A 243,518-nucleotide genomic window follows, 5' to 3' on the forward strand; every position below is an offset into this window, starting at 1 on the left:
ACCTAAACAGCCCATCTCCTGGGAGGCAGCAGTGCAACTTGATGCAGAGTGACACCACCACTACATTTATTCATTTAGCTGATGCTTTTCTCCAAAGCAACTTACAATGTTAAGGTTACAATTATCACAAGCTTACAACTGTGTACCCATTTCTACAGCTGGGTAGTCTTTATTGGAGTAATTTTACGGTAAGTACCTTGCTCAAGGGCACTACAGTCAGCGGTGGTGATCGAACCTGCAACCTTTGGATCCAAAGACAGTAGCTCTAATCCCTACGCTACCAACTGATCCTGTCCCATTAAAAAACTCCAAAAAATTAAGATAAAGGCATAGCAATCTTAAAATAGTCACGTAACGCATACGTAATCAAATTTACACAAGTCAGATTTACTACAGTAATAAAGATTCCCATTCCCGTCACAGTTCAGCATTCCTGCTGAGATCTGACAGAGGTGTTGGCCACACAGTGCTCCTCACCTGAGGTGGACTGGCTGGACAGAGGTACGAACATGACTAAGGTCCCCCAACTCATCTCCCCAATTACTGCTAATTGGTGCCCTTTACATGGATGATTCACGCAGATTAACAAGCAGCACGAAAGGGTTCTGCTGCAGTAGAATCATGCATTTCAGAGGCGTGCAGGCGGAGGAGATTGTCCGCGCAGCAGACGACCTTATGCATGGGTTATTTTTGTATCTGTGTGTGTGTGTTTCACTGTCCCCCCCGCCTGTTCCCACCTTTGTCGCTTCCCGTTGTTCCTTTGAGCCCCCGGATCCCAACCGACTCCGTACAATCGGGGGTCTTGTAAAGACTCAGCGGAGTCTTCTCTGAAACCGAACCCCTTTTGAAAACCGCCGCTCTGGCTAAAGGTGAGCAGACAAAGGTGTGTGGAGGTGTGCGGAGGGGCGTGAGAACCAGCGGCTCGGGGAAGCCACGGTGGGCGGAGCCTTTGCGGGAAGCTCTCGGTTTTGGAGGTGACTCAGCCGTACCCGCGGGCCCGGATCCGCGGGTAATGCCAGTGACATTTGCAACACCTATCATTTCAACATGCTTCTGTGCGAGTGCGTGTGCGCACAGGTGCGTGCGCGGGTCCTCGGGTAAATGGCCTTCTTGGCAGTGCCGTGCATCGGCAAGTTTGATCCGGCTCAGAATATCCACGGAGTCGCTGGGAAAATCGGTTTGGTTGCCGACGGCGACTAAGCGGCACACGACAAACAGGCTCCGCAAAACTGCACCGGGGGCTAATCGTCGACTTCCAGCGCAGACAGGTCTCATGTCTCGAGTTTAAACCAGGCTAACCGTTATTTAGCGCTTTGCTCCAAAGCAACTTACAATAACTTACTCATTTATACAGGTGGGTAATTTTACTGCAGCAATTTAGGGTAAATATCTTGCTCAGTGGTACTACACCTGGAGGTGAGACTTGAATCTGTAATCTTTGGGGTCGAAGGCAGGAGCTCCGACCACTATGTGACCAACTGCCCCATTTGGCCTTTATCACCTGGCCTCTATGTGCTCCCGTTTGCCGCCCAACACCCTCGCCCCACGTCGCCATCTCTCCACCTGCGCACCTGCCTGATCACAGGCATCGTTTTCCCTTTGTCGCCGACTCGTCCCCGCGCTTGCGGTCGAGCTCGCCGAGGCCGCGGAGCAGGATTTGTACGGCCCTCTGCTGTTCGCTGCCGGGAACCGCAGCATAACGGTTGGCAGCAGCTCCTCTGCGAAGACTTTCACGTCAGCTTTTTCTTCCAGAAATCTCCCAGAAGTGCAGTCCTGACACACACACACACGTGTTCCAGCCCATGTGAACCTCCACCACCTGACATGTATAATGAAAAAGGAAACCGAGAGGCCTGAGCTCACACATTTGGACCCTGAGACCGGGGGGTGGAGGCAGACCAGTTTGCGGGGTGGAGGTCTGTAAATTTTGCTGTTCTTCGGGGATCGGAAGTCAGTTCGTAAATCGGAATTGTTCATTAGCCGGTGTGTCGCAGGATACAGCATGGATTCCAGGTTAATTTAAGTTTTATTAACATCAAGCAGCAGGGGTGCGGTGGCGCAGTGGGTTGGACCGCAGTCCTGCTCTCCGGTGGGTCTGGGGTTCAAGTCCCACTTGGGGTGCCTTGCGGCGGACTGGCATCCCGTCCTGGGTGTGTCCCCTTCCCCCTCTGGCCTTACGCCCTGTGTTGCCGGGTAGGCTCCGGTTCCCCGTGACCCCATAAGGGACAAGCGGTTCTGAAAATGTGTGTGTGTGTGTGTGTAACATCAAGCAAAATTAACGGAAACGACTCCGAATAAAAATACTTCATGTCCACAGCCTGTGATTCCCAGTGTTGTGTCCTCCTTGGACGCACGAGACGGCGTGGCATTGTTTCCTCACATCAGGAACTCAGGATGGATAAATGAATGATCTCAGATGGAAATTCCCTTTTTCTCCAGCAGCATACAATGTACAACACACATACATACACAGAACACAAGGTTTTTTTCAGCATCTGGTTTATTTGTTTGCTGTCAAAAAAGTGTAATAATAGAAGCGTACATCTGTGTATTGTCTTAAAAGTTTCTATATATAACAATAACTATTTAATAAGAACAAGATGACAAATTGCGCCGAGAACCGACCCGTTTCAGCGGTTTGCTGCCCCTAATGGCGGAAAGCGGAACTGCATACAGGTTTTTTTTATTTTTTGAGAAATTTTAGAATGTAGATTGGTAAAGAAAATACAATGAAAAATAAGCAAATAGTTGTGGAAGTATTCATATTTTTAAAAAAATTGTAAGTCAGACATCAGCACAAGGTACAAGTGTATGTGCATTGGGTGGCATGGTGGTGCAGCGGGAAGCTACCTCACAGCACCCGGCCTGGGTGTTTCGAGGTGGGCTAGAACCCAGCTCAGTCTGCATGGAGATTGCACGTTCTGCCCACGTGCAGGTGCCAGGTGCTCTGGTTTCCTCCCACAGCCTAAGATTCATCCAGTGGCCCAAAATGCAAATTGCTCTACTTCACTTTTATTCATTTAACAGCTTTATCCGAAGCAACATACATGTGCGGGAAAACAAAAATACATTTCGCCGTGACAGAGAGAAACCGATGCAGACGTGATTCTCAGAAGACAGAGTCTGTTTGATGCCACCGTTTAGACTAGGATACAGCACATAAGTAATTGTATATAGAGCTGGTAACATTTTTAAAACAAATGACATTAACAGTATCATTACATGAGAAACTCCATATAGAATCCAAATAAAATAAGGAAATACACAGACATTTGTCGCAACTAACAAAGTAAATCAAGCCCAGTAGATTGGAGAGCCAGAGAGAAGTAAGGCTGAAAGAGGTGGCTTTCAAGACTCTTCCTGAAAGTTGAGATGGATTCAGCAGCTCTGAGGGAGAGAGGGAGATCACGTCCCCACATCGAAACCAGAACTGAAAACCTGTGCGTTTCTGATTTTGGAGCTCTTGTGCGTGGGCCCACCGAGCAGCCAGCGGCGCGAGAGCGTAGCAGCGAGGTTGGGAGTAGCGAGCGATCGGGTCTCGTAGAGGTCGGGGAGCGGATCCGGTGATGGTCTGGTAGGTTATACCCAGAGTCTTGATACGGGCAGCCACAGGAAGGAGCCAACGGAGAGACGAGAAGGGGAGGTACACGGGAACGCTCCGGCAGGTCAGACAACTCCCGCAGTAGCTTTCTGTAGCAGCTGCTGCTTTAGGTACCATTCTGCCATTTTCACGTGTTGCATCCGCGTAATTTTTACAGAATACAGACTACAGGAATGAGTTAACCTTCTGAGATTCGTATCTGAAAGCCAAATATTTTATTTATACTATATACACTATTCCGTACTCTACAATATAATCTTTGCAGTCAGTCAATGCAGCAGCTGGAGTCTGATGTTAATTTTTACGGACACCATTCCGGCGCCTTCCGTTTTCGGGTGCGGTGCAGAAAGAAAAAAAAATCTCTTACTTGAGCCGGCAGAGTAGTTCCAAGTAAAACTTACAAACCCATTTCTTGGCTGTTTGTTTCAGTCAAAGATATTTCAAAACTAGCACCTCAAATGCGTGGACTTTTATTCAAAACCGCTTGGGGAGAATAATCATTTTTCTCCTCCTCCATACAAACTGAGACGCTGCTGAGCACCAGCCAGTGCCGTCAGCGTCAACGTGCCGCACCTACCACGAGGTGACGCTATGGCGACACGGCAGCGCCGCATCCTGCTCTCGCCGCGCTTCCACCGCGTCGCCTCGAAGCCACGTGACTGTGGCACAAGGCGGTTCGACCAGACAGGGACGTAGTAGCTGGGCCCCTTTTAAATGGCATTCTTTCACAGCAGTGATTAGGCAACTTAAAGCATGTGTGTGGAAGGGGGAAGAAAAAAAAAAAGGGGGGGGGGGGGGAGCGCTGATGTAAACACTTTATTTAAATTAGCATAAAAAGCAAAAATCTACACTCCCAAGGTGTGTAAATACAAATGTGTTTATATCCTCTTGAAAAGATGGTCAAGAAGCTATGGACCGGCAACTGGTGAGACATCTAAATGCAAGACTTCCCTACAGGTACAAATGAGCACAGTATAAAAATATATATCTACATCATAACATACGAACTTAGCCTTGACCGTATAGGACGCCTTCCGGGGCGTTGGTCGTCCCACACGTGCTCGGAGAGCACGTCGCTCAGTAGTTTTCGGCGTCAGAGAGCTCTACGGGTACATTTACACTTAGCGGGGAGGGCGGGGGAGGGGCGTGAAAGTATTTCAGCTGCACCTTTCCTCAAAAATCCACAGCGACGCTTGTTGGCTTTCGTAAGTAGGGATTTTAGCTGGACGACTGAAGCCGCACGACCGTGACCGGGAACGTCCGTCGGCGTCCGCGGGTTCGACGCCGGTGGTGGAGGCGACCTGCGGTCGCGGTGCTTTGGAGGAGCTGCGTTCGCGATGCCGAGACTAGGAGGGGTGGCTAGGAAAAGGGCCCTTTTGTCTGAATTCCGGGGCGCGGCGCTACGAGCCGAGGACCGAGGAGCCGAGGAGCCGAGGCGCGTCCGGGGGCTACTCCTGCGCCTCCTTGCGGGCCATCTTGTAGATCTCGGTGGGGCCGTCGGCGTGCGTCACCGTGGTGGTCAGCTGCATGTCCTCGCCGCTGTTCACTCCGAGATCACCTGGCAAGAGGTTTTTAAAAAAGAAAAAAAAAAAAAAAAAAAAAAAAAGAAAAATTAAACAACCTTCCACCTACAAAACCTATTGCAGAGCACTAGGTGTGGCCCAGAAATGTCTGAACACGTGCATTAATAATAATTCAGTCCCACAAATTTCTACTTGCGCTGCCTGTTACCTCGACCGCCTTTTGCTTGCTGTGCTCCTACTACTCCCTGAGTACGGTGGACAGGAAAACTGTCACAGGTGTCTACCGTCTTAAGCTGAGCCACCAGGCTACGTTCAATACTCCGGTACATTTAACACAGCGATTGCAAACTATTTATGCCAATTCCCCCCCATTATCAATAACAGTTTATCCAAATAGAGAGTCGCAGTGGTCTGGAGCCTCTCCCAGAAGCACAAGGCACGAAGCAGGGTATATTTAGTACACATTTCGGAGGGGGGACCTTCTTTTGCGTCCCCCCCTCCAACAGCTTCTTTGTTTCCGAACATGTTTATTCTGAGTGACTCACAGCTCCGGAACGTAAAAAGCCGAAAGATTCAGTCAGACGCATTCGGATCGCACTTCACCGTAGTAAAGCGTCCTGAAATCCAACAATAAAAGTGTTGCCAAAAAAAAAAAAAAAGGCGGCCATGTGTGAGACAACTTCAGTTTGAACACATTTAGGATTAGGTGCGATCGCCACAATCACGCGAGCAGAAGGCATCTGGATAGGAAGGAGGGAGGGAAGGGAAGCTGTTGAGCAAACCAGCTGAGCTGGAAACCAGAGAGAACATCAGGAGATGGATGGTTTCAATTAGACTGCAGCTGGAAGGAAGGCGCCCTGCATTAGGAACACCCACTCCCATCACTCCCGTCACCCCCTTCCCCCCCCCACCCCGTAAAACCTCCGTCCTCTTCCGAAAAAAGAATCTGCAGAGGACGGCCGAGGATGCCGTTCTCCACAGGTCTGGAATATGACTATATTCTAGGACTACATGAAAACACACTGAATATTTCAAAGAACACAAAGTACGGAGGGATGCGTCACGGAAAAGAGTCTGAATTTATGAATAAATCACAGCGCGCGCGCGGCAAAAGGCGTATCGGCTCCTTCGCGAACGCGGAGGCCGGCCGAAACCGAGCCTCGCGCCGACGGCCGTTTGCGGGGGTAACGGCGTACGACCGACGACTTACCGTTGGACTGCTCGTCGCCGTAGCGCTTGTGCGAGGGGGCGTACAGGAACATGATGGCGAAGACGTAGAGGTTCCACATTCCGTAGATTCCGGTGAAGAAGGCGCTGTTCACCTGCACGGTGTGCTCGTCCCAGTGCCAGTGGCCCTCGTTCACCTGCCCCGACCAAGATCAGCGTGTCCGTGAGGCGAGGAGCGTCACCGCACCAACGCTGCCCGGTCCACGGCAGCCACCTTGCTACCTCCCCTCAGCACCCTCATCTTCACCCCCCCCCCCCCCCAAACCCACCTGAAAAATATCGACTTCCTGACAATACCACCCGACGGCCTCCTTCCTCCTAACATGCATCTCCAGATCACACAATAGTAGCAGAATTGAGGAAGCAGCTTGTGCGGCAGTGTTTTACCCTGGTCCTTCCACGGTCCTACATGCAAGCTGAGTTCTGCTGCATCCGACTTCATCAGTAACCTCGAAAAAATGGTCAGATGTAACTCTTGCTCGCTTAGCTGACGCTCTTCTCCAAAGCGACTTAAAGTGTTAAGCCACTTACAATTATTTACCTCTTTCTATAGCTGGATACCGTTACTGGAGCAATTTAGGGTTAGAACCTTGCTCAAGGGTACTACAGCCGGAAGTGAGAATCAAACCTGCAAACCTCAGGTCCAAAGGCGGTAGCTGTAACCGCTACGCTACCAGCTGTCCAGATGGATGCATTAGCTGAGCAGATGCCATCGGTGTTTAAAATTATCCAAATGTTCAGCCATTTCCTGCATAACTGCAACCCCTCGACTGCAGGATGTTCGCTAAAGATCGGCCAAACCAGTCAGCACGGAGCTCAGAACCCCAACGGGATTCTACCGCCGATTCCGGAAGGAGCCGCAGGCTCACCTGGCTGATGATGAAGAAGATCACAGTCATCGCCGCACATGCCAGAGTGACCAGCATCAGGAACTTGAAACGGAAGATAAGGCCCTGGAGATAAATAAACCAGCCAACAAACAGGCATGAAACGCGATAAAAATCACGACGCCCGGAGGCGCTGGGGGGAGGGGGACGGCACGGAGGTCTGATTTCCAAACCAACGTCCTGACGGCATTTTCTGCTGTGATGGAGGATGAAATTCGATCTCTCTGCTCCGACTTGCATCGAGGATGATCGGAAACGCCGAGGTTACCACGGGGGCGTCCTCGACTTCGGGGCCGAAAACTCCACAAGATGCGCGTGTAATTTTGAAGCACGACTTGCGGAGACTCGTCCGAACCGCTGAGCAAGCGCACAATCGGCGGCCTCGTGCGACCTACCTCGTAGTGCAGGCGTCTGGCCCGGGACATGGCCGGCAGGGAGCTCCTCTTCCCGCTGATGTTCCGGAACACTTGGAAGACCATGAAGCACAGGAAGAGGAAGTAGAGGCAGGCGCAGATTCCCGCCACGATGATGAAGGCCATCTGAGCCTCGGGTCAAGGGAAGCACAAGCGGCACGGGGGCTGTTCGAGCAACTCGAAGAGCCGAGACTCAACCCTTTACGGAAAGCAGGCGCCTTAAAATCGTTCCCTGCCCTCACCGTGACACCTTTTCCGAGCTCAAAAAACTTCCCCTGAACCCAGCACCGTTCGCAAGCGAAAAAAGGTCAAAACGTCTCATCTCCACGTCTGTATTAAAATTCAAAAGGTCATTCAAGAAACGTTAGGCGGCGCACCACATATGTACTCGCACGACACCGCAGCGGGAAATTGTACACCGTAGCACAATAGGTCAGCAACGAGGGCATCCGCGTCCTGCGCTACTAGGGTGGGTGGGGGTGGGGGTGGGGGTTCCCACTTAGGGCCAAAACAGAGCCTGAAATAGAGCATCGCCCCCCGCAGAGAGAAGCAGGGATTCCCGGTGGAAAAGGTGTCGGGAGGCTGGCCTGCGACAGGAGCTGCTGCCTCACTTGGACGGAACTAAATGAGGGCATCCTGTGAATGCTGCTGGGATACATATTAAAGGCTGCAGGAGGTGGGGGATGGTTTATTTAAAAAAAAATAAATAAATAAAAAAAAAAAATAAAAAAGGTGGGTGGTGGAGGGACTCATAAATGCTTCAAAACCCAAAACAAATATGTCACGTTACACTTGGCTGGCTGAAGAAAAGGCTTTCTTTGACGGGTCCCGGAACGTGGGCGGAGGGAAGGGCTGCTGGAGACGGCGAAGACGCACGGCCTTTTTGAAACTCGTCTTCAGGGGGAGAAAAGCGCTAATTAAAGTTGCATTAAAATCGGCCTGCCGGTTCCCTCGGCTGGGATTTGTTGGCTTGTCGTCAGAAACCTTGCGTGGATTAATAAATGAGCACCGGGGCGAGGGGAAGCAATGATCTGCATACAAAGACATGCCAAGACTGCACAAGGCACAAGGAATGGGGGGGGAGGGGGAGGAAGACATCTGTGAGGCAATCCTATAACTGTCCTGGTGGACGACATCAGCATACCTGCACTTGGACATCAATTTACTAGCTTCTAGTGATAATCTTTACCATGTAAAGCACCCAGGAGGGGTGGGCAACCACTGCTACTTGGACCCCATGAGGTTTATTGTTCGATTTTTCTCCCTCCCTCTTGGTTTAGAGTTCCCCCCTCCCCTTTCCTAAGTAGCCAGCTGGCTCATTTCATATCTTCACTACCTAGTAAAGTTCTTCAAGTCATGAAATGCACAGCTGAACATAACATATGCTCATAGCATTGATTTTTTTTTTTCTTGTATTTTCCATTTGGTTTTGTTAAACATAATTTTGGCATTAGTAGTACTACAATGTCAGCTTTTCGAAAAATATTCCACATTCTTTAATTCTTTAAGGATCTGATGCCTTCTAGAACGTTCCAATGGCTGTAAAGTACCTAACTAAAACAGACACTGTACAAGAACTAGTGGTATTTTTGAAATCAGAAAATTAACTAACAAACACAAAAAAAAAAAAAAAGAAAAAAACAAAATTGACATAACTAAGGACTTTGAAAAATTTTGTTGCGTTGTGCAATACGTCTCTCTCCTTTGTTCAGTGCTGCGTCACTGTGGGAGAAGAGCATTCTATAAAAATAAATTGAATTGCATCCTAGAGGGTTTGCAAGGATACAGCCAGCTCCGTCCCCACGTCCGACGCCCAGATACTGTAGAAGGGGTTCTTCAACTGGACCCCTCTGGAAACAAGACAAAAATATTTAAAATAAAATTTAAAAAAAAAAAAAAAAAAAAAAAAAAAAATCTACATCTGCCTTACTGGAAACATTTTTTCATTCACAGTTTCCATACAAGTAATCATCACTAGGATTATACTATTATATCAAATATACTAGTGTGAGGGGAAGAGGGAAAAAAAAAAAAAAAAAAAAAAAAAAACTGAATTACCAGACAGCAAAGGAAAACAGTCAGTGTACTGGCAAGCCTTTCAGGGCCAGAAGTGGGATCAGTAAACATAGCGGAGGTTTTATTTACCATTGGAGACGTTTATTTCCAGCTCTGACATATTCCTTGGCTTTCGACACAGTCTCGATTTGTCAATGGACATTCTTTTCAGACGGAGCTTCGTTGCCCCCGCATAACGTTGTTTAAAAGTCCGTCGGGTGACGGGTAATTCGTCCTGGAGAGACGTCATTAGCCAAACAACATTCGGTGCGCTTTAATGGCTCACTCCAGCGCAGCTCAGACGAGGACTGCCCAGGTCCGCAGAGGCAGCGAGGCAAAAAGCCAGTACCAGCCGCCCCTCCCCAGACCCTTGAAACAAATCAATTTCAGAGAGGCCTCACCAGCCACCCAACAAGCTCATAGCTTGATTTAAACCACTGGAGTGCCCATTGACATTTCATCCGCCGCCAGGATGACATCATCGCCACTCATTCTCGCAGACAATGTCCCCCTCCCAGCCCTGGGTTTTAACAGCCCCGCATTTAGCTCTGCGGCTCACTCCCAGAACCATCCGACTCAGACTGCCCTGTTTAGTTTCCCCTGTCCCTGCCTGCCAAGAACCATTAATCCTCCCCATCCATGTCAGAACTGTCAACGAACCCCCCAAATCGCCCATCTATCAGCTGGGGCAGCGGCCAGCTCACTCTCCACGGACCCTTTTCTCTTTTCTGCAACAGAATCTGTCGAATCCTCATTCCCCAACAAACGCGTTCACGCGCTCCAGCGGATTTTGCAGCCTTGACTTGTAAATCTGCGAGACATCCGATTATTTACCGTACGGCATTTGCGAACAAAACAAGGCGGCAAACTGTTCGGATGTTGAAAAGACACTGAAGGAGGAGGAATCCGAACAGACCAGAGGATGCCCCCCCCCCCTCCACAAAAAAACTGCCCAAACATTTCTCATTGCTAATTTATGTATTTCCAAAGAGTATGTACGAGAGAAGCGTTTCACTGATGTATAGATGAGTGACCCAGTGTAAGTAGTGTATCTAGCAGTGTAAGTCACCACTGTGAATAAGGTGTGTGGGCTGGTAACACTACATAGTATCCATTGTAAGTCGCTTCGGAGGAAAGCGTCCGCTAAACGAATAAATGTAAATGTAAGAAAGAAACTGACCGTTCGCACATGTCGAAGATGAAGAGACAGAAGGAGCCGAAGACAATTGGTCCAACTTGCTTCCAGTACACAGCAAACCGGTTCCTTTCGGCCTGGTCCTGGTGGGAGACAAAGGGAAGACTTTATGAGAGGGAATTCTCCATCCTCAAATGCGCTACGTTAGTTGCGCCATCACACTCTCATAATTCCATCACCCGGTGAACTTCAGCAACACTGAACCAACACCTGTCCATCTTGCCTCAGAAATGCACATTTAAACCTGAGCATTAAGCCAAACATTCATGTTTCTCATTATAGGGGAGAAAAATGCATTCTGGGACCCCTTTCTGGGTCACTCGCATATTGTTTGTCCCAACAGGAAAAAAAAAAAAAAAAAAAGCTGTAAAACCATGTCGGTGTTGTAAGCTTATGCTCGATAAAAGGGTGGGGGGTAATTAATGGATCAAAAGAGACCAGCTCAACGGCCATTGAAATGAATGCACTGCCGCGCCAAGTTGTGCCAGTTCATTTCTGGCATGAATATTAATGAATTAAAATCCACAAAACGGAATAATGAAAAGTAAACAGCAACAGCGGCTCGAGCAAGGCAGGCATGCTTTCGAAACGTAATCTCATCTACTGGAAACGGAGTAGTGAATACTTGAAAAAGTGCACAAGCGTCGGGCAAGTTACGGCTGCCGATGTAAATTACGGGACCGTCAAGCGAACGAAACGGGCTCGTGAAAACGTAGCAAAAACTGTCAGGTACAGTTGAGCACTTAAAAGGCGCAAAGGATTACAATGCTCAGCTACACTTAACATCCCCGTTTTCAGCCTTCGTAACGATGAATGGACACTATGGGCTCCTGAGGCCAGACAGAGATCACCAGCATGTTCCTCAAGTGTGTCTTCAGTGATCGCATTAGAGCTGCAGTGACGCCCACCATGATGGGTGACCCCTTTGAAGGACGCATCTTTTCTTGCAAGTTCTGTAATGTGAGAATCTGACTTTAGTACCCAGGATTCCACTACACAACAGGGTCCTCAGTAGGGTAGAGCACCTCTTACCAATGCGAGGCACAAGATTCTAATGCGAGTATCTCCTTGGTGTCGTAGCTAATATTTTCTTTGGAACCAGACTGAGGCCAACTGAGATAAGGCTCAAGTTGCAAAAAGCTGTCCTTGGCTGACCGTCAACAGAGGCTTTATCCCATATTATGGCTGGGTGGAAGAGACCCAGAAGTCTTCGCCTGGACATCATCCATCAAAAACCTGAACTCCTGTCCCTGGTACGTCAGCTGAAGTTGGGAAAAAGCACTAGACGGACGGAGCATAAATCGAAGAACTAGCCACAGGCCAAGAATCTTGTAGACATTCTCACTAGTGTGCAGCTTACTCTGAGGAACGATGAAGGATCGAAGAACAGAACCATGTGACCTACATTCAGCCATGAGGGGTGAATATGAAAATATACTGCATGGCAGAGTGAGGCCTTGGACCATTACAGTCCCACATTATGAAGAAGCCCAAATGAAATGCAAGGTCCCAAACAGCTCCGGCTGCTCAAAATCAGACTGTGAGAGTTTTAACAGCAGCTAAGAACAGACATCTTTCATACCCCCACAACAGCTCACTCAAATCATCAGCATGTTCAAGCTGAATAGACTCGATCACACATACAAGGCTGAGTGGTCAGGGGAACGAACTGTGGACACCATCAAAGAAAGAAGTGCGGCGGCAGAGAAAAACGGGCAGTTTATACAGTGGCATCGAGAATAAACTGATTGATGACGTGCAGCCTGATGAGCAATTCATGCCGTCTCTCAGCTACGAAGAATTAAACGTCTCAGACAGACGATGGGCCCAGAGAGTCAACCTAATTAAAGCTGGAAACAGTCTAGTCCTCGAAGTGCAAAGAGGAGCAACAACCATTGCAAGAAGCTACAGGGACTGGATAAGTTGTACATTTCTGATTAGAATCAGATGTTTAACTTAATCCAGTCCCTGTAGCTTGTACTACTCTTCTAGAAGAGCGTAGAAACAACAGAGTGTCCACGATGGGGTTCGTGTCAGTTGTCAGTCAGCTACTTCATGATAAAACAAGCCATGTTACAATGGAGAGGACAGTCCATCTGGTCAAAGGACCATGTTAGTGGACTAGGACATGTCCAGAAGTGACAAAGTGATACACATACCAAACGTCAGTGGGCGAGATCACCTCAAACGCACCCAACGCATTGGATTAAATCGGATCAACACACTAAAGGAAAAACTGTCAAGCTATACAGCACAGAACTACCTAGGAAAGACATACTCCTTCAACTTCAAGGGACTGAGTCTTGGGGAGAACTTTAAGTGAAGGTAAAATTAGGAATCTGGGACTGTTTACGTTCTGGAGAAGTAGGTTTATAAAGAGTCTCCCCAACGGCGATGAGCAAGGATAGGCGCTGTGCCATAATCTGCTGCTTCTTGTCGATAATACAGCAGCAGAACTGGAGAGGATCGAGGAGAACCCGAGTCCTGCCAAAGTTCCTCTCACAATGTCTTTACTGTGGTAGCAGGGATAAAGATACTGCATATTTCAAGACTATGTCGAAAGACTCAATCCCATCACCACATTTCTCTCCCAGTGTTAATTTCACCGACAGGACAAGGCAGCATTTGACTTTCCCTGCATCTTCCCTACTGTCACTCTAAGAGGAAGAGGAGAAAGCCTTTGCAAAGAGCAAGAATACAAACCATCATGTGCTCTCCGCAGAAGATGATCCAGAAAGAGAGGAGCATGGTGTAGAAGATGCCCTGTCGGATGTCGCCGAAGAGCAGCATCCAGGTCCAGTTGAAACCCACCGAGAACCACTCCACTGGAATGTTGATGAAGGTCATGGAAATCCCCAGAGCAAAGATCATCCTGCAGGAACACAAGCGTCACGCTGAACGGAGAGCGACCGTGACTCCAAAGAGAAAGGGAAAAATAGCTCTACCATGTGGAGACGGCGTTAAATGAGGTTCAGAGCCCCATCGACACAGGAGTTAAACACATCTGAGCGGCACAGTTTGACTTTAAAAGAATGAATCGCATTCCAGAGGTCTCCATGATGAAGAGTGCCTAAGCATGTAATGGAGGGGAGGGAGAAACCACATTGCATCGGTATGTAAAGAATGTCCTGCTCTCACTGGAGGTTGGCAGGGGCTCAGGCTGTTCGGTGGGGTAGCGCTCCAACTCGGTGACCAGCAGAGCTACGCAGATGCATTTTTTCACGGTGCCGTGTTCCATTTGAGAGCTACATCTGCTACGGACTCGGGGCCCATCCATCGGTCAGGTCCCACAAAACTCCTGCCTCGCCGAGGGGCTCTACCAGCCGCTGGGAACGGGTAGAACGAGAAAACCCGACGGGAATGGAAACTTCTAAATTGCGCACCGCTGAATTCAGACCAGCAAGTCTTGCTTTTACAGGCTGCCTGGACACAAAATATGCCACAGACCCCCTAATAGGCCAATGTTTTTCCGAGACGTATAAAAAGGTTTCCGGCTCCCGTTCGGATGCCTCTGCAGGAAACCGTGACATCGGACCATCCAGCAATGCTTTTACAACATGAAATAATCATTCCCTCCAAGCAGCATGTACAGACACGAGTGTGGAGCTCTTGTCCGCCAGCGGCCCTGGCTCCGAGCTCCTCCGTAAAAGGACAGAGTGCTTGTCCAGATGGGCTGCTTTGTTGTGTAACGCCATTAAGGCCCAGCTGCAGCTCCCGCCGCCCCCCCCCCCCAAAACGCAGTCAAGTAGCCGGACGCCATATCCTGCTACGACCTCAGCTGGACTAGAGGTTCGCCCTTTCCTGCCTGGTGACTAGACATCAGTCTTGGCCTCTTATTCTCCAACTTTACTTGAGGTGCAAGTAAGACTTAATGGCTACACAACGGCGGCACAATACGTTTTGAACACGTTAGATGATCGTGCACAATGGCTAAGGTGGGGTAATACTGGTTCGGTGACGGCGAGCAGTTATGAATCCTTGTGCTGAGGCTTGTGAGGAGCTGCACTGACAGACGCACCACAACAAAGGGAAAACGGAAAGGGAAGAACGTCAAGAGAGGTACGGGGAAAGTTAACGGGCCTCTCATCAAGCCTTACTTCTCAAGAAGGACCGGCGGTCGAGTCATGAGCGTGATTCTCCTCCAGTACCACACCATGATGATGAGGATACTCGGTGTGAGGAAAGTCTTCATGGCGAACCACACCTTAGTGAAGCCGCCATTCTGATGGATACCCTATAGGTTGGAGAAATAAATCACAGCAGTCACACCCCATGACAGTGGGACAGTTTTAAAGTGGATATTCAAGCAGGTCTTTGTCAGTCTCAATAATTGTGGAAATATCTCTGTAAAGAAATGTTTATGGGGTCGCAGTATTTATCACATGTACTTACGTCTGGGGACTTTTACGTTGCATGTACAGACATACAGTGCAAATAAACAGCATTTCTCCCGCTGCCTTGCTTTACAAAAAAAAAATGTCCATCATGGTAAACGCCGGCACGTCTTCATTCTCCCCATCAACACCCATCGCTACAGCTCGAGCGTGTTTGGTTTAAGGGTACCGAGTTGAACAGCCATACAGCATCACAGGTGGATGAAGGGAAATGCCTCGCTACACTGTCTTAGGACAACTAACGTTAACTGTTGAACTCGTATACTTCTTCGTCACTTCCACTGCACTCTTTCCATTTGATCCGACGACTCTTTCCGGTTCAACGCCTTGGCGCGAGGCTGTAAAAACGCAGCACTCGGATGCTGCCACTCACCACCAGCTGAATGTCCTTGATCTCCCCAATCCCCACGTTGACCCTCTTCCGCTCGTTGACGGGCAGCCGGATGTTGACCAGGTAGTACTTGTGGGCCACGCTGCCAAGTTCTAAGAAGGGCATCAGGTCGCAGTCGTAGTGACGCCCCTCGTTCTCAGGCTTCTGCGGGCACAGAAACGGGGAGTCGGAGAGGAGAGACGCGGTTGGGTGCTGCAATGCGGTGGGGTGGGGGGTTGGGCACGGGCACTCACCTTAGGGGCGGTGAAGTTGCAGCTGAGCTTCCGAAGCTCTCTGGAGTGGGCTATCTCTGTCCACTCGCTGAGTATGTCGTCCCTGTACGCCAGACCGACGTCAATCGTTACCATGGCGCCATCCTCTGCTTGAAAGACAACAGAGCTAATTCTGCAGAACGGCATGACGGCGCAGAAAGAAAACCTGCATAACGTACCAACATTTGGCTTAGTACTTTTCCACTGTGTAGTGACCCTTTAGCTCTAGACTTGAGCCATTTATAGGGGGCTGGAACCAGCACCCGTTCGGTTCCCTTCACACCAGTCTCCATCATTGCGTTGGTGCGAGTTATTGCCGCTTGACAGGCGTCTGAGGAGACTAAGCAGCTTTATGCTAAAATGTTACATGATAACATTTGACATTATGAAAAGGGTATGTTTGAATGTCATTACTGACGTTATGAACTTGTTGCTCAAAATCTCTTCTTTAACAAATTTTGATCCAGATCCCAAATCTCAACCTGGGCACAGAAACACATGCATGAAAGCGGGAGATCCAAGAAACGAGACTAAATGAGTTTTTTTTTTCCACGAGTGAAATACACACACACACACACACACACACACACACACACACCCTTCCGGACAAAGGCCAGAGTAGGTCAATAAAGGGCAAATTCACAGGGCAATAATCCACCGACATTCCCACAAGGACAATACACCCTCTCAGGACACAAAGTAGAAGAGGGTCGTTATTATTAAATTATTATATTCTCTTCATTTTGCCGATGCATTTCTCCAACGCAACAAACAGGACAGAGCTGCTAATCATTTGTTAGAGAGCTGGGTAATTGTAACTGGCAATTCCAGGTAAGTACCTTCACCTAGGGTTCTACAGCGGCAGCAAGGACTCGAACCTGCGCTTAACCACTTCGACATCTGCAAGCCTAACACGTTCGATCCGGCGGCACGTTGCCGGAGCGCCGCCGACGGAATTCCTCTCCGGCTCCCGGGACACAGTTTAGATCCGGTATCAGGGCCACACTTGACAATTGTAAAGAAACTCTTGCAAGGTTACGGAACAAGCTGGAGAGGGAGGGGAGCAGGGGGCGGAGGTGGATTCTGCGGTCGGAATAAGGATGAGGGTAGAGCGGGCGCGGGCGGGGGTTGCGAGGGTTATTGGCAGCGTCTCCGCGCTCCCCGATTCTCGGGCCCCACGGCTTCTGCCAAGATCCTGAATGTCAGCAGAGCGCGCGCAAACATTCCGCCCGAGCGGCACGGCCATCGCCCCGGAGACTAAGCCATTTCAACAGCTGTGTTATTGCTGGCTCGCTGCCGGGACGGCCGGTGCTGGCCGGGGCCGGCCGGGGCCGCCGGGCCGCGGGCATTCGCTTCGGGAACCTGCTTTCTGGCCCTAAGAGGGGATTTGAGCTCTGTTTACAGTCGTGTTACCCATTTCGTCCATTATCTCAGACATCTAGTGTTGGGATCACACACACAATGGAGAGCAACAAAAACCACCAACTTGTTAGCTGGCAACTTCAGTTGGGAACCGGAGGTTTACAAACCGGGCGCCGTTAGCAGGAACGCGGCGGAACGGCCGGGCGAAGGATACGCGGGCAACCGACGCGATTTACGCGATCCGACAAACGAGCGAAAAACATCTCGCGCGGATTGTTGGAGAAATATTTGCGAGCAGCCTTCCCCGCCCCGCGGAGGCCGCGGCGCAGACCGAGAGGCCTTCGTTAGACGGGCCGCTCGGGCCGCGCAGGAACGCTCTTGGCAGCCGATCTGTAGCGCTGCGCGAAGAGGAACAGCTGGATTGGTACGAACTAGTCGCACGTAACAATCGGAGCAGCGGGAAACATCAGGCGGGGCTGCTTGTTACATTTACCGCACAGAAGTACTGTACGTTGCTCCGAACAATGAGCAGACATCGCGTTTCCCCGCTCCGAACACATATACACACGATAGAAATTTTGCAGAATTTCTGCAGCCGTTAGGCTGGGGGATGGACCCGAAGGACCCGGGTTCGAAGCCGACCCCCTGATGTAGTTTTCCTGAATAAGGTACTGTAGTTACATTGCTGCGCTAAAATACCCTACTGTAAATGAGTAAATCACGGTAAGTCCTTCTGGGAACACGCAGGCAGCCCTCGACTTACGAAGGGCTTCTGTTCCTCTCACCCTGCTATAAAACGGTCTCCTACCGTATTCTGTAAAGCGGAAGGAAATATAAACAATTACCACGCATGAGTACCGCTTTATATTAGAGGGCATTGTTTTTTTCCTTCATTAATTCACACTTTATTCATGTTAAAATAATACCAATCGAGAACAATATAAATACAGTACAGTATCATAATTATATTTTAACGCTGCACTATTTTTCATTACTAAATCCGCTTTCCTTTTTTTTTTTTTTTTTTAAACAGCAACTTGAACGGAATCCCAGATGAGGCGTCCTGTAAATAAAATAATGTTTCTGTAAATAAAACGCAGTCGCCGACAGACACACTCTGACCGAGTCGATGCGAAACGCGGTGCCTCGAGGCGCTGCGCTCGGCCGATGCTTTCGTACTGCAGTCGGGCCTCCAAGTTATTATATTAAGGTCGACGGACGGCGCTCGTGAGTCCGGGTTGTCTCAAGTCCCACGTGTCCCCAATCAATGGCTACCTGTTCATGTAAATCACCCTAAATAGTAAGCAGCTCCTCTCGTTAGTCATACGGTTGAGCTACGGGCGTCTCCTCCTCTGAGTTCCATACCAACAACCCAACGAAGAGACAAGAATGACATTGTTACACATCCCATCGTTCCCAGACCCAAAAAAGGACCAATTTCCCCCAGTTCAGCCCTTCAGCAATCAATGGTGAGAGCCGGGCTCTGTCCCGCCTCAAGGGGTCCGCCTTCGATCACTTTCCCAGGCTGCCCTTGCGCAACAAAGCCCATTCATTAACATCTTATGTTATCCCTTAATCCCCCCCATTGAACGGCAGCCCTGGGCTAAGGCCATATCCCCACCCTCCCAATGTCTTCTGAGGGCGAGTGGCTTAAAAATCCACTGTGTTGTGGGTGTAAACATCCCCGCTATCTTGTTTAGGCACGGAAAGGGCGGATTACGGCAGACGGCGAAGTGCAGGAACTTCCTTCGAGGGGCGTTGCAGAATCTGCCCTGTCTATTCATTGCCCCTCGCCAAAAGCCAGTTGCTTCTGCACCGGTCAGCGTTGCCCTCCGTATAACGCCCTCCAGGCTATTTCTGGACCTGGATCTGGCATCTCTCCTGGCGTTCAAGGGCAAACCTTTATATCCAGGGGGAGGCGCATTAATAATATCAATAAACTTCACACAAAGCAACATTTACATCTGATTCATTCAGCCGCTTCTCAGCAAGAGACCCTACTGCGGACAAATTTACCTTTACCACAACAAAGACTCCAATTTAGAAGGCCGGGGTGTGCAAGAGACACCATCCAGCAGGAGACGCGCAAGAAAAGGACATTTAACAAAGATAAATGGAGACTGAAGAGGATAATGAGGTCCATGGGAAATGTCCTTGTTCCACCTTAAGTCCAAGCTGTTCAATTTTAGCAAGTTACCCCGTTGAACCAAACTCTTCTTATTCTGTGTCTCAAGGGTTCCCCAGTGATATCAGCCTGCACTTCATCCATCATACTTAAGCTTGTTTGGTTCTGACTGAAAGGTGCACCTTGTTCTAGAAGGCAAATGCAAAAAAATTCAAGGAAGCTGCAGACCAGCTCCTTCAAAGATCCATCAACACGCCTGTGCCGGATGTCCACCCGTAGAGGACAAACCTCAAGCTGTCTGTTCTGGTCCCAAAGAACCTAGCTACGTACGTCACTACTACTCTACAAAACACGTAAACACAGAACCTGCAGGAGAATCGGAACAGCAACTCCTTACCTATTTGGTTATTCAAATTAAAGGCGATGTCAAACTGCAGGATAACCAGCATGAACTGGAACCAAGGACTCATCTCCTTGTTGGGCAGGGGGATGTGGACAGCGAAGACGATGTCGTTGGCCTGGATCCTCATGGCCATAGCCTCGCTGAAGTCGCGGATCTTCTCGCACTGGTGGGGACCCCAGGGCATGAACCACTTGCTTTGCTGGTTATGCTTGCGCACGTCCACGCACTTGGTGGCCACGTAGTGAATGGCCGTCGTGGGGCTTGGAGCTGCGAAGAGAATGAGGAGACAGTCATGAGCCAGGTCAGGCAATGAGATCATTTCCTGCCACGACCACCACCCACACACTCAAGCCCATTGGGGAAAACCATACGAGATCTATTAAAGGGTTCTTTGATGCCACAGCAAAACGAGACCTTTGGTCCCCCCGCAGCAGGGAAGAGCATAAACAGCGAGCAGCGTCATCCACTCATCCGCTTCCCGCGCAGACTTGCGGCCAAAAACCTGCACGATCCGACAGCGTGCACATTTCATCAGAGCTGAACTCTTCGTGCGCCTTCATTTTCACCCAAAGGCGCATAAACAACTGAAGGTCTGCTGCAGATGTTTTCACCCTCTGTCCCGTCACGTAAAACACGCCCGCGAAAGAGCTGCGCGGCCGGAGGCAGGAAAAACTCAGCGACACCAGTCAAGGTCTAATGAAAGAAACCAACATCATAGCAGAACTTCACCCTATCATTACCATTCCAAAAACATGGTACGATACACTGGAAAGCCAGGGTGGCGATTATTTAAGCGGTTGGGGTTACGCAAGCTATAAAATTCCCAGCAAAATAAGAGGATCTTGAGTGTACAAAACACAAAAGCTATCAAAGGGGACCATTTTGCTGCGTTTATTTACACTTCATATATACTGAGAAATTCAGAATATTAAATTGTGCAGTAACTATGTAGCAGAACCGATGGGGTGGGGGTGGGGGGGGGTGTACTCTTCTGCTGATGCTTGAGCACCGCCGCCTAACGGGTCTCGGAGGAAAAAAAGTGAAAATGGGGCTCAGCGCACCACTCAGACTCGGGCTCATTTGCATATCCACGCTCCGAACGAGGGTTCATTGCAGGGTGAATTCTTGGCATACGTCTGCTGGCGCCACTACAGCTGCGAGCACCTTGTCTGGAACAAGCGGCGGCTTGTTCCTCAAGACGAGGCAAGTTCGCGCCTCGCACAGCTCCCCGCATGCGAGCGAGAAGATCAAATGCAGCCACTCGAAGGCCCGGGAGACGCGAGCGCGGCAGCAGAGATCACGAGTGCCTCTCTAATTCACTTCCTGCGGAGGAGGGCGGCGGGGGGTCGGCGGCGGGGGGGTGATTGTTAGGCGACAGCTAATGGAACTCTTCCCGAGTCACTCAGGACACCTGAAGGCTATAGAGGAGGAGGAAGTTGGAGGGAAGCGGGAGCCCCGAGCACCACGGGAGCAGGGCGTTCCGCTTTGATCCGCCGTCTGATTCGGATTCAAACGTAGGTGAGAAGTGACGAGGGGCGGAGAGGGAAGGGGGTTCGGGACACATATTCAAAGCGCCGCCGCAGTCTGTGAAAAGACTTCAACAAGTAACGCTGGGAGAACAGGAAGCGCAAAACGCACTTTCGCAACCTGCTGTTATTTACACGTTTCTTTCTCAATAAGAAAGCCAAGGAACTTATTATTAGCGCTCGTATAATTTACAGAAATGCGCATTTAAGTTATTAATCAAGCCAAGAGGATCTCTCTCACACACACACACACACACCATCTGAAATCGCTTGTCCCATACGGGGTCGCAGGGAGCCGGAACCGAATCCGGCAACACAGGGCACAAGGCCGGAGGGGGAGGGGACACACCCAGGACGGGACGCCAGTCCATCACAAGGCACCCCGAGCGGGACTCGAACCCCAGACCCATCGGAGAGCAGGAACCGGTCAAATCCACCGCACCCCCTGTCAAGAGGATCTGTCACAACCAAAAGAAAGTATCCTAGCACTGTGTATATTGCATCCATTCATTTAGCTGACACTTTTCTCCAAAGTGACTTACAATGTTACGGTGCTTGTAATTATTTACCCACCTATATAGCTGGGTAATATTGCTGAAGCAATTCAGGGTTAGTACCTTGCTCAAGGGTACCACGGCTGGAGGCGAGATCTGAATGCACAACCTTCGGATCGGAAGGCAGTGGCTCTAACCGCTACGCTACCAGCTGCCCCACTGTATTAATCTTGAGGGTATTTAATAACAGGTCACTGACATGTGACCTTGTTCCATGCAAACATGGGCCAGAACACAGGCATGTTGTATGCCATCATGATAGAAAAATATATATATTTCCATATGTTAAGAGGGTACCCAGCTGCTGTTCTTTTTTTTTTTAGTGGGATGCACACAAGACACACTTCCATCTGAAAAACAAAAACAGAGAACATTCTTGGACTTGTGGGCCAAACTATCCCAGATGGTTCCCATTGCCCACTCGATGGAGTACCATCCACTTATTTACAACAAAGAGCTAAACCCTCGAGGACCCGCGTTTTCGCGCACGGTCACGTCTTGACCGCCAACCGGAGAAAAATTCAGGTGAGCCGAGCAAACCCGCCCCAGGCGCCGCGCGCTGACCCGGAAAGCGGGCTCCCGTCCCGACGCGTCCACGGCGATGGCCACTCCGGGCTCGGTGACCTCATGCGGCGTTAAAGTTGTCCAGTAACACAGGGAGCAGTATGCCTTTCTACTCAATTACCCTGGCGGCCACCGGCCAGCGAGCAAACACAATGGCGCTCGGCTTCATTAAATCAAACGCAGGCAGGAGGGCCCAAACAAGCTAATATATCGCCGGAGACAGACTTTGTCGTCTCTGGGGGCGACTGGGTTCATTCCAACTGTCCGGAGAAGCCTTTCGGAAGCAGACCACCTCGAATCGGACTCCGAACGCCGCTCGCCGACACGTTACCGCACGCTTAAGCGGCGGACGGCGAGTCCTGAGCGGACTTACCACAGGAGGGTATAACACGGTACGAGAGGCCTAACACATGCTAGGCAAGGCACGGGGAGCTGGGTGAGGAAAATCCAGGCAATTACCGTGGATGGACTGGAATTAGGGTCATTTACCCACAAGGCAAGGGTACACCAAGCAGCAGGGGAGCTCACACAGCCAGCCCAGCACATTAGAGCCCTACAAAGGAAGAGGGAAGAATGCGAGGCGTCCCACGGCCACCCCCGGAGACGCGAGGAGCTCGGAGGAGGGTTTCGGAATTCGGGGCAGCTCCGTGCCTGAGTGCAGGGAGAGCGAGGTAAGGGACCGGCTGGAGTGCGGAGGAAATTATGCAAGCGGGAGACAGATTTGAAGGATGGGAACGAGGAAGCCTTGAGGCACAGCACTGATTTAAAAAAAAAAAAAAAAAAAAAAGAAAGAAAAAAGTTTGAGAGGGAGACACCGTCTGACAAGGAAGGGAGTTCACTTCTTTCATCTTGGGATTTCACCATGTTTAACAATTCATAGCCTTGAAACTCCTTCAGAGTTCGGGGGGGGGAAAAAATCACTGAATATTCTGGAAAAATACTCAAGACTGCAGTTTTCACAGCGAAACCAGCTCGCGCACCACGGTAACTGTCGGTAACACGAAACCTGACATGTCTGTACATTTTACACCGAAAAACAAATTGTCTGATTTTTACAACAAAAAAAATTAAGATACCACTTTGTTTTTTAATCTCAAATTGTGCTATTTTAATACTCAGCCCACTGCCAGTAGGTCCTCAGCATTCACTGCTTTAGAGGGTCACTTGTTAGTAACATGGTGAACATTATTAAAGAGTGGAAATAAAAGAAATGCTAATTATGGGAAATTGATGATGGCACTTGCACTTTCATGCACTTGTTTTCTACATGCCACGGTGTAGTCTGGGGTGCTTCAGATGTTATGAACCCGTTGCCCTCTGCCTATTATTGACATCATCCTCATCATCATCATCATCATGATAACCTTTATGGTATTATCGGCCGACATTCAGTTATTCTTCCATACAACACTGATAATGTAAAGTTTTTTTTTTTTTTTTTTTTTTTAAAAAAATGGCAAGGACTGGATACACAGAAGTGCAACGAGGAGTCGACACCCGGGTCGGGTCCACACGTCCCCCGGTCTCCGCTGGACACCTCGGGAGGTCGCGAGCACGTGCGTCTCGTGCCAAGTGAGTCGCACAAAGAAAGTCCAGCTGCCACGTGATGATGTCTGGGGCGATTTAGAGCAGTAAAGACGAAACACCACCCCGACTTCATCAGGGAACATTGTGATCGCAGCTAACTGAGCCCGAAAGAAGAGCCCACGTGACGGGACAAGTGAGCAGGACACGTAGAAGATGCCCAGTCGACGCACACTCTCCGTGCACACAGTTCAAATAGGAGTGTTTACCTGCGGGGGTGGTGTTACCATGGTACAGTACAGCTACGTAGGGCGATACAATGGCTCAAACAGTGTTGCAATGAGGGCTACGCCGTTGATCGCAACGATCGCCGCGCCGTTTGGTCACTCCATGACATAGTAAAAAGCGAGTAACAGAGACACGAGCTCGGTGTCTCTCTCTCACTCACACACACACACACACACACACACACACACACTTCGCGTCCGCCGCGATCGGGGTTTGTTACGCGCCTGGCTTGCTGCGGGCGGAGTGACCCGCGGCGTCTCGCGCGCCGTGAGCGTTAACCGTCGATGCGAACGCGAACGCTACACACTGACTGCGTGACGCTCGAGCGCCCGGGCTACAAAGAAACTTCCGCCGCGCGATCCGCGCAACTTCTCCGCGGCCGGACAGGTCGGCGCGGTGATCTCGCGCTGCCTTCTTTCGGCTGTGTCGGCGGGTGGGGTGAGGAAGGAGATTTAAAAACAAAAAAAAAAAGAAAGAAAAAACACCCAGAGCTGTGAAAAAGTAGGCCAAAAACTTTTCTGTCCGAGTGTGTGGAAAGAGGGGAGAGACGCCGAGCGCGCGCGCGCGCGGCACCTCGGATCTCGGGCGTACAATGGAATACTAATGAGATCAGAGCAGCGAGAGAGTGATACTGTAAGAGAGACGAGAGTAACAAAGGATCCGAGAGCAGAGATCCCCGCAGGAGGGGGGTGTGGGGGGGGGGAGAGAGACGGGACGGAGCAAAACTTACCGAAGAGTCCCCCAACCAGGAATGAAAGTACCTGGAAGAGCAGCAGGATCACTCCCACGATCACCAACTTCTTGGTGCTCATGTTCTCTATGATGGCCCCAGCCATGCTGAAAGTTGTTCTGCTCCTGTTTCCAGCGCGGACGGAGAAATAATGCTGAACGATCCTGCAGTTGCGAAGAGAGGAAGGTGCGTGCGCGCGCGCGCGCTCTCTCTCTCACATCCAGCTCGCTCGCTTTCTCTCTCTCTTTCTGCTCCCCCCCCTTAGACCCCGACTCCGAGTGCGCGCTCGGCTCTCTACTGCCTTCCAGCTTTTTGAAGGAGAAAGAACTACGAGCAGAAAGGAGTCATCACATGACCGCGGTGGTGGAAACCTGCTGAGCTCCGCTCCAGCCTCCACGTGTCCGCAGCAGCGCATCTCCCTCAGCCCCTTTCTCCTCCCCCCCCCAGCAAAAGCAAACACCGTCACGGTGGTTTTTACAGCTCCTTACCGCAGTACATTTAACACCTTTGAGGAATCGCGGCCCTGTCCTACTCTCATGACTACTCCGAATAGGGACTGGGGGTTCGGAGCCTCGGACAATGTTGCCCGGAGGCTCCACGTGTGCAAAGTTGTGTAATAAAACCGAGTTCAGCAGAAGTCATCAGCATGAGTGTTGAGATCTCTTTGGAGTCACGGATGTATCTGAGATGCTTTAAAAATACCTGAGGATGAGAAGCAAAATTGAAGGAAGGGCAGTTCTTGGATATTCCCTGTCTTGAGTCATTACCAAGATTCCCATCTTCACTTACATTTATTTATTTAGTAGACACTTTTCTCCAAAGCGACTTCCAATGAGCTCTACGTAGTGCTATCAGCCCACACACCTTATTCACCACGGTGACTTACACTGCTAGATACACTACGTACAATGGGTCACTCATCCATACATCAGTGGAACACACACTGTCTCTCTGTCACTCACACACTATGGGGGGGAGCCTGAACAGCATGTCTTTGGAATGTGGGAGGAAACCAGAGCACCCAGAGGAAACCCACACAGACACAGGGAGAACATGCAAACTCCACACAGACTGAGTGGGGATCGAACCCACATCCTCTCATACCACCCAGGCGCTCTGAGACAGCAGGGCTACTTGCTGTAGCACCGTGCCACCCGCTCTGTTAGTACTACAGTATCAGTCTTTAAATGTAGTGACAGCCGTTCGCGAGACTCCTCCTCTGAAGGTTCTTGTGGCTAAAATTAAGGCAAAGCATCAATTTTTCAGATCTCGCTGGAGGCCCGCTGGGCTGCGCTTTGCCTGAACAGCTTGCAAATTGTCATCCGCCCGAGGCCTATGAAAAAAGAGGGGCCACTTCAGCTCCGCGCTGTGTGCCAGACACTTTCTTTAACCGTTCGAGTTGTCAGATGGCCCCGGCACACATTTTTAATCCAGCACGTTTAGAATGATTTGAGTCGCCCTCTAAACAGTGCCATGAGGGTAACGCTCCCCATAATTACACTTCATTATCATTATTATTTACCTTGGTTATTCTTAGGTCATCAGACTAACCCTCTGACACGTTGGGATCCCAGTGTAAATCACTGTACTATGAAAATCTGGAATAATGTAAAAAAAAAATGTTACAATGCACAGGGAATAAAAAGTAATAAATGGGAACGGGGAATAAAAAGATTTGTGCAACACACATTTCCAGTAATCAAACAGCAGGAAGAGAACATGACAAAACCACAGAAGGGTGGACACACTACCCAACACACACACACACCCTTTTTATTCCGTGTTCCTATTTATTACTTCTTTTATTCTGTCTCGTTCAGCAGCGACAAACACGAGTCGGGGAACATAAACCCCCTTTCATTTCGCAGCCTATTATTTGTTGTTCAAGACTGGATACCGCTCTTACTCCAGTTTACCATGGTCGTCTTTGTCCTCTATGGTGGGTTCCGCAATCCCTTGTAAACACAGTTAAAATATAAATATTAGAAAGTTTACCTACATCTTCTGGTGAAATCATACACTCTGTTAGTTTATATGTTTTTTTTTTTTTTTCTTGCATCTCCATGTTTTTGTGCTTGTTTATCTGGTGAAGCTGTGATGTGACGACAATTTCATAACAAAAAAAATATCAGGCAGGGCTCATTGCTACTTCATCACTAAATGACTCTATTGCTAACAGCTTGTGATATTTAAAATACGTAAATAAATATGTTTTCTGGTGCGGCATTTATAAACCAAAAATGATGTCTGACATTGTGAACCCTGCATTGTGCTTATTTTAAAAAAAAAAAAAAAAAAAAAAATGTCTTAACACGGGGGGAATAAAATGCATCAACTCGTGTCTCCTGGTGCCGTTCCCAAATCGGCTTTTTCAGTTCCTTTCAAGGTTATGAGAAAATCTGGAGGCTTCAAGAACGTGCGGAATGCAGCGGTGCGAACTGACGCTTATTGAGGCTGACAGCAGGGCTTTCTTCGTGCTGGACCCCCTTCCGTCAGCTGCAGAAGGAACACGGTCCCAGTAATCCAGAGCTCACCTGCTGAGCCCCTCAATGCACCCGAACCCCTCAAAGGGCCCCTATATTCGAACCCTTTCCCTAAGGCTGTGTGACACAAAGACGGGAGGTGGTGCTCCCTGCGGTGTTCTTGTTGTGTCCTTAAGGAAGGAGCAGAAGAGATTCTTCCTGCTACGTTATATGGTCTGGCTCCTGGGAGCTCTTAGGAACACAAAACACTGTTTTTGCATGTGATTCCACATAATATCAATTCCTGAAATTCAAAACCGATTAAAAATTCCAAAAAAAAATCAAGTGGTTACTGATAATTGCTGGATGGAAGTTAAAGGTAGAAATTCCACGTTCTCGGGTTTCCACGGGTTTTTCGACTCGGCGATCCCTAACCCTAAGCCAAGGTCAATACTCCTCACTGGCCTTCATTCATAACCCCTAATAAGCCCCTGTGATCCTGTAGGCCAAGCGAGACTCAACAGTATGTTAAGAACCCTGCTACATTCCCATCTGCTCATTATCATTGTTTCAACTGTCATCAATTATTCATCTCCAGCACAAATGCCTTGTGGTAACCAAAAATGAAAAGCTTTTATCACCTCCTTTATTCCTCTCCCCTCCCGGAACCTGTTCAGGTCTTAGTCCCAGAAGGACAGGGTAACTGCTACATTTCTCAGTAAAAGACCCATCTCAGTTCCCCTGGCAATGGCAGAAGAGCAAGAACACACATTTCTACTTCGGCAGGGAGCAAGTCAGCCTGAATAAATACGGTTACCAGGGAAGTGTTGAATTCTGAAGCAATTAAAGGGTTTGGGCTCCAGGTTACAATGCACGGAGGAGCCCGTAGGAGTAAAGAGCCAGTTTTTATTATAGCTGCAGCACCACCCTGTGGTTATAAACCAAAGCACTGAATGGTCAAACAAGGGAGAAAGTTAGATATCTTCCTTCCAAGAGCCATCACATTCAGACAAGCTGGGATATTCTAGGTCGTACGTTAAGTCGAAACCAGACAGCAACTCCTCCAAGGAGTAAATAAGAGGCTGGCAAGTACACACAGTGACTAGATGTAAACTTTCTATTTGACGCTGTGGAAATTATCCGCCAAAACTGTTACTTCCATGAAGTAAATTGTATGAGCTGATCATTTTCTCCAGGAAGACATTCGCTGGAATTAATATAATGCAAAACCAGCTGCATTAATTGATAAAAGAGCCAAAAGTAGATCTTAATGCACCTAAGACACAGGCATCTTCCAAGTAACGGGACAAGTATACACAGTGTTTTTTCTCCACAGAAAAGCACAGAACATCCAGTGCACATAAGCAAAAAAAAAAACCAACCTGTTCACACGAAACACCTGCTAATCATTTGGTAATTTGACATTAGGTAGCATTTTGTGGTGAACAATTCCACAATTATAAAGAAGTAACATACCTTTTTTTATATAAAACATCAAGTTTATTGCTCAGAATACAGTTCGAGAGGAGGCGTTTAGGAGTCACAAATTGCCACTGGTCAGATTTTACCGCAATGCTCAAAATGTCATGTTTTTGGGTCCGCCGGGGGGGAACGAAATTCGGGTCACGTTTGGCAAAGTGAAAGTCGCATTCCACTTGTATGTGGCTCCACAAGGCTCTCCTCTGCACAGAATATGCACACAATGATAATCAGATCTCTCACATTTCAATTGCTTCTATCTTTGGTTCTGCAAGACAAAAAAGGGTTTTCTGTGTTTATATTTGACTTTTACTGCAATACTGAATTGAGACAGTAGCAGCTACACCTACATATACAATATTATGATTTGAAAATACATAACCAAGTCAGTTTTTACTGGATTTTATTTTACAAAACTTAACAAAACAGACTAAACAAAAAGTGAACAAAAACACTCCTTCAATGAGAATGTTTCCTCACTAGTTTAATACAAGAATTTAAAGCAAAGGGGAAAAAACGCACATGTAACTAAATGGGAGGATATTTTATATAAGAATGTAGAAGCCACCTCCCACACTAACCCAACATAATCAAGGGGGAAAAACAAGTTGAGTCAGCACTTTGTCATAGAACAATTTGACAAATATTGGTACCAAATGCTTAAAAGTTAAGGGAAAACCTGACTATAGACAAAAAAAATTGCCATACATCTTGAATACACTTTCAAAATTAGCACACCAGAACTGAGGAAAGGGTGGGATTTGGAAAGAAACTCCACACACGCAGTCTAACAGAGTGAAGCCCTCAGAGAAAAGCAGACAAGTTCATCTGGACACAGAAAAGCGAAGGAGTCCCTGGTCCCAACACTGTCGGCATTGTGGCCAAGCAGCACGCTCGAGATGCCGGAGGTGGCTGTGCCATCCTTGCAGGGAAGTGCGGGCCTGGGGATGTTCGAAGGATCTTGGCAAGCAGGTCACACATCATCCTCCTCGTCCTCTTCCTGAGAGGAGCCGGCCTGCTGGGCTGCGCTGGCTGAGGCAGCGGCGAGCTGTGCCTGTTGTGCAGCCTGCTGCATCTGCAGCCACTCCTGCTGGGCCAGCTCAGCCTGTTGTTGGCGTGCCTGAAAAACATGAACGTGCACACGCACACAAACGCACAAAGTGAGGCAGCGGCTCACCTGCAAGCACACAAGTCACACACTGTACCTTCTTCACAGAAAACAAAGTTACTATGCTTTATTAAATGCTCCAGGATCCAGCATCTTAGAGTTTGCAACTGTTTAACAACTGGACACACATTTATTAACCATCATTCACCTAAAGCGCTTATCCAAGATTACTTTTTATTATGTATTATGTTTGCATACTAAGCTGGATCGATTCAGCATAAGATCTTTGCTGAATGGTTTTACAGAAGGACCAAGAATTTGAACCCAGCTCCTTCAATTGCCATACAACAGCTCTAACCAACATTTAAATTAATATATTAATTCAAATTAACATACTAGGACAACTGTCTCCTTCAGCGGTATCCCTGAAGAGCAGGGAAAAGAGACGGCCGTGCAGACGAACATCGTTTTCTGAAAACCGGATCCGCGGGGAAGTCGACTTTACCTTGGCGAATAACTCCTGCTGCTGTCTCAGCAGCTCTTCCTCGGGGATACCGAGGTTCTCAAGTCGAGAGCTCGCCTTCCTTCGTTTAAGTGCCACCGTTTTGCACTCCTGCAAGACATCTTTCACCTCAGCGATGTAAGAGCCAAAGCCTAGACTTTCAAGTGCTACATGGGGACAGAAAAAAACCACACACACATCCCATTAGAGGACAAACTGACCGAAAGAATGAGAGGCAGGAAAGTGACTAATCGTAGGAGCAAACAATTGTGACTACATTGTTGTGAAGGTGATTGTGTCTTGTAACAGAACATTTTTTTAAAAATAATTACATACGTTAGCAGATCAGACTAGTCTAGAGCCTGGTGTACCCCCCTTCTTCCTCATCATCCTCCTCCTCCTCCTCCTCCTCTCACCGTTTATTACGTGCTCCGGGGAAATGGTCTTCTTCTCCGACTTGTTGCAGATCTCGTTGGCCTCGGAGGAGATCAGGTGGATGAACTCGGTGCAGCAGTTCACCACGAGCTCGCGCGCGTCGTTCGCCACGCGCACGTTCGGCAGGGTCTCTTTGATCATCTTGTTAATGGCCGCCCTCGGTATGGTCAAGTCATCGTCGTTCCCAGACGAAGATGCCATGTTTCTATCCTTCGCCTCTGCGAAAAATCCCAAGTTTATGGAACGAGCCGGGCTCAACCAAGCCAAGGCAAGCGGCTGCGCGGCGGCCTAACGGTAACGCCAGAGGGTTGCCGGCTTTCCCCCCCCTCAGTTCGCAAAGGCAAAGCAGCTCAGATGTTTCTAAGTGTGGGAAAAACTAGGAAAAAATTCAAAAAAAGTGAAATCTGCGAAAAGAAAAAATATAAGGGAAGCAGGTGATCTTGGAACCGGGGTAAGAGCGTTTAAACTCGGTCACCTGATGTTTTTTTTTTTTTTTTTTTTTTTTTTTTTTGCTGTTTCGCCGCGGCGAGCTAGCTTAGCTAACAAGCTAACGCATAGCTAACGTTAGCTACAGAGAGCGGCGCCAAAGACATCTTTTCGAAGCTTCACGACTTCAAGGAACGCGACGTTACGCCCGGCATTGTACTGCAAGATATCAGCTCAACGCAGTCCGAAAAGAAAACCAACAAACAGCGTACTTCAATTCATTTCGCCCAGAGCTATCGGTCTCAAAACTGAAACAGGACGTAATCTTGCTGGACCCGATCCCGCATTGCGTCACAGGCCTCTTTTTGTACTTCCGGTGAAACTCTTACTACTTCCTGGTTAGTCTCGCGCCGTCCTTGGGCTGCGCTATTTCCCGAGAGATTGTTGTTTCTGTAAGCTGCACCCGGACTGTGCCTCACCTCTTCTGGCACTGTTATCACACCAAAAAAACTATGGAAAGATGTCTCTAAATTTATTATTGATACGCTGTGTGTAAGGATTTTGCTTTGCACTAATATGATGTACAGTTTGGATTCATACATTTTAATAGAAGCCCAGAGAAACAGGCCTATATCATTAATTTATTAATCATTTTAGCCAAATATCATATACATAGCTCCAAATTTGCTAATAAAAACCTATATTTTCTGATTTTCTTTAAGAGTTGAAGCAGTATATAAACACTTGAGGAGTGTAATAATAAGGAGGCCATTAAGACAGTACATTATTGTAACATTTTCAGGGTTTTGATGTAATGTCTCTGGGTGTTGGAGTGTTTTGTAATTTTTTGCGTATTTCTTTTTATTTTTTTATCTACTTATTGATACAATAATGTACAGTCTTAATGAAACTTTTAAGTTTCAAGTGGAGGCCTTTACAAATATGGCACCGTGTCCCGAGTATGAACACAGCAAAAACCCTGAAACATTGTTGTCATTTAAGTGGATCTTCTCAGGTTTTCTTAAATAGCGCGGCATCACCTTAAGAGGATATGCAGCTGTGTCGGAAAATTGGGGTGACGACTTAAGTGCATATAAATGTACTGTAAAAATGGTCCTATGGTGTCTGGTGTGCTTGTGTTTGTGAGAAAATCTCTTGGGAATCAACAGCGTGAGACAGATGTTGGAAAGGGTGCGGTGGCAGTCGTGACTTTAGGGCCACGGGGACATTCCCACGTGCCCTTTGGTGTGGTTTTGTGGTCCATCTGACTGCCGCTTCAAAGGGATCTCATGCAAGACAAAGGCTTATGGTGTGGAGAGAGAGCTGGGATGAGTTTCACACCACATCCCTCTGACATGTACTGGACACTTTATTTCTCTATTTAGCCAGTGTTTTAACTCAAAGTGATTTATTAAAATGTCACTCATCAGTATATTGCTGGGTATATGTCATATTGTTTGTTACTTAAGGGTACTACAGTGCACCAGGTTCAATTACACCTCCTTCAGGTTCCTGCACCACAGCCTATGCAGGACTGGGGCTGAGTTACAAATCATTTACCGCACCCATCACACATTGCCTGCTGACCTTAAATGAAATAAGGCTGAGTTTAGAGTTCATAATTGTTGTTATTACGTCTGTATATTGGCCTGCTTTTCATAACAACCTGATAGAGACTGGAAAAATAACAGAGCCAAGTCCTTAAATAATGAAAATAGCATTTTGGGCTTTAAGAGATTGTCGAAAGGTTCGGAAACAGTATTATATGCTTTTTCGTTGAGCAGTGCAACAATAGTGTAATATTAGTTTTATATTGTTGGATTGTAATGGGGGTGTGGTGGTGGCACAGCAGGTTTGGCCAGTGCCTGCTCTGTGGTGGGTCTGGGGTTCAAGTGCTGCTTGGGGTGCCTTGTGGTGGAGTGGTGTCCTGTCCGGGGTGTGTCCCGTCCGGGGTGTGTCCCCTACCTCTTTGGCCTTGTACCCTGTGTTGTCGGTTTAGGTTCCGGGTCGCCACAGCCCTGCTTGGGACAAGGGGTTGTAGACAGTGTGTGTGTGATATTAGCTTTTTATTGCCAAAGGGAGCAACAATAATATTATATACATTCAGACTTTAAACACAGAGGGGCTGCTTCAAGGCTTCAGCTGCTATTTCCTGACTTCAACTCCATCCTGTCATATGATGAAACACCACCAGATGGCATGCTACCTACACCTTGATAATATACGATAATTTTTTTGTAACTGCTACAGCCGCTTCTCCCAGGCAGGGTCATGGTGAGCAGGGCAGGGGGCACACCCTGGGTGGGATGCCTGTCCATTGCAGGGCACCCAAGGGTCAAACCCCAGACCCATCCCATGGCAGGAACAGGCCAAGCCCACTGTGCCACCCCCCCTTTGAGAATATGGTCACATTTAAATACCTTGCAATTACATTGTAATTTTACCCATACAGCCAGCATTATCATTATATAAGATTGACCTACTTGATCTGAAGGGCAGCGAATGCCTTTTCTCTTAAATTGTAGCTGATAGGACAGCAAGAAATGGCATCACTTGCTTTTGGTACGAAATGTCGACTTTGGTTGAAAGCTCATCAGCTATTTGAAAGCTGTGTGTGAGAAGCAGTGAATTCCAGCCGCTGCGGTTTTCCTCTGCTCACAGAGACAAACCTTAAATTGCAGTCTTTGCTCTTTAAATCTGAACTGGGCCCAACTCCACAGTTTACTGCAGAATTCTCTAGTGACTTAAAGGAGTATCTAAAAGCTCAGTTGAAATTAATTTGTCCAGATTTCATGTAACCTTCATTGTCAAAGCAGAGGGCTGTCATTTCCATATGAAGAAGCGACAGTCTCCAGGGGCTTAAAAAGCAGGAATAGCAATATTCTAAACGCTGCCTTCTGAATACGCTATTAGTCCCAGCAATCTGGAAGGATGAAAATCATAAATCTTCTGGTTTCCCTTAATCTTGCAGGATCTTATTTCCCAATTTCCTCAAATATGCTCCACGCTGGCCCACTGTGCCATTAAAGGCAGATGTATAAAGGGTAGTGCGTCTCCGTTTGCGACCGAACGGGAACAAAAACTCAGACCAACTCATCTGAGAACAAAAGATTTTAATAAAATCCAAACATAGTTGCATTCCGAAGACCTCTGGAATAAAGTAACAAACTGCCATTTAACAGCAGCCCTGCGAGATACACCTCTCTCCAACTACTGTCACATATATTGCTCAGCGTAAGGCATGAGGGCAAAGAGCTGAAAGGCTTGCATTTCTAAGCTGTAAGTACATTAAAAAACATGTTTAAAAAGCATCCATTTAAGTTGCCTGAGTGCAGTTGGACATCTTACCACTTGTGATTTTGGTGATTTCATTTCTACTCTTTTTATGTAACAGGCACTGTGGTGTGTAACAGTCTCACTGTGGGAAAGAGATCTGCACATAAGCAAAAAAAACTGAACTGTAAGAGACACTTCACCATGTTTCTGGAGTAACATATAGGCTCTGCCTGATGCGTATGTATATTGCATAAAGAAGGAAATATGGGAATGTGTAATCAAAGTGCAACCCTTGGTTGGGGTTTAGAAATTAGCTCTGATTCGCTCCAGGGGGTCCTTATCCCACAGGCTGGTGTCCCAAGCAAGGAACCAGCCAGTGAAGGTCATGGGCTCTGACCCTTGCTTGATTGTGACTATGGGGATGCTACGGCCACCGCGGGGGTCAGAGGCCAGGTATTCCTGGGCTGAAAGGACACAAGGTAAACCAATGTTAGACACAAGTTCAAGAATAACACCTCAGACACCCTCCAAAAACAGCAGCTCACACTGAACATCAAGCCAAAGAGTTGTATTAAACTAACTATATTATACTCTTTCCAGACAGTGTTTTACTGCAAAACTGCAAACATGCTCAAAGCCGTATGGTTAAAGTTCCACAGCATACCTATTTTTGGAGCTCCAGCTTTCTCCGTATCATTGGCATCTTTACCGACCCAGATATAGAGCTTGAAGATTGAGTAAACAAGAAAGTGTGTGAATAGGTGATTCCTGAGGGCTCAGAAAAGCAGGATCTCTAAATGGTCCTGTCAATATCCATCAACATCCATAAAAATCCAACAATATTCATCAATATCCATTGACGTCCATCAAAATCCATCGACATCCGTTGACATCTATTGATATCCATTGACATCCCATCAACCCTAGACAGTATTTATGGCACCAGAAAGGGGAGAAGTCCTCTCACCTGTTCATCAGTGTCCAGTAACATGACATCATCAGTGGCCAAGTCAGACTGAGTGAAGTCTCCAGGGACCTCCTCCGCCTGAGAGGGGTCAAGAGTGGAGAGAGAGAAAGAGTTTACACCAGATGCAACGATGGTCATGCACCCCACAACGATCAGCACCCCCCACCACCATCCCACAGAGCCAGTCCCCCCCGGACTGCCCCATTCACTCACAACGAGCCGACCCGTCTTGTTGGAGCAGCCAAACAAGCGTGGGGGTTTGATTGTTTTCTGCAGACTCTTTGAGGTCTGGTACTGCTTCTTCCCACCCAGAGCTGACCAGAATGCCTCTGCGAAGACAAGATGTGACATCATAAAATGAAGAAACCACGCCTAGCCTCCCCTCTGCCCAGCGATCGCCTTTCCTGTGTGTTCACCAACCTGGCTCCTTGCCCTCCGCCACATCGGTGGCACTTCCTCCCAGGACGCCGACCACATGCTTGGCGGCAGCTGCCTCTTCGCTGCTGGCACCCGTGCCCCTCCACACATATGTGGTGCTGGGGCACTTGAGCACAAACACGTCGTTGGTGTTCAGGGAGGAGGCACAGGGTTTCACCTAAAGAGAGAGAAGGATCAGGGATGTTGGTGTCCATTCCTCATCCAGTTACTGTATCCATACACATCAGTTTCATGCTACATTGGGAAAATGACACCAGAATGAGGTTGCTCTTGCTGGGCTTGGGGGATGCATGTGGGAGGGGACTCACCTCCACAGCACGGGTGGCGCGAGAGGAGCTCTGGCGGATGTGCAAGAGGCGCGTGCTGCCAGTCTGGGTCTGGCCCCCCTTGCGGGATGTCCCACCTTGGTGGATGATCATGGGCTTGCCCTTGAACAGACTCATCAGGTGGGCTGGCTCCTGACCCTGAGTCACACGCACCTGCAGTGTGGGGGGTGGGGACAGGGTGTGACATCATACATGAAAAAGGTGCCTTTACATCTGTGGAGTCACAGAGGTGTGAAAAATTTTTCAAAAATCTCCCAGTAAAGCGCAAGAAGTGCGTAATGTGTGGTTTTCCAAATTATTTGGAAAAGTAGACAGAGGAACCTACCTTCTGCTGGCTAAATGAAGTAAAAATTTGATTTAAAAATGGACCGGTATGTGACGATTATCCCCATCATTAATCTGTGCGTAAGTAGTAATGTGGTAAAATGTGCAAAGCAGTAATGAGTAGCAGGGTGGGTGGTCTTCTCTAGATCAAAGAGTAACGCCAACCTGAACTGGCGCCCCTCCCATGGAATCGTCCAGCTTCACCGTGAGAAAGGCAGAAGCGGCCAGTTCGTCCTGGGTGCACTTCAGCCCCTGCCTGCAACACACCCCGTTGAGCTCTTTTAGTGCAGAACCTTCTTTAACAGCAAAAGCAGGAGTCATCATATACCATACCATGGTGGGTTCGAATCCCATCCTGCTATAGGACCCTTGATCAGGGTACTTACCTGAACTGATAGAGTGAAAACTACCCAGATTTAGAAAGGGGTAAATGGTGTAGGTAGCTTAGTGTTTGAAGCTAACATTATGAAGTGCTTTAGGGAGGAGTGTCAGGTATGGATGGATAGATAGATAGATCGATCCCACAAGTAATGGTAATAAGAGACACAGTAATAAAAATGACCATATGTGGTGTACCATGGTAATTTTGTGAACCTGCAAAGGACTGGGCCAGCTGGGTGAGCTTGACCTGAGGTCCCCTGTGGTTGGGGTAGTGTGTCTGCAGTGTGTGCACAGTGTATGCTCTGTGCCCACTCACCATGTGTAGATGATGTGCTGCTCCTTGCCCCCTTGCTTGTAGGTGTACAGGATTAGGTAGCAGTCTCCTCCAAAGAACTGGCCATAAGTGGCGGGATCCACGGCCACTTTGTCTCCACCCTCAACCCGCCAGATCTGCAGGCGAAACAGTGTTAAATGTGCAACCGCCATTCAGGCCCAGCGAGGTATTACACCACTTTTTGTCTTGGCAGTGAGTATAGTAGCATTACTGCCCAAAATTGGTAAAAATGAAAGATAATACAATAACTTAACATAATGTGGAAACACATTAAAGAAACACAATAACTTAACGTAATTAAATGGATGTAGTAAAATTGAGCAAATAACCACGGTCATCCTTCCAAAACATATCGGAAGGTCTACCTGGACTTTTCCAGAACCATCGTCCACCATGCCGTGCTGGGCTGCCATCGCGGAATTGGAGTGGAGGGTGGAGGCGTCGAAGGGAACCTGCTCGATCTTGGCGATGCGTCCGATTACGTAGGGTTTGCTGGGCCCTGTGGTCTGATATTTGTCCTTCCAGTTGGAGAAGAACTGCTTGAACAAGGTGGTCTCGCCACCTGCTGGCAGCACCTGGATCTACGGGGACAACAGAAACGCTAAACGTGGTCAGCTGGACCATAAGGTGTACAGTTTAAAAAAATGTGTCTGACCAGCGGTCTAAGGCAGGGCCGCACACGCTGCAAAAGTGCAGTCCTAATAACAGTCAGCTGGTTCGTTTCACGCACCCATTAAAGCTAAACCAGGGTGTTGTAAGTTTACCTGGGTGGATTTTGGATAGTTCTTTTCTTTGATGAAATTTTGAGCGGCAGACATGGCAGCTTTGCGCTCTGCCATGTTGGAATCTGGTCCTAAAATAAGAAACAGTGTGTTCCATTCAAACACCATCACAATTATGCCAGATCGCAGTGTTTTACACCAAAGAGTACTAATCAGTGAGCACCCAAAGCTGAGTACCTTTCCACACAAAGATCTTTCCATCGACCCCGTTGTCCAAGATGTAGCACTCGCTGAGAGAAAGCATCTCCTGCTTGAAAGGGCTGGACTGGGCCACCAGAGAGGACTTCATGGCGCCAGAGGCATCGGAGATCTACCATGGTACCGAGCACCAGTGTTACATTCAGTCATAGATAAATTCACATCTGAATGGGGCAATTTCATGTCAAACAGAATGTATGACAAATGTAAAATATTTTTAGGCCCAAAAGAAAAAAAATGAATATTCGGGGCTTCTGATACAAGGCATGCTTGCACCCCGAGAAAAAGGAAGAATCTGAAGTTGCTTCTTTTTGTTGCAATTGTTGCTATAACTAAAACAGGAAGAATAGAATAGAATAGAATAGAATAGAATGAGCCAGTGCTGTGATCACCTGACACTAGTTAGCTCATTTTATTTCCATACTCTGAGCCCATCATTTATATTCTGCTTCATACATTTATCAGCTGATGTATGAAACTGCTTTAGAAGCTGTGACATCACATTATGGTGGATGTTTTTTTGTTCCAAAAGCGTTACCATAATCTGTTTAGCCACTGTAGCTCACATATGTATATCTGCTGCAGCAGAGCTATTACCATATATAGAGATCCCTTGTTCTTATTGCACGTTTCGACAGCCTGGTCGTCAGGAGTCCCAGCGGGGATGTTGGGTTTGGGACCGAGAGCCTAAAAAAAAAACAGAGGAATTTATTTCTCATGGGGACTAGAAGTCCCTTTCATCCCTTCAAATGAGAGAACTGGAAGACTGTCTTGTTCTGGTCCTCAATCGAACCCCAAACCAGTGTGACCGCCATGCTAGACTTGGCCCTGCTCTCTTGCTGTGGGTGTGGAGCCTAATGAGAGGGTAAAGGGATGCGATGCAGGGCGGTGGAGATTTAGTGCTCTGAGCATGTTCTACAGAGTGGGAGATGGAGGCGTCCAAAACAGTCCTACTGCTCCCAGGGGCACGTGGCCACCGCACCCATTCACCTGCAAGAGAGCATCCGGTTCACTCCCGTCTTCCACTATGTTCAATTTCGCTCGACCGCCGCGCTCATTGTCACGGATATCAATGGCCACCTGCGAGGCCTTCAACCGTTCAAAGTGGCTGCATTCGCTCCCGCACCACTGGTACACATCCTGATGGCAAAGCAAAGAAAATAAGCAGTTAATGGCTTCATCCATTAAGATCCAAAGAACACGCACCTGGATTAATAGAACATGTTGGGCATCGCCATCTGGATGGTTTAGAGAGAGAACTTGCAGCAAGGGTGGGTGTAACTGAGACAGAGACGTCACTCCGAAATCAGGCTCAGCATCATTGTTGTGTTCCTCATCTGACGGAACCTCGCTGCCCCCTCACCTTGCCCAGGTCCACAATGAAGCAGTCTCCCCGGTTAAAGCTGCTCCAGGACAAGGGCACCTCGGTGGCCCGGATGACACGCCGGCCCTTGACATGCAGCAGGCGCTTCACGTTTGCCTCATTGGTCACCACATGCTTGAAGCCAGAAGCCACGCCCCCTTTCTGTGGAGCACAGGCACATTCACACCACATGATCACATGATAACCTCGGTGCTACACTTGACAGACAAAACAATGGGGGGATCTGTAGTAGAAGGATCACTTCTGATGGATGGATGGAAGGATGGATGGAAGGAAGGATGGAAGGAAGGATGTCCCAGACCAGTGTTTGCTGGATAACCCCAGGGTGTGTCTACAGCACAAAGATCTATTTATTTCCAGCTGGTTTGAACCGGTTCTTGTACATTCTTAGTGGTTACAATGTTTGCCAGTTATTTTCCTGCCACCCCCTCAAATAATCCAGTGCCCCTTTGAGTCCATTCTGTTGAAGTCAATACACTAACGTTCCCCTACATCGCAGAAAGGAAGGAAATTAAACAATTCAGTTTAAATAAAGGAAATATTCATAAAAGCCATAATGGTGAGTGTCTCACTGCAGGACATCTTGAACCCCAAACGCGAGTCCCGCTCTGCTCTCCTTCCCATAAACCGCAGCACATGGTTTCCATTTCGAACTCTCTGGTGCCGCTTAAGGTCGTTCAGAATTAAAAGCAGCATCTTCCTGCCAGTTAGCTAGTTTACCACTTCTTCTAGGCAGAGAGTAAATTTTTCCATGGCAACCCAACAATGGTCTCACGGAAAGAATGCTGCACGGCTCAAAAGTAGTGAGTGCCACGGCTGTAACGGCTATCGGGTTACCGTCTCTTTCTTGAGGAGGCGGGGCAATTCGAAATGAAGGAAATCAACAGGCTCCAATGTGACACAGCTCCAAAGTGATAAAACAGCACGGTAAAGACATACAGTAGGTAGCCTAAATCTGGAAGCATTGCCTGGATGTCAGGATTGCGTGAGGACAGGAGAAAAAAAACTGAACTGAAAGTACGTCGAGTGTTGGGCCGTGTAAATTCCCGCAAACTATAAACTCACTCGCTGTGGGTCGAAACTTTCATGCTGGTTAATTATCCAACCGGTTTTAAGTTTTTTTTCCCCTGAACACCGATGTTGGTTTTAAACGCGCGTCCATCGCCGGCTCGTTTTTTTTTTTTTTTTTTTTTTTTATTTGCCGTTAAACAAAAGGGCTTAAAGGGCAACGCTGCTCTGCACTGTCTCCTGGAAGGAGAAGGGTTCTCAGAAATATAAAACCACACCCTGATTTGTCTTCACAGTCAAATTAGATAGCGGTGCTTCTGGGGCAGCTGGAAGCGTAGTGGTTAGAGCTGCTACCCTTGGGCCTAAAGGTTGCAGGTTTGATTCTTATATCTGGCTGCAGTACCCTTGAGCAAGGTACTTACCCTCAATTGCTCCAGTAAAATTACCCAGCTGTACAAATGGGTAAATAATAATTACAGCTAGATTAACAGTGTAAGTTGCTTTAGAGAAAAGAATCAGCTAAATGAATAAATGTAAATTCTTGTGGTAACCGTGTGCTCTGGGTGAAGGGGAAGGAGGGGCACTGTGGAGCAGACGGTGAGGGCAGCTCACCATGTACTTGATTCCGGACTTGAAGTAGCTCAGGAAGGTGATGGACTCGTTGCCCTGTTGCTCACAGAACTGGACTGGGCCGCCGCCGAGGTGGTCGTCCAGCTGGGTGACAAAGATGGCTGCCGCGCCGCTTTCGTCCTGAGAGCACTGCTTTCCTGCAGGAGACAACGCTGATCAGCGCAGCACAACGGGGGGCATTAAAGGAAGAGGGTGTACCGCAAATTACCGCAGGGCTCGAATGCAGTGGGCGTTGCGTATGGGCTTGCTCTCTTGTGGACCGCATCTCACGCTATTCAGTGACTCACATGTGCGCTCATTCAAAACTAAGCAAGGACCTGATTCCAGTGCTCAGTTCAAGCACGAACCGCCAAGATCCGAGACTGCAATCCACAACCACATGGAACACGGGTAAAGAAATGAGGCCCATTCCGGAGGTCGGGAAGATGGCGGCACAAACAAGTCAAAACTCATCACTATTTTCGGAGCTCGGCGATGACTTCGCGCAGTGGCATGCATGTAAACGAGAACAATACATAGAGAAAATCCTAAAACATTTCTGCCGAGAGCCAACACCCCAGCTAAATAGCTATTTGCTTGCAAGGCTTCCCAAACCCTTGCAGTTTAAGGGTACAGAGGTAACAAACCAGGTAAAACCAGGTTTCAGTAATGGACTTCATAACAGTACAGCAACCATGGGAGTGTATGGCTGTGTGGGTGTGTGTGTGTTTGCTGCAGCTACGCCTACAGACATGTCCAAGGGCCTCATGGGAACAGCTGAGGTGTTCGTGATTGTGGGCAGGTTTTATTTAAACTAGCGTGATGTGAAAGCGGAAGCGCCACAGCGAGTTTGCGCCACTCGCCGCACGCGGCCAAAAAGCCACAGACGTTAGCGTATGGCGCATGTCGCAAAGTCTTCAACCGCAACCGTTCTGACTCATGGCTTGTGAAACCTTTGTCAAACTGTGAAGATGAGCCTCTTACTACCATTATTATCTAGTGCCTTTAGAAGCCCTCAGTTAAAATCGACCCAAACCCAGATAATCATACGTTGGAAGGGCATTACGACTTTGCCTCATCACTCCAACCATCAATCCGTCTACCAGCTGACACCATACTGGGCCGTTTGCAAGATGCGACGTTACAACGGAGCTGTTATTTATCCGAGACACGTCCTGCACAAAGCAAACAGCTCTGCGAGCTCATTAAACGGAATTGCAACTTGGACATTTTTTTTTCCAGTTGGCCTATTTTTCCGACTCGTTGCACGTGATTCCTTCATCCGCTCATCCTTTATTTAATGATGAAGACGACAAGGATCTAGTGTCAGAAAAGAGGGTGGTTCTTACCATGCCACATGTGAATGCTGTGAGAGGGCGCACGGGTGGTGTGCATGACAACGTAGGCGTCGCCCTCATAGAAACTTCCATAGTGCTGCTTGGGAACAGGCTTCAGGTCCATGCTCTCGATGCGCCAGATCTCGAGGCCTGGGGTCTTCCCGGCATTCTGGAACTCCTTGTGGACTACCATTGTCTGGGAAGAAGATAGATGGGGACTGAGGACAGGCCAAGCTTGAACGCGCGGGGGAGGAACTGGAGCCCTTTCCAGCAGTGTAACCGTAACACACTGCAAGCACAGAGCATTTAGTTTTTTGACTTAATTTGTTTGTTCGCTGCCAGTTTAAAGCCCAATATGGGCACCTCTAGCACAACTACTACTGTTTTACTGGAGAAGTATAAATAAGGAACTGCCAAATGGGCACGGCATCACATCGATGCTCTATATAGGGTTAGACAGGATCCACTTCTTGTTTAAACCCTGCCGGAGTTGCAGTGATATTCTCTCTTTGATGGGTCTAGAACACATCGCTCGTGCGGCTCATTGCATTTAAAACTTTATTTTAGGCATTGCATAAATAATGCCCGTTTTGTCCTTTAGCGTGCAATACGTTTTGTGATGAAACAAAGTAACTGCCATAATTTAACCAACGGTGTAAAAGGAGAACTGCTGCAACCACAGCACTAAAGAAAGATGAAGCAAAAATGCAGCCTTTCAGCCTCTGATGAAAGTGAACAAATAGGTGCGTCAGACTGAGAATGCAGCAATGCACGAGGGACAGGTTAGGCCATCTGCCTACACACACCCGAAAAATGGTCTGTATCATTTAAACGCGGAGCCTCACAAACACATGAAGCAGCAGACTTAACAAACTCGTAATCTCGAGGCTGTTGGTTCATTGCCCAGGAACGTCCCTCAGACTGCAGAATAGCTTAACTAAAAGACATGGTTCCTTAAAGCCGGAAGCCAGTGCCTGCAGATAACGGCCTTGGCTAAGTAACAATATCATTAAAGTTGTTTCAAGTCCACTTTTTAATCAGATCCAGAAAATCATGTGACACACCGATGACGGATTATATTTTGGACGTGTAAAATGAATTTTAAATCTAATCGTAATATCTCTATAACCATTTGCATTGTCACTCTGACTGTGGTTGGTGCACTGTGCAAATAAAAAAAAAGGATTTTTTTTTTTTCTTTTTATTGCTGGCACTGCTGGCCCATTTCCCAAATGCATGTACAGCGGATATATTTATCAAGAGTTTTCATATTACTGCCGTTTACTGTTAATGCATCACTGAGCAGCAATGCTGCCCGGCTTTTCTATTGCACATTTACCTCTGTTTGCTTTGTCTCACAGCTGTTTAAGTACCGTGCAGCTGACTGGGGCACTTGTGTACTTTTCGGATACCATGGAAACCGAGGGGAAGGAGAGACTTTGCACAACTGGCTGCAATTGTTTTCTGGCTCCTACAATAAATGCCTTAACCGCAGCTAGAAAAGGGAGATAAGAGAGTAAGGCATAAATAAGTCCATCGGTTTACCGCTGAGCTCGGCTTAACATTCCAGGAATATCCTGTTGCAGAGATGTTATCAGAGAGATTCTGCAGAAATTACATATTTCTTATTTTACAAAATTAAGGACTGGCATGTTTTCTTGCTGAGACAGGAGCAAGGAAGTTCTAACATGTCATATGCTGGAGATATGAGAAATATGCTGTAGTGAAGGTTGTGCTTTCAAGTCACTGCTGTAAGACACTTTGGATAAAAGTTGTCAGTTAAGCAAAATTAATACTATAGTATGTGCAGTGTATCTAACATGCACTGTTAGATGGTCAACGTTTCTAAAATAGGCAACCGTGATTTGCGCAGGGTATTTTACAGCCAGGAAGTCTAGTGTGTGAGAGCGGTGGGATTCGAACCCAGTACCGTCGTCGAAGAGGTGCGACCGCGCCGAAGCGGCTTCCTCGCGCAGCGAAAGGAGAGCGGAGGGGAAGCGCGCTGGAAGTCGCGCGCACACTGCTGCACACACACCGCACGCACAGCTCACGCACACTGACTGACTCACTGCACCGTGCACGCCCGCGCGGCTCTCTCCTCGTCTGTCTCGCGCCGCGCAGCTACACAGGACAATTACACGCGGCACACGGAGCGAAACCGCGCACAGCGCTCACGGCACGCGTGATGTGCGCGAGGCGGGCAGTGCACACAAAGCCGCAGCGAGCAGCGTGCGAAACCCGACCCCAGCTGCGAGGGTTCAAACTGGTTTCCGCTCGGGCCTGCCTGGCAGATGTGCACAGGCTCGCGCTCACATCTGGATGGACTGGAGCTCACAGGTCCGCGCAGGAAGTGCGGGCAACAGCGCCGCCGACACACCCTCTCTCCGTCGTCGGCTCGCGGGGCTCTGCAACAGACATACCCCGCTACCCCGGGACGAGTAAAGTAGTAAAGTAAAGTACGGTAAGTACAGCAGCGGGCCGGCGGGGCGCTGAGAATTTCATTTGGAAGAGCCGCAGAGCGCAAGTCGCGGAGCTGACGAGAAGAAGAAGGGCGAGAAAGAAAAGTAGAACCCGCTACCGCGTCCCAACTCTCTCTTCTTGTTGTTTTCTCCCACTTCTTCAGTGTCTCCACTTTTGAGCACTAGTTCTTAAGCTGCTGCCACTCACCAGGCTCGCGGGGCGCTTCTGGACACCTGGACACTCGAACACTGGAACTCCGGTTCTGACGAACACAGACGTGCTCCGCCTGGACGCCTTTTTTTTTATATATATACTATATGGGCGACCCGCGGCGCGAAAGGAGCGACGCGATTGGCTGCAGGAGGGGCGCGAGCTCTGCTTTCACAGCGCTCGCGCTAGTGGCTTCGTCTGCGGACATGAACGTCATTATTTTTTTAACTTTATTCGTGATTATGAACATGAACATGTGAAATTGCTGATTGTTGTAGGTGTGTGATTTTTTTTTTCTCTCCGTCAAAGCTGTGACACTACTGGAGTTAATTAATATCGTACTTATTATTACTGCTATTTTTTTATTTATTATTGTTCTTTTTGCTCCTGCTGCTGTGCAGATTTTATTAGTTTTCAGTAATAGTAATAATTTATGGACTTGCTGACACTTCAGTTAAAAATTACAATGTTAGGCCTGTTGGATATTCTTAGTGCAGCAGTTGAAGGTTGAGTTCAAGAGCATATCAGTAGAACCATGGAATGGGACTAGAACCAGCAACCTCCCCCAGTACAAGAGCAAATCCTTAACCACTTAGGCTACAAATTTTAATAAGTAACAGGAAACCCTGACATTCTGCAAGCTGGATCTGATCCGAGCTTCATGAATGAATTTAAAGGTGCAAATAAACACAACCATATTCCCCCCCCACGCCCTAGATGTGGATATCTGCACATATCCTCGAAGGTGCTGATGCACAGAAGATGCCGATATAATGCAGAAAACAGGAAAATGAAATGTGTAAAAGTCATACAAAAAAAAAAAAAAAAAAAGTGTTCGTGCACGAACCTAACTGGGACAAGCGGTGGAAGCATCTGTTTGTCACGCAAAGTGCAAACCGTGACCGCGGCCCTGTGATAAAATCATGAGCATGAGTCAACGCATCACAAAGGCAACACTTGTAAATGATCCCAAAATTTAGCCCACGGATACTCCTGAATGTAACTATTTAAAATATCTACACACATAAAACTTCATTTCTTTTTCCGCAGGAACATGGAGAAAACCACTTTTAAGGCGTTTTAATGACCCCGGACTCCTTCCACATGAGTGAGGGACTTGAATAGCATCGCTGCAGCATCACAGCGTTTCTAAAGGATGTTTTCTTTCAGCCTGTCATTCTGGCATGAAAATCATATTTCCAGCATTCGTGTCATGAGCTCTCACCAACTCTCAGCGTTCTGTAAGGATGGATCGTACAAGGCCTGCGCGTAAATATACCGCGTGGCTCCAGGATGCAAGAGATAATAAGATCAGTAAAGGTTGCTTTTATCGAAATCTAAACCGGTCTAAACATGAGAAATATTTCTCAAAGTAATTCAAGGAAGTACTGAGACCCGTAGCCATGCAGGATTGGTCAAATGGAAGCGAAAGGCACTCCGCTATTCACTGATAGTAATCTACTGTGCGCCTTCCTAACATAAATAAATGGAAATGGGGGAAAATAATATTAACATTTTTTATAAAGTAGTTTCAATGTGCTGGAGAGGCATGAGCGCCAGCGTTCTGAGAAACATGTTTGCGAAGGTGTCGTGACTCAGAAAGCGGTTACCGCCTCTCTAATCCCTCATTAAAACCGGTCCACCTCTTTCCTACATTGCAGTGGATTTCCGGACCTTGTGGCACCAAGTCGCTGCATTTCGCTTTCCTCTCACTGTAACATCTCCTGTGCTTTGGGAACGGGGGCAGGAAGGCGCTAATGGGGTGTCGCGTTCTCTGATGGTGCTGCGGCACTTTTTTGCAATTTTTTTGAAAGAGTTTACAAAAAACACTGGGCGGTGATATCGTGTGCAGTGATTTCCTCCTGAATGGGTTATGGTTCAGTCCCATTTATCGGGTTCCTTGTCAAGCAGTGCAGGAGCAGAGGGCCGCAGTGAGCGGCAGCACTGTTTTGAAGATAATTAGGCCAGACAATCTGGTTATTTTGCACAGCAAATCCAGCTCTGGAGAAATTCCTCGCTGTCCTTCTTGCTCAGCATCATAAAAGGAGCTGATTTTAGTTGCTGACACAGTGAGTGAACAGACTGGACGGGTTGGAAGGTCTCTGTCTGGGTGGGTCACAGTCTCTAGCTCTGCTGCACTGCAACATGTAACTGAGAAAGAGCTATAGATGCAAACCCACGATTGTGCGACGCCGCCGTTTTCGCCGGCGCACGTTGATCAAGCAGCTAAAAGATTGACAGCTGGATAGGAAGTGCAATGGTGTCAGTGACTGGTGGTGTGATGCAAATTTATGAAGCGGTCAGGAGATCAGAAGAGAAGCAGGTCTGAGAAGGATTGGGCTTGGGAGGGATTCAGCAGCTCTGAGGGACAGAGGGAGCAAAGCCTGAGTAGCTGATTTTAATTTCAAGCTTTCTGGTGCCAACATTGGAGGAGATGTTCTGCTGCGGTGGTGTGACGGGTGCAGTGGCAGGGGGGGAGGTTGGTAAAGGTTGATTAAGGTTCTGCAAAACGACTTCCTGCAGACCTGTTGGGCGCTCACAGCTGTGATAACAGCCAGTGCCAGCACTGCTTTGGTACACTTTCCACTGAAGCAGGAAGTACGATGATGGGTGTGCCATGAATTGTGCACACAAGGGATGGTAGTGTGTTGTAAATTATCGAATTAAGGGCGAAACAAGGGCTTGCGCTTTAATAATTTAGTGCTTTTGTAATTGTGTGGTTGTACCTAAAGCTCAGCAGTCCCCGCGAAATGCACTCTGAGTTGCGCATCACTCTGGAGAAAAGCATCTATACAAATGTGAATGTAAATATAGATTGAGAGAGTAACTAAAAAGACCAATTCAGCCAAGAGCAAAAGAGCAGAAGCCAAAAGGTGCTGAACAATGAAACATCACACGTTACAATAAAACAAAAACCCAAGAGCAGGTTTAATTTAAAATTAATTTATTTTACAAGCAGGTTATTGTCACGAGGGAACGGTTGTTTGCCCCTGCCGAGGCCGAGAGACGTGGTGGTAGCCGAAGCGTTGGAACACTAAAGGTGCCGAGAGCGTTCGAGGAGCACACACCCTGTCTTCGAGGCGGCGCAGAATATTTGAGAAACAAACAAGACGTTGGCGTTGCCTAAACAAATAGAAGCGCAAACTTTCACCCCACCTTTCGCGTGACCTCCCAAGACACAAACATTGCTGGAATTTTTAAAATTGAAAATGTCTAAAAGAACAGCATCATGTACATACTGTACCTCATTATTATTATTTAAAATGGTATCATGTGGCATAAGGGACTGAAGTGTATAGATTTGTATATGAGTGTATATAAACAATAGAAAAATTGATCAATATTCCTTTGCAATCGTTCATACATCAAGAAAGTAAATAAAAGAAGCAAACATTTTATGAAAAACATCTTCAGGATGAAACTAGAGAGCATACAATAATAACACTTTTAACGGTAAAAGTGAAATAGTTGCAGATTAGTGCACATTTCATCTTTCTGAAATAATAATAGTCAGACTGTCAAGATCTCCAGCGGCGCAAACTGTACAGAAGCTGCAGCTCCGAGGCAGATAGGAAGGGTCTCTTCTGGTGTCTCCCGGTCTGAACCTGAAGGAAGGCAGAGGGACATATCTTGTTGCAACAGTTTGCCCTCTTGCCGCCCTCCTGTCCGTCTGTCGTGCTGCTCCATTGTGCTCTTATCACGCTGACACAACAAGGCTACCGGGTCGGGACACTCTGTAGCGAAAAGGGACATCGCTAAGCATTGACGGGGTCCACTTTTGTCCCCCAAGGAGGAGAGGATCCCTCGTCATGGCGTGATTAAGAGGAACGCACTTTATGTTCAACCTGATTGTGTTGGCACCCAACATCTGCTCTTGATTCATTTATTTATTTATAAAAGAAATGAATCACAGGATTGTGTTGAACATGTTTATATATATTTTTTTTTACTTTTTTGTAGGATAGTAATACCAATATTTTACTACCAGAGAGTGTAAGGATCAAGGGGTGTCAGTATTCAGTTTTCTTCTTAACTGCAGAAGTTCAGTTCATTTTTATCATCAATGCATTATTGCTGCTTGTCCGATGCAGGGCCACGCTGGTCCAGAGTCCACTCCAGAAGTACAGGGTGAGAAGCAGGTTATACCCTGGATGGGACGCCAGTCAGTCACAGAGCACACACACAAACACACACTCGCTATGAGCAGTTTAGTCACCAACTCACCTGAAACATGTCTTCAGACTGTGGGAGGAAACCAGAGCACCCAAAGGAAACCCAGAAAAGACATGGCAGACATGCAGGCTCTGCAGAGACTAAGCGAGATTCAAATACAGCCCAGGGACTGTGAGGCACATACACTACCTGCTGCGACACAGTGCCGTCCCTTCATTTTGTCACGTAACTGAAATTGTTGTTATTGAGTGTGGTGTGTTCTAGAAATTAGTTCCTGCCTCTTAATGTCAGGATGTATTTAGTAGAGGACAGAACGCGGAACAGTTCACACAGTGCTTCACCATGGGGGCCGTCAGCATCCCTAAAGTGGGCTGCTTTCATTCAATCTTGGCTCAAAATTATTTTATTATTTTATATTATTTTATAGAGAAATGCGTAACTTCAGTCAAGGCAGTAAAATACAGCAAGAGGTATGGTAAAGTATGCGTTTGTGAGTCTTCCTGCAATGTCACAGTTGTCATACGCAGCACCACGCCTGTCAAGCAACCATGGAAAGCAGATCAGCAGGTTGTTTTCTTAAGAGCAGCAGGACAGGTGCACAGCTACATATCTTTATTTCATTCGAAATATGCCATTCTGACATTGTCATGGCAACCAGACAGCAAAGCCAAGACAAGGACTCCTGGCTGTTTTTGGGCCACACCTTGCCGGCGTTAACGTTTAGGGCGCCATCATCACCTTTTTGCTCGTCAGGACGACAGAACTGTCAGACGAGAGAAGGAAAGTTTTGTTTTGACATCATGCTCCAGACATCAAAGCACGATGCCAGTTTCGCACCGAAGACCCACACGGCAACCGGCGAAGCCACTTCCTGCCCTGGCATGCGACAGAGAATCGCAGCCTTAAACCGTGAACACAATTGGTCTCAAAACTCAGAATGCAGTCTTCTAGATGTCACGTGATTTGGTTTGAGTCAAAAGTGTGCTAGAAATTATTATATAGCTATGAGTATAAATGAAATTATTTATTAGGGATAGTTTTAAAAAATACAAATAAAAACCTTAAAGCCTCTGGTTAATCGTAGTTCTAAAATGAGGAATAATTATTGACAGCTGAAGGAGGAGCCGTAAAGCCCAAGCTCAGCTGTAATTAAACTAATCAAAACCTGAAATTCAAGTCCTGCAAATGACATGCATGTGTGGTTGGGATCTAGGGAAGGGAAGCGAAAATGATCTCGTTGAGAGACAATTTATTCTATAAATGAGTGTGTTTTAAGAAATACCTCTTGGCACTGTCCACATCCCCCTCGCGATCAACGGGCCCCTTTGAGAAGACCGTGGTGTCTCCTCCTCCGAGGGAAACGGCAGCACATCCTGCTAGACTGTTAACACGCACACAGTACACGCACGCACAAACGCAAACACGCCATCCCCAGGCACAGTAGCATGCTGGAAATTCACTAGGCAATCACCCCACAATGAAATACACAATCATAAGCATAAGGAAACGTTTCAGTAGGTCAAAATTTCATTAACACAGCATGGTGGCATAGTAGGACGACCTGGTGTCTTACAGCTCCTGGGCTCCAGGTTCAAATTCAGTTCTGTTCGCCACATGTTTGTATGTGTTCCCTCCCGCTGTCAATGATTGACGGGAGTCTGCTACGCCTTGTTCTGAAAGTTGCCTAGAACAAAATAGGCAGCTTGTTAACTCTGTCACTTTGGAGAGAAAGTTTGATGAATTAATACAGGTAATGCAATACATTGACTTTGCAATAGAGGTCAGATATAAGAAAACTGACACCCTGGATTGCTTTGAATTTAAATGGCTGGGTCTTGCTCATTATGTTAATGATTTCTGTCATAAACACTAAGGACACTAAGACACATTAAAAGTTTTCCTGCCAAAATATTGACTGTAAATCCAGGAGAACACCCTGGCAACGTACCATTTCTTTTTTAATGACTCATGACCATAGCTCTAGGAGAACACAGAGCAGTAGTCATGACTCCAGAGGAAGGTGTTTTTCCTCTCTACTTTCATAGATTCAGCTCCAGTAAAAATGGGCACATTGTTATACTGTTATCATACAGGATTCTGAGAAGGAAAAAGATTTGACAACAGGCTCACATTAGCAAGACAGTCTATTATAATTCATTTAGCTGATGGTTTTCTACAAAGCAACTTACAGTGTGAGGTTTTGTAGACTAATTACAAGGACTTCCATTTATACTGTTGTGAATCCTTATTGCATTACTGCACCACAACGAAGGGTTCTTTAGTGGGAGTTGGGAATCAAACCTGGGCCTTCTGATTGCAAAGTTACAGCTGTAACCAGCACACTACCCCAGTGCCTGATTAAAGAGCTTTCTTTAGTCAGATTATGGCTTCGGAGTGGAAAAGTCCACACTTTATTTGAAGGCACTTGTCTATAGAATCTGACAGCGGTTTTGTAACTCCATCAGGATTTGAGCATTGAAGCCTTAGCTGGAAGCAAAAAGCAATATTCACGATGCGCTGACGTGGGCCACTTGCTCCGGCCAGCAATCCTTAATCGCCTGACCTCAGGTTCATGCCACTGGGATGCGATTCAGGAGAGCTACAGATGACTGCTGAAGTTAATTTCCTGCTGCTGCCACTGCCAGCGTGAGGGAGACACACTTACGAAACCCAGGCTTCTGAATGACAATGCCTGCCATCTGCCGATTAACGCCACGCACTTACTGCAAGGATGTCAGTCAACTATTGCAAGACTTTTTAACTGATGAAACCATTTCATACTGGAAAAAAACACAATATACTGTATATAAATATATTTTCTGAGAAAATTAATCAACATTCATTTTGTAATTCAGAAGTTTTTATTACACGATTAAAAAAAATAGTAAAACAAGGCACATAATGGTATTTGGGCCATTTTCATTTTTGATCTTTCAGTTTGTGCTAAGTGGACACAATGAAATCAAAACTGAATTACATGTATTCGGTACCTTGTGCTACATGATACCACTTTATTTAATAAGGAGCTATGTACAGGATCTTTTTTTTCAAAGAAAAATTGAAACAACTAGCAGCAGTGCAGATTTGAACAAATTAGTCCATGTGGTATTGCTCTCAGTCAGTCAGGCACACAATGGGCATAAGAAACAGTAACAGGTACACTGTTCACACAGGTTTCATGAGGAGGGAACCAGTCCAGGATGAGTCTAAAGGAACAGTCGAGATGTGACGGGTAACACTACCAACCCCAGAGAGATTCTGCCAACAGTCAGCTTATATAATGCCACAGCTCAATGGATCAGTGATTCAACAGATGCTTTTTTAATGCATCTTTATTGAAGTGAGAGATCAGGCCTGAGAATCAGACCCCTAAGACATACTTTTGGTTGCAATGAAACACTTTTTCCCTTCATAAAGTCTGGATTTCATTAGTCTCCTGGAGAAGTTTGGTCACCTCATCTTTTGGATCAACCTGGAAGTAATATCACAAAATTAATGCATTTAAAATGATAGATGATGGAAAACATTCATATGACTGTTTTGCTTAAAAACAATGTATGCAAAACATTGAAAAATACTTCACAATTTCATCAAAATGAACATGCTAAGGCTGTGTTAAGGAATATTTTACGGCTGGACAATAGAATAACTGTAGCCTAGTTCTGGGAAACACATCACTCAGAAAAGCCCTCACCTCTTTCTCGCTTGTGGACGCGGTGTCAGACCCAGAACTGGCCATACGGGCATAGGGTTCGTTCTGCGGAGTCAGCCTCCTACTGAGGAACTCCTGCAAGTCCATGAGGGTGTCCATGTTGGGTTCTGCTTGTGTCAGGTCAGTAGCGGAGCTCTCATCAGCCATGTAGGTGAAGGGGTTGAAGGAAACCTCAGAGGAGGCAGGGCTTGCGCCTCGGCTCAGGCTTTGCCAGCTCCTGTCCAGGGGCCTCAGCACAGCCTGCTGGGTGACCCTCAGGCTTTCAGGGAGATCCAGGCAGCTTCCATCTGAACAGCACACCGAAGAGTCAGGGGACACGTTCTGCAGCAGGGGCCCATGGTGCAGAGAGGTGTTGCTGAGCTCTGTTGCCCTTTCATAGGTGGAGAGCTTAGACTGCAGGCGTGTGACCTCTGACTCCTGAAGTGACAACAGAGGTGGAGTCCTGATCATCCAAGTGAGGAGTAATACAATTATGACTAGCACTGTGAGAATTAACCAATTTTACTACATCTGATCCACAAAGGACCCTCAGTGTGTACAAGCTGCATTTAACGCAAGCGCACACTAGGGGTATGTGGGAGACTGAATGGCTAATTTAGCTCATCTCAATCATGACTTTCTGGCATTAATGGAGTTGTCAGGTGATAAAACCCCACACAGTCCGCAACCCCCCAAGACCACAACTGAAGATTCATCTTGTAAGGAAAAGTTGCAGGAAAAAGACAGTTAACAGGTGGGAACGGATTCCCTTATTCAGCCAGTCGTATTTACCTGTATCGCTATCTCAAATGGACGCATGTATACACATTCACACAGAATAACCATACAGAACAAGAAGTGCACAATCCTGGTGCTATACTACCAAGTTTTAAAGATCAAAGGCCTGGCAGGGAAATCAGGTTTGACCTTGATGAGCAGGGACTCCTTGGCATCACTGAGGAGCTTTTCTCGGGCCTGCAGCTCTTGATGCAAGCTAGTGCAAGTATTCTGGGCCTCTTTCAGCTGGGTTGTGACGTCTTGCAGCTGCTGCAGCAAAGAGGTACGCAGGGTCATGGAGATTTGGTCGGAAACCTTCTGCAGGTTGGTGCGATCCTCCTGCATAGCCGAGAGCTGGAAGAGGGGAATCACTCAAATGAACCCAGACGGGACAAAATGTATTCCAGCAAGATTTTTCTGTGAGATGCATGTTGCTTTGGAGAAAAGCGCCTGTTAAATGAATAAAAGTAAACGTAAGCAAGAGGATAAGTAATACCATGTCCTCAGTGGACATGCAAGCAAGAAAACACTAGTGTAACTTTTTGCAGCGATTAAAACATTCATAAGATTACAGGTGATGAAGCTGATTTTAAACTACTGATAAAAAATATTAAATCCAGTTGTAAAAAATTTAATTTTTGTACTAATATTTACTTTGTACTTTAGCAGTCATTCTCTGGTAAAGAGGTTCAGCAAATAATTTTCAATAGAGCTTTGTTATCTTTATGGGAACAACCATGATTTCACTTCAACATTCACATCTACAAGGAGAACAAGCAACAGTAGTTTCATATGGATAAGAGAAGAAGAACAGGCAACTGTCATCAGCTTCCTCACTGTGCTCCAGGCAGGGCCATGAGCCACACCGAGTAAGGTTGGGGGAATGAGAAGCAAATGCTTCACACAATGAAAACTGCCATGGACTTGACTACAAAGAACAGATACACCCATAAGCAGCCTAACGTGATGAATTATGGACTAGGAAATGACAGACGATGGTTAGCTATTGTGAGAGTCTAAAAGCTTTGCATCAAACCTCTCTGTATTTAAATTAAGCATTTAACTCATGGTTGAACAAGTGACTAAATGCTGAGGAACACGCCTGCAGCTCTCTTTTCAAGGACTGCCTGTATGTTCTTGCACAAATGCTGCCTCTGTCCTTTCCTTCTGCCTTTCTGTTCTGGCACCACACACACTCAAAGACAGTGAAAGGCAATTTTGCTAATGGATTCTGAACGGCAGATGTGGAAAAGACCACAGCAAGAAGAGGTTTTCATCAATTTGAGAGTTATAGGAAGGAGTTGCAGTCACTGCTGGTGGGTAGATCCATACCCACAGAGAGGAGTTTCAATCAAGACAAGAAATGTGGTTATTCCTAATGTTTTGCTGATGCATCAAGTGCTGAACTTGAGATCAGATTCTGGTAAGCTGGTGTATATCTACATTTCTGAGCTCTTTGTAAGCTGATAAAAATCTCTGACCTAATGAAGAAAGCAAGACGACATCCCCACACGGAGGAAGACTAGGGACCATAGAGTTAAAACAGAGGATGTTATGGTAAAGGTGTGGGTGGGAGCTTGGCCACTGCACCTCCGTGTTGTGTTTCTCTCGCATCAACTCCAGCTCCGTCTGTAGGGAGGCGATGGTGGCCTGCAGCTGGGCCTCCCCCTTTGCTGCATGGGCCTCCATAGCTGCCACTTCCTGTTGTAGCTGCCTGGCTTCTGCCTCCTTGGGGCGAAGAGACACGTGAGATGGGATGTTATGTGAGATGATATTCACTGTATCACATTACAGCTGATACCTGCAGAGCTGTCACTCTCACAAAGTCTCTGAATCTATCAAAATATACCCCAGATTTCCTATTAAAAACAAAACAGATTTTTACTTTTATAGATGTTTCCATATTTAATATTACTAAAAAGTATGGTTTTAATACATAAAACTACAAATTAAGTTTTACAAGCATAAAAACTCCAAACATGAAGCTAAGTTGACAATAAAACAGCTACAGACACTGGGTGTTCTCAGAAACAGTAATAAAGTCATATATAAATAGTTCCATCTTGGCAGTGAAAGCGCTTTTTTTTTTTCCATGAAGTGGACAGAAATAAGATCCAGGACTGACAATGAAATAATTCAAATCAAAATAAATCTATGCTACTTGCACCACGGAGGGTGCGGTGGCGCAGCGGGCTTTGGCCTGTGTCTGCTCTTTGCTGGGTCTGGGGTTCGAGTCCCGCTTGGGGTGCCTTGTGACAGGACTGGTGTCCCATCCTGGGTGTGTCCCCTCCCACTCCAGCCTTGCGCGCTGTGTTGCCGGGTTAGGCTCCGGCTCGCTGCGACTCTGCTCGGGCCAAGCGGTTTCAGTCAACATGTGTGTGTACTTGCACCACCCCCTCCATTTAAAAAAAGAAAAAAAAAAAAAAAAGAAAAAACCAACAGCAGTACTACACCATTACGCTAACAGCCATGGGCAGATGGAAGTACAAACACAGCTGCTCAGTGCAATGCAAGCGGAGACTCTGAGGCCATTTGTGTGCTACTGACAGCAGTCAGCAAAAACACCGCTGTAAACAAACAGTACCCTCTCAAATGACTCATGAGCCTGGAGTTTACACATGTGTAACTGCTAGACCTAGAAACCAAACACAAAATAACAATGGTTCTGCCAAGTTACTGCTGGAATCACACTGTTTCCACAATATTTAATCGGGGTGAACTAAACGAATAGGCAGAGAAAATGGAATTTTAAAACAGCAACACAGTTTGTGTAGCTTTTGCTGCTCAGTCAAGCTGATGGATGCTGTTGAAGTTATGTAGTTTAAAGATGATCCCTCAAAAGCTTTAGTAAATAGAGAGTAAATGATTTAATTTGGAAACCAGCAGGATTCTGCTGTCATGCTGCACTGAGTGTTTTGATTTTCGCAACTCTACATTATGTTTTTCTTCTTATCCGCTCCATATAATCCATGATAGCTTCCTGCATTTACTTGTCCTACTTGTAGAATAAAACCACAACACTGTCTGTTCTATCATTTCCACAGCAACAAAATTATTGCTTTACCTGTTTACAAATGCAGCAGGTGCTTATTATATGGTATGACTATAATGAAACACAGAAAACCCACAGTGAGAAACACCAGTACCTCCACAGACCGTATAGCTAGTTGTCAGCAGCCAACAACTGAACAATAAAGGGTCAAATGAATAAAACGCATTTACACTCCAAATACCCCGGCAATATGCTAACAATGATTTTGCCTGATACTCCTCTTACGAATGACTAAGAATGAAGAGCAATGGACACAAGTGGCATGACACACCTTACTGTGGGCCAGCTGGGCTGTAATGCGTAACTCCTTGGTCAGGCTCTCGCAGCGAAGGTGTGCCTCCTGAAGCTGCACACGACACAGTCGGAGCTGCTGGCTCTCTTCAAGGGTGTCCTGAGAGGCACATACAGGAAAAAGAACATATGGAAAACCACACAACATCAGACCACCACACACATAAAATATGGAATATGGTCATGTTATCATCCCACACTTGGCACCCTAAACAAGACACAAGTCTACTGTGTAGCCGGTACAGAGTTTACTATGAATAGCCTCCTAAATATACAGAACAGTGATGGATGGTTCCACTGTTTACACTATAGGCAGTCCTTGACTCAGATGTGCAAAAAGTTTTGAGATTACTACATGAAAGAATTAGCAAAGACATCATAATGTAGATTGATAGATTTATAACATGTCAAAAATAATAGATTCTGCTTTGTAAAATATGGTTTGAGCATCAGACCCAAGCCTGCCATACATTAGTTCAATTACATTTCTCACACTCTATATACCTCTGTTGCTATTTAGACGTTTACCTTCAGGGCCTAGAGTCTCCATCTCTAGGTGTGTCTTACAGTACATAAATCTTCAGCTGTCACAAGTTTTTTTGTGTTCCAGAACCTAAGGTATGTCCCCATAATCTCTGGCAGAGGTTTGTAGCCATTATAGGTGGCTGAAGAATTATTTATCAAGTTCACCCATAATGAAGGCATTATGTAATTTTTCTAATAAAGACTAAAAGTTATATGAGGAGAAGTTATATATATATGTATATATAAAAGTTAAAGGATAAGTTATATTAGAGGTACTGAAGTGCTTTGTAGTCCGGGGGATGCAATGGTGCAGTATTCAGGTAAACATTACTATCTTATGATACTTCCAGAGCCTCTCCACTTTGCTTTTTCACTAATTCTTAACTAAGAAATCGTAGAACAAACATAAACAAGTGAAAATCTTGTCATGGTAGAGTATGGATTAGGAAGTTCTTACAAGAATTTCAGAATTGAAAAGAGCACACTGTCAGCCTCTAAGCACTCAATACAAATATATTCATGTGCCCTGCCTCTAAAGAGGATGTCCTAAATTCAAATAAATTTCAGTATGTTCAGAAAAGACCTTGCAGTTGGTTCCTCTAGGGGGAGCTCACACACATAAACTGTACCTTCTGTAGATTCTCCTTTTCCTGCAGCTGTGCCCTTGCCAGCTCTAGCCGCCCACTAAGGAACTCCACCTGGAACAGGAAACACAACTGAGCACGAGTTTTGCTCCCAATAGCCTCCATTCTCAGTTTTTGCCCAACTTCTTGCATTTCATGAGGAAGAAAGCCTCAGTGTAAAAATACAATATAATAAAATTACAAAAAAATTATTTTTCAGAAATGTAGTGGCTAGGTCACAAAAATATTTTAAATATATCGAATGTATCAAACCAAAGCTTTCACACATTTGCAAAATATAAAACACTAAATACAAAAACCTCAACTAACACCACCTGTGTACAAAGGCTTGCTTAATAACCCCTAAATCAACAGGCTCTATTTTAGAACCGCTACATTATTGAATCGATGTATACCTTTTCTCCATAACAACATGCCAACAAGTTGTTTTCTGCAAAAACTCAGTAGAAAAAAGAAGTAGTATCAACTTTGACACCACAATTTTACACATTGAGAAGAAGGTAGCGTTGCAAGAAACTAATACCAGGTAACTTTTACCAACCCTTGCACAAATAACTACTGTAGGGTGTGTACGTGTGAGGTGCTCATATGTCTGAGAACTTGCAAATTACACACACACATTAGTAATTGCTAAATGTCAATGGCATGTCTTAACATTATTTATGTAATGAATAAGAATGAAGCCACAAATCTGCAGTGACTTAAGATTTTTCATAAAAATGCTAATAAAGTATTAGTCAATGTTTTTGAGCCCTTTTTGATTAATCTTTGGAATCATTTACCCTATGCATACATATATTATTGCAGGCATAGGACTTCACACATACACACACACAATCTGAAACCGCTCATCCCAAGCGGGGTCGCAGCAAGCCGGACCCTAACCTGGCAACACAGGGCGCAGGGCTGGAGGGGAAGGGAACACACCCAGGATGGGATGACAGTCTGTCACAAGGCACCGTAAGTAGGACTTGAACCCCAGACCCGCCAGAGAGTGGGACCCAGCCAAGCCCGCTGCGGCACCGCACCCCCCCTTGGCATAGGAATTATTACTGAATTTAAGAGCACACAATCAGAATTGCATAATCTTACCTGTTTTTCACGCTCCTTGACCTCTATTTCTGACTTCTCCAGTGCCCCCTGCAGGTGGATAATCATCCTCTCCATTTGAAGCTTATAGTCCCTGATGGCGACTTCCAGCTCACTGAGCTGGTGTACAGATGGAAGGAGACATTTTTCACTTAGCTACATCTATTACCGTTTCAGATTTAACATCCAGGTAACATTGATTCCTGGTCGTCATACAAAACAGGGCCAACATGCACTTGCTTGGCACTGATTAGAAATAATCACGTCCAAAGTGAGGAAGACGATAGGGTAATGGAATTTATTTTTTGGTACCTCCTCCTATATACGTGTGTGTTAAATGTGTGGAAGAACAGAGCATGCGAGTAGAGGAAACGTGCGTATGCTTGCATGCATGGTCTGTATATCTGTATGTGTTCAGGGTCTCTAGTGCATGTCTGTGGTGTACCTGGAGTGCCTTTTGCTGCAGCTCAGACACTCCCTCCTTCAGTGCCGTATCCAAATTGAGGACTTCATGGGTCCGTTCCTCCAGCTCCCTCCTACTTTCCCTGAAGGAACAGAACACATGAAGAATCTCAGAATTCACACAGAATTTGAGAACCAAGACATTTATAAACCAGAATAAGAGCGCACATTGTTCATATTTAACCTTCAAAATCCTTCATTGACCAGTTCAATTAAACAAATCAATTTCAGCATTTTTTCTGCCATTTCTGACTGTATGGATGCCAGTTCTCTGGTTATGAGGTGAACTTCAATGGCTCAGGCAATAGGGAATGGACCTAATGCTGTCAATCCAGCAAAATTCACACCAGACATGATGACGCCAAGGTGAGGAACCAGGGGACCAAAACAACTAAGGACAAGGATGTCAGTTGGACCTCAGTTTTTCAAAATAACAGATAAACATATTAAGCAACATACTGAAGAAATCAGGAAAACTTTGTAAAATACCAACAAGTTTACAAACACTGGCTTCTTATGCGTTGCCAGCTTCATGATACCATGGCTTATTAAAAGTGTTTCAAAAGCCAAACCAGAGAAGCCAGTCATGCCTATCCTTAACATCGCTAATGGACAGTCCACAAGATACCGCAGATCTTTGCTAAAATCCATTTGTGAACGTTCATTTTACCAATTCTGCTTGGTCTTTTAATGGAGCACAAAAATAAAGGAAAACATCACTGTTTCTCAGCACAACATATGTTCCAGCATGACCCTGCGGAACCCGTCCTGTAGTCACGACGCCAGAGTATTAGTCACAGAAAGCAAAAATCCACCAAGAATGCTCAACATCAATAATACCGTAATGTGCCTGCGAACATGCACATAACACATACAAAGAGTGAAGAAATGCAAAGTTGCTTATTTTACCTTAACTTGGTTTTGTACTTGACTACATACATTAGAAATAACGGCTTTTCCAGAACAGGGTTGTACTTGTCCTGACCCTATCCCAGAAACACAGGACATAAGGCAGGATGCACTCTGGGTGGGATGCAGACCATAGCTGGGTAATCACACACACTATCAGTTGATAAAAACATCCATGTACCCCTTCCTAGCTAGAACTGGTTCCCACTCACAGCTACTGCATGAATGGCTCAGGAGGTGAATGCACCTGTAAAACGCAGATTGAATGTTACAACTCAGACTGTATCTCAGCCAGGTCTTCCAGGACCCAGTGAGCAGGAGTTCTACACTAATACAAAATAACTGCCACTGTTCCACCACAGGAGATTTTCTTGTGCTAAAATATTGCAGGGCAACTGAGTGTTATAACTGGGGTGGGGAAGACAATTATGCAAACTGGGTTTCAAATATGCAGGCCATTAATCATCAGTGATCCCCACAAAACCTCCTTCCAATTGCTGTCATACAAAGGACACTTCAGACCAAATGCTTCAGTGCTTGTGGAATTTACATTTATGTGTATTCCTTTTCAAAGAAAAGCCTGACCAGATGATTGGAAGAGGAAATGAACAGCAGGATGTAAATCGTGTATGTGCATGATTTTTTCTTGGAGAGATGACTCATACATCCCCCGATATTGTGTAACCTGCATCAACGCAAAGGCCTCTTCAAACAACAAAGGGGAGGTCATTCGGAGACATAACCGTGTAATATTATACTGTATAGCTTGTATTATCTTTTCTACCTAACATTTTGGACTTTATCCACTCTGCTGAAACAGGACACTAAAAATAGAGTTGATTGTTAAAGTAGGACTAAAGAAAAGCTTGGCTTTATGAAATAAAATGAAACAGCATGTATCTTGGTGATACATAAATCTCGTGGGCCATTTTCTTTTCATGATATATTATTTGTGGGGGGGGATGACTGCTAAAAGAAATGAAGATGTAATGATATGGGCTTTGCACCATATGCAGTATTAGGTGCGTGATCTCTGTTTATACATAAGGTAAACACTCAAAGGCAGGAATGAATTTGATGTCAATGTGTGTTATAACTGCTAAATTAAATGCATGAAATGACAAAAGAAAAATCAGGAAAAATACTGAATATGGATGATGTAACAAATGTGTGTGTGACTTAGAGCTGTTTTTCATGAGGCAATGCTTCATGGTAAGAACAACACATAGCCTGTTATCACTGGAAAACTGATTTCTGTGCATGGACAAAGACCCATTAATATTGTCTGTTTGTGGTTCAGGGCCACACTAGAGTACCACTGGTATCAGTTGATACCAACTTAAAAAAAGTTTCATTCAGTCTTTCTTAAAGGTTCTACACAATGAAATTCTGGCAGTAAAAGCAAGGTGGACTTCAACATTCACAAAGCACAAACATGAAACCTGCTTAGAAGCACATACACATGCATATCAAAACCAGGTCAAAATGAACAGCAAAAATCTGATAAATGCAGTAAAATATATGATGGCTGAAAAAAGTATAAAAACTTTTTGTGTTTCATTGCTTAGACAGAAGTTACTTATTAGAACAGTTTCCATACAGCTCCTGCAATGTCCATCAGAAATGCTTCTTAGTGCTTAGGAGTCCATTCATGTTCAGATGCAGTTGAAATCTTGAGGAGTTGAAATCTCTGAGGACCCAGGATAGGGACCCAGTCGCTTATAAGCTGGTGGGACCCTGCTGAAGCTCCTTGACTCAGGAGGGTGCACAAGGAAGCGAGGGGCTCAGAAGTGCAGACGAAGATGACTGTGAGGTGCTCACCTGAGCTCTGTGGCAAGTTTCTCCATAGCGGCCTCACGTTCTTCTGTGGTGAGCTGGGTGTGCTGTAGTACATTGCGTAGCTCCTGCAGGTGATCCAGTGTGTCAGCCAACTCACCACGCACCTTCTGCAGCTGACTCTCCAAAAGCTGCGCACGTTGCAGGGAGTTGCGCCGGTCCATTTCACTGCGGTGCAGCTTTTCCTCCAGGTCCATCACTGCAAAGTAGGTATGTAAACAGGTGGGTGAAAGGAACACAGCATGTTCAGAACAACACAGTCAAATGTTTGTATTTATTTGTTTCCAAACAAGATTATACAGTTTTTACAATGGTAATCTCATACCCATCTCAGACTTCTTCTCCAGCAGGCCCTGCGTTTCCTGTAGTGTCTCCTCCATCTGATTGAGCTGGGAGGCCTTGATACCACTGTCCCTTCGCAGCTGCAGCAGCTCCTGCTCCAGGGTGCTGATCTCAGTCTCACGCTTGTTCATATCCGTAGTCATCTGCCTGCAAGATGTGCACAGTGGACAGATGAAGCTCTCAATCTCTCAGTTCAGCAGAAGAAAGTCAACAGTTCAGGTTCAGGGTCCTCCCATTCAGCCCCTCTTGTGCATCAGGTCTTGAATCGTAACTTATAAGCACAGTTCAATTACAGAAGTCTTTACACAGTCCTCAGAGATGGTGAGTAGTAAGTCAAAATCTTAGTGTAAGTGGACAGGTTAGTTTTACTGGCTTCTGAGCACAGTAAAGATGAGCTCCGACAACTCTGGAAAAAGGGCCTCATTTATTTGCGCTCCCAGTGCTGTGGTACTTATATACCATCACAAGGACACAGAGGCTGGAAAGAGACAGTAGACAAAAACACTGGGTTCTCAATATCTCAGCTTTGTGTCATGGGACCAGTGCTGTGAACACCCTGAAGCTAATTGACATTTTACAGTTGGACAGAACGAGAAGAAATCTGGATGCAAACAAGCACTCCATTCAAAAGCAGCAAACTGAGCTCTTGCATCACAGATGTTATTAAAATATAGTAAAAATGCAAACAAGACCTTTTCTGTTGTTCTAGCACTGAGTTGCTGAAAAAGAAACAATGCACAGTGTAGCATTTATGTTGTTTTGATCATGGAAGATTAAGATAGCTAACTATAAGTAGCCAGTCAGAGAGTAAAGAACTATGTATATCTAGAATACCGAAAACGTCATATAACTTGAATTTTATACCTGCAAGTCACCTTACACATGTACTAAACAGTTAAATATTCTTATTCAGGTCTAAATATAAATCAAACGGAATCTTAAAGGTCTGAGTATTTATCCACTCATCCATCAACCTATCCAGTATCATTAACTCCTTGTCCTAATGTCCGAAAGTCAAACAGTTCAAACACACAGGAAACCCATGGAAAAATGGACAAAGCTAAAGCTGGATTTGAACCCTCAACCCTTGAAATATGAGGTACCAGCACTTACCATTCAGCCACCAAACCATTCCATTAATCTGCATTTTCCACATCACAAAAAGATCACACAAAAACATTGCTGAAAATATGTGTGTGCAACTATGTACCTCACAGCATTGTGGGACACCAAGATACAGAAATCTCTTACGTGACAGTGTTGCAAAGCTCCACTGTCTGTTGCTCTTTCCTCTGCAATGCTTGCCTGGCCTCCATCACTACCTGTTCCATCCTCTTTGATTCCTGAGCTGTGGCTGCCCGCTCTTTTTCCAGTTCTTGTTCCAGCTTGGCCACCTGGCGATTGGGAAGGGTGATCATAAAAACCATATGAATCAAGACAGGACTGATTTGTTGCTTCCACCGTTGTATCCTTGCATAGCCCCTCTATACTGTAGGTAGGACTGTGTTTAAAAGACTGAGACCTCCATTACAATTTGCCTGTTCACACAGATTCCTGCCTTTGAGTGACCACTCACCCACAGCATTTAACAATATAACAACAAAAGCCATATGATTTGTACAACCACCAGGAAGGTGAGCAGTTTTTCTCTTATTAAAGCTATCATGATCTAGTTAACACAAGTTTTTTTTTTCCTTTTTTTATTTGCCTCTTGCAGCATTTCATCCATCTTGATTATGCTTGCTGACGTTTTGCTGCTGATATTGACATAAACATAATTACTACAGTGATCTCTGCATTTCCATCAATTTTTATGTGCACTGAAAGGCATTAGGCAGTGTTTTTCTGCCCAATCTGCTCTCTGTGAAGAAATTCCATGGAACTTAAAATGGTACCTGTAAATAAAAACCTCTTTTCTACATCAACCAAAATAATGTCACAGATGCATGGCTATAATTAAATAGCTCTGAAACTGCCGTTGCCTAGGGACAGTTAGGGTTGGGATGTTTAACCAAGGCCTACTTTTTTGAGTTGCCATCAGCTAAAGGCATTCTATTGAACATGAATTCCTCTTTGTATTTTGTTCTAATTCTTAAAACTTATCACAAGCTTGGGACACATTCTGGTTACAGTAGATATAAACTCACCAGCCACTTTATTAGGTACCCTTGGGTGTTTAGCGCAGTTAGTGACTCATACGATTGTGACTTGGTACAAAAAGCATATAGATAGGGAAAAGGTGTTTTTTTGTACCAACTGATCAGTTTTTGAATGCTATAAAGTACATATTATTTAAATGTGACCAGGTGTATCCCTCAGCCTAACCTTTCTCAAATTCATACTTCCAGCGGGAAAGCGTACACCATCTCAGGATGGTTCCATTAACATGATAGTGCCTTTACTTTATTCCAATGGTCTACAGAGTCTCCACTTCTGAAGTCTATAGATCATCATGATGAGGTGGAAGGTGATATGATCAGAATGAATGTGCAACCAAAAATCTGCAGAAATGGGATGAAACCAGGGGACTGTGGAATCTGTACTACACTTTGCTCCAAAATTCCTGCTGTTCTGGAAGCAAAAGTGGGTTGCAGTTAGTACTATCCAGGTGGACCTAATGAAATGGTTAATAAGTGTACACTGTCAAACAAGGATTCACACAATAATATGAACGTTCTTTATAGCTAATTATACTTCAAATATTTTAGAGGAGTGGAGCCAATCAGGGAATCAGTCAGCCGCTACAGTACTTAACCAGAGTAGGGAACTGTCCCACTGTTATTGCTCATATTTTAAAAATTAAATCGTTAAGATATCACCCTTTTCCAACCCGATGACTAAGGTTACATTTTAACAATAAGGTTCTTGTAATTAGCCATTAACAGAGCTAAATATTTTTAACTGGAACAATTAGCTCACTTAATAACCTTACTTATGGGTATTGGAGCAGGAACAGAAATTTGAACCTGGGTCCCTTAAGTGTAAGGTGATGCATCTTACCACTGAATACCAGCTTCCCCCCACCGCACTGCTGAATGACATATGAGCAGAATCTTTGGTACCTGTCTTTCCAGTTGGGCCTGGGTTTCCTCTAACTCAGCCATACGATTGTTGCTCTCCAGCAGCATAGCCTGATGGTGCTGGAGGCTGTACTGCAATTGCCGATTTTGGTCACTGGACGTCCTGGAGGTCTGGATGTTACTTCTAAGCGCCACCTGCAGGGCATTCACCTGGGCGACACAAGCAATTGTAAGGCAAGAGTGGAGATTCAGGTGGGGGGCGCGGTGGCACAGTGGATTGGACCACAGTCCTGCTCTCCAGTGGGTCTGGGGTTCGAATCCCGCGTGGGGTGCCTTGCGACGGACTGGCATCCTGTCCTGGGTGTGTCCCCTCCCCCTCCGGCCTTGCGCCCTGTGTTGCCGGGTAGGCTCCGGTTCCCCCGCGACCCCGTGTGGGACAGGCGGTTCTGAAAATGTGTGTGTGTGTGTGTGTGGAGATTCAAGGGTGTGTTAAATGTACTGCAGGACTACAAAAACTGTTCAGAGGCCATTTTGTCCTTTTCTACTGGAGGTAGTTACTTCACAACAGTTGGAAAGTTATCAACGTAGTAAGAATTTTACTAGTACCTTAACATGTATTAGCCTCATAGATCAGGTCTGACATATTTGCTATATCATCACATTTATCATCAAGGGCAACAAAAATGCTATAATACCTCTGATGACTTCATCTCCAGCTCTTTGTCAAACTGCTCCTTGGCCTCCTTCATCTGCTGAAGACAGGTGTTGAGTTCGACCTTACAGGACTCGAGAGATTTTTCCAGATTCTTCACCTGGTGAGAAATGGGTGCTAAAAACTAAGGTAAACAAGTCCATCAGAGCTTCTCAAAAACGTCCCTATCACTATACATTGATCACAGTAAAATTCAATTTCTCACACAAAGAGTTTTTCATACAATCAAAAACAAAGTGCCGCCAAACAATAAGGCTGTGTGAATGTGTTATACAAAGATGATAATTGTCTTCCCCACAAAATTGCTGGAATTGTGATGGAGTGCCTCCAAATAAAATTTACAAGCTGCTAAAAACAGAATTATTTAGTCCTGTAAATTAGTTACACTCTGGAACAAATTGCCTTGGGTATCAAAAGCTTTAAAACAACATTCCAGCTTTATTTATGAGCAGGGCAGTCCTTACCCACTATAGACATCTGTAAAATGGTGGTTATGAACATGAGGTAAATGGCCCCCAACTGTGATACTCAAAGTGTCCTTAAGAAAATTTAAAAATACTTCAGGATAGCAAAACTATAATACAACATGATCTCAGTCAGTACTTCTGACATCAGACTGATATTCAGTCTGGGTCTTGAGTATGCGAGAGAACAGGGTAGTGAGGTAAGAGTGACCAACAGACCTTGGTATATGATTCTGCTGCCTGCTCTTTAAAATTCTTCAGGGCATCCTCATTCTGTTGGGCCAGCACCCTGTTCTCCTGTGAATTACACCAAGGGAAGTTTGAAACCTATTTTTCTGACTGTGGGAGCACATAATGAAAGTATTGAATACAGATTGCTACATAACTTAAAATAATTAAAATAATAAATGGACTGAGCAACATGAAGACCAAGGTGTTATACTTTCTGAAAGTTCCTCTTTGATAAGATATATCGGAATATTAATTCTCAATGAAAATTCATAAAAGACAGAAAGCTATTTTGCTACAGCGTCTTCATACAGATGAATCCACTTGACAAAACGGTGCGGTGTTTTGGGAGCACGGTCAGACATAGCAGACATAGACTACCTTAGTGAGCCGAGCAAGCGAGGCCTGCAGCATGCCAGCATTTTGATGGGCATCTTCTTTTTCCTGCTTTTCCAAACCCAGCTGCCGCTCCAGCTCCAGAATCTGGGCCTGCTTTTGGTCCAAAGAGAGCTGCAGCTATGGGGTTACATGGGGTAAAATGAGCAAGGAAACACGTTAGAAAAGAGGTCATCACTGTGGGCTTCAAGCTCTAGTATGAGCTCCAAAACCTGCTCACCAGTTCTATTTGGCTCTCAAGTTTCTTGCATTGTTCAGTGGCGGCCTGCTGGACCTTGTGAAAGGCATGCTTACAGTCCCTTCGTGTCTTCTTCAGGAGGGACTCAAACTGCTCAATACAGTTGCTCTTCTCCTGAGAAATGAATGAGATGTTTGACTCCCTTGCATACAAATGGAACTTTTTTATTGTGAATACAGTCCCCCAGAATGCTCTAGGTAGTCTCTAGACTCATTAAGAACTCTGTTCAAGATTTAAAGCATTTCCTAAGTACCTGTCGGTGTCCATAACCGCTTATATGGCACATTAACATTTACAATTTAATAAATGGCTGCACCATGGCACTGTGGGTACTGATTTTGCCTCGTAGTGCCTTGACTGTGCTGTTTGGCGCAAGTTTGAACCTGGCTATCCCAGAGGCCTGAAGTGAGAGGCAAGCTACACCCTGGAGAGGACACCAGTCCACTGCAGAGCAATAATATACACACACACACACACACACACAATGGGCAATTTAGAGTCACAAGTTCACCTAAAACATGAATCTTTGGACTAGGGGAAGAAACCACAGCAACTGGAAGAAACCCACACAAACACAGGCTGAACATGCTAACCCACACAGACTGAGTGGGGATCGAAATTATGCCCAATGGCATGGCCCAGGCACTGAGGCACTTGCTACCCGCTGTACCACTGTGCTGCTCCGACATGGTGAGTGGACCTGAAAAACGGTTACGACATTTAAGGAAGGCAGCAGATGCACATAAATAATCCATTCTTGATACAGGGAGGTAGTGTCAAAAAATAAGGACACAGGTACCTTCTGAGTCCCTGTCAGTGCAATGAATGCACTTTAAGTACACTTTAAATCCTTTAATATTAATCCATTTGCGGGAAAGTCTGGTCCCACCAGCCATGGAAATTCAAGCTCCAATAGTTTATATTGATTTATTTATTCAGGCAATGCTTATTTCTGAAAATGACTTACAGTGATTTACACATTTATACAGATGCATAATTTTTACTTGAGTAATTTAAGGTAAGAACCTTGAACAAGGGTACTACAGCAGGAGGTGGGATTCAAATCTAGGTCTTTCAAGTGCAAGACAGCAGCATTAAAAACTACACCACCTGTTTCCCAGGTAGTGTAGAATTGTGCAAAACACAATTTTATTAAATTATTCATTTTTGCTTCATAGCTGACATTACCAAAGTAACAGTAATTTCCCATAGAGCTGCATGTTATATGAAGCAATTTAAGTTAAGGCAGCAAAACCCTCTGGGGAGGGTACTGCAGCAAGAACATTCTTTGGAGTTGAACAGAAAACTATGCAATGGGGTCTTTGTTTTTAAAATATTACTATGATGTTATGTGAATGTACCAGCAAGTTCTGCTCCAGCTCATGGTTCCTCACTGTTGCCTTTGTGTAAACAGAAGTGTTCTCCTCTAGCTTTTTCTCCAGGGCGGCCAGCTGGTTGCCTTTCTTCTTCAACTGAAGCACAGCAAAATGACCATGAGGGGGAGCCAGTTTCAGTCAAACACACTACAGATAACATGAAATCAGGATAAATTATTACAATATTACTGCTCAGTCTGTGGTAACTTACAATGTTATATACTAAGTAAAGCCATTTTATGGTGGCATTTTTTGTATTATTACTGCATTATGGTTTGATAAATTCATCTAACATATGAAATATCTGAATACATGCCACTTAGATTAATACAGATTTGCACTGTATTTAAATGTTATTCTATAAGGATGTAACAATCTCCTTTATTTGTTTATGTATAATTACAGGGCTTTACCAATAGATAGTAAGCATACAGAAAGAGACAACATTAAGTTCTATACTCCCCCTACCTCCTCCTCTAGTCGACCTGCCTCTGAAGCTTTTTCCAGCAGCTCAGTGTGGATACGGTGGAGATGGGTGGAACGTTGAGTCATGCTGTCCTGCAGGGTTGAGACCTCATCATTGGCCTTGGTCAGCTTGGCCTGCAGCCCTGCCACCAGACTTTGCTGCTGATTCTTCTCCTGCTCTAGGTTTTGCAGGATGGTCAATAACCGCTGGTAGCCCTCCCCTGCATCCACCAGCAACAAATATCAGCAACTCAGAAACTGTAAGAGCAAATGCATGGAAAAAGCTATACTGCAAAGTTTACTTTGTTTGTGTTTAGACAATGATTACAACCACTTAATTTTAGCCGTACCAGCAAAAATACTATTTCACTTTTTTTAAACGTTTTACTCACCTATCGAAATGATGCACTACAATTCAAAACACCATTATCCCTGCACAGGAATTGTATAGTTCACTGTCATTTAAGAATTACACACACACACACACACACACAGGCTGAAACCGCTTGTTCCAAGCACGGTAACGGCGAGCCGGAGCCTAACCTGGTAACACAGGGCGCAAGGCTGAAGGGGGAGGGGACACACCCAGGACGGAATGCCAGTCCCTCACAAGGCACCCCAAACAGGACTCAAACCCCAGACCCGTTAGAGAGCGGGACCTGGCCAAATCTGCCACGCCACCATGCCCACATATTAAGAATTATACCTGTGGGCTATATGTACCTTCCATAACAGCAAAGTACAACAAGTACAGGAATGGAGGTAACTGTGACACACGCACCTGGCTTTGAGGAGTTGTTATTCAGTGTTGGTAAATCTGCGGAACTGGAGAACATGCATGGCTTCGCACACAGAGCTTCACCATCCTGAAACACAAGCAGTGCCACTCCCACAATTCTCATACAGCCACAACAAACTCTTTGCAAGTTACCCTCTGCTCACGATAAATTTCAATCTTACCATGAGTGTCCTGTGTGCAACTGCAAAAGTTCATGTGTCAGAAGGAGGATGGTGATATGTATGTAACCCTTGACTGTGGGCTCAAACTGTATAGATATGAAGAGACAGATGGAACAAACCTCTCGGATATGGAGCTGGCCTAGAATGGCTTCCAAGCTAGCCAACTCAGCCCGACTTTCTTCTACCTCTTGTTGGCATTGGGTTAGTTGCTGCTGTTGGAGGTCGCCATGGGAGCGGAGTTCAGCATTCTCCCTGCGCAATATCTCTGTGTCACGTGCAGCCTCTGCCGTACGCTCAGCCAACTCCCACTCCAGCCTGGAGATCTGCATGGAAGACTGTTCCAAACGTGACTGCAGCTTTGCATTCTCTGCAGTGATTGCTTGTGCCTTGTTGGATACCTCTTTCAATTCCCTGTTGTTGTGGAAAAAAATTAGGGCGCAACAGTCATTTCATTTATAGCCCCCCCAACAACTAAAATCTCATAAGTGTTTATACTATAACCTGACTACCTTTTAGCCTTCAGAAACAGAGTTTTATTTTTTTAAATCAAAGAAAAAAAGGATTGTTCACTCGCTCTCACTCACTGTCATTAACCACTTATCCAAATCAGAGTCATGGTGATCTGGAGTTTATCTCGGAAGCACAGGGTGTTAGGTTAATCAGGGTACACCAATCCATCGTCAAGTGCACACACATTCACTTAAACAGTATGTGCAATTTAGAGTAATCAATATGAAATGTATGTCTTTGGACTGTGGGAGGAGGCTGGGACACCTGGAGGAAACCCGTGCATACACAAGGATAACATGCAAACTCCAGTTGTAAGGCATCACAACTACCTGCTGCACCACTGTCCCAATGACCACAAAGTCCAGATTAAAAATATACTGATATAAAATACAATCAAGAAAGGTACTCCACTACACAAGTTATCATCTGTTCCAAAAGTACAGGAGTTTCTGTTGAAGTTGTTGCTGTAATACTAACAATATCAGGCACTGTATGAATTAAGAAATGCAGACTCACTGAATTCGATGGCCCATCTCTGTCCTCTCCCGCTCTAGCTCCAAGCACCTGCTCCGAAACTCCACTAGCTCCTTGTCACATTGAATCAGACTCTCCTTCAACTTGCTCTCACCTTCCTTGAGCTTTTAAGAAATTACATTCAGGTGATTAACCTTCCACATCAAATAATCCACCACCAGGATTTATAAGGAACACAAGCTTTGCAATGTATGCCCTTTTATACTCTCATGTTTGTATACTTGGTAAACATTTATTTATTCTGTAATTCTGTGTCAGATGTTTGTTTGTTTGTCTGTAAATACTGGAGGCACCTAGAACCACAGGCAAATTACTCGTGTGCCTCAGCACACTGGCCAAAAAACTCATTCTGATAAAGCCGTGGTAGGTTGCAGTAGTGAAGAGTTGCCCATTACCTTCTTCATCTTTTCTGTAGTATCCGCTTTGTAGTCTTTGAAAGCCTCTGTCAACTTCTCGGCATTGCACAAAGCTTCATTCCTTTGCTGCTCAGCTCTTTTGGAAAAAGATGGATTATGTCACCTTTTCACTGCATGTATTCAACCTATTTTTGACAAATCACTATCAAAGCAAGAGTAGCAGGTTACACTTTAAAGCAGAAAGTATACAACAATATTTCCCAAAGTCGTCCGTGCTCAAATTCCTCGACACAGAGAACCCAGCACATTAGTAAGAGAAGATTTTGTCTCTGAGTAATGTGTGGGTATAGTATGGAAGCTGGGAAAAAGAGCATGGTGCTGAGATTACATTGTCACCTTTTTCCTTGAACGGATCGAACTTCCAGCTCATCTTTGACAGCTTTTAGCTCCTCTTTCAGCTTTTCCACAAGTTTGTTGCTGATGATAGCAGACTTCTGACTCTTTTCTAGCTTTTGTTCTGTCTCTCTGAAAGAAAAGTGAAAGCTAAGAATTGGAAACTGTTCAAACCCTGGCTATCATTAAGTAACTCTCTTACTTCACTAAATATTATGATGGTATTAATGACATGAAAATGCTGCTTACCTAAGTGCATTTGTGCATGTTTTTATCTCTGCCTCAAGCTCCAGTATCTGGTCTTTCATGATGGACATACTCGAAGTCTTTGATCCAACCACGGAGCTCAAAAGAGAGATCTGAGGCACAATGGGGGGGGGGGGGGGATTGCAGAACCCAGTGACTGGAGCACTGTTTTATGAATCTTAAGAAAAAACACCCATACACCTCATAATATTTATTTTTCTACTTTTCGAATGGAATGGAGAACCTAAATTTCCTGGCGTGTGCGTGACTCTTGTGTGTATGTGTTTGCCCGTGCATGTGAATGGCTCTCCTCCAAAGGCTGTACCCAATCCCAAAGCACTGCAACCCTGACTAAGACAACCGGTTATCAAAAACAAGTTAGTGAGTAGTTTCCAGAAGTCAAATACGAAATCTGAATCGATAAGAAAAAGTGAGGAATAAAAAAAAAAAATAAAATCAATACCAAAAAAGTATGATCTAGACAAAGACTTTATGAATACACCATGCTTATATTTATGTTTATACTTAAGTGAAACATTTTTAAACATCTTGAAAGAAACACATTTATATTCTTTTATGAAAACAGTATAAAATAATTTAACATAAAATAAAAGAAACAAGAATGAAGCCACTCAACTACACCTTGTTTTTGGAATTGGCAGGTTCATACTGCAGTTCTTCCAGTTCCCTCACCAGCTGCCGGTTCTCAAAAATCAAAGAAGAGTTCTCCTCGCGGATGGCATTAAGCATTTTCTTGAGCTTACTATTTTCCATCTCAATGTGTTTGAATGAAGGGAACTGAGAGACACAAAGAGGCAAATTACAAACAAAATCTTATCTCCATGCTGTCTGCTGCCAGTCATACCAGTGACACTTCTACAGCAAAAGTTCAACATTGTTGGGTTGCAGTATAGTACTGAACTAGATTTATGAGAAATTAAGCAAATAATTTTTAATATACCTAGTATAATTTTAGATATGGTCTGGAGTTAGTGTCAGGAAGAAACTTATTTTATCCCTTATTCTTCATATTTACCCACAGTCAATTACCAAATTTTTGCAACACCCCCTCAACGCAAATCATTCCTGCCAACTAGCACAAGACCACTGAATTGATGGAAGCAGACGTAGAGTATAAGGTTATATCACAAACAATCATTTAAACACATACTTATACAACAAAAATCTAAAATTCTGACCCTCGAATCTGGCTGGGCTATGGTGCACAGTTCAGCCATCCTGTTGGACGTTCTTGATAGGTTGGACTGATAAGATGGCAACTTTGTGACATTGGATTGTCTCAAGTCCTCAAGTGCCAACACGCCTGATATACGACGAGGGCTGTGCTCAGTAGTTTTGGTGTTAGTGCCCCTAATCAGGAAGGAACAGTAATACATATCATATGTGACAGATTTATAACAACTGCATTACTGATATTATGGAAGTATTGCTACTATATTACTAAATGTGTAACTGAAGCCTAATTGCTCTATTATTGCTGTAGATTTATTGAGTATATTGTTCATATATTCCAGTTGTATTACTTATAGAACTGATATATTACAGTTGAACACAAAATCAAATGTACCCAGGAGGAATCTCCAGCTCCATAAACATCATTGAACTGCGTTGGTTCAAGAGATCAAGAGTTATAAACATGTTTTACTCACATTTGCTAAGGAAATTATTAAGGAAAAAGGCCGTAGGTTCTTGTACACAAAATCTGTCTGTTACTTGTCTACGAAATACACGCGTCAGGTAGCTGCGTCACTTACATTAGTTGTTCCCCAACGTCGAGCAAACAGGCCTCTGTTCTTTTCATATGATTTCTTATATTAATGTCTACAGAAACAGATCTTCTTCATATGTCTGAAATTTGTCTCCCTGCACTTATTCTTCGGACAATAATGACGTACATTTTAGACAACTACCCGCGCCGCGGCATGATGACAATATAATATATAATATTATACAAACAAACCGACTAGACTAGTTTATTCATAATAACTGAAGTAACTTTTGCTCCTACTGCTTTTAACCGACCTTACTGGGGACGGGTAGACATGTCGTCTACAACTGAATAATAATCGATTTTAATATATAAAATTAAAGAAAAAAAAAACTAAATAAATTACTAGCTGACAAGCATAAGACTTGTGTAATGCAACTACTAGGCAGGAGGTACGTCCTCGGTGGCTGAAACAACCCAAGAGAGATTCACTGTGAAATTATTACAATGTTCTTTGGAATTCTTTGTTATTAAAGTCTAAAGTGTTATTAACCATTACATTCTCGGCGAAACAACCGAACCATCCTCACCAAACTATACTGCTAACAGTTTTTCTGAGGTAAACTTTCCTGAGGTAAATCGCTACGCGACAACCTCCGCCAACGTCTCACTCCCTGAATGGTTAAAAGGAGTCCAATCACCGGGCCCGTTCAGCATTGCGGTTTCTCATTGGTCGGCGTCTGCAAGCCTAAAAATGACGACATTCATGACGCCATAAAAGCGCTGCACTCGCGAACGCTCGCGCGTTTTATAAACTTTGCAGTTCGAAAGTAAACAAGTTTTCGCTTCTTGACCCAACACTGCACCGCAATATTAGGGCTTTGTTTGCTGACTTATCTAAAAAATAACACGGAAAGCAAAAAAAAAAAAAAAAAAAAAAGTCACGCCATGTGTTTTATACAAGGTTTATTCTTTGGCTGAAGAAGCCTGTTCAAAGCCAGTACAAACAAGAGAGCTTAAATCTACCACTGGCACACCAACAGACAGGGGGAAAGCTTCTTTACATTTGTGTTATATATATATTTATATTTATACAAAATCAGTTTTAAATTAAGAGGTATCAATCACTGCTGCCTCAAGTGGAAACGTCCTCAACGCCCTGTAAAAAAAAAAAAAAAAAAAGCTACAATGAAATGGAAACGATAGAGTAACACTGAACATTTAAAATTAAATCCCCTTCCGAAAAAAGGAATAAAAAGGCTTATGAAATTTTCAATAACCAGGGCCAAGTTGACGATGCAACGGCGTGAAACAAAAGATAAAGGGGGGGGGGGACTTCGACCTTGTATGAAATTCAAATTGAGGAATGCATTACAAAAAAAAAAAAAAAAAAAAAAAAAAAAAAAAGATCTCCCATGAAAATCCCCCTTTACAGAAATAGATACCACAGGACACATGTAGTCTCTTACATTCCACACCGAAAATGCCAATTTATCACCATAGAGACAAAGTCACAGCTCGACAAAGTATTACTTTTACAGTAAAATTGCTGACAGTATCCTGAGAGGTCTGAGGGAGAGTTTAGATGTACCAGTATCAGTCTAGCTAAGTGCACATTTCCGAAAGCAATAAATAGCACCGGTAATAAAAGCCTGAGTAAATTGTGACTGTAAAATATTGCAGTGTGTTCCTGAAGCAAAAGGTATGGCTAAATTGAGAAAATTAAATCAAAACCAAGAAGTTTCAGTTGCTTTGAATACTGAATTGCATAGGAAACGAGACAGGAAACTGGACCATCTACGTAAGAAATAAATTCAAGGGGTCCGCTTCCTTGAGCTTTGTGGACCCACTTCACATATTCCCCGCTAGCTGATGTGTTTGTAACTGTAAAGATAAACTGGGTCACGCACAAAACTTCTGTAGAACCAACACGTTAACATTAAGTGTAAAAGAAAAAAATGACATTTACACAGCAGGGGCCACAAATATCAACTTACTGCATAACAGTTTTATGACAATCCAGAAGAACCATTCAATACAATTTGCTGTTCAGTGGGGACTAAATCGAATATGCTGGTGTACACCAGCTGACGGAAAAATGAGGAACTCAAGTTAAGCACTTCTGCAATTCAATACTTTTAAACTAACATTAGCGAAATGTAGCTTTTCTTCCTCCAAAGTTACATCTTCAAGAAGTCAGTGTTACCTGTATTAGAGAACAACAAATGTCTCAGACTGAACTTTACACAATACAGTTGTAATAATACTGCTTATCAGAGTTGGGAAAGATTTCCAAAACTTGAAACATAAATTCACAAGCCAGTAGATTCCTTTGTATCCAGTTACTACTGAGCGTACAGAAGGTTTGCATCCAGGAGTGAGGGGGAAAAGGCTGTGAATTCGATATGTGCAATCAGGAGAAAGTAAAAAAACAGGCTTCATTGATGACTGCTCAGACTCCAAGGCATTTCCAGAGAATAACAGCACTACTTGAGTGTAAGAACCAAGTTGGAGCAGCACACTTTTCTTATTTTGTCAATTGGCCACCCCTCAGACATAAAACAAAAAGCACAGGCAGTCGAGTCTTTTCATTCAGTCAGAGACAAATGAAATACTTCGCTCTGACTGTGGCTTACATTCACCGACTGGCATCAGCCCAGTGTGTTAAACTGTTAATGTTAGATAAACACTTTAAGACAATCCAAGTTATTCAAATATTAATGGGCTTTAAAAAAAGAAAAAAAAAAAAAAAAGAAAAAAAAAAAGAGACCCTTTCTCTGAGGCTGCAATGGTCCCTTGAAAGTGGACAAATGCAGAGCATGTTAAGCTTATGAGGCTGTCACCCCCTCCCACTCCACCAGGTACTGCACTTTGCCATCCAGGGTAACCCTGCGGGCCAGGACGCGGTACTTCTCCCCGCATGCCATGCGCCCTGCTGCCCCAAAGTAGCTGGTGATTGAGCTCTTCAGGTGGCTGAGCTGTGAGTCCTGGTCAAGGCTGTGTACAATGTCCGTGTGGAGGCCTGGGAGCTGGCAGGGCACAGCAGTCTCTGGCTCGCGAAGGACCTCTGGGTTGGGGGGTTGCAGTGCCCGTCGTGGGCGGCCCCGCCTACGGCCCTGTCTACGGCCCTTCTGGGAGGGCTGCGTGATTGGCCACAGGCAACCGGTGCGGGTCCTACTGGAGTTGCACAAGTTGGGACAAAAGACAAGAGAGCGCCCCAGAGGTGGCAACATTTCCACCATGAGTGATCAGATACACCTCCCACAAACGCTATCATACAGAAGCTCATTAAGATTTTAATTCTGGATTATCAGTTCAACATCAAAGTCCATAAATCATGCATTGTGTAAAATGTCTAAATATTTTCCCCATAGAAGGTTGGCCAAATTGTTACAGGTTCAAACTGTCTTGGTTAAGCATATTCAAATTTGCCGTTAGTAAAACTTTTGACCATGAGAACCCACTCTATGTATATGGACATATTTGCTTTTTCTCAGTCCACTCTCTGTATGCCATTTTGACCCTGTGCTGTGCATAAAACAAGGAAAAAAAATTAGCAGTTACTGGTATACACAGGAGAAAAACTTACTGGATATCCTCAGATGATGGCCTTGATTTTGTTTTACTATCACCATTGAACCACTGAAAGTAGGTGGAAGGAAGAGTGCACTCAGATCCCGACGTACCTGGACTGCATCGAAACACTTGAGGTAGTTTCAGCGGTGCTCGTAGCACCAATAGATTCCACATCTGAGGTACTTGAAGATGGTGCCGACTTGTCAGCCTTGATGCTGTAAAGAAATCAGATTTGCCTGTTACTATGACAATCAAATAATTCCAAGGAAGAAATAAAACAGCACAAGATTAAAATTTGGGGGCAGCAATCTTGCAGAAAGCCATACCTCTTGGGGTTGAGTAGGTCCAATGGGTGATTTTCCAATTTGGGCAGCTTTCCATTGTCCTTTAGCATTAAAGGAAGGATTCGTTAAATGTTACTGTAAGTAACACCATTGACACTGTGAGCCCTGAGCGCATTACTCCCCTTTCTGAGAACAGCAACATTTCAGCTAAACGTGAAAGCGACCGGACAAGACAGAGGTAATTGAAGAGATCTGGAACCTGGACTTGACCTGTGTCAAAATTTCACTGGACCTCCTCAGCTTGGCGAGGGTCTTGTGCGAATGCCCCGACATCTTCCTTTTTCCCTTCTTCACGGTTCCATTGGTCATTGCGCTGGAACCAGACAGAACTTGGTGAACAGCACAGGAAAACTTGGACTAAAGTCTTTTCTGTCTACCTTGCCCTGTTCATGTCAATCCACCAACATGTTTGTGCAGTGAATATTTCACTGTATCAATCTTTGGTTACAATCTATTAGCTGCAAATGGTTTGACAGAGAATAGGAAGCAGTTTTCCTTTTAAAACACAAAAACATGTAAAAACAAACATCTCAAATTCCAATGAAAGACAGCATGACTCAGACCTCTTTTTCCTTAAGGTGAAGCACTTTGCTCATGATGCCACAAGGCTTAGGGTAAGGTGCACCACCACATATGAACACACTTCAACCAAAGCTTCAATTAGAACTATAAAGGGAGTGCCATTTGTTTTGATACAGTGGAATTTCAACACGAGATACAGGTTTAACCACAAGTCTCACACCTGGGGTCTGGGATGGGCTTGGAGGACTTGCGACCTTTGATCTTTATCTCGTGTGATGCTTTCTCAGCCTCTCGCTCAGCCCGGGAATCAGTGTTGCGCGGTGCTGGCGGAAACCGTATCCTCAGTCCAAACAGATGTTTCTTTTTCTTTATCTCCTTGCCAGACATGAACCTGACCAAAGGATGAAAAGGGACATCACATTATCCCCAGAGTATCACTGCAGAGCTCTGACTGCAGCAATCAGGCATTGTTCTGATCAGATTGCTAGAACTTACATGGTGTGGTTACTATTCAGTGCTTCCAGAATGCTTTCATATCGCTCTGATTTAGGAGTGTCTCCAAGCTGTGGAAAAGATACAAAATAGTTTTAATTCACACATTTTACAAAGAGTTCATGCTTAACAAAACATGATTCCAAAGTAATGCACACAAGTTAAACACTTATTTGAAGAAAATTATCCTGCAAAAAAAGACTTGTTTATAGAAAGTAGCTCAGGGCTAAGACACACACATCTCCAAGCTGTAATCGGTCCCAGTTCTCATTGATGTAGGCCATCAGTTCCAGCTCCGAATCAAAGTATTTCTTCTTGTGAATAACACTGAGGTTGTAAAGACTCAGGTGAGCAACATCTACCCTGTGGAAAGGTAAACAAGATGGATAATCAACACACACATAAAGCAGAAAAAAAAACCCCAGATGGTCTGGTTGAAGGAAAAGCTCAATATCCAGACCAACCGACATCTTTCAAAATAATTCTCATTTCTACAGATACACTTAAGTTTTAATGTCAGATGTTAGACCTGTTTGGCCCACAGCTCATCTGTAGTGTCAGATTAAAATCAGAGTGACTCACCACTGTAATGGCAGACGTTTGAGGTACTCTGGCCCAGAATTGCAAACTGAACAAATAAATAGATAGAACCTAATGTGAAAGAAGTACAAGAACATGTTTAATTCTGTCACCGGCAGGTCCAGAGAAATCATCATGTGTCCAAGAAGGATGTGAATGCCAAGAATAACAGCTCACCTGTCTCCAAAGAGCATGGGCTTCTGAAAGCACTGAATACAAGCTTCATGAAACCACTGTTTGCACCTGCTGCACTGCAGCATCTTGAGGTACCAGCTGTATGGAAAGAGGAATTATGCAGTGTTGTACAGGATGGAGGAGCACCGGCATGCGTTCATGACATGATGCCATCTCCTGGCTAAGCTTTATTTTCTGTTTTTGTTGCCATAAACAAAACTCAAAATGCAGGAGATACAGGTTGGCTGTAACAACCAGGTCACTTTACAACAATTATATGCATGCGTTTCCAAACCGCGGCACCTTAACTGCAATTCTTTCACCTTTAAGTGATAAATGAAAAGGTGAAGTCTGAGGAAACTATTTTATTCCACTGTAAAGCATGTGTACAATGCCGGCGACACACTCACTCTCCTGGGCCTCCGCAATAGCAGTAACACTGCTGAATGTTGGTCTTGTGTCCTTGGTCCCACACCAGGTCCTCCAGCGAGTAGGGCAGTGACTGCTTCATCTCTTGCAGAGCTTTGGCATTCGGCCCTTTCTTCAGGGCTCCGCCTCTCTGCCGTCAAACGCATATAGGCATGTTTGCAAAAAGGGCTGCACCCTCACATTCTCATCAACCCCTGTGGGAGCAGCACCAATGTCCCGTGAACACAAACAGCATTGAACTGGTACACAGCAGAAGGCCGTGTCAAACTGCACCTTTGTTGTTGTGGCAAACACGCACTGGCGGCACAGCCACTTGTCGTCAGAGGCAATGACATCGGAGTCGATAGTGGGAGTGTGGCAGAGCTGGTGATAACCTGCAGGATGGACAAGACAAGTTTGAGTCTGGAGACCCAACATCAGTTCGTTATTTCTTGGTCATCTTAGATCCCAGATCCCGAGCAACACTCATAGATCTACCCTGTCCACACTTGTCGCAGATGACGATCTCGTTGGGGGCTTCTGAGCTTTCCTCCTGGCATATTGAGCAGACCATCTCGCCTCCTCCACTGGCCCCTGAAATGGACAAGGACATGTCACTCCATATTCCGAGGATTCCCTTCATGTCTAAGACAAAAACTCGAGAATCACCAAATGATGACACACTGCACATAGATCGGGACATGAAGAACCGTTGCTTGGTCACTGTAGTAGCATACTGCTGTTATTGCAGTGTGGTAGCAGTAAATGTTGGGCTAGGAAAATATTTGTCAAAATCCTCCAAATCTGTTATGTGCATATAGATCACACATTTTCAGAATAAAAGTTTACCTTTTAAGAACAATGTTTACAAATAGTCGTATGGGAATACTTGCATTAATGCAGTGTTTCCACTAGGACATTTGCATAGAGCTGGAAGCAGCAAAAAGTGAACTTCCTGTGAGCAAGCACTGGCATGGAGGTCGGGGCAATTTAATACAATTCTGCTGTTTTGAGGGGTGGATGGGGTGAAGAAATCAGCTGGTAAGCTAACGGTCAGTTATTCTACAAACGTGTGAAGAGGCACAAGATTTCAACTTTGGAAAAAAATGCGCTGTCTCTTTACAGAGGCGATGAAGTTGGTTTTGGGAGGTGCTAAAAAGAGGTTGATTTTTCCAGAAAATATTAATTTATATTCACTACACCATGACAGTGACTGTCACAGTATTTCTGTTTACAGAATGGTAAATGAAACCCTGATCCATCACTTAGAAGAGAACACAAATGTTCAGTGCTCAGCCCCAAACACCAGTCAATGTACTCTGAGTCAGATGATGGGCGAGAGGTCAAGATCACAGCGGCATGTCAACGCGACAGAGGACACCGAAGACACCGTGAACCAAAAAGGGGCAGAGATACATGTTACATACATGAACACTGACAGAGACTCAAGAGTACCTGCCCTAATCTTGTCTCCAGGCGCCTTGTCGAGCTTACGGTTTGCGCAAGCCCAGAAACTCTTAGGTCTGTCAACTGTCAGAGACAAATAACTGAAGATAACGGAAGCTGAAGAGAGCAGGTAGTGGTCAAGAAACTCAACGAAGCAAAAAAGGACAGGGTGGGGAATCAAGGGAACGTGAAGCGGAATGAATTCAGGGTAAAACTAGGAATTACACAGTGGATAAATTAAAGATCTTAAAAAAAGTGAAGCTCTCGTGGTCGGTCTTCAATTGGAATTATCTGTGGAGGAAATGAAAAGGCATGAAGCTATACTTAAATGAAATGATGCATGTGGCGTCAAATAAGAGCAGCCCAATGGCACTAGAGGGCTGTAACTAGACTGAAATTACTATTTTGCCGCTTAGATTATGCTTTTTAGGAGAGCAACACCCCAGCTCGTTGCAACAATTTAGATTTTTTTTAATGGAGCCCTTTAACTCAAGCAACTTGCTAAAGGGTACCATGACATGACCAATTGCAGGACTCAACCCAACAACCTTCAGGTTACAAGCTGGTGTCCTAGTCTGAACTAGCTGGGGCCAATATCCTTGATGACTAGTTCAGATTCTCACTTGCAGAGAGTTAAAAAGCAGCAGCAATGTTAAAACAAGGATATGTGGATTTTAAGGACAATGCCGTCGTTCAGTAAACAAGAGGTGCACTTGCCTGTCTGAATGTCCTTCCAGAGAACCCAGGATTTCGAGCGATCTTCAAAGACAACAAAACAGCGATGCTTGTGTTTGTTTATCTGTAGATGGAAACAGAACAAACCCTGAGAAAAATCAACGACGGGTAAAGAGAGCATCGAAAGGAGCACCTGTCTTATTCACAGAGAGTTAACTCAAAGGAGCCCCATCTTCAAACGTCAACATGAAATCACCACCAATGTATGGTAATTCATAACTCCAGAATGTACCTTTGCGATAGTTCCCAAGTAAAACAAGCCATCTGACCACCGTGCTAGGACATCCTGGCCCTCCTCGAACCTGCTGGCGAGCTTTGCGGCACTGTGGGGCCCATTCTTGGAAGAGGCCTTGGCCAGGGTTGAGGGGATCTTCACCTGCCGGTGGGAAGGAGCTTTGTGGTGGACAGACACGTTCTGGGCTCCTGCTGCCTCTCTGGTGGGGAGTGGGTGAACAGGGACACTTCAGACCATGGGTTCCTAACCTTTTCTAAGTCAAGGGCCCCTTTAGAAACCTAATGAAACCGAGGCCTCTTACAAGTCATTGATAAATTGAGACAATTGTGCACTCAGTTTACTGCACTGCAATTTGACGACCTCCTTATTATACAATGAGGTCATACTCATACTCATAGATAATAGAATGTTTGCTTTATCTGGCATGTCACACACCCCCCAAGACTTCAAGGACTCAAGATATAGAGAGTTCACATTAGAAACCAAGGTGTCAGCACAGTAAAATGTTATACTTCAGAACCAAAGAAGAGCACCAAACACATGACGACAGAGAGAGAGCTACAATTGCGGGATCTTTCTCAACAAGAACTTGGGTCGGGAAATTAAGGCGGCAGGCATTCATAAATCATATCCATCTTCTTTCAGGCAAGCAAAGATGCAAAAATGCCGCTTAAGCCTGCAGCTCGTTAAGGATTAACGCGTTTTTCTCGTTGCATTTGCCGAGTAACTTAGGCGGAACGCAGGGAAAAAAAAACGCCTGACGATAAACATGTCAACACGTTGGCGTGGATGTGGATGCAGCACGGGCTGGTTCTGGCTCGCCCCCCCTCCCCCCTTCGGGGCACAAAAAACAGCAGTATGAATTGCGAAGCGTCCCGGCGGCGATGATGCGTGTCGCTTCGCGTAGAACGAACCCCTTTTTTTTTTTTTTTTTTCCTTTTTTTTGCTCGCCGTAGCGTAGGAACAACGTGAGCCCGACGCACACCCGACACCGACCGGGCTGTGGGCGGCGCGGAGAGGAGCGGAGCGAGGGGACGGCGCGCGACGAGGCGAGCGTGCTGCCGTGCGTGCTGCCGTGCGTGCAGGAGGAGCGGAGCGCGCGGTTCGGTCCGCTCAGCTCGTCGGTGCGCGTGAGCCGCGCAGCCCGCGCTCCGGCTTCCGAAAAAAAAAAAAAAAAAAAAAAAAAAGCCACACAAAAAACACAGCAGAGACAGTGATGCAAATTCGCTAAATTTCCAAAACATATATAATTATATATTAATCCTAATAACGTTCGGGACAACCACTACAACAGGGGAGAGAAGAAGAAAAAAACAAATAAATCAACGTCTAAGAAACAATGAACAAACGTTAATCGTCCGACTCACCTCATTCGGTCACTTCTGAGGATCAAAACGCTTCATGAAAAGAATCGGACTGAACCGACAATAGTCTGTGTCCACAGTGGCGCGGCGGCCCGTCCGCCTCTCCCTCTGCTACCTCACTCTTCTCCCGCGTTCTTTCCCTCTTTTTTCCGCTGCTTCTCCGCGTTATTGTGCCTTTTCTCACTGTTATTGTACGCAGAGAGCAGGGCCGGCGCCTCTCTCCCCCCGCGCGCTCGCCATTTTGGTTTCCCGCTGAGACGGGGGTGCATTGTGGGAGGGGGCCGAGCCGCGGCCTCGCGGAGCCCTTTCATTCGGCAGTTTGAAAAACACAGGAAGCCTCCCGCGTGCGGGGGAGCGAGCGCCTCGGTGCGGCTCGGATGCAATCGGATCGAATCGGCTCGTGGAGCAGGACAAGCAAGACGAGTAGGAGGAGCCGGAGGCGTCAGTCAGTGCGCTGCTTTTTATTTTCGCTTTCTGCTCACTGCCTCAGTATAAGGTACCATCGGCTTTCCGTTTACTTATGTCTTAAATTAATTAATAAAGCACGATTAACCCGACTGATGAATCACCAAGCAGAAATCATTCGCTTGGCCAGGTAGCGTAGTCGTTCGAGTGGCTACCTTCAGTCTGTAGTTCAGAGAGGTCGCAGGTTCAAATCTCAGTCCAGCAGCCGTGTCCTTGCGGGTATACTTACCTGAAACTGCTGCAGTAAAAAAATAATAATAACCCAGTGTCTTTACAGTGTAAGTCGCTTTTGGAGAAAAGCGTCAGATAAACGTAATCTTAATACATTTACACATTCTATGGGGTGACGTTGTAATCGTAAGGATTATCGTAGGGAATAAAGGCATAATAATTAACTTCACTTTCACTTCCTCGAGGCCCGATCGGTTTGGGTGGTCCACTCTGTCTGTCACTGACACACACTCTCTCTCACACACACACACACACACCAACGTCTCTTGTGCAATACGGTGTTTACACTCGTTATGTTCTCAGTCTGTGCTGAGTTTTGCACTTTGAACTCCTCAAATGTCACCGCCGTTCGCTGGCCGTGATGTTCACTGTGCTGCAGATACGCTTGGGACCGCGGGGGGGCGCTCTTGCGCCGCCTGCGTCCCATCAATGCTACCATATGGAAAAACAATAACGCTGACATTTTCGGTGATGAATCCTCATTGATTATTAAGCTCTTCCAGTTCTAATGTCGCGTATTTCTGCATTGGTGCACAATCGCGCGGTGCCGTCTTATCAGTGGAAATTCTCTTTTTCCGAGGAGATCATTTGATCCTTTTAAGTGATTTTTTTTTTTCATTAGTGGTTATCTCTGACAGATACACCTTTATACATACATGTTCGTTCCGAAAGTGTCGCGGATGAGTGTTCTTCACACGCCCCATTTATACAGCTACCCCAGAAAGTTTCAATCAAAGCAACGCAACACGTGTTGCTGCGTGGCGGTGTCCAGTGACATCCGGGGGCGAAATATTTTTCGCTAAATGCTGTCAGAATGAAAAGAAAACGGCTTTTCAGCGACGGGAACTCATGTAGAGGCAGCCAAGGTGCCAAACTCGTGCACCGGTATGCGGTTAACGAACCGCAGGGTCCTTTTTTGTCGGCCCAGTGGTGCCCCTCCTCCCCGCCCCCCTTCATCTCTCAATCTTCTGCGCCTTTAAGGGCCGCGTGAGCGCGCGCGCCGATCCAGCAGTGGTCGCGAGCAGCTGCGGCGGCGCCGTGCGGCCAGCGCTCGCCGAGCAGGACGCGGAGCCTCAGCCTCAGCCTCAGCCTCAGCCGCGGCACGCAGCTCGGACCCGGGTAATGCGACGCGCCCGTGCCCACCGCTCCACTCCCCCCACCCCACCGTGCGCGCGTGTGACGGCGGGACGTGGCGCCCCTCCCCCCTGGCTGCGTGCTGCCTTGCTGCGTGCGGTAACAGCAGCGCTCTTTCGCTCCAGGTTCATGTAGTGAGATGTGCTGTTTTCGCCATGGCGAGGGGTCTGTCATCGTGGGCCTGGCTGAAGAAGCCCTACTGCATTCAGGTAAGGCATCGCTCGGCATCGTCTCGCACCCGAGTCCGCCCTGCCGTCCCTGACACTGACACTGACAGCCCTTCTCGGCGCTGCTCGCGAGTCGACGGACGTGTCCCCCACGTTATACTTTAAATGACATGATGATAGGTGTGGGTGTGGGTGGGGGCTGACCGACCGACCGACCTGGCTGGCGGCGTAACTCAGCGATCGTGTCCAGATCCGGGCTTTAAACTTAAACACATTTAATGGTAATTTGCGGAAACTCCTTAAGAGTCGCAGGCTGCACGTACTGATGTCAGACCAACGTATCGAATGACGCCTCCCTCACTGGTGACTCCAGCAGTCGCACCTCCACCAGCAACGGGTCCACAGCTACGAATCCACCAGGGACATTCCCACAGTGACAGGACCACCTTGGACACTCCCACCAGTGACAGTTTCACAGCTGCAGTCCCACCAGGGACATCTTCACTAGGAACACTCCCACCAGGGACAGTTTCACTAGGAACACTGCCACAGTGACAGTTTCACAGCTGCAGTTCCACCAGGGACATCTTCACTAGGAACACTCCCACCAGGGACAGTTCCACTAGGAACACTGCCACAGTGACAGGACCACCTTGGACACGTCCACCAGTGACAGTTCCGCAGTTACAATTCTACGTGGGACACATTCGCTCGTAACACTCCCACCGGTGACAGTACGACTGGGGGAAACTCCCACCGAGAACAGGTCCACCAGGGACACTCCCACCAGTGACAGTTTCACAGCTGCAGTTCCACCAGGGACATCTTCGCTAGCGAAACTCCCACCAGTACTCAGATCTGTAAATAAACGTTTCTCAGACGCGTTACTCGAGCGTGGCGAAGTGTGGCGTCTCTGCGTGAGTGCTTTAACCTCCCGCTCCCACTTCCTGGAGCGCGTGTTGCTGTCGGCCTTTAAATCCGTGCGTGTCGTACAGTGGGAAGCCGTGCCTTTCTAACGGCGACGGCCACAAGCGGACGTTTAGGCGAACCCCGTGACGGGTAATAATGTGAGCCGTGGCAATTTGGGCGCCTGCAGACAGCAGCTCATAGGGACGGTGACTAGGCTGGTAAAATGCGGTACGTTACCACGTGATGGCGAGATGCCAATATTTTTCTGTCCGTTTTCCCAAAACGTAGGTTGGGGCCGCTCTTTGTGGGGGGAACGGGGGACGCGGCCGCGTGGATGACGAACCTTTTGTGATTTATAGCGACGGCGCCGGTTGGGTCTCCCTCTAAACCGTCTTTTCGTTCTTTTCTTTACCGCGTTCCGCGCTGCACATCTTGTGTTAAATTATTGTCGGTTCTGCTGAGCTGTACTCGCGGAGTTCCGTGGAGGAGCCTTCGGCCTTATTTGTTCATCTTCATGTTCAAATGCCTCTTTATAATATTTTACTCGTTGTCGAGGGTCTTGGGGGATAGATGTTTTTCTTGTTTGCGGTTTATTTATGTGTTTATCAGCAGATCTGGGTCACAACAGCATGGAAACAGAAGCGGTTTGCTAAGGAAACAGAAATGCATGCAGATGCACAACGCAAAAGGTCAAAGGTTACAGTGGGTCGCGGGGGAGGTCGCGTGGCGCCGTCTCGGAAGTTCCGGAAAGGTTTTGGAATCTCGACTCGACCTGAAACATCGTGCGGACTGAGCGCTGAACTCGTGCGGTCCAAGTTGTGAGACGTGCAAGTAAAATACACTTTTAAAGTGAATAAATGACCATGATTTACACACCTGGTTCTACTTACCTACTTGGTTTGACCAGTGGAACTTGGGCTTCGCTTATTTTTGCACCTGCACTCCTACCGTGTTTCTACTACACACGATTTCCTCTAAAGCAACATATGGGATTGATCATTGCACACCTGCCCATTTCGTGGTAAAACAAGGGGACGCACGGCGTTGACGTACTTTGAAGCAGCGCCGTGTTTATGGAGGGAGCTTTGCTGCGGACCAGAGCTATGAAATACGATTTCGTTCCAGATCCATGCGAATGATCGGCTCCGGATCCATACGAATGATGGGTTCGATCCCCGCTCAGTCTGTGTGGAGTTTGCATGTTCTCCCCGTGTCTGCGTGGGTTTCCTCTGGGTGCTCTGGTTTCCTCTCACACTCCAAAGACATGCTGTTCAGGTTCCCCATAGTGTGTGAGTGACAAAGTGTGTTCCGCTGATGTATGGAGGAGTAACCCAGTGTAAGTAGTGTATCTAGCGGTGTAAGTCACCGCGGTGAATAAGGTGTGTGGGCTGGTAACACTACGTAGGGTTCATTGGAAGTAAAAGGTAAATGCTGTAGAACCACCATCGTTGGGTTTCAGGGACTGCGACGTGGGCCAGGAGAGCTGCCAACCTGCGTTCCTGCTTTTTTAGGAGCCTTCAGCCGCGGTTCCTCAACGCACCGTGGCAAGTCGCCCCAACCTGTCTCAAATTGTGCTCCTCCGTTCGGACAAAAGGGGGGACGTCATCCCGCCGCGGCCGTGTCTGCGAGTCCAAACCCACAGATCTATCCTGCATTTTTCTTACCGCGTTTGCTCATCTGGAAATAATTTACCTCCCTGCATCTGGCTGGGCTCGGCTTCCAGGAGAGTCCCTTTACTGCGGGAAACCCGGCCAGATACGTGTTTGTTCTCTTATTTTGTGTCCTTGAAGTTGTGCTTAATTAGGTCCTTTCTCAGTGCGGCATTTTACAGCCGCGCTGCTTCAAAGTATGTCAAGCCCTCGTGTCCCTTCGTTTTACTGCGAAATGGGCAGTTATGGAGAATCAGTGTTTCTCATGTGACACAATAGGTGTGTAATGACCAATCCCATATGTTGCTTTAGAGGAAATCGTGTGTGTAGTAGAAACACGGTAGGAGTGCAGGTGGAAAAATAAGCGAAGCCCAAATTCCACTGGTCAAACCAAGTAGGTAAGTAGAATCATTAATTTCTGTTATGTTTGTTTCAAGATTTAGCACTCAGGGCGTATAAACGTAATGTTTCACGTGAGAATAATGACCATCCCTGTAGGGATCGCACGCTCTGTGGCCGCGAGCGCCGTCTCGGTACGGATGCTGCGAGGAGGAAGTGCGGAGGAGCGCGGCACGCTCAGCACGGCGCCGTCCCTCAAGACGGCCGTCTCTCGCGTCGCTCGTATCGCTTCCCCGTGGAAGTGCCAAGCGTCTCGGGCTGAGAGGAGGGCGGTGAATGTGGGGGGGATCCCCGTCGGCGTGTCGACAGAGCCCTCCCCGCGCTCCGCCGGCGGCTCATCCGTGGAGAGCCGAACTCGCTTCGATCCTTTTATTTATGCCGCTCGCTGCCGACGGTTCTGTGGGCCTCGGTAGCAGGACCTCCGCAACGATCCGCAAGACTTCAGGATGGTTAAAAAATAATAATAAGAATAAGAAGAAAAGTTCCACCCGCAGCCAGCAGTGGCTCATCCCACCCGACCGCAACGCAGGTGCGAAAGCGGTCGCTGCATCTCATCTTCTCGCCTGTTTTTCTGCACTTCGACACGGTCCGTTCTGCTCTTGCACGAACAGCTGATTTAAGTGAGAGAACAATAGAGCGATAGAGCGTTGTGAAATACCCCCACAGTCTAAAATTTGGCAGTTTCTAACATTTTTAATGTTGTTTTTCTTCTTACATACTGATGATAACATTTCTTATAAAGGGAGAACAGCGTTTATTATAAAGACAATTTCCAGGCCGTCCTTGTCTTTCTGCAGATTCGTGGGAGAAACATTTCAAGTTCACTCGTGAATGGCAACGTTTGAAATCTTCAGTAAAAGTCATTATTATATCATTGAATGACAAATAGGAAAACTATTACAGTTAAATTTACTTTCTTTCATTCATTCATTCATTCAACTGATCTTTTCCCTCAAAGGAACATACAGTTAATTGTAACAAAAGTCTGTTTCGCAACTGATGAAGAGCTTCAGATTAAGATGCAAAAATTTTAGTATCTCAGTTTTTTCTTTTTCTATTTTCCCTTCAGTTTTGTCGTATTAAACATACTTTTGGCGTTAATTCATACATACTACATACTTAACATTTTCGCACCGGGTTCCAAGCACCGAATATTGCGGCACCTTTTAGGAACCCAATGATTTCTGGAATGTTTTTATACTTCCAAGAATGTTCTGGTGCCTTCTAGAATCTTCCAGTGGTGGTATGTTTGTAATCAGCAAATTTTAATCATAATCAATGCAAAAATTGACATAACTAAGGACTTTGGAAATTTTTTTTTTTCCGTTTTGTATGTGTGACACCACCGCTTTTGCTGGACTCTTAACCCAGGTAGTACATGTAGAACCGAGTTGGATATGAGGTGCAAAGATGCTCTTGATACACGGCATGATGAAAATTTATGTAGCTCTCTGGAGATCTAGAGGGAAGTGGGTTGGAACGAAATGCATTTTGAGCCCATTTCCTGGAAGTTGAAAGGGATTCAGCAGCTCTGAGGGACAGAGGGGTTGCACTCCACCACAATGGAGCGAAAACATAACCTTGCCAGTGGGACCGCTAAGTGGCCCTAAAACATCCTAAACCAAGAGAGTTTTTTTTTTTGTTTGTTTGTTTTTTTTTTTTTTTTTTCCTTCCCCCCCCAAAGTATTCATATACAGTACTGTTATTGAGGAGGGGGGCACAGTGGTGCAGCGGGTTTGGCTAAGGCTTGCTCTCTGGTGGGTCTGGGGTTCGAGTCCCGCTTGGGGTGCCTTGTGACGGACTGGCGTCCCGTCCTGGGCGCGTCCCATCCTGGGTGTGTCCATTCCCCCTCCGGCCTTATGCCCTGTGTTGCTGGGTTAGGCTCCGGTTCACCGCGACCCTGCTTGGACAAGCGGTTTCAGCCAGTGTGTGTTATTGAGGAGCTAAAACCTTTTTGCTGGACATCCTGCGCTCCATATCTATATCCGGAATCTTCTGCCGGAGCGCCCGCTGCGTCCTTATACTTTGAGTGTTGCAGTGACGCGGACGACCAAGCTCGCTCAGCTGTCGCATCCATAACCGAGCTCCCGGTTTACGATTGGTACCCTCCATCCGTCCGCTGCACAGCATGCCAGCGGATTAGATAAACGGATGTGGGGGGTGTAAATGTGGATAGGCCCTCTCAAACGCTCTCCCCCAGCGCGCGAGTCCACGAGATAAGCCAGACGTTTTGCGTCAACGACCCGCACCGGCTGCTACATACCGGAGGACGCAGGTGTGGACAAACTGCGAGTCGCGAGTTTACCAGCGGGGTCGCGTCCCCGACGGGTGCGGGCCGGAGCTCTTTCCGCGAGCTTCGCGGGGCGGGCCGTGCTCCGGCGACCCGGCTCCTTCCGCTCGAGCGTTCCTTTCACGGAAAAAGCGAAACCCTTCTCGCGGCGTCCCACCCCCGCGGGACCGTTCGCGTGTCGGTTTTCGCTTGAGGACGAGACGCTTAAAGCTACACGCGGCACTTTGGACCCGGCAGCACGTTGCGCGGATCATTTGCGCCACCGTTTACGCGCGGATTACTTCCGCCCCCTTGTCAAGCGCACGAGTAGAACGGCGGCGTTTTTCTGAGGTCCGCGTCCTTAGATCCACGCGCACGGCGGATATTTTAACGACGGTCGAGCCGTGAACAGGGCTGACGGTATCGCGCGAATACATGGCAACAGACGCAAACCGATGATTAAAACACGAAACGGGTTAAATGCGGGTGAGCGCGTCGCATTGGTACCATCTCCGCTCGCTTTTTTTTTTCCGGCGGATTAATCGAAATCAGACGGTGCCTTTTTTTTTTTTTTGCCGTGGACCGTGCCCTTCTCCTGGCTCCCGCGTTAATGAGATGCACCTCGTGCAGGGAAGCCCCGAATAGCGTGGACTGGGGCCTAAACTTTCCGTTGCTGAAGCGATAAATCTGATTATGAAAACAAGTTCAGACCGTTCCCGAATTTTATATATATATATATATATATATATATATATATATATATATATATATATATATATATATATATTTTTTTTTTTTTTTTTTTTTCTCTCTCCCCCCCGCCGGGTGGTTTTCGGCAACCGGTGACATTTTCAGCGGGAAATAAAAAGTGGGAAGCTGCTGTTCTGCTTCTCAGCAAGGTTAAGTACTGCAGAGGATTAAATTAGTAAACATGATAAATCGCCCTGGGTGAAAAGAGGCTCTAAGCAGGGAATGTATGAAAGGAGTCATCCGCGTGGCGTTAAAAGTCCCACCCCGGCAGGATGTCGGCCAAATGTTTCGTACCTCGGCTCTTCGGAAAAGAGGGTTGCCCTGGGGAACGTGGAGGACGTGGCGGTGCGTGAACGCGAAGGCCCCCGCTGTCATGGACGCGCGGTCGGGACCAGGCCGGGGTGCGGGGTGTCGGTCCGGCGACGGGCGCTGGGGTCGTGACTGGCCCGTTCGATCGAGCGCTCCGCGTTCACGTGAATCGGAGAGAGACGAGCGCGGGGCGCCGCGGAACCAAGCGGGGATCCGATTCGACCTTTTTCGCTACCGCGTTTTGTTTGAGCGGTCGCTCGAAATGTCGGGCGTCTCCGCCGTCGTGTCCGGGGAACGTGCTCCGACGGCGTGGGGTCGGCCGCCGATTGTGATTCGCGATTACCCCCCTGCAGCACCCGTCCTCCCCGCCGGATCTTTGTGCGTGCAAGAGCCTGGATGGGAGAGGCTGTCGATTTTTCCACTCGGGGGACTGCGTGATGTCCAAATAAGCGCCTCTTGCTTCCACAGTTTATGGCTTATTGCAGAGTGACCCGAGGGGTACCGAGTAGCGGGTCGCAGATAGGATAAGTGAAATGAGGAAATGTACTTGGGGGGTGGCATGTCGCACCGAATGACCCCCTTAGGGGGAAATCCAAGTTATCTAAAATGCCTTAAAGGAGCAGCAGGAGATGCAAATGTGTGTTTTTGTAGAATATTTTATGGTAGTCGGCAGCAAGGCAGCACAGCAAGTAGCTCTGGTGCCTCACAGTTCCCGGGCGGCGTGTTTGAATCTCGCTCGGTCTGTGTCGAGTTTGCATGTTCTCCCCGTGTACTCCTGGCGGTTCACCGGGTGCTCTGGTTTCCTCCCATCGTCCACAAATATGTGTTTCGGGTATGCCGGTAACTGTAAAGTGCCTCTAGCGTGTATGAGTATCGCAGCGGGTTTGGTCAGTGCCTGCTGTGTGGCGGGTCTGGGGTTCGAGTCCCGCTTGGGGTGCCTCGCGATGGACCGGCGCCCCGTCCTGGTTGCGTCCCCTCCCCCCTCGGCCTTCCGTCCCGTGTTGCCGGGTGGGGCTCCGGCTCGCTCCCGCGGCCCCGCTCGGGACAAGCGGTTGTAGACATTGGTTGGTTGGTTTTTGTGCGAGTATGTGTGTAAGTTAATGAGTGTGTGATTAGCCCGTGGTAACATCCTGTCCAGGGTGTACGTAGCCTCGGACCCTGCGCGACGTCGACGCCGTATCGGATCAACGATTCATGAAAATAAAATGGGGAAAAATAGATTTTATTCCAGCGATTTGGATGTGTTGCAAAATAATACTGTGTTATTATATATTTTATATTGAGATGTGTAACAATTGTCGTCTTTTTTCATATTATCACATATATATTTGGATGTGTTACCGAATTATGTTATTATGTAGAGAGATGTAACAGAACTCTCCACTGCTGAGCTGCGTTGTTTTGATGACGGCTCATAATTAGCACATCGTCCGCTCGCGTACAGCTACGGTTAACAGCCGACGTCACGAGAACGTAGGGAATGGGTCCGCGAGCCTTCATTTGACCGGTTCGACCCATCAAGATGAAAAGCTTTTTAGCAGTATTTGCCATAATTGCAGACCTTCGTCATACCGCACGAACGCGGTTCATTAAGGCGGTGGCCGAAAAATAATTCGGCAGCCTGCGGGGGAGACTGCGTGCCGCCGGCGGGGAATGGACGAGGATCCTAAACGGTCGTCGGGAACGTGAAATCGGAAACCGGGCCGTTCCTCTGCGGGTTCGAGGCCCGCCGATCGGGAGCGCCCTCCAAATCCGAGGCATTGTTTGCGTACGCTCCCCACCCGCTGGCGGCATGTGCCGCGCGGATTAGGGTGTCATCTTCCATAGGGAGCGGCTCCCGGCGAGGCGGCAGGGCCCAGTAACAGGTTCGCAGGCGGTCAGCGAAGTCGGTAACGCAGCGCGCTGCATTAACTCGCCCCGCTAATGGAAATGAGAGCGTCCAGGTCATGTCAGAAAAATGCTCCCCGCGCACCATTATGGAATGCGCGGTAAGCCGGATCCGCCATCCAGGCCGTCAGACCTTCCTCCTTAATGGTTTCGCGAGAAACCGACGTTTGAGGGTATTTGTGAGCCGTTTAGTTATTTAGACAGGCTTGCTGTACGACGCGGACAAATCTTTGAATTCCACTTTTTTTTAAAACGAACCCCCACGAGCTCCTGCCTGGCGCTGCTCTTTAACCACCGCCTCACTGTCCTTCTCGCAGCATCTCTGAGGATGTTGTTGCTCTCCCAGCGCTTCAGCTCAGAAAGTGCTTTCGGGGTCACGGCGAGCCGGAGCTTCGCCCGGCAACGCAGGGCGGACGGCCGAAGGGGGAGGGGACGCACCCAGGACGGCGCCCCAAGCAGCTCTCGAACCCTGGACCCGCCACACGACAGGCACCGGCTGAACTCGCTGCACCACCACGCCCTCCCCCTCCCCCAAAAAAAGCATAGACCTGAGAAACTGCAAGTGTGAGCGAAACCGTTGGGCCCATCAGTGACGAACACAATACGCGTTGCTCCAGAAACTGAACGGCTCCCGAGATTCAGACCATTTAACTTCATTGTTGCTCACGTTGAGGGACAACCTGAGCCTGGGGAGCAAGGATAAAAATTTGACCCCGGCGGGTTACGTTTGCCGACCGACCCTCGAGTTCGTCGCATCCGACTCCAAAGGGGCACTTCGCGTGTAGTATTACCACCCTGTTAGTGTTCGCTGCGAGCCTCGGCCAGATAAAACATAAATTTACAGTTGCATTTATTCACTTAAGCAGATGCTTTTCTCCAAAGCGACTTACAATGGATACTGCGCAGTGTTACTAGCCCACGCGCCTTATTTACCAAATTTCCGTAAATGTCCCCGCCGGTAAAACCGCGCGGTCCCCGTAATTGGCAGGACGCTTCTTTTCGTTCGCTTGCCACGAGTTCAATTTCGGAACCTGTCCGATTTAGACGTAATTGCTTTTCGGGTCCGCTTTCAGCAGCTGCGTCAGCGGCGGTACCCGTACGCGGCGGTAGTCGTAGTGTTTATTAGGACATCCCAAATAGGTTATTCGGTAAGTGGGCCTCTGGTCGTTGCTCTTATTTTGGAAGGAAGAGTTGAAAAAGTGGGCCGTTGATTACGCTCGAGAGCTCTCGTAGCCGTTATTTCTATCGGTCAAAGCGTCTTCTGGATGGAGGCATTAGGCACTTTTAAGCACCGATGACGGCTTTGCGGCTAATAGAGGGGTTTCTCACGGGAAGGCAGCAGGAGAGCAGCGGGAGAGCTGCTGTCGAACCCTTGCGGCGGGAAAAGCGGCACCTCGCTTTAACCGCGTGCGTAGAGGACGGACGGCGGGGGGCGCTGGGACTCGGCCAGGCTTGTGTCCTTCAAGCACGCGGTGCTGATCTCGGATCAGTTCGTGGGCTGTCGCATCGAGAGAAGCGTTCCCTCGTCTGGCGTGTAGGCCGAAAGCTGGGGAACGCCGGGAGCGATGACGCGGCCGGTGTTTCCGGAGAGGCGCGACAGGAGATAAACGGCACGGCGCCTCAGCGGGTAGAGACGGTGCCTCGCCGCCCCTGGGCTGCGGCTCCGGATCCGGGTTCGAGTCCGGCTCATTCTGTGCTTCCGCTTCTATGGCAATACGGCAGATTGTTCATATTTGTAAATCTGTACCCAGAACCCTCCGGTACGGTCATCGGACACGGTCTCCCCCAATTTGGATTCATTTTCTAGAAGTTATTAACAGGCGAACGCTGCTTACCGCATTGTTACAGCGGTAAACCAAGACGGTAACTCCTGCCATATGTCCACGAGAATAACAAACGTCAACAAACAAATCACTGAAATAATCTGGCTTCCCTGGCAATTAATCCCTCTTTTTCTGGAGACGGACCGCAACAGTTGCCGAGGCGCCGCACGTCCTTGTCTTTGTGGCAATGAGTCATCGGAGAACCGTTCTCTGAAGCGGCAGCTGCCATCGCATTCGTGAACCGCCGCGGATCCTGGGCTCCGATGATGGGCCCAGACACTCGCCCCTTCCAGAGTTGCAGGGGTGTGGGCGTCGGGGGGGGGGTAAGGAGGGACCTACGGTGACGCGCCCGCGGCGCGGGCAGGCCGACGATGCGACTCGGTTGTTTTTGGATGATCCCGAAGGAGAGGTCGGCTGGTGAGCTGCGGCGAGCGTCTGGACTCGAGTGGAAGAGCTGTGCGGAAACCTGAGCTGCGGACGGCGGATGAAGACGAAAAGCGGTCCGATTTGGGTTCCCGGCCGAGGGGCCCGATTGATTGATGGAGTCTGTGACTGATGTCCGTCCCCTCTCCGCTGGCCAAGTCGAGGGAATTGATTTCTGGAACCCCGGCGAAGATCAGACGCTTCCGGCGGGTCTGAACGTTCGCCGCTCGGTCTCCTCGACGACAGACGGAGGGTTCGCTTTTCCGGCGCGTCTCTACTTTCATCATTAACGCAAATGTGTTTGCCGAAGCGGAAAGATTGAAGATCCCGCCTTCGGTCGCTTGTCGATACCTGGATGTTCCCCGCTCTGACTCCGCGGCTCCGCTTCAGTGGAGCAAAGCAAATTTTCCTCTCGTTTCCCCTTTCTGTGCTTAATTTTTTTTTTTTTTTTTTTTTTTTTTTTTTTTTATTTTTGGTCATTGATAGCGTGGATTTTTTAGCGTAATGAATTTATGTTGTGTCTGCCATCGATTGCCGCTTCCCCGCAAGCGTTTGTCACTGAAAATTATCCTAAGCAATTTATTTTCCCTCAGCCGCGTGACGTCTCTTAGGATGACGGTTCCATCACACGGACCCCTGCGGCAGCTCCGCAATCTCTGACGTGTCATGGCGATGTGCCGAGTCAAGGGCCGGGCGAGGAAAACGGAAGAGCTTTAGAAACAGATACGGGATTCTCAGAGTGCGGCTTGTTTGTCTAACTCCACCGTGGTGCTGGTTCACCTCTCTCAAGTAGCTGCCTGTGGAAGTGACACTCGTATACTGTAGTAAATACATAGATAATCGTAGCAGATGGTGTTGGACTCGTTTATGTAGTTATCAGCAGAGAAACGGTTCTGAAACAGGTTGGTTTTGAGACCCTTCTTGAGTGTTGAAAGGGATTCAGCAGCTTTGAGGGACGGAGGGAGCTCATTCCATCAAGTCGGGGCCAGAACCAAGAACCTAAGGACGTCTGATCTCGGACCCCTTCTGAATGTTATCGCCAAGCAGCCATGGGCGCGGGAGCCCGACGCGCTTGCTGGGGCGGACGGAATGACAAGTTCTAGTAACCTCTGACGCGTCACGTTGCGGAAGCGTGCCGAGTCCAGGGCCGAGGGTAAGGACTGCCACTTTAACAGATCCCGAGAACGTTGCGCTTTTTATTAGGGTGAGATCCAAGATCGGATCGGGACGACTTCTCGTGGCGGAATAAAAAAAGAGGAATCGAAAAACTCAAATTTCCTCCAGCGTGAACCTCGGCCCGAGAGGAACATGATTTTTTTTTTTTTTTTCTTTTTCCCCTTTTCTTCAGACTCGATGCGAAAGGCAGAAGCCCTGCCTCCTTTTGACGAACGCACTCTGAGCAGCGCGATCTTCGGAGCCGCCGAACGCTCCGGGGTCCGGCGCAGGTCGAGACCTGGGCAAACGTGCTTCGTCGACGCTCCCGCCTCCGTTCGGCTTCTTTCCGAACGCGACGAGGGCGCCGTCGGATCAAACGCTCGCGCTGAGGATGGTTGACCGATATAAAGCGGCGGAGCGCGCGGCTCCGGGCCTTCGTCCGCAAGGAGCTTGTTCGCTTGTCGGCGAAATGGGCAGCGAGGCCGAGTACGCGTGGCCTTGTTGCGCCACATGAATTTACCATTTTGCCCGAGTCTCTTTCTCGCGCCACGGGGCTAAATGTACCTGGTTGCGACGTCTGGGTGGAAAGCGCTAATCTGGCTCGTGTTTAATCATTTACATTTTTACACTTTGCCATGCTCTTAAGCTTCTTTGCTGTATTTGGGTCGCGCTAAATCTATGCAAAATACGCTTTGCGTGCCATTGGATCTCCGCTGGCGCGGCTCGTTTGGAAAGGAGGGGAGCTGGCGGTGGGATTTCCGCGTCGACCTCCGCGACCGCTGCCTTCTGCGGGGTTATTCGCGCTGGAAACGCGGCCTCCCCGACCTGGTCAGCCTCGTTTTAACGCGAGTTGCGTAACGTCGTTTCGCAAACTCGCAAACCTGAACTGCCCTCCTCCCCCTCCCTCGGCAACCGAGACAAAGAAGACGAGGAGCGCGGTTCCGCCTGCATCCCTTTTTCCGTTCGGGAGCCGTCTGCACATCGCCCTGTGAATTTGCGACTCCCAGTTGTGCTTGGGAGAGCACTTAGGTACGCTCGCAAACACTTATCTCCCCCCTGCAGCTGAAAATGCTAAGTGCAAACACAAAGGCATCGGTCTTAGTTTAAAAAAAAAAAAAAAAAAAAAAAAAAAGTTCATTTGAGGCACCAAAAGAATCACTTTTTTTTTTTTTTTTTTAAACAAATGGAATATGCAGTAATTCTCAAGAGCTTCCCTCCCAGGGTTCTGTTTATTCTCTCCCTTTCATTAGGCAAGCTTGGAAGAGCAGACGGTGAAAATATGAAAAATGCGCCCCCCCCAGCCTGATCTCTCATCCTTGGCAGGGGGGGGGACGGTCTGCAGTCATCAACTGACCCTCCTCCTCCTCCATCCTCCCCTAAGCGACCGTAGACAGAAGGCCACAGCTCCAGCCTCCAGCGCTCCATCACCAGCCCCTTGCAGGGCTCTCTGAACCCCCCCCCCGCGGAGGGGCCGACAGAATCAACTCCCTGGAGCTCAGACATCAGAAAAGTGACGAGCGCCACTGTGGCAGAGACCTCGGGTTTGGAAGATAAAGAGGGGGGGAAAAAAAAATCTTCTGGCTGCCTGCCAGGAATTCTCAGAAATGACAGTTTTTCAACAATGAAACAGATTGTTCTGTCGGTTTTATTGATGCGGCAATTTTAACATTCCGCGGCGGCTCGGCTGCGGCGCGCTCGTTCGTACCCGGGGCCTCCGGCCTTAGGTGTCCGCCGCGATGCTCGGATTAAATGAGGAAACGGCTTCCTGCTTGCGGAGCGGCGTCGGATCTGATGGCGGGACTTGCGCGTGCATGCCTATCCATTAGGATGACAAATTAGCGGTAGATGAGTAGTTCCACACTTAATTGAGGGCTTGTGTCAAATGGCCAGTTTGGTACTTAATTGTGTGTGTTGGCTGTAGAAGGAAAGAGTCCCAAGGTGCTGGAGGAAGCACTGAAAACGGGTCGCCCGACCGGTCCGCACTTGGGGAAACGTCAACTCCTTGCTGATGAACCTTGGTGGTTCTGGTCTCTACCAGAACCACCAGGGTTCATCAGAATGCTGAATGTTGATGCACCAGAACACCGTTGCACAAGTTGCGTTTGACTTGCCAAAGCGTTCCCATGTATCTCCTCTACTCGTTTCTCTGCACTGGTTTCCTATAGCTGCCCGCATCAAATTCAAGACCCTTCTTATAGCCTACAAACGCATCAGTAGAACTGCTGCTAGCTATTTCCAGGACTTGATCAATCGCTACACCCCCACCAGACCGCTTCGCTCCTCTACTTTTGCTCGCTTGGTGGTCCCGCGCACGAAAAGTAAAGCATGGAGGTTCTCGGTTCTGGCTCTGCTGTGGTGGAATGACCTCCCCCTCTCACTCAGCCAAGCTTGCGGTACATATTTTGTGCAAGACATGATTCAAGGTTAACGACGATACATTTTTTCCAGTTTGTTTTTGCCGTGGACCGCTCGGTTTGTCCGCGAAGGTTAAGTCTGCAGCTCGGCTTCGTTCTCAGAGGCTCGCGGGGAAGAACGGAAATATCGTCCAAATGGGTTTTGTTTTGGAGCTCGGTGGCGTGCGGGAGAAACTCGCGAACAAACGCTTGTTCTGCTAGCGCACGGTGGAAATCGGAGAACGCGCCACGTCCCAAAGGCCGAGCGGTCGTTGACGGCGGAGCGCTCGAACCCAAATGCGCTCGTTGGCAGGACACCCGAGGAACGCGAGCTTGCCAGAGTTGCTGCGTCCAGGAGGCGGCTATAAATTGAGGCGAACGGGAGCAAAGTGTTGGCGGAACGCGCCGAGAGAACGGAGCGGGGTGTCCGGTACGCGGCCGAGGCTCTTCGCTCTTTCCGAGCCGTTGCCCGCCACCGTAGCCGAGCTCGTGCTTTTTCGCTCGCGGCCCTCCCTCCGCGGTAAGCGATGATGATGATGATGATGATGGACCGCAGGGTAACGGCTAAGGCGGGCCCCGCTCTCCGACACCTGTCCGACCAGTCACGCCACGAGTGAGTCGGGACGCTCTGCATCCCTACGTCCGGTCGGCTGCGGCCGGGGATCCGGAGGGATGGGCGACGGACGAGTTCGCCGCTTCCGCGCGACTCCCCGAGCAGCAGTAATATTCCAAACATCTCCCACCATCTGCACTGGAATATTCCCCCATTATCCGTTACTCTGCTATGTCAAAGAATTGATTAATGGGCCCGGTTTGGAGACATTTCTTGCCTTTTAAATGCGTGACAAAAAGTTGTCCATTACCGTCCTCTAATCCCCCCAGCCGACATCACTCTCCTTTCCACTGCTGGGAAGGTAATCCCATTAGAAATAAAGCTCAGAGGAGCAGCATTATGGCCATAAATAATAGATTAGCTTTCAGTAGGCAGCGGAACAAGTGTCGGTTTTAGACGTTTTCTGCCACGATCCGGTTCCCTGTAGCTTTTGAAGGGTTGGAGTGGGTTAGCGAAGATGGGAATCGCCCTGCTTTCCCCCTCCATTATGTTTGTCCATCAACCCTCACGGTTCAACCCAAACGCAGCCTGTCGTTTGGCAGCCCGCGTCGCCCTGATTCGGTCAGGGTGTCTGGGGGATCGCGCCGTACTGGGTTCTCGCAGATGGCTCACGTCGCAGCCCCCCGAAGACTCGGCAGCCCTCGGGACGCGGTGAAAGTCAACGTCCCTTCATCGTCCTTCAAATGACGTTTTTTTGTATTTCTGCAGCTGTTATGAATCACAGCTTTTTTCTAGATAACGCCAATGAGTTTATTCAGGTGCTGCCAGTTAAAGCCGCACAGTCAATAAATTGCCCGCGTTTATGTGAAGCAAAAGCAAGATGTAATGTCAGCAGAACACTTTACAAAGTTCATTACCGTTTAATGAATATTAATGTCGAACTATCCCCTCCTGTTACACCTGTGTGCCTCTGCGTAACTTAAACTTTTGCCTGAAGCACGACGTATCTGAGAGTATAAAACGCAATGTGAAAAGTTGCGCCGCGGCGCACAGCCGTGCTCTTCCTCGCGCGTGATGGACGGACTCCCGGGCCTCTTCACGCCTTCGCGCCTGCGGTCTTCGACACGCTGCCGGCACTGGACGTCCATCTCCGGCTCCAAGGGCCGCTGGATCTTCCCCACGAGCGCGACGCACGGGTGCATCTTTTCTACAACTGCGACGCTTTCTTTTCTTTTTTTATCCGCAGAAACGACAACGTGCGACGCGTTAGAATAACACTAGGAGGGGGACGAGTCTGACGGAATCCGGTGTATCTCAGCAGGGAAGGTGTCGCGGGGAACGTTGGTGTGCAGAAGAGGAATCGAGTAAAGCGAAGGAACAAAGTTCGCGGAGCCGCGCAGCCCGTAACACTTCCTGCAGATCGCCGGCGCGACTAATTATACACTCCTTTTATCATATTGGGAAAGCGGGAATTGATTTTAATGCCGTCTCCGTGTGACATTGGGCAACGAAGCTGTCAGAAGGTCCTTTGAAGCTGAGCTTCGGGAGTTTTGCTGAATAAGAGTCGTAGCCGAAGAAGCAGATGTCAGAGGTAGATGAAATCAAACATGTTGGCTAATTTCCTTGGTTTTTCCAAGTAGTCATGGGTCTCCGTCCCCGAATCCATACAAATGCAGATCATTCCCCGTTCGGAACTACCGTAGTAAAGTCGAAGTTCCGTTCTGCAAAGCTTTTGTCTTTTTGCTCGTAACTGATTGTGCTTGTATTATACATAATTTTTGGGTTTTACTATATGCACGCATTCAGTTGAAGGTTGTTGTGCTGTGTGATGATTATAAATGTTTTATAAATGTGTCGTAATGAGGCCAAATGATAACTGAAGCCAGGAGCTGAAGAACTGACACTCTGGAATGTGAACGCTGATCTTCATTGGTGAACTTTCTTGGAGACCGAAGGAGACGACCCGTGTCCCCAAGGCTCCTGTTAGTTGGTCTCGGTCTACGCCGCACCGCACCGCACTCATTGAACAGACCTGATCGTCTTCACCCGGGACCGACACATCACTGCCGGTTGATCTTCCCCATGTAATACCCTAGCATTTGTGAGCTGTGGACATGAGTCCGCCCGGGGAATGAGCTCAACGGTCGGCCACACCGGGAGAGGGGCGGTCTTGTTGTGATGTGAGCTCCAAACCGTCCATTGAACGGTCAGCCTTTCCCCCAACGACATCGGTCGACTAAAGATTTGAGGCGTGCAGAAGGACAGCCGGCCAGCCAGCCCGAGACGTGACACCTAGGGCAAAGTACTGAAGCGTCTACTGCGCAGTCGCAAGACCCCAAGTGGGATCATTGCCAAAATCAGGGTTAACGTTAAGGAAGTCTGTCTTTCATAAGCGTGTAGAGAGTCCCGGCTGCCTTCCTGCCAGGGAGGGGGCAATGTCACGGGTGTGTGATTTATACCCTCCGAGGAGATGTGGTGCCTCTGCTTTCATATTCCTTCTCCTTCTCTGTGAGGACCTTCCTGAATATTTCAGCTGCCTAATAATGGTTGAACTCCTAACGTAATAATGCCGATGCCATTCGAGGGGCCTTGGGGTCAGCCGGCGCTGGAGCCCTCGAGACTCGCTGCAGGTGCTTAGGAACATCATCCAAGGCTCAGCTTTGAGTCTCGGTCATTAAATTCAAAGGAAGGTTTTAATAATGTTTCTCATTTAAACATGGTCGAAAAAACCCCAAACATGTTAATAGTTTTTTTTTTTTTTTTTTTCCCCCCTCTTTTTCCCCCCCTCCTCCTCTCTCTTTCCCAGCAGTGTGCACTGATGAAGGTTTGCTATAGAGACACTAACCCCATTTGGTAATTCCAGCGCTATTGATTAGCAGGTTTTTGAGACACTGCAGAATCATTCCAGCATAATTCCGTTTGGTATTCCGTCGTATGGAAAGACACGTGTGCCGTGTTTGGAGAAAAGCGTCTGAATAAATGTAAATGCAAATGTAATTGACGCTATTGTCACGTCTACGCCCACAACTCAACCGATAACATAACTCTAGCACCCGATTAACCGCTCACCCTTTAAAAGGACCCTCCTCGGCTCCCATACCTTTGCGGAATCTCGTCGGAGACAACCGCCCTTCCTTGTGACTCCTCGCTCATACCCATCTCCAATTCTCAGTTCACGTTCTCCGGTTTTGACCCCTAGCTTTGTTTCTCGTCCGCGGATCTTCACTTCAACTCCGATCGCCATTCGACCGACTCTTCGCTTCGTCTCCTGACCTCGCCCGTGGATTCCCGCTCTGACCCCGACCGCCCATCGACCGACCCTCCGCTTGTCCCCGATACCGAGAACTCGCCTGATCCTCCGACTCCGGACGAACGACTCCGCACTTGGGTCTTTCCGTCCCGGTTCTCTCGGCCTGTCGTGACAACCATGTAACGGTTGGACAAAAAGATATAATTTTAATATTTAAATAAAATTTATTATTGTTGCAAATGCTTTTTTTTATATATATAAGGGTCACTCATGGACAGAGTCACACTGCTGAGATTTTTGAGTCTGAATCCTGCACTGATGAGTACAGCAGTAGCTTTCAATACCCCTGCCCTATGCCAAGCTTCGCTAGTGCAATAAAGGGCTGTTTTTATTTGTTCACCCAGTTATTCTCTCGTGTGTATTTATTGCATATGAACGCGGCGGAAAAATAGGGACAGCTGGTAGCATAGCGGTTAGAGCTGCTGCCTTTGGACCCACTGGTTTGAATCCCACCTCGAGCTGTAGTACCCTTGAGCAAGGTACATACCCTAAATTGCGCCAGTAAAATTACCCAGCTGTATAACTGGGTAAATAATAATTACAGGTAGATTAACAGCATAAGTCGCTTCAGAGAAAAGCGTCATCTGAATAGATACATGTAAGCGAGTTCTTATTTTCTTTCTATCGTACTGTTAGTCCTGGTGTTTATTATACAGTATTATAAGCATTTGTGTCTAGTTGCTATTTTGGGGTCGTCGGCCCCATTTACATACCATTAGTACGAGTCTCTCCTTTGAATGTGTGATCAGGTTCGAGGCTCATTACAGGCTTTGCGCCGTATAGGGTACGGAAAGAGGCAGAAGGGGAAAGCTGGAGTCGCCAGGGTATCACTTAGCCAGCCCACCCCTTAATGAAATGGAACAGGAAAGCAGTCGATAATCCCCTCATTAGCAGCCAGGGGTAGTGTTCTGTAGCCCCCCCCCTCCCTCCCCGCCACGGCCAAGGGCAGCTGCGGGAATCCCGACGATAACAAGGCCTCCTCGTCGACATTAAAGTCTCGGAGAACTGCCCCGCGAAGCCGGCCACGTTTGTTTTCCGTCCGGCGCGGGCACTTAATTGCTCGCGGTGGATGGACTTTAACATTCCCCACTCAAGGTCCATTGGGAAGAACGCCTGCTTAATGACCGCTCCTTTGCGCCGACTTCCTCCCTGCCTACGTGAGCCGGGTTAAAGACTCCCGAGGCCGAATGAGCTCCGCAACTGCCCTCGTCTCTGGCTCGGGGTCCTCCCGAAACCCTCCCGTACTCGTGTTCCGGCGAGAGGCGCATCCACGCCTTCCGTTTCTCCGGCACGGAATAAAGGTCGCCGTCACGTCTCCCGGTCTCTCAAACTCACCGGGCGCCAGATCCTATTGAAATGCTGGTGGTGACGGGCGCTAGTTGCAGCGAGAGCCACCTTTTTTTTCTTTTTTCTTTTTTTACTGGCAACTTTGGGTTCGGGTTCCATTCCCTGCTCCCACTCCAGGCAGCGGGCTGCTCGTGGAACGTCCACCTTCTCCAGTTTACTCTCATGAGGTCTGAAGGTGGTGGTGAAGTGGTAGGGCGTTGGGGGGTTGGGGGGGGGACCCTCTGACCCTCTGACCCTCTGACCCTCTGACCCATGGCTCTGAGGGATAGCGCAGCGAAAAAGGGATGAACCCCGACCGCCTCGTCCCACAGCGCACAATTTCCCTTGACCCAGCTGGGACAGTCCCAATGTCCTCTCGAGTTTCCTGGAGATCCCTGAAGCTCCCGCCTGCTCTCAGTGTCGTGTCTCTTTTGGGTTTTTATGGGTCGAACTCAATTCTGGAGGGAAATGAGCCCTTGTTGCATCCGATCACGCCGGTGATGCGAGAGTTTAGGGTAGCGGTGTGCGAGGTGCTCGGCCCGTTGACGTAACGCAACCGGTTTCGTATGGATCGCGCCACCTGTAGACATCGGGCACATGCATCCTTTATATGCCCCGGCTTCAGCGAAGGAGCACCTGTCATTTTAACGTACTCTTTGGTTTTCACCTGTGATGTCACCATGGCAACCGGTAGCACTGCTGGGCAACGTTTCAGTATTTTAGCATCCAAATTGGGTCTGTTTGCTGTCAAAGGGACACTGCTTTTTTCCTCCAAACCGGCTGATGAAGGAGCAACTGGAATAATACCTCCCATTGTCACGGCAGCTTTAACTCCGCACCAGTATTTTGCGGAAGTTTTGCCCGCGACCTTGAGCAAACGCTCTTAAGATCAACTAAAGGAGAGGTGAGCGACCAAGACGTGCCAACGTGTGAGGGAGATCCTTTGCTAAACGGATTTTTGAAATTGGCTCCATTGTGACTCTCTAGTGGGTCTGGGGTTCGAGTCCCGCTCGGGGTGCCTTGCGGCGGACTGGCGTCCCGTCCCGGGTGTGTCCCCTCCCCCTCCGGCCTTACGCCCTGTGTTACCGGGTTGGCTCCGGTTCCCCGCGACCCCGTATGGGACAAGCGCTTCTGAAAATGTGTGTGTGTGTGACTGTATCGATGTACACAAGACTTTGCGCTCCCTGGATGACTCAATTTTCAGGAACGAAAAAGTACGTCAGGCTTCAATGACGTGTCCCAACCGCACGGCCTCCCTTCCCCCCCCTGCCCTTGCTTCCAAACCGCGCGTGATGGAATAGGATTGACACGGAGTGCAGAGCGGTCGACCGTGAGAGGGGAGGCATCGCGGAGGCGGTGGGTCCTGCGTCAGCGGCCAGACACCTTGCCGTGAGCGCCCTTTTTAAAAATTTAGCTTTAATATGTCTGGGACAACGAATAACTCCAGGGGCAAAGGGTATTGAAAAAAACAAGGAAAAATCTGGAAAAACCTGGGTTTTGATTAAATTTTTTAAAATTTGTTTTTTTTTTTTTTTTTGGATGCTGTCACTTGGGCTCAGCTGCTATATCAGGGCTGACATTTCCTTGAAACTTCCTAACCTTTAGTAATCGCCCTGCCCAAAAACAGTGATTTTTTTTTTTTTTGTTTTGTTTTTTTAATAACTATTCTGTAACAGAAGGTTACATTAGGACTGTAGTGGTGGCTATTAGGACGAGACGGTCTGTTCCCAGGCTTTCCAATACAGCAGAAGCTGCAGCAACATTATGGCGAGTCATTCCCCCCACCCACAATGCCATTGTTCCAAGCGCGCGCGCGCGCGCACACACACACACACACACACACACACACACACACACACACACACACACACACACACACACACACACACACACACACACACACACACACACAAAATAAAACCCTGAAGTCCAGTGCCTGCACAGAGCTGGCTGCATCGCATAAAACAGCCAGCACAAAATATTACCATGGTGAGCCGTTTTCTTTCACGGGCTGTTTTAATGGATCCATTTACAATTCGGAGACATTTTTACAGCGTTTGCCTTGAAGGCGATGGCTGCGAAACTCTTTAAAAATAATCCGCCCCGCGGCGCTTTTAACCCTTGACGGCCGCCGCTCGCATCTCGCCGCGTGTGCCGACCGACGGGTGCGAAGGTCCGGCTCGCCTCGGACCCCCGCTCGAACCTTCGTCTTCCTGGCTGGGAGGGCGGCCGGAGGCTTGAGTTCGGGGACGGGCTGGACCGTCGTCCTCTGACCGAACGTCCCATCGGCCTTATCCTATTAGTTTGGAGTGCCGGCGTTTGGTCATAACGCCCAGTACACCAAGCGCTCCATCTGCGGTACGATAAAACGGGTTCACCCCACTGCTGCAATGCACCATATTTCTTATTGACTTAGTGTGTCTCTCAGCCGCTGCATTTTATTTGCAGAAATGCCGTTTTATTTCCGGGACGAATGGCGATTCCGTTCAAGTTACTTTCTTTAAAAAGGCCAGCGAGAGAAAACGTGACCGTTGTGGCGGTGCAGAACGGAAAACTGGCAAGACGGTAGCTTGAGAAATTAAAGAAAGTGAAAATAATAGGGGGGTAGAAAAACATAATTACTGTACTTCTAATGTCTGTATCAGGGTTATTTTAGCATGAATAATGTAGGAAATTGTGAACAGACATAAGAATCTCTATTATACCAGCATTCATACGTGTTGTTTTTTTTTTTTTTTTATATATGTCCTTATGGTTCATATAATACACTATAAGGGGGATTACGATTTGTGACGAAGTTGATTTGCAGGCAGGTTGTTGGAACGAAACCCCAGTCGTAGGTCGAGAACCACGTGGATGGACATCGGGGTGTCGGTGAGGCTTGCCTTTGCTTTAAAATGAACAGTTTCTAACTAAATAAAGTTCATTTTGTTTCCAGTTTAAAAGGAAATGAAATGATACATGATGTAATTCTGCGTGAAGGTATTCGGGGTTTGGCGCCTTAAGCGAATACCGCATTTTTGTCAAATTTATTACGGGGCATTTTGCTTTGTTCTCAGCCGATGCTTTAAGCGGCGCCCGGCGTAGAAATGGTTAAGGGGCTCCGACTGAGAATAACCCGAGCAGGACGGGGACGGGACTCTCGTTAGAGCTGCGCCTGGAGAGAGAGCGCCGCGGTTTGCCCGTGTTTCGGCCCTCTTCCGAGCCCCCCTCGCGGTCGCGCAAGTTTTGCCTTTAATCAAGTGCGCTTTGCTCCTAACCTCACGCCGACTGCAGTAAATGGCGCAGCTGCGGGAACAGATGTCAGGGCACGGCGAGGAAGCGAGAGGGAGAGAGCGGTGGAGGAAGGCGCTCGGAGCGTGGCTCTTTTCCCTTGGTGAGCTGGCGGGCGGGCGAGCGGGCGAGGGGGCGGCATCTGTCCGCCGGGCCGGAGCAGTTCGACGGCGGCGGACACCCTGTCAAGGGAGCTCCCGCCAGAGGACGAGGCCGCCTCCGCCTTCCCGGACCTCGGTTCCCTTCTCGAGCCGCACGGCTCTCCTAAAAATAACTCGCCTTTATTGCTCATCTTTTGAAGCTCTTCCTTTAGTCCCGCTATTTTAGGACAATGTCACAAATATGAGCCGACCGGCAGCCCGTCTGTAGGCGTCGTTTCGTTCGCTGCCCGCAGAATCTGCTGAGGAGGGGCTCTTCGAAAGTAAACGTGAATCTCATCTGTTCGTTTCTTCCCCGGAGCAGCCGGCTCCGAGCGTTTCGCCTTTTCGGTCCTGCGTTTCGATGCCGAGTCAAGTTGGGCTCCCCATCGCTATGGCAACCTCGGGAGACGGGTGAGCGGGAGGGCCAGGCGATGTGTGCTGAAGGACAGGTCGGTCACCGGGGCTCGAAGTCCGCACCTCGGGCGCCCTCCGGTCGCTCTCCGGTCACTCCTGGTCGCTCTCCGTTCGCTCCCCAGGCCCCGCCCACTCCTTTCTGAGTCAACCCAGACGACCGAAGGGCAACGGAGGGAAGAGCAGCAGGGGCTGTCCCTCGAGAACGGCGCTGTTGGACAGATAGAGGACAAACGGCCTTTGTGTACCCGAGACCGTCTGTCCATCTGTGCCTCTGTCTTTTTCTTTACCTCTCGTCCTCTTTCCTCCGCATCCTCTGCATCCCCCTCCTCTGAGCCTTGCCTTCACTAGCCGCCCCTTTCCCTTACTGTTTGTTTTGTTTGTCACACACACACACACACACACACACACACACACACACACACCCATGGCAAACTAAGACAAAAAGGCCTGCGACAGAACCAAGGTGACATGGAGCGGGCGCCATGGGTGCTGTCCTCCCACCGCCCCCTGCGGTCCTCTCCTGTCCTCTCCTCTCCTCTCCTCTTCTCTCCACTCCCCACCCGCTCCTCCACCTGGAAGCAGCAATAGACGGGAGAAACGCTCTCCTTTCTCGTCCCCAAAACGTCACGGCGGCTCGTAAATGTCCCGGTGGCCCCCTCCCCCTCGTCTCCAACAAAAGAGCGACGGTGGGAGAGCGGCTCTTAGATTTCCGATTAGAAATGTCAAGGCAGGAAAGGCTGAGCGTCGCCCTCCTCGCGTTCCCCACCGCCGCTCGCCTTTCACACACTTTTGTTCGCTGTTAGCTACTTGGACCACCTTAGTTATCCAAGTAGCTGGTTGAGTGGCTTGGTGGCAAAGTGAGTAGCACTGCTGTCTCACAGCACCTGGATGGTGCGAGAGGACATGGGTTCGATCCCTGTTCACCCTGTGTCTGTGTGGGTTTCCTCCGGGTGCTCTGGTTTCCTCCCACACTCCGAAGACATGCTGTTAAGGTTCACCCATAGTGTGTGAGTGAGAGAGAGCGTGTTCCACTGATGTACTGATGAGTGACCCAGTGTCAGTAGTGTATCTAGCAGTGTAAGTCACCGCGGTGAATAAGGTGTGTGGGCTAGTAACACTACATAGAGTTCATTGGAAGTTGCTTTGAAGAAAAGTGTCTGTTAAATAAATAAATGTAATTGGCCTATGTTAGTAATTCCACTTTTTTAGTAATCCAGGTAGCTAGTCAGACTGCTTTAGATATGCAGGTAACTGGTTGGGTGACCTCAGTTATTGAGGTACCCTGTCTCATACCCTATGATTCCAGGATAGGTTGCAGACCATCCTGAGCCTCCATTGGACGGGTACTTTTACGTTTGTTCGTTTAGTTGACGCTTCTCTCCAAAGCAACTTGCACCGTTGAGGAGTTTACAGTCATTTACCCATTTCAGGGTAATTTTACTGGCACAGTTAACATTGAACACCTTCATTATGGGAACTGCAGCAGAAGCGGAGATTCAGACCTGAGTCTTTTGAGTGGAAATTGACAGCTCTAACCACCACGCCACCTGCTGGGCCTCGAAATTGTGTGCGTTTTTCTCTAAGATTCCCGTTCGAAACGCAGAAACGAACATGTTTCGACTCAAACTTTCCCAGCCCTGATCCGTTGCGGTGTGGATAGAGGACTTGACATCTCTGGTTTAGACTTTAGTTTTCCGTCTTTCGCATATTGAATTATTTATTACACGCAATCTGTGTTATTTGCTCTATTTTTCATGAGTGTTTTGTCAGCGGAATCCATTAACTATTTATCCCCTGACCTGATATAGATGCTGGTATGATCTCTTTGGGCTTTACAGCGCTGTACGCACCACTTTCCCTCATTCCGTCTTCGGCACGAGTTCGGGCTCGGCTTCAAACGTCTCCTCCCCCGAAGCAGGTCCTCACTCGCATAACAAGCGCCTGCTAATCCATATATTTTTAATGCAGATTTTCTCTTTATCTAGTCATCCGGCCGCGATAAATAAATCTTAACCTTCTCGCTCGTTCTTTTCGGCCGCATCCCCCCTCCTCTGCCGAGTTGGACACCTTTACCGGTTGGGGCTTTTTGGATCGCGGCTGGCGGTCGCCCTTCCCTGCACGGACGCCGAGGACTTGAACAGAAGGGGTTTGGGGAGAAGCAACGTCGCGGTTCGCTCGAGCCGTCCAAGGGCCTCGCCGACCTATAAACGCCGCGATTGTCTTCCTTGCCGTCCGGAACGTAAGAGGAGCTGCGGTGAAATTATTTCGTCAGATTCTCTAAATAATACTCCGTTTCCGAAATAGACGCTCTATCTAGAAAGGGGAAGCCGGCGTGTTTGTTGAGAGATGCGATGTGCTGAACTGCTTTCTTGTTCCCCGAACTATGGTTAAGGAGTTTAAACCGGGGCAGCACGGCGGCGCTGCACGTAGCGATCCCTCACAGCACCTGGGCTTTTCGGGCGCGGGTTCGAATCTGGCTCGGTCTCTGTGGGAGTTCGCGTGTTCTCCCCCCGCCTGTGTCCGTTTCCCCGGGGCGCTCTGGTTTCCTCTCACGGTCCAGAGACATCCGGTTCGGGCGGATGGCCCACGCTAAATTCCCAGTTGCGTGCGAACGGGTACGCGAGAGCGTGCGCGGCTCCCCTGCGATGCGTCTGGCACCCCGTCCGCGGCGTACCCCCTTAGCCTTGCGCCCAGCGATTCCGGAATAGGCTCCGGACCCCGGCGACTTAGACCGACACGTGCGCAGACGGAACGCGTTTGATCGTTCGGGTGCGATCCGTGGTTTGCGAACTAGCGTGCGTTTGGGGCGGAATCAAGAGCTGCAGTTCCCTACCTTGGTGGCTCTTAGATAATATCATTAGAGTGTGCGCCCTCAACCGTGTCGCGCACAGCCGCGTTTCTCGCACGCTCTCATTTGCTCCAGTTGCTCCCCAGAGCGTCTTAATAAGATCGCATATGCTTAGGGAAATAACGCAGGCTTCGAGAAATGCGATCGCGGCTTCGGCGCGGGTTCCGCAAGGTGCCGCGGTGAGAAGCGGGCGAGTTTAACGGCCGCGGGAATCCGTACTTTTCGAGCCATTAAGCTCAGCGCTTCTTTTGCAGAGCTGAGGGCCTTTCGTGAAACGCGTCTTGAATTCCCACCTTGGGGCGCTTGGAGACGACGTATACGGTCTGCGTCCATCGCCAATTCTCATGCGTATTTTCACGTGTAACATTTTTCCCTTCGCCTCCGTCTCGCACAGAACTTATAACCGTACAAGCGAATAGTTAGCAAGCTGGATGCACGGTAGATTAAAGTTATTTGTTTAGAGCGGATGCGGAGTTATTTGCCCATTTAGTCGACACTTTTTTCCCCTAAGCAATTTATAATATGAGGGTTCTATTTATAATTATTCGCCCATTTATACAGCTGGGATTTTTTTTTTTTTTCCTGAGCAGTTCAGAGAAAGTACCTTGCTCAAGGGTGTTACATCAGTAGGCCGAGATACAAACCTGGGAGTTTGAATATCGCTGAGGGTCGTATCCTTCGGCAGTCAGGAGACTGATAGTGCACGTGTGAAGCGTAGGTGAACATCTAGAAGGTATACTTTTTAGGGTTAGGGTGGATTTGTGCCCAGTAAAAGTTTTCATGTCAGGGTGGATGTATAGATTGTGTCCTTTAGGTTGGTTAACCCATGGATTACTACATTGCTGGGTGCAGAATTTTTAGTAAAGAGGGAAAAGTCATTCACCGGAATGAACTGCTGTAGAAAGAGAGAAGTGGAGGGTTTGTGGAAATCAGCACATGCAGGGCATGGAGGTTAGTGGGTGTTTATATGCATAAATGTGCGTAACTGACAGCTGAATGTGGCCAGGGTTTTAGTCTAATACTTTTCTCCGAGAATTTTAAAAAACCCCTACATTCGCACGGCATAGTAAATCGAGAGGGTGCGAAAGATAAAGCATGCATGTAAAAGAAGTGTTTGCGAAAAAGCCAAAATATACACACAAGATAACAAAAAGGTTCTATTTTTCAAATAACAGCTTGATGGCATCTCCTCAGCTTAATTTTAAACACTGTACATGTAAACTCACATTTTTCCCAGCCCATGAATGAAATAGGTTGGCAATAAAGGCTGGAACACTGAGCTCTGATTGGTCAGTACTGAGCTCTGATTGGTCAGTACTGAGCTCTGATTGGTCAGCATTGGGCTCTGATTGGTCAGCACTGAACTCTGATTGGTCCCACTGCTGGCAAACTACCTGAGAGCCGTCTATGGCCAATGAAGTTTTCAAAAAAAAGTCAGCTAGTAATACACAGTAATAGTAAATGGCTCAACCGTCTGTAACGCGATGAACCGGTGTATCTGTATCTAGAGTTATACTAAAAGGATGTCCTACTGCTGACACCGTTGCCCTCGATTTCACCACTTCTGATGTTCTGTTTCCAACACATCGAAGGATCAATAGCCTGTTTATTCCGTGACCCTGTCGCCACGGAAACAACCTCTGCGCTTTAGAGACTTCATTACAAGTGTTAATCAGCTATTTTAATTAGTGGCATCCCGGCACTGACTCAACACGGAGTGAATCACATTTCAGGAAGAGTTAAAGCTGCCTTTCTTCACCGTAGCAGTGACGAGCGTAACCGACTTCATCCGCATTCACCGCGTCGCATTAAATCCGGGGCGGAAGCTGGAGGAGTCATTGCGGCGGCGGGGTCGTCGTGTGCGCTGCCTGTTTTCGCTGAGAAATTAGCGCACGTGCTCGTCGGGTCAGTTATCTCCGGTGGGAAATAAATAGCTTGATGTTGCCAAAAAAGCCGGCTTTGGTAAACGACTTTAAAATGAGTTTGCCATTGGATGGCCGGACCCAGACAGGGGTTCGGTTTGCTGCCCATTCAGGGGGGCGGCGCATCGCGCACACCTGCTTCTCGGGCACAGAAGAGAAAGATGCGGGTCGAACCACTAAGCCGTGTGTGTGTGTGTGTAGGTTTCCATTCCAGCTGAGCACTTAAGCGCTTAATTGATCTAATTATTCCCCTAATTGGACTAATGTATCCATCGCCAAGCACAGAGGTTGTTCTCCGTTCAGAGAGGGCCGGATGAACGCGGCACACGCCATCTGTTTGCGAACGTGTCTAAACACCCGTGGTGTTTTTCTCTCTTTCTTTGGTTCTAACCCTTTATTTAGTTTCTATTCACGTTGGAACGAAAGTCCTCCCTGTAGAACTTCGTCGGGCCCCCCCCCCCCCCGCAGCAGCGCTTGAGCTCGAGCGCGCGACGATCCGACGTCTCGGGATTCGCGCCGCGGCCCCTCTGACGCCACGGCCTTCCTTCTGCCCCGCAGGCTCGCTTCTCCTACCTGCGCATGAAGTACCTCTTCTTCTCCTGGCTGGCGGTGTTCATCAGCAGCTGGGTGCTCTACGTGCAGTACTCCTCGTACACGGAGCTGTGTCGTGGGCACGAGTGCAAGAACACCATCGTAAGTACCCCACCCGTAAAGATCCCCGAAACCAACAGCTGTCGGTCGTGCAGACAGCCGTCACGAAGGTAACCGAAACGCGAAGCGTTTCCCCCGTTCGGCCGTTATCTCCAAACTGCGTTATCGGCTCCTTTTTGTGTTCTGAAAGGATTTTCGGAGCCGGATAAGGACCTCTGCCTGTTGATTGACATTATGATAAAACGCGGATTATTGGTCGCGAAACCCCGCAGGGCTCTTAACCGAACGGGACGTTCTCCCCTGCTTAAATTTCCTCCTTCTGCTGCGTCCGAGAACCGAACCGAACCCAGCGCGGCGGCGGCTCCGTCACCAGACGCGGCCGTGCTCCCCCCCGCTGCGGTCGCTTCCCGGTTAACCGCGTAGAGGCACGGAATCGACCGCGCTAGCGCTGCGATCACGCGCCTTTTCACTCCCTCGCCGCTGTCAGGGAGCACGCGCACCTCGGTGAGGAACACAACATCCAGTAGATACGAGACATCCGGGGGGAATCGAGAAGCGATACAGGCCTCCTCATGTGGGGATGTAACGCAAGACTTGTCTGCATGGGTATTGTTTCGAGAAGCTCCTAAAATAAGGCTCAAGTGGTGCCGTGGAGCCCCCTGCTGGAAGGAGAATGAACTCCACACGGTGTTCACAGCATTCATGGTGTTCCCTCTGCTCACCTTGAAGAACGTTGCGAGCGGAAGACGTCGGCTCGCTCTGGAGCTCAGGGTGCTGCTCCCGGGTGGCTTCCGAAAGCAGATGTTTAGTTTCGCTGTCACAGCTGTTGTGAGACCCATGCTGTCAGTGATCTACGCATCTTACCATCGTGGGGGTTTTATAGAGGAGGCCGGTGGAGATGCTAGATGGAGGAGGGTAGGGTTGGGTTGGGTTTTTTTTTTTTTAAAAAAAAAAAGCAATCACTGCTCTCCAGTTTCTGCTGGCAGGACGGTCCAGAGTGGAGCGCTCATCTGTGTCGTCCCTGTCAGTGTGATAAATACAGGAAGGGGGTGATTGACGGCTCCGCCTGCAGCAGCCTGTGTGACAAAGGAACGCTCTACATGGGGAAATGCCTGTCTGCCAAGCCAAACAACCAGGTGAGAGACCAGGTGCCAGACCAGGTGCCGACTGTCCTCGTGAATTCGGCCCTGTCCGCGTTTCCCACGTTCACCCACTCCACTGTCTGACTGGCTCCTTGTTTCAGGTTTACACTGGCAGCTGGGGGGATCTTGAGGGGGTCATCAAGTGCCAGATTGACGATATCTTGCATTACAACCTGGGGACCGAGATGGAGCCCAGGAAGGAGGCTGTGCTCTTCGACAAGCCCACCCGCGGAACCTCCGTTGAAAAGTTCAAGGAGATGGTCTTCAGTCATCTAAAGGTAAGGAAAATGTGCGAATTTCAGCCTTAACTGTAAGGAGAAAGGAGTGCTGGAATGTGCTGCCTGTTAGTGATTTCGAACAGGTGGGTCTTTAGCCGGGATTTAAAGGAGGGGTGTTTTCAAGAACCACAAAAATTCCTGTTACCGTGGAAAACGAGGTGAATTCTTGGCAACTCCGAAGGCCGTAGATTTGCTGTAGGTGAACAGACCAAATAGATGAGTGGATTTTGAGCAAGGACACCAGCTAAACACGTGCCTGTTACCTTGCTTCAGGAGAAAGTGGGTGAGCAGGCCAACCTTCAGGAGCTGGTGAGCCACGTGCTGTCCGTAGCCGACGGCAATAAGGACGGCCACATCTCCCTGCCGGAGGCCAAGTCAGCGTGGGCTCTGCTGCAGCTCAACGAGGTGCTGCTCATGATTGTCTTGCAGGACAAGGAGCACACGCCCAGGCTCATGGGTTTCTGCGGGGACCTGTACGTGACAGAGAAGGTGCAGTACACCTCGCTGTACGGCATCAGCGTCCCCTGGCTGCTTGAGCTCTGGATCCCTCGGGGGTTGCGGCGCAGCATGGAGCAGTGGTTCACGCCCTCGTGGCCGCGCAAAGCCAAGATCTCCATCGGCCTGCTGGAGTTCGTCGAAGACGTCTTCCACGGCCCCTTCGGCAACTTCCTCATGTGCGACGTGAGCGCCGCCAACTTCGGCTACAACGACAAGCACGACCTGAAGGCGGTGGACCTGCGACGAGTGGTGCCGGAGACGGTGCTCCGGCACGTCATGCGGGACCGCCGCTGCGAGGTGGACGACGACTGCATCTACGGCGCTGACTGCCAGACCTCCTGTGACCTCACTAAACGGCGCTGCACCACCGAGGTGGTCCAGCCCAACCTGGCCAAGGCCTGCCGGGCACTGAAGGACTACCTCCTGAGAGGGGCGCCTTCGGAGATCCGCGAGGAGCTGGAGAAGCAGCTCTATTCCTGCATGGCGCTCAAGGGCTCTGCGGACCAGATGGAGATGGAGCACTCGCTCATTCTGAACAACTTGAAAACCCTGCTGTGGAAGAAGATCTCCCACACTAAGGACTCGTAAGGGTTTCCTCTGCTGCACTAGGACTGACCACCCTTTCCCGCCCTCTTACTCTGGCCTTTGGGGGGGGAAAAAAAAAAAAAAACCACCGGGAACTCAAACGGTTTCTGGAGAAAAATGCTTTATATCCAAACTGAGAAGAAATCACATGACGTTTTTGTTTTCGTTTGTTCGTTGCCGTTTGTGGATTCGTGTACCGTGTACATTGAATATTAGGGATTTTGCTTTTGGTGCAAACTTTGTTGGGTTTTGTTCCTAAATTGTGCCATAAGGAAGCGACACTGCTGGAGGAGAGCTCAGCCTGGGGCGGGGTGCGAAAGGGTGCCTTCGGATGTAGCATAATGAAGATTCTCTTCCGCCGACTACGCCAGCGTGCAACGTTTTTTCACTTCTGAAGGAAGTTCCACTAATTACAGCATTTTAGTGCTGCTGTTGCCTCATTCATTTAAAACGTTTTGTTAATTCAAATATGAAGTATATGTAACATTTTAAGATTTTTAAACCACTATGTAGTACATTCTGTCCTGAAGGCCATTGCTGCTGTTTAAGAAAAAAAAAAAAAAAATGAATTGCAACAATCCAGGCATTAAGATGTTTACCATGTATGTTTGGAAATAGCATGAACAATTTGCACATTAAAAGACGTACGACACGATGTCTCTTTCCTGCTTATGTTGAGCCACATAGGAGAATTACATACGTAATTTAGTGAGCTTACATTAACTTGATTGTACTGTACAATTACACAGTTAAAAACAGTTGTCTCCAGTGAGGGAAGAAAATTTGTTTTAAATTGGATTAGATTTATTCTGCTTTTCTAAAGAATTTGTTCTCTTAAGACAACTACACTTGCAGAAGGTCATTTATTTTCATTATCAGTAGCTGTTTGGCCAGTGCTGGGCCACAGGGTCCAGAGGCATTGTGGGGCAGTCGATTGCAACTAGTCACACACAGAAAATTGGCAATTTGTCATCAGTTCACCTAAAACATGTCTTTGAACTGTAGGAGGAAACGAGAGCACTCTAGCATAAGGAACCATCATCTCATTTTAGATACTTAAGTCACTGATAAAATTGACCCAATCAATACAAGTTTCATATTTACTCATGTATTTGGTTCTGTAAACACTTCAACTAAAGCCCAGACGCATTTAAAATTCTCACAACTTTTATACGTTAAATTTTCCTCAACCATACATCTAATACCAGGTTACAGCACTGATAACAGTGCCCAAGGCAGCTGATACACTGGTGATTTTTAATTTGAAACATTAAATCCGTCTACTTTAAAATGAAAAATATGAAAAGGGTGCTAGTCATCCTATAAGCATGTGCAATGTTTGTCAAGTTGGCTACTTTTGACTTCATTAGGAACACAAAGCTTAAGTGAAATAGCTTGATTCACTTATTCACTGAGGTTTAGTAACATTCTTAGATATAGCAATAAATATAAAATGCGCTAAAACTTAACATTAAAGAAAATACTGATTTAAAATGACTGAAAATAAGTCTCCACAAACTCCTGTTCAGTGCCAATTACTGTTTACCCCGTAACTTGCATGATTTTTTTTTTTAATTTGCGGTACTTTGGAGATTCGGTGATGAGCTTTCAGCATCTGCTAGTGCAATTTTTGTCAAGTTCTTTCCTTTAAGTATTTTATACATGTAAAAAAAATTGAACTACAAAAGATATAAGATATAGAAGACATGAGTAATTAGTAAAGAATAATGAAGTAAAAGTATACTCCAGTATAAACAGTATCATAGTATCAGTGACTCAAGTACACACACAGGGACTGGAAATCATAACTCCAGTTACCTGTACCAGTAAAATTCATTACACTTGTTTTTCATTAAAACTCCACATATAGACAATACTTTTAACATACTCTGATATCAAGTTACACTGAACTTAAGCTAAATATTCAGTCCTGATTATTAAAGGGAGTTCATCACTTAAGCAGGTGCAATGTTCATCATCTTGCAGCTTTCAATTTCATTAGCTTTACTTTCTATGGCAACAGCATGCCTCTTACAGTGCTGAGAGAGTCACCAACACTGATAGGAGCTGAAAATGCTGGAATTGTTCCGTTTGAGTGTACCTTTACTATGATCTATGGCCTTGGCAGGTAAACATTACATTTTGCTTCCTAGAAAGCAAAATGATCCAAAAATATGCAACTGTTAGGACAAAATTAGAAAAAGTTCAACTTCAAGAGGTAAAGCTCCACTGTTCATAATTTAGACAATTTCTATTTATCGAAGACATTGATTTTAATGTGAATATTTCAAAAGCAGTAATTACTGCAGATTTGAAAATTTCGGCAAAAGGCAGGGACAGAACAGCATTGCTCTAATTTTTCCCCAGACATCACGCTGGTGCAAGAGTTTCAGATATGCGCCTCAAAGCAGCAAGGTGAAAAATACGCTTTTTGTCCCGCTGCAAAATTGTGGCCGAACCTCCGACACCCCGCACTGAATCACACTCTACGCCTGTAGTTTCGTACCATCAGCGTGCTCATTACACCCAGCTGGAAACCAAGTTTGTGACCTATGAACAGGGACAGAAGCTGCAACGTCTCAAAATGGATGTTTGTGACAATGACCTCACACACAAGCTGCACACCAGTACATTGAGAAAATTTGTTTTACTCAAATCACATCTGAAAATGGGGAAGTCTCACCCATACTGAGAAACAGATTTTAAATTGTCTTCAGGGAAATTCAGAATGTTGCACCATCACCTATTAAGTTCTTATTCATCTTGCACCTAGAAATCCCGAAAAGACAGTAGTCCATGTTTCTAGAATGGCTAAATAATCTTGAGCAGCTCAGAACACAGTGAAACAAGATTTAAGAAAAAGGGTTCTTAATGGAGAACAAGACTGACTTACCTGCAGGATACAGTGCTTGAACATCTTGTCACTGTTCCAGACCTTAAGACTACCTTATTCATGCATCAGAGTAAAATAAGCGCCACAACACATTTCAGAGTCTTTTCAATACATTTATTAGAACAAAGTGTTACTTTCTGCCGAGGCATTCGTGCAGGGAAGCAGCCTTTTAACTGTCAGCTGCCTCTTTTGCCTGAGCCCTCAGGAAGCTGGCCTTCTTCTGGGCAATGCGGTCCTTCCTCTGGGCCAGAGACATCTTGGCACGGTTCCACCTGCATGGGCAGCATTTCATCAACATTCACCAGTGCAACAGGCAGAACCAGTTACACAGCTCTGAAATTGCATTCTAATAGATGTCAAAATTACGTGTGTGATGGACAAAAACTGCCAGAGTCCAACAGCAAAACAAATACCTTGTCCTGCACAAAATTTGTAGCGGTCACATGAAATGCATTTTGAAATAAAGCATCCATATTCCAGTCAAGATTTTAAAGTGCACTGTTCAAGATCTTTCAAGCCACTTTCTCAAAGCTGCAAGTCAGAGTGGCAACTAACATTTCCACATATTTCTCAGACCTGATTATTCAATTAACCACATTACAAGCAAAACCCACCTCTTCTTCTTGACCTCCTTCTTGGGCTTCTTCTCATGGACTGGGTTCTCACGGATGGCTGCATGAGCCTTCTTGTACATTTCCTCAACCTGGAGAGGAAAAAGTCATGTACTTTAAATTGGCTCATCTATAGCAACATCATGTACTTTAAATTGGCTCATCTATAGCAACCGATTAAAGGCATATATTACCAAATTAGTTTTCTAAGCCTTCTGCTGACTGTCTTTCAAAACCTTTACCTACAACCTTATGCAGCCAGAAAGACTCACTAGATCACACCAGAAGGCAAATGTGGCTTAGCAATTCTGTCAAAAATCAAAAAAGTGAATACACAACAGTACTGTCTCACCAACACCCTAAAGAAAGTTGTTGTTTTACTTAAAAAAAACCAGTCATCTGAAATTCAAGTTGATGAAGTTGTGTGAGCCAAACATCTGACAAGCTGAAAGACCTTCCATTATTCAGGATCTTACTGACCACAAGATAATTGCTCCAAGTCACCATTAGTGACTTTCCAAGAAATTCATTTAAGTTTTTGTCTTTATTTCAGAAATTATTCATCTACCATTAAGGCGAAATATTACTTCTAGCATCTATCGCGCATCTGATGCTGAACATAGATGACTGGCTGGGATGTTCAGCAAAAAACCCACCATTTGTTCACAAAAGGCTTAAAAGATCAGAAAAATGTTCTGTAGACTAAGTTGAACTGTGCAATATATGCTTGAATTTTAAAAATCATTTGCAAAATGGACATCAAAAGCCATTTAACTAACACGCATTACGTACACAAGCTGCTCTCAGTCCCGTCTTGAAACAAGATTCCATCAGTGGTGCAAATGAAGGACCAACTACAATTTGCTCAGCCCCAAAGGCATCATCATCAAGCAGCTTTGTATTTGCATTCAATGGCCTGCAATTAACTTAATGTCACAGTAAGGAGAGAAACCATCAATGGCATCCTCACCGTGTCAGGGCTGACACCGTTCTTGATGAAGCGGGAGAACTGCTTTTTGTAAGCCTCCTCATCCTCCTCCATCAGGTAGCTCATGTACTCAGAGACATTGACGCCCATGATGTGCTTGCGATGAACCTCTGCATTGAACTCCTTGCTCTCAGAGTCGTAGCCAGGGAACCGTTTGGTGCTGGAGTATTAAGAGGAGTATAGAAAAGACCATCTGCCAAACATGCATGCATCAGGAGCACCTTCATAAATCCCGATGCAAGGGATAAATGATTTCCACGAAGACAAAGCCAAGAACACTAATCTACAGTAGGGCATTTTCACAAATACCCACTAAGGCTATTTTGGGTTGGGGGCATATACCCAATTCCAGCATCAGGAAGTGGGGAAAAATTTTACACTTAGCAACTGAAGAACTAGTCTGACTCCATCTAAAGCAACAGCATATGAAGAGGTAGAGCCCCACCCATTACCTGTGGGGAATGGACAGGCCGCCATCCACAGCACCCTTCAGAGCCCCAAACACCTTGTTTCCGGTGGTAGTTCGGGCCAGCCCAGCATCCAGATAGCAAGTGAAAGCTCCTGGCTGGCCGTCAATGCTCTCCACATTGAACTCGTCACCCGTCACCTCGACCTGGCCTTCGTAAATCTTGTCCAGGCCAAATTTGTTCAACAGCTAGGAGAGGTGAAAAAAAGTTGCTGAATAAAGCGTAAAGTGTAAGATTAACAACAGGCCCACAATGGCACATATCAGAAAGCCAAATAGTTTTAATAGTCTCAGTTCAACTGAAATAACCTTTTGATACATCAGCAGGTTACTTACATTAAAATACCAGGTCTAGTACATAACTGATGCTTCACACACAAGGAAATAAAGTCTGAAGCACTTAGGTTTTAAACAGATGTGCAAAGAACTGCTACTTATAAAACTTTCTAAAACCCATCTAACTTAAGAGGACATTTCTTTCCAACAATCAATAGCTTTACTAGACAAAGTCAGAAAAATTGGACAGCGAAAAGTAAGTCAGAGATGCAACTTCAAACCTTTTCACAGGAAATACAAAACAATCTAATCGATGCAAAGCCTATGAGAACGAAAAATGTGAAAATTTAAGCGAGAGGCCAAGTTTTACCCTGCGAGCCAGCAGCAGTCCAGTGCAATAGGCTGCAGCGTAGTTTGTCAGACCCACAGCTATGCCATACTTGGGCAGCTCATGCGAGTAGGCTGCGCAAACAATCATGTCTCCTTCGATCTTAGCATAGGCGATCTGCAACAGAGAAAAACTGTCAAGCCCATATAATGTGTAACATCCAGCTTCCATGAGATTTTCCGCAGTCCTCATTAATTTTAAACAGCGAAAGCTCACATGTAACGACCTAACTAACTCGAGGTAAGAGAAGCATTTTAGATACGTTTCTAAAAAAAGTCACCCAAGCCCCAACTACAAGCTTGTGGTACCATTTACAAGCATAAAATATCTTCTCTAAGGTGAACTAGGACTCAACTTTGTAGCATATGCAGTTTAGGACATGCACTTAGACACCTGAGAGGACCCTTTAAATACAACAGCTAACAACCATTCTCTGCACATGGCCAAAAGACTAACACCACATAAAAATCCAGCAAAAACACTTTTGCCCATTACTTAAGGAGCAACTTGGTTACAAACACCAGCGTTACACCATTTCAGTCCCTAATCGAGAAACTAACGCCACCTGGCAGACGATGTCCCTGTTGGAGAATCGCACGATCATCCTATACTTGGGTGTGTTGTACTTGTTCTTGTCTTGAATGACCAGGCGCTTGCGGGCATAGTAGTCAGTCTTCCCCTCTGAAGAGAAAACAACACAAATGTCATTATAACAACCCCCAGCAGAGCATCTCTGACATTCCTATACAACACCACACTCAACTGAACAGTTTCTTTTATTGATGCACTGTGTTACCCGGGCACCTCACAGCACTACCTGATATGTATTTTCAACAGGTCTTAAGAACTGCCATACATCAGTATACATATATTATACATTACATGCATGTAATTGACCAGAAGGGAGTAAAAATCTCATACGGGTGCATTTTACCTCGCCTTCGCCTAAATTTCACCTGGTACCGCTTGAAGTAGGCCTTGTTTTTGACAACTTTAACGAACCCCTGGGGAAAAAGAAAGATCACATTTAAAGCTAAGACTAAAACCAATGTTACACACACGATATACAGAAACATGTGTCTCACATAAGTGCAATGCTTTTTATTTGGAGTGGCACAAGTTCAGAAGTTAAACTCATATTAGGTTGTGAAACTTGTGGGTCACTGTAACAGTTCCCGAATAAAAACATTGCACTACTTAAAATTAAATGACCAGAAAAGAGTCAGACGCACATCATTAAAAAAAAATTTGATTAATTAGACTCAATAATGAAATGTTTCACTAGCGCCAGCATGGCGAGGGAGGTTTCTCGGACAGAGACAAACTCAGGTTTAAAATTACGAGGGGATTGCTGGACAATATTACACCGGAAACAAGAGTTTGGTGAGAAAAGAACGAGAAAAATGCATAAGACATGAGGGAAAGATCTAAAAAATAACGGACAACGACAGAGGAATCGTTACAAAGGTGCTGAAAAACACAACGCAGCAGAGAGGCGCCCGCAGCCGCTAGGCCACGTTGGAACAGAGCCTCAAGTCAGAGCAAATCTTACATCATCCGCTCACTTAAAACCAACATCGCTTCAACAGCGAAGGTGAAACACATTAATAACGTCTAAACAGTTCACATCGGTGGATATTACTGAGATTTACTAACCATTTCGCAGACTTTTGATATCAACTAGTCTGGAGACTAAAGTCTACAGACTAGGACTAGGACTCCGCTGCACTGGGAAAAGGAAGTTCGTTCTGCGCATGTTCCGTAAATACCATCGCACAGCCGTGAGGGGTGAAAAAACCCGAGTGCCCCCTACAGGCCCGGAGGAAGAACTGTTTCCAAAAATCTGCTGTCAATTATTCCATCTCCGAGTTTTTACTTGAAGCATGTAATTTATTATTTGTCATTTTGCCATTATTATTGGTAGGTGACACATGAATCACACAAAGAAAGGAGTCTATTTCGATTAAAATGTAGAAAATGTACTTCTCTTTTCGACATCTAACAACTTTTGGTAGAAGCAAAATCTGACAGCCTTTAAAGGTTTTTTTAAATAAATTAATCTAAAAACATAACATTTTATTGATTTTGTTTGTTTCAACATTTATCGTTACCTATTACTCTCCAGATTGTTGTTCCTGAGTGTAGGATCATTAACCAATGACTGTTTCAATAAGTCCCAATACTATGAGTCACAGGTTAGTCTTAAACTAAAAAATATTTTAAGTAATAAAATCATTTCAAATATTTTAAATCCAGTATCTGGAAAAGAAATTTATCACAATACCTCATTTATCTGTGATACAAGCATAAAGATGTAAAATTAATTTTTTCTGTGTGTGTTTCATTTTTTTTTAAGGGGTTGTAGACAGGGTGTTTTTTGGTTTTCATAATCTAAATAACTGTCAAAATTAATCTCTGATCCTTAATTACTAAAATAATAATTACATAGTAATTATTCTGGATATGCTTTCATTGCTCAGCACCAGATGCAAACTGATTAATCTCTATCATGTATTCAAAATCATATTTAAATCCATGAGCCAGTGAAAACTGTGCAAGACACAGCTCTCTGTCCTTGTTATCATAAGTATTATAATATAATTTATTTAAAGGTTAATGCAAATTTATATGCACTCTCAAAGGAAGGAAAGACAGAGTCTGTGTGCAGGATGATCAATATCTGATCCTTTGGGTGTCGAGGACAGATGGACACATGGAAGAATGGACAGACAGACATAGGCGTTGTTCGGCTTTGCAGTTTTTGGGGGAGCACAACTTTTTTATTGTTAAAATAAAATTTTATTGTTTGATTTATTATTTTACTACTGTGCTCTGTCTTTTGTTAATTACGCTTTGTATAACATCCTGTGTAATACACACATGTATTTATATGACTTGTAAACACATTGCCAAAGGTAAGGATTCTCCGGTGGTAATAAATCTGACCTTTTTCCATTGTGAGCATTTTCACTCAAATTTGATTTATTGCTGAATAATGTACCAATGTGAGGGGGGTGCGGTGGCGCAGTGGGTTGGACCACAGTACTGCTCTCCGGTGGGTCTGGGGTTCGAGTCCCGCTTGGGGTGCCTTGCGACGGACTGGCATCCCGTCCTGGGTGTGTCCTCTCCCCCTCCAGCCTTACGCCCTGTGTTGCCGGGTTAGGCTCCGGTTCCCCGTGACCCCGTATGGGACAAGCGGTTCTGAAAATGTGTGTGTGTACCAATGTCTCTAGTACAAATTATGTAGCTGTACCAATGGGAAATAATAATAATTATAAGACGGATCGTATACAAACCTACCATTGTAAGCTGCTTTGGAAAAAAGTGTCAGCTAAATTAATAAATAATAACAAATTATGTCATAACATACTAATTTTGTTTGTTATCTGACCCCTGGATAAGCTCTTTAGCCTGACAAAGACAAATGATTATGACTTAACTTTACATAATTGGTTTATACCACACACACGCTGCTGAAACCGCTTGTCCCGAGCGGGGTCGCGGCAAACCGGAGCCTAACCCGGCAACATAGGGCGCAAGGCTGGAGGGGGAGGGGACACACCCAGGACGGGACGGGACGCCACTCTATCCCAAGGCACCCCAAGCAGGACTCGAACCTCAGACCCACCACAGAGCAGGACCCGGCCAAACCTACCACACCACCGCTCCCCCCCGATTTACACCAGGCCCATAAAATTAACATATCCACATAAAGAGAACAAAGAGACAATAAAACATAGTAATCAGATGATTATGTATTCCATATCGTAAACACATTTGTTTACTAGTTCCTTTTAATGGTGTGATTCCCCCCATTTTCCATCAGATGGAGTAAATGCACCATAACTGCAATACCATGCTGCTGCTTAGAAGTGTGTGAAATCAAACTGCAGCATCATTCCATCCTGTAAAGTGAATCCAGCAGTGGTTCAGCATCCCAGGACTCAGTTCGCACTGTCAGTCACTTGGCTTCTCTGTCTGCTCTTATTTCAAGGAAACCATGGGTTCAAATGCACATTAACGTCAGCAGAGATGAACTGACATTTCATATTTCGTTTGGCTTAGATTTACATTTATTTCTTTAGCAGACACTTTTCTCCAAAGAACTCTGTGTAGTGTTATTAGCCCACATACCTTATTCACCAAGGTGACTTACACTGCTAGATACACTACTTACAATGGGTCACTCATCCATACATCAGTGGAACACACACTCTCTCTGTCACTCATACACTATGGAGGAACCTGAACAGCCTGTCTTTGGACTGTGGGAGGAAACCAGAGCACGTGGAAGAATCCCATGCAGACATGGGGAGAACATGCAAACTCCACACAGACTGAGCGGGGATCGAACCCACGTTCTCTCGCACCACCCAGGTGCTGAGACAACAGCACTACTGGCTGGGCCATCACCATGCCGTTCTCAGAACAAATTCTGTCGCTGAAGTAACCAACCAACTGGTTTAAATCAGAATTTATTCCCGGTGAGCACAAAATTATACTCGTGCAGATCAGATAATTGCATCATTATATGCTGAGTCACAAATTCAGTCCATAAGGAAATGAAATTTTAAAAATTTAATTAACTATCTCATAACAGTTGGTATGGGGGGTGTGGCGGCGCGGCAGGTTTGGCCGGTGCCTGCTGTGTGACAGGTCTGGGGTTCGAGTCCTGCTTGGGGTGCCTTGTGGTGGACTGGCGTCCCCTCCTGGGTGTGTCCCTTCCCCACTTGGCCTTGCGCCCTGCATTGCCGGGTTAGGCTCTGGCTCATGGCGACCCCGCTCAGGACAAGCGATAGTTGACATTAGTTGGTATCACAGTTGGAGCCTGGTATTACTGCAGCTGTACGTTTCTGTTGTACACATTGATAAAAGTGACTAAGGTGGACTCTCCTCCAAAGTGGTGAGCTGTGTGAACAGACATCACTGACACTCTCCTTGACCTTCTCACTCAAGGGAGGTGATGCTAGAGAGCTTCTGCCCCTTAAACTACGACAGGCACGTTCCTTCATATGACAACTTGAGTTCCGGCATTTGCGTCACGGCACATTACGTAGAAGCGAGCGTTACACAGAGGAGCGCGCCTCGCCCCACGCTCCAGGTTCATGTCCACGTAAGCCGTGTGCCTCCACACGTGGTATGTGGAGATTCCACGCAGAACCTGAATGGTAGGTTGGGTTACTTTCGTCACCATTCAAAGGAAAGGCCTCAAATTCCTTCTCTGAGGTTGAAGTTTGTGCCATAAATAATAGCTACAACCCGAGGCTGAGAGGGTCCCAAAAAGTAAGTTCTCCTGTAAAGAGGTGGGCGACATCGTTTTGAAGTTTGACAGCTCAAAAATGACATTAACTGAGAAATATCCCCCTTCTATCACCACCACCACCACAGAAATGTCTTTTTCCTTAAGGCTTCCCCTTTAATGAACGCGCATGCGCACTTTACGCGGGGTCTGACGTCAGCGCTGGTCGGCCGTGAGGATCCCGCGGACTGGGGTTTTGGAGCGCGAGAGAAACCTCGAGCGCGGTGTGCGGAGGAGAGAAAAGAATACACGCACGTTCACGCACAGGCGGCGCGGCGCAGCGGAGTCACGCGGGCTGCGCTCGAGCCTCCCCCGGCGCGCGGACGGGCGACGTCGGCGCTGCGCTCAATGGAGAGTTAAGTCAGTGAATTCGACGACTGAGAAACGGCTTCACGGTAAGGAGACTTTAAAAAACACTCGTGTGTGTGTGTGTGTGTGTGTGTATGTAAGAAGAGTGTGTCCTTCTCTCTGCGTGTGTGTTCCCCCCCTCGGCCTGCTCCATTCGGGAAGAACAAGAAGAAGCTCGGCGTCCGGCCGGGTTTTTTTTTTTTTCCCCTCCCTCACCGTTCTTTACCTCAGGATTCCGCGCCTAAGTTAATTACCTCGCTGTCGACTTTTTAGTCATTTTTTTTAACAAAGGGACATTTCTTCTTTTTTTAGAAGAGTGTTTGAGGTCAGGGGCTTTGTTGTTTGTGAGTGTAACGTACATGTTGAGAGGAAGGAAGGAGACAGACTGTCAGTCTGGCTCGTTCGTTACATAAACACACACACAGAGGAACTGACTCTGTGGAAGTACACAGCATTACACGTGTTTTCGACCCAATCATGTGAACCAGCGCGCGCACACACACCGGCACGAAAGAATGTCGCTCTTTGGTGTCGGACCCCCGCGAGACTGTGAAACTCGGGCTCGTGACGTGTGACCTGGCCACTGGTAACCAGGCAGGCAGGTAACTCACTCACTGTCATTTAGTAATTATTTGGAATTGCTCAGGCGTGTCTCTTTTACAATTCAACTTGTTTAATCCATATTAAGTGCATGTAAACTTGGCTGATTCAAGTCAGGCCCTGTCGGTGGTGGCCGGATATTATAGTTAAATGGAGACTGGTAGACCTGAAGGTTGTTGGGTCGAGCCCCCTCTGCAGTTGTTGTAGTGGCTTTGATGAAGGCATTTACTCTTAATTTTACCAGTAAAATATGCTGTACAGTTGAACAAAACTGATATAAAATATGCTAATGAATAATAACAAATAGGCTATTATTATATCAGTGAAATTGCAAAATCTAGACTTAAGTGTGCAATGCACACTGCAACAGGTACTAATCAGTGTTTGCCATTTACTTTGCCTGCACCTTCCTTTTTGCTAACTTTTATTATTAACCCTTGTTTGTCAGACTTCTTTAAGGTGACTCACAATGTTAACTTTACAGTGATTTACTTTATTCTTTTATACAGCAGGGCAAATTTTACTATATCAGTAGAAGATAAGTACTACAGCATGAGCAGCATTTGAGGTCGGGACCTTCAGATTGCAAGGCAGTGCCTCTTAACTATGCCACCTGCTGCCTCTTTGTACCCATTATTATTATTCTGGCTTATGATTATTAACTTGTGAGCTTTATTATCCATATTTGGCTGAACTCTTTATCCCAAATAGCTTACAGTGTTAGGCTTGTACAATACAGAAGCTCCTGTTGTTGTTAATGCCATTGAGTGAAACCTGACCCATAGTGACCACCTGTGTGGTTTTCATGGCAAGAGAGGAACAGAAAAGGGTTACCGGTGCTGCCTTCTGTATGTTGGGATGGCACACACAGGGAGAAACATGGAACCGCCGGACACCCCAAACAGGACTCGAACCCCATACCCACCAAACAGCAAGGTACTGGTCAAACTTGCCACGCCACCACATCCCCCATGGAAGCTCCTCAGAAGGCCAAAAGATGATAATCAGGTGATGACAATCTAGGAAGAAATATTGTGCTGCAGCTAACACAGAATCCACCTAGAGCTAGATTAGAAAAGCTCATGATTAAAAAGAAAGTCATAAATGGAGGCAATAAACAAGCTCAGTCACAGTCAAGCTGTTACATGGGTGCTAGGGTTAAGCAATTACATGGTCAGCCTGGCATGCACTCTTGCTGACAATGTGGTACATAACTGTTTTAATTTGTGTGTGTTGTGCTTCAGTACGACCAAGGTGATTGTTTTGAGTTTTAAATATTGAACATGATTATGTTTCATGGTATCAGGCCCAGATTTCCTGGTGATCACTTTCTTGGCCTGGTCTTTGCAGTACTGCTGAGTGGCCAGTATGGTGCGCACCCATGCATAAACAGATTGAAACCCTTGCAAATTACCCTATGCAAATCATTTTGTGTGTATGACATTAATTTTGCAGTGAAACTGAAACCAAACAATTTACTTAGCAAAAGTTTTACACCAAGATTTATCTAGTGTCACGGTCAGATGAGTGGTGACTTCTCTAGACCTTTCTATTTAGTCATCACATATGCTGGGAATTTTATGACTAAGGTGGGGTTAGACATAAGTGTGTATTTTCTTTGGTATGCTGGAAGAAAATATGTGCTGCTTAGTGGAAGTGTTTGTTGACAGCAGTTCAGCACCTGTTTTTGTTTTACCACAAAAACATCACTAAATGACCAGATGTTGAGATTATCAGGTAAGGATTGCAATTAATTTAGTGCACAGTCCTCTGGAAAGGACTGAATTCAGTTGTTCGCTTGCTTTGGTGATGTTCAAAATTTGTATTTTTTGAAAACGTTTTCTGACATTTGGTGTGTATACACCATAATCTGTACTTTGTTTTCCCTCTGCTTTTCTAATTATAATGAAAAAACAATGAGTAATATTAGTGCTACCCGTTTAATAATTTTTCATGTTATGTATGGTGCCTTAAACAGAGCTCTTAGCTTACGTATCTTGTTTCCAGTCACAGCAGTTTTAATATCATGCTTTGTAAGCCTCTGTCTGTTACTTGCTGCTTGGTTTACTTGTGGACAGCCACCTTTTCCTTATAAACCTTGAAACTGCTCTTCTGTCTGTGAAACTAATGACTCACTGCAGAACAATCTGTCATCTCACACACTGAGACGGGGATACTGGCTGTACATTAAGAAAACTTAAGTGTTACTTCAGATAGCTCTGTGGATGTTGATCAGTTTGGGCTATACTTGAAGGCTTCTTTGGCAAATGTCACTTCTCCAAATGGATGTGCTATTCAACTTAAGTTTTTGTTAATGTGTATATTTACATTTATTCATTTAGCAGATGCTTTTGTCCGGAGCGACGTACATCTCAGCAAAAGTACAATTTATGTATTACATTAAGAGAAAGAGACATAGCTGCAGATGTGGACGTCTCTAGTAAACCGTTTGTTACCTACCGCTTGCTGCACCGAGGTTCATCCTTCAAGTAGGTGCGTAAAACACAGGATAGACAAATCCTGATACCCTCCTACAATTTTTTTTTTATTAATAAGATACACAAACATTCACATACAATGCTGGAGTAGCGGGTCTGTGTAAAGGCTAATCTGGGGATGCTCATGAAGTTACGGTGTGCGATCATTTAAACCATACATGAGCTGGAGAGATCTTGACAGCAGACTTTGTATCCTCCTGGCCCATGGTGGCAGTACAGTCTTCATGTTTCTGCCTCTTTGGACTCTGTTTGCTCCTGTGATTCAGATGATTTGTGCCTTAAAGTGAAAACACTCCCGATGTGCTATTACTCTTAAGTCGCGTGTTTAAACAATTTTTTCCCAGTTTCGCCAGTACAGTGGAATGGAATGGTTAATGTTAGATTCAGGGCAGGATTTTGCTTCCCCTTTACTTGGCTTGAGGGTCAGGATGAGCTGAACTTGCACTTCAAGCTTTTGGCTATTTTGATAGGACAACATAACCAGAAATGAGGTATAGTCAGTGCTAAACATCTCAAGTTCCAAATATTTTATTAGCTGGTATCGTGTATTTACCAATGTATGTGCTGTGACCTGAATATTAATTGCTTCTCTTAAGTGTTCCGCTTGGTGTTTGAATAATGAAGATTAATTAAGAATGACATCACCCTACCCTTCTACCCCAGATTCTGCTTTTGGGGTAGTCCTAGATTGTGCACATATTTTGCAGCTTTTTCAGGCTATTTTGTGATCTTTGAGAGCTTAATTTGTTGTCCTCTAAGTTTGTAAAACTATATAGTTTTTCTGTTTAGTGTGAGCCTTTTGTGGTGGGCAAGAAGTTTGGTTTTAATTTCCAGACAGAGAACTGTAAAGCAGCTTAAGTTTCAGATCCTGTCTGAGAATTTTGGCCAGGGACGATACAAAAGAAGTAAGCAGAGCCCTGTCATGCTCTCTTTCAGTTCACAAACAAAAGTTTTCTAATCTGTCCTGTCTAGTCTGAGGCTGAAAATACAACTTGGTTCTCATACTGCTCTCGTAGGTCTTTGATCTGATGGAGGGTTTGTGGAAGATCTACTTACAGCACCACTGTACTTAGCCACAGTGTCATGTTACTACAAGCTAGCAGAGATGCTGGTAGGCTATCAGTGTCCATTACTGTATCGGAACTAACCCTGCCTCAGACCACATATGGTGACCTGATAAGTGTTAAAGTGGGACACTTCACAAGCCTGTAGGCCGTTGCTGTGTTTGGGAAAAGGTGCATTCCTTTCTTGTAGTGCAGCAGTCATCAACTCACAGTTAGCTCAGGTATTGATTGCTTTTAATTAATCTGCCAATTGTTTCTTCAAAATGTAAAAGTAAAGACTTAAAGGTACAGCACAGATGTGGATGTAAAATTCCATCTTATTTTTGGTCTAATTTGATGAAGATGTGTGATTTAGCAAGGTAAGAGTTGGAACAAAAGCACTGAAAAAAGCAGTAGCAGTCCAGGATGAGTACCTTGGTCAAGGGTAATACAGCAGGAGTGAGGAGGGATTCGACCCTGTGACCAAATCCGGAGGCAGAAGGTTCAATGTGCCACCTGCCGCCACTTATTAGTAAGGTTTGCCAGTGTCGTTCCAGTGTAGTGCTTACAAAACCATGCTGAGTGGATTTTGACTTTGCTCTGAGAGTTGTTTTATCAAAACCTCCAAAGAGAAGCAATCTTAAAAAAAAAAAAAAAAACTCTCCGCTCTAGATGGTACTTTTTCTGTTAAGGAAGTTAATGCTACTGTTCATTTATCCAGCCACATCATAATTGTTAATCTGTTTTCTTGATGAAATAAGACATTAACTTTAAACAAGGTGTTATAAATGGTGTTTCAGTGGAGGGTTAATGAGTGGGTGTAGAAAATTTAGATGTTACAGTATTAATATACCTTTTGGTCGTTTTTAAATATTGAAAGTGTATGAGCCAATTCTGTGTTTCCTGTATGACATTCATTTATTAATGCTGAGATGTTCAGCTCTGTTCTTAAACCAAGACTGAGATACTAAATGCAGTTCTGTCATTAATATTTAATTGCTCGGTTCTGCCTTTGTGGACTTGTAATTGGAAATCCCCTATAGTGAACGTAGTTTTGTCTGAAGCTTTGGTTTCTGGTTAACTGCACAGGAATGTACCTACCAAACTTCTGTGCTCATATTTAAAGCTATTAATTTTTGCCATCTTAGTACTGTAATAACCAGATGCTTTCCTGTTACTTTCTTGTGGCAGTACTTTGTTCTGTGGTCTGTTTGTGGTTTTTATGTGTAAAATGATGTTGAAGGCAGTAGGGTGTATGAAGTGTGGGCTTGGTCTGGTGGTTAGGTGAGAAGATTCAGCATGTGATGACTGAGTTTTTTGCAGTTTGTTGTTGAAGGCACTTTTCCTCGGAATTCTACTTTTAAATTGAGAAGCATAACTGCTGACACTAAAAAACAGAACTGTTTGCCAGTAAACTTCTTATGCAGATTAAAATGTGTAATAGAAGCATTTGTCCTCATTGATATTCACATACACCTCACTGTAGCTAGAGCTTGTTGGAGACTGTAGCAGGAGGATGCATGAATACTTTTATCCCAGTTAATTTATTGCAGTCACCCATGTGTCTATCTCGATCAGAAAGCTTCGCTCTCAATGTGTAGGCATATGTGTTGCTGTATCAAGGTAGAGTAAGGGAAGTGTGCCGCTACACCAGCATATCTAATTGGCTGTTAGGTCTGAGAGGCCTACTGTTTTTACAGTGGGAATGTGGGCTGGAGTGACTGTGGGGGAAGTGACATTACAGCTTTGACTCTGGCATTTCTGGTCAGTGTGTTGCTTGGAGGCCCACAGTCGTGGAAGTGCACTTGGTGGGGTGGGTGGAGCATCAGGGTGATTGTGGCTGTGGGTGGAGCCAGGCTCCTCTGGGCAGCCCTATTCTGTGGACATTTTCAAGACTTTCTGTGGGAAATCTTGGACTGGTGAAGTCTTTTAAGTTTATTCATTGCGTTTTAAATAGCCTTTTTATTCTGTATTGTGAACTTGCTGACCAGATTTATTCACTAAAATCTGGTGTGTTCCTTTGTCTGTATTCAAAAATGGGATATTGAATAGCATGAATAAAAGGCACACTCAAAATATGTGCCCTTCCTGTGAAATTCCTATTCCTTTTTTTCTGAGACAGAACTGTTCCTTATATGATAACACTATATGACAAAATGTAACAGTTAATTTTCTTTTTGGGCAGTAGAATCCTAAAATGCAGTCTTTCCTGCTCATATTAGTATATACCCTTTTTTCAGCTCTCTGGTCTGTTCCTGCCACCATCCATCCATCTTCCTCCGCTTTATCCGGGGCCGGGTCGCGGGGGCAGCAGTCCGAGCAGAGTACTCCAGACTTCCCTCTCCCCGCACACCTCCTCCAGTTCCTCTGGGGGAACCCCAAGGCGTTCCCAGGCCAGCTGGGAGACGTAGTCTCTCCAACGTGTCCTGGGTCTGCCCCGAGGCCTCCTCCCAGTGGGACAAGCCCGGAACACCTCCCCAGGGAGGCGTCCAGGAGGCATCCGGAACAGATGCCCGAGCCACCTCAACTGGCTCCTCTCGATGCGGAGGAGCAGCGGCTCTACTCCGAGCTCCTCCCGGGTGACTGAGCTCCTCACCCTATCCCTAAGGGTGCGCCCAGCCACTCTGCGGAGGAAACTCATTTCTGCCGCTTGTATCCGCGATCTCATTCTTTCGGTCATGATCCAGAGTTCATGACCATAGGTGAGGGTAGGAACGTAGATCGACCGGTAAATTGAGAGCTTCGCCTTACGACTCAGCTCCCTCTTCACCACAACAGACCGGTACAATGACCGCATTACTGCGGACGCCGCACCGATCTGCCTGTCAACCTGCCGCTCCATTTTTCCCTCACTCATGAACAAGACCCCGAGATACTTAAACTCCTCCACTTGAGGGAGCAACTCCCCCCTAACCCGGAGGGAGCAATCCACCTTTTTCCGACTGAGAACCATGGCCTCGGATTTGGAGGTGCTGATTCTCATCCCCGCCGCTTCGCACTCGGCTGCAAACCTCCCCAGTGCACGCTGCAAGTCTTGATTCGATGAAGCCAACAGGACCACATCGTCCGCAAAAAGCAGAGACGAGATCTCGCGGCCACCAAAGCAGACACCCTCCGTTCCCTGACTGCGCCTAGAAATTCTGTCCATAAAGATAATGAACAGAATCGGTGACAAAGGGCAGCCCTGGCGGAGTCCAACATGCACCGGGAAAAGGTCTGACTTACTGCCGGCAATGCGAACCAAGCTCCTGCTCCGGTCATACAGGGAACGAACAGCCCGTAGCAACGAGCCCCGAACCCCATAATCCCGAAGCACCCCCCACAGGATGCCACGAGGGACACGGTCGAATGCCTTCTCCAGGTCCACAAAACACATATGGACTGGTTGGGCAAACTCCCACGAACCCTCCAGCACCCTAGTGAGGGTATAGAGCTGGTCCAGTGTTCCACGGCCAGGACGAAAACCGCATTGCTCCTCCTGGATCCGAGGTTCGACTATCAGTCGGATTCTCCTTTCCAGTACCCTGGCATAGACTTTCCCAGGGAGGCTAAGGAGTGTGATCCCCCTGTAGTTGGAACACAATCTCCGGTCCCCCTTCTTAAAAAGAGGGACCACCACCCCGGTCTGCCAGTCCAGAGGCACCGTTCCCGAACTCCACGCGATGCTGCAGAGGCGTGTCAGCCAAGACAGCCCCACAACATCCAGAGACTTGAGAAACTCGGGGCGGATCTCATCCACCCCCGGAGCCTTGCCACCGAGGAGTTTTTTGACTACCTCAGCAACTTCAGCCAGGGTAATGGACGAGTCCCCCTCCGAGTCCCCAGCCTCAGCTTCCTCTACGGAAGGCGTGTCGGAGGGATTGAGGAGATCCTCAAAGTACTCCTTCCACCGCCCGAGAACATCCTCAGCTGAGGTCAGCAGCGCACCACTTCCACTGTAAACAGTGTTCGTGGAACACCGCTTCCCCCCTCTGAGTCGCCGGACGGTTTGCCAGAATCTCTTTGAGGCCGACTGAAAGTCTTCCTCCATGGCCTCACCGAACTCCTCCCAAGCCCGAGTTTTTGCCGCGGCGACTGCCAGAGCCGCGCTCCGTTTGGCCCGTCGGTACCTGTCAGCTGCTTCAGGAGTCCCATGAGCCAGCCAGGCCCGATAGAACTCCTTCTTCAGCTTGACGGCATCCCTTACTTCCGGTGTCCACCACCGTGTTCGGGGATTGCCGCCGCGACAGGCACCGGAGACCTTATGGCCGCAGCTCCGAACCGCCGCACCGACAATGGAGGAGCGGAACATAGTCCATTCGGACTCAATGTCCCCCACCTCCCTCGGGACCTGGTTGAAGCTCTGTCGGAGGTGGGAGTTGAAGACCTCTCTGACAGGGGCCTCCGCCAAACGTTCCCAACAGACCCTCACTATGCGTTTGGGCCTGCCAGGTCTATCCAGCTTTTTCCCCCGCCATCGAATCCAACTCACCACCAGGTGGTGATCAGTTGACAGCTCAGCCCCTCTCTTCACCCGAGTGTCCAAGACATATGGCCGAAGGTCAGAAGAAACGACTACAAAGTCGATCATCGACCTCCGACCTAGGGTGTCCTGGTGCCAAGTGCACTGGTGGACACCCTTATGCATGAACATGGTGTTCGTTATGGATAAACCGCGACTAGCACAGAAATCCAATAACAACTCACCGCTCGGGTTCAGATCAGGGAGGCCGTTCCTCCCAATCACGCCCCTCCAGGTATCACTGTCGCTGCCCACGTGGGCGTTAAAGTCCCCCAGTAGAACGACAGAGTCCCCAGTGGGAGCGCTTTCCAGCACACCCCCCAGGGACTCTAAAAAGGCCGGGTACTCTACACTGCCGCTAGGCGCATAAGCACAAACGACAGTGAGAGACCGTTCCCTGACCCGAAGGCGTAGGGACATGACCCTCTCATTCACCGGGGTAGACTCCAACACATGGCGGCTGAACTGGGGGGCTATTAATAAGCCCACACCAGCCCGCCGCCTCTCACCTTGGGCAACGCCAGAATAGTGGAGAGTCCACCCTCGATCGAGTAGAGTGGTTCCAGAACCCAAGCTGTGAGTGGAAGTGAGCCCGACTATATCTAGACGGTATCTCTCAACTTCCCGCACCAGCTCAGGCTCCTTCCCCGCCAGTGAGGTGACATTCCAAGTCCCAAAAACCAGAGTTGGCGCCCGAGGTTTGGGTCGGCCGGGCACTCGGCCCCGACCACCGCCCAACTCACAATGCACCGGCCCCTTATGGTTTCTCCGGCAGGTGGTGAGCCCACCGAAGAGCGGCTCCACGTTATGGCTTCGGGCTGAGCCCGGCCAGGCCCCGTGGGCATAGACCTGGCCACCAGGCGCTCGCATGCGAGCCCCCCCCCCAGGCCTGGCTCCAGGGTGGGGCCCCGGTGACCCCATACCGGGCGGGGTAAACGGACGCCTTGCTTTTTCCTTCATAAGGGGTTTTTGAACCGCGCTTTGTCTCGTCTGTCATCCAGGACCTGTCTGCCATGGGAGACCCTACCAGGGGCATGTAGCCCCAGACAACATAGCTCCTGGACTCATTCAGGCACTCAAACCTCTCCACCACGATAAGGTGGCGGTTCACGGAGGAGTGTTCCTGCCACCCAGCAAGTGAAACCTAGGTTAGCAGTGGTGACAGGCCTTGCTGAGACTTTTATTGTCGGCCACTTGTTTAAAAGGAGAGGAAGCATATTCATTGAACTTGCTGCTTTTGAGCTCTTTGAATAGTCTGCCGTGTTGTCCAGCTGGCTGAATGGCATAGTCTGTAAGATCTTTTTGAAAACTTTGGAGGATGATGTAATTTGATCTTTTTATACCTCTGCATCTTCACCTCAAAACACATCTAAGTTATCTTTTCTGAAGATAGAATTTAGGATGAAGTTATCTCCTCTTTATTGTCTTATTCTGTTGTTGAAGGTAATGATGTTTTTTTTTTTTATTGAAACAAACTTTTTGTGTGCTCCAAGCAGGGTATTGGTTGCATTAACAAAAGAAGGTTGACTGGGAAACAGTGGGATCATTTTTGTTATGGAAGCCTTTTTACTATAGTTCAAGAACCTTTTTGAAGAAATATCACACAAGTTCTGGTAAGATTAATAAGTGCTGCAGGTTTCCTGCCTGCAGCTTCTTAAGCTCATGCTTGGTCCTTCCAAAGAAGAAATGCAATTTCCATTTTGAATTGTGGCTATGACTGACACAACAATTTTATACATTTAAAAAAAAAAACACTATTTAAAATGGTAATGTACATAAAGTAATGAAAAGCAGCCCAGTCCTCTTCTCCTTCAGTGCTGTTTGTGGTTTATCGGTAAAATGAATTTTTTTTATTGTGCTTCACAGTGTGCATAATATTCAGGGTGTGTGTTTTTGATCTTGAGTGTGTGATGGAGAAAAAAATAAAGTTTGTCATATCACCTTCCTACAGGGCCAAGGAAAATTATTCAGCAGTATCATTCTGCCCTCTAATCCCCTACATGTTAAGCAGTTAATCCTATGCATTATCTTGTGAGGGGCCTGCTTCCTAGGTGCAAGGCATCCAGGGGTTAAGGTTAGGCCGTACCTCAAAGTGTTGGTGATGCAGTGTTCCTGACAGTCACTTCATGTTTAAGGAAGGGCATCAGAATGCACTGGAAAGTGCTTCATGTACACATCAGTCTGCAAACTGTTTTCTTGGGACATTACACCCATTAAAGCCCAAAACTGTTCATTTGTGTTACTAATTCAGCACACAGCGGCTACGCTAGGGTAGACTGTTCAGTACAGCTATGTTTTTGTAGCGCAACTTTTGTTAATGGGAATGTTGTAAAAAGTTGAGTTCTATTTCTCTTTACATGGATCTCAGTGGCCTCTGTGGATTTGTGCCTGTTAAGAATTGAGGCTCCTGCTAAAATCGCCCACAGCTGCTAACAGTTGCCTTCATTGCAGTTCTTCATTATGCAAATTTATTTCCAGTCCCAGTGCAAATTTCTCAAACCTAATCTCCAGCTGTTGTCTACACTCTTGGCAGTTTTCTCTGCTTGGTGTGACACCCCAAGGGATGTGGCGCATTGCAGTAGAAAGCATTCATTCCTGTTCGACAGACTTTTTTGGCTGACAGTTTCCTCATTCGAGTTTCCTGGTCGGCTTGAGGTTCCTGACCCTGAGGCCCTGGGTTCAGACTTCTCATGATCCTTTGGTTAAGAACACAATGTAGGGCTGCTCACTCTCTCAGACTAGGGGAGCCTGGTCTCTCCCTTTTGCTTAGGTGTCTCAGCCATTGCTGGCAAGGAGTTTGCCTGAGGTGATGCACAGTGCTGACTGGCCCTTTTTTGCCCTCTACTTGTTCAAAAAACTACCAGTCAGGGATTTTTGCTCCAAAAGGAAATCTGCTTTAGCTATCTAACACAAACGAGTGATAAATAAAACTCATTTTTGACCTCAGAGTACATGATAAAACCTTGATGCATGACTGTTCTTGTGAAATTTTTTTTTCTAGTGATCTAAGTTGGCATGAAATGTTAGTTGAAATTAATCTTAACTTGGTATTTTGTTTAATTAATCTAATATTCCTCATCTGTTGGAGTCTGGATGTCATTTAATTTTATATATTATGTATTATTCAACAACCCCTTTGTGCTCCAGGCTTATGGACAGAAATGACTTCGGTGTTTCATTGTTCTCAAAATATGAAGTGCACTTTATAAAAAAACCAAAGGTTTGAATCTTAAAGAATTTATGGTTTTCATATATACTGATTAAAAGTTAAATGTCTTCTGTAACAGCACCACAATTTTTTCAGTGGTAGTACTTTTTAGGCTTTCTTAGAAGTCATAGGCTCTTATAGCAATTAAGTATATAAATGCTCAAAAAACCAAGTAATTTCTGCTGTACTGTAGTGGAGAATAACTCTGGGGAAATTCTGTGTATAAAACGCTGTCAGACATGGTCTTTTGGTGCAAAGAAACAATAGAGCTGTTTTTACCACCCTCCAATATTGGCACAGCATGAGGGGAAAAAATGTAATTAATTTTATTCAGCCCAAGCACCACTGGAAACATGGTAAATGACTTCATTAGTTAAAAAAAAAAAAAAAACACTTTGAATAGTAAAGGGAATAAAGAGGCAAGTCTGAAAAAATAGTATATTTTGTAGAACTTATGTTTTTTTTGTGAGAAATTAATGGATGCTAACAGAAGTGAAGCTGTAGAAGCTCTGACAGGTGGCAGTTGTACAAGTTCTTCCTATCTGGGGGCTGATGACGTGTTTTGTCTGGGTTGCCCTTACTCTGCCCTCCCTCAACTGGTTCAGCACAGGCTGTCGTTAAGGTCCGAGTCTTCCTCGTCTCTGCAGAGCTTTGACAACACCTGTCTCGACACGACCTCTGATCCAGTAGGGAGAGGAGTATTTCAGGTCTTCGTTTACACATTTGTTTAAAAAAAGAATTTGTTAGAAAAAAGTAATATATCATTCCCCCCCATTTGTTTAGTCTGTGTAGGTTAAAAACATCGGTCTGTTCTAGGTATACTATTTAGTATTTTATGCACTAAATGATTATGTGCAAATGGATATCCTGCTTTGTTATGTATGCTAGTCATTAGATGTTTAAAAATTTTTATTCAGAGATTTGGTTGGCTTTCCTGTTATGGATAATATGGGGGTAAGGTCAGAGTGTACATTTAAAACAATGATTATCATCAGGCACAGTTTCCTGCTTTTTTGACAGGGGTCAGAAAGTACCATTGACATGAATGTGGTCTGCAGGAAGACAGAAGCCTGCTGAAATTATGCACCATCCTCTACAGGCTGCCCTCTGTAGACAGACCTGTCACAGCTGAGCATAGTCACCTCAGCAGCTGAAATCTAGTCAACAAAGCTGTCAGCGATTTCAAAAAAAAAAAAAAGGGTCAGGAGAATGGAAAAAATTAAGAATTGTAGTGTATTGATTTTCCACTTCCTACTAGTCTGATTTGTTACACAGGGGTGTGGTGGATGCTCAGAAAATAACAGAAAATGGAAAATAACTGTTTTCACAGATGGCTCACAGCATGCAAATTAGTCAATTTTGTTTTTCATCACTGTGTTTGAGTTGTGCTGTTAACTGAGCAAACAACAGAAATTACCACAGTGGCAACTGACAGTGATGTGCTGGGTCTCCTTGAGAACAAGTCTGCTGCTTCTTTGGGGTGACCACAGCTGACGCTCCTTTTCAGTGACTGCAGACAGGGCAAAACTGAGTGACTGTGCAATTCTTGGAGGATCTGCAACATATGTGGCTGTAGTGAGATGCGCCACTGTTACACAAGCTACCAACATCAAATGAACCATTATCAGTTGGTGCAGTGGTATTCCTTTTTGAAACTAACTTGCCTCTTACTCTCCCTTCCTCTTTCTCGGTTTCTCCTCATGTTGTTTGACTTTCCACAGCAGGCTGCTTCTGAAGGCACACAGTGAATGACTGCAGCAGCAGAGCCTGTGACAGACAGGTCTCATTTACTGGGGTGGGAGGGGCTTCACCATGTCTCCCCTCTTTGCCATGGTATTGATTCTTTGACCAAGTTTTTTGGCAAGGACATCCACGTAGTACAGTGACAAAGTGGGCTGCCCATGACAGCGTGTTCCGGCCTAAGCTGCCTCAGTAGACTGTGGCCAGGGTGAGCAGTGACATCACAAATCTGTCTGAGCATCCAGTTTCACCTCTCAAAGGCATCTGAAATATTTTGAATGCCAGGTGTTTGCTTTGTTCTATTTGTGAGCATGAGCATAGAACCTGATATTTTGTATTGATACCTTTCACATTCTAACATGTATTCAACATTTTACTTGAATTTCAGCAAACAAAGCTTATAGATTTCACTACCTTGTCAAAATGGCATCTTGATGCGTTATTTAAAAAAGCAAAAATAATGCTCACTGTTAAACATTGCAGTTCCTATCCTTCAGTCTAGACTAATTCTTTATTGTAAAAAGCAGTGTATGTGTTCCCTGTAAAGCACTTGGTCATGGTGTATCCCAAAGCTATCTCATGAGTCCAGTGCAGATTGTTAGTCATTTTCTCCTCTAAGGAACCCCACATTTGCAGCCCCCTTGTGTTTAGTGTCTTCATTTATAGACAGGTTCAGAACCATCTGTTTAGCTGGATTAAGTGGGGGAGTGTTTTTTTTATTCAACTGCACACAGAAGGGCCAATTAAAGACATCTCCTTAATTTGTGTCATGCATGATCCCAACAAACATAGCAGAGACTCAGCTAGAAAAAGTCTGGTCTTACTTCACTGAAGCAAATTTAGTAATGTTCCCAGGCAAAGCTTTGAAATCACTTAATATTGTCCAAGTGTCGATTAAGGCTGCCCAATCTGTCTGGCAAAAGCACAGAGTCTATTTCCTCTTGAGGTGCTGGTTTATGCAATGAGTGGAAATGAGTATCTCTCTTGTGCTGATTAAGGGATTCAGCATACACTCTCGCACAGGCTGTTGGTTTGTTTTTAATTTGTTGTTCAGGATTGTTAATATTTAGCAATTACGTTGAATTTGAACACAGTTTTGTTTTTCTGTCAGAACTTCCTCAGACAAGGGTACTTCTGTACTGGGTCAAGGGATGTAGGGCAGGCCATGGGTAGTGTTCTTATATTAAAAAGAGGGTTGGAGTAGTTGAATTTATCAAGGGATCTTCATCTTTTATGAAGAAATGCTAGAGGGTGGGGAGCAACAAAATTTCTCCAGTGTCGTCTTCTTTCATGGGACAACTACACATGAGAGTTTGGTTCAGGCATACATTTAATACCCCTAGTAAGGAACAGGAGAGTAGTGAGATCTTTCAGATCTACAGACACAGGTGGCCGGGGCTGGGTGAGGCAGTCGTTACCCCCCCCAGCTTAGTCTGCAGCCCTCAATGTCTGTGTGATGTAGGATTTTTCCACTGCAGCACAGTAAAAAAATAAGGTGGAACAGCAAGTACTTCCCTTTCAGCCCTCTGCCTGAGAGGGAACATTTATGACCTGGGGAGGAGGCCTACGCAGGCCTTGCAGGGGGCAGCTGTCTGGCATTCACATGGGTGAACATCACTCTCAGCAGCTGCTGTCGTGGAGGAGGAAGGGAGTCCTAGAGGGACAGTGACTGGACAAGACTGCCTTGAATTAGCTTCTAGCCCAGCCACTGAACCTGGGGGTCAGGAGCACCCCCTTGCTCACTCTAACTATGTCATCCTGTTCAAATATTTGGTCCACACCATGGAGAAAGATGGTTGGAAATGAATACCAAACTGGAAGCATTCCAGACACAGCTGGCTGAAGACAGCTCCCCCCAGTTTTTCCTTAGTATACTGTTACTCATGTTAATCTGCTAGGTCTGTCAATCTGCGGGAATGGGACTATAGAGGGATACAGATGGACACAATGAATGTATTCCCTGAAGGAGCAGCACACTGGGTTCACATTACAAAGTTCAGATTTTGACTTGTCAAAGATATGTGTTTTCCTGTGTCTTCTTTTTTCTATTTTCAAAAGAATTTTTGCAGAGTGAATGTCACCTGTGGTTCAGGGTCAGTTGGTAACATAGTGGTTAGAGCTGCTGCCTTTGGACCTGAAGGTTGCAGCTTCAAGTCCCACCTCCAAGTATAGTACCTTTGAGCAAGATATCCTGAATTGCTTCAGTTAAAAAAAAATAAATAAATAATAATAAAAAAAAAAATACCCATCTGCATAAATGAGTAAATAGATTGTAGGTATCTTAACATTATAAGTTGCTTTGGAGAAAAGCATCAGCTAAATGAATAAATGTAAATTAGTTGTCATAAAAAGTACCCAAGCAGAGTAGGAGTGTGAGGCTCAATTGAACTTGCTTCCACAGTGTTTACAGTTTGTCTGGTGTTAGTGGCGATAATCAATAACAAAGTGTGCAGTGCTGAACATATTCATAGCATCAATCATTCAATAGTCATTATTAAATAGAAATTGGAGATGATGTTCCTTTGATGTTAGTTTTGATTTTAGTGTATTTAAAAGCTATTGACAATGTTAGTCTTAGAACACGTTTTTAAATTTATATCTGGGATTTTTACGAAACATATCCAGCAAATACATTTATTGATTGATTAGCTAATAAGGCAAACTGAAAGTGGTCAGATGCTGATGAATGTTGCACATGGTGTTTCAAGTTAATAGAAGATACTAATATAAAAGTCCTGCAATGAGCTGACACCCTGTTCACTCTGTTCCCTGCGCCACATGCTCAGATTTTCCATGACAGGCTTTAGAAAACAGTGATTTCCATAGGGCAAGCAGGTAATTAAAATAGAATAAAATGAAGTCTTAATTTATTGTAGGTTTATTTGTTGCCTTTACAGAATCTTTCTCATGAATAAATTATGGGATGTCCATATTATAAGCTTCTGCTGATTCTGATGCACTAGTTGGATATACAAACAAACTGAGTTACGAAAAGCCTTCCAGTCTCAATGGTGTTTGTAAATTGAGGACTCGGTGTACTTTCCAGAGCTGTGAGTGGGCCAAGCTGAGGCATAATCTATAGCAGCTTGCTGGTTTGCTGACATGTTCCTCGGTCCACAAAGGTCATCTTTACCACTGTTCACGGCAGTACCCCGTTACCCCACAATGGCAGTGCTCTCAGGGCACCTTCTGTGCATCTGCTCTAACGAATGCTTTTGCACACAGATGGTGTCTTGAGCACTTTGAGTCTGTCAGAGTACCCCAGAATAACCCTCAGTTCCCTTACTAGCTACAATTAGTTTGGATGGCCAAGACTTAAAAGCATTTGATAATTGATCATTTGAGTTGTGGGCTCGACAGCAGAACAGCCACTTTCCAGGGGCTGTCTTTTAGAGCCCACAGTGATGGCCTGCCTGTGGGGGCAAAGGGCAGCTGGAACAGTCTCAAAGGGACTGAGGGAAACCAGTACCTTGTGTTTGTGTTAACTGTTTAAGGCTCAACGTAGTTGTAGGTTTGGGGCTTTGTCACACAGTTTCACCTGTTTCCACTTTTATGATGCTCTTTAAAGGTTTTGGGCAGTTTTTATAAATAGTGTATCTTGATAAAAATCAACACAAAATAATTGGAACCTTTATGTTTTTCCCAATTTTAATTGAAGGTATACGGCAGCAATGGGGATAAGGTAGCTTTCGAAAAGAAAATATGAATTTTTGCCCAAGTTGGATGTATTGATGCCCTAAGCAGAAAACATGCAAAAAATAAATAAATAAACCACACACCCTTATCCTGCAGTGAAGATAATCTTGTAGAGTCATGGAGTCCTCCTGAAAAGGGGTAGACTATTTTGAATCATGCAAAATTCAAAGAGAATCCTAACAAGTTTTAATTGTGGACTTTTAGACAATATTGTGTGTATTCATGCCTTACTGGGTACAATACACATTTTTGTTTTTTTTTTTTTTTTGTTTTTTTTGCATGAAAGTGAAACTGCACCAGGAAATTCTATGCATAGTTGGCAATATTTAGTTCTTATTCTACAGTAGACATTTTTTTTTAATTTTCTGTGCTTTAGGCATACTTCGAAGCTCTCAACACAACTACTGAACAGCCAGAGTGAAAGCTGTTTACAGCTGTCACAACAGTATATTACTTGTTTCAAAAGCCTTCTTGGGTCCACATGACAATTGTTTTTTAATATTTGTTAGATTTTTTTTTAAGCTTTATTCCGAGTTATTGGCAATTGATTTGTTTTTGTGACTCTTTTTTTGAAGCATGATGACAAAAACAGTACTTTGGAGACAATAAATAAAGGCAGTGTGGCCGATGTCGCTTGGACTCACTGGTGGGCCTTTGTATTCCTCTGTGTCTATGTGTAGTAAATCTGAGTGGGCTCCACAGAGTCCCTTGTCACTCAGCCAGCTAGTCTACCCTTTTACTTTTCCTCACCCCCAGTGTGGTTCACAGTTGGTTTTGACTGAATTACCAGGATTGAAAGGCCACTGCTGTTTCCAGGGCACTCGGAAACCACAGACGTGTTTCTCTGTTGAAACCAAACAGCATAAATGACAAGTAATGAGTGGTCATTGTCTGAAAGAAAAAGGAAGGAAGGGTTGTCATAGAACAAGCCAGACCACTGGAAGGGGAAACCCTTCACACATGATCTTTTCTTAAATGTTAGAAATTTTTTGTGAGGTATGTTTGGAATTTTTATAATGGATTTTGTGAAAAGCCCACATATCAGTTTAACTACAGGGCCTTCCCCAAAGTTTATATTTATGTTAAAATCCTCCATGTAAAAATTCCTCCTCATTCATCTTCGGCTTATTTTGTAGACGCAGAGGGCATTAGTAAGGTGAAAGGGGCCTCGCTCAGCAATGTTCATGCCCAGACCTTCCTCTGTGGTCTGACAGCACCTTCCTCGCATGCTTCTCTCTCACACTACTTTCGGTTTCACAGCAGCGCCAGGGTTTAACGAGACTTCCTTGCAGGGCCTTGCTGTCTGAAGGTGAAAATTTCCCTCCCATTTGGCAGTGCTTTCCCACCCAGGGAGCAGACTTTGTCACTGAGCTACGCTTGACTATTGTTGGAGCAGCACTTTGACCGCGTGCAGCCCCCCCCCACAGGTGACGCATCATTGTCGGAGCTTCAGTCCTCTCCTTAAGAGCTGAGTCCTGACACCTTGATACAGATTGGCTTAAATCGAAAAGGGCATCTTTAAGTTTAGGGTGTTCTGAGTCTTGCATCTTTGAAGCTTTGTGGACCATGACAAGCAGCAAGGGACATCATTTGTGCTGGTAAGGGGTTTCCCTTTCTTTTGATCATGGAGGGGCAAAAAGTCATGTCTGTCTTGCAGCCGTGAGATTTGTTGTTGAGTAATGGTCCTAGGGTAACAACTTTTTGTCTTGAATATGGCTTCCTCCTTTTCCTGTTTGTTCAATCTAATCTCATAACATTTATTGCTACAGCTAGACTCCATAACACTATTGTTTTTTGCTTATTTTTAAACACAGTTGGGTAATAGTACTGACAACTGAAATTGGGTAAATGTGTCCTTTTTGAGTCTGGTTCCATGCGATACACCGAATCTTGTAAGTAGTGCTTCTCAAGTGCAGCTGTTCATTTCCACAAGTGATTCATGTTTGTTTAACCAAGTTAAGGCAGGTCTTACACAGTGCTTTGCAGAGCTGCTACCCCACACAAATGAAATTAGTGCACGGTGTGCTGTTGCTCAGTGGACCAGTCTTAAATGGCAAACATCAGTGTCATCTCGCTCTTGTTTCTCCAGTGTTTGTCATGAGTGCACATTAATAAATTTTCAGTATGACCGAGCAGTTGAATCTGTTTGCTGTGGTGCTGAGGAATTGAGCACAGGGAGTGTGCTTACTTCCAGTGACATTTCTCCCCCAATATTTTCTTCTACACACTTTATTTGTCCTCTCTGGTATTACTTATTTCTTGCTTTGTAAAATGTGCACAGATGTTAGCTGGCATTGGCAATAACTTTTAAGTTACATTTTTCAAAACTTAAGCTTTGCAGGATCAACAAACGAGAATGAGTTTATTCATACTGGAACAAAGCTACTCAGCACAAACTCATTTCCTGGGCCAAAAAGATGATAATTGGGACTTCCCTCTAAAAAAAATATTTCAGCAAGAATTTGTCTGCCTATTTTAGACTGAAAAAGGGATGCAGTTTTTTTTTTGCTGTGTATTACATTGATAGTACCGTCATATAACTGCAGTTTACTATACCTAAGCCATTCTTTCTGTTAAGGTTTTTGAGTGGTCCGATCCTGCTGAGGTGTCTCAGGAAGCGCATACTGCAGCGTCTATTTCCCTGAGCTCAGCTGCTGTTACAGCAACACCCATTACTTTGAATAGTGTGAAATCGGCTATCTAATATTCCAACTGAGCCAGCGTGACTGTGGCTGGGACTCCAGTGTGGTCAGCCTTGCTCTGGCAGTGGGAATACGCAAAAATTTCTGCTGGCACTGGTGCCCTGTCCCATGTTTTTATCAGAGTGCACTAAAACTGTGTGACTCACCTGGATTTGAACTGGCAATGACCTGGGCTGCTATTTGGACATCTTTCTGCTTATGTGTGTGTAAGGAGCCTTCTGATATCTCTCTCTTTTCATTAGAATGTCAAAACAGGATTCCCCCCCCCCCCCCCCCCCCCTACTTTCTGGTTGCTTTTTTGGCCTTTCAGTTGGATATGGTCTGCATGTTACTGCTTGGAGATGCACCGTGGTGTGAGTATGCTTATGTAAGTCATAAGGCTGTGTAGATGGTGGTTAATGAAGACCTGGTTTCAGCCTCTCACTGTTCTCTGACTGCTTGACTTGGTGCCTCTCACTGGTATTTTCTTGTTCTTCTTCAGACTGGATGTTTATTGTTGTCTTTGTCAAACCTTTTAGGTTCAGACCAAAATTTGGGGTAAAATTTATTTTGGGGAAAATTATTGGTTGAGGAAACTACTTGTGCTTTGCATTTGTGTTCCTCTAAAATGTTCTGTGTCTGCATTCCTCACAGAAAATATGTATGTTTGCTTCTGTTATAATTGAAAGTAAAAATGTCTTTTAAATGGATTGGAACACTTTACATGCAATTTTATTTCTGAATTTTAAATCAAGAAATTATTCAGCTGTCATTTTTACCCTGAAATTTGTCATACTTTTAACATAGGCTAAAATGAGTAACGAAACGCACAACTGCTGGGGGAATGTTATATCTGTACATTGTACTTTCATAGGAAATGCAGATGACTTGCAGGCATCCTGTGCCATCTGTTTCTGAACAAGTTTATTGAGATTGAGAGAAATGTAAGCTGTTCTGAGAGGGGAAAATTGCTGTTTTTTGTGGGGATGCTAATCTTGCTGTACACATGACCACACATTGGAATCTCTTGGCCCTGAATAAATACCACGGGAGCTTTACTCATCTCCACCCTCCTTTCCACAGGTGGCGACAGACAAGGTTGCAGGCAAGCTGAGTTCTACTCTCTCATGGGTGAAGAACTCTGTGTCCCAGACTGTCAGTCAGATGGCTAGCCAGGTGGCCCCTCCGTCCTCCTTGCACCCCCCCTCTACCACCTCTTCCCTACACACTCCATCTACCTCCACCAGCCTGTCCACCCCTGCCCTCTCACCATCCTCACCCTCTCAGCTCAGCCCAGATGATGTGGAGCTGCTGGCCAAGCTGGAGGAGCAGAACAGGTGAGCGAGTACATCGTACAGGTGTTGTGTAGTTGACCATGACACTCCGTGATGGGCCATTATAGTTTGCTTGGCTTCTAATTGCAGTTCTTTGCTTGATCCTGGCTGAGTCTAACACAGAAAACAGTGATGGCAGGTTTTCAGTGCTATTTTAATATGATATAGTCCAAGTGAATAGTGTTAAAAACATTCTTCCTGCTCATACCATTGTCCTGAGGTATGGCTTAGCAGTTGTTTGACTTAATTGGCTTTCGGGAAATAGACAGCCGCTGTGTTTTTCCCTCCCCATATTAATTGGCACATGCTGAAGCTTATCTCTTGCTTTCAGACGTTGCCAGCCTGAGAAAAATTACACAGGGAGTAGAATAGATGGGAGTTGCTGTTCACCCTGGTCTGTTGAGTACACCGATGCATTTCAGCACTCGTCCACCAGTAAATCACCACTGCACTGGCTGTCTGGTTGTTTTCACTTTGTTTTTGTGTTGTTCACCACCACAAGAGACCAATATAGGCAATTTTCCGGTGTTTCCACTTGTGCAGTGCATAATGGGAAATTTGACCATTCAGGAAAGAGTGATCTGTCTGAAGTGAGGAGCTTCTTACCGAAGCTCAGTTTTTAATGAGGACCTAGGGGGCATCCTGTTGGTAAATGGGGCTGGGTAAAAGTCTTCTAGCTCCCTCTGTACTTGTGGAAACTGGTGAAATGGGCTTGGTCTTTTGCTTTACTGTCATTCCCTGGGGAGAACAAATAATGAATTCCATTCTGTGGACCCAGGAGAGGATCTGCTGCCGGGCATCTATACCAGAGCTGCCCGTTTTTGTAGCCTGAGTTTCTCACACTCAGGCCGCTCCCTGCTTTGCTGCGTCTGAGAAAGCATAGCTTCTGCTGGTATATAAACTTCAAACGCACACAAGCGGTTTAGGCTGATGAAAGAGAGGGCCATGTCTCACAGGTTTACTGGCATATTTACCCTATGTGCTTGGAACGGGAACGGACGTGCCCCTCCCTGGATTTTCCTTTTATTCTTTTCAAAAGGGGGCTTTGTGTCAGGAGCCCTGGCATTTTCTGTGGGGTACAGTGAGTTATCTTGCTCTGTCTATCTGTTGCTGTGACATCTCCAGAAAGCTGTAAGGGTTTGTGAGACATCGTCCTGCTGGTTTGCTGACTGGAAGCAGGTGAAGGTTTGTCTTTAAACAAAAAGGATTGTGTCCAGTTTGTTGAAGGGAGCGAGTCCTATAAATCGACACCCCCCTTCCACAGCAGTGTGGAAGGCTACAGCACTGGCAGACAGTGCTTGTTTTAATCTTCTGACCCCTGAGTGCTGAGCACTGAAAGGGGCAACAGAAGGCCGAGTGTCCTGCCTGTTCTCTGGCTGTCTTTGGGTTCCGTGACCTTTGCTCCTCCCCAATTTTAAAGAGACAGGATGTAGGGGGCACAGCTGTGCCCTTTGACTCAGCATGTCACCTCCCCTGTCCCTTCAGACACTGACAGTCCTTTCCATATCATTTGAATCAATGTTCTGTGCACAATGATACTTCCTGCATGCCTGGAACTTTGTCTTGGCCTTTTCTTCTCTGTTAATTTCATGCTGGGATGTAGCCCTGGAAAATGGGTCCAATTAAAGTGCGGAATTTTATCATCCAGGCCTCTCATGTATTAAAATTGTAGTACCTTCATTTCTTGTGGGTGTGAATAATTGCTTCCTTTCCTCTGCAATCCATCGCACTGATCACTGTTGTTGCTGCTAAGCAACCGACAACTCTGCAGAGGAAGAAGCTGCGACAGGAGATGCCAGTTTTATTCTCAGCAACACCATCTACCAGATTGTCACAAAATGAAGGAAAGGCTTTGGAGCTCTTTAATCTTCTCTGTGCTCAAATAGCAACCCAGACTAAAACCCACTCAAACATGAGTACAACATGCAGATTCCACACAGAGTGGGCAGGATCTGAGCCCATGTCCAAACCCTCAGCCCAGGGACAGTGAGGCACCTGCATTACCTGCTGTGGTACCATGCTGTTACAAATATCTATAAATGTAAATATGAACTACATATTTAAGCTAAATTGTGTGATAGTGACACTGTGTTCTAAATATGAATTAATAGTCATTGTTTAATAATATATTAATTAACTCAAGAATGTATATAAACCAGAGAGACTTTAGAGATGTTCTAAGATTTAATGAATGTTAAGGTGAAATGTCATGGACTTTACCAGGACAGAGATGCGTCCTTACCTTAGGGTGTGTTAAAGTGCCGGCAATGGGGTTTCTGTTTTTCAACCCCCCCCCCCCCCGGAGCGGCGAGCCGAAAAAGTAGGATTGCATTTGGATCTCTGCTTTGTCACAGAACTTCCCACTGCTAAGGGGATGGGAGAAAACAGACATGTGGGACTGAAGTCCTCTAGGCATTCAAACTGACTGAGATGGTAACTGATTTACACCTTAGAACAACACATGAGTTTTTTTTTTTTTCTGTGGGAAATCTACGGGTGGGGGTTGGGCAGGCATACAGATGTGCTTCTGGCTTTTGGTGAGGCCTGCCTGCTTGTGTTGTGGGACCCTCTACTTCAGATCGATGCCTCTCTACAGCTGCTTCTCTTCTCTCACTCTCCTACGAGCTAAGGGGTTCATGCTGTGGAGCTGCTGACCTGACTTGTCCAAATTCTGATTCAGCCTGAGAAGTGGTGGGACAAATATGGGTCAAGCTCTCTGGGCCAGACTATCTTTTGCAAACATCTTTAGATTCCTTCATTCCTTCCTAGCTGATAGGTGGTGGGGTGTTTTTCTGCAGTCATGGTGATGTAACAGCCCCATGTTTGCATTAAAAAAAAACACACCATGCTTAAAAGTATATTTCCCTGCTGCACCTGATAAGCATAATGTTTTAATTTTTAATGTTTTAATCTGTTTAATGTCACGTTAAACATTTCAATGTAATAAAGTGGAGTCTCTCACCACCACCGTAGCTTTTTTTTGCTGCATCTGGAGACTTTGTTGGGGGATTAGTGCCTTTATCATCTGAAAGCCTACTAAAATGTTTTTTTTCCCCCATTTTATTTATGCTCTTTTCCTTCTATATCTTAAAACAAATGCAGTGTTGTCGTCATTTTGTATTATGGTTACACACAGGGATAACTTTTTTCATTTTGTTTTATAACCATCAAAATAAAATTGAATATCTATGGTGTGGAGAGGCTGATTTTGTAGAAAGAGAGGTTCCCCCTCCCAACATTGCAGCATATTTAGTGCTTGATTCGTGGTGCCATTCAGCAGTGTTTGGTACATGTAGTCAGCTTCACTGTGCACTTAAGGGTTTTGAGATGAAAGGTCCCTGCACTGTAAACTGTGACGGAGCATGTGCGCCTGTGCGTCTGTTTGTATTTCACCCTGCCCTTTTGAGCTGTACTGCAGCCCATGTGACAATGCAGTCAGACAGGCAGCCTGAAACTGCTTCCTCACCTGGATTCCCCAACTTGCAAGACTCCAGGAGGGCAGTATGAATTTCTCCTGGTAAGTGCAGCAGGTCACATAGTGGAGCTGCTGCTCTTGGATTCAAAGGTTGTAAGTTCAAATCCCACTTGCTGCCGGTATGTCTTTGAGCAACATACTGCTCCGAATTGCTCTAGTAAAAATTACCCAGCTGTATAAATGGGTAAATCATTGTACTTTGCTTTGGAGAAAAGCTTCAGTGAAATTAATAAATTTTAAGTGGATTCTTTTACCACCCCACAGCTTTCTTGGTACATTTGGGGGGGGGGGTGTCTTTAGTACTTTGTCACCTGAAAGCCTACTAAAATGTGTAGTTTTTCCAATTTATTAGATTTGTGGCTTTCCTGTTGCTTTGGTTTAATTGTCACTAAAAGCTTTTTAGATTTTTTTTTTTTTAAAACGTTTTGCCTTATTCATTTTGATTATCATGAAATGCTGCTGTTTACATGCTGGTTAATTTTTACCTGAAAGTGACTGTGGCATAAACTTAGATCTGATTTTTAGATTATAGTGTGTGTCCCATAGAGAAATTCATGTTGTGTATCCTGAGTTCATTGAAAACGTAACCTAGTGGTAGCATAAAGTACAGTTGTTCAAATATTTGAATTGTGCTTCCTGCTGGTGAATTTAGCCTGCTTGTGCTGATTCTGCTCCCTGATCTCTTGTTTGTTGTCATTTGGGAGCTCTCGACAGGTGCCAGCCAGTTCACGGAGTGCAGAAAAGATTACTGAATGTGGGCGCACTGCTACAGTGTTTTAAATTAAAATTTGAGTTTTTGTGTATCTTTGGTGTTTAGATTAATATTAGTACTGATATAAACTGTGGAGGTTATTTTTATGCGTTTTTAAGTCATTGGTCTATAGCTCACTCCCAGTATGTTAATGTCATTTGTCTTGCAAAACTTCACATTAATGATCTTGGTACTTCAGTTTTAATAGTTCAATATACATTACTTGACACTTCAATTTGTGCTACCTGCACAGGTTTCTTAGCTGTTCTGTAGCAAAAACCTACACTGAAATTTGCTTGTTAAGAAATGTTAATCTTTGAAATTCAGTGTGAGATCAGCCTATGAACCTGGATCCCATTCGTTACAAGCGGTCACTCTCCCTCCCCTCCAGCAAGTTGTGGTGGTGTTCACATGCTGGCTGGAGGCCTAGTCTTGTTTTTCCGGAGTCTGGTTTCTATCTGAGGACACAGTTCTTCGTCAGCCCGCCGAGCATTTTTCCACTGTCAGGTACCGGATTGAGTTTCCTTCCCTCTAGTAACGGGCTGGCTCAGTCCCAATATTCTGGGCCTCTGGAAAAAAAAAAGTGCTGCAAGAGCCTCTTACATTACTGCCAGCCTGCTTTTTGTTGTTGTTGTTTTTCCATGCAACAAGCCCTGTTAGATTCACCCCATGCTTCTGACCTATTTTTCCCAACACAGTGAATCATAGCGTGCGTCCCGCTGGTGTGCTAAGCTACTTTTACGAATTTCTGCACATTTGTACTTTAAATTGTTTTTATGACTTTAGCAGCGAGGGTCTGTGAGCTCATAACTTGCTTGTCCTCCCAGCTGTCAAAACACACAAACCTTTTCCATTCCTGGGATACATTGATGCAATTATTAGGGTGTGTGTTTCTCCACCCTCTCCACTAGAATTACCTATTGTGGTTCCTATCTGTTTGAAGATGTGTATTGATGAGTGCATCTCTCCCTAAGCCTTCCCTGTTAGAAATAACTGCTGTGATTCCCAGCAGTTCTAGAATCTTAATTTGAAGTGTTTGAACAGCAGAATGCCTGGCCTGGAGTACCGTCACACTAAGATGCACACACCACAATGTGCATTTCTCTGACCTTGTACATATGATGTAAAAATCAGGAAGCCCATGAAGAGCTGGACCGCTAACCGCAAAGTCAGTTTAAAAAAGCAATATTGTGGTAGTGGCTTTAAACAGGGTACATAATGTGTATAGTTTTAGTTCAAAGTAATGTAAAAACACCATAAATCAGTTTGTGTTTCTCAAGTATTTCTTGAGGATTACTGGTTTCCAGCTTAATGGAATCCATTTTTTGCTGGAATGTTCTTCATTTTGATGTTGCTGACCATCACATCAGGTTGATGGCTTAAATTTAAACTCATAAAATTTGACTGTGCTCATAGAATCCTTCAGCACTACTGTATCTTTTTGTGCATCTCTTCTCTCTTTTGACTGCATTTGCTTTCAGAAGAGAACCATGTATTCCTTTGTTGTTCATTTGTCCCTTGGTTTTTTTTGCTTTGCTCAGAGCAAAGCTGTGCGAACAGGCATATTTAAATAAGTTTCCAGCATCTGAAACATATCATCAGTCTTAGTCCAGGCTGAGATTGCGGTGTGACATCATCTTGTTTGCTCAGGAGGAGGCCATCGCCACCATAGGCATCCCCTGCTGGTCAGTTAACGTTGTCAGGGACCCGAGATGTGGAGGACCAACTTTCTGGCGTGCTTCAAAAGGGCACGTCTTTTGTGTGGAGGCCTTTGGATTGGGTTTGCATGTCACGTAGCAGCAGGGATGCGATGGCTTCTTTCTGTGTGCTAATGCTTAATATTTAATGCTCCACTGGAAATTTAGTAACTGCTAAGACTTATTCTGTTAGTTGGGTGCGAGAATGAGCTTGCCCCCCTGCCCTACTCATTTGCCATTAACTCAGCTTCTCTATGGTAGTAATGCAATAGCTGACTTCCCCTTTCACTGCTTTCTTTTTATGCTGACATTGTATATTTGTGACTTTCCAGAAAGTCATGTTCAGACTAATTTGTGCTGCTTGTCCCAAAGCACATGTTTCTCGTTTCTGTTTGCCGCTTGTCATTGTAACTGAAGTTTGTGTGTGTATTGACACCTTGAGGGGATATTTCTGGAATGTGGCTGGAGTAATGGAAGAACTGTGTATATTTGTGGGCAGCTCTATGAATTGTTCTTTGATGTTTTATTGACCCATTGCTGGCTGTTTTCCCAACACCCCCTCCTTGTCCCACACTCATGCAGGCTCCTGGAGACAGACAGCAAGTCCCTGAAGTCCGTAAACGGTTCTCGCCGCAACAGCGGCTCCTCCCTTGTGTCCAGCTCCTCGGCTTCTTCCAACCTGTCCCATTTGGAGGAGGACTCATGGATCCTGTGGGGGCGTATTGTCAACGAGTGGGAGGAGGTGCGCAAGAAAAAGGAGAAGCAGCTCAAGGTGATTGTGCGCCTGCCTCTCTTGGCCATCCTTGGCTTAAAAGTTGCCAAAAACAGGACCATTATATCACATCTCTCAATAATTTCAGTTTAACAAACAAGTCCTGCAATTCTATGAAGGTTCTGCATGTTTTACTATCAGGTTTATTGATACAACTTCTTTACACTAGGAAGCAACATGACTTTTTCTCTTAAATCTCTTGCAGACTCAATGGCAATTCAATTATTAATTCATACCTACTACAGTCAAAGTACGATCATGCATATGCAGTTAAGAGTAAATCGTGAGCGCTGGAACATGACTAAAAACAAATGAGGAAACCTTGTTAAAATCCTTTAGGAGGTTTAGCAATTGGTCATTAATTGATTAGCACTGTTGTCTAACAGCCATCTCAGTGAGTGAGCTGTGCTTTCTGTTACAGCCATTGAATGTGACATGAAGTTTTTCTCTAATACAATTAGAGTAGCTAAGCGGCTACCTTAGTTTCAGTATAAGAATAGATTAATTTCTGGTGGATCAGATTTCAATGTCGGAACTGATTTCCACATTATCCAAAGAAAAGCCTCATGTACATTTGAAAAACACAAACCAAAATTGCAAATCATCACCATCTTAACGGTTATACTGCTTCATCGTTTATTTCCCAAGAAGATTTTTGACTCCTAAGCCTGAAATTTCGTGAGAGAAATACAAAGGGTTATCGATGTCTTTCTGCAATGTTGGTGGACTTGATTTTGGACCTAAAATGCAGGTTTAACCTGTTTAGTGTATTTACTGATGACCACTTGGCTTAGTAAACTAGTGGTTCCACATGCTGGTCAAGAAAACATGCTGCTTCTTACATTAGATTTGTAAACCAAGTTACTTGCCAGCGATGATTTGCCAGTTTATAAAGTTGTCTAATTTTTCATACATCAATTCAGGGTAAGTACCTTGCTCAAAGGCACTACAGCAGGAGCAGGGATTTGAACCTAGGTCCTTCAAGGCAAGCTCTAACTCCTCCTCTACACCCTGCCCCATGATGCATTTATATAACAGCCAGTCTTTCGGAGATATTCAAATTTAAAAGAATGGCTACATCGCATCCCCTTCCAGGGCTGGTTGCCTCATCAGGTATTATAAAAATGTCTTTTTGCAGGAGTAAGGGAATGTGATGGTAATTTCTAAGTGTTTTACTCTGTGTGAGCACAATACTTAAGAGCTGTACTGAGATACCAAATTAAGGCAGAGGCTGTCCAGTTCTCAGTTGCATGTTAACATTTTGCAGCAGAAGAGTGTGGGGGTCTTGTGGTGTATTCCAGCCTGTGTGTGAGTGAATGAGGGAATTTATACATGTGTCTAATGTCAGTTTGTGCAGCATAGAATCCACACTCCTTTAGTAGCACTGCTTTCTGCCACAATAATTGTGTTCCTAGAACACTGGTGAGAGAGGCTCAATGTCTTTCCACCAGTTTGGTGCAAATGCAGCCAGAGAACATTAACATCTGCAGCTAGCATCGCTGGGCAAAAAATAGCAGCATGGAAATGCATTTAACAAAGATGCATGACATGGTGGATGGCTGTAGTGTGCAAAATGATAGGAGGGGAGTGACTGGCTTATTTGTGTGCTCAGATAAAGTGGATGCAAGAGGACAGCTGAAGTAATATAATTTCAAACTAAGAACAAAAGGATGTCGCTCATCATTTTTTAAATTGCTTATTAATTTAGGTGTTGCTTTTCTGTAAAACAAATTACTGTTGGTTCTGTGGAAAGCTGCTTAGTTATTTACTCATTTACACAACTGGCTAGTTTTTGCTGTATCATTTTATGGTAAGTTCTGTGTTTAAGGGTGCTATACAGGGAGGTGGGGTTTGAACCTGGTTATCTCAATTATAAGTCAGTGGCTCACAGCAATAAACTATCAACTGCCCTCAGTAATCTCAAATCAAAATACATAATAGGTTTTAACGGTTCACATCTTAACACCCTTGCAGTGTATGAACAAGTACATGTTTGAGTGTACATCGGTGGATTCCTGGTGTTTAAAAAAAAAAAAGAAAAAAAAAAAAAATTTGATTCAGTTTTAGCTGTAAGAAAGCAATATAATTCCTATTTCTCTGTTGTCTGGTGTGTTGTTTAATTGCTATAATGTGACATTTTCTCTTTAGGAGCTGGTCAGGAGAGGGATTCCTCATCACTTCCGGGCAATAGTCTGGCAGCTGCTGTGCAATGCTCAAAACATGCCCATCAAGGACCAGTACTCGGAGCTGCTGAAGATGACATCCCCTTGCGAGAAGCTGATTCGCAGGGATATTGCCCGTACGTACCCTGAGCATGAGTTCTTCAAGGAGAAGGATAGTCTGGGACAGGAGGTGCTCTTCAATGTGATGAAGGTGAGCTTCTGGCATTGGTGTTTACCAAGTCTGAGAGTCAAAAACAGTATTACATTTTAAGCTTGTGTGGTTAATAGCATGTATTTCATTTTAACAAACCTTTTAAATCACAGTCCATAGTAGTATGAGATCTGTAGTGATTCAGGACCAAAAACATTTAAATAATGAGTTTACCAGATGAAACTAATGTTAAGCCCTGAATGAAAAAACATTGCTCCTTCTAGCCATTGTATTTAATTTTACTGTTAGTTTTTGAATGTAAGTATCTAAGGCAGACAAAGTTGGTTGAAATATAACATCAGCTTTTTGACTCAACAGGAAAACGAGACTGGAGTTCCTTGTCTCATTGCACTCACTAACCTGGCATTAAATATTAATTTTAATTTTTTTATGCTGTTTTGGTTGTTGCATTTTCCTATTCTTTGCATGTGTTAGAATGAAGTCCACATTGTTTCTCAGTGTTTCTGAGACATATCGGCACAAGCGCAGTACAGCAAGCTGAAATAGTCTTGTGCTAATGGCAGCTCATTGGTTGAATGCCTCTGAGGATTACTGTGCGCTCCAAGGCCACTCCCTCAGCCTACTTGGTAGTGCAAAGAGAGTATATTGTACCTATGATAGCCAGCACAACAGGAAGTCACTTAACTGTGCCCATTGAGTATGCTCACTGCATCACTTTGTTTCCCTCCCTCTGCCTGTCACAAATTTTATTTGCCCAAATGGTGTGTTTCTCTGTGTAATCAATAATAGTGGCCAACTGCACCAAAACACCATGTGTAAGTCATTGTCCTCCCAGCTAGCTCTGTTCTTATGCCATCTCTTCCTGTCATTTCAGGCTTACTCGCTGGTGGATCGAGAGGTGGGCTACTGCCAGGGTAGTGCCTTCATCGTGGGACTGCTGCTCATGCAGGTGAAGAGTCTCCTTCCTTAGTCTGCCTTGTTGTTTTATTTGTTTAGTGCGGGTTGCTTGCTATGGGGCGGCTGGTGGCGTTGTGGTTGGAGCAGCTGCCTTTGGGTCTGAAGGTTGCCTGTTTGATCCCCACCTCCAGCTATGGTGCCCTTAAGCAAGGTGCTTGCCCTGCAGTTGCCACAGTACCTTTGCCCAGCTGCGTGCCTGGGACCCTAGTTGTGGCCCTGCAATGGACTGGTGTCCTGTCCAGAGTGTGCTCTGTCCATCCCCTTCAGCCTTGCACCCAATGTCTCCAGGATAGGCTTCAGCCCGCTGCGACCCCGCTCAGGATAAGCGGTTGTTGAAATTAGTTGGTTGGGTTGCTGGTTGGGTTCCTTCTCTGTATTTGGGATACACAGCAAACATGTGTTTGTTCCTTCAGATGCCTGAAGAAGAGGCCTTCTGTGTCTTTGTGAAGCTGATGCAAGATTACAGACTTCGGGAACTTTTCAAGCCCAGCATGGCAGAGCTGGGTCTCTGTATGTACCAGTTTGAGAGCATGATACAGGTAAGGTTGAAGCACACAGCAGGTGCCTGGACTTCTGACTATTTTCCCAGTGCCAGCTTCATACCATGTGTCCCCTGTAGAAGGCACCACTGAGTTATCTGCCTGCATTTTACATTTATTCATTTAGCAGATGCTTTTTTCCAAAGCGAGTTCCAGCGAACTCTATGTAGTGTTACCAGCCCCTACCTTTATTCACCAAGGTGACTTACAATGCTAGTACTGTACACTACTTTCATCCATACACCAGTGGAACACACTCTGTCACTCACATGCTATGGATGGACCTGAACAGCATGTCTTTGGACTCTGGGAGGAAACCCACGCAGACATGGGGAGAACATGCAAACATGCACACAAACTAGGCGGGAATCAAACTGACATCCTCTTGCAACACCCAGGTGCTGTTAAACAGCAGGACTATTCACTGTGCCACTGTGCTACCCAAAGGTTTAGGTTGTGTTACAGGTACTTGTTCTGCAAGATGTACGAATTATTCCCATTGTGTCCTGTGGCAAAACATTGCTGGAAAGGGGGACTGAGGGTTTTCTTTGGAGCCGAGGGTTGCAAAGAGTGAAGTCTTCATGGGTAATAATATAGGATATCTCCTTCCTTGTCTCCATGGTTCCTTCCCCAGGAGCAGCTTCCGGAGCTCCACATGCACTTCCAGGCTCAAAGTTTCCACACCTCAATGTATGCCTCCTCTTGGTTCCTCACAATCTTCCTTACCTCCTTTCCTCTTCCCATCGCCACCCGGATCTTTGACATATTCATGTGTGAGGTGAGATACCTCAACATTGTGCCGCTCAAATTCCCTGCAGAGTGAAAAATACTTAATTTGTTGCATACCTGACACTTTTTTTTTTTTTTTTTTTTTTCTCTTTTCTTTTCCAAAGTTACTTTTAGTGTTTAGGAGGTTTAGATAGCTTGGTATTTTCTAGTGAGGCAATTCAGAGGTGGTAGCTTGTCAAGGATACTTAACAGCAGTAGCAAGGAATGGGTGGTGATTGAACCAGCAACCTTCACATTATAAATCAGCTCTTCTATCAGCTCAGTATCAGCTCTTCTACTGGCTTCAAGAATAATATAACTAATGATTGATTCAAACAGCTTTTTGTCCTCTTAAATGTACTGTACTTTAACAGTTTTACATAACTTTTACCTTCAATTATAGCTTAACAAAAATTATTTTGGCAACCCAGTATGAATGCAGTGTAAAAGCACCACCTGATGTTGGAACCATGGTACTGCAGTATAAGTGAGACTCTGACCAATCCTGTCGTTACTAGGGCCTGGAAATTGTGTTCAGAGTAGGGCTGGCGATTCTCCAGATGAACCAGGCTGAACTCATGCAGCTTGACATGGAAGGGATGCTGCAGGTAAAATTGGCTTATGTGTTCGGTGAACTGAGGGGTCAAAGTTGAAATGACTTAATTAGCAGTTCTGTGTATCCTTGTAGTGAATACTCTCCACCTTCTCGATGTAGCATTTCCAGAAGGTCATACCGCATCAACTGGACAGTGGCCCTGACAAGGTCATCCAGACTGCGTACCAGGTCAAGTACAATGCAAAGAAAATGAAGAAGTAAGTGGATCTCCCATATTAGTTTGGCATACTGCTGAATGGATAAATTATCAGGGTTTTATTTAAAGTTTGATTGTCTGGTTTTTTTGGTGATGCTGAAACAATGTTGGAAACTTCATGGGACAGAGTGGAATTTGCTCATCTGAGTTAGTTTTGTAACAGATATGAGACCCAGGAGCACTTTGCCATCATGAAAAACTATTTAATAATGATGATGTGACACTGAACACACTTGTGTGCTTGGTTGCATGTATTCAGGTTAGAAAAGGAGTACACTACAATCAAAACCAAGGAGATGGAAGAGCAGGTAGAGATCAAGGTGAGTCTAGATATTTTGTACATATGAATACATGTGACCTACCAAAGTTATCTTGGCCTCCTGAGACAAAACCATTTTTGTTCACTCTGGAGCACATGCTTGTACATTTACCTCCAAATCTATACATGGTATAGTGCTAAGGACTAATGTACCTTCCAAAGGACATTCTATAATTTTCAAAAGATGTCACGTTTATCATGGGCAACTTTGTAGAAGACCTAGAATTTTCTTTTTCTCAGTAGGATATTTTGAAATAAACTGCATAATTGTTTTTCACACAATGCATTTCCAAAGGTTTACATAACTGTAAATTTAGCCCACTAAAGAGTGCTTAGTGTGTGACTGAAATAACTGTTCTGCAGAGGCTGCGCACAGAGAACAGACTTCTGAAGCAGAGGATTGACACTCTGGAGAAAGTGAGTGCTGCTGGAAATGGGGTCGAGCACAGATGGCATCAGTGCCATTGGGGGCTCCACCCATGTAACACAGAGCTCCATTTTCGTTAGCTAGTTTGTCTGTGTGAGCGTGCCTTTCCTTCACCATTGGTCTACTAATATGCCTATGCGTAAGTGATTAACCATGACACCTGAGCATGCATTGGCTGGTAGAGTACTTTGGAGAGTAGAAATCTAACATGGTAGTCTCTATTCCAAGTTACAGCAGGCCAAGGTATTCAGTTAGTTGCAGAACAGGTAAGTAAAATGGATACAAGGCCTGTTGCAGCAGTTGAGTCTCAAATGAGTGGAAGATCTGTGCAGGCTGATGGCTCTTTGAGACAGATATGGAAGCACTGAGAAATATGGGTTGAGCCTGTAGAAATGGGCAGCATGCGGGTCACAGGTTTCATTGCTTTATGACTGGGACTCTACGTGGTATAGAGGATAAGGGTGTGTAAAGAAAGCCACTTCCCCCGACTGCACTGTGCACCTGGCTAATTCCACCCTATCGTAAGACAGGGTCGCACAACAAGTCAGCTGGAAGCAGGATGTCAATCCAAACTGGGAAAGATGGTACTTTAACTAGTATTGGAGCTCACCTACTGCTCAACAGTCCAGACTCATTTTGACAGTTCTGCCTTGTCCTCTGCTTGGCTTCAGCCCGCTCTCTCTGTGTCTCTCTGTGACTGATTCACTCTGCTTTGCACAGCTTATGTTCACCATTTCATCCACATCCTGAGCTTTTCCTATTCCACAGCCTTGGTTAGCTAGTTCCTGTGAGATTAGATCAGTTGTTGAAATTTGGCTTTGTAATTCTTTTTTACCAAAACGAGTGGAAAAGGAAAATGACCTTGTGTGTGTGTGTGCGCTGTGAAAATCAATATTGTCACTTTTTGTTTTAAATTTTTTCTATGTTTTTTCTCTATTGTGCTTCTATGTATTTCTTTCCTTCTTTTATAGGAAAGTGCTTCCTTGGCAGATAGATTGATCCAGGTATTTCTTCACCTGCTCCTTATGCCTAGAAATCTTGCTTAAATGTCTCTTAATACTCCTTTACCTCTCAAATTTGCATGCATTGCCTATAATTTGCATAATTTGTGCTGAAGAGGCTAAGGTTGCAGTGGAATAAAACAGAATGACATAATCCGCCTTAACGTTCAGGAACGATAAACTGCTGTCTCTGGAGGCCTCAACTTGAGAGAAATTGCATGAACAGCTGAATAACCGCATGCCATCCATAACTGAGACTCACCACATGCAGAGCTAAGCCAGATGAAACATGGAAAAAAAAACTCCTGTAGACCCATTATGGGCCCAATAACCCAGTACTACTCCCTCCTCCTTGCACTACCCCTCGCCTTCTCCCAAGTCCAGCTCGGCCCTTTAGTTGGCATGCAGATAACCACATGATGCCCTTCCCATCCGCTGCACTCGCGTCCCTGCGTCCTCAACCCGGTAACTATGTCCCAAGGGGCAAGTGACACGAGCCCAGGAAGCAGAGGAGAACTACCTGATAAAGCGGGAGCTTGCCACGGTCAGGCAACAGAGTGAGGAGGCCAGTGCCCAGCTGGAGCAGGCCCAAGGCACCATCCGAGACCTCCAGCAACACCAGCAGTTGCAAGGGGTAAGGAGCCAGGCCCCTCCCTACCTCGACCCCCCAGCCCATAGGGGAATGACCAGCGGAAGATTAGCTGTGCACTTGGAGGGTGCCTTCAAGTTGACCAGAACTTTCCAGGAACAGCTGCAGGGGCCACTCGTAGGAAGCCCTCCTGGGGATCCCCTTCCATGGTCTCGCCCAGCTGCTTTCTCTGTGTATTGACTGTCTGCGTATGTCAACAAAGTGTTTTACTTAAATTTGAGTTTGCGTGCGCATTGTGTGCCTCTCATCACAGAAATGGTCTCTTGCTGGAGGCACAATGCTTTAGGTAGTTGTATTGTGTCAGAGATGAATGTGTGCAATTCATGAAATAAATACATTTTCACAGAACCCAATGGAAATGTAAATGTGTCTTCCAGCACTTGTTCCTACGTTTGTCCTTTAGCTCCACCACATTTTCTGCCCAACCCCATTCACAGCCTTCCGTCAGACTGCCAGCAGTGTTATAGTTAGTTACCTTATAAACTCAACTGCCAACCTCAGTCTGTCTATTAATCCTGAGTCACGTTTACCAAAATCATTATCAGTAAAAAATAGCCTAAAGGAGATGGCCCTCGATTTGTTCGCAGGTTAGATTCTATAAAAATCCTAGTTAAAGCTGTAATAAATGTAATACCGTTTTGTTTTTGTTGAGTTCAGATGACATTAAAATCAATTGATGCATATAAAAACAAATATAATTATTAAATCAATAACTAATAAACAGAAAAAGGTAACGTTTTTTGAATAACTTGGATATAACAAATGCTGCTGTTGAGTGTTTGTTTTGGGCCCCACCTCCTTCACCATGGGTGGAATTTGGCTGGAACTGCTTCACACGACCGATACTTCAGAGCACGTATTCATTTGTCTTACAGCCAAAGGAGCTGTTTAACTATTAATGGGCTTTTTCAGTGTGCATACATGAAGTGGTGGCGTGTCGTCTGGTTTGTGTACCATGACATTTTGCATAATGTGTGTTCATAGTCCTCACAATGCCCTCACAATTAAAAATTTATGATGCTGCTCAGGGAAAGGTGGCAGGTTCCTTGTTTTTACTTGTCCTTTTCAAGCACCCTACACGTGTTGAAGCCGGGTTCTGCAGCTGTGGGATGTGACAGAGAGGGTGAGCGGTTCGGGGGGTGGGTTGGAACAATAGACGAGCGAGCCGGAAGCCAAGGAGTAGCAGGGGGTGCTGTCTGATGTGTGAATGAGTATCGTTTGTGTCTCCTTTGTAGCCCAAGGTGATCCCACGGTACACCGAGGAGTTCATCCTGCAGCTGGAGCGTGAGCTTGTGCAAGTCCGGCTGAAGGAGGCCGAGTCTCAGAGCGCTCTTAAGGAGATGCAGGACAAGATCCTAGACATGGAAAAGGTGTGGATTGTGACAATTTAACTGTACTCTAGAATCATGTCTGCATCCAAATCTCTTCTTTTGTTAATGTAATGCACTCCTTGTATTTTTCTCTGAGATGTATGTCCTCTTGCCCACTGAAGGCCATAGTGGATGATCCTGTAAAGTGTCTATTGTGAATATTGGAACTGTTCCAAGGCTGATATGGCTGCCACTAACTCTGTGCATGTGTGTGCGTGTTTCAGAGGAACACGGCCCTTCCGGATGAGAACAACGTGGCGCGCCTACAGGAGGAGCTGATTGGAGTGAAGTTGCGGGAAGCAGAGGCTGTGATGGGTTTGAAGGAGCTCCGGCAGCAGGTGCGAGACCTGGAGGAGCACTGGCAGGTGAGCCCTTTGGGGGAAGGCATGGAGCAGGGCCTATCTCAGGTAAACGCAGCTTCTCTTGGACACATCCAATTTCATTTATTTTGTGTGCCCTTTGCCGATACAGAAAATGACAAGTTCAAGATTAATTTGGCGGGGCAGAGAAAATGTGTGCTGTGTGTACTCTCAGAACTATTAGTCTAAGATTTTTTTTTTGGTACGCATTCAACAGAAGCACCTTGCACGAACAACAGTCCGCTGGAAGGAGAGCCCCAGGAAGAACACAGTATGTGAGCTGCAGGACGAGTTGATGAGTGTGCGGCTACGTGAAGCTGAGGCCCAAGCTGAGCTCCGGGAAATGCGCCAGAGGATGCTGGAGCTGGAAACGCAGGTCAGTACCCCATCCCTATCAGTTTGGCATTTTCCTGGGCCTGCATAACCGAGAGTCTTTCAGGTGTTTTCCAAGATGCTCTATGCTCACTGACCATTAGTATAAAATGGTCAGAGCTGACCAGCAGAGTGCGTTGTAGATCTTTGAAAATCTTAGTCTTGTTCCAAGCCATGTATTTTAGGTGTTCTACACTGATGCAAATCTAGACTTGGAGCTCAACTGTGATGTTTGTTTAGTAGCTTTTTTAATCCCATGTAACAAGTGTTGCATAATAATATAACTTTGAGCAGTACTAGTATCTTTTGAAAAAAATATGGTGACGCAAGCATTTTTTTCTGATTGCATGTGGATATGCGAGTGACAGATGCTTCCAAGCTGTGGGAGCAGTCATAGGATGTGTAACACCTTTGTTGTCCTCCGCCTCCTGCATTCGTTCTCTCCTGGCGTTTGTGTACAGAACCAGATCCAGAGCAACCAGCTGCGTCGGGCGGAGCAGGAGAACCGCAACTTGCAGGAGCGACTGCAGCTGCTTATGGCACAGAACAAAGGCCTACAGGTGCAGTTGCAGGAGATCAAGCGCAAGCAGGCCGAGATAGAGTGCAAGGTAGGGTATTCCCTACGGAGGAGTTCATCTGTCCTCATGAAACTGATGAATGACAGATCTGACGATGAGATTGAATTTTTGATGACAGGTTTTAAAAACCGGCTTGACCAACGGAAGAGGAAAACATTCAGAGAATGAGGTGAACAGCAAATTAGGGAAGCAGGGAAATATTCATCTGGCTTAATAAAGGGGATTATTATTTAGATTCTTTCTGGTTCCATTTAGTCGGCTTTTCTGATACAAGAGCTGGCCTGGTGAATTACCTCTACCGGACGATGGCTATCTTTGTCCCGGTCGGCTGGTTCACTGAGGGACTTGCCCAAAAAACACCCCGAATCTTCCCATGTGATTCATCACAGATTTTCATGGAATGGGCAACGTCCAATGAGTGCAATGACCAACACTCTCTTGGGAAAGCAGTGGCCACCCACATGGTAGCACCCTTGGGATGGGCTGTTTTCAAAAGCCCAATTTCTTCATCGCTACAAGAGACCCGGCGGTCCGGCATAAAAAGGAACCAGCTTCTTCTCCTTTCTGTGGTACAGAAGATAACATCTCCAGGCGATCCAGCTTGCACTGCACAACCATTTGGCGCACTCTCTAGCGAGGGCTGTGTCACTTTAGCACTCTCCTGCAGATGCAATTTCACAAGACATACCCGTTGAGGCTCTTATTGTATTGCGTTTGCGTTATGTGGAGTCCTACATCTTTTGTACTTCAGAAGGTCCCGTCAGTGGTTTGAAACAGTTATTTGACATGTGACGCATTTGATTTCATGGAGTAGTAAAGCATTTTTTTCTTCCTGAGCCAAAACTGTATGTGGAGGTGTAATGTTAATGATTTATACATAGGTCTGCTTTTCTCAAATGTGATTCATGAAGCTAAATCTTTAGATTTGCGCTGTTGCTACTTCGGTTTTGCGATTTCCCCCCCCTTTTCCACAGATGCATCAAAAGGGCCATAAATTTCCCCTGTAATTGTTTTTGATAAAGTATAAATTGGCAGCAGTAAACTGCTTGTCTTTGTTGACATTTCAGATTTATTATTATAACTGCTTTCTGTGGAGACATCAGCCTAGGGGAGTGTGGAATGGATCCTGCTATGGCTGGTAATACAAGGCCCGAAATGACCCTCTTAATCAGATGCCTTCCTGATGTGACGTTCACTCATACATGCACAGACTATGGGCCATTTAAAGTCAGCAATCCATCTGCTGTGCTACTTTGCCACCGTGCCACCTGCAAGCAGCATACACTGAAGAAGTCAGTTTGGAACAAGTGCATACCTGTGGCAGCGTACTGTAAATTTGCTGTATTCCTTTCTCATCTATTGGTCGACAGTAGTGTGAGCATGTTGCTGTTGTGTGAGATTCCCTCTCAGCGGTACATGTGCCTGACAGACAGTTCTGCTCTGCTTTTCAGAACAAGGAGGAGGTGATGGCAGTGCGACTACGTGAGGCTGATAACATGGCGGCCATGGCGGAACTGCAGCAACACATCGCCGAGCTGGAGATCCAGGTACCTCACCGAGCTTTTTAACTGTGTGTTCCCTTCTGCTCTTGCCCCGTGCCCTGATTCACGATTCTTGATCTCCAGCGGCGGTGCAGTGTGTCTAGATGCCGGTTAACAGGGGAAGTTTCTTCCAGCAGGAGCTAGATTACCAGTTATATGTGTACTAGTGCTGTGCGATTCAGCACGTAAAAGTTTTGACTCTTTGAATTATGCCTGTGAATCTTTTCTTGTTTATTTAACAACATCATATTGAGTTTACTGAGAGACTGAATGTGTTCAAACATGTGTCATTACTGTTGGTTATGAGGTCAGTGCCACTCAGTGGTTAATGTCACAAAATACGCAATTGCAAGTTTTCTTTCCCATGAAAAATGTAGACTGTGGATTGGGGGTGGTTTGATAACTCTTTGGTTTTAAATTAACTGATTTGTCAAAAATCTGATACTTAGTTGTTTGTTAATACAAATCAATTCTCGTGAAATAAATTGATTACACACACGCTGTGTGTGTGTGTGTGTGTGTGTGTGTAAAGAAAGCTGTTGATTAGAACATCCTCCATTTGACGCACTTTGGAAGACGTTTGGGCGGAGCTCTACGTTTTTTCCAGAATGTGAGAAATTCAGTCTTAGTTTCATGGAGTATGATGTAGTTCTGTCTAGTTTAGGTCTGTCTCTGTCTGCTCCATCAGAAAGTATTCTTCAGAACATCCTGTTGAACACAGATACCATTACTGCGAGGTGGGGTGTTTGCCTGCATTACTTGCATTAGTGGAGGAAATTGGATGAGTTGGTGCCATGTGACAGACAAAGGTGTTCGCTTTGGGTGTGAAAAAGAAACACTAGTGATTCTCGGAACAGATGACTGTGCTGATGCCTGTTCTTTCATAATCGCTTCACTTAGTGGACTCCGGAGAGTTAAAGGCACGCTATTTAAGGTAGTGCTGTCACACCTTTTATCTTATGGGTGTTGCAGAAACTTTGTCACAGAGACAGAAAATCAGTCAAGACTGCTAAATAGTTTGGTTCAGAGCTCAGATGAAATGGGCATTTCCAGGTCTTTGATCCTCCCAAACCAAGTGGAGAGATACTGGGTAATAGGAACTGCTTGTGATGTACAGACGTGTAGCTCTCTGACTAATGTAATGTGAGGTGACGTATCTCAGCAAGCTGCCTTATCAACATTCTGGAGGTTGGTGGGATTTAAAAAGGGAAAAAAAAAAAGGAAAGTGACTTTTTACATTTTATTCAGTGAAGTTTTTTTTACTGCATGAAATATGAGGGACATTATGTTTCTTTTTCCCAACTATTTTTTTCATCTAATATTCAAAACGATTGATTAAAAGGATGATGGTGTATTTGGTCAACAGTGCAAGATGGTGTATATTAGCAGTATTTCTTACAAACCCACAGTACAGGTGTCGGAAAAAGCAACTTTGGCCCCTTAATGATGTGGAATGTAGTTGCATCATTATCTCAATCGCTGCTTTAAAAACATTTTGTCCACAAATAAAATAATCAGCCAAGTTTCCATGCTAATATTGTCTAACTCGGGGAAACTACGCAAGGGTACGAATAGGATAAATAAGAATGCAGAACAAAGTATAAATGGTAGCACGGCGAGTAGCGCTGCTGTCTCACAGCACCTGGGTAGTGAGAGAGGACGTGGGTTTGATCCCCACTCAGTCTATGGGAAGTTTGCGTCTTCTCCCCGTGTCTGCGTGGGTTTCCTCCCATAGTCCAAAGATATGCTGTTGAGAAAGTGAGTCAAATATAGTATTGGTATTTCAACGTAATGATCACAAATGCAATAAATTATTCTGCAGCACAGAAAGAAAATCCTTTCAGAATATTTACTAAAACACTTAAAGAAAAGTTGAAAATAAGTGTTAAAAGAATTTTTTTTTATAACTATTCTTGTTAATTATCATTTTTCTAACTGTTTAAAAACAAGTGTAATGCGTGTCAGGTCTGCTCAGATTAAAAGACATGATGGTCCTTTTGGCTTCCGGGTCGAAGAACGTTTTAAAAGTGCCTGCTTTAGGATTGGCTGAGGCCAGCATGCTGATAGGCAGCCTGGTGGCGCCAACTCCACCTCCTGCTGAGGCCTGCGGTGAAACCCTGTGGGCTCTTGCCCGCCACCCAGCAGCGTAGGCTGGTGAGCTTGTGAGCTGGTTTGCGGCTTGCTTGGTCGCAATGCGGGAGGCTGTGGTCTGGAGGCCTGGCTCGTCACAGTGAAGTGTCTGGCTGCAGTAAGGGCACGAAGGTCGGGGGCCGTTACAAATCCTTTTCACCTTGATGAATCAGAGGGCACGCTCAGTCAGTGGCTGCCGCAATGATAGTTATTACTAATATGGCTGATCTGGAACTTATTCACGTAATACAAAATCTGTACTAGGTTATCACAGAGCTCAGTGTTATAATAAATGGTATTTAGAGATTTGTTTCAGTACCAAGAATACTTACGAAAACTCGAAAATGAACCAACCACTAAAAATGCAATGATTGCAAGTAATTATTAGCCAGAGCAGCTGGCGGGTATCTGTGTCGAATGGCATAAATAGAAGCGCTGAGAACAAGCTGTCGCTAATAGCATCAGTTGCAGCAAACTTCTCCACAGCATTGTGAAAGGAAATTGGCGACCTCAAGTTTTCTGCCTCACGCTGTCACGGCAACGTCGGCACAGCACCGACATTTGCGTGCCGATCAGCCCGACGCTGCACACAGGCAGTGCTTATAATAGTGTCGCTGCTGTAGCCAAGGCAGCACTTGGCTCTTTCACTGACGTTACATTTTGGTTTGCGGCGAGTTAAGGGTGTTAAACTTAAAAGCCTCCCATCTAGACCTGAATGCTTCACTTTGCCTTGTCTTAATGGAGAACGCTGCACGTACAGGGGCGAGAGCATCAAGACTTTTCTCTTCCCCCTCCTCTCACTCTGGCACGTAGGAAAGAAGGCCTTGTGTGAGTCAGCTGCAAGCGCAGTTGGAGGACACTTTGACCGCATGTTTCGCACTGCGCCTGGAAGGGGCACCAGGAGTTTCATTTTCAGAGGAAATCTCTACCTCGGAGACCGCAGATTGTGATTGGTACAGTCGCAGAGCCCTGCTTTGCATAGTCTTCCCAGGCAGCTTGAGGAGCTGGGAGGGGCCGCCTGGCTCCTGTGAGCTGGTCCTCCTGGTGCCGTTTCATCACATGCTTTGCCTGGTCATAGTCCCAGCAGATCCAAAGTGTTAATGGGATGTGCTCCTTTGGTTTTCCAGAAGTTTCTTTGACTTCTGAAAAATTCTTTATTTGGAATTCTTATCAAAGTTTTGCTGAAGATAGATTGGCAAGTGGTTGAATGTTTTTTTGTTTTTACCTGGCAGGCTGTGGCATGCCGTTAAGAAAGCGGCCCTGTGTGTGTGTGTGTGTGTGTGTGTGTGTGTGTGTGTGTGTGTGTGTGTGTGTGTGAGAGAGAGACCCATGCAATTCTCCCCATTTCTTCACTCCAGACTAAGTAACCACTTCCTACTCCAGTGTGTGGCGGGCAGCGAGAAGCAAAGACTGATTTATGTTGGCATTTCACTTCTTATATCTTCCTTATAAATGTGCTACAAAGATTAACGGAGACAGTCTTTGCAAATGGAAAGTGTTGTCACTAGTGGTAGCAAACACAGTAGAAGTAGCTGACACCGGCCTTCACTGTGGCTGCTGTGACACTCGGGCGAGTTCTGCAAATCATGCTCGCAACAAAGCAAAGGCGTTATGGCTCAAGAGCGGTAGAGTCGGCCAGAAGCAGCGTTTCATTTGATGAGCCTTCAGAGTAACTGGGGGAACGCCGAAGATCAATCAGCATGCAGTCCGGGACACCAGATGCATACTTTTGTTTTGTTTCCTTGGTAATTAGATTTACGATACCGAGCACATGCTTGTTTCATTGTGGTCAGTGTTGCTTACTTTGAAAGGAGGTTTAGGAGCGTTCCTCTCTGACAGATGAAATACCCAACGTATTTCTACTTTATTTTGCTAAGGAAATCTGTTAAGGTCACACTTCCTGTTGCTGCTCTTAATTTGTACAAGAGTGGATGTTTTCAGCTGTGTATGCAGTGGGGTCACCTTCATCCAATGGGACTGCCTCACATTGGTGATTACTGAATTATTTTTTTTTTATTATTGTGTTTAGCTGACAAGAACATGGGGAAAAGATGCAAACTCCACACAGACTGAGTTAGATTTGAACTCAAGTCCAATCCCACATTCTGGGGGCTGTGAGGCACCAAAACGCTATCTGCTAGGCCATCGTTTACACCAATTGATTTTTGGTGTATAATGCAAACAAGCAATGCGAGTAGGGAGACATGTCAAACGCTGTAGTTTTCAGAAGTAATGACAGATGGGAGTTGGCCTCTTGGGAGCTTTGAAAAGACTGCCTGATGCAATCATTAATGAAGCTACATTTTATCATACTAGGCTCATGCATGAATACTTAAGTAACAACAAAAGCCACAATGAAAGAGAATCACAGCAAATTCTGCTGTCTTATCATGAAAAGGCTACCTTTTTAAAAAAAAAATTAATTTGAGTAGTAATCATTTCTGGTCTCACTCCCCACAACCACTGAAGCTACTCATCTGTGCGAGCACTGTGCAGCTAGTGGGAACTTAAAATGTGCGCAGGCCTGCGCCACACTAACGGCCAAGGTGCCACTGGACAGCGACAGACTAGGAAGCCATTATTTAGACGCCTGACATCCCCGGCCACAGCCTGCCACCTGTTGATTCACGCAGCTGAACAGAGGAAGCCAGCTAAACCGCCTCTCCCTTATCGCCCTGCAGGGGAGGGCCCCCAAAAACAAAGAAAAAAAAAAAAAAACAAGAAAACACCAGAGTTTAGGAAGAATGAGGCCCTATGCAGATCCTCACTGTCAGCAGTCTATCACAGGCAGGCACATGGAGGGGACCGCATCGGTTGAGTGCAGTCGGGTGTCGAACCAGTGCAGATCTTTATCTGGCCCTGTTCACCCTTTCCTCGTTGTTCTTCCCATGATGCTCCCCCCACCGACCCCTTCCTCCTTGAACGCAGCAGTTGTGGGAGAAATGTTTGGCTTTTTACTGTCCGTCCATCTGGCTCCCGCCTGCCCACCGCTCTGTTGGTCATCCCTGCAGATGCATGTGTGCAAGGAAGGGAAGGGAATGGGCTCTGGACAGTGTCACACTGATATGAAATGCAGCCAACAGTGAGGTCCCTGAGGTCTTTGCACGAAAGGAGGAAAAAACAGAGGTGTTTTTTTTTTGACAGCTTGAGACTGTCAGCAGGTGCGTTCAGTAACAGTTTTTAATGGTGTTCGGTGTCTGCAGAGAATCTGCAAGCAAGGTCAACATCTTACTGCACTGTTCCCCAGTTTTACTCTGTCATCTAATGTTTGACCTCTAGAGGACTGATTCAGTGTTTGCTAGTTGGTCAGCAACCTGTTTTTTGCAGAATGTGCCTTTGTTGGAGTGGCCTTATAATGGCTTAAAGCCTTGAAGTTCTTGAGCTTCGTTAGCGATATTAGAACCTATATTATACCTAAAAAAGAAAAATGACGGGTCAGGTTTTATGGGGGTGTGAACCATTGCATGGTGGGTACTTCATGTAGAACCATCTAGGAAACGTTACACTAATCCACTTGGCAACTGTTTGTGCAACACCCTAGGTAGCATGCTTAAGAGCCATTTAATCAGTATTTGGTGAGATTAACATTTTGAGTTTTCTGTGTTTGCTTTCAGAAGGAAGAAGGAAAGGTTCAGGGCCAGCTGAACCACTCAGACTCCAGCCAGTACATTCGTGAGCTCAAGGAGCAGATAGCAGAGCTGAAGCATGAGGTGAGCCCATGTGGACAGTGAGATTTTACACTGTCCCTCTTTATTTCTGGAGGTCAGTTTCTCTGCTTCTCCCTGTGTCCCCTGCCTGTAAACCTGTACCTCTTCATTGCTAGGGCAGTGCTGCCACCTCACAGGTCCTAAGATGTGGGTTCGGACATGAGTGCAAATTAGTTTGTGTATGGAGTCTTCCTGCAGTCCAAAGACCTGTTTCAAGTGGATTGGTAACTCTGAATTGCCCTTAGTGTGAGTGAATGAATGTGTCTTACATTGCTGTGTTGTGTGATGGGTAAATTAATTGTCTTTGTATATCCAGCAGTGTTGGTCACCTTGTACAAAGGAATCTGCTAAATGCAAATTAATAATGGTAATTAGTTCAGCAACAGCAAACCTTTCCTCAGCATTTGGAAAACATGGTCTGTATGACATACTCTAACATCTGATCAATTACCAGTGTGTGAAAACACCACAAGTAAGTAGTTTTCCTGCACTGCTTAATAGCTGTGAACATGCAGTCTCACCATGTAATCTGAAATTTGCCACTGTTCTTCATGGTTTAGGAATAAAACAAACAAATTTGGCAGACTCTTACAGTGTAAATTTCAGCCTTTTCTGAAAGAGAATGTAAATGAGGACTTGCACCTCTTTGAAATGAGAAGTCACACATAGTATTCACGGTGAAACTGAGCCCTTACAAGTGCAAAAGTTGACTGTTAATAACATAAACACACATTCTTGTATTGGGTTTAAAACTCCTTTGTACATTTCTGACTCACTGTCCAGCTTAATCACTTTAGATGTGAGCTTCTGCAAAATATACATGTTAGCATCAAGCTGAACCTGTAAAGTTTGGGGAACTAGGGAACAGCTGTTCACATGAAAACAAGCCATGGTTAGTTGTTATTAACCAAAATTAATGACCTTTTAGTTCCCTTTTTACCTTTACAGACGTGAGTGTCCGTTAGAATTCCCATGTGAGAAGGTGCAGGAAAAACACGGGTGAGCTTAAGAGTGATTTTAGGGAACTGGTCACAGTGGCTCCAGTCTGGAGCAGAAGGCTGCTGACATGTGTCCGCAGTAGTGCGAGACCTGCGGCCGAACTGGTGTAGAACCCCCACCCTCAACCCCCACCTGCTGACAGTCACCCGCCCCTGGGCTTGTCACTGAGCTCAGCCCTTATCAGCAACCCAATCTGTGACTACTTCTCCAACTCTTCTTGGAAACCAGTCACATGCAAGCGCTTGCACATTCATCTTCCTGAAGATAGGGATGGTTTTTTTCCTTCTGTTGTGCATGTTAAAGAGAACTCAACTGCCATGACAGCAGTCCTAGCAGTGATCCATATGATGCCTGTATTTTCTCCCGTTAGACTGTGCTTGCTGGTCATAAATGTCAAAGCACAGTGTAGCTCCTCTCCAATCAAAGAAGAGGTCCACCACTGCCTTGGATGGTGCTGCCACGTCTCGCGAGGAGTTCAGATTGCATAATCAAATAAGCCAAGATTGATATATAACAGTAGAATAATCAAGTAAAATCTGTTACACAACAGTTTGGCATAAAAATATTAAATTTGACCAACGTTCAGTCTCTTGGAATGGGTGTTAAACCTTAAAAATCAGTTCAATATTGCTTAAAATAGTGTCAAATTGCTAATAGGACTGCATTATTGTTGTTGCATCATGCATAGTGGAGTCCCTTCTTACTGTTTTGGGGTTTATTGCTCAGTTTGTTGCTCAGTTAATATTTTTATCCCACATTTCAACCCAGCAAAAACTTGAAATGACAGCCTTCAGATTGCAAGAATCTTTAAACTCATTTCTGCTTTTCAGGACTAGTCTTGTCTTTTTATGTATTCCACATATCGGTGGCTATGAAGGACCAAATAAATGGCTGAGGACGGAACACATGTTAAGGGTGTGGATGCACCCTTTTTATCCTGTTTTTCTCCTGCCCCCCCTCCCCAGTTTTAAAATTTGTTGAACTGGAGAAACATCTTGGTGTTGCATCTCTCACTATGAGTAAATGTGAAAATGTAAGGCAGACCTTCTCAGATTTCTCTTCTTGATTCTCATCTGACATCTGTAACCCATTTGAGGTTTTGTCACCATTTTGACCCCACTGGGCTAGTAGGTTTTACTTAGTGATGTATTGTAATGCTAGTTTTACTTTGACTGTTGTGCTATGTTCTACATCAGGAGGAAGTGATGCTGAAATTTGTAAGCTTTAACAAACATCTCAGTTGACTAGGTTTCCATAGGAAAATGTTACCTAGACAACAAATATTGCTTTAAGTGCTCCTAAAACACATCTGAGGTTGGAAATGATTGATTGGTTGTCTTCTACCAGTGAGACTTGTCTGAAAGGTAAAGAGCTGCAGTATTTACCAGTGAACCACTCATGAGAGAATACATGAAAATCTGAGTGACGTGATATTTGTATGTTTACAGGTGGTCTCCAGTTCACGATGGTTCAACTTACGATTTTTTTGACTTTACGATGAGCTGGCAATAGACATTCAGCAGAAACTGTACTTCGAATTTAGATTTTTTTTTTCCCCTCCTCTTCTTTCAAGGGAAGGGATGTGTGAAGCGATACTCTCTCGCAATGCTGGGCAGCGGCAGCGATCCACATCGCCCAGTTTGTCACGAAGAAGTGTGTATTAGGTGTATTAAATGCATTTTCGACTTACAGTATTTTTGACTTGCGATGGGTTTCGCGGAATGTAACCACACTGTAAATCAGGGACCACCTGTATACGTATGGGGCAGAAGATAATACCACCTTGCGATCAAGAAACTAATGGAATGATCCAGATTTGAATATTGCCTCCTTCGGTAATATCCTTAAAAAGGCACTTACTCTGAATTCCTCAAGTAAAAATTAACCCACTGTATACATAGGTAAATAATTTAAGTAGCTTAATATACAAGCTTAACATTGTATGTTCATTTGGGGAAAATCATCAGTTAAATAACAGTGATAGAAGAGGTGGTTTTACTGAAGACTGTATCTGAAAAAAGTAATCTAAGTCAAATGTATTGCAACAAACACAGTAGGAATCCTCTTGATGGGCCATTATACTAAATGCCTGCTGTTCTCCAGCATTTTAATGGTCACCTTAATGTTGTGTTTCTAATATTTTTTTTCCCTTTACCATAGAAGACTACTGATAGACAATCCCCTTTCAAATTTGTTCTTAATCACTCTGTTTGCTTAAAGGTCTCCTGTAGTCAAGTGTGTTGCCCCTCATCCTGTTTTCTGTTTAATGATTTCCACATCATGACAGAAACTCACCATACTGTTCATTTAGTTAGACCCAGATATTTTCCATGTTTCTCACCACAAAGTGGCTGTTTTACAACCCCCCTCCTCCCAGACTGAATATCATTTTATAAAGGCCTGGTAATAAAAAAAGTACATTTGACACTGAACAACTTAAGACAAGAGAACTCTCCCACTAAAAATTAACACAAGACTCTGCAAGGAAGCAGAGTTTGTCGTCTCACTCCTGATCAATGATTTACTGGGGAGGATGCAGTCAGATTTTAACCAGAAAAAAAAAGTGGCTTGTGGTTAAATTGAGATGTAGTAAATCATGCATTGTTTCTCCCTGCGCCCTATCTCAGGAGAGCAGTTGGGCGCCTCGGAGACTCTCAAGTCAGGCTGGCCGTCCCTCGCAGGAGCTCGGGGCTGCCCGGAGCTTGCGAAAGCCACCGTGAAGGAGGATGGTTCGGGGGGGGGGCAAGGGGAGGAGTGCATGTCCCGTGCTGGTTCTGTCTGATTTAAGTGGTTACGGTGGGTCAAAGGAACCCGTGAGGTGATAAGATAGCACTCGCTGAGAGGTCTTGTGGTTTTTTCTTTCTCTTCTCAAGACGCCCTGATGTTGCTCTGCACCACTCCTCTTCCACTACCTGTTCCTCACAGCCTGAGGAAAAGTGGGCCATCGGTTCTGACCTGAAGAGCTTAATGCCGTCTGTCTCTCGCTACTCCACTAACTACTGTAGCAGTATGGTGAAAGGGCTGCTTGTGACTTTACAGCTAGCATGAGTGACAACTTCAAGACAGCAAATAAGTATGTGAACGTAGTAGAACTGCTCTTTCAGAAAAAAAATGCAGTCACATTTTTGTTTTTTTTTTTTTAATCTGCTGGAACAAATCTTGGTTTGATGCTCAGTGCATCTGACAAAAGAGATTAGCACAGCAGTTCTTTATGGCAAAAACTGAAGTCAGCCAACATTGCATATGTTTTCCTGTTTCTTTCATGTCAGTTTTACTTGGGAGTGGTCCTCACTCTCAACAGTGGTTTGCCGTTTTACTTCAGGTACAAGCAGTGTTGTAGGTGTCAACTGTGAGGTGACAAGCTGCAAGTATCTTGATTTCTCCAAGTTTCTACAACATCCCTATCTACCATTTGCTGCTGCCCTTCTCCTTCCCCAAGTCCGACATCACATCATTCACAAATATTACCCTAATATTTCTCCAGTCTTATTCTTACACTTTTAATTGTCCATGTTGTGTGATATTTGCTTCTTGTGTAATGTTTCATATAATTCAGCTGTTTCAGCAAAAGTCTTTTTTTTTTGCCCTCAGGACAAACTACAGATCATTTCAAGAGTAACAACAAGAGCTGCAGATCACGCGTGGCTCTGGTTGCTAACACCAGTCTGTACAGTAGTACAATAAATAGTACAATAAATAGTTTAAAGGTTGGATTTGATTAAAATTTGCAGTGCAGCATTAAAGACTGGCAGAGATATCAAGTCACATTTGCTTATGCATTTACCAGCTGTTACAGGATGAATTTTGGCTTATGGTAAAGACCAGAAGGTACATACTGAAGCCAAGTAAAGGCATTAAGAGTGTAACATGGTTGCAAAAGTGCACCTTAATAAATTTACCTTCATCTGACAGAACAGGATGAATTTTGATAACGAAAATGGACTGTAGGTTAATGGGTGTTTAATACGAGTCCTTCCACTTGCTTCTAAAATACCACCACGTTGCTGGGCAAAAGTTCAACATGTAAGAAAGGGAGGGGAAAAAAAACCCCAGCAAACAGTTATCACTGCGCTTGTGTGCTGCTATTTCAATCACGTATTTTCTAAAAAGCTGAAGATGCTACCCCCAATTGCAGAGCTCCGAGCAAAACGAATCCTTTGTCTAATCTGAGAAGATCGAGAGGTGAAGACAAGCCGTGTCCGTGATGGCTTCTTTTTTCTGTTGTTGGTTTCCTGTTCTGAGTCACAACAAACCAGCAAGTTCACATTTGTCACGTTTACACTAGAACCTGTTGAGCTCTGATTAAGGTGTCATTTTGTCATACAAAACTATCACTTTTGTATCTGATGGCTGAGAGATTTCTTTGCATCTGTATAACACTGAAAGCAACACTTTATAGTTGAAGTTATCAGCGCTTGTCATGTAGGGTTGGATTTGCATAATTCAGAACGAGTGGTGCTGCTGTCCTTTCTATGAAGGGTCCATCAGAAAGCCTTCTTGGTGCTTTCACAAGCTGCACATCTTTTATGCAGTGTATGAACTGCTCATGAAAGCATGATGCATTATGTGTGAGGGTGTTAAGTTTTAAATTGGCGCGCTTCAGATTTCTGCTTAGCAAGCTACACTTGGATGTGTAGAAAATGCGTATGAATTTGCCGCTCATTTGAATTTATTCATTTAGCAGGAATTCAAAGCTATCCACGGGATTCGTTCTAAAGTTAAACCATTGATGTACAACCTTTAAGCAGTTTATTTTACAGCTTTTCTCTCTCTTTAGTCATGGGCAGTTATTTAGTTTTGAGGTGTCCCAGTCAAAGCACAGTGCCTACAATGTGATAGCCGAACATAGCTCTACTATTAAGGGCAGGTTTGACTGGGTAATGTACCATGCATGGTGGAGTGTCCATCACCTGGAGCAACCTGCAGCTCTTTTGGGTTTCCTCACTGAGGCACTAAAGCATGTTTTTGCTGTGAATGAAACCTGGGTCCACTTCATAGGACACACAAATTTATTGATGGGAGTAGGGAGTTGCAAGTGTTTTTTTTTTTTTTTTTTTTTTTTTTTTTAAATGTAGCATCTTCACAGGCCTTTGTGAACTCTAACTTAGTTTTAAACTAAGCTTACCTGTCTCATTACATTAACAAGTGCATTGGAGTATCACAAGAACTTCATATAAAACTTTTTTGTGTGCCCCCCCCAAATTTTGAATAATGCCTAAAGAGTTCACATTCAGAATGTTTTGCAAAACTTGTCTCTGTAATTCTTGTAGCAACTGTGCTTCAAGTGAAGGGGGGGAGGAGCGGGCTAGGCCTGCATCGAGCAGGGATATACACTAAGAGTATCTCAATGGAACAGCCCAGTCTGGCCCTTGTGGTTTTTTTTGCTGTGCTCTCAGTCTCAACTGCTCCTCTCACTGCCCCTCTCTCCACATGTCTGTCGTGGTGAGGCAGTCTGTGCCAGGTAAGATACGACCATATGTTGGCAGAGCACATCCTCCATAACTTTTCCAAAGGCTCCACCCCTTCCATATTCTTTTTTTTAAACTCGTCATCAGATCAGATGTTAGATGTTTCTTCCCAACCCATTTTTATCTGGTTGCCTGTTACATCTGTTGTGTTCTGACTCAAATCCCTTGCACGTGTTTCCAGTTGTAGGGTAAGGTCCCAGTTTTTTGCATTTCCAAATAGCGTTTTTACCTTCATTGCAAGTGTGGTTTTTTGGGTGATTTGCATTTAATGTTGCAACTGATTGGTTATGCTTCAAACACAGCGTTTGCTAAACAGGCGAGGGAAACCAAAGCATTGCATGTCCAGAGTGATGTTCCTCAAAATTTGCCAAGCTTTTGGCCTGTTTCATTTGTGCTGCAAGATGTTTTCCATTTGATGCGTTAACGGCAGGATGTGGATCGTGTGTGTGTATTAAATCCATGGTGTTTCCATTCCCACCCTGTAGATCCAGTGCTTGAGAGGCCGGAGGGGCTTGTCTGGCCAGCCCACTTTTGACGGCATCCACATTGTCAACCACTACGTCGGGGACGATGACTCGTACCACTCCTCGGACGAGGACATGGGCAAGGACCCATCAATCACCGTACCCTCATCATTTGGGCAGAGGCAGGAGGCCCGGCGGATAGTGCTACACCCAAACCTGGTTGAAAGTGACAGTGATGGAGAAGAGGATGGCCTGCGCCTTTCTCTCCCCTCTGAAGCACTCAACAGTCACAAGACCACCACTGTGTAACTGCCAGCAGAGCAATGCTTCCACGCTGACCACCAAGGGAGGGGCTTTTAATTCTCTGCCTGTCAGTGGGTCTTCAGTTGCTTTTTCCCCCAGTTATAACACTTCCTTCCTACAGAAGGCTGCATTGAATTTCAAGGAAAGTAAAAACTGGTTGTTTTAAACCTAGGGGAGTAACCTGAGGCTACATCAGACTTACATTGTCTTAACTTGTTCTTGTCTGCCTTACTCTGGCCAAAAGAGCTGTACCATCCTGTAGAGTCAATGTGATGGCGCACAGAGGCTCATAATTTTAAAACTCAGGCTTCCTGTAACCTTAAGTCTGAGAGACGGCCTAAGCAGAGGTCCTCCAAGGTACAAGAAGAGAGACTGTGCAATATTTGGTTTTGCTTTTTTTGTCTCTTGACTGGGGAACTATTAAGGGCACAAGGCATCAGCACGCTTGAGGTAAAGAAGAAAAAAAATGTTAAAGCAGAGATCAAAAGAGCGAATGGCTAAGCGTCATTAAAGCAGTGGTCCTCTTTAGTTTGATCGTTCATGTCATGCATAAGTCGAAAACCAACATTTGCGTTTATGACAGATGCAGGTCTAGTAGGTGTGTGTGCATGTGTGTCATTCTTCTTTTGGCAGGTCAGATGGTCTGTTAGGGCCTGTGTGTATTACTTGCATATGAACATGTCTTTCAATACGTTTCCATATCTTTATGTTGACTTGAAGATAGAATGCCTTTGTTTCAAATGGTTTGCAGTTTGTCTGTTGTACAAATCGATGTAAAGGGACATTTCATTCCGTAATGTGACCCGTTTTAGTGCAGAACGGTTGGCATGTAGCAAGCCACATTGTGAACTTTTATTATTTATACTTCTAATTACTAGTGAATGAGGGAGTAACTATATGTTGAAGCATATGTACATATGCATTATGTATTTACGCAACTGTCTGGAAGCAGATTAACAGATAAACATGGGTGATCATTGATATGTTGTAATGAATGAGGTACCAACTTAACTAATTCTTCATTGTTTAGCCATTCCCTCCAGTCATGGTTCTCTTTACAGCAATAATCAGTTAAAGCAGGTAGCTTGAAGAGAATGTAATCAAGTTCCAAGTGAAGCAATACCTGTTGCAAAATGGTAGTCTGTGAGATGTTTTTAATTCTCTTTTCTTAACAAATTCCCTGTTTGGTTGCACAACTGAAAAAAAAAAACGGCAAAAATCACCACCAACTTTTAAAATCGCAGACATCCCAGTCTGTCCTTTTACATGTGTTATCAGCAAAATGGACACCTTCAGTTTCTCTGTACGTCTGTTTCCAGTGAAGGAGGCTGACCTGCCATGGGCACCAACACATTATTTGTATGCATGCCTAATGTTGAAGGAGGAGTTTTTTTTTTTTTTTTTTTTTTTTTTTTTTTTTTTTTAAACTGTGAGATAAAGGGAATTGCAGTTAATAGGCATGCAAGCAAACTAACAAAATACGAAGTCGATGAAAGCTTTAATGGCTTGTTTGTAAACTTGTAAATATATATTTCTCTTTTTTAATCTAAATGCAAAGGTGATCAGCTGAGACTAGGAAGGCATTTTTAACAGTTCAGTTTGGGTTTAAGTCCTTTTTAATGTATTATCAGTTGCCTGGGGTGTGCGGCAGATATCATGGCCTCCCTGTTGGCCGTCACCCCGTGTGTGTACATTCACCAGCGATGCTTGGCGTACACCATCTCCCCATTTGGCTACGCAGCGTTTTTATAATTATACATGGGAGTTTCATGGTCTAGCTAAGCTTCCAGTGAAACTCTCAAACGTGCCATTAGTTAAATCAAAGTTAGAGTTCATCGAAGCTGGGTTTACCCCTTTTTTGTTTAAAAAAAAATAAATAAATAAAAAAATAATTCTCCACACCTACACCACCCACATCTGTGCTTGAAGTTGACGTCATGTCCATGATGTCTGATGATGGTGCCGGTGAAGGGGTGGTGAGGTGTAGCCTAGGTGGAGAAAACCACCAGTTCTCATAGTGTCGGAGCCGCGTCGGCTGCGTGCAACTATGACAAAGTTCACAAGTTGCTGGCTAGAAAGCAGCCACCCATGGAGCACTTAGATGCTTGCTTGCCAACACTAACCACTGGACTCTGTAGCTCCAGTGTGAGTCCCGTACTCATGGGAAACACTATGTGTGTGATGTGTTCTAAATAAAATGTTATTTAATAAAATTTTTCAGTGTCTTCCTGCCTTCTTTTTGGGTTTCTTTGTTACAGGGGTTCAGTGTAACTTCTGTGAAACTGAGCAGATTATTGCCCAAGCAATCCCTCTTTTTTCTGCAATTTGCCAAATCGTTTTCTTTCCCACCACTTGTAGGAGTCCCATTTGTGGAGTTAAATGCAAAGCAGGAAACTACATGCAAATTTGCAATACTTTCTGCACTTTGTTTGTTTGTTTACACAAAAAGATATATTTTTGTAAATGCGTTGGATAGGAAAGTGTGATTGTCCCCATGGTCTGTAACTTGTTTCTTCTATCATGAAATTACTGCCAGAAACAAACCCCAAGGTTTTTTTTTTTTTCTTTTGCATTTGTTCATTCAGCAGGCACTTTTCTCCAAAGCAACCTACAGTGGAATGAAAACAATACAAGTCATTACATTTCATGGTAACTAGAAATTTGCTTATGAGAACCAAGTCACCTGTTCTTCATTTTAATCGTGTTCAGAAATGAAAAAAGTTTTCAGGTACTAAACAGCCCCTTAACGACTTCAGAAAGATTTATAGTAATTCATGATGCTCGCTTCAGATGGTATAAACTTGAAGGGAGCTATACAGAAATTGTCATAGCTCAGTTCAGTAGGTTGTTAAATGTTGCTGTTTGTGATTGACTCGAAGAGACTGAATTTTAACTCATCACTGGTGTGAACCACACGCCTTTTTATCATGGTTGTGTTTGTTACTGTGAAGACCCTGATGCAAGAGGCTGGCTGCAAAATTTAAATAAAAGTGCGCAGATCATACAGTCCGCTTCCTAAAATAACATATCTGCTTTCACTGAGAATGATGATATTTTTTTAAAAGGCCAAGCTACTGAAGGGTGCCCCCTAACTCAGAATAGGCTAATTTAAATCTCCACAGCTATTTAAAACTAAAAAAAAAATCTCTATTCACAAAAAGCATGATGTGTCCTGCAGTGTACCTTATGTTAACTGCCGCTAAGAATAAATCTGCAGTGACATGATCTTAATTTCGGGAATGCCATTCGCGCGCTGCAGCCGCACCTAGAACTCTAAATATAAAAGCCTCCCCCGCTGAAAAGGAAACGAGAGAAAAAGGAGCAGATCGTCTTCTTTGGTCTCCGATAGTTCGCCGTAGGAGTCCGTCTGCGCAGCGCGTTGTTCCTGCGTGCAATCGGCACAGTCATTGCAAAACGAAAATCCAATCTGTTGGTGGGCCGGGGGCGGGGTGGGGGGGCTACCAAGCAACTTTATGCGTCCCATAATGATTTTACATCATATCGGAAAATTAAGAATCAATTTTCCTGAGCGTCCCTCTTTTTAGTGGGGGGGGTCCCCGCTGTGCGGTCCTAATATGGACCCAAAAGTGAGTTTTACTGCGAAACGACGTATAACGGGGCGCCTACAGCTTCTGCGCTACCTGGGCGATTCGGTCATTCGGCTTCGTTTTGCCTCCTCAGTAAACGCCTTTGCAGCTGAGATTAAAAGTATTGGCGACTTTAAATCCTTTCCCGGGTTTCTAAATACGTTTAAACCCCCAGCAAAGTGCTGAAGGCATAATCATGCAGCTCATTCAAGTCCCGCTATACGAATACTGGAATTTACTTTCAGTTATGTGCGCGGACTGGCAGTCAGTCTTAAAATCCGTGCCTAAAACGCTCAGGGTTTCCCACTTTAAACTTTGATTTCAGCGCGGAAGTCGAACGGAACGCACCAACGAATTGCACGGTGAATGTTAGAAAAATCCCGCCGAGAATCAGAAGCGCAGATAAAAAAAAAAAAAAAAGAAAGAAAAAAAAAAAAAAAGTGGTAAGACGCGTTTTCTTATGAAACGTGTTGCTGAAACTAACGTTCAGGAAGTTCTCTTGCGGTATTTAGGGGCTGAACTTGTGGAGCCTCTTATACGCTTGGGACAGACTAGAAGGGAGGTCTTACAAACAAGACAGAGAAGGTCCGTCCGCGGGGTCTGCGCTGCCGGCTCTTTCTGCAGGTCTCGCCTCCTCCTCCCCCCTCCCCTCGCACCTGTTTGTGCAGGTAAGTCCTCCGCAACGCACTTTACTCACAGTCGCAGGATCTTAAAAAAAGAAAAACGGGAGGGGGGGGAGTGGAGAATGAAGCGACGCTGAAAGGTGCCCCCCAGTGAGTCGGGCGCGCGCAACAGGTTCATCGTGTCTATTTTCACGGGCAACAAATTAATCTGGGTTTTAAAACTCCAAGCGAGCCTCTCTTCGCTCTGTTTACACGATGTGACTTCGCACGTTTGTTTGTGCGTTCAAGTTGTCCGTCGGGTCACTTACGTGAACTCCTTCCCCGCAAATGGCTGATTTTGTTTCATAAACCCCTCTTGTTATTAATTAATGCTCGCATCTCTGCCCACGTAGTTTTTTTTTTTTTTTTTCCACATTTTAAATTGTTTATCATGCGATAGATAGACGATGAAACGGTGCACCTGGGTGCCTCTGTGTTTTCACCATGTGCTCCAGCTTTTTTTTTTTTAAATTTTTTTACGGTCCAGCTTTTTTTTTTTCCCCCTCATCTATGAAAGAAGTGTGTGCGCACAGGTGCTGCATCTCAGCTTTTTCCCAACCGATTTAACCTTGTCGAACCTTGATCCCAAACCACACCTGATTTCTTTTGAAGTCCGAGCGCTCGGTTCAGATTGGAGGACTTGAGCAGGAACCTCTGGGAACTTATTTTTCTTCTGCTATACTCACCGGAATTACGTTTTATTCTCGAATAAAATATAATTACATGACTCAGGTTGCTCCTGATCCAGGTTGACAAGGAGAACCGGCGGTGTGGCTCGTTAAAGGAGGACTGTAAGCATCCTGTTATAATGTGATTTAATTCATATAAAATGAGCTTCTCGGACCCACTCCCTGTCCAGTGGGTCCAGTGAGGCCGGGCACATGTGCGTTTCTGCATGGAGTGTGTGTTCTTCTTCGCAGTGATGCTGCTCTGTGATCGACAGAGGGCTCACACTCCTGTCTCACACACACAATCACACCACCTCCAGCACCGCAGACCCCGCAACACACTAATTCCACGCAGCGAAGCTTGGGAGATCATGCAGGTCCGGTCACAGGAACAGTAATTTACTGAGTAAAGCTGTTGGGTTGAATAAGTAAACTTTTTGATAGAAAATCACTCTTCATTTCAGTCATTATTTTATGTTACACTGCAATCGTGTAATGATCTCTTTTGATATAAACACTCTGCATCCTGAATACTTTCCTCCAAAACAACAACTTGTCAAAATAGCATGTTGAAATCTTTAAGATAAGCTGCTCTGCTCAAGAAAGAAATGGAAATATCTGACATCATACCACCTTTACATAATCTTTCAATTTTAGTGTTTCTTATCATACCGAAATGCTTTTTTTTCTTATGAAAACACATGAAAATATTACTGTATTCTAATATTACAAAGACCGAGCTTGGAGAGAGAGAGAGAGCGCGCGCTCTGCAGCCAGTGTGGTTTTTTTTTTTATTGTTAGGATTCTTGAAATCTGATTTTCTTGAAAGCTGTTTCGACCCTGTGCTGTGCATAAAACCAATTAAAAAAGATTCTGGAAATCTGAATAGTTGATTTTAAAAAGCAACACCGTCTTTTGTGGAATATTAAAAAATGTCGTAAATATAACAGCATTGAATGTAAATATAATAATTGCGGCATTCTCCTTGCAAATTGTGGCACGAAGACATGAACACATTAAAAAAAACGAAACGAAATTATCGATAAATTACATGATTAATATTATAATATTTGATTAACGATCGTCCCGCGAGTGTGATTTGGGAATTCTTCCATTTCTATGAAACATAACAATATTCCAGGTTTATTTCAGTTTTTTTTTTGGGCAGTTTGTATTGGTATGGGGGCTGCTTTGGGGTGGTTTTTGGTGAGGGGGGAGGAAATGGTATGAGCTTTCCGCAGTGTGTGTGTGTGTGTGTGTGTGTGTGTGTGTCCGCGCGCACTCTGTCTCTGTTTACTCCTGATTGCAAACGTCATTCAGGAAGAAACACGAGACAGTGGAGGCCGGAGCAGCGCGTGGGCACGGCCCGGTGTCTCGAGCCTAATTTAGTTCGCAGCAAAATGATGCACCTCATCGTGGAAAGTTACAAAACCCACGCGGACCTCGAGTCAGAAACCTTTGAAAAGCAGTGTATTGTAAAAAAAAAAAAGAAAGGCGTTCGGCTGTGGATGCCAAGGGTATGATGATGGTGTTGCATCAGTTTAAAATATAAATCCGACAATGAAAAGTTATGAAGTGCCTCTGTGGATTATATATTCACTGTCATCTTCTATTTACCCAACAAACTGTAAAAGTGTGGGGCACATCCAGGGCACTGCACTAATATTAATAACCGTGCATGTTGCAGGTTCTCTGAAGATTAAGGCATCATAAAAGTACACGAAATGAAATAAACATGACAGGCGACACGTGTGCGTCGATACAGTGTAACAATGCAGTTTATTGTTATTCTGTCCCTAAGAGCGCGCGCGTTCAGGACGTTGCATCGTATTCACTCTGTAACCAGTTCGATTCGTTTTAATTAGATATTAGTTCGTATAATAATAATATGTGGTGGGTTCATTCGATTCGGGCTCCCCGAAAGACGCCGAGGGAAGCGGAACCCGTGGAACCCGTGGAACCCGGGCCGTGGAACCCATCTCCTCCTCTCGTGACCTCCCGCTCGTATTCGGTGACCGAGTGTGTTAAAGCAGTGTGTCACTTATCCTGATTGCCAGCAGTTTAAATTCCCCCAGGTGATTCAGCGGGATCCAGCGGGTCGCGTCGCGTTTGTTTCCCAGCGGACCAATCGCGAAGGGCTGGGGGTGTGGTGCGGGGGGGCGGGGAGGGGGGGTGTGGGATTGTTGCCTCTCTCAGGCACCTGTCCACATAACACCTGGTGAACGACGGGAGCAGCTCTGCCTCGCACCCCCCCCAACCCCACCCTCTGTCACACATTTATTGGCGCAGTTTCCAACCAATGGTCTTCAAATGTCTCCAAAGATAAGAGGGAGCCGCTCGTTCCGACGGACCCCCAGAAGCCCGGAGTCGGCAGGTCGCTTTGGACCGTGAGTGACCACGCGAACGGACAGGAGCCAAGATGCCCAGGTCGTTTCTGGTGAAGAGCAAAAGGGCGCACAGCTACCACCAGCCCAGGTGCCTGGAAGATGACTACAGCAGACTGGACACCATTCTGGCTCATATCTGTGGAGGTATGCAGCGCGTGAGCGGGAGCGCGTCTGTGCGCATTATCATTATTATTATTATTATTATTAGCATTATTATTACCATTCCTATTATTATTGTGTATTACCATGCCGTGATTACAGTTTTCCTTCTTGGAGAATTTCTGGAACAAAAAAAAGTGGCAGGGCGGTGCAGGGCGTAAAAGCGCTCTTTCTGTTTCATCTCGTGCAGGTATTTACTATTATTTACAGCAAGAAAAACTATACGAATTTATACTCCAAATAATGGTAATTCAGTTATTTAAATGAGGCCTTCTCACATGTGCAGCGGTATTAAAATGGAATCAATCAATGTAGGCTTTAAGCCCACTTCGCATGCGGATGCTGAGGCTTCGCGTCTCTAGAGAAAGAAAAAAAAAAAAAAACAGACTAATATTAGATAGGTTCCGCATCAGACTGTGTAAATTATTAGTTTTCTGGGAAACACCGGTGATTTTCCTGCCGGTTTGGTGTCGAGTGTGGTTATGAGTTGTAAGATCGAGACGGAATATTTGTGATTGTGGTTGAAATGCTGCACGTTCCTCCTTCATCTGCGGTGTCGTGTCTCTGCGAACAGAAAGTAAGACTCCTGTGGAGTCGGGACTCTGCTCGGACCCGCTGGGGGTCGACCCCAGGGGCAGGGTCTCCCCGCAGTCCCACCTGGTGGAGACCGCCGACCTGTCCTCCAAATCCCCCCCCAGCTGCGAGGGAAGCGTGTGCGGGAGGTCCTCGGACTATGAGGATTACTGGAGACCCCCGTCTCCTTCAGCATCGCCAGGTCCGCATTTTATGTTGTTCTCCTCGCTCGCAAAACGGGGTGGTGGGGCTCGACCCAACAACATACCGGTGACTATCCCTGTCCTTAATTGCCATGCGATCTGCTGGTCCTGATCGACCCGGGGGCGGGGCAACTATCTGGAGAGAAAAAAAAAAAAAACTGCCCCCTGACGCTGTCGTGACGTTCAGGGTTTGGACTGATAACCAGCCGGGAGTCCATGATGTGCTCGAACTGATCACCACGCGGCGTTACTTCGCCGTCTCCGACCGTCACAGTCATCGGGAGCAAGTGACTCATCTTTTTGCTGCCCATACATATACGAAATGTATCAATCGGCCCTGCACGAGACGCACCGCCTGCTGTGTTATTGTTGACGTCGCACACACTTTGCCCGAAAGTGTCTTACAACAATGTTAAACTGCTCCGACTGTCACTGTCATTGATTGTCACTGCAGCGCTTAAATTGCTCCACTTGGTTTCTCCACAGCACATCTTCTGCTCTTTACTGTGTCAGTGTGTGATACATACATCATCAGCCTTAAAAAGCAAAAAAATGAAAAAGCCCCGAAACCACGTTTGTCTCATCGGCGGGAGGAAGCTCACGCACGTGTTTGTTTCGGCAGTGGATTCAGACAAGTCCTTCCCGGCTGACGACCCCTCCGTGGACGAGACCCAGCCGTTCGCCATCCCGTTCCGGCCCTACGCCTGGAGCAGCTACCCCGGGTCCGAGCTCAGACACCTCGTGCAGCAGACGTACCCCCACCGCGCGGTGTCGCTGGACCGCGGCGGGGCTCTGGGGCTCTACGATGACAGGGGTGCGGAGACCCCCCTGTTCGGCGATCGGCCCGCCGCGGGGGGGCTATACGGGGACTACAGCGCAGCCAGCGGCCTCTTCGACCGGGGGACCCCCCCGCGGCTCTTCGCGGACCACGAGCTGCGCGGCAAAGTGCCCGCAATCAAGGCGGAGTCCGAGCTGCTGTGCAGCCGCCTGCTGCTGAACGGAGCCTACAAGTGCATCAAGTGCAGCAAGGTGCGCGACGACAACAACAACAAACAACGACAAACAACAACGAGTCATCGCGCATCACGTGGTCTCAGCGACGCACCAGATTTCCCCCCCGGCGTTGGCTGTTTACGCGTGTGCAGCGCTGGCCCACGTTCGCTTTGAACGGCAGGGGGCGTAGTGGTTAGAAGTGCCGCTTTCGCACCCGGAGGTTGCAGGTTCGAATCCCACCTCTTGCTGCAGTACCCTTGTACCCTTGAGCAAGGTGCTTACCCTCCATTGCTCCAGTAAAAGTCGCGCTGCTGTGTAAGCGGGTAAATCAGGGTAACGCTACGGGAGCCGGGAAGAACGTGAATGTAAACGAACACGCGCTCCCTCCTTCCTCGCGCAGGTCTTCTCCACGCCGCACGGTCTCGAGGTGCACGTGCGCAGGTCGCACAGCGGGACCCGACCCTTCGCGTGCGAGATGTGCGGGAAGACGTTCGGCCACGCGGTGAGCCTCGAGCAGCACAAGGCCGTGCACTCCCAGGTGGGACATGGGGTCCTGTCCCTCGGGCGGGGGTTCCGGAGCACGTGATCTGTTAAGGAAGATGATTGATTTAATTATGCGTGTGTGAGATGGTTTGGAAAAGTACGACGTGCAGATGAAAAGATGTTATTTAAACAGAATGTATTATTATTATTATTATTATTATTATTATTATTATTATTATTATTATTATTATTACATGTAATTCATGTGCAAAAAAATCAGTGTTTTTTGTTTACTGTTTAATGATGTAAGTCTACAAAACGGCAATTAAAACGCTCATCTCGTTTCTGCTTTCCAAGGAAAGAAGCTTTGACTGCAAAATCTGTGGCAAGAGCTTCAAGAGGTCGTCCACGCTGTCCACGCACCTGCTGATCCACTCGGACACGCGGCCGTACCCGTGTCAATACTGCGGCAAGAGGTTCCACCAGAAGTCGGACATGAAGAAGCACACCTTCATTCACACAGGTAACACATTATTATTATTATTATTATTATTATTATTATTATTATTATTATTTCCGAAGAATCGCGACTGGTTCATTCCAAATCCATACATTTAGTGTCCCCCGCATTACCTGTAGTCTGGGTGTTACTGGCTGTCCGCGCGCGCCCGGTTTGGTTCAGTACCCCTGAAACCAGCATGGGGCCGCAGAACACAGGACTCCCGGCGCTCCCTTATAACCTGAGAGTTGCTGGTTCGAATCCCCGCTCTTGCTAACGAACCCTTGATCGCCTTCCTCTGAACTTTTACAGTAAGAAAAAAACGGGTAAATTAATTTTAAAATGGATTATGTAATATCTCCAGTGGTCTGGAACCGAGGTGTGAAATAATAATAATAATAATAATAATAATAATAATAATAATAGATGGGTACCAATTACAAATCCACTTGAAAAATCTGTAAATATATATTTATTTATAATAATAATAAGAAGAAAAATAAACCTGCAAGCCGAGCCTGTTGCTGTACTACACATCACAAGACATGTTCCCGTGCAACGTAGTAAATTTTTTATTTTCTTTTTTTTTTTTTTACTGCAACACACCAGTAAACGCGGGCTTCTGCGCCCCCTCCGCCAAGGGACAGATCTCGGAAAGGACTTCTGCACACGTGCTCGTTTCTCGTTTCAGGTGAGAAGCCCCACAAGTGCCAGGTGTGCGGCAAGGCCTTCAGCCAGAGCTCGAACCTCATCACCCACAGCCGCAAACACACGGGCTTCAAGCCCTTCGGCTGTGACCTGTGCGGGAAGGGCTTCCAGAGGAAGGTGGACCTGCGGAGACACAAGGAGACGCAGCACGGACTGAAGTGAACGAATACACACACACACACACACACACACACACACACACACACACACACACACACACACACACACACACACACAGAGCCTCCGCACACCGTGGCACTGAACTGGGAGCCGCAGCCGCGCACCAAACACTAGTGGAGAGACTGGGAGTCAACCTGTCCCCCCCCAACCCACCCCCCCCATTATGGATTACTGCTCTTGTCTGCATATCCTCTGCACGGAGACACACACCATGGTGACTCTTCTCTGAGGACTGAGCCTCTGTAATGTGGGAGCTTGCGCCTGAACCCCGAACCATTTTATTTACCTTTACTTGCCTGCCTTCACTGTCCAAGGCAACTTCACCACGATTCGCCCGTTCGTACAGCAGGGTATTATTACAGCACCGATACGGGGTACCTTGATCGAAGGTACTACAGCAAGGACCGGGATGGGACTCGATCCAACAACCTTCGCGTTGCAGGAGCGCCGCTCTAGCCACTGCGCCCCCTGTCGCTCCAGAATATAGTGGGGTCAATAGCGGGAGTCGCGATACATCCAACAATCAAAGAGGGACTTTATGTGTCGAGCAACGTCGATCCAACACCCTGATGGGTGGAAGACAATCACCGTTTTTCCCCCCCTAAAAGAATGTCACTTTGTTTTGAAATAAACGCTACAGGTGCTGGCAAAACAAGCACTACATCAAAAATACGCTGATAAAGAAAATACCATAATAATGGCAAGTAAACTGAGATAAGGTGTCTGTCTCTGTACCGTGAATGTTACTGATTTTTTTTTTTTCTTTTTTTTTGTTTTGTTTTACTTTATGAAGTAATAGTGATTTGTGTTAGAAATGTAGTCATTAAGGTTCATCGGACATGAACTGCGCTGGACTCAATTTGCACACACTTGGAATAGTTTATTCCTGAAGCTTTAAATGAATTTCAGTTAAATTCAAGACAAGGATTAAAGGGATTCCTGCCGCCGGTTACGAGAGACACCGAGTGACGCGTTTTTCGTAGTTTTATCAGTAGGATGTAAATATTACAGAACTGCATTTATTGTATGATAATATTGAGTTGCCCAAACATTGTAGAATTAAACGTTTTAAATAAATATTGTAAAGAAACAAGAAACTCGTGTTCTTGTTGTGTATTTAGAGGTGTGCTCTTTTTCCGTCCTGAGGAGAAAATTATTTCCATGATGAAGTTTTCCTACTTATTGATAGTTGACACGATCAAGTAATAATGATGACAATAATACAATTACTGTTGTTGTTATTATTGATACTTTAGTTTTGTATGATGATGATGATGATTATTATTACTGCGAATGTGAATAATTTCACAGTTTCAATACAGAAGACAGTTCAGTACTAGAGCTGCGTGCTGTTATTATTGGGTCTCGAGCCACATATGATCCTTGTAGGACTGGTCGGATCTCGTTCTGCTGTTTATTTTCCTTGTTCGTGTTGATAAAAGCAGGAGACGCTATTTACACACTTGAAAATCTGGTCTTTGTACTCCGTCTCCGGCAGTGAATCTGCGGATCTTATCCGGCTGCCGGTGCCGCTGGAGGAGGGAGCGCGCATCTCCGGGCTCCGGGTGCGCGCATCTCGGCGCCCTTGTTGGCCGTCGGTCCCGCGCGCTCTTTATTCATCGCGCTCCTCGCCATTATTCCCGCACCTTCGCGCAGCGACTGCAGCGAGCAGAGATTAAGAGCCAAAGTTTCATTTACGAATAATAATAATAATAATAATAGACTAGTTACTAGCATTAACAGTAACAATCATCATGAAATTAATAACATCCTTCTTATTTTAATTTTCGTTATGATTAAAGCGGTTGCTAAATCACAGCATGGTGTATTATTATTATTATTATTATTATTACTACTACTAATGAAATTATTTTTGCCAATTTTCTTCTTCCTCTTCTTCTTATTATTATTATTATTATTATTATTACTACTACCACTAATGAAATTATTTTTGTCAATTTTCTTCTTCTTCTTCTTCTTCTTCTTCTTCTTCTTCTTATTATTATTATTATTATTATTAGTACTACTAATGAAATTATTTTTGCCAATTTTCTTCTTCTTATTATTATTATTATTATAGGCGCGCGATTCCGCCCTCTCCACATTAACACCGGCCAGTGTAAATTCTTCCACACACGCAGGACATCTGTCCCAGACCAAATATTGAGAACAAACACAAACGGCATCGGCGACGCGCGCGCGCGCAGGAAGTGCAGTGAAATATGGTCACTTTTACAACCCGCTTCTCCCCGACAATATTCTTGCGATGCCGGATTGTGACGTTTTTATTCCGGGTGCTGATTGATGCCTCTCTCACTGTGCAAACTGTGTGCGACCTGTGAACAGAAGCGGTGTATAAAGTGTGTGTGTGTGTGTGTGTGTGTGTGTGTGTGTGTTTGACTTTTGAAGCTTTTTTTTTTTGTACTCTGCTGAACTGATTTCGGTCCCATTTCAACTCATCTGTACAGATTCAGCCTAAAAAAATGGAACCATCCTGCGCTCTTCAATATTTAATCTTTTTCCCCAGCGCAGTAATAATGAGACAGTAAAGGTAAATTTCCCTGCAAGCGGACTATCGAAATTTTACCCTGTTCTCTGAGTCCGAGGACTTTTCATACGTTCCTTGAATGAAGATAATGAATTAAAAAGAAAAAGAGGAGGAGCTATTTGTGGTTCTCAGGAACACACCTGTAGGTTTGGGGTTATGTAATAATAATAATAATAATAATAATAATAATAATAATATGTGGGATCAGCTTTTTTGTTTAAGTGCCAAAGGACTTTCCCAACATCATTTGGAAAACGTATAATTACAAAATTAAATCTCCATACATCAGGCTGGAGAACGTTGAAAACACTGCATTTCAAAATAAAATAAAAAAAAATCCACTTTATAATTTACTCAGAATACAAAAAGGTATACTGTATATAAGGGTTAAGAAAAGAGCTTAATTTTGTGCAGGAAAAAATGAATAATTGTATAGCACAATATTTTCGTATGAGCTTCTCCTGGCCCTCGAAAGATGATAAAGAACAGCAATGAGTCAAGTGTCACCCGACTTACTGGTTCCGCCTAAAAACAGATGATTTCTGAGCTCAGAATGACATTTTTACAGCGAAATAATCGCCCTCCTGCACCCGCTGCACCTACGCACTGCATCGCGAAGTGAAACAATGAGAAGATGGCGATGAACGCGAGAAGGTGGCAGCTGGGTGCCCTGTCATCACGCCTGTTTTCACAAACACACGAAATGGTTCGCTGGTGTTTTCACCTTCAACAGGCCGAGGAGTCCGTCCGTCAGCCAAACCGGGGTAAATGGAAAACACGCCGTTTTTACAGTTGAGTAGCTTTGCTTTCATCCTCACAGCATCGGTGCCATCATCAGGAAGGCCGCGCAGGCCCCTGGGGGTAAGAAGAACAGCCCTGATGCAAGCATGTGCGGGACCTCCAACCACACGGAGGTCGTCCCACCCGGCTGAACACGCTGCTCCTTCATTAAAAGCAGATATTGCAGTGTATTCAATTAAAATAACTACAAACATTTGCACAGTTGGAGGGAGGAGGTGGAGTGTCACCACAGTTCGAAGGCAGGCTCCCCGCTGAAACCCCGCTCCAGCTGTCGTACCCTCGATCGCGGTACTTCTGAATTAATGCAGCAAGAATACCTGGCTGCGTAAAGATAACAAATCACTGTGAAATTAATTTTTACAGTGCGTGGTAAAAAAAATTGTTTAGGGAACCTGGTCTTCGTGGGTCACGGGGTTTAAATCACAAAACCTCACTTGACTTTGTGTAAAGCAGATCCCTTTTCCTAGTTATTTTCCACTCAGCTGTTAAGTGTCACAACTTGCTGACTTGCTAAAAATAATATTTAGAGCATTTTAAGGGACTGAAAGAAAACAAAGGTGACAAATCTTGACTAATCTTTTCACATAAATTCTGTTTGACACAACTGAGAAATTAAGAACAGAAAATGTGACGATGGATTTCAATGCGTTATGGATTCGGGGGGGGGGGGGGGGGGGGGGGGGATAAAGCAGGAAAAACTGAGGAAAGTGCCCTGCTGGTCGACAAATCACTGTGAAATTGTGAAATCTCTGCTATGCTGACTAAGCAACTCCAGATATAAATGACCTACACTGCAGAGTGAAGGGTGCTGAGGTCATGACAATGTAATGGCCTCTGTTTCAATAGAGAAAACAGGCAGTTAAAATGCTGAAGTCAAATATACTTTTATAAACAAAAGAAAATCTCAGTGCCGAAGAAGCCTATAATGAGAAACGATGAATCAACAATCGTATTATTCCTGGAGAAAAAGAACACAAAGTACTTGAACGCTGGTCCAGTTATTTTCATATATACTGTATGTTCGGCTAGTAATTAATTTCTCAGAAATTTATCCTTCTTTCATGAACATACCAAATAAATTCTGATCTTTAGCACTAAGAGCTGCTGCCCAGGATGTGAAAACATTCACCGCAGTCCCGGCTTCGCGGCTATAATACTGATCGGGCCCAAATGATTAACAAACAAATGAGAATTTTAGTCGATGCGTAATTTGCTGTGTGGCACATTTTCGTTTCTCCTCCACATCCGGCATGAGAATGTGGAATTCAGACATTAATAAACCAAATTTGCATCCGTTTTTTTCTGGTCACTTGATTACTGTAAAGAAGTGTTCTGCTTCCCCTTTCAGAAATCAGTACGTTTTTCCCATGCCATTCCCTGCGAACCTTTAAAAAGACCAACATGCTTTTTATACAAGGTACCCTTTCCGGACATTGATTGAAACCACTGAGTCAATGACTGTTTCAGTTCCTCTAAACCAAAACACACCCGGGACCAAAAGAACGCGGACTGGTTATAGACTGAACACGTAATGTGTTCAAATGACCGCTTAAGTGGACGGCGTCATTCGAGAAAAGGCGAGATTGAGAGAAGAGGCAGAGTGAGTCGCCCCACCGGGCCATGCGCTTCTCACGATGCTTGGCGAAGACCCCGCGGCCTGTTCCCGCAAAGAGGGCGTAAAAACACACGCGGCGCTCGCTCTTCAGCATCGCGGTCCATTTGGGACGTCCAAAATCAATAATGTCATTGCAAATAGTTAAATCATGGACTTTACTCTCCAGTGCCTTATTATTAATTACTGACACCTCGAAGTGTTTTGACATTTGTGGTCACAAAAGTCTTTTGCTACTGATACTGAAACCACAAGGTTTTTTTTTTTTTTTTAAAGGCATCTTTTGGGCAGTTCTGGTTATGATTATTGTATGTTTGGTGTTTTCTTTTTTTTTAAAAAAAAAAACACTGCCAAGTGATTTACTTTACCCCTGGGTGTTCAAAATTACCTCCCCTGAGAGCTCATTGCACATCACTTTTTTTTTTACACCCTTCATGTGTCATAGACTCAGACTAACATTAACCTTGGACTTCCTCACATTTACATAGGGAAGTCTAATTTTAGTGTTCCTGAAACTGGCTTTGTATAAGCTACCACTCAACACTAGCATGCAAATAGGAAATGACATTGTCTTTCATGTTTTATTGTGTGTGAACTATAACACTTGATCATTTTCAACTGATTTAATTTTTTTTCTTTAATCAATGAGCATCAACTGCTTTTTCCCCCTAGGACACTTGTCCAGTACGGGACAATTAAAAAAACACTACCATAATTTTCAGAGAAAACTGAGCAATTTTATTCTACCATTTTTAACTAACTGTGGTTAATCAATCACATGGTAGCAACAGACAACAGAACAACACTGCTCACCAAATATATGCTTTATTTCTAATCCAAACAAAGATTTCCATGGTGATATGGAATTTACAACTTTCTGAAGGTGCCAAAAAAAAAAAAAAAAAAAAAAAAACTTGTATGATTAGTTCCCCTCTCAAACCTCGAAAAGATCAAGAGCACGAGTGAGACCGAGTGATGAGGGGGCTGTTCCTGCCAACCTTGGAGGGAAATTTCTGTTAGCTGTTAGAGCAGCAAAGAGATGCTTTTCTTTGTATTCAGATGCCTGCTGACACCACACGCCTCCTAGCTTTTGAAGATCTGCACCAGGTCTTGTAGGTCCTCGTCCTTGAGCCCCAGCTCCTTCATCAGCGTGGAGATGTACACGACTGACGAAGGTCTCGCTAAGGACTCGCGAAGGAGGACAGACACCTCAGAGAGTCTGGAACACAGAAAGCAAAGAAAAAAGGTCTCCATCAGCTGGGTTAAACATACCTAACATCGGGCTCAAGGAGTTCTGCTCTTTGAAACAAGTCATGGTATATTGGAACTTCATTAGATCATCCATGAAAAGTTTAATTAAGGGCTCAGTCCTTGAGATGCACGTGGGTTCATACTTTACTATCCCTTTTGGGTCTTGACTGAGCTCAACTACAGCGATCCGAGTACCATCATTATTTATTTAAAATAAAAACTTAAAAAAAAAAAAATCACACTCCTTAGGCGTTTGCAAATTAAGACAAGCGTTGCAAGGACACAATTGAGAATCTCGAGCATCTGGCAGATGCCGGGCAGTAAACATGTCTGCAACGTGTTGAAAACCATCTGCAGCGGGAGAGCACGGAGGCGGCTGTTGTGCCAGAGCCCTGGAGCTGTCAGCAGGCCGCACTGCTTCTCTTGAACACACCAATGGTTAGATTTGACACAAACAAAGCCGAACCCACACCGTAAACAGGATTTACTGGATTAGCTGAGGGGGATCAAAATTAAAAAAAGAGCAGCAGAGCCACAAGTGATGAGCAAAGATTACGTTAAACTGAACAATAATGTTGGTCCTGAACGACCGCACTGGAAACGTGAAACGCAAATTTGCTTTTCCGCATTATTATTTTGAGCGGGTGAGGAAAGGTTAAACACCCCCTCCCCCACCGCAAACAAAAAGTGACACTGAAGTATATATGATACGATTAAATCGCACAAACATCTGATGACTAGGTGTTTTAAAGAAATATTACAAAGCAGCAAAACCCATTTTCACCTGCATTTTTAGAGGTATGTTCATTGCGTGTTATGATCAGCAAGGCATCGGTTTCGAAATTTGCCCAAAATGTTATTGTTAGTCGACAAACAAATGCTGTCACAAGACAAGCCTCTTAAAAAGGGCTGTTAGCCAAAGTTTTTCTGTAAGACTGCGCAGAGGACGTTTAGTGAGCTGCAGCCTCCGCATTGCAACCACATCCATCGCATCCAGTCGAAGTACGTCACACGGACGAAGGGACGCAATATTTAGCACGGGTGCTCATGCAAGTTGTTCCAGAAACACAACCGGATTTCCCTAAATTCATGAGAATTATCGTGTAAAGTCACAAGTGGAAGAAAAATTAGATAGCCGAGTCAACACGCGTATGCGTACAATGTGTGTATTTGTGGAGGGAGTTACCGCTGGAGACCGTGTAAATAAAATGAATACATTTTCTTGTCAGATATGAAACGTATTCTGAGTATTCTTTCATACCTTCACCATTTATTGTTTTAGTAGTATTTACTTCTACAGCGCAAAGCAATACAGGTGCATTTCCCCCAGAGCCAACGTACACGGAGCCGAGGATGGAGGAGCGGTGCGGGGCAACCCTTTGTCCACGGTCCTGGGTACGACCAGCGACAGAAAGGAGGGAATGGGTGGAGGCTGATCACCAGTAAAGCACACACGGGTCAGCAAAATCCAAGTTTGGTGTTAGGTGGGGGTTTGCGCCTTGCACCACTTCCCTCTGCTCTGTCCCTCTGAAAAGGTGTGTCTGTGAGTGTGTGCGAGTGTGCGAGTGTGAGAGTGTGTGTGTTCCCAGCGATGGAGGAGGACTGCAGCTTCAACATGAGCAGCTCTTTTGTTGCCAGGAGTTATCCATTATTCACCTGATCTGAACAAAAGACCGCAAGCCAACTGTGCATCTGTCATTCAGCATTGAGGCTCAAACACAAATTATTCATGACTGCACTGCAAAAGGTAGGATGGATGAAACAGAAGACTCTCTCAGACACCGGGAGGAAAGACGTGCTGCCAATATGCAGAGCCACCCTCAAAAAAAAAACAAAAAACACACACACACACAGACTCGTGCAGATCAAGTATATGTAACAGCGAGCCGTCAGAAATTGTTTGCCTTCTTCTCTTGTTTGTGGTTTGCGACTCAGCACAACGTGGCCATAAACATGGGAGGAAAAAAAAAAGTACTTTTTAAAACTCAGAAAAAGAAAATCAGAACCATTTCCATCGCACACGAGGCATTCGCTGCAAAATAACCTCATAATGATGTGAGAATACAGGAAAAGACACAAATGTGTAGCTGTATTGAGATTAAAAAAATACAAAAATGTCCTGTATATTGTGGGTTTAAAAAAAAGAAAAAAAGGGGGGCCACACCTAAAGGGAGTGTCTTTACTGCTTTTGCAAAGTCATAAAATTGCCAAATCATTTAAAGGTTAAAAGATATACAATTACTGTGGAATTGTACAAGTTATGTAAACTGCACACAAGTTTAGGAACTGTCACTCTGTTTTATTGCTATATAAGGCTGGTCATAACAATGAGTGGTACAATAAAATGATTAGTCAAAAAGTAAACAGGTAAAAGTTTTAAAACGGATGAAGAATAGATTTACTTTGATTTTCCTCATACGGGCTGTGCCCCATTTTCATCAAATACGGGGGGCAGCTGGTCACGTAGCGGTTAGAGCGGCTGCCCTTAGACCCAACGGTCGCAGGTTCGATTCCCACCTCCGGCTGTAGTACCCTTGAACAAGGTACTTACCCTAAATTGTTCCAGTGAAGTTATATCGAGGTATATGTATTGTTAACATATATTGAGATTATGTATTAAATATTTATACAATATTAATTATTTATATATTGTAGAAACGGGGAAATAATTGTAACCTTAACATTGCAAGTTGCTTTGGAGGAAAGTGTCAGACAAATGTAAAAACTACTCTAAACGTTCCGACGTCTCCACAGCCGTCCCTTCCCGAACTACGAAATAGATTCGTGGAAGTCGCAGAGATCGAGCGAAACGATCACTTTCCAAACATGCTGCCGCTGAGCCGAGGCTTCACCTGCTAATGAAAGTAAAGGCCGCGTGTTTGTATGTTCAGTACGAAACCTCTGTTTGCAAGTTGCTCGAACACAATGGAACAGCTGCTCTTCTTGGAAACGCGATAGACCGGCGAGCGCAAATCAGACTGACAGCAGCGCCCTTGTTCATACCGCCTTAACGCAGCGATCCCGTGTGTTTTGATTAAGAATACACGTGAATGCCAAAGATCTGAAAGTAATTATATTAAAAAAAGCTGTACAGCAAAACCAAATCCGCATACTATAAAGGCATCATAAAGGAGTAATGCTGCACCTCAGCATTCTCACAATCTTTATTGTTATGGATGAGGTGAAAATCTATTTCGTGGTGAAAGTCTGGATGATTAAAAACAAGCTTTTCTGTTTCAGGTTCATCAAGGAGTTTCCATGAGCGCCTGCCAGTTTCTGGACTAGATGATGTACCTGGTCGGAGGGTGCGGTACTGGTTACGAACCTTCGTAGCCTGGAGCCAAAATAAAGGATTTTACCCGAGGTGCTCGGTCAAGGACCAGCGAAAGACGGCGGTTTGTGTGACGGCTATCAAAGTTACACTACGGCCTTCTCGGAATCCCTCGAGGCCGTGATGCGCGCGCTCGACGGCACGGTGTAATGCCAGACCTCTCTCTGGAAGCGATGCCGAGCGACCGCTGCGATATTGCCGAAACGGCAGACTTTCGTGAAACGAAGTTACTCGTTCAGCGGGATCTTGTTCGAAGGAGGCTCGGTCCAGCTCGTTCGCGACACGCGGCGACGACGTTGCACGCCCTTGTCTGAGACGCAGGAGCCCTCAGGTGGAGGTTCTCCCATGAAGGGCGGTGGGCAGGCAGGAGACTTTTCCACACTCAGCATTCAGCGCCTGATAAGAGAGCTGATTTATTGACACAGTTTGGATATCTGCACAGGGCGTCACGCGGCTCAGCTCGGCGCCCTCCGCCATAAACCTGGGAGCCGTACCTACCGTCTGCCGCAGATCAAACAACGCAACCCGACCTTCTGACCCTCGTGCCTCGCAAACCCGTCAGGGGCTCCGTGCCCAGCAGGCGTTTCGTGCGGATGGCCTGCCTTGGCCACTGCCATTCTGACAGCTGCAGCCTCCCTTTGCACCCGTTGCCATGGATGCTGAAAGCATGTGATTAAACACTTCCTGTTTGTCACTTCACTTCCTGTATCACGCCTCATGCCAGGACTGATGGTAAAGGCATATAAAGCCCTGCTTCTTATCTCACCAAACAGTCTTTGCAGTATAAGTGACACTTTCAGATGTAAAAATACTTTCTGGACTTTCAAGTCACACACAAGCGAATCACCGAAGACAAAATGCTCCAGATATTCTCACATCACTCAGAACTAAGCTCAGAAATATAAACTTCAACCCTGCAAAACACGAAGGGAGGTTTCGACTGCCTTACAGCGGGGCGACAAATTTCCAGCGCTGTTTGATAAAGCCGGTTGCGCATCGGTTCCAGTGTGTGAAACGCAAGGAAAGACGGATCTGATTCTATACCTTCTCACGAATATAATGAGGCACAGAACATACTGGGAGGTTAATAAAATAAAGCCTGTCACCCTCATTGTTTTTAACCTGTATAAAGTTAGAGTTCGCCACTAAGAAAAGCGATGCCCTACCGTTTGATGATGCAACGATCGATTCAATTTATTTTTGAGAAATATCAAATTGATCTTTCTAAATATCATGAAGATCAAACATCAAAAGCGTGGTTTTATCAGCGCGCGCCTACTTACCATGAAAAACACGTCTTATTTTGTTTTCCTACGAGACCAAAATCATCGATCATGTTATTTCATCAAGAAGATCACTGTACCACATACCCCATGACCTCTGACTATAAGTATTGAGCATAGGTTGAAAGCAGCCCATGTTAATGGGGGAAAAAAAACCATAGGTGTATTCCAGCCCCAAGACCTCAAGGTGTCAAGTCTGCATAGTGAAAGGAAATGATCTATTTCTTGTATCACTGAAAATCTCCACAGTGCTCACACACAGGCAAAGGGTATTTACAGCTACGGACATTATAGATTTGACAGACTTCCCTTTGGTATCACAGTGTCATCTATGAAAATAAAAATAAATGGTAACAGTTCAACTCAACACTGTTGTAAGAACTGGCTCAATATCCATTTAAAAAGCAGGGAAAATAAGTGGAACAAAAATGGAAATATAAATTAAACACACCCTACTCTTTTATGTCCAAGCTGAAATTCTCTTGTAAGATTTTTGCATCACCATATATTTCCAGCCTGTCTTAGGGTTACGAGTCCTAAACGTAGCACTAAAAGGACATGTTAAAAGGCTTGACAAAACATTTCATATCTTCAAAAATATTAGCAATGACAACCAACACTTAAAATATTAATGGGAAAAAGCGACTTTAAAAACACATTCCTGATTCTAAAGGTTCTCAGTTTTCACCTAACGTGACTTCAGTGAAGGAAGTGAACTAAAGCAGAACTGCACTTAATTTTTACACGTATCGGGCATAAGATTTCGCGACCAAACGAGTCTAACGCCCAGTCGAGCTTCAGTTTACTTCAGCCCAGACTTGTAGCTGCAAACTGCACACAGCGTGGCGAAACTGGCGGAGCATTTCTAGACGCTGTATGGCCATACTCCATCCACTTAAACAAGTCTGACTGTAGCTATGACACTTTCTGAAAAATTCATAAGATCTATTTCACAAATTACCAAGTCAAGCATGCGGGCATTGGAGGGCTGGGGAGTGAGGATGGGTGGAAAAATAGACAAAAAGATTTATTCTCAGCAATAATAAAAAATTTATCTTGAGGCATTCAAGTAAAGTTACTTTCTGTGTACTGATTTAATGAATCATTTGAGGACCGTGTGGCTGAAGAGACGTGCGTGGGCGGACGGGGAAGCGGCAGGTCCGAGGCTTGTGCTAATGGCCTGTTTAGTCGTCCGGTCTCTGGGGCTGGTCTGGAACCCCAGCCGGATCGAGGCAATTTGACAACAGGATCTCAAAAGGGAGCTAAGGAGAAGCAATGTCTCATTCAATTCTTAGTGCCTGCAGGAAATGTGACACTTGTGCATGATTTTAAAAAAATCTTTTAGGTGATTCATGTCATTGAATTCTGAGAGTATTACAAAAAGAACAAGTAATTTATATAAACACTGATGAGAACTGCACCTGCATTACTGATAACTGGACCTCATTCTAGAGACTGAAGGAGCGTGCAGGTTATTCCGTCAACTTTCATCAAGCCATCAATAAGTCTTAATTAAGCAGATGTTGTCCTCAACATGTGAAAACTTCAAGTGCTTCAAACCTTGCATGAAAGGCAACACAGTGTTCTACACTCAACTGTTTTTGAGTACTTAGGGAGCTAGAAAACCAAAGTGTTTGCCAAGAATTGACTGACTCGATGGGACTTGCCCAACCTTCCCTAATGGGGTAGAGCTTGGAGCCAAGGCCCAAATACCCTGCTGATGGACACTTAGGGGATGGTGACTGCTGGCCTACATCATTTCTTCAGATTTTACAATACCTTTAAACTTTGAAAAATATTTTAACTGTGGCAGACCTCCAACACTGAGTACTGAAGCTTGCTTTACAAAACTGAAATTACACTAGAAACACATGCATAGATAAGGCTTCAAGTGGACAATATAAATGGCCTACGATCACACAGCTCCTCTATTAGTGGGGGCTAGTGAAGATAAATTGGAAGGGTCCACACTACTGCTGACAGATTAACATTTTCTCAGCCAAAATGTGCTGGTGTTAACTCCTTTACTCCATTGTGACTCCAGTTTAAACCGCTTAATCAGATTTGTCGGTCAAACCGTCCATCTCCGTGGAAGCGAAAGAGCTGGTTTGAGGAATTCTGTCACAAATGGCACCAAAAAGCCGTTTTAACTCCTACCAACGTGAACCACAAGGACCAGATTTAAATATTCTACCAGCAGGAAACTGATGAAGGAGCCATTCTCTTTAGCATGTTGTACCATGTTTCAGCTTTGCTGTGCTGTGCTTTACACGAACGGTAACGTTAAACCTTTAAGGCTCTTCCTGCACATTTAGGCTTACAACTAGCATGGCAGGTTGCGTCGCAGAGAAAAATGAATCTTTGAGAATGCAGTGGGGAAATCCCCTAAGCAATATCTATATTTTATTACCTTCAATCTGAATTTTGTAAAGGAAAAGACTCAGACAAAGCAAACTTTAAAAAAGTTAGAAACAGCAGTGGAGATGTAGTTGCACTTGTTCAGAGGCCATCTGCTGCTATCTGTGCTAATTCTTTGGGACAGATAAGCTCTCACATGCAAGAGCAGGTCCTCAATCAAATCCCCGCGAAAAGCGCATAGGGATAAAAATATCTCTCGGCTGAATTTCCTCCGCAGCGCTGTTATTCTGGCCCGTTTGCCTCCTGCTGCTGAAATGTAAAATATTCAGCATTACAGGCAATGTGCTGGTCTGCTCTGGACCTTATAGTATCTACTTGCAATGCAGCAGGTTCTGGAAATTCAGGATGATAACCTGACGCATGAGCTGGTCAGTGAAGTAATGCCAGTATTTTCGAAAAACACAAATTATAAATTAATGAACCAGGGATTTTATTGTCGTTAATGCTTTTCAAATACGACAGGGACAGCTGGTAGTGTAGTGGTTACAGCTGCTGTCTTTTGACCTAAAGGTTGCAGGTTCAAATCTCAACTCTGGCTGTAGCACCCTTGAGCAAGGTACTTACCCTAAATTGCTCCAGTAAAATTACCCAGCTGTAGAAATGAGTACGTAGTTGTAGGTAAATTAACGCTGTAAGTTGCTTTGGAGAAAAGCATCAGCTCAATGAATAAATGTAAATATAAACAGCACTGCAGTGGGCTACCTGGAAAATAACCTCACAATATTTTGTTGTCCAGCTCATTTACTCCTACAGTACATGGTAAGCCAGGAAAAGAACCAAACATTTTATACAAGAAACATAACAAGTGACTGACTAGTTTCAAAAACCATGGTGAGGACTATAGTAGGGTTGTTCATGTAAACAGTTGTTAACATAATGTACTAAAGAAAAGAAAAAACTGTCTCCATAGCGACGAGAGTCGCAATACTGTTTCCTCTTGTCTGACTGACTAAGATAACGCAATTTTTAAAACATGCATACAAATGCATTGGAAAAAATGTCACAACTTGCATTAATAATGGAAGGGAAAACTTTTTTCTTTTCTTTTAAAGTGAAGTAGTAACATGTTCCATTATGGATGGTGGCAGAAGTGTGATTCCTGGAACTGTGTTAGAAAACGGGAGGATGGGTACTCACACGAATAACAGAACCACTGCAATCAGAGTCCATTCAGGGCTTTTATGGATGATGTTTGTATTTGTAAACCTGACAGAGGGGGAGAAAATGCATGAAATAATTACAAGGTGGTTAAGAAAATTATAAGTTGAGACAGTAGTCGACATATACAAGTCTGAGTGATTTTCATTCTCAGTTTTTAGAGTAAAATTATATTAATCACCAGTTATTCTCAAATAAAGGATGGTGTTCAACAAATATTAGCAACATACTGCAATATACTCCAGGAAGAGTTTTGTTTAGTAGACTACATGCTGAGATTTGACAGATCTGTAAAGCTGCACAATCATTTCAGGAAGTGCGTTCAATCTGAGCGTTCGAATAGCAAGCGTTGGTCTTAGTGAAATCTGCAGTAAATCAAGGGGCACTGCAGCCCACTGCTTCCTGTAAGCGAGGTACGAGAAATCACGCCCCAGTGCACCAAAGTCAGCGCACGGGCCTCCAATAACGGTAAAATGTCACCGCATGATTAATCCTTAATAAACCGCAGTTCCTGTCGTATGTTTCTCCTCGTCAGAATGCGCTTATAGGTCCGCGCAAAAACACGAATGTGGATCAAACACCCCCCCATCAATAATTCAACCAAACAAATATTACCATTTGTGGCAAGGAAGAATTAATAAATAATACCGCGTCTGTGTTTTAAAGAGGCCAAGCACATGTGTCACATGGCTTTAATAAAAATCCGCTGAACCGCTGGCTGAACAGAGGTGTGCGGAGGTGCCTGGGAGACCACGGCATGCCCTTTTAGCGAATAAAGGAAAAGGTTAAAAGCTTCCACCACTTTGAACAAGATGGTGGAATCCCAAAACAGTGTGTCGCCGCACCACCACAGCTCTCCCAAACTCCCCCACCACCACACCGCCTTCATGTCTGCGTTACAACGGCTGCTCCGAGCACCCTTGGGGGAGGGGGGGGCGCTGACGAAATCGCCTTGACAGCCAGCTCGTACGCGACATCCCCACTCCAATGCTGAGGAGAGGGCAGGGCTGAAACGCCGCGGGCGATCTGGCGCCTTGCGGCCCGTATTGATCAGCGGCTCACTCTCCCCTAGCTGGCAGCAGAAGAGCCCATTTGCTCGTGCTGATCGGGGCTCTTGCTCGCTATCGATTGAGGACGACTCGACACTAGTCGCCGCCTGTCAAAATGCCGGTTTACAAAAGGAGAAACAGGCTGGAGCGGGCCTGGCGGTGGCACTGCGGCTTTGGTGGTTTACGGTCACGCTGTCACCGAGCCCCCCCCGTTCCAACAACCACCCTCCTGAGACCTGAGACGAGGCCTACAACACCATACAGATCTAACATCCCAGGCTGCCAGCTCTCCGCTCCATCTCCCATAACAGACCAGGGGTATGCGGGACCGATCAAGAGGGAGTCCGCTTTCCGCGGACAGCCCGAAGCTGTAAACACACATACGTACACACAAACAGTCCCCCTCACCCGTCCACCACCCCCATCCCCGTCTCCCTCTTCGGTCGCAAGGTTCGAAATGTAAGGCTTTTACAAAATCCGACCGGGCCGAGATTCCCTGTGGTGAGACCAGGGGCTCCATTAATCCTCAGCCTGCGTAGGTCGTCCGCCTCCCTGCCCTCCAAAGCCCAGCGGAGCGGCCGATGCAGTGCGCCGTCTGCCTCTTCCTGAAAGACTCGGACCCACAGAATGTCTGCAACTGCCCGGAATGATGGAAAGGCTCTTTGAACCGCTACGTTTTGGACAAACGGAACAGGAGAATCTCAGAGTGACAAGCATGAATGTGTCCACAACTCAGCAGGAAAAAGAAAAGAAAAAGGGAAGAAAATATGACCATCGTGGATTACTTTATTTAATGTTAGTATCATAATAAAAAGTGCGGTAGCAAGTGGAAGCTGCTTCCTCGTTCCCAGCAGCTAATCAAAGTCATTAAGGAGCTACAGCAAAAGAAATCTGTAAAGGAATTAAAGCAAATCTGGCCAGCATGTGCACTAAGTGGTTACACTAATATCCGTGCATTACAGTGGCTCGCACCGGGACTCCCACAGGGCTGCTGCTCGCCTGCCTGGTTTCCCCCACAAGCTGCAGAAGCCCTGTGGGGGAGTTGGCTGCAGCAACGCTCCACTAAGTGCAGACTTCTGAAAGGCCAATGGTGGGGAAAAAAGGTTGGGGTTGGTGGCAGGGGGTGTGTGTGTGTGTGTGTGTGTGTGTGTGGGTGGCTGGGTGGGTGGGGGGTGAGACTGCAACTGCATTTCTCCATTTCTCAGATTGCGCACAGCCTACTCAGTCCGAGCTCCTCTCCACACACACCTGCCCTGGAGTTCACCTCCACCTATCCGCTCACGCTTCCTTATTGCACGACTTTCTTCAAGATTTCAAATGAATGAATTCACTTCAAACTGCTTAGCTGTGTTTTTATTAAAAAAAAATAATAATAAAATGAATAAAAATAAAGCTGAAGCAAAGGCAGAAGCGTTTGACTCGGTCCCGATGCCCGAGGCACTTCGACCGGGGGTGCAGACAGACGGGGCGTTGCGGCTCGGCATCAGCTTGCGTTCCGTGAAGCTCAACCACGCGATAACCGATGTGCATGCGGTGGATGGACTGCAACGATCTGCACGACGGCCCGCGCTCCCAGCTCCAAAGACTTATTCCCCGAAGACTCGACGACTGCGGGTTTCGTCTACCGCGCCCCACTCCTTCTAGGTGCACGGCTCAGTTCCACCAAAGTTTAGCTCACGCATTGCCTTACGTAAGTTGAGCTTAAGCATCCAGCAAAGAGACGGTAACAAAGAGCGCATTATTCCAATACGAGTGTAGTACCGCCTTCGTTAAACTCGCTTCCACAGTGTTTAAAGCCCTTGTGTGCGATTCCTAGGTCTTGAGGATAAATAAAACACCAATGTTCTACATTTATGGGATATATCAGCCAAAAATCAACATACAATAGGATCGTCTTGGCAGGCAACATATTTTTTTTTTTTTTTTTTTTTTTTTTTAAATCTACAGTCATTTTCAAGTTTTTACTTTAAGCTTTTATTCATTGTAACCTGGTGGTGAAAGTGACTTTGGATTGATGAATAAACAGTTACAAACATACTTCTAGTCCCAACTGTGCTTGGAAGCCAAGGCACCAGTGCACTATGCAGGTTCATGGAATGGAAGGGGTAAATCTTCATCTGCACTGGTTTGTTCAGAAGACAGAGGGGAACTGTCACTCTGCTGATGTGGCAGCGCTCAGCACAAACAGGAAATGAGGCAAAGGGGCCGTCTGACTCACCTGAAAGTCCTGACCAAGTTGTTAAGATCAGTGCTGATCTCACTCATGGTTAACCTCAGCTGCCCAACAATGTCTCTAAGGCTTGGGAGGTGAAAGAAAGAGACGGTTTATACACAAAGCAACAGGAGGACAGTTGTTCCCAGTGCTGGACCACACACCACTTTACACTTCCAATGCCAGCAAAATTTCAGCGAGCTCCTGAGTCCATCGGGGAATCTGGTTACACAACCAGCGCTTAATGTCGGTCTATTAAATATACATGGCTACCTGATAGCGGTGACCCAAGAGCACAGACACAGAATTACTATACAGACCAAAAGCACTATTCAACTTGTTTAAAATTATCATCTCTCTTTGTGGACCCCCTGTAAATATGGACTTTTATAGTCCAAAGTTACATTTGAAGCGCTACAAAGTTCCCACTCATATTGATGGTAAAAACCGTAGTGCTCTTGCAGTAATACGCTACTTCAGTAAGACTATATCCATTCCAGTGACTTGGGTTCCAAACCTGAGAAGTCACCGCCCCCCCCCTCCCCCAGGTGCATGCCCACCTTCTGTCGATCTTCTCCACAACAATGCGCTTCTGGATCGAGTGCTGGGCACGGGAGTCGACCAGCGGGAGCGCGGGGTCCGCGGCGTCGATGCTCTGCAGGAAAAGTGAAGGAGTGTAGCTTCATCGCCGCATTACAGTGCACACTTACATGGGTCAAAAGCTCAGCTTCAATAATGGATATCTACCTACAGGTCTTCATCGACGGTGAAACGCACTTTTGGTTGGGGGGGGTGACTCAACCACAGACATAACATCTCCCACACAACTGACTCCTCTTCCCACACCTGTATTTTTCAGATGGTGAAGACACTTGTTCTGAACCAGACCAGTCTAAACAAACGTGTCCACACGCCCCCCCTTGAGCGGACAGGGCTCTGCTGGGGCGCAGACCTGCTGTGCATCCCAAGAGGCCCCAGGCGAACACGGTTGCACTGCAGTCAGCCGGCACGTACTCGGCCCCATGAACCACCCAAGATCACAAATGTGCGTCGGGAGCATAACACCATCTCAAACCTAACAGCTTCCTGTCTGTGCACATGAGGGGGGGTTGAGCGGCTGGACACTGCATTTTACCCTCAAGACTGCAGCGAGGCATCAGTTGCGGAAACATTGCTGGCAGCAACGATAGAGACGTGGTGACAACAGCCCTAACTCACAGGATTAGTACCAAGTCTCTCCTTCCTGACATAACATTTAAAACAACACAAAAACTGTGGCTGTCAGTCAATAATAAACAAAAACCTATAGGAGCCAATATCACTAAATTCAATTCCTCACGAACAGTTGATTCTAACATCAAGATTTCATGTCTCTGGTTCATCTTTCACATTCGGCTCTGCAGCTCTACTTCTGTAAATGTCACATACTTGTCTTTTGGAAAATCCTACTTTTAAATGTGACAATGCGTGGTGATGCTGTGAGAAGGGTGAAAAACGGCGCCCTCTGCAGGAGTGCGCCACCTCCCACAGCCCTTGAAGCATCCAAAGCCTCCAAGATACCATCTGAACTTGGCGTGAACCTTTGCAAAGAGACCACAAGGAAACTTTGGCTTTCACTGATAGGATGAATCTTGTGTCGATCTACTAATATTGTGGAGGACAAGTAATGTGATGTGATCTAAGTCTGATGAAGGGACGTGGCCCAAACCTTGATGACCCCTGAAATGAGTTGATAGAGAAGAAATTAACAGCAGGACGAAAAGATGAGTCTTCCGATTGCTCATCTTCCTCTCTCTGGTTCAGCAGGGCTGCGTTTGTTTGACTCGAGGTTCTTAGCCTTGATCTCCTCAGACCAAACACTCACTGCTTCATTATCAATAACTTATTTAATCACATTTATTCACTTGGCAAATCCTTCTCTGCAAAGAGACACACAACTCCTGGTAAACAAAAGCGCTGCAGAGGACCAAAGCCTGTTCTGGAATCAGAACCTGGACAGGCTGCCAATCCATCACAGGGCAATCACACACACACACACACGAAGGGCAATTTAGAGTCACCAGTTCACCATAAACACATCTTTGGAGCGTGGGAGGAAACCCACATGAACCTGGGGAGAACATATACACTCCACACAGGGTGATCCAGAGTCATACTTAGGTCTGAACCTATAGCCCAGGACTTCTAAGGCTCCAGCATTACCCACTGTGTCATCGTGCTGCCACAAAATGTGTTTCTGTCATATTTTTCTTTGTTTCACAGGAACACTGGTGTGCTCACCGCATGTTCAAGCTATACCCTAATTCTATCTCGGGTTCATTTCCAGTGTACCGGAGTAACCGTGATTCAAGATGAGCACCGGTGCTGCTCACCTCTGCGTCGGTGCGTTCCGTCTCTGGGCCCAGCTCCACCTCCTCAGGAAGCACGTAGTTCCCACGGTAGAACTCTCGCACCCTCAGGGTGAGCAGCTCCGCCTCCTTTTGCAGGGTTCTATAGTCAGGCACCGTGGCTGATGGTGTCCACTGCTGCTTCCCAGAAGGCTTAGCCATCTCAAGTTCTTCTACAGCATCCTCTAAGTCATCCTCATCCAGTTCTTCCTCCTCATGGTCATCCTTCCTGTGGGGTGCCCCAGGTGTCAGGGTGTAATTAGTCCCATAGAGGAACCTCAGAGTCTCTGCTGTTCTCCACTCCATCAGCGTGTTCCTGAGGGCCTCCAGCAGGCAAGTCCTGACCGCACCGAGCGGACCCTTCTTGGGTTCCCCCGTCCCCAGACCCAAGCCTCCCAGCAGGCTCCGCAAGCCTGCTGCCCCCTTCTTGCTCACTCCCACCTGGGTGATGCTCAGATAGTTCTCCTCAGCACTCTGGCGCTCCCAATGAGAAACGGGATCTGGCTCTCCATCCCCCAGTGTACACCTGTTCAGAAGTTCCCTGGTGCCTTCCACAGCCTGCTGCTCGGACCTCTGTGCCAGCACACTGCTGGGCTCGCGTTCGAGTTCCACCTTCCGGCGTTCTTCTCCAGCATCTTCTTCGGCAGGTCTGAAGAAGGTCACTCTTTTTCTCTCTCTAGCACTGCTATCAGCTGGATTCTTCACCAGCGTCTTCCTTCTGGAAGGTTCTGCATGCTCCCCGGACACCACGCTGGAAATGAAGTCCCGTTCGCCGTCGCTGCTCTCGCTTCCGCTGGCGGAGGAGTCGCAAGGCGGTGCCATCTTTTCGGGCGCTGGGTTCTCAATCTCTGCTTCCCTGATGGGCAGGTCAGCGATTTTCACCTCAACTCCAGAGCTGCCGCTGTATGTCAGGAGAATGAACGGATCACACTTCTGACACCACAACACACAACTGTGTACCTGAAATATCTTAGCAACACTAAGCTAACACAGATGTCAGTGAAACACCTAAACCACCTTAATTTAACTCACTACTACAGCATTTACAGCTTCTGAGCTGCGGGAGAGGGGAATGGTAAGGAAGAGCGACTTTACCACACCTACGGGTAATAATTGGCCCCATTTCATCCAGTCTTCCCCAACAGTAGGGGAGACAGACCGGGGAGTTCCAGGTGGACACCGGACCTGAGAGAGCGAGGAAGATCGAACCTCGGACCCTGAAGTCCCGACGCCCCACACAACACAAGAAGCAAGCACCCCTCTCCCGTTCACAGCTTCCCTTCACTCACGCACCCAACGTGTGACTGAAAAGTGTTTCCACCTACTGGGCACGTCCTGCGTGTTTGTGCCACAGTGACACAGTAGTAAAAGTGACGTTGGCATTTCGAGTTACAAACATTGGAAGCTGCAGTCAATCGGCGCACCGCTGATGACACAGCCAAGCAGTGCTGAAAACACACAGCGGACACACGGTACCTGACACACGTTGAGCTCAACTGTACTTAGCAAGAAACATGAAACAAAACCCAGGCACCACTAAGGAGTGAACCCAGTGTCGTACCGCGGTACGTAAAGCAATGTACCATCCCCACAATATTAAACGATGAGGTATATTACTCATCCACAGTACAGGCAGCATTCTCCATGCTGCCTTATGGAGGGTGGGCATTTAGGTGAAACCACACAGCCTGCAAATTCATTTATTCTACAGGTACCCCGTAATGCTACAAAAGGACAAAAATCACCAGTCTCCAATTAAGAGCACAAAAGCCGGACGGACACTTTGCCGACGGCTGTCGTCGCGCGGCAATAGATGCGCAAACACGCGGGCAGCTGCTAGACAAATCCGACCGTTCAAACAGGTTTGTCTTCTCATTCATTGGGCAAATCAGTACCAGCGTCTCGAGCCCCGCACAGATACGGGCAAGGTCTGCTTTTCTATGGAGACAGGAAGTCAATGATTGCGCAGATATACAGTTACATGGGCGACGGAGGGAAACATCTGCCGCGGGGTTTCGCGACTCAACGCTTTGCCGAAACCTGTCCACCTGTGCAATCGGACGGCTCGCAGCGCGATTTCATTTGAAAGATGGATTATTCCAAGCGAAAGCAGAGGCCCGTCACCATTCTGCGAAGTAAGGTGGTTATAAGAGCCCAGCTGATAACATCAGGCTTTCTGCCGAAGATCATCCACCAACAAACAGGCGTTGGGTGGAGATACAGAGACACGTTGCCAGATCATAAAGAATGAGACAGGTAGTTTTACATGTGAAGTGGCTATGCTTCATTCTGCTTTTTCAAACTATTTTTGTCTGATAGATCAATAAAGAAACATGACATCTTGTGTTTAAACACATCGCACTGGAGTCAATCTCAGCACGTAGGCTGACTCAACCAGGTTCACTCATATTTTAAGCAGAAACACGGCTTCACGTGTATTTATTCTTCAGATGCAATAATGCAGAGATGAGCTTATTCACACAACTAACTGCTGGCTGAAACTGCGAGTATGACATCGGTGTCTATTCAGGGTGTCGGTGAATTCTGCGCTAGAGCAGGAAATGATCGAACACAGACGCACCTCTGTCCTTCCTTCAGCAGCTTCACATCCGGGGGTCTACATCGAACAAACAGAACCAACAGTCAAAGGTTTAAAGAAAAGATGAATGAAGTGCCAACAGGTGGAAAACGCAGACATGCAGAAGCGGTTTTGCCCGGGATTCAGTTCCAATCCCTCATATTACCTCTCCTCCGCCCTCAACCAGAGTGGCGTCTTGGAAATCTGAACTTCAAAGTATTTTGATGCTCTGTAGCAGAAATTACTGCAGAAACACTGGAAGAGAGCAAGGCTACTTAATGCGAAGAAGAAAGCAGTCTTGAAAAGCGGGAATTAGGTTCCCCCCTCTATAAAGCAGCTGAGGAAAAACAATAAATTTCCCATGCTGCCTACCTTCCGCTCTGTGATGTCATATACTTTGTTGGTCTTGGTTGAAATTTTATACTGCTGCTTAGGAACCTGTGCACAAAGACAGTTCATTATCAGTTCAGTAATTGACAGTAGCCTGTTTGCAGATCTCAGGTTTCAGTGCAAAGTTTAGAATCACTGCACGCGAACGGGGCACTTCTCCCATCTCACTGCCTACATCCTTTGCTCATCCAAAGGCAAGCAAATCACTCTACAGACAGCATCCATTCTAATCTACCAAATTTCACTTTAGTATTTATACATCCGGGTCTGGGGTTCGAGTCCCGCTCGGGGTGCCTTGCGACGGACTGGCGTCCCGTCCTTTGTATGTCCCCTCCCCCTCCGGCCTCGCGCCCTTTGTTGCCGGGTTAGGCTCCGGCTCACCGCGACCCCGCATGGGACAAGCAGTTCAGACAGTGTGTGTGTGTATTTATACACCTTGTTTTCTCAGTGTTGGTGCTACTCATAAATGACTTGGTAAATAGGAACACGGTGGTATACTAGAACCCAGGTCTTACATTGCACAGTTGGTTTGAGCAGACTGGGTAGCCACACATCTTGACGATGGATCGCTCCTCCACCGCATCCTTGTAGTTACTCGGGGTGATCAACCTTGCCTTAAAGATTGAAAACAACATTATTTTAGGGGGAAAACATATCGACTACATATGTACTTGTTCTCCAAATTGCATCCTGTTGAATTAACGCGCTTTCAGGTGCGAAGACGGCCGACGCACGCAGTCGATGAGGAAGTCGCCGGTGACGCCGTCCTCCAAGAGGCGCCCTACAACACTACGCGCTTTCTTCTCCAGCTCCAACTTCAGCTTCAGAGTCTCCTTCAAGGCCTCCCTCCTGCAGGTCGCCACAAAGTCACATTATAATTTCGCCGTCGGATCTGGCGGCTCCATCGACAAGAAGCATTTCCCTCCGAGCTCCATTAAGCCATGCGAAAGGAGCAGGGCTTGCTATGTTTCCAGGTGAATGAGCTTTGAGAGTTTCGCTGGTTTTTGTGGAAAAGAACTCTGAGACGTTAAACATACTGCTCGACAGCATTTTGAATCAATACGAATAATGCAAAGTGGGTCATGCAGTGGTCAGGACTGCTCCCTCCCTCCCTTGTATTCAGGAGGTTATTGGTTCAAACCCCACTGGGCCACTCCAGCTTTTTGCTCCTTTGACCAGAGGACTTACTTAGAGTAAAATTACCCTAATAGCTGATTATATAATATATCACTTTGGACAAAAGTGTCAGCTAAATAAAAGGAAATAATTAGAAATCGGCCACTAAGGTGAAACAGATACCTTTTAGCAACATCTTGGGCGTTTTGAGGCTTAATTGCGTTTCCACCTACGAACGAAGGGATGACAATTCAGAGTTAGCACAAGGCATGATACAGCTACACGTGCCACGTCGTGGACTAAATGTTATGGGTTCCGAACAATCTGTTTACTAACAGAAAATCTACTCCCAGATCATCATATGATATGATCACACAAATTTGTCACTGACCATGGCATAACTAAGCCTTAGGCTTAGCTGCTATTTGTACATTCACACCGGCGTCATGGATTATATCCTAAAACCCTTATCCTAACTTAAATGATCGTAAGTTCACTACTATCACACCTTTCTTCCCTGGTTTTCGAGAACGACTCCTCACTCTCTGCTCCTCTGCCATACCGCTATTTCCTAATATTAAACACTGCACAGTACGGAGAACAGTGCAGGACAAACACTGCGGGCAGTCACTTCCTGTCGACAGCAAACACAAACCAGGGGATGCAATAATTTCCCCAACGCTTCTATGGTAAGCGACGCGGAACAAACTTTATCTAAACCCCGCCCCGTTTCGACACAATGCTATGGTAAGCGTTAAGGGTCAAACACTGCGAAGCACTGCCTGAACGCAGATTCCAGTGTTCAATAATTTAGAAACGATTCTACAGTTAGCGAGGGAAAATAAGCATGGAAAAAAACGCGTTTTATACAGTTCTACGGGAAGCGGTAAGCGACAAACCCCAAAAATCATGATATGATATGAAAACGGACACATGCGGCCATGCTATGGTTCGCGTTGCAGTAAAATATTTTACATAAGCGTAAGTGTTAGTTGGTCGCCCGGATTTTTCTCGCTTGTAGATTTTAGCGGCGGCAGGGAAACTAAGTATTTCTCTCTAGATAACTCTTTCTTTGTAACAGAGATGTTTGTGTATAATATAATTTCAACTCAAGCGGTTGGCAAACTCTGAATGAATCGTACCTCACGTTTATGAATTTTCTTGTCAAATGTCAAGTGTATTGAATGAATCCTTAATTTCCAACATCGCAGTATTTATATATAAACAAGAAAAGCAGGAGTTTGCTGTGTTTTAAATCTACCAAAGAAATTAACTTAAGCCGGCGGGAAGAGAAGACTCGCGTGTGTTTGAATCATGTGTAAAGAATACAAGGATTCTAGAAGTTTCTGGTGTGTTCAGGTGGAGCAGTGCTGCGATGAGCTGAATAAATCCTCTTAAAGAAGAGCGTCCAAGGCTGCGGGCACATTGACAGAGCCAGACTGGGTCCTGTAACAGGTACACACACGTGTTCAACAATAATTGAGCAACAGACAGAGCACAGCTTTTACTTCTCTCAGTTTACCGTGGTGCAATGGTGGTGTTTCAGCACTGGCCCGTTTTTTCTGTTCCGCAGGCAGTGCTGCTGGTGGGAGGACAGTTTGAGATTTCGACAGGATGACCCTCTCGCACTTGAAAGATATCGTCCGGAGATGTGTAAGCCTGTGTGTGTGTGTGTGTGTGTGTGTGTGTGTGTGTGTGTGTGTGTGTGTGTCCCCGTCCGTCCATCCGTCCGTCCATCAGCACATTCGCTCTTGACTTCCTCGCCTCTTCCCCTCTCTTTCTCTCGCTGTCCCTTCGCAGCAGGCTGTCCAGGATGACAACTTCAAGCCGGAGGATTACGAACTGTTTCAGATCGCCGGGCGGGAGGTCGTTGAGCAGGGCGGCAGCGCGCAGCTCCTGGAAGTGATCAAAGATGAGAAAAACAAGGTGACGGAGACCCTTGATCATGCCCGTCGCTCCTTCGAGCCATCTTCCGGCCGGAGAAAGAAAACGTTGCATCTCGCTCTGTGTATTACGCTATGTCTTACTTCACCTACACGCTGCTCTCTCTGTCAACGTTTCTCTCTCGCACACACGTGCTCAGAACATCGTGAGGGCGATGGGATGGAGTCTGCTGGGCCCTCTGGTGAAGGTGCTCATCGAGAAAGAGGAGGAGAGTCTTCCTCACTGCCTGGCTATTTTTACCCACATACTAGAGGTTGGAGTTTATTATGTTGCAACTCACTACTAATATTTGGGAAAATCTAATTATCTGATACATCCAGTATAAAGTATGAATCCAATATTTAGCCACCTACTGATGTATTTCTTTTTTTTTTGCATTAATATAATCGATATTTTATCATCGTTAGAAAAATGCCTTCGCTCATTTTTGAAACAAAGAGACAAAATACGTGACCTAAAGAACAGAAAGGCTCAGGTTGTTATGCTCATAGCTTTTGGAAAACCCTCTGTTTTTCCATCAGGTTTGCAGTCCCAAAGAACTGCTCGTAGGACTGCTGGAGCAAGTTGAGGATGCACATCCGGACTCCATCACGGACACTGTCATCCTTCTGCTCCAGCCCCTCCAAAAAGGTAGCAGGCTGTTGCCACCTCCCTGGGAGTTGTCGCCTCGTTCCCAGTGTTTACAGCCCTGTCTTTTGCTGCTTGGAATCCTATATCTGTTGTGACTCACGTTTTCCCTTTAAGTCTGGGCTCTCACCGAATAAGTTTAAAAATATATATGGAATTATAACACAAAATGCTGTTTGCTCTCAAATTCAGAGTAATTGTTCACTTAATTAATTGTCCTTTGATAGTTGTGTTGCTCATTTTTAATTTTATATGAGCAAAGGATGATGAGACCCTTTCGGTTACCAAAAACACAAGAAAAGTCCTGTCAGATCATGTGTGAGTAATGTAATTAATGAACGTGGAACATGGTGTCCAAGTGTGATCAGACCTCCCCAGGACGATGTTAGAATTCAGATTTGTTGCGCACCCCCTACTGGAGACCCTCAACGCCCCCTTCCCACTATGCTGTTCGGCCCACAGTGCTGCTGAAGCTGGGCAGTAAGAAGGCCTCATCCGTGGGCATGGCGCTGGCGACGGTGCTGAGTCAGGTGGCGCGGCTGCCGGTGCCCTACACGGCGGCGCAGGAGGATGAAGACGCGTTCGGCCTGTGCCGCTGCTGTGCCGCGCTGCTGGCCTTCGTCGAACCCTTCGTGCAGGAGGTTCGGCTGAGCCTGGGGAAGGGCGGCCTCCAGGACGACGAGCTGAGGACCGAGCTGCTCAAGTTGTAGGCGACAACATTCCCAGTACTTGGGTTTGATTTATTATTAATCCCACCTGTTTGATGTATTATTTATTACCCAGCCAAGTGCCTGCACCCCGGCAATATTTAATTCTGTGGAATGAGAATGAGCCTCTGAAGTCAGAATGCTCCCTCCTGGTTGTTGAAGCGGGTACAGTGGTTGATGGCGGCAAGGCTTTCTCCTGTGGGCTTTTACTTTTACTGGCTATAACTAGTTAGTCCTTGAACCGAGACAACTAACTAATTGGTGAAATCAGGTGGCGTTTGTGTTTGGGTGTTTTTGTTTCCTTTTTAAACTTAACGTGCAAATTAGGGCCTTGAAATGATATGTGGTGTCGTGTTCGATTTGCTTTGTGTTTTCAGCTGTATGAAATGCCTTAAGGAGCCACTCATGGAGGCAAATCTAAAGGAGGACCCAGACTCTTCCCAGAAGTTTCCCCTTAGGAGGTTCGCCTCCGAGATCCTGGTAAGCCCTCCCCAAAGTTGTTGCATCATGCACCGGCGCCCGTGGAGGCACTGTCAGCATCGAACTCGCTCCGTAAAAGCAGCGACAGCGTGTTGTTTCTCCCTGCAGCTCATCCTGTCTAGCATCAGGGAGGCCCTTCCCAGCCTCCTGTTCCACCACCTGCTGAAGCGCAAGGAGGAGCCAGGTTTCTTGGAGGAGGACGTCCGGTACCCCAGGGAGTCGCTGGCCTGCTTGGCCTACTTGCTGTTTGTGGAGCACATTGGTTCAGAGAGCTTCCCTGCTGTCTTCAGGTAACAGGATGAAGCACGGCCTCAAGGTGGCGCAGTGGGTAGCACCGGTGCCTTGCAGCGGTTAGGCTTCGGGTTCGGACGCGGGTTCAAATCCGTCTCGGTCTGTGTGGAATTTGCACGTTCTTGCCGTCTTCCCGTGGTTTTCATTCACGTGCTCTGGTTTCCTCCCGCAGTCCAAGTACATGGGTTTCAGTTGAGCTGGTGACTCTCTGTTGCCTTCAGTGTGTGTGAGAGAAAATGAGCAAATGAGGGGTAAACTGGTAGTATAGTGGTTAGAGCAGCTGCCTTTGGACCCAAAGGTCACAGGTTCAAGTCTCACCTCCAGCTGTTAGTACTCCTGAGCAAGGTAGTTACCCTAAGTTGCTCCAGTAAAATTACCCAGCTGTATAAATGGGTAAATAATTGCAAAGTAGCTTAACGTTGTAAGTCGCTTTGGAGAAAAATGTCAACTGAACGAATAAATGTAGATTGCTTCGCTTTGATGTCTTGGATGAAAGTGTCAGCTAAAAACTAGTAATAAGAATAAACCCATAATGTCAGCGTCCTGCTTGTCCCCTTTCATTAACGTGGCACTTTATATCTGGGTGTAGCGCTGCTCCTGTACTGTCTCACTTCAGCTGTTATCTGTGCTGGTGAAAGTTTCATTATTACTTTAATAAGGTTTAGTATCTCAATTTCAGCTGTTCCTTTATTCATTTTTAGCCCCGTGTTTGTCCTGCAGTGTAATATGGAGTACATCGATCTTTTACTGAGCAGGTATGTGGATGTTCTTCTTCCTCCAGGGAGACATTAACATAGATTTAATGATGTTATTTATGGACTGAAGCAGTACAGTAGAGGAGCAGGTAGATCTGGAGTCTCTCAGCTCCAGCGCTGAGGTTGCGAGGCCCGAAGATGTGCAGGTTATTTGAACTTATGACTAAATAGCCCTTATATTTATGTACTTATATGTTTTATTAGAGAATTTGAAGTGTGTTTCATTTCTTATTTGTTATGCGTTCAGAAAGGGATTTGACAGAGTCCACAATACAGCATAGTGGTAGTGGCTTAGAATAGCTTCATGAAAAATAATTAATAAATAATTTAATTGATTTGACTCTTTTATAAGCTAATATAATATTAATAATCCAATGTAAAGGCCAGTCTTAATGATTTCTGGTTTGGTTTTCCCCTCAATCTTCCATGGACAGAAAGGAGGAGTCGCGCTTGCAAAAGGGACTGGTAAGTGAAGGAAAACCTAGCAAATGACAGAATGACACCTCCAGTCTGCAGGGTTGTTGTTGAATTACTCCAGTAAAATGTGAACTTGTACCAGTCAAAAGTTTGAGTCCACTTGCTGGAAACTTGTTTTTCCCGCATTCAGAGTTTTGTTGAGAAGTTTGATGAGAAAATGAGCCCACATGTCTTCCCAGCTCTTCCCACAGATGTAGGACACTTGTGGGCTGACTTACACTGATTTACCCATTTGTACAGCTGATTAATTTTAACTGTATCAGTTAAAATTAAAGTGAAGGAGGGTGCGGTGGCAAGGGGGTGCGGTGGCGCAGTGGGTTGGACCACAGTCCTGCTCTCCGGTGGGTCTGGGGTTCGAGTCCCGCTTGGGGTGCCTTGCGATGGACTGGCGTCCCGTCCTGGGTGTGTCCCCTCCCCCTCCAGCCTTACGCCCTGAGTTGCCGGGTTAGGCTCCGGTTCCCCGTGACCCTGTATGGGACAAGCGGTTCTGAAAATGTGTGTGTGTGTGGGTGCGGTGGCCTGGCAGGTTTGGCCGGCACCTGCTGTGTGGCTGCTCTGGGGTTTGAGCCCTGCTTAGGTTGCCTTGAGATGAACTGGCGTCCCGTCCTGGGTGTGTCCCCTCCCCTCTCGGCGTTGCGCCCTGTGTTGCTAGGTATGGCTCCGGCTCGTCACAACCCCACTCGGGACAAGCTGTTGTTGACGGTGGTTGGTTGGTTAAGAGTAAGTACCTTGTTGAGGTGCACGACAGCGGTAGGTCAGATTCAAACCTGCGAACCTTGCAGTCTGAAGGTGGCTATGCTGTGCTATCTGCTCCACTATGCTCTCTGCTACCTGAGATCCCTGGACTTTTCTGTCCTATTTGCAACACCAAGTATTGTCCAGGTGTACTCAAACTTTTGACTGTTATTCTATAAATGAACAAAATATGAAATCCATTTTGATAAAAGCACTGACTAAGGAAAGATGGATGACCTTCAAGATGAAAACACGGTTTCTGTCCTGAAATTTTACGGCATGTTGTCGTCCCACCTTTGTCGTCGTGTAAGTCACTTTGGTGAATAAGGTGTGTGGGCTGATCACACTACATAGAGTTCATTGAAAGTTACTTTGGAGAAAAGCATCTGCTAAATAAACAAATGTAAAAGAAGGGGGCGCAGTGGCACGGCGGGCTTGGCGGGGTCCTGCTCTCTGGCGGGTCTGGGATTCGAGTCCTGCTTGGGGTGCCTTGCAATGGACTGGCATCCCGTCCTGGGTGTGTCCCCTCCCCATCCAGCTTTGTGCCCTATGTTGCTGGGTAAGGCTTTGGTTCGCTGCGACCCCGCTTGGGACAAACGGTTACAGACTGCGTGTGTGTGTGTGTGTGTGTGTGTGTGTGTGTGTGTGTGTGTGTGTGTGTGTGTGTGTGTGTGTGTGTAAAATGTAAATGTGTTTCCCAATGTAGGACCTGTATGAGAAGAGTCTGGTGAGGCTGGAGGACAACAGCTTACCTGTGATGCTGCTAGAGCTCAAGACCTTCCTCAGTGTTCCTCAGGTGTGGAAGAACTCCAATGAACAACACACACTGTGTGTGTGTGTGTTTGCATAGAGATAGAGTGCATACACACAAAGTATTTATCATGAATGCTAATGAGAAACCTTCCTGTGTTTCTTTTCAGAACCTGGTGAACGTGATGACCTTATGTCCAATTCAGAATCTGGTAGGGTTGCTGTGTTTATGATATCAATCATGAGCGAGCCGCCCCCACCTTACCATATTTTACTGTGTTTATAGCATCGAGGGTGCTGATAAAATGTGGTTTTCCGTTTTCCAGAGAACCCGTGCTCTCTCTGTGTTCCAGCTGAGCATCGATAAATTCGATATGGAGGCCAAGTACAAGTTCTTCAGGTGGCTGTCGTCAGATTGACGCCATCCGCATGCTCATGTACCCACCCCCCACGGTGCCCCTTTTTGCTTACAGGGTTTTTTTTTTTTGGTTTTGCGTTTCTCTGCAGATGCATGCTGAAGACGAGCAGCCATGCTGGCGTTGAGGGCTACGTCATTAAGAATATCAGAAATCAGATTGACTTTGCTCTCAAGGTACATCTTACAATAACAGTAGTGGCACATAATGTGAGAGAACAATAGAATAATTTTTAAGGGACATCTTTTAATGAGTATTTAGCTGACACCTTTCTAATGCTAAATATACCATGGTAAACTTCCTACATTCATTTTCCCATTTAGGCAACAGGAAGGTAACACACACTCCCACACTCACTCTCAAATACACACACTGAGGGCTGTTTAGATTCACCAGTTCGCTTGAAACAAATGTCCTCAGAATGATATTAAACCCTGAAATGTAGATGTTAATGTAATTTAAAGCCATTAAAAAAGGTTTTTATAGTTGTTATCTAAAATTAGTGGTAAAAGCTGTTTGGGGCTGACTCAGGAATTCCTTACTGCATTAAAGGAATTGTGTGTGAAATCCTTAGAATGACAGTATGATGAATATAGTGTGTGTGTGTGTGTGTGTGTGTGTGTGTGTGTGTGTGTGTGTGTGTGTGTGTGTGTGTGTGTGTGTGTGTGTCTGTTTTGCTACCCTCAGCCTGGCAATGGAAACCCCTGGTTCCTGGGTATACACCTGCTACCCCTCCTCCGCCTGGCACTGAGCCTCCCCCAGGGCCCGGAGACAGACCTGCTGCAGGGCTTGGACAGGTGACACCACCACCCCCCCCATCCCTGCCTGCCATCACTAATGCATGAGAGGAGGGCGGGCTGTTGCATTCCCACGGACACGGCGCGCCAGCAGGCGTCCACACACCCAGCAGCAGCCTGGGCTCAGGTGTCTCACCTGCAGCCGACGTTCAGTAATGGAGAGGGCTGTGGCGGTGCACTGGGTGCGCCTAGGTTACACACGCCTGTATCCGTGCCCTCAGCTGATAAAAGTGTCCCAAAAGGAAGCGCTACGAGGAGATTATTCGCATGTGGAAGGTGCCAGAAATAAACCATCATCAAACTGCATACCCTTCACTGGATTATGGATTATCTATATTTTATCATAGACTAAACAGTTTATGGAACAGCACAGTGGTGGTGATTGTAGAACTGATACTTTAGATCTCCTGGGGTGTGCATGTGGATGTGAAATTGAATCTGGCTCAGCCTGCATGTGGCCTACATGTTCTCTCTGTGTTCGCATGGCTTTCTTCCAGGTGCTCTTGTTTCTTCCCACAGTCTAAAGATGCGTCTTTTGGCCTAATTGGTGAATAAATTGCCCTTTATGTGTGTATTTGAAAGAATGAGCATGTTATTGCCCTCTGATGGTCTGGTATCCTGTCTAGGATGTATCCTTTTTTTAGACATCTAAGGATGTGTTATAAATGGTATATATATATATATGTACACACGCTATATAATATTTACGTTTATTTAGCAGACGCTTTTCTCCAAAGCAACTTCCACTGGATACTGTGTAGTGTTATCAGCCCACACACCTTATTCACCAAGGTGACTTACACTGCTTGATACACTACTTACAATGGGTCACTCATCCATACACCATATATATAATATAATTTATATATAAAGTGTACTTGTGGAAAGGCTCCCTGAGGGGTGCTCATGACCACTGTGCTTCTTCTTCCCAGGATTATGGAGTCTCTCAACCTCCTGAGATACCTGCTGCTCAGGGACAAAGAGTCTGAGAACGAGGTGGGTGTTTGTGGTGGAAACACCAAACCAGTTTTGCTGTGATCAGTGTTTGATGTGAGAGGGATGTCATCCCCGGCTCGTGACCCCAGTTCACCTCTTTGGTGTTTTCAGACGGGGATCTGGACGGAGCTCTACAGGATCGAGGACAGCTTCATGAAGCCTCTGCGGCTGGGGCTCAATATGTCACGAGCCCACTATGAAGCGGAGCTCAAGAGCGTTCGGGAGAGCAGAAAGCTAAGAGCTCGAGGTAAGTACCCACCAGGCTCCAGAAGAACTACCCCAGACAATGGTAGGAATGGGTCATTGCATTGCAAACTATTCCTAAACTGTTTGTCTGCATCTTGAGCCTGAACTACAGCTTCAATTTGTGTCAGAGATCCTGAGTGATGGAGGGATGCCAGAGTTGTGGGTGAGGAGCATTTTTTTTGTGAAAAAACGCCCCCTACAGCTCAGTCTGCTATGTGCAGAGCTTTGTTTGCCAGTGATGGAAGTGGTGTGAAAATAAAATAATCACTTTTGTCTGGAGTGCAGCGCAGCTACTCCCTATAGTTGAGTCTTACCACAGTTGATTGTTCTACGGTGTGTGTGTGCGTGTGTGTGTCCTCTGCAGAGGCCAAAGCTGGTGGGCCCGTTTGCACTGTGACAGTGGGAGGCGAGAAGTTGCCCAACATGACCCCTGAGATGCAGCTTCAAGTAAGTCCTGATTACCTCTTCTCGATTCTGATCTGAAGGTCCCGCCCCCTCGTTCCAGTCATACTCTTTATCTCACCTCCTCCTGATTTATTAGTCCCACCGTCTTCTTCCCAATGCCAAAGTATAAATCCTTACCACTCCTCCACCTCCTCATCTATAAGTCTCTCCCCCTCATTCCAGTCCTGATTTGGTCCTGACTCTTCTTGATCTGTTAGTCCCACCCTCTTCCTTGCAGTCCCAATGTATAAAACCTCCCCACTTCTCCACCTCGTAATCTTTTAATTCCTGTCCTCAGTCATAATCTATAAGCTCCGCCCCCTCTCCCTGAACTACAAGTTCCACCCCCTTCCTTCCAGTCCTGATAATTTTTTTCCTCTGTTTGTGTTAATTTCCTACTTTTGTTTCTGTGTTTATGTCCTTCTGCCACTGTCACTAAGCAGGAAGGGTTTTTTCATCTCCAGCTAGATGGGAGGTGGCTGTTAACACTGATTACAGTAATCCATTCTGATGTTCCAGGTCCTGCAGTCAGCCCTGAACACTTTCGATATGATCGAGATCGTACTGGCTCGAATTGAGGAAATCACAGAGGTAAAGCCAAATGTCTAACAAGGAGAAGAAATGGGACTGATCCTTATACTAAACTCACCTGTGTTCATTTTATTTTTTTAAACTGTGGCAGTGCTCTGCTTTCCCCTCTATTACATGTGTACATGAAGAATATTATTTATGGAAAGATGATAGAGATGCTAGCGGATGCTGTTGTTCCATTTTTACCTGACTAGTAAAATTTATGCTGCTAGAAGTGACTGCTGAAGTTGGTGAACTAAGATGGCTTTGTATTTGCATGGTCAAGGACGTGCATGTGACAATTTTTTTTTTTTTAACACAAAACACCATTTTTTAAAATAAAACTAGCCTTTTCTAGCAATCCTGTGCTGGTCTTATTTTTTTATGTTCAGTTGTGACAAATTCTTGCGGACAGAACATTTTTTGCAAGTATGTTTTGATTTAGTTAGTCCTGTTTGTGCATTGGGAAATAATATGATAGAACATTAAGTTGAATTTGAAAGGTTCTGCTCATTCTGGACTTCCTTCCTAAATGGCTGTGAGATGCATCAGGTTTATTGCTGTGTCTTTGGGATGCATTTTGCTGTAGGCCACACCGCTCCCTCACCCCAGATTTAAATCCAGCCCCCCCCATGCTGACATAGGACATGCTGGTTGCCTGGTTACGAGTGTGGTCACCATGCAAGCGTGTCTTTGCTCCTGTGGAACCCCACAGAGAACGGGGAAAATCAGCTTAACTCCGTCTGCGTTTGCCCTTTGAGGCTGACCAGCAAGACCTTTGTGAGAAGGTGATTAATGTGCACTCTCGGGCTCAGCCATGGATATAAATGAATTGTTTTTGAAATAAAGCTCTGCTGAAGAAATGGGCACAAGATGACCAACCAAAACTAAGTATTACTAAATATTTCCTCAAAGGTGAAATGAGAAAAGTAATAAATATAGTAAATATTGTGTATTAACCTTGTTATTGCTAGAAATTATGAGAGAAAAAAACTGTGCAAAACCAAGCCCTTCTAGCAAAAACAATTTTGTATTAACAATTTAAGTAGGAAGGAGTGATTTAGCTGTTTGTGGGTGTTTGCACAGAGAGCCGTGTTACTCTTCTAAGAAGGTACTGTATGAACCCTACATGATCTTTTTTTCCAGGCGTGCACTTGCCCACAAATTCCTATTCACATGATAAATTTACGGTCAGACTCGAGTAAAAGCGCAACTAGATCAATCGAAAATGAGAGCCACGCGAGACAGAGTGTAAAACAGTGCGGCGATGTGTTATCTGGCGAAACTTTGAAATGTGCTTGTACAAATTTTCCCAGAAACGAGTGACAGGAAGACTTGCGATGTGTCATATTTCTGGGACAAGCAATCAAGGTTGAGAGTGTGAGTGAGTACAACTCAGATGATAGTGTTGATCAGTTTATTGTTTGGCTTTAATCTGAGGAACAAAGACTGATCGCTGCTCTTAAACAATCCACGTTGTACCGTGTATTGGATTTCTTTAAATAGGCATCTAGACTGTAGGCAGTGGGCATCCGCCCAAACCACAAACACACAGGAACACAGCCCTGCAGCAACTGTAGAGCCATTAGAAACTCGATGCTCTAACTGCGGTGTGTGTGAGTGAGCGTATGAGTGTGTGTATGGATCAAGCTCTCCTCCCAAGCAGCTGGAAGACTGGCCGTGGCAATGCGATACTCCGTTCTTGATTCGCCATCTAGAAAGGCACTGGGAATGCAGGCAGCCATGTGGAACTTCTCCTTCCCATCTCTGCGATTGCCTGGTGGGGTCTCAGAGGGGTGTATCCATACGGGCCACAGTGGATGCACCGGTAACACGAGAGCTGGATTGCAATGTGTAAACACATTCAATAATCTGAGGTAATGCACTCTGAGATGAACGTTTGCTGAATTCCGCTGTTGCCACAGTTTTCAAAACCCTTGTTGAGTTTTCTCATTATGAACTGACTGATGGTGGCTGAGATCCAGACTCCATTCTTGAAGTTTTCCTTCTTCAGTCTGTTACGACGCATTTGGTTAACGGTTCTGTTACGTCCTATTTTTCAAATCTTCCTGTAACCTGCTTTGTTAAATATTAATATTTTATTTTTTTAAGGGATTCTTGTACAATGCAAATACGGCGATGAAAATTTCCATATGACGACATTTTTCCATTCCTCATACACCACATGCTGCTTAAGCAGTGACTGAAGTTTGCGACAAGATTGCGTTATTACCAAGAAAGGGTATATCAGGTATTTCAGATTTTTTCATTAACTTATGATGCCACTCATTGTGCGTGGCTCATCCCTTCAGTAACTGCTTTTGTGCACCACCTACAGATACTGAAATCTTGCCCCAGAGCAAGATATACGACAGGCTACAACAACCTTGTTGGCCTTTTGTTCTTTCATAACCACACATTTTATTTTGCTTTAAATGCTACAATAAATGCAAATTGACAGGTTTAAATCATTTGATACCGTGTCTGGCGGCAAACTGATCGGTAATTTGAGAGGTATGCCTTGTCCTGCCTATGTAACTGAAGCAACATCAAGTAAACAGTCAAACATACAGAAATTATGCACATGCAGATGAGTTCTTTGAATGTCCACTATGAGTCAGGCTTTGTGCTTGGAAGGAGAACGCTGGGAAATGAGGAGTGTCCGCTCGCCGAAAAAAGCCCGAATCTAAGGTTCGTCGGAAAAGCAAACAAAACCAGCAAAAGGAAAGAAATGTCCCATGTGGCCAGTTCCAGTCCCAGTCCCAGTCCCATTGTGATACAAATGAAGTCCTTCAGAAGGCAAACTGGAGCCGGACCCCTAGCTCAAAGGCCCCGCCTCCATGGCACTGCCTCAAGAGCCCTAACCCCACCCCTTCCCCATCCTGTTCCGACTCAGTGGTGAGTTTCCAGCTCCACGATGGTCCACTCTCCCTGGGGTGAGGCGGCATCCTCTGGGGAGAAGCTGGTCACGGTGATGCTGGTTCCGGAGTCCTCCAGAGGGGAAATGAGCTCCGCCCACCTCTTGAAGGTCTCCTGCTCCAGGGGCGGGGTCAGGCAGTCACGCGACAGTGCCAACGTCTGCTTGATCAGGTACTGCGCCAGGTTCAGGTCCTCAGGGACGCAGTTAATGATCCCCAGGTTGGACTCCTGCTCCGAGAGCAGCTGACGGAGCAGCGTCCAGTCCCGCTCTGCAAAATGGCTGCTCCCATCATCTTCGTTATCGTCGTCCGCCTCCTTCTCCTGCTCCTTCTCCTCCTCGTCCTCTTCCTGCGGCTCCAGGGGCCGGCCCACATTGCACCTGTCCGCGTCCAAGCTCTGCTCAAAGGCCTCCCCCACATCCGCCTCGTAGATGGGGGAGAGGGCTTTGGATGGGCGGCGGTCATACGTGCAGCTTTGATCCAATCTCTCACAATCATGTAAGTCCCCTAGAAGCAATTAACAACACTTCACAATATCAAAGTGATTCAGACCTTCCACCACGCGTTGTCACAAGCGCTACGTTAGACAGGGGGGCAAACTGTCACGGTCATCTGATACGATGAGCACAGTCAGAGGGTCACCCTTAGTGCAACACTGTCCACTTTGCTTTCAGTGGTTTCACCTGATGATTTCAGACCATAAATTAGTGCCAATTCACTATCTAGGTCCAGATTTTATGGTTTGCATGTATTTGGACTGAAATTGACTTCATAACGTGTACAGCAGTTACGGAGTCCAAACACATAGTCGAAGGACGAAGATGTCCTCTGTAACGGGAAAAAAGTGACAAATGGTGCATCGCGACCGAGATGAGCGCTTCCGTTACACACAGCGGTGGACTGCTGCCCTAAAGGTGGGAGGTACAGAGATTCTTGTCTGAATGTGTCTCTTTCATCATCCGCTTCCACTCGAACACAGCAAGCCACTCTGGAGGATGAGTCTATATGATACGCTTGTCAGTCTTCATTTGTTTTTTTTTTCTTTTAAAAAAACGCATAATACACAAAATTTACTAAGTAAATATGTATTTTTTTTTAATATATATTTTTTCACACATGTCCTGAAATGAAAGAGAAATCCGCTCACAGACGCGAGCGCATCGCAAGCATCGCTTTTCCAATACCAGCTGAGCATGTCGGCTTCTGCAGCCACAATGGTTTCCAGTAATTCGGTCAAAGAGGAGGGGGATTGAGGCTCATGCTTGGAAAACCGCATTACAGCAAACGGGGGCCTGCTGCAGCGTGACAAACCGAAGGTTGGACTTTATTTAATCCGCTGCAGCGGAACGGGGGGGGGCAAGCAAACGTGTGACACACAGCTGTGTAAGCTTGACCAAAAGAGAGACATAGCAGATCGTTCAAAGCTCTACCTAAAGCACATCAAGTATAATAAGCTGTAAGCGCCACAAATGAATAGTCAAACAAGAAAACAAAACCAAAAAGGAAAAAAAAAAAAAAAAAACAAACAAAACACCACAGCATTCGGTGAAATCCGTTGTATTTAAAGATGGTCGTCTACAGACTAGAAACACCAAAAGAAAACAATGGAACAGAGAGAATGATCAACAGAAGAGTGAGCTGCACACAGAAATCTATAAGCTACTTCGGGGAAGCGTTGCCACTGTTTCCGGGCTCAAAATACAGCAGGTAACAAAAATGGTAATAATCGGCATGCGAAAGATCAGGAAATCAACACAAACTAAAAAGCGCGTCAGACAAACGAGTCGAACCCGAGCCTGCGCAGACAAAGACGAGCACATATACATATGCCCCTTTGTTTTAAAAGCAAACTGATTGCAGAGGCGGTTGTCGGAGAGCAGTCCATAGAGTCGAAGAACTGTCCACGTGGGTCTTTCAAGAGACCGGTCAATTCGCCTTAGCTCTGTGACGCTGCTGTGACTGCGGTGCACGTATGGCACTGGGCTGGTTGGCAAAGTCATGAGGAATTTTGTTCGCTTGCATTAAAAAAAAAAAAAAAAAAGAAAAAGACAAAACGTGCCAGGAGTTCGTAAAGGTGTGAAAAGGACGAGCGGCCTACGCGTCTTGGGATCCCGTTTGGCGCGTTCGCCGGAGTGCAGAAAGGGCCAGGGCATTTAACAGAAGACAAAAAAAAAAAGAAAATGTGCAAGTGCTTTCTATGTACATCAAAGTGCCGTGGTAAACCTTATGAAAGACAATACGCTTCACGAGGCCGGATGGTTCTCAACCTGCATCACTGCACAATACAGGCGTTTGCTGTGCTGCAAGTTGGACATCTCTTAGGAGCGTGCAGTGAGCTTGAGACTCGATTCATAACCTTTTTTTCTGTTGTTTTTGGTTCTTAACGACATTGCTTTTGCGCGGACAAAGGTAGTTTATGTTTCGAGGAAGATTTTTTTCTGTTCGCTTTTAGGAGAGACCTCCATTTTGTAGCTACGTAGCCTGTGTAGCATACATATGTAGCTGTGTAGCTATGGAATTATATTTTGCTGTATTAATGAAAGAGGATCCACAGTATTTCACGTGATTGCTGTTATCCAGCATGGGTTGCATAAACCAGAGTTATAACTGAGAGTTGAAATTTTTGAGATAGACATTTTTATCTTATGCTGTTGTATATAGTAAGCTAAAGTAATGGTTTCAGTGCTTTAAGGTGGAGAGAGGACTCTGATATGAGAGGGTTTCTGTGAGGATTGTATCATGCTAAGGATATACTGCTTTTTGTGGCGTTTCAGAGACGGCCAGCTCTTTGGCATGTGCCGAGCCCCTAAAGCTATACTTTACCTGCTGGGGAAGGCGGGGCTTGGGTGGAAAGGATGCTCTCTGCTGACTGCTGGTCGCACAAGTCAGGATGTGAGTCCTGTTTCTTGCCGTCCGAGAGTCCTGCCGAAGGGATCCGCCGTGGAGGAGCGTCTGCATACTGCTCGCTGCACTGGAGGTCAAGATGGCAGGGCCTCTCCTGAGGCCGGAGGTCACTGGGCTCCGTGGGATCACGTTCCTCCTGCGGGGTCTCCCGCACTTCTGTCAGGAACAAGGAGTGCTTGTGCTCCTGCTCCACACCATTGTCCTTGTGCAATGTGCTTTCTGGGCCCTGCTTTGCTGTGGAGTGGGAGGAGCCATGAGCAGTCTTGGCCCGGTCAAGGTTGGTGCCATCGAACACATCACAGTGCGGGGCGAGGCTGTTGGGGTGGTGTGGAGGAGTTTGTGCCCCTCCTTCCTCAGATCCTAGCTCCTCACATTCATCGACAGAAAGCAGCACGGAGCGGCGGAAGTTAGAGGCCGACTGGTAGCCTGCTGGTTCGTTCTCCTGCTCGCCGATGTCCTCAAAGGCCAGGTTGACGATGCCTTGGAATTGCCGAGGGGAGAGATCAGCAGAGGGCAGCGGGGCCTCCTCTGGGACCTCCATTTCTGAGCGGTCGTCCTCTGTCTCCTCCTCCTCATCAGACGAGAACAGCTGGTGGTCTGGAATGTTTTTGACGGTGACGGTAGTGTCCTCCTCGCATGCCTCCTCTTCAACGGGTGCATCATTGTGGCGGAGCCAAGACCGTGGCCGGTGGCGGGGCACCTCTTCCTCGCTGGTTGAGTGGCCATGGAAAGGGTCTCCGGCCTCACGGGCTCGCAGTCGCAACTCGGCTCGTAGCCCCGCGTCATACATCTTCAGCTCTTCGGGCGTGCTTGTGTCGCTGCTGCTGCGGCCCAGAAAGTCGTGGCACAGCATGGTGCCACACTTGGAGACGCCCCTGTCATTGGACCCATCGTCATCCTGAGAACCGCCTGCGTCGTAGTCTTCCGAGCGAGGCTTAATATCATCCGAGGAGGTGGTGGCAGCACTGGCAGACTCTGACTCAGGACTGACCTGATGGTGTAGGCCACTCCAGGAGTCCTCCAGAGGGGTCTCAGATCCCTCTACGCTGCCTGGAGTCATCACTGCATCTTTGTCCTTGGGTACATTTGGACAGCAGGATGTGGGAACGTAACCTGGAGTCTGCGGCCCAAGCTTCCCTTCTGTGGCTGTATCTGCATCCATGTGCATGGAATGGTTTGTGGGAAGGACCTTGCTCTGATCTCTGGTCACATCTGTCTGGAGAGGTGTTCCCTGGCTGTTACCTGAGCTCTGGCAGGTGGTTATGGAGGGTGATCTCTCACCTTGCTCCAGTGCTGCTTTCCGTGATTCCTCGGTGATGGGCCCGCGAGAGTTGGGCCCCACACATCTGCTGGCTGCACCTTTCTGGGTTGAAGTCTCCTTGGCTTTTGCTAAATCTTTCCTGGGCCCAGCAGGAGGGTGTTTCTCATGTGCCATTGATTTGGGAGAGCCCTTTGGTGTGGGCGACTCGTTGACACCTTTCTGCCTTGGGGACCCTTTGCCTCCCGCCAGATTGTGAGTTTTACTAGACCTCCCGTTAGTCTTAGCATCGGCTGCAGCAGCAGCTGTGGCCTTTGCCAGCTTCTTTTTAGAAACTTCAGAGATCAGCTGGTCTCCAGCTGACATCTTAGGGCTCTCCCTGCCCTCCTCTTTCCTTGGTGATGCAGGCTTCTTGCTATTCCCCGTGGAAGCTGGCTTGACCCCTGGATCCAGAAAAGAAACTAGAGTTTCATGCTTTCATTTGAGTTCAGCAAGTTCAATTCTTATTAACATGCAAAGGATCACACACAGATCATTAACTTAACAAATTGCCTTCTAAATATAACCACTTGCCGACAGAGTAGCATCAGCAACATGAGCATCATTAATACTGAGAAGATAACGGCCATAGCTTCTTGTTTTGAATTTTAATTTAAATGTTGTATTGGAATGTTTTGCTCATCTGAGGGACATACAACGCACGTGTTGCCAAGGTTTCATAGATGCAGATGCCTAGATGAGTTCAAAAGATGCATGTCTTCATCATGAATGCATAAATTGACTTAACAGAGACATGAGGAATGAATGTTAGGGCAGCAGAAGCGTATGTCTGTATAATGAGGGTACAGCTTGATTCTCTGATATGCTTTTGTACCTATGGAGCAGAAAAGTAAAATTATCTGTCTCACCCAGGCTCTCTCCCTGTGAGGTGGATGTGTTCCTCCCTCGTAGCTCTGCTCGGGACCCCTGGACCGTGCGGCTTGCTGCTGGGGGCTTGGACCTGCCGGCCTCCTTTGCGTTTGCCTTGCTCACAGTACTGTGGCAGATAAATCATATTTAAAGCTACAGTCCTTGCTACTATGAGCTGATTTACTCTGCTTTCGAAAAAAAAAAAATCACATTCACTTGTCAGAAGAATGTATGTTTCGTCTCCACCACGTTATTGAAAGTGTATGTTGTCATTCACTAGCTACATCTATTATCATGCAGGTTGAAATACTGAACACTAAGGGGCAGCAAAGACAGCTTTAGCTACATGTATCATCCATGGCAGAACACGATTTTTGGGGCTGAACACGAAGACCCATTTTTTACCTGTTCGTCTTGGTGGAATCGGACTTCTGCAGCATCTTTGTCACGGGGGACCTGGGTGATGCCTTTGCAGTGGTCTTTGGCCTGTGACCTGAAACAACCCCTGAGGATTTATTCTCATTTCCAGCTCAGATCGCACAGTCATTTCCATACGTCTCCACTTCTTAATAACATGTTGCAAATCCTCACAGCAATACGGATCTTGTAAAAAACACAACTTTACAGCCCAGTATCTACAGCACAGTATGAGGTGTTTCTCGCGAATGATGTTTGATATGGCTAGCTAGTTAGATAGCTAAAGCTCCCATCTTAGGCTCCTCTTACAATCATTTTCTTCAGAAAACGCCAAATCTGTGACAGGAAGGTGGCTGATAAACGGCATCGATAATGGCTTTTAACCTTTTATAGTGACTTTTATGCATTCCTGCATTATTCTGCTTTCATCAGCTTCATTCGAAGTGGTTGTTTTGAAACAAAACATCCCGGGCTGTTGAGATAAAACAGCCATCACTATCTAGAAACGTTCAAGGTTTGTTAGCGAAGGTTATTCTATCGCTCCACTGGCTTGCGGAGAGCACAGATATTAAAGAAAAGGTCAAATGATTTCATGTTAGCTTTTTCAATGTGAAGATTGTACTAGAAGCTCTATATAACAATTGCACCTGGCAAAAAAGAATATGGCTTTGTGCAGAGGAAACATTACTTTTACCCATCACCCACAAAACCGGATTTAATATATGCCTCTTGTCAGCTCTTGTTTGCAGTCCCACGTTGCAGCAGGACCTGGCACACTTACTCATTGTGAGTAATAAAGTGTTACTGTGGTTAATGTGGATAGATAGAGAGATCTGTTTTACTGTGGCTGTGCAGGGAGCCTGGAGAGCTAATGGGGGCATAATGAGGTGGTTTGTGGTGGTTTGGGGAGAGGGGGCAGACGGGGTGTTTGTTGGACCGATTGCCAAGCCGCATCTGGGATGTTCATAAAAGAACAATGGGGTCACCAAGCCTTGACTACAGGACAGAAACAATTTGAACCCCTGAGGCAGAGCAATGAGCCAGCTGGAGGGCCTCAGCAGGGGGGTGGGAAGGCAGATATTTGACTCGTGGCATGGTTTGACCTTCAACCTCAGCTGCGGCACATTTGCTCCCATTCTTAAAGACATCCTACTGACTTTTAAAAGGAGTTGTGCAAAAAGGATGGATAATCAAGCATCTAGGTTCCTTATGAGTGCGAAGCTGTGACGGAAGTTACCGGAATGGCTTTCCTGACCTGGCGTTCCACTGCGAGGGCTACTTGAGTTGTTCTCAGGTGAGACGCTGCCAGAAGTAGGGGTACTTAGAGGGGGTGTGGCCACTGCCACATCAGCGCTCTGCAGTGGCTCCTTCCCAGACATGTTCCTCTTGGTCTTTGTGGACTTTGGCTGGCCTGTGGTAGCACCACCCGTGGCCTTGGGCCTAGTACCTGGGATTGGTTTCTTCTCCTTGGTACCGTTCGGCTCCCGGAGCCCACTTATGGAGCTGCTGCTTGCTGCTGAGTTTTCCCGTCGTAAGACCTCTCCCTTGGGAGTGCCGTTGAGCTCAGGCTTTGGTCTGGCAGCCATCCTAGCTTTGGTGGGCCCAGCGCTGTCGCCGGACTTTGACACCTTAGCCTTGTCTTTGCAGTTCTTGGCCTTGAGGGCTTCGCTGTCCTCAGGCTTGTTGCAGATCACCCTCCCTGAGACAGCTGTTTGTCCGGGCCCACCCAGCCCGTCGGATTTCATCTTCCCCAGCACTTGTTGGGGTAAGAAGGACAAAAGTCTAGGAAATGATGTTTGTGTCTCTGAGACTTCCTGGGAGCGTTGTATGACCCAAAGTGGGAGCTGGAAGGAATTTGGGGAATCTCGCACACCTGAGCTGCTGGGGACACGTAGAGAAACACACACATCACGCATGGAGCATCATGACATGCTAAGCCCCGCCATCACCACTGCGCCCTGCACATCCTAGCTTCATTTGTGTAATTACATGCCAATGCAACTGGGGAGATGGCCTTTCGACGTGCTAACTGCAAAATGGTGCTCATTAGTCAACTGGTATACAGAGAGCCAGAGAGGAACCCTGGCCTGTCCTGTCAGCATCTGTCAAATCCTTCCTCCATGAAATCGCAAATGGACACTCTGTAGCCCGTGCTTGGCCAGTTTCCTCAGCCCTATAACGTGTCTTAGCGACTTCAGGGACCCAAAGGTTCTATTCATTATATTCTATTCTCACGGACAGTGAAAAGCCATGTGAGATACAAGTGAGAACTGGCAGGCATGAATCACAGTACCGTTGGCAGCGCACAGTAAACCGGCGCCCCCTTCCCCACCCCCCATGGCCATCAGCACACAATGGGGAATCACGGCACCGCGGAGACATCAAGCAAATGGAAATCACGACCGAGCCGGCTGGTATGAAAATGGAGAATGCCTTTGTGCTTTACCTGGACCAGTGATTCTGGGCTTCTGGCAGGGTCTTCAGCTATTTCTTTCATCAAGAGGTGCTGAGGGAAAGACAACGTATTCGGTTGTTAAATCAAATTAAAGAAAATTAATTGCTATTCCTCAGGAAGGAATGGCTTCAGATAGCATGGCTCGAGAAATCTTCGCTGCTCTTTTCTGTTTGAAGACGGGACCTTAATTCTGGAGACGCTTAGCAGCATAACAGGAGAAGCTTCTGTCGGGTGATTCAGCTCAGTAATATCAAGAGATTTTAATTAAGTGTAATGCTAGGTGATCTAAATTTTCCTGAATAAAGAACAAGATTGCAGGTTGCTAAATTCACATCAGCCAGATAAAAATCCTGGTGCACAAGGACTAAGGGAAGCTTTAGTTTGTCCTCATGCAGTGGGTGAAAGCCTCTCGATGCACCGCCCCCAGAGCAAACCCACTGCAGAAGCACACAGCGTTTCCTTCATGCTACATATATATACGTAGATAAACATATATCTCTGTATGGTATGCATATGTGCTGTGAGTGTTTCTGCCTTTCTGCAGGGCACAATGAATAATGGCTCAAGATCAAGACGTTAAAGACGGGCTACAAATGCCGGAAAATAAATGATTTGTGTTTTGCATCAATACACAGCACTATTGGCCTCTACATCAAGTTGATGTTTTGCTCATAGTGGATACACACACGTGCATCTTGGCAGTTAGATGGATCAGCTGGGGGAATAATGGATTAATGAGGCGGTCGCCATCGACAACGTGCTGGTCGCACAATGGAGGGAGCCGGGAGCATCTCGGCTGCTGCTGCGACTGTGGCCCCGGTGCAGGGGCTTCCCTGCCTGTTAATGAGCAGCACATGCTGCTTCGTAACAACCGTCTCTACGAAGCACATCCCAGTACTCCCTACACAAGTTCCAAAGGGATGTCCCAGGAGTCATGTCATTCTCATTGACCGTCACTGACAGAAGAAGAGCAACACAAAGCAACAGCGTGATAAAGCGACGGATCCTTGGTCTGCCATAGTGTGCGTTGGAAGAATGCCTGTCCACCACCCGTTCCCAGTGGCCTACCTGCTGGTATCGGCTCCCCGTTCCTCAGGACCAGGTGCTCCCATCGCTGTGCGTGGAGGAACCTGAGACGCGGGGTGCAGATCCGCATGTGCTGTGCCTGTGCCTCATGCCTTGATGACTGGCGGAGAAACGGAGGGAGGGTGAGCGAGGAGAGAGAGAGAGAGAGAGAGAGAGAGAGAGAGTAAGAGGGAGAGAGAGCAAGGGAGGGTGAGGAGCGCAAGAGCAAATCAGCAGCCGCTTAAGGGCCCGTCGCCATGGCAACCAATCATTATTCCCCTGTGAATCTTCTTACTCCCCAAGCTGAATCAGTGATGTCATGGCTGAGATTGAAGACTGCCTGGGTGTTCGGTCTCTCCTGCTTGTGTATGAGGGTAGAGGCTCTGGGGAGATTCAGATGGAAAAGCCTGAAGGTGGCGACTACCCAAAGGGATGGTCTGTGTTTCTGAGTAAAATGTAGAGCAACCCTAAATGTGGCGATCGCACATCCTGCAGAGGGAATTTCTTTGTGGGAGGTGCAGAAATTCGTGAGTCGCAGAAGGACGTTTCTGAACCGCAAAGCACGGGGAACCACACATATGATCCAAACAAAGTCACGCTCATCTGGGCCACTCGAGAAGTGCTGACACTGTAAATCTCTGAGGCGTGCCCTCAAAGAGGCTTACCCCTAAATGTGTAGGAATGCAAAGCTCGGCTACTGCCAGCCCAGGGTGGGTTTGTTCTGTTCGCACCTGGGACCTTGCCATTGAGCCTGAACGTGGGTCTCTCACATTCCTCAGCGCAGGCCTTGCAGAACTGATTCAGTTGGTGGCATCTGGGGGGAGGGGTGGGAATGAGTTTTGCTAAAATAAGAGTGAAATGCTGCCATTTCCAGTGTGCTGCTTGTCTCAGGTGCAAAGAGGGGAATGGCCTCCTTTGGTCCAAAGTCTTCTCTGCTATGAGCTATGAGGGGCAGAACTACTATACAGTTAGCATGCCATGCTAATGGAGCAAAAAACTGATGGATGAACAGAGAAGGAGGGGAAAGAGCCTTAATCTTTATCATTTACTCTTCCTCTCTCACCCACAACAAGTATCTTGATCTTCATATCCAGTCATGTTGTCTATGGCAGCAAGGTATCAGGGGCAGGTATCTAGCCTTTAGCCTTGAAACGGACCTCAGACAACTGTAAAACCGGATGCTTTTTGGGACCAAGTCTATGCAAAGAAATATATCTTTCCATGCCGTTCCATGCAGTGCTTTTTTGCATCAGGTGGTATAGTGGTTAGAGCTGCCACCTTGCACTGCAAGGATCCAGGTTTGAGTCCCACCTCATGTTATAGTGCTGTTGATCAAGTTGCTTACCCTGGATTGATCCAGTTAAATTTACCCAGCTGTATACGTGGGTAAAATGCTTGTCTATTCGCAAGCAATGGTATGTATCTTAGCACTGTAAGTTGCTTTAGACAGAAGCATCAAGTAAAGGAACATATGAAAATGGCATGTTGCCACCATCCACTGGCACTCATGTCGGCATGACGAACAATCTGATTGGCTCACACTCACAGAGTGGGTGTGGCCTCGTCCCCTTCAGAGAGGGTTCTGAGACAAGGGTAGGCAAGGGTGGGCTCCAACATGCCGTCACAATCTGTTAAGACATGCACTGGCATCTGTCTGCCGCCGGCTCTGCCTCTGACCCTTTACAGTGAAAACATTGCAGAGAAGATTTGTTTATTTGCATAGTTTCTTCTAAAGAAGATGTGACCATCAAATACTGTTTATACAATACTGTATTGCATGTTGTATAATGCTTTATGTAATGAGGGATTGGAATAATCTTATAAATGGGTAACAATGCTTGAGCATTATTATTATTATTATTATTATTATTATTATTATTATTATTATTATTATTCAATAATTAATACACACACACAATGTCTACAACATATGAGCTAGGGTGAAATGAAAAGAAAAATGTTCATACTAACTATAACTTACGACAAAAACAGTATGATACTAACTAATACCCAGTGAGAAACTGAGAAACCCCCCCAAAAAATGCCATATGCTGCATTTTTGAAAAAAAGGATTTATGGGCTGATTTGATGACCTTTGATCTGAGAGAATATAAGAACTCATACACACACACACACTCGTTCATACAAAGAAATGCGCATAAATGCACACGCGCTTCCTGTACGGTGTTTAATAATCCTGCCTTAATAACTGTGCACGTCATCAGCCAGTATGGGCGATAAACATGCATTAACCTGATCAAAGAAATTACACAACCGCTCTTTCCCAAGCAGATGATAGAGCGTTTGGGGAGAGAATCACTCCAAGCACTTTTATTCATAATGTCAAACACCAAGGAAATAAAAATGAGAGAAAAAACAACTTACGTCAGTAATTTTTTCTTTTTTTTTCACATGGAAAGGTTTGTAGGGGTTTGGAATTTGCATCCTAGTGAAGTATTAGGGACTTATCCTTCAGATAATTCAGCACATCCTGACTGATTTTACATTATTTAAGGCAGCACAGCTACCTACCAGTATTTAGATATCAAACATCCAAATGATAACTTCCAAATGACAGCTTTAACTATTACCCCAACCACTGTAGACCATTAATTTTTTACTGAAAGACCTTAAAATGACTGATATCACCCCTTAATATCTCCGAGACTCTGGTCGCTAGACTCTGAAGCAAGGCTGGGAGCGGATTCTCAGCTGGGGTGATGCACAAGGCTGAGTTGCTGTACCATGCTTGCGTCCTCGCTTTGGGTCTGGACAGAGGAAAAATAGAGCCACTCAATTAGGAGTCCTGATTACCCCGCCTGTCAATACTCTAGCTGTTCTCCAAAACAAATTAGCAGCTCCGGCCTAAAAATTGAATGAGACAGACTGATGTAATTGGATACATCTCCGCTCGCTGGCGTCTTCCGCTCTGAAATCGGGAGCACCGGGAATGTTGCTGTGGGAGCCTCGGAATCACGTGACCTCGGGGGGGGGGGTTCGGGTCATGAGGAATCCAACCTCTCTGGAATGGAGTGGGTATGTAGGAAGCTGCTAGTGTACTGTTTAGAACTAAGGACTACTGTCTTTAGACCAAAAGGTTACAGGTTCAAATCCTGCCTCCACCTCTAGTACCCTTGAGTGAGGTACTTCACCTAGATTGTTGTAGGAAAGTTACCCAGCTTAATAAACTGGAAAATAAGTATAAGCAGCCACATACTGCAAGGTGCTTTGGAGGAAAGCATCAGTGGAACGAATAAACGTAAATGCAGAAGAGCTGAGTCAAACATAAACACCAGTAAAAAAACTCATAAAAACCAAGCTCTCATTGAATGTCCTAAAGCTGGAACTGCATTCGATGGATATCCATATCACTGGTCTAACATCTGGGAGATGGCCAGAAACAGAATCAACACCGGTCCTCGTGTGACACTGTGCGGAGCCCACGATTGATCAGCTGTTCCCCTGCCAGTCCATCACCCCTGCCAACGCTATGTGACTCACAGAACCGCTTAAACCCACGACTGGATCCGCACACGCGTCCGTCACCCCGCTGGAGGGACTTTCACAGGAAACGACTGATTCCACACCCCCGCACTCTTCCACTGTTGTTTTTGCCCAACAGGCCAATCGCAATGGGCACCTAAGTGACCGAAAGAAAGATCCAGATGGAAGCAGATGGCAGTTAACCTAAGTTGACACTCTGTAAGAGGGTCACTATCATCAAAGTGTCATTTCATGCTTCTCCAGGCTGTTCTGCTCTTAGTGAGTGACACTCTAATGAAAGATATCCAGCAGATTAACCTTAGCACTTCAAAATATGTGCATTTATTCAGTTTTTAAATTTCCATATCCTTGGATTTTCATATGAAGCAAAGCTGCATATTTAACATACACACTACATGACTTTGGATAAAAGTGCCCTCAAAATAAGTAAATTGCTAAATGTTGTAGTCATTTACCACAGTCGATGGTCTTCACATTGACACAGTTGATACCTCTGTGGAGTCATCATCTCAGGGCTCTGGACTCTTGCAGGGTCTAGACTCCGGAAATTTCCACTGATCTCATTTCCACTCTAATTTACTGTCTGATGTAATCTGTAAA

At 45.9% G+C, this 243,518-nt stretch overlaps 12 protein-coding genes and 1 non-coding gene across 24 annotated transcripts; 4 read left to right on the plus strand and 9 right to left on the minus strand.

The window, feature by feature from the left end:
* Positions 1–5,018: 5,018 nt before the first annotated feature.
* wls (Wnt ligand secretion mediator) lies at positions 5,019–25,360 on the minus strand. Of its 3 annotated transcripts, none has more exons than XM_029249299.1 (12): positions 25,014–25,360; positions 19,822–20,094; positions 15,920–16,047; positions 15,669–15,830; positions 14,999–15,135; positions 13,605–13,773; positions 10,887–10,984; positions 9,438–9,501; positions 7,634–7,777; positions 7,221–7,283; positions 6,335–6,488; positions 5,019–5,159 (listed from the first exon to the last, which is right to left on the minus strand). In XM_029249299.1, exons 1-12 carry the CDS (start codon positions 25,117–25,119, stop codon positions 5,050–5,052), a joined length of 1,608 nt encoding a protein of 535 aa, XP_029105132.1. In that variant the 5' UTR covers positions 25,120–25,360; the 3' UTR covers positions 5,019–5,049. The 3 variants fall into 3 exon arrangements, with proteins under 3 accessions (XP_029105132.1, XP_029105130.1, XP_029105131.1); XM_029249297.1 differs by having other exon boundaries at positions 7,221–7,304; XM_029249298.1 differs by having other exon boundaries at positions 5,050–5,159; positions 7,221–7,304; positions 15,920–16,044.
* Positions 25,361–28,952: 3,592 nt separating this feature from the next.
* Positions 28,953–31,795, minus strand: dr1 (down-regulator of transcription 1). Its single transcript, XM_018731007.2, has 3 exons — positions 30,981–31,795; positions 30,568–30,731; positions 28,953–30,074 (listed from the first exon to the last, which is right to left on the minus strand). Exons 1-3 carry the CDS (start codon positions 31,198–31,200, stop codon positions 29,928–29,930), a joined length of 531 nt encoding a protein of 176 aa, XP_018586523.1. The 5' UTR covers positions 31,201–31,795; the 3' UTR covers positions 28,953–29,927.
* Positions 31,796–34,521: 2,726 nt separating this feature from the next.
* Positions 34,522–45,576, minus strand: LOC108921727 (gelsolin-like). The gene is made up of 17 exons (XM_018731377.2): positions 45,457–45,576; positions 42,802–42,985; positions 41,456–41,610; positions 39,815–39,976; positions 39,442–39,591; positions 39,049–39,138; positions 38,431–38,563; positions 38,236–38,324; positions 37,837–38,052; positions 37,454–37,587; positions 36,922–37,012; positions 36,415–36,585; positions 36,089–36,263; positions 35,882–35,997; positions 35,669–35,746; positions 35,366–35,426; positions 34,522–35,165 (listed from the first exon to the last, which is right to left on the minus strand). The coding sequence occupies exons 2-17, from the start codon at positions 42,980–42,982 to the stop codon at positions 35,005–35,007; spliced, it is 2,163 nt and encodes a 720-aa protein (XP_018586893.2). The 5' UTR covers positions 42,983–42,985; positions 45,457–45,576; the 3' UTR covers positions 34,522–35,004.
* Positions 45,577–52,531: 6,955 nt separating this feature from the next.
* ccdc18 (coiled-coil domain containing 18) lies at positions 52,532–75,097 on the minus strand. Its single transcript, XM_018731301.2, has 27 exons — positions 74,924–75,097; positions 74,348–74,519; positions 73,791–73,946; positions 73,152–73,261; positions 72,906–73,034; positions 72,549–72,645; positions 72,136–72,257; positions 71,229–71,520; positions 70,931–71,015; positions 70,153–70,370; positions 69,670–69,780; positions 68,291–68,422; positions 68,056–68,190; positions 67,666–67,743; positions 66,966–67,082; positions 66,313–66,480; positions 64,502–64,644; positions 63,234–63,397; positions 62,894–63,107; positions 60,147–60,246; positions 59,705–59,821; positions 58,598–58,666; positions 57,424–57,543; positions 55,691–55,828; positions 54,251–54,454; positions 53,327–53,761; positions 52,532–53,104 (listed from the first exon to the last, which is right to left on the minus strand). Exons 1-27 carry the CDS (start codon positions 74,968–74,970, stop codon positions 53,042–53,044), a joined length of 3,936 nt encoding a protein of 1,311 aa, XP_018586817.2. The 5' UTR covers positions 74,971–75,097; the 3' UTR covers positions 52,532–53,041.
* Positions 75,098–75,835: 738 nt separating this feature from the next.
* On the minus strand, positions 75,836–85,002 carry mtf2 (metal response element binding transcription factor 2). 3 transcript variants are annotated; one of them, XM_018731308.2, is made up of 15 exons: positions 84,756–85,002; positions 83,386–83,587; positions 83,136–83,217; positions 81,471–81,566; positions 81,267–81,367; positions 80,975–81,123; positions 80,568–80,663; positions 80,394–80,462; positions 80,051–80,174; positions 79,815–79,882; positions 79,540–79,710; positions 79,008–79,110; positions 78,780–78,838; positions 78,564–78,668; positions 75,836–78,051 (listed from the first exon to the last, which is right to left on the minus strand). In XM_018731308.2, exons 1-15 carry the CDS (start codon positions 84,758–84,760, stop codon positions 77,706–77,708), a joined length of 1,776 nt encoding a protein of 591 aa, XP_018586824.1. In that variant the 5' UTR covers positions 84,761–85,002; the 3' UTR covers positions 75,836–77,705. The 3 variants fall into 3 exon arrangements, with proteins under 3 accessions (XP_018586824.1, XP_018586823.1, XP_018586826.1); XM_018731307.2 differs by having other exon boundaries at positions 75,836–78,054; positions 84,756–85,001; XM_018731310.2 differs by lacking the exons at positions 83,136–83,217; positions 83,386–83,587; positions 84,756–85,002 and adding an exon at positions 82,428–82,502 and having other exon boundaries at positions 75,836–78,054.
* Positions 85,003–85,114: 112 nt separating this feature from the next.
* Positions 85,115–118,310, plus strand: dipk1aa (divergent protein kinase domain 1Aa). 2 transcript variants are annotated; one of them, XM_018731311.2, is made up of 6 exons: positions 85,115–85,248; positions 86,708–86,791; positions 115,060–115,194; positions 116,181–116,288; positions 116,396–116,572; positions 116,846–118,310. In XM_018731311.2, the coding sequence occupies exons 2-6, from the start codon at positions 86,738–86,740 to the stop codon at positions 117,656–117,658; spliced, it is 1,287 nt and encodes a 428-aa protein (XP_018586827.1). In that variant the 5' UTR covers positions 85,115–85,248; positions 86,708–86,737; the 3' UTR covers positions 117,659–118,310. The 2 variants fall into 2 exon arrangements, with proteins under 2 accessions (XP_018586827.1, XP_018586828.1); XM_018731312.2 differs by lacking the exon at positions 86,708–86,791.
* A 2,335-nt stretch (positions 118,311–120,645) lies between these two features.
* On the minus strand, positions 120,646–125,030 carry rpl5a (ribosomal protein L5a). The gene is made up of 8 exons (XM_018730761.1): positions 124,934–125,030; positions 124,212–124,281; positions 123,843–123,958; positions 123,260–123,394; positions 122,600–122,802; positions 122,130–122,307; positions 121,163–121,251; positions 120,646–120,820 (listed from the first exon to the last, which is right to left on the minus strand). Exons 1-8 carry the CDS (start codon positions 124,934–124,936, stop codon positions 120,718–120,720), a joined length of 897 nt encoding a protein of 298 aa, XP_018586277.1. The 5' UTR covers positions 124,937–125,030; the 3' UTR covers positions 120,646–120,717.
* Positions 121,956–122,051, minus strand: LOC114909525 (small nucleolar RNA SNORD21). The gene has a single exon (XR_003797352.1). It is a non-coding gene; the product is annotated as a small nucleolar RNA SNORD21 (small nucleolar RNA).
* Positions 125,031–128,707: 3,677 nt separating the features above from the next.
* On the plus strand, positions 128,708–183,404 carry evi5a (ecotropic viral integration site 5a). Of its 4 annotated transcripts, XM_018731273.2 has the most exons (21): positions 128,708–128,971; positions 149,975–150,228; positions 156,731–156,920; positions 159,069–159,293; positions 160,129–160,203; positions 160,625–160,750; positions 161,385–161,528; positions 162,037–162,126; positions 162,234–162,331; positions 162,590–162,650; positions 163,013–163,066; positions 164,048–164,080; positions 164,559–164,711; positions 165,962–166,096; positions 166,321–166,461; positions 166,673–166,831; positions 167,289–167,435; positions 168,857–168,952; positions 174,691–174,786; positions 181,234–181,243; positions 181,736–181,868. In XM_018731273.2, the coding sequence occupies exons 2-21, from the start codon at positions 150,056–150,058 to the stop codon at positions 181,783–181,785; spliced, it is 2,256 nt and encodes a 751-aa protein (XP_018586789.1). In that variant the 5' UTR covers positions 128,708–128,971; positions 149,975–150,055; the 3' UTR covers positions 181,786–181,868. The 4 variants fall into 4 exon arrangements, with proteins under 4 accessions (XP_018586789.1, XP_018586785.1, XP_018586788.1 ...); XM_018731269.2 differs by lacking the exon at positions 181,234–181,243 and having other exon boundaries at positions 181,736–183,404; XM_018731270.2 differs by lacking the exons at positions 128,708–128,971; positions 181,234–181,243 and adding an exon at positions 147,738–147,808 and having other exon boundaries at positions 181,736–183,404.
* Positions 183,405–186,161: 2,757 nt separating this feature from the next.
* gfi1aa (growth factor independent 1A transcription repressor a) lies at positions 186,162–193,269 on the plus strand. Its single transcript, XM_018731275.2, has 7 exons — positions 186,162–186,272; positions 189,257–189,465; positions 190,055–190,255; positions 190,879–191,285; positions 191,650–191,787; positions 192,090–192,255; positions 192,923–193,269. Exons 2-7 carry the CDS (start codon positions 189,354–189,356, stop codon positions 193,099–193,101), a joined length of 1,203 nt encoding a protein of 400 aa, XP_018586791.2. The 5' UTR covers positions 186,162–186,272; positions 189,257–189,353; the 3' UTR covers positions 193,102–193,269.
* Positions 193,270–199,010: 5,741 nt separating this feature from the next.
* Positions 199,011–217,922, minus strand: rpap2 (RNA polymerase II associated protein 2). The gene is made up of 12 exons (XM_018730811.2): positions 217,762–217,922; positions 217,437–217,482; positions 216,872–216,986; positions 216,653–216,751; positions 216,120–216,185; positions 215,914–216,002; positions 215,751–215,786; positions 213,992–214,070; positions 211,343–211,428; positions 210,789–210,869; positions 207,501–207,569; positions 199,011–199,299 (listed from the first exon to the last, which is right to left on the minus strand). Exons 1-12 carry the CDS (start codon positions 217,811–217,813, stop codon positions 199,164–199,166), a joined length of 954 nt encoding a protein of 317 aa, XP_018586327.1. The 5' UTR covers positions 217,814–217,922; the 3' UTR covers positions 199,011–199,163.
* A 141-nt stretch (positions 217,923–218,063) lies between these two features.
* On the plus strand, positions 218,064–227,827 carry glmna (glomulin, FKBP associated protein a). Of its 2 annotated transcripts, none has more exons than XM_018730808.2 (20): positions 218,064–218,139; positions 218,613–218,708; positions 218,827–218,906; positions 219,054–219,179; positions 219,337–219,450; positions 219,719–219,827; positions 220,287–220,530; positions 220,909–221,011; positions 221,120–221,301; positions 222,004–222,057; positions 222,492–222,522; positions 223,976–224,065; positions 224,190–224,231; positions 224,346–224,419; positions 224,527–224,611; positions 225,123–225,232; positions 226,165–226,228; positions 226,340–226,475; positions 226,839–226,921; positions 227,438–227,827. In XM_018730808.2, exons 3-20 carry the CDS (start codon positions 218,868–218,870, stop codon positions 227,525–227,527), a joined length of 1,776 nt encoding a protein of 591 aa, XP_018586324.1. In that variant the 5' UTR covers positions 218,064–218,139; positions 218,613–218,708; positions 218,827–218,867; the 3' UTR covers positions 227,528–227,827. The 2 variants fall into 2 exon arrangements, with proteins under 2 accessions (XP_018586324.1, XP_018586325.1); XM_018730809.2 differs by having other exon boundaries at positions 219,057–219,179.
* Positions 227,828–229,605: 1,778 nt separating this feature from the next.
* On the minus strand, positions 229,606–239,543 carry btbd8 (BTB domain containing 8). Of its 3 annotated transcripts, none has more exons than XM_018730790.2 (7): positions 239,418–239,543; positions 238,341–238,400; positions 237,132–237,772; positions 235,883–235,970; positions 235,477–235,604; positions 233,230–235,011; positions 229,606–230,913 (listed from the first exon to the last, which is right to left on the minus strand). In XM_018730790.2, exons 3-7 carry the CDS (start codon positions 237,637–237,639, stop codon positions 230,381–230,383), a joined length of 3,039 nt encoding a protein of 1,012 aa, XP_018586306.2. In that variant the 5' UTR covers positions 237,640–237,772; positions 238,341–238,400; positions 239,418–239,543; the 3' UTR covers positions 229,606–230,380. The 3 variants fall into 3 exon arrangements, with proteins under 3 accessions (XP_018586306.2, XP_018586307.2, XP_018586305.2); XM_018730791.2 differs by having other exon boundaries at positions 237,150–237,775; XM_018730789.2 differs by having other exon boundaries at positions 237,132–237,775.
* Positions 239,544–243,518: the final 3,975 nt, after the last annotated feature.

This window comes from Scleropages formosus, chromosome 25 (genome assembly GCF_900964775.1).
Source record: "Scleropages formosus chromosome 25, fSclFor1.1, whole genome shotgun sequence".
In the NCBI taxonomy this organism is placed as follows: Eukaryota; Metazoa; Chordata; class Actinopteri; order Osteoglossiformes; family Osteoglossidae; genus Scleropages; species Scleropages formosus.

Excerpts from the sequence above, each read along its gene's own strand:
- wls (XM_029249297.1), bottom strand. The coding sequence starts at position 25,119 with ATGGCTGGGGCCATCATAGAGAACATGAGCACCAAGAAGTTGGTGATC. Across the intron at positions 16,048-19,821 it reads TAATTTGAATAACCAAATAG|CAGAGGATGGCGCCATGGTA; the intron begins GTAAGGAGTTGC and ends TTGTCTTTCAAG. Across the intron at positions 6,489-7,220 it reads TCTTCTTCATCATCAGCCAG|GTGAACGAGGGCCACTGGCA; the intron begins GTGAGCCTGCGG and ends TGGTCGGGGCAG.
- rpap2 (XM_018730811.2), bottom strand. The coding sequence starts at position 217,813 with ATGGCAGAGGAGCAGAGAGTGAGGAGTCGTTCTCGAAAACCAGGGAAG. Across the intron at positions 217,483-217,761 it reads TCGAAAACCAGGGAAGAAAG|GTGGAAACGCAATTAAGCCT; the intron begins GTGTGATAGTAG and ends CTTCGTTCGTAG. Across the intron at positions 214,071-215,750 it reads CTGCTGAAGGAAGGACAGAG|CGGCAGCTCTGGAGTTGAGG; the intron begins GTGCGTCTGTGT and ends CCTGACATACAG.
- gfi1aa (XM_018731275.2), top strand. The coding sequence starts at position 189,354 with ATGCCCAGGTCGTTTCTGGTGAAGAGCAAAAGGGCGCACAGCTACCAC. Across the intron at positions 189,466-190,054 it reads TCTGGCTCATATCTGTGGAG|AAAGTAAGACTCCTGTGGAG; the intron begins GTATGCAGCGCG and ends CTCTGCGAACAG. Across the intron at positions 190,256-190,878 it reads GTCTCCTTCAGCATCGCCAG|TGGATTCAGACAAGTCCTTC; the intron begins GTCCGCATTTTA and ends TTGTTTCGGCAG.
- glmna (XM_018730808.2), top strand. The coding sequence starts at position 218,868 with ATGACCCTCTCGCACTTGAAAGATATCGTCCGGAGATGT. Across the intron at positions 224,420-224,526 it reads GCCAAGTACAAGTTCTTCAG|ATGCATGCTGAAGACGAGCA; the intron begins GTGGCTGTCGTC and ends GTTTCTCTGCAG. Across the intron at positions 225,233-226,164 it reads CTGCTGCAGGGCTTGGACAG|GATTATGGAGTCTCTCAACC; the intron begins GTGACACCACCA and ends TCTTCTTCCCAG.
- rpl5a (XM_018730761.1), bottom strand. Across the intron at positions 123,959-124,211 it reads GAAATTTAGGCGAAGGCGAG|AGGGGAAGACTGACTACTAT; the intron begins GTAAAATGCACC and ends TTTTCTCTTCAG. Across the intron at positions 122,308-122,599 it reads GGCCTGTCCATTCCCCACAG|CACCAAACGGTTCCCTGGCT; the intron begins GTAATGGGTGGG and ends TTAATACTCCAG.
- evi5a (XM_018731269.2), top strand. The coding sequence starts at position 150,056 with ATGGCTAGCCAGGTGGCCCCTCCGTCCTCCTTGCACCCCCCCTCTACC. Across the intron at positions 159,294-160,128 it reads TGCTCTTCAATGTGATGAAG|GCTTACTCGCTGGTGGATCG; the intron begins GTGAGCTTCTGG and ends CTGTCATTTCAG. Across the intron at positions 168,953-174,690 it reads TCGCCGAGCTGGAGATCCAG|AAGGAAGAAGGAAAGGTTCA; the intron begins GTACCTCACCGA and ends GTTTGCTTTCAG.
- btbd8 (XM_018730790.2), bottom strand. The coding sequence starts at position 237,639 with ATGAAATCCGACGGGCTGGGTGGGCCCGGACAAACAGCTGTCTCAGGG. Across the intron at positions 235,012-235,476 it reads CTCACAGGGAGAGAGCCTGG|GGGTCAAGCCAGCTTCCACG; the intron begins GTGAGACAGATA and ends TTCTGGATCCAG. Across the intron at positions 230,914-233,229 it reads AGCCCCGCCTTCCCCAGCAG|GGGACTTACATGATTGTGAG; the intron begins GTAAAGTATAGC and ends AATTGCTTCTAG.
- dr1 (XM_018731007.2), bottom strand. The coding sequence starts at position 31,200 with ATGGCATCTTCGTCTGGGAACGACGATGACTTGACCATACCGAGGGCG. Across the intron at positions 30,732-30,980 it reads CCCGGAGCACGTAATAAACG|CACTTGAAAGTCTAGGCTTT; the intron begins GTGAGAGGAGGA and ends GTCCCCATGTAG. Across the intron at positions 30,075-30,567 it reads AGCAGGAGTTATTCGCCAAG|GCACGCCAACAACAGGCTGA; the intron begins GTAAAGTCGACT and ends CATGTTTTTCAG.
- dipk1aa (XM_018731311.2), top strand. The coding sequence starts at position 86,738 with ATGGCGAGGGGTCTGTCATCGTGGGCCTGGCTGAAGAAGCCCTACTGC. Across the intron at positions 86,792-115,059 it reads AGAAGCCCTACTGCATTCAG|GCTCGCTTCTCCTACCTGCG; the intron begins GTAAGGCATCGC and ends TCTGCCCCGCAG. Across the intron at positions 115,195-116,180 it reads ACGAGTGCAAGAACACCATC|TGTGATAAATACAGGAAGGG; the intron begins GTAAGTACCCCA and ends CGTCCCTGTCAG.
- mtf2 (XM_018731307.2), bottom strand. Across the intron at positions 81,567-83,135 it reads CTGGAAGGACATTCAGACAG|GGGCCAGTGGAGGAGGCGAG; the intron begins GCAAGTGCACCT and ends TGTCCATTTCAG. Across the intron at positions 81,368-81,470 it reads CTGCGACAAGTGTGGACAGG|GTTATCACCAGCTCTGCCAC; the intron begins GTAGATCTATGA and ends TCCATCCTGCAG.
- ccdc18 (XM_018731301.2), bottom strand. The coding sequence starts at position 74,970 with ATGAAAAGAACAGAGGCCTGTTTGCTCGACGTTGGGGAACAACTAAT. Across the intron at positions 63,398-64,501 it reads GAGCTTTGCAACACTGTCAC|GCAGATGACTACGGATATGA; the intron begins GTAAGAGATTTC and ends CACATCTTGCAG. Across the intron at positions 55,829-57,423 it reads CCCAGCTGGCCCACAGTAAG|GAGGCAGAAGCCAGGCAGCT; the intron begins GTGTGTCATGCC and ends CTTCGCCCCAAG.
- LOC108921727 (XM_018731377.2), bottom strand. The coding sequence starts at position 42,982 with ATGGTAGTCCACAAGGAGTTCCAGAATGCCGGGAAGACCCCAGGCCTC. Across the intron at positions 41,611-42,801 it reads CAGCATTCACATGTGGCATG|GAAAGCAGTGCTCTCAGGAC; the intron begins GTAAGAACCACC and ends TGTCTCCTGCAG. Across the intron at positions 36,264-36,414 it reads GCGCCACCCGTGCTGTGGAG|GTGAAACCCTGTGCCTCCTC; the intron begins GTGAGTCCCCTC and ends CTCTCTCTTTAG.